The 267,612-nt window shown below is 42.0% G+C and overlaps 4 protein-coding genes across 19 annotated transcripts; 1 reads left to right on the top strand and 3 right to left on the bottom strand.

The window, feature by feature from the left end:
* Positions 1-1,755: 1,755 nt before the first annotated feature.
* TEX46 (testis expressed 46) lies at positions 1,756-4,057 on the bottom strand. Its single transcript, XM_067729999.1, has 2 exons — positions 3,866-4,057; positions 1,756-2,375 (listed from the first exon to the last, which is right to left on the bottom strand). Exons 1-2 carry the CDS (start codon positions 4,055-4,057, stop codon positions 2,178-2,180), a joined length of 390 nt encoding a protein of 129 aa, XP_067586100.1. The 3' UTR covers positions 1,756-2,177.
* Positions 4,058-7,998: 3,941 nt separating this feature from the next.
* Positions 7,999-72,084, top strand: KDM1A (lysine demethylase 1A). 2 transcript variants are annotated; one of them, XM_067723493.1, is made up of 20 exons: positions 7,999-8,495; positions 16,406-16,571; positions 30,304-30,363; positions 41,769-41,902; positions 44,952-45,030; positions 45,653-45,745; positions 46,627-46,733; positions 48,298-48,379; positions 49,430-49,524; positions 58,352-58,494; positions 58,872-58,962; positions 60,157-60,291; positions 61,066-61,139; positions 61,923-62,034; positions 65,172-65,304; positions 67,115-67,302; positions 67,726-67,840; positions 69,537-69,664; positions 70,357-70,503; positions 71,577-72,084. In XM_067723493.1, exons 1-20 carry the CDS (start codon positions 8,139-8,141, stop codon positions 71,760-71,762), a joined length of 2,625 nt encoding a protein of 874 aa, XP_067579594.1. In that variant the 5' UTR covers positions 7,999-8,138; the 3' UTR covers positions 71,763-72,084. The 2 variants fall into 2 exon arrangements, with proteins under 2 accessions (XP_067579594.1, XP_067579605.1); XM_067723504.1 differs by lacking the exon at positions 30,304-30,363.
* A 1,524-nt stretch (positions 72,085-73,608) lies between these two features.
* LUZP1 (leucine zipper protein 1) lies at positions 73,609-154,532 on the bottom strand. Of its 3 annotated transcripts, XM_067723472.1 has the most exons (6): positions 154,420-154,512; positions 103,046-103,110; positions 102,090-102,195; positions 79,528-82,703; positions 77,442-77,605; positions 73,609-76,788 (listed from the first exon to the last, which is right to left on the bottom strand). In XM_067723472.1, exons 4-5 carry the CDS (start codon positions 82,582-82,584, stop codon positions 77,450-77,452), a joined length of 3,213 nt encoding a protein of 1,070 aa, XP_067579573.1. In that variant the 5' UTR covers positions 82,585-82,703; positions 102,090-102,195; positions 103,046-103,110; positions 154,420-154,512; the 3' UTR covers positions 73,609-76,788; positions 77,442-77,449. The 3 variants fall into 3 exon arrangements, with proteins under 3 accessions (XP_067579573.1, XP_067579562.1, XP_067579581.1); XM_067723461.1 differs by having other exon boundaries at positions 73,609-77,605; XM_067723480.1 differs by lacking the exon at positions 103,046-103,110 and having other exon boundaries at positions 73,609-77,605; positions 154,420-154,532.
* Positions 154,533-156,071: 1,539 nt separating this feature from the next.
* On the bottom strand, positions 156,072-199,908 carry HTR1D (5-hydroxytryptamine receptor 1D). Of its 13 annotated transcripts, XM_067723688.1 has the most exons (5): positions 194,516-194,696; positions 188,866-188,949; positions 184,111-184,259; positions 178,409-178,566; positions 175,339-178,322 (listed from the first exon to the last, which is right to left on the bottom strand). In XM_067723688.1, exon 5 carries the CDS (start codon positions 177,298-177,300, stop codon positions 176,167-176,169), a length of 1,134 nt encoding a protein of 377 aa, XP_067579789.1. In that variant the 5' UTR covers positions 177,301-178,322; positions 178,409-178,566; positions 184,111-184,259; positions 188,866-188,949; positions 194,516-194,696; the 3' UTR covers positions 175,339-176,166. The 13 variants fall into 13 exon arrangements, 11 of the variants coding, with proteins under 11 accessions (XP_067579789.1, XP_067579810.1, XP_067579783.1 ...); XR_010940042.1 differs by lacking the exons at positions 175,339-178,322; positions 178,409-178,566; positions 184,111-184,259 and adding exons at positions 156,072-156,867; positions 157,269-157,316 and having other exon boundaries at positions 194,516-194,703; XM_067723709.1 differs by lacking the exons at positions 184,111-184,259; positions 194,516-194,696 and adding an exon at positions 199,752-199,908.
* Positions 199,909-267,612: the final 67,704 nt, after the last annotated feature.

Here is a 267,612-nt window from a genome sequence, read left to right on the forward strand (position 1 = left end):
TCAACTGGAAGCCACAGGGTAAAGGAACCTGATGATGCAGGTTGACCCCCTGGCAGAAAAGGCAGAAGGATGGAGAGTGGGCCTGGAGGGCAAGTAGAAGATACAACACACAAGGGAGGGTTGCGATTTTAGATAGGGCAGTCACAGGAGTCCTCACTAGGAAGGGATCATTTGAGCAAAGACCTGAAGAAGTGTCGTAACTCATCGAATCCTCACAGCAATTGATAAGGCCATTTTATAGTTGAGGAAACTGAGGTACAGCACTCAGTTTATTCATCATCCAAGATTACACAGCTAAGAGCTGATAGAGTTGGGATCTAAAGCCAGGGAGTTTAGCTCCAGGTATCCTGCTCTAAACAAAATAGGATATAGAAAAATCATAAAATGAAAGGGCAGAGAAAATGTCAGGACATATAAGACTGTGATTGACAGTCATAGATGTTATTTATTGAGCACTGACTGTATACGAGCCACTGTGTTAGGTGCTATGAGGGGGATATACAGATGAACAAGATACTGTGTTTGGGTTTCCCTGGTGGCACAGTGGTTAAGAATCCGCCTGCCAACGCAAGGGACACAGGTTCGAGCCCTGGTCTGGGAAGATCCCACATGCCGCGGAGCAACTAACCGCATGCGCCACAGCAACTAAGCCTGTGTGCCACAACTAATGAAGCCCGTGCGCATAGAGCCCGTGCTGCACAACAAAAGAAGCCACCGCAATGAGAAGCACGTGCACTGCAACAAAGAGCAGCCCCCCGCTCACCACAACTAGAGAAAGTCTGCGCGCAGCAACAAAGACCCAATGCAGCCAAAAATAAATAAATAAAATAAATAAATTTATTTATTAAAAAAAAAAAGATGCTGTGCTTGCCCTCAAAGAGTCTATAATCTAGTTGGAGAGTGGGGAGGGAGTATAGAAACATTTACAAACCAAATCCCAGCAGATCATCATACAGTCTATCGTAGAATTACAGATAAAATGCTGGGATACCGCTAAGGAAAGAGACACTTTACAGCTGGGCTGAGGGCAGCTTTCCGGAGGTGGTGGCTTTGAAAGAAGCAAAGAATTGTAACAGCAGAAAGGGGAAGATAAGGGATTCCAGGGGAAGAAACCACGTGAGCAAAGATGTGGCTGCATTTGGGGGATGGCTGATCACCTAATTTGATGAGAGCGCACGAGACTTTTGCTAAGAGAGATGATTTTAAGTGGGACACCAATAAGGCATTAAGCCACACTGGATCCCACAGCGAGGCAGAGGCTTCCTTCTCAGTTCTCCTTAATGGAGAAAAGTCTCAGCTGAGTGCCGGCATATCTTGCAAACACTAACACTCACTAATCTCCCTTTTTAACCCACATTTTACAGATTCAGATCTTCAAGTGGGCAACCAAGCTCTGGTTGGAACTTCACAACATTGTTTTGTTTTCACTGTCTTTATTTTGACTGTTAGGTTCTATTTCAAACAATGATACTGGTTTTTTTTTTAACTTACAGATAAATTTTTTATTATTATTTTCCTTTCCAGATAAATTTATTAAGGAAAATATAGTTGATTTAAAGGGACAATATCTAGTTACGCATTCAGGTGGTTCACAGCTATGGCAAAAATCACAAAGGTGGTACACTACTGACTGATGTTCAGGATGCTCTGGTATCGGGTAAAAAGCATGTGAGGGAGAATAATGGGGGAAAAAGGTTGGGAAGGGGGTCAGATCATGGGGGGCCTGAACACCATGGTGAGGAGTGAGGCTTTTATTCTGTCAATCACGGCAAGGCGTTGGCTCAAGAACAGGCAATGATCATGCTCGGAGCTGTGCTTGGCAGGGCTTGTTTGTGGCCTCTGAGTGCAGGGGGAGGAGGAGACTGGAGGCTGGGACAGCACTGGGGAGGCTGTTGAAAGACTCAAGGTGAACAGGTAGAGGGCCCTGGACCAGGGTCAAGGTGGTCCAACTGAAAGAGAGGAAGGGCTGGGTTCAAGAGCTCCCATCAGGTTGTGTCATAGGGTGCTATGTGGCTGACCTGGTGAGTACAAACTTCTTTTCAAGAGGCGATGAATTTCAGCCTCTAATCCTCCTCTCCAGTGTGATTTACTAAGAAAATTCAATAGTCTCTGACTGGGCTTTACTGAGGAAAGGTAACAACAGAAGAGGCTAGCCCACCACAGTCTCTGGGACCTCGTTAGGGGGAATTGGAAGTGCAATCAGAGATGATGGAGAACATAGATTCCCGTCTCCTCATTCTGGGTTTCCCCGCTGGAAAAGTCCACCGTCGGCTTGACTGCTTGTGGTGATTCATTCTATTCCATACAATGAACATCTGATTTTCTAAGACCTTCAACTTCATTTCACTGAACATAAGCCGTTCAAGGATCTTGTCCTGGAGGGCAAAGCAAGCGTGCAGCCTCTCCACTTCTTTTGTGTTCAGGCAGTTGCTCTTGGGTTTGGCCTCGCAAGTCTTTGTCTTCTCTTCCTAAACTCCCCATCACCACGAAAAGAGGAAAAGTTGGTTAATAGTGATAATCCTTTCCCATGCCAGTTGAGTTACAATCATCTCAATCAATTTCACGACCAGCATCTAAGGAGAGCCTCTTTGCCACATCTTGTGGGTGAGAGAATGGGGCCCAGTGAGGGAAGGTCCCTTTCTCAGCATCACCCAGCCTGCATGAAAGCCCCCAAACTCCCAGGATCCAGAGCTGCCTTTTGTTCACAGGAATAAGTGAAACGGCCGGCTAATCTGCACCCACGGAGGACTTAAAACCCTTAACCCAAATATATGTGTCTCCAGAGCTTGTGCTTTTCTCAACATGCCTCTTTGAGAGTTTAGTCAGGCCTCATAAAATCTCCAAGTCTCAGTGGTCTCATGAAATGCTCTTATCTCTGTCATCTTTATCTGCTCCCTCCCCCACCACTGCATGCAGTTGGTAAGGACACAATTTTTCTTTTTTTTTAGGATTCAGCTACAAATTCCTAGTCTTTAAAACCATTTAAGAATTAAATATTTCAGACATGCAAAAAAAGTAAATATTACAACAAATACCCATGATCCCTAAAATATCACAACGGTAACTGAAGTCCTCTGTGGATTCTGCTCCTAGAGTGTTCCCCTCCCTCCCTGAACCTTATCTCAACTGCAATCCTGAATGTGGTATTTATTTTTTCCATGCATTTCTTTACACCACTTTACACTGGTTCTCAGTGGGAGGCTATTTTGCCCTCCCCTGGGGACATTTGGCAATGTCTGGAGAAATATTTGGTTGCCACAAGAGGGGTGAGGAGTGCTATTGGCATCTTGTGGGTAGAGGCTAGGGATACTGCCAAAAATTCAGCATTGCACAGGACAGTCTCTCATCACAAAGACTTATCCAGCCCCAAATGTCAATCGTGCAGAGGCTGAGAAATCCTGCCTTAATGTACTTTCACTATACATAGGCATCCATAAACTAGGCAGGATATTGTTTTGCATGTTTTTTAACTTTACATAAAAGACGTCATAATCTAGGTACATTTCTGCTGTCTTCATTATTCAGTTTTAAAGATTTATCTACGTTATACATGTTTTTAAATTTATCCATTTTAATTTTTCCCACTTTAAAGCAGTTGTTACTGTTGTCAAAGCATGTTGTCATCAAACATGAAGTAGAAGAGTCTGGGATGGGCCCTATTCTTCAGCTGAGGCAACTGAAACTTTGTGAAGGAAGTGCTTTGTCCTCTATCACCCAAGAGGGAGCTGCAGAGCAAGGTCTTAGACCAGAGTCGGATTCCTTAGTCTTGCCGCATTGTCCTGACACCTTCTCTGTCTTCCCACCCCCCAGTCTAGCTGCGACTATCCCATCACTCTCAGCTGAAGCTAAGGTCCCTCTTGCTCACCTGCTGGGGCTCTGGGGGCGTGGGCTTGAGTTCGTACTTGACCAGCCAGTTGCTAAGCAACAGCAGAAGTAATAGGAACCCAAACAAGGCTGGCTTATAGCTGATCAGCCAAGCCATCAGTGCTCCTATGGTGCCTGAGGAAGCAAATGTCCCGTGGAGATTCCTAAAAAGAGACATTAGCTCCCCCAGCATTATGGCTTGGAAGCACCCAGGCCCCAAGGCCCTGCCTGTCTCCCATCTAGGACAGTTGCCCTCCATGACAGGAGTCATGGCTGCCCCCTCCTCTGAGTCATAACCGGCCCCCACCCCCAGCTGCCGCATAACAATAATACTGACTACTCCTAGGTCTTAAGCAGCCACTATGTGCCAGACTTTGACAGGCAGTTCACAAGCATCATCTCATGACATCCTCACAACAGCCAAATGATGTAGGCTTTCATGATACCTCAGTCATTCAACAGTACTTCTGGGCCTAGTCGCTGGGGATCAACTGGCCAGCAGTACAGAGCCTCTACCCTTGTAGAGAGGGAGACAGCGAAGAAAAATTATCCAAAACTTGGAAATAAGGCAAGAAGATTTCTGCAAGCTCGTTCACAGTCATATTAGGATATTGGCTAACTGGCCCACTTGTTTGTCACCTGATGCTTTAGGGGAAGGAAATTTTATTGGGTTTAATATTTAATATTGATTAGGGTCCTGACTCTGTAAAGTCAGATGGAAAAGTTGCTCCACCAATTTCACTTGGGTATATCCCAAAAATTGAAAGCAGGGTCTTGAAGAGATATTTGTACACCCACGTTCATAGCAGTATTATTCACAATAGCCAAAAGGTGGAAGCAACCCCAAAATCCATCAGCAGATAAATGGATAAGCGAAATGTTGTATATACATACAGTGGGATTAGCCTTAAAAAGGAAGGAAATTCTGACACGTTACAACATGGATGAACTTTGACGACATTATGCTAAGTGAAATAAGCAAAAAGCAAAAGCTATTTGATTCACTTATATGAGCTATCTAGTGCGGTCAAATTTATAGAGACAGAAAGTAGAATGGTGGTTGGCAGGGGCTGGGAGCAGAGGGGAATGATGAGTTGTCGTCTAGTGGGTACAGAGTTTTACAAGATGAAAAGGGTTCTTCAGATTCTTTGCAGAACCATGTAAGCGGATTCTTTGCAGAACCATGTGAACGGACTTAACACTAGTGAACTGTACACTTAAAAATGGTTAAGATGGTAAATTTTATGCTATATGTATTTTACTACAATTTAAAAAATTAATTTAAAGTGAATTAAATTAAAAATTTTTAATGAATTAGTTACTTCTGGGGAAAAAAAATGGATAAGTTGCAAATGATTTTTGTTTCCAAATAGATGCAAATGAATTCTGTCTGACAGAAAAGATAACCTCAAAGTTTACAGTTTTATGGCCTTGTAGGACATTATTTTTTTTCTTATTCAACTTTGCAGTCTTATTCCAGCATTCTGTGTTCCACTGACCAGTGACTATATTATGTTTCTCATATTTTCCTTTGACCCATCTTTATCCTCCTGCTGTTCTCTCAAAAACGAGTTAAGGGACTTCCTTGGTAGTGCAGTAGTTAAGAATCCACCTGCCAATGCAGGGGACGCAGGTTCGAGCCCTGGTCCAGGAAGATCCCACAAGCCATGGAGCAACTAAGCCCGTGCGCCACAACTACTGAGCCTGCGCTCTAGAGCCCACAAGCCACAACTACTGAGCCCACATGCCACAACTGCTGAAGCCCGGGTGCCTGGAGCCCATGCTCTGCAAGAGAGGCCACCGCAATGAAGAGTAGCCCCTGCGCTACAACTAGAGAAAGCCCGTGTGCAGCAACAACACTCAACGCAGCCAAAAATAAATAAATTAATTTTTTTAAAAAGTTAAAAAAACAAAGAATGAATTAAATAAATCTTTGACATGTGCTCACTATTTTGTATGGGAGTTCTTTATGTTCAAATGTAAATTTTAATGATTATGTTATTCTAATATATTCAATTAGTTGTCACTTGTTGGGTCTTAGGGACCTGAGATAACACTTTTTTAAAAAAATAAATTTATTTATCTATTTATTTTTGGCTGCCTTGGGTCTTCGTTGCTGCATGAGGGCTTTCTTTTTAGTGGTAGCGAGCGGAGGCGGCTACTCTTCGTTGCAGTGCACAGGCCTCTCCTTAAGGTGGCTTCTCTTGTTGCAGAGCACAGGCTCTAGGCGCGCGGGCTTCAGTAGTTGTGGCACATGGGCTCAGTAGTTGTGGCTCGCGAGTTCTAGAGTGCAAGCTCAGTAGTTGTGGCACACGGGCTTAGTTGCTCTGCGGCATGTGGTATCTTCCCAGACCAGGGTTTGAACCCATGTGCCCTGCATTGGCAGGTGGATTCTTAACCACTGCACCACCAGGGAAGCCCAACACTTTAAAGTTAAATCTTTCTACACATACTTAAACATTTCCCTAGAATGTTTTCCTGAAAGTGGAATTGTTGGGTCAAAGGATATGCATATTTTTAAAATCTAATTTTAAATTTTATCAAACTACTAAACATGCAAGCCAGTCAGATAGAACTACAGGGTTTAAAACAAACAAGTTTCCATCTCTTATCTCATCCCTTCCCACCCTCACATTCTACGACTCAAACAACCAATTTCAACTCTTCTAGCTATTCCTCCTGGTGTTTATCTTGATATATCTGAGTAGTATGCTTATACTGTTATTTCTGAATTTCTCAATTTTGAAATTATATACTATCTTTTCATGATGGAATCTGGGTATTTAGCTCCTATGTAGAACCGCCTCCATTCCCACTTTGTCCCCTCTTCTGTAAACCCCTCTCACCCCTCTCCTCCACAAAGTTTCTCTTTCCTCCATTCTCCCCATATAATTCTATCCCTTTGGTTAAAACAATATTCATTGCTTATGTTATTATAGACCTGTCAGTGTAGTTCACAGCTGAACCATGTGTTGTATTATGATTACACTTTCTTTCTGGCATAGCTTTTAGTTTTCCTGAACTTAATTGTCTCTTTTTTTCTGTTAGCTTAGTTTAAAAAAAAAAATTCAACTTCTTTGATGTAAAATCGACATAAAATAAAATACACCTATTTTACGTGTGTAGTTCAATGAGTTTTGACTAATGTATACACGCCCCAGTCAAGATAGAAAACATTTCCATCACCCCCAGCAAGTCCTTTCCAGCTCTCTTGAAGTCAACCCCCACCCTCATCCCAGGCAACCACTGATTGGATTCTATCACTAGAGATTAGTTTTACCAGTTCTTGAACTTCACGTATAAATGAAAGTATTTTTTGAGAATTATACTTTGAAGACACAAACTTGTAAAAAAGCGATTACAGCTCTGTGTCCTAGAGGAAATAAGCTTGAAGAACACAAGGCCTGTTCCAGTGTTGGGTCAGTGAAGGATTCCTGGAGGTATTAAAAGAATAAACCGCCACCACCATCAGCGACATTAGAAAGAATTAACCTGGAGTGGAAAGCCGTCATGTATGTGGGGATGGGAGCATAGGAGTGGGAAGAGGTGCGAGTGAGGAAGTGCAAATGGGGAGGGGGTCCAGACAGAAGACAGAGCATGAACAAAGCCCCGGAGGCAATGGCAATCCCGTTTGGACTCATATCTGGATTTCCTAACTTTTGTCCATTTTATTACCTCGAAACTCATTTGCTCTCCAAGATTTCCCCAGTCGAAGCAGGACAATTATGAATAGTAAATACGATGATCTACTAGTTACATATCAGTGTTTTCCCCTGTAAGCTCTTTGAGAGCAAGAACTTCATAATTAAACCTTTGTCACGTAGTAAGCATTAATAAATATTGGTTGACCTGACGAATGAGTAGGTGAATGAATGAATGAGTGAATGAACGAATGAATTTATGAATACACGCAAGTCCCAGGAGGAAATGGTTGCTCTCGGAGGTACAGTCTGGCCCAGAAGCCCTAGAATGGGGACCGTGCTGGGACCGACCCCGACGGCTAAGGAGACGCTCTAGGAAAGCTTCGTGCAATTTGCCATGGCGCCGCTCTAGCCTCGAGGACGCCGCTCTATGGCAGCGGGGAGGGCGGGGCCGTGGGCGTCTCGGGCTTTATTGTTCTGGCGCGGCGGGAGCGCGCGGAGCGCGCTTAGCGCGTGCATACGCGGCGGCGGTTGGGAGCGCACGGACTGTGTGAAGTGAAGCGAGGCGACTCCGGACTCACGGACCGACAGAGCGAGCGGCCCTTACGGCCGTCCGCAGCCAGGCGGCCCGAGATGTTGTCTGGGAAGAAGGCAGCAGCCGCGGCGGCGGCGGCGGCGGCAGCGGCGGCGGCGGCCGGGTCGGAGGCCGGTGCCGGGGCAGCGGGCGGCTCGGAGAACGGCTCTGAGGTGGCCGCGCCGCCCGCGGGCCTGTCCGGCCCTGCCGAAGCCGGGCCGGGGGCGGCCGGGGAGCGCACTCCCCGCAAGAAGGAGCCCCCGCGGTCCTCGCCCCCCGGGGGCCTGGCTGAGCCGCCGGGGTCCGCCGGGCCTCAAGCTGGGCCTGCCGTCGTGCCTGGGTCTGCGACCCCCATGGAAACGGGAATCGCAGAGACTCCGGAGGGGCGACGGACCAGTCGGCGCAAGCGGGCGAAGGTGAGGCCCGATCCCCGCCCTCGAACCGCAAATCCCAATGCCAAGCTTCCCCGAGGTTGTCCAGCCCGCATTACCCCCACCCCCGCGAGCCCCGGTCTTGGGCCTTGAGCCCCATGCCCCCCGACCTCCCCAGTCACCGACCTCCACCCACCTCTCCACTAGCTGGCTGGGTGAGGTGGGAGAAGGGAAGGTCTTTGCGGTGGTGAATGCGTCTTCGTGCCGGGACCGGGCCGTCCTGGGAAAGGGGGATCTCGGGAAGGGGTATTTACTCATTTACATCTCGTACACCTTTTCATTTTCTTGACTGGGAAAAATGGCTCCCTGACGTGGAGTTATGGTTGGCCTTGCTGGAGACATACATCATTTGTTTGACCACAGATGTGTCTGGAAGCTGCTCAGCAATATTTATGTGTTTCGGCCGGGAGCACGTTGAGGCTGTAGGGTGATGCTAAAGAAATTGCCTTAGCCTTGAAGACCGGAAAAAAGGAACTTTTTTTTTTTGAGCCCTTTGCTGTGTGCTAGAGAGTTTTGCTCTTTGTCCTTTTATCCTGTCAACGATCTTTTGATGTAGTTTTACAAATGAGGAAGCTGATTAAGAGGGTTAATATCAGTTAGTCAAGGTGTAAATATACGGCAAGAAAAGGCTTTGTCACGGGACAGTATATACAGACTCACATCTCTGGGTGCCAGATGCTGTGTTCAAAGCATCACCAACTTTTTATTTTTGCTAAACACCAACTGGCAGGTTTTGCTAGCCCCATTTCAGGAATGAGTAAGCTGAGGCATGCAGTTTAAGCAGCTTGCCCAGAGTCGCAAAACTAAGTAAGTGGTGGAACTGGAATGTAAGCCCTACACTTACAATGTGATAAGGTAGCATCAGCCTCTGAAACAAAGGACCACATGTGACACCAACAGTGAGCAGGGCACTGGGGCAGTAGTAGGGCACAGACTTTAGACATGGCCCTTTTCTGGAGATTTCATGGTACAGTTGAAAAAACTGGAAGTATATGTACATATAATTTTAAGTAACTAAATATTTAAAATTATGTAATTTATGCATATTACAAGTTTTCTATCTCTATATAATTTAAGTGGATATACCAAGTCAGTGTGTATGAGGAGCTTCTTGAGTATTGCCCAGATTGAGAGCCCTCAGATTGAATTGCCCAGTTTTGAGAGATCTCTCTCCAAGAATACCTTACTCCAAGTATAAAGGAGGGAAGTCTTTGGGGGGGGGGCGGTTTAACCAACGCATAGGTTGGCAACTCCCAATTCTCTGAAATGAAATAGAGGATAGAAGCCCAATTGGGTTTTGATTTAACTATTTCAATAGAAAATTTGGCCAGAAACCAGATGATAAGATTTTTTTTTTTTTAAGAGAACGAGGTGTCTTATTTATTTATGCATGCATACCTGCATGCTGGGTCTCTTAGTTGCTGCACACGGGCTCCTTAGTTGTGGCTTGCCAGCTGCTTAGTTGCAGCACACAGGCTCCTTAGTTGTGGCATGTGAACTCTTAGTTGCAGCATGCATGTGGGATCTAATTCCCTGAGCAGGGATCCAACCCAGGCCCCCTGCATTGGGAGCACGGGGTCTTAACCACTGAGCCACCAGGGAAGTCCCTCAGATATTTTTTTTAAAAACAGGTTTATTGAGATAATTCACATACCATAAAATTTACCATTTTTGAGTATGTAATTCAGTGATTATTAGCATATTCACAAAGTTGTACAACCAGCACAATATCCTACAGTCAATTGTAGGATATTTTCATCACCCCCAAAAGACACCTGTACCATTAGCAGGCACTCTCCATTCATCTTTGGCTCCAGCCCCTGGCATTCACTAATCTTTGTGTCATTGTGGATTTGCCTTTTTTGGACGTTTTATGTAAATGGAACCATATAGCATGTGGCCTTTTGTGTCTGGCTTTAGCATGTTTTCAAGGTTCATCCATGTTGTAGTACTTCCATTCAGTACTTGATAGCTCACTTGCCAAATAATATCCCAGTGTACGAATATACCACATTTTGTTTATCCATTCATCATTTTACAGACATCTCCACTTTTTGGCTGTTGTGAATAATGCTGCTGTGAACATTTGTGTACAGTTTTTTGTGTGAACATGTTTTTGGTTCTCTTAGGTATGATACCTAGGAGTGGAATTGCTGGGTGGTATGGTATCTCTGTTTAACTTATAGAGGAGCTGCCAAACAGTTTTCCATAGCAGCCACATCATTTTACATTCCCACCAGCAATATTTGAGAGTTCCGATTTCTCCAATCTTATTGACACTTGATAATGTCTTTTTATTATAGCCATCCTAGTGGGTGTGAAGTGCTGTCTCATTGTGGTTTTAATATGTAGGCTAAAAATGTTGAATTGAGTATCTTTTCTTGTCCTTATTGGCCATTTATATATATTTTTGGTGAAATGTCTATTCATAGCCTTGGCTCATCTTTAAATTGTGTTGTCTTTTTATTGTTGAGTAGTTAGAGTTCTGTATATACGGTGATTACAAAAGTTTTAAATTTTGATTTCCAGTTTATTTTTTCTTTTGTCCCTTTTGCTTCTAGTGTTCCATCTAAGAAACCATTGCCTAATCCAGTGTCATAAAGATTTACTCCTATGTTTTCTTCTAAGAGTTTTAGCTCTTGCATTTAGGTCTGTGATCATTTTGGAGTCAATTTTTGTACGTGGCATTCTTTTGCATGTGTGTATCCACTTGTCCCAACACAATTTGTTGAAGGCTGTTCTCTCCCCTTTGAATGATTGACACCCTTGTTGATTGACCATAAATGTAAGGGTTTATTTTTCCACTCTCAATTCTATCCCATTGATCTATATTTCTGTTCTTATGCCAGTACCACACTGTCCTGATTACTGTAGCTTGGCAATATGTTTTGAAATCAGGAAGTGTGAGTTCTCCAGCTTTGTTCTTTTTCAAGATTGTTTTGGCTATTCTGTATCTCTTGCATTTCCATATAAATTTTAGGATCAGTTTATCAATTTTTGCAAAAAGGCAGCTGAAATTCTGATTGGGATTGTGTTGAATCTAGATTAATTTGGGGCTTGCTGTAAGATTTCTTTGTAATTCTCCTGTGTTTAATTTTCCTTTGTGATTAGCTCTGAAACTCTCAAAAGAAAAATGGGTTATGTGTTTATTTGGTGAGCAACTAGGAAGTAAAGAACTGGGGAAGCTGACCTACGTATTCATAGCTAGTCTTGGGAACCAGAGGAAACAGACCTCAAGGGATAGAGTATCCATAAAGGAGTAAAATGGAAGCTGAGTCCACTGTAGATAGACCTTGCTTCAAGACCTTGCCTCAAGAGTTTATGCAGGGGATATATCTATATTTTATAGCCTGGGAGCTTATTCATTTTGGGGAGGGACACTCTTTTTTTTTTGCCACACCGTGCAGCATATGGTATCTTAGTTCCCCGACCTGGGATTGAACCCATGCCCCCTGCAATGGAAGCAATAAGTCTTAACCACTGGACTGCCAGGGAAGTCCCTGGGGGGAGCCCTCTTTTTAAAAAAATTTATATATGCATAAACATGTATATAATTATATAAATAAGTAAATATATATATAATTATGTAATCAAAATTAGGTTCAGGGTATTGGAAGGAGTCCATGCAATTGAAGGTCCCTGAGGCTTAAGTTTCATTAGTTTCAGCATAAATTCACCTCTGAATGTCTATGCTAACATTATGGCAAACTATTTAAGGTTTGAAATTGTTAAATTGGGCTGAGACTTTGGGAACACCACACAGCTTAAGGAATGGCAGTCTTGAGCTGGGCCTTGAAAAAGGACAGAATTTTTAAAAGTGTTCTGGAAAAGGATGGACTTCTGGAGTTAACTCATCCTCCTGTGATTCCTCTTCCTCAGAAAAATAAATCCTACCTTGTAACATTATTAGGTTTAGATATAATGTAAATAAAATGCTTATTGCAGTGTCTGGCATAAGTAAGTAGGTACCCAGTGATTTAAGTACTACTAGGGAAGAAAAGGAAGTGAAAAATGCTTGGAATATAATAGAAAGTGGTTTGAGAAGCAACAGGGAGTCCAGAGTGGACAACTGAATGTTGGGAACAATGGGCAAATGAATTTAATTGGAAATGAGGTTCTTCTAGGAGCAAGATAAGTTGGAGGGACCAGTATGTTGCAGAGTTGTATCTAGGTTGTAGAGAGCCAAATACTAAATATGTGCTGTCCAGGATGGTAGCCACTAGCCACCTATGGCTATTGAGCACTTACCATGTGGCTAGTAGATTGAGGGAACTGAATTTTTAATTTTTATTTAATCCTAAATAGCCACATGGTAAGTGCTCAATAGCCACAGGTGGCTAGTGCTACCTTATTGGACGCACAGATACAGAACATTTCCATTATCTCAGAAAATTCTGTCAGACAGCATTGCACTAGATTATGAAGTGTAAGTGCTATGAGAATTTAGAGAAGGGAAAGATATATTTGTAAGTTTGGAAGACTTAGGGAGTAATTTGCAGAGGAGGTGGGCCTTGAGTTTTAGACATTGGATTTACAGAAAAGGTGGGAGTAGCTTTTAGGGAGTTTAGGGATGATTTTGACGAGTGTGTTAGAAAATGATTGGAGGTAAATTTGACTGATTAGAGCTAGAGAGTTTATATGCTGTTTTGACAGTTTGGGCATTCATTTGTTAAACTATCTGAAAATACAGTGTATTTGGACAATTAATCTGGCACTTGTACCCCAGGTGAATTACAAGGAAGCACTGTTAAAAGACTGGAGCTTTAAGGTGGTTGGGAAGTGAATGAATCACTGTAGCAAGGGTGTGGAAGAGATAGGAGGACTAGAGATACAAATTTGAGAGTCACGGGTGTACAGGTAAGAACAAGTACCCTACTGACTCATCTGCCTGTTGGGACACCTTTTTGTACTTGGTTATAAGTAGTTGTAGAACCTCTGAAGTCTCAGAGGATTTTACTTAGGGATAAAAGATTCCCAATCCTTTATGTTCATAGCATCCATTCTTTTTGTCAGGGGAATAATTCTTATTTTTTAGAGTTTGTATGATTCTTTCAGATGATTTTTAAACTTTTTCGTAAGTGGGGAAATCCTTTTTTACAAAATATAATTTTATGCACAATCCCAAAATAAAATACTACTTGCCTGTTTTATATGAAGTTTAAATTTATAACATTTATTTTAGTTGTCAGTCTTTGAGACAATGAGGCTATTTTGGTAGAGCCAAATTTGGGAGTGGAGGTTAAGCATAATAAATAGTTGCCGCTTCAATAATTTCTGTATTTTGTTTATGAAGTATTGTACTGATTGACAAGTAGTGGTAGTGCAAAAGGTTGTTTCCTTTGTTTTTAGCTTGTCTTGCCATCTCAGGACACTCTCTCAGTTGAACAGAGATGGCAGAAGAAATTTTATTCTTCAGTCTACCCAAAATTGAGTTACCTAAGTAGTACAACTTCATATGTTGGTGATCTCTAAAGGGTTATGGTTTGGTTTAACATATGAGTACTCATGTTAAAAATACATTTTAAAATTAGTAAATGAAATCCTCCAAAAATCCAAGGGTTCTGTGGAACACAGTTCTTTTTCTGTTGTTGTTAAATACTACCTTAGATATTCTTACTCCTATCTCTAGGTATTTTTCTGATCTCCTTTTTTTCTTGAAAGCTAAGAACTCTAGACCAGCCTCTTCCAGGTATATTCCTTGTTAGTAGTTATTACATCAAAACATTGGATTAAACAATATTTAAGAAGATTGTTTTTGCTGTGAAACTTCTCAGTACTTTTAACATGTATTATGACTCTCCTAGAGGGGGCCTATAAAAAATGCAGTGTTTCTCTAACTTTAATCTTGGATTCATTTTTCCTTCAAAGGGCGTGGTGTCTTAGGCAAAAGCTGAACTAATTCAGTAGAGAGGATCGTATATTATTGTTTGTGTTTGTCTCAGAATTTGCACATTGCCCAGTTCCACAGTAGGCACTTGTTAAGTGATTATTGATTGAATGGGTAGGATTGATGGGCAGGGGATTAAAGGGCTGAATCTTTGGGTCAGGGAGAGATCAAGCACTGTTGAGGGGTAAAAGGTGAAAGGAAGCTGCATACTGTAAACATGTATTACATTTTCTAACCCAGCTCCCTCTGAAACTTTTTTCCCTCCTTGCTGCTTTACCCATTATCCTGAGGTCTGTTCCTAACAGTTTAATCTCAGTCAAGTAGGATAAAGTTTGTTATCTGCATTTTGGGGAGATTTTATTGTAAAGTCTCTGAGATGTTTACCTGATCAGGTTTTTTTGTTTGCAGCTAGAGTTTCAGTTTATTAAGGGCAGAGATACTCATTCATAATCATTTTCTCCATTGTGCCATGTTCTCAGTTCAGTATTTGATAGATAAATACAGTTATTCATGTGTTAAATAAAATTCTTAGAGCACAGGTCAAAACTATTCAATTTATCCATAATTGTTTCCATTTTCTAACCCAATCCCTGTTTTCAGTAAAACTCTTACCTCCCCTAGCTACCTACTCCCCCACCACCCAAATCCTGTGGTCATGTCACTTAAAAAAAAAAGAAGAAGACAGATAATAGCAGCCAGCCATCTGGAGCAATTTCAAAGATATTTCGAAAGTTAAAATAGATTACATTCACTGTAATCCACAGGACGATGCATTTCAGAAATCTAATATATTTGGAAGCCATGTTGTCTTTGCCCTGTCTCCACCTCCAATAAATACTTTTTATTTTATTCGTTTTATTTTTTCATTCAGTCCAGAATAGAGAGCTCTTGTTTCTGTAGCTTCCTTGTTAGGGTAGGGGTCAAAATGATGATTTGACAGTGTTCCAAGGTTGATGACTATTTGTAATACCACATTACACATTTTAACAAAGCGGTCCATAATAATCTTCCCTATCCTAAGTTGCTTTACCCCCCAATAAAACATTCATTAAGACTGCTTCCTCTTTCTACTTATTACCTGGTTTTCCCCTTTGTAACGGGTGTGAATTAGTAGTAAGGCTTGTAGTCTCCATATCCACATGACTTACTCCTTAATTTGTTGTAATAAGGATTCTTTGCTCTCATCATTCAACTCTCTTAGGTCACCAGTGTTTTGTTTATGTTTTTGTTTTAAGCAAATGTACCGTTTTATTGTTTCAGTTTGACTATTGCCATTTGCAATTTTTATTCCCTGCCCACCCTCCCCACTCCTCAATTTGGTTTCTAGAATTCTTTTTTTTTTTTTTTTCCCAGTACGCAGGCCTCTCACTGCCGTGGCCTCTCCCGTTGCGGAGCACAGGCTCCGGACGCGCAGGCCCAGCGGCCATGGCCCACGGGCCTAGCCACTCCGCGGCATGCCGGATCCTCCCCGACTGGGGCACGAACCCATGTCCCCTGTATCTGCAGGTGGACTCTCAACCACTGCGCCACCAGGGAAGCCCTCTAGAATTCTTTTGCTGTCTACCTATGGAATACTAGTTAGAAGTACAGATTGGCATTAGACAGACTTGTTATTCTAGCTAACTGTATTTTTGTCTGACTGAGGGCTAGCTTAGTCTTTTGTTGAAACTTCCAGTATGTGAACATGATATATACATATGTATAGATTCACACACAAACACACAATTAATTTTTATTTGTAGAGAGCCTCAGAGTCATTGATTTGAATTTCAGTACTATGATGTAAAAGTTACAGTTTGGGCTAAATCTGAACTGACACAAGATTATTTCATGAGAGATTTTGTTTTTAATGGTTACCTATTATGAGCTAGCTTGTTCCTTGTTATTTGCTTATTTTCCTTAAAAATTGAAGTTAGAAAACAATTCATATTTACTGATGGTTCCAAACTGAGTTTCTGACTTTAGATGTCCATTGTATTTAGCTTTCCCTGGTATAATCTCCATATAGGTAGAGTACAGAGAGATGGATGAAAGTTTGGCCAACCTCTCAGAAGATGAGTATTATTCAGAAGAAGAGAGAAATGCTAAAGCAGAGAAGGAAAAGAAGCTTCCCCCACCACCCCCTCAAGCCCCACCTGAGGAAGAAAATGAAAGTGAGCCTGAGGAACCATCTGGTGAGTTATAGTAACTAACCACAGTTTTGTTTTATCTTAGAAATAAGAATAAATGAATTTATTCCTATTCTGCAATGTTGTTTATGTCTTTGGTTTATACTCTTATATTGGCCATGTGTATTTTTGTGTGTATGCACATATACATGTATACACACATAAATATACATGCATATATACATAGTGGTACTGACATTCTTTTTGTGTGTGTCTGTACATATAGGAGGAAAGTAAAGAATGAGGGTAGAAGGATAATGGCTGTGTAAGGCAGCTGAAAAGTTGGAGAAAGTGCACAGAAAGCCAAACCCGAAGAACCAAACCTTTCAGTGATAACTCTGATTCAGAATTTAGAGATAGAATGATTCAGAAATTATTCTGGCTAAATTATGCCATTTACTTCATGGTTAGATACTTTCAGGTAAAACCTTCGTGGTGTGGATCAGTTTTGAAAAGGGTCTTTTCCTGGTGAACAAAGATAAAAATACATTCTGAAGTCAAAAAGAAAAGACGTAAGTGCCTGTTATTGTTTAGTTATTGAGCCTCCAGTCAAAAGAATGGTATAAGAAAAGGCTGTGAAGAGATTCTAAGGTCACACAATCTTCCCTATGACATTGAAAGATTATTGGAGCCTGTAGTACTGTTTTCAGAGGTTCAAACATTTTAAAAGAATTCTCACTAACATCACCTCAGTGAGTCCTACTGAGGATGCCCAGACCAATTAGGAATACCCTTTTGTTTTGGAGAGACCAAACAAAAGTAGAATCTTAATTAATATTTCATATCTTCTGCCTTTAATGGCTACTTTTTAACTCTTCTTGACTTTGAATTTTTACTAAGTTCTTCTCATTAAAATACTTTCTGTATTTCCAGTAGCTCCAGGCCCATTCACCTCACCAATTCTTTAGAGAGCATTACAAATCAGGTGTTAATTTAAACTTAGATTTAGAACTTATCAAACAGATTCTAGCTAAAACTCAAAAATAAAAATTTATAATTTACAGTAATTGTAATAAAATGTGATAAAAGAATACAGTTTGAGAGCATTTAGAAAAAGATAGATTCTGGGTTTAAATCTTCTCAGGACTCAGATTTCCTAAGAATGGTTTTCCTAAAACTTTCTTAAAATAACTTATCGGAGAGTTACTTACTGGGAGTGGTATATTACCTTTGGGAGTAATGTCCCTGAGGCAAACGTACCTCAACAACACCTCCTCTCTTTTTGTTGATTTTTTTTCCTCCTTTTCCTAGTCTTTTACATTTAGCACTCTCCCCTTCTTTCTGTCCTTACTCCCAACTCTTCCCTTGACTCTCTACTCCTTTCTTCTATATTCTTCTTTGATTCTTGCCTTTCTTTTTTTCTACCTTTGCTGTAGATTTGCCAATGAGATACATGGGGATAATCCTTTTGATAGCTGTTATATAGCTCCAGAGGCGGCTGATCTCTTAGTTTAAGGACTCTATTATTCAGTAGATGATCTGATATCTCAGATACTGCCTCACCCTCTTTTTTGTGTAGTTGTCAGTGTCTCCAGTAAGAAACTGATTTACCATAAAGTATCAAGTTGATATACACTTTGTCCTCTGAGAATTTTAAACCAAGTCTTGGTGTTTTCTTTTTTGTGAAAGAGGTTTTTTATTTTGTTTTCCTTCTTCCATAAATGTCAGATATTGTTCCTACAAAGAGTAAATATCTTTTTAAAAATTATTTATTTGGTTGCGCTGGGTCTTAGTTGCGGCAGGCGGGCTCCTTAGTTGCAGCTCGCGGGCTCCTTAGTTGTTGCATGCATGTGGGATCTAGTTCCCTGACCAGGGATCAAACCCGGGCCTCCTGCATTGGGAGCATGGAGTCTTATCGACTGCGCCACCAGGGAAGTCCCCAAAAGTAAATATCTTAGCAAAGGGATTTAGGATCTGGGGAACTGTCTTTATGCCATTATGTTCTAGTTAATGTTAATCCAGTGGTTTAGTTTAAGTTTTAAACTATTTAATATTTTGGAGAAAGTTAAAGTTTTGTTTCTTAAGTTTAGGATATCTTCATTGCTCAGAGGTGTGCTGATAACAGCCAAAACGTACAATTAATTTGTGGTTATGAAAATAAAGTTATTTTTCCTCTAAAACAACTCAAAAAAATTTTTTTAAACATTTGTAGGGTGAATTAGGGAATACTTACCCTGGAAAAGTAGTGGTAACTTACTGGCCTGCAGAATTTAGAAATAGTTTGGGTCCTCATGGTGAATAAATATTATCAGGGAAGTTCAAGTATGTAGAAACTGTCCAGGGTTTCCAAAATCTCTTGTCTTATCCGAACTAGTTCTTTCACTTAAGTTTTCATTCAGAAATTGAATGGAAGCCTTGCCATATGCGTATTTAATATCTTGAGAGAAGATGTGGGTCTGGTTCTTTACCAAATCTTTTCAGTTATTTTAGGTGATAACTAGACATTAACTTACTCTCTTAAAATATATAAGGTTTGAATACATTTCATTCTTACCAGCTTTTAAACATGTTTAGAAAATTTTGCTTTGCTTTCCACAGTGTTAATCTTAAGAAGAATAAAATATTTTGTTAATTATGAAAGCACAAGGTATTCTAAAGTCAGTGGGTAAAATGATTTGACTGGAGAAGATTCCTCTAGGAGACTTCTAAGAGGAGGCCAAAAAGGAAGGTTGGAGCCTTGGTTACCAGGCTAAGGAATTTGAACTTGATGTCCTTTAAGCACTAGGAGGATCTGGCCATGGGTAGCACTGAGGTTTTTTGAGTGAAGGTGCTATACCAAAATACGTGTTTTGGAAAAATCAATCTATGTGCTCTATAAGGGCAAAGTAAAGGAGTAAAGAGACTGGGATTGGAGAGGTGATTTAGGCTATTTTGGTAATTGAATTTACTAGATTTTGATCAATGGAAAAATGTTCTCAATATCAAAGTTGAATTTTTGGGGAAACGAGGTTTGAGTTTCAGGAATTCCCTGGTGGTCCAGTGGTTAGGACTCGGCGCTTTCACTGCCTGGGCCCAGGTTCGATCCCTGGTCTGGGAACTAAGATCCTGCAAGCCTGCACGGTGTGGCCAAAAAAAAATGGAGGTTTTTTAATTGAGAAAAAGTTCTCTGTTCTGGGTTAAACACTGTTTGTAGATTTGTCAGTTTTTAATTATAACAATGTGGCATTTAGTTGTGTGGTAGTCACATAGGTAAATGTATTTTTCATACTAAATATTACTGCTTATGTTTAAAATTCACTTGTTTTCTTAAACATTTCCATGTATTTTTATATTTACTATACACTTCTGAATATATTTGTTTTAACAAACGATGGTTTTATTTGGTTTTCCAGTACCTTTTCTATCAAGATAAAAGTGGCAACTGAGCCTGAACAGGTTGTTTTTGGAATTGAGTGTTTGGTTATTAGTGGTGTTACATAATAGTGAGCGTCTATAAAATAGAGTAAAATCTCGGTTGGAGTTTACATACTGGTTTAGAATAATTGCTGCTCTGTTAAAGTAACTTTCTATTGGAGAAAAGCTTTCTTCCCTTCTTGACTCAGTTGTTACCCTGTATACCTTAGATTATTCCTCAGTGAGGTTTTACTAAGTTAACTAATTTGCTAGCACTTAGCTTTTTTATTTTCATACAAAACATAGTTTTTTTCCCCTCACTGCCTTTCAGCAGTTGAAATTTTCCAGAAAAATCTCACTAAGTAGTTCCTGGATTTAAATTTTGTATTGGATTACTGTTTAGGAACTCTGGTTTGGGATTACTGTTTAGGAACTCTAACATTTGGGATTAGAAGTAGCTTAGTTGTGTATAGCTTAAGATTTGTATGGAAACTTACTCTAAAATAAATAAAATGAAATTTGAAATGGGTTTTTAAGATGCCTTTCTTAAGACTTCTTCACGTTAATGGATTTCTCAATAGAGACATCAGAAGTATGTTTAAAATATATGTATGTATGTGCACGTGTCTGTATGTGTACCATTTTTCCAGGCTCAGTGCTGTGCTAATACTCTAATGAAACTCAAAGGCTTCCATTAACCATTGATTAACTCTTCAAATCAATTTTGTTAGATATTGTTAGCTGGTCGGTGACGACTTTATTATATTCCATTTTATTGAATGACTGTGGGAAGAATCACTTTATCTCCTTGTTTAAAATAAGGATTCTGGTGAGAATATAACAAAGGAAAGTGTTTGCTCTCTTCTCTGTTGTGCATGGTAATTTTGGATGTGTTTGGTGTATGTGTTTGAAAGATATGTAGGCTTTTAAACAAATTACAAAACAATGAGATATGAGAGATTGCTATGACAAAAAATTCTGTATGGTTTTAATAATTTGGAGGCCTTGTTCATGTAATAGTCATGCTGTAGATTGAAAGTATTTTTAAAAATCACACAAAAGGAGATGCAACCTGAATTAGTAAAAATACTAAATTTATATAAAATATACAAAATGTACATGTATGGGTAGAAGAATTTAGCTTAAAATTCAGTGAAATTTGATCACAAATACTGTTGACAAGAGATTGACCGAAAACTTGATGAGTTGCTTTATTTGCTGTAGCAAAAATCTAAAAGGCAGAATCTTTTGGACTATCCTTTAGAACTCGATATAATAGAATTTGACCAGAGAAGAGCTGAAGATGGACCTTACTTTAAAAGAAAAAAATCAATGGTCGGTCCCAATATTTGTACAGTGGTCCTTATATTTTCATAATTCTTTGTTTATAAAGTACCCTGATCATCTCTCCTATGAGTCAGTCATACTGATTGCAGTCAGTAAAAGTGCTGGATTTGGCAGCATGGATAGTTATGGTCAGAGTTCAGGTGAATACTTTCGTTTATCAGGCCGTAAGTACTCTCAAGTGGCACATCCCAGCCTTTTCTCTCTCCATGCCTACAGGTGCACAGCCCCCATACCCAGCAGGAGACCCTTTTTTGTAGGTTTAGTAGAAGTTGCTAGGAAATTGATCCCTGAAGAGTTGTTTATGTTGCCATTTTGGCCTGCTAGTGTCAACTAAGTGCCTGAAATCATTTGATTTTCTCATCATATGAAGTATGGTGTATACATTTAGAAAACAGACCTAGGATTAATTTTCTTGCCTTTTTTTAAAAAATAAATTTATTTATTTATTTATTTTTGGCTGTGTTGGGTCTTCGTTGCGGGCTTTCTCTAGTTGCGGCGAACAGGGGCTACTCTTCGTTGCAGTGCGCTTGCTTCTCATCGCAGTGGCTTCTCATTGTGGGGCACGAGCTCTAGGTGTGTGGGCTTCAGTAGTTGTGGCACATGGGCTCAGTAGTTGTGGCTCGCAGGCTCTAGAGCACAGGTTCAGTAGTTGTGGCGCACGAGCCTAGTTGCTTCGCGGCATGTGGGATCTTCCCGGACCAGGGCTTGAACCTGTGTCCCCTTCATTGACAAGCGGATTCTTAACCACTGCACCACCTTTTTTTTTTTTTTTTTATTATAGCATCATTTCAGTGTTCTGATTTGGAACTATGCTCCAGAATAACTTACTAGAGAGCTGGGGGAAAATGTCACAGGCCGAAAAGGTAACCTAGATCAATTCAACAAAATTTTTGTATTTTGAGAGATTACTAAAAATGGACCAAGATGTATATTACTCTCCAACACATGGTCCCCACTCTCAGATAATTTATAGCCTAGTGTGAGATACAGATGTATACATAAATGTATAATAGAAGGCAAAATACTCTTAGATGTTACATTTCAGGGTAAAAATTTAGAGAGACTTACAGGCAGAAAGGGTGGAAAGGAAGGAAGTCTTCAGATCCTTCTTTACTTACAGGAAGAGTTAAAAAAACAAAAAAGAAACCCAACAAGGTAGGGGATTGGTGGTGTGGAGGGGAAAATTTTTATAGAGACATTTTCCACACAAAATAAGATTTTCACAAATATGCAGCTCCTCATTCACTTTATTCTACATACATTAATTGTAAAACTATAGTGCTTTGTTCCAGGCATGGTGCTGGATTCTGAGGGTTCAAGGCTGAAGACTAGGTCCTCCTGCAAAGAATTCACAGTCCAGTTTAGGGTTACAGATATTAATTGACAACAATGAAGAAACAGTACGATAAAAGTATATACAAAGTATGGTGAGACTGCAGAAATTGTTTTCAGATGTTTTTCCCAAAATTGGGTTTTGGACGTTTTACTTTAAACATGAAGGAATGAAGTTAGGCTTTTATGAAGCAATTTGAGAGCCCTGATTTTTAACTGTTTACTGCTTTTGGCTGATAAGAACCATTGAATCAGATGCTACCAAGTTATGTTTGGTCTTTAGAGATTGACCTGCTTTTCTTAATGAATGATTTTATTTTATTGATAATTTTGCTTTATTTTTTATTAAGGCAAAATAGTAATTTGTTTAGCTGAGCAACTTTATTTTTGTAATCTCCTCGTATTCTTTTGCTACCATCCTTTATTTGGTGTGATCATGGATAATAGAAGAACAGGATACTTTGAGGATTTTCTCATCTGAAAAATGGGGCTTGATATGAGGATCACATGAGAAGATATGGGCTCCACTTTTGTGTACAGATGTTTTGTATTTATTAAACACAGTTGAACCAGGAATACGGTGGGTTGGTGGTGGTGGTGTTTTTGTTTTTTTTTTTGTGGTATGCGGGCCTCTCACTGTTGTGGCCTCTCTCGTTGTGGAGCACAGGCTCCGGACGCACAGGCTCAGCAGCCATGGCTCACAGGCCTAGCCGCTCCGCGGCATGTGGGATCTTCCTGGACCGGGGCACGAACCCGTGTTCCCTGCATCGGCAGGCGGACTCTCAACCACTGCGCCACCAGGGAAGCCCGGTGTTGTTTTTTTTTAATTTATTTATTTTATTGAAGTGTAGGTGATTTACAGTGTTGTGTTAATCACTGCTGCACAGCAAAGTGATTCAGTTATACATATATATATATATATATACACACACACACACACACACACACACACACACACATTCTTTTTTAAAATATTCTTTTCCATTATGGTTTATCATAGGATTTTGAATATAGTTCTCTGTTTTGTACAGTAGGACCTTGTTTATCCATTCTGTATATAAAAGCTTACATCTGCTAACCCCAACTTACCACTCCATCCTTCCCCCAACCCCGTTTCCCTTGGCAACCACCAGTCTGTTCTCTATGTCCATGATCCTGTTTCTTAGATAGGTTCATTTGTGTCATATTTTAGATTCCACATATAAGTGATATCATATGGTATTTGTCTTTCTCTTTCTGACTTCACTTAGTATGGTAATCTCTAGTTGCATCAGATCAGTGTTCTCCTCAGGAAAAAATCAGGTTAGGTAATGGACTAGGTTGACATACATACTCTGTCACTTTTGGAAACTGGAAAGTGTATGTGGTAGCCCATTTTCAATAATGTGAATAGATCATTTTTTACAAGATAGATAATTCTTTAAGCTTTTATATGATAAATCATAGGAGGAGTGGCAAATCTTGATACTTTCTAATAAAGACTTTCTCTCCTCAGAGAATAACAATGTAAATCCATGTATCAACTATCGAGATATAACATTAAATTTTGCCATATTTGCTGACCACAGAGGTTTTAAACATTTGAAAATAGGATTATTTTTGATTTTGCTATTTTTTAGCATCTTCTGATATTTGAAGATAGACGAATACATATGATTAATTAAAGCCTAAGAAGTTGTATGTTTTTCATAGCATTGTAGACTCAAATCATGTTTAAGATGGAAGGAGCCTCTAATCATAGCCTGGGAAGATATAAATAGCCAGAGTTCTGAAAAACTGTTACATGAGCAGGAAAGGGGAACTCTCTTGTTGGGAAATACATTCATGGTTATCAGTTGTGAAAAGTGATAATGGTTCTTTTAATAGCAGCTCCAGAATAAAGTTCCATATTGGCCTTTTTAAAAACAGGTAAATAACTAGAAAAATAAGCTTTGTTTTTAAAAAACTACCTGTACTCAAACACAGCTTAAGCTTGGTAGTTGAGCAACATAACATAGCATCTGAATTGTGGGCTTTCTTTGCAACATTTTGAAAAGTGAACTACAAACCAAGATTTTGCAACAAAATAAGTAAGGAAAATCTATGGAATGTGGAGGGAAATAGCATGTGAGAAAGTCAGTTCTTTCAATTGGCTTACAAAACCTTTGCTTTCTTCCCTAGCTTGTAGGGCTTTTACATTCTTTTATATAGGATCCCTACTACTGAGCTTCTCAGTTCTGCCCCAGTGTTAAGTTCAGGAGCAAAGCAGTGCTACAGCTCCTCCAGTGGTACAGTGAGAAAATTCCAGGCAGGCTCCTACCTCAGGAAGCATGGTTTTCCTGCTTTCTAGACTTAGTTCTTTATTTTATTTTACTTGCTGTGTTAGGTCTTTGTTGCTGCGCGTGGGCTTCTCATTGCGGTGGCTTCTTCTGTTGCGAAGCACGGGCTCTAGGCATGCGGGCTTCAGTAGTTGTGGCACGTGGGCTCAGTAGTTGTGGCTCGCGGGCTCTAGAACGCAGGCTCAGTGGTTATGGCGCACGGGCTTAGTTGCTCTGCGGCATGTAGGGTCTTCCCGGACCAGGACTCGAACCCATGTCCCCTGCATTGGCAGGCGGATTCTTAAACACTGTGCCACCAGGGAAGTCCCAGTTCATTATTTTAAACAACAGTGTAACCCTAGAATTGCTGCTCTAATTGGAGATTTCATTTTGGTTAATTTTGTTGGGGAGTATTGATCAGTATTAGGTGTTTTAAAATGCCTCTGATGTGCTTCAGAGGAACCCCCGAGGCTCTTCCTTCAGGATAGTTTAGTCTACCTCTCTGAGCCCAGTTTACTTTGCTTTGCGTTTCTTTGAGCTGCTGTAGATGATTTATTCTTCTGCCAAAAATCATAGTCAGAAAGTTAGCAGGAAAGAGATGTATCAAGCAAGAGTGGTATACTTGAAGGTGTTTTTAAGCCACCTCTCACTACAGCAGGGACAGGAAGGCAGCACAACTTGGTGATGGTCACCAATAATTCATTTTTCTCAATTTTTCTTTTTTACTTTTTTTATCATTTATGTTGACCAATTCCTCTTTGAAACTGTGACTTTCCTTAATGAGATTAATCATACAGCTGCTTCAAAATTTTTTACCTCTATGTTGATTTAAAATTTCTTATACCCATTCTCACTTGTGAGTTCTAGTCTTTAATTTCCAACCATCTTTAGAGTATTTCCATTTAATTTTACTAACCTGTCTCCCAGATTTCCCATTTTTTCCATTGTATTACTATTCTCCTGAACTTTGGAAGCTTGGAGTCTTGAAAGCCCCTTATCTCTTTCATCAAGTCTCTTGTAAAGTCATGTGTCTTCCTGTGCACAGCCTCTTCACCTTGTCCATTTTTACTGCCACCTTTTAAACTTTTTTTTTTTTTTTGCGGTACGCAGGCCTCTACTGCTGTGGCCTCTCCTGTTGCGGAGCACAGGCTCCGGACGTGCAGGCTCAGCGGCCATGGCTCACGGGCCCAGCCGCTCTGCGGCATGTGGGATCTTCCCGGACCGGGGCACGAACCTGTGTCCCCTGCATCGGCAGGCGGACTCTCAACCACTGCGCCACCAGGGAAGCCCTACTGTCACCTTTTTATTCTGCTGGATTTCACTTCACATCTAAATTATTTCAGTAGTCTTTCGACTGGATCTCCTTTATCTAGATCACCTTTCTCCTCTAATCCATCTAGTACAAACTGATTAAAGTATCACTTGTTTTGTTGCTTTCCTGGTAAAAATACTATTCTCCTGCATTACTATTAAGATCAAGTTTAAGTTTTGGCCCTGAAAGTGGCCCACTTTTGCTTATCCTTTGTGTCTCCCACTGCTCTTTGAGATCATCTCTTTCATTAAGCAGGGTGCTGTGTGCGATTCTTCGTACATACCATGTCTGTGGTTTTCTCCTTGCTTTTGTAAATGTTCTGGACCATGCTGTGGTATCACCGTACCCCGCACCCCCCACCCCAGTCTATGCAAATTTCTGGATTTGTTCGGAAAAGCTTCCCTGATTCCCCCAAGTGTGTGTTTCTTGTTTCCTTTAAAAAAAAAAAAAAAAGTTTCTTTCTGGATATTTTTCATCTTTCCCCAATTAGATTATGAGCCCTTTGAAAATAGGGACTCAGCCTTTTCTACTTTTGATTTTGTGCTTGGCAGTTTGGATGGGTATTCAGTAAACATTAAATTTGTGAGCTTATTTTAAGTAAGAAACTCAACTAGTGTGTTAATATAGTGCAAACTTGTGTGTTCAAAGGTGGTTTTAACTTTTGAGATGTTTTTTTCCTTTGCTAGTTTCTTAGGTTCAATTGAAGTCAATCCTTGGCAGTTATTTTTATTCTGTAAATTTGGTAAATTTTTGATTAAATGAATTTTGATGAATTGATTTTCTGTTTAAAGATCATTGCTTCCTAGAAGATTTAGTAATTCCTCAAAATGTTTACAAAGTTATCAGTTAATGTGATTCCAAGAAACTAAATAGTCAAAATGTGATGAATATGTTGTTCAGTATATTCCTGGGAACAACACACCAATGATTCTCGCCTCCATGCCTGCCAGATAAAAGTATTTGAATGTAATAGACTTCCTCTTAAGATGTTGAAAGAGTGGTCTCTTGAGAGTTTGAATCAAGATGAAAAAACAATTCAGTAGTGTGACTATAACTAAAATACTTAACTGTTCTTCAAGAATAACTTAACAGATCTGTAGATTTATTAGAGGACAACTGAAAGGCTGCTATGGAAGATAAACTGAAAAGATTTTATTTTGAACTTGGAGAAGATATGCACAAATAAACTGTATTAGGGTCTCTACTTCAAACTTGAGGATTTTGTGTGTGTGTTGTCGGCGGGGGTGTGTGAAAACAAAAGGAAGTCTGCTCATTCAGTAGTGCCAAAATCAAGGTGATATTAAAAAATTGCTTGTGTATATTTTCATCTTCTGTTTTGAATTTGAGCTCATGGAAGATAACAACCACATTTGCCTGCTGTTCCATGTCTTTGTGCCACTGTCAGAAGCAGAGTTCTAGGCCTGAAAGACCCGAAGAGCAAATGAATATGGCATTTTATGTGTTCTAATCAGAGACACTACCTGGATGGAAAGTTAGCTGCAAACATTTGTATGTGTGCTGTTCTTAATAAAATGAATATTCTCTTAAAGAATAAAGGAAATTAATACGTAATTATAAGACTGTTTCTTATGCCAATTGTATTGCATGATTCTGTGCTTTGAACATTATAGCATGCTGGCAAAACAAAGGATCTGAGAGCTGGTAAAGCAAAAAAAAAAAAAAAAGAGGAAGAATTGGTCTAGAATACCACTAATAAAAATGGTGCTGTTTTCTGCTGTCTTTGGAGAAGTAGGCACCCTCAAAATACTCATGAGTATATTGTGATTAGAGAGAAAATAGCAACTTTACTTTCAAGCAGGTTATAAATATTCATCAATTCAAGAGACAAATATATTGTTCATTTACTTAATTTTAAGCACTTTTTGTTTTCCATCATTTCTTTCATGTTTATATCATCTTCTGCTTGGTTTTCTCCTGTTTCTCTGCTTAAGTAGTGTTTTAGAGTTTCATTTCTTTTTTGACTTTCTGTTGCTATGAGAGATACCTTTTAAAAATCTTCCAGAGTATTGAATATTTTCCATGTTTCTCCTACGTATTTTTATCGAAGGACAGTGTCTTTATAAGAATTTTGTTAGTACCTCTTTTCAAAAGCAGACAGCAAAAAAGACTGCCTTACCTTGTTGTAAAAGAGCAGCCTTGTTGACCTTCTGAGCACATAAGTCAGGGGTAAGAAATCCATATTTCTATTAAGAAAAAACATTGACAGGAAAAAAAAATCAGTACAGTAAATAGCATATTGTATGACATGTAGTGGGAGGAGAAGGAAAATGATAGAAATAGAAAGGGTAAAATAATTCAGTCTTAATGGCAAGCTTGAAAGTGTTTTTTGGTTTTGTTTTTACTTATTAAGAAGTGGTGAGATGCCATCATTAGAAGAGACTGTTGTTTTCATTCTTTCTTAAAGAAGCCAGAAACATAATTTGAGAAAGAAGAGCTATATTATTCCTAATGCCTAAATGTTCTTCTTGGAAACTCTTTCATTGTTTTCAGCCCCTTTCCCCCCTTCTAAAATAATAGCTTAATCTTCTGGTGTAGTTTGGTGCTATTTGGAACCAAAGAAAATAATGACAACAATTTTAACTCTGAAACTTTTTAACTCTGAAAGACTTTTAAATGAATAAATCCATAAGTTCATTAAGAATGAACATTTTTTAATTTAAACTTTAAAAGTAAAATTTTAAATGTACAGCCTGCATTTTTAAGATAAGTTTACAGATTGGATTTCATAATTGGAGTTATCTCTTCATAATTATATGCCCTTTCCAAAGGCTGTAAACAGCAAATCATATACCTTGTACCTTGTCTGAGAAGCATAACCTTCTAGAACCTAAAGTACCGTTTATACAAGAGCAATGTGAAATAATTTTAGGATGGGATTCTATTCTACTTTCAAAGCAGACCATATACCATCTAGCAACATATTATAATATTGTCAGAAATCATTTATATATGAATACCTTCATATACTTAAAGATGAAAATGTCATTTTAAGTCTCACAGACCTGGGATCATTCTTATAGTAAGGGGGCTATGTTAGTTTTACTTTCCTGCTGCCTTTTAACTCAAATGGTAGAATAATCAATCTGCTTTCTAGTTGAGATTCTTTTAGAATAAACTGTTTAATGAAGAGTGTCCAGTTTTAGATCTTTGTGGGATGGTGTTTCATATCTTCCAAAGATCACACTGGTAGTAGTTTTCCCTAGTATATCAGGTGGCGAGAGGCTTAAGAGGATCATTGCATCTGTCTTGGTGATTGATTTTTGGAAGAGTCTGGAAGATGATCTATCCGAACTTTCTCAAGTTTAACTTTCAAGCTGTGATACTTTTCTTAAAGTTATTTCTGTACATTAATCAATGAGGAAAATTTCTTAGAGGGCTTATTGTGAAGCTTGAGGTAGAAGCTCCCCCATCATCTTGCCTGCTCCAGCCTTCCCCCTTGTGTTATGTCTATCTACAGTACTTGGCATATGACTGTGAGGTGTTTTATGGTGTTTTAATTAAAGAGTTACTGAGGAAGCACTGGCATGTTCAGATCTGGCACTGTCTAGTATGTATAGTGAATGAAACTTCTTTTGGAACTGAATCTTAGTTATCATCCCTTCTTTGAAGTCAAGGGGAGAATATTTCATTAAAATTATGTCTTGCTTGTTGTCTTATATATATTCTTTTTAGATAGAAAGGTAAAGTTTAAGAGACATTGAGCAGATGCTGAATTGTTGCAACTCCAGATCCTAGAGCCCATGTCACACCCACTCTCAGTCTAGCAACAAGTAGTAAAAGACATTTGGAATCCCTTTTCCCCCATCTAACCTTGACTATTAAGACTGACAGCAAGAATTTAGCAATTAGAAATACTGCGTACTTTGTTCTCCTACCTTTCAACAAGAATCAGCATGTAAAGTTGAAGTTTCCTGACCAGAATTTGGAAGACTATAATGTGACTCCCTGGGCCTTGATTCCAGAAGAAGGAGCTCTCTGAATATGCGTTTACTAGTTGGTGGTGAATTCGTGAGTCGCCAACTATTAGGCCTTTATGTCCAGATATTATCTCAATTTATGGAGTAAGGTCCCTGAGTTCTCCTCTTTCCTTCCACAGGGCAAGCAGGAGGACTTCAAGACGACAGTTCTGGAGGGTATGGAGACGGCCAAGCATCAGGTGAGGGTGGCATTAGATGCTTGCCACTTAGCAAGAGCCGCCAAGTCAGGGTTTGATGCTTGCAAGTGTTTTTGGCTGTAGTACCCACATTTTAGCCAGAAGCGCAGGGGAACTTTAACCCACAGGACAGAGTAGTATAATAGGAGAAAGTGTAGACAGAACAAAGGCAAGCAAAACCTTTTGAAGTCCTCAGGCCGATCTCAGCCCTCCACTCTTCTTCATGTTTTTGAGGAGATGGCGGGTACTTTTCTCCCCAGCAGCCTTTATAGTAAAAGTAAACATGATATAAAACATAGACTTAGAAATCATGGGACCTTTACAAAGAAAAATAACTTTATACACAGAGGGGAAGCCATAGGCTGAAAAACAGGATGGAAAGGCCTTCTAGGATTAGTCAGAGGAACTATGTGGGCAAGAGAAATGGTTGTTAAGTGGTATTGGATACAGTTTTTTTTAGTTAACATTACATAGTTAATCATTTTGCAGTTTAAACATTTTGTTTCTCACATGAAAATTAATCTTTGTTAAAAACTCTGCTTGAAGTGCTGTTTCTTTTCAGACCAAACTATGAGATTTTAACTTTTGGAAAAAGTAAAGGGTTAAATGATTTATAGGGGCCTATCTGGAACAGTTAAAGTTTGTTCCAAGAATCCAAAGTAGAATATCTGGATTTCATCCTTTACCTCTTAAAGGATGCAATTGTGTGTGCCAGTGCTCAAAACTAGTTTATATATACATTTTGATAGACTTGGAATAGGTATCACTTATGGAGTTTGTCACTTTTGAACTCTTAAGTCTACTTTAAAATTATTTGTTTATTATAGTTTGTGTACAGCAGGTCCAGAGAATATTTTGTATTTTACTCTCTTAGATCAAAAATAGTTCAATGTTAATACAGAAATTAGTACTTAGGGGATCCAGAATGTTAGAAGTAGACTTCTTTAAATGCTATTTGAAGGATTGGAGGTTGATAATCAGTACATGGTTGTCTTAGAGGAGTTAAAATTCTCTTTCAGAGTCTGTATCTGATAGATAAATCTTCAAGAATGCTTTTCATCAAATGATGCACAATTGGATCTTCCAAGGAACTGTTGAGGGTCAGGGATAGCCTTTAGAGCTTTAATCTTGAAGAAATAAATTGAGTTTTCTTGTTTCTTTTTGTTTTGTTTTTACATGAGTAATAAATAAGTTTACTCTTTTGCTTAAGTAAACAACATGTTGTATTGCTGAAAGTAAAAGCAGACTTTCTTATAGAACTGTGGTGCTACTGACTTAATATTAGTAGAACATGAGTTTTAAGTGTTTCCAGGAATGGTGGTGACTATTCTGAACCCTTCAAGGTCTCTTCTTTAGATTTTCACCTTGTTCAGAAGCATGTATTTGTGAGATGATCAGTCGGAGTTAGAAACGTATGCTTATAAGTGATCAATGTTATTCTCTTAACAAAACCAAATGACCGTCATGAGTATCTTGGGACCAGGATCACATCTTGACTTTTAAAAAATCATAGCAAGTTGGTGTTTACATCCTAAATCTTGAAAGTTAGAAGGGAACTGAGGTCATCTTGCCTAGCTTTCTGCCTTCAAATAGGTGGTATTTGTATCACCCCTGTTTTATCAGGTCCTGAAACACAAAGTTAAATGACTCGACCAGGAATATACCCAACTGTGGAGGAGTGAAAACCCAGAGGTCTCGTTTCTTATGCGTATACTATTCCTTACACCTTCCCTTATAGAATCATTTAAAGTGTGCGTTTACGCTGAAAATAAAAAATCTAAAGCATAAGAAATCATAGGATTTTCCTCTTTTTCCTTTTTCTCTCTTCTCCCCCTATTCTTTATTCTTTTATTTTTAAACTATTATAAGACTGGATATGGTGCATCTAAACTTACTAATTTTAGGAAGTTTATATGTGCATCCTATCAGGCTCTTGTTTTCTCTCTTTAGCTAGAAATCTAATTGTAGTTCATTTTCTCTACGTTAATAAAGGGGGAAAAAAGGCAAGAAACTCATGGAGGCCTTCTTTTCTGTTGTTATATCTCTCTTACTTCATTCAAGATGCTACCTGTATCATATCAGAATCGGGGGGAAATGATTTCATGGAATAGCAGTCCTATATACTCACTTCCCTCCCCTCCTTTTTTCTGCCTAATTGATATATCCGGAAAGATCTAAATTAGTCCCTTAAATATTTAACTACTTTTACTGTGTTTTGAGGGAAAGCATTAGCCAATCAGACCATTAGAAAAGGCAATTATGCTTTAGCATGACTGCATTTTGAAAGGTGATGCTGGAAATTTCCTGTGTTAAGTGGTGAGAAAGAGGAATTGAACAGAGGGCAAGATTGGTATGTAGGCAGCCTTGGGGCTTTTAAAAAATTAAGGTAGCATCTTTGAAATATTCTAAATTTCCAGAATACCAGACTCTGTTAAGTACACACAAACACCAAAGTATAAAACTGTATTCCAGAGCCAAGTGTAAATACTTCTGAATTATATGTACTACTGCTACTTTTAATCAGGATGTTATACTGAAAACAATTGTATTCTGTAAGATTCTTCCCTCTAAAGGAGATACTTGAGTTAGATTATCCAGAATGGTTTGTTAGTTCATTTTGAAATATTTTATAGAAAGAATGTTTTGATTTACCTTCTGAGCAGTTTAGTTTCCAAATTAACATTTTTTGTTTCCTTGGAAAAAAGTTAGATTTTTTCATCTTGCACACTTTTCACCTTGATTTTGATAATGGTTTCCTTCTTTGGAATAGTAATTTTCATCCCTAAAAACCAGAAGGAAGGCAATAATTACTGAGTTTTTAGGGACCATTTTTCATTTAAAAATTTATTTTTAAGAATAATTGGGGTTGTTTTTAGATGTTATATAGAAGATAGAGATGGAGAACAGTGTTATTCCACATATACATTAATGTTACAACTTTTGGCTTCTTTAATTCCTTTTGTTAAACTTTTGATGTTTGATTCAAAGATAATTTAAAACTGTCATGACTCATATAAAATTTCTTAATTGTTACATATTTCCCAAATTAGCCAACTATATTGGAGTGATTTCTGTTGATAAGAACACTTGGAATGAGGAACCAAATATAATGTAAAATTTAGTGCTTTTTCCCCACATGGTTTTTCTGGCTGTCATTGACAATAGTATTTTGCAGTAGGATTGATGTTCATTGACCACTTATTAAACATATATATAGAAGATAATATAGCTAAGAAAGAAAACTACCCTGTTTTGGGGAGGGAGAAGTAGAGTTTACAGAGTTCATTGGTTGTCTTATTAATAGTATACACTCATGAAATACACCAAGAAGTAACCTATTAAGAGGTATTTGGTCCAAATACTCAGGATTATTGGGTAGATAATGCTTCTTATAAATGTGACATGTTTTGGGACTTGGCTTTGTTTTTTTATTTTGATTTGGGGGTACAGGACTGGGGACATCAGAGCTGTATAGTTGGGGCTTCCCTGGTGGCGCAGTGGTTAAGAATCTGCCTGCCAACGCAGGGGACATGGGTTTGATCCCTGGTCCGGGAAGATCCCACATGCCGCGGAGCAAGTCCGCGTGCAGCAACAAAGATCCAACACAGCCAAAAAATAAATTAAAAAAAAAAAAGCTGTATAGTTTTAGAAGCTTTCAAATTACTGAAATAACCTATATATCTGATAGTCAGCATTTCTTCTTTTCATGCCTTAATTTCATGCTTCACCCTCCACAATATGGCTGTTACTGATTATTTTTTTCCTTAAGGAGTAATTAATTCTCCTGACAGTCTTTAATTTTAGGTTGAGATTCATTAAATGTGAGGATTATTGATTTGATCTACTGTTGTGAATACAGTATTTGTGCCCTCATAATCTACTGTGAATGGATGAATTTTTCTTCTTGTCTCCAACAACAGTATTTCTTAATGTACAGCCCACAGTAGCATTAGACATTTTTGCTTAACCTCTTGTTAACCATTATTTTTTCCTAGATAGTGTTTGGATGTCTTTGTGGAAACAACACCTCAATAGCTTAGCTATAATTTTCTAAGTTACATCTTTACCTGCTTTGTTCTTCTTCTTTTTTTTTTAAACATCTTTATTGGAGTATAATTGCTTTACAATGGTGTGTTAGTTTCTGCTTTATAACAAAGTGAATCAGCTCTACATATACATATATCCCCATATCTCCTCCCTCTTGCATCTCCCTCCCACCCTCCCTACCCCACTGCCCCATCCCACCCCTCTAGGTGGTCACAAAGCACCGAGCTGATCTCCCTGTGCTATGTGGCTGCTTCCCAGTAGCTATCTGTTTTCTATTTGATAGTATATATAAGTCCGTGCCACTCTCTCACTTCGTCCCAGCTTAGCCTTCCCCCTCCCCGTGTCCTCAAGTCCATTCTCTACGTCTGTGTCTTTATTCCTGTACTGCCCTTGGGTTCTTCAGAACCTTTTTTTTTTCTTTTTTAGATTCCATATTATATGTGTTAGCATACGGTATTTATTTTTCTCTTTCTGACTTACTTCACTCTGTATAACAATCTCTATGTCCATCCACCTCACTACAAATAACTCGATTTCGTTTCTTTTATGGCTGATTAATATTCCATTGTATATATGTGCCACATCTTCTTTATCCATTCATCTGTCGATGAACAACTAGGTTGCTTCCATGTCCTGGCTGTTGTAAATAGAGCTGCAGTGAACATTGTGGTACATGACTCTTTTTGAATTATGGTTTTCTCAGGGTATATGCCTAGTAGTGGGATTGCTGGGTCGTATGGTAGTTCTATTTTTAGTTTTTTAAGGAACCTCCATACGGTTCTCCATAGTGGGTATATCAATTTACATTCCCACCAACAGTGCAAGAGGGTTCCCTTTTCTCCACACCCTCTCCAGCATTTATTGTTTGTAGATTTTTTTGATGATGGCCATTCTGACTGGTGTGAGGTGATACCTCATTGTAGTTTTGATTTGCATTTCTCTAATGATTAGTGATGTTGAGCATCCTTTCATGTGTTTGTTGGCAATCTGTATATCTTCTTTGGAGAAATGTCTATTTAGGTATTCTGCCCGTTTTTGGATTGGGTTGTTTGTTTTTTTGATATTAAGCTGCATGAGCTGCTTGTAAATTTTGGAGATTAATCCTTTGTCAGTTGCTTCATTTGCAAATATTTTCTCCCGTTCTGAGGGTTGTCTTTTCATCTTGTTTATATTTTCCTTTGCTGTGCAAGAGCTTTTAAGTTTCATTAGGTCCCATTTGTTTATTTTTGTTTTTATTTCCATTTCTCTAGGAGGTGGGTCAAAAAGGATCTTGCTGTGATTTATGTCATAGAGTGTTCTACCTAGGTTTTCCTCTAAGCGTTTTATAGTGTCTGGCCTTACATTTAGGTCTTTAATCCATTTTGAGTTAATTTTTTTGTATGGTGTTAGGCGGTGTTCTAATTTCATTCTTTTACATGTAGCTATCCAGTTTTCCCAGCACCACTTATTGAAGAGGCTGTCTTTTCTCCATTGTATATTCTTGCCTCCTTTATCAAAAATAAGGTAACCATATGTGCGTGGGTTTATCTCTGGGCTTTCTATCCTGTTCCATTGATCTATATTTCTGTTTTTGTGCCAGTACCATACTGTCCTGATTACTGTAGCTTTGTAGTATAGTCTGAAGTCAGCGAGCCTGATTCCTCCAGCTCCGTTTTTCTTTCTCAAGATTGCTTTGGCTATTCGGGGTCTTTTGTGTTTCCATACAAATTGTGAAATTTTTTGTTCTAGTTCTGTGAAAACTGCCATTGGTAGTTTGATAGGGATTGCCTTGAATCTGTAGATTGCTTTGGGTAAGATAGTCATTTTCACATTGTTGATTCTTCCAATCCAAGAACATGGTGTATCTCTCCATCTGTTTGTATTGTCTTTAATTTCAGTGTCTTATAGTTTTCTGCATACGGGTCTTTTGTCTACTTAGGTAGGTTTATTCCTAGGTATTTTATTCTTTTAGTTGCAGTGGTAAATGGGAGTGTTTCCTTAATTTCTCTTTCAGATTTTTCATCATTAGTGTATAGGAATGCAAGAGATTTCTGTGCATTAATTTTGTATCCTTCTACTTTACCAAATTCATTGATTAGCTCTAGTAGTTTTCTGGTAGCATCTTTAGGATTCTCTATGTGTGGTATCATGTCATCTGCAAACAGTGACAGCTTTACTTCTTTTCTGATTTGGATTCCTTTTATTTCTTTTTCTTCTCTGATTGCTGTGGCTAAAAATTCCGAAACTATGTTGAATAATAGTGGTGAGAGTGGACAACCTTGTCTTATTCCTGATCTTAGAGGAAATGGTTTCAGTTTTTCATCATTGGGAATGATGTTGGCTGTGGGTTTGTCATATATGGCCTTTATTATGTTGAGGTAAGTTCCCTCTATGCTTACTTTCTGGAGGGTTTTTATCATAAATGGGTGTTGAATTTGGTTGAAAGCTTTTTCTGCATCTATGGAGATGATCATATGGTTTTTCTCCTTCAATTTGTTAATATGGTGTATCACATTGATCAATTTGCGTATACTGAGGAATCCCTGCATTCCTGCGATAAACCCCACTTGATCATGGTGTGTGATTCTTTTAATGTGCTGTTGGATTCTGTTTGCCAGTATTTTGTTGAGGATTTTTGCATCTATGTTCATCAGTGATATTGGCCTGTAGTTTTCTTTCTTTGTGACATCTTTGTCTGGTTTTGGTATCAGGGTGATGGTGGCCTTGTAGAATGAGTTTGGGAGTGTTCCTCCCTCTGCTGTATTTTGGAAGAGTTTGAGAAGGATAGATGTTAGCTCTTCTCTAAATGTTTGATAGAATTCGCCTGTTTAGCCATCTGGTCCTGGGCTTTTGTTTGTTGGAAGATTTTTTTTTTTTTTTTTTTTGCGGTACGCAGGCCTCTCACTCTTGTGGCCTCTCCCATTGTGGAGCACAGGGTCCGGACGCGCAGGCCCAGCGGCCATGGCTCACGGGCCCAGCCTCTCCGCGGCATGTGGGATCCTCCCGGACCAGGGCACGAACCCGCGTCCCCTGCATCGGCAGGCGGACTCCCAACCACTGCGCCACCAGGGAAGCCCTGTTGGAAGATTTTTAATCACAGTTTCAATTTCACTGCTTGTGATTGGTCTGTTTATATTTTCTATTTCTTCCTGGTTCAGTCTCGGAAGGTTGTGCTTTTCTAACAATTTGTCCATTTCTTCCAGGGTGTCCATTTTATTGGCATATAGTTGATTGTAGTAATCTCTCATGATCCTTTGTATTTCTGCAGTGTCAGTTGTTACTTCTTTTTCATTTCTTATTCTGTTGATTTGAGTCTTCTGCCTTTTTTTCTTGAGTCTGGCTAATGGTTTATCGATTTTGTTTATCTTCTCAAAGAACCAGCTTTTAGTTTTATTGATCTTTGCTATTGTTTCCTTCATTTCTTTTTCGTTTATTTCTGATCTGATCTTTATGATTTCTTTCCTTCTGCTAACTTTGGGGTTTTTTTGTTCTTCTTTCTCTAATTGCTTTAGGTGTAAGGTTAGGTGGTTTATTTGAGATGTTTCTTGTTTCTTGAGGTAGGATTGTATTGCTATAAACTTCCCTCTTAGAACTGCTTTTGCTGCATCCCATAGGTTTTGGGTCATCACGTTTTTATTGTCATTTGTTTCTAGGTATTTTTTGATTTCACCTTTGATTTCTTCAGTGATCTCTTGGTTATTAAGTAGTGTATTGTTTAGCCTCTGTGTGTTTGTATTTTTTACAGATTTTTTCCCTGTAGTTGATATCTAGTCTCATAGCACTGTGGTCAGAAAAGATACTTGATATGATTTCAATTTTCTTAAATTTACTAAGGCTTGATTTGTGACCCAGTATATGATCTTTCCTGGAGAATGTTCCATGAGCACTTGAGCAGAAAGTGTATTCTGTTGTTTTTGGATGGAATGTCCTATAAATATCAATTAAGTCCATCTTGTTTAATGTATCATTTAAAGCTTGTGTTTCCTTATTTCATTTTGGATGATCTGTCCATTGGTGAAAATGGGGTGGTAAAGCTTCCTACTATGATTCTGTTACTGTCGATTTCCTCTTTTATGGCTGTTAGCATTTGCCTTATGTATTGAGGTGATCCTCTGTTGCGTGCATAAATATTTAAATTGTTATATCTTCTTCTTGGAGTGATCCCTTTATCATTATGTGTGTTCTTCTTTGTCTCTTGTAATGGTCTTTGTTTTAAAGTCTATTTTGTCTGATGTGAAAATTGCTACTCCAGCTTTCTTGCGATTTCCATTTGCATGGAATATCTTTTTCCATCCCCTCACTTTCAGTGTATGTGTCCCTAGGTGTGAAGTGGGTCTCTTGTAGACAGCATATATACGGGTCTTGTTTTTGTATCCGTTCAGCCAGTCTGTGTCTTTTGGTGGGAGTGTTTATTCCATTTACATTTAAGGTAATTATCGATATGTGTGTTCCTGTGACCATTTTCTTAATTGTTTTTGGTTTGTTATTGTAGGTCTTTTCCTTCTCTTGTGTTTCCTGCCTAGAGAAGTTCCTTTACCATTTGTTGTAAAGCTGGTTTGGTGGTGCTGAATTCTCTTAGCTTTTGCTTGTCTGTAAAGGTTTTAATTTCTCCATCAAATCTGAATGAGATCCTTGCTGGGTAGAGTAATCTTGATTGTAGGTTTTTCCCTTTCATCACTTTAAATATGTCTTGCCACTCCCATCTGGCTTGCAGAGTTTCTGCTGAAAGATCAGCTGTTAACCTTATGGGGATTCCCTTGTATGTTATTTGTTGTTTTTCCCTTGCTGCTTTTTTTTTTTTTTTGCAGTACGTGGGCCTCTCCTGTTGCGGAGCACAGGCTCCGGACACGCAGGCTTAGCAGCCATGGCTCACAGGCCTAGCCGCTCCACGGCATGTGGGATCTTCCCGGACCGGGGCACGAACCCGTGTCCCCTGCATTGGCAGGCAGACTCTCAACCACTGCGCCACCAAGGAAGCCCTCCCTTGCTGCTTTTAATATTTTTTCTTTGTATTTAATTTTTGACAGTTTGATTAATATGTGTCTTGGCGTGTTTCTCCTTGGATTTATCCTTTATGGGACTCTCTGTGCTTCCTGGACTTGATTGACTATTTCCTTTTCCGTATTAGGGAAGTCTTCAACTATAATCTCTTCAGATATTTTCTCCCTTTCTTTTTCTCTTCTTCTTCTGGGACCCCTATAATTCGAATGTTGATGCGTTTAATGTTGTCCCAGAGGTCTCTAAGGCTGTCCTCAATTCTTCTCATTCTTTTTTCTTTATTCTGCTCTGCAGTAGTTATTTCCACTGTTTTATCTTCCAGGTCACTTATCTGTTCTTCTACCTCAGTTATTCTGCTATTGATTCCTTGTAGAGAAGTTTTTATTGCATTTATTGTGTTGTTCATCATTGTTTGTTTGCTCTTTAGTTCTTCTAGCTCTTTGTGAAACGATCCTTGTATTTGTCCATTGTATTTTCAAGATTTTGGATCATCTTTATCTGAATTCTTTTTCAGGTAGACTGCCTGTTTCCTCTTCATTTGTTTGGTCTGGTACGTTTTTACCTTGCTCCTTCATCTGCTGTGTGTTTCTCTGTCTTCTCATTTTGCTTAACTTACTGTGTTTGGGGTCTCCTTTTTGCAGCCTGCAGGTTCATAGTTCCTGTTGTTTTTGGTGTCTGCCCCTAGTGGCTAAGGTTGGTTCAGTGGGTTGTGTAGGCTTCCTGGTGGATGGGAGTAGTGCCTGTCTTCTGGTGGATGAGGCTGGATCTTGTCTTTCTGGTGGGCAGGACCACATCCGGTGGTGTGTTTTGGGGTGTTTGTGACCTTATTATGATTTTTGGTAGCCTCTCTGCTAATGGGTGAGGTTGTGTTCCTGTCTTGCTAGTTGTTTGGCATAAGGTGTCCAGTACTGTAGATTGCTGGTTGTTCAGTGGAGCTGGGTCTTAGTGTTGAGATGGAGATCTCTGGGAGAGCTCTCGCCGTTTGATATTATGTGGAGCTGGGAGGTCTCTGGTGGACCAATGTCCTGAACTCGGCTCTCCCACCTCAGAGGCACAGGCCTGACATCCGGCTGGAGCACCAAGACCCTCTCAGCCACATGGCCAGGTACGTGGGGAGTTTCTTGCCTTTTGGGATGTCTGAGGTCTTCTGCCAGCGTTCAGTAGGTGTTCTATAGGAGTTGTTCCACGTGTAGATGTATTTCTGATGTATTTGTGGGGAGGAAGGTGATCTCCACGTCTCACTCCTCCACCATATTGAAGGTCTCTGCCTTGTTCTTTTTATTCTCCTAATCTTACTAATGCCTTTCCTTTAAAGTTGCTTCCATTATCAGTGCTTCCAACTTCTTGTTTTATGTGCTTTAAAATGATTAAATATGGATATCTGGTGCCTGTCTTGTTACTTATATAATTACTTCAGTGGTATTGAATTTTGAAACTCTTTAAATTGTTTCTTGATATGTTCAGAAGCTGATGGAAGTATATATTTGTAAGATCATCTTAGATAGAGAGCGCCGAATCCGAACCACTAGACCACCAGGGAGAGATCATCTTAGAAATAAAAGTAAAATATATGTGAATGTTTCTGAGGACACCTTAAAAAGATGTACTTAACCATCAGCTTATAAAAATATCAATTTAATACCCAATTTTAAGAATTATACTTGTTATGTAAGTTATATGTATACTATGTATATATATTACTATATAGTATATGCAGTAAAATATTTTACTTGCAATATGTAGTAAAGCATTTCTAATGTTTCTGCCAGAAAAGGCGAATTCCTTGCTTTCTTTTATCTCTTCATTGTAGTCTGCTTAGTTTCTTTCACTGCTTGCCAGCACTGAATTATGAGAACTGATGGATGGTGCCATTTATGAGATCATGTGTTGGTTATTAAACCTTAGAGTCCTCTTCATGTTCCCTGCTGTAGTCCTAAAAGAAGGCATGTGATTGTGTTTTTCACTCCATAACCTCTTTTGCTTTCGTTAGTGTATTTTCCTTTATTCTGGTTCTTTAGTTTTAAATTTTATTGTATATTATCAGTAATGCTAATTTTAATTAGAGTATCCTCCAATATTTTAAAGTTTTTTTGTGGATGAAGAAAATATTCTAAATGCCTTGTGCTTTATATGGTATATTGTTTCACTCATTAGTAAACTGATTTTTGGAATGTTAAGCTGAAAAGAATGACTAAATCCTAAGGATGTTTCAGCTTTTGAGCAAATTGAAAGTTTTTTTAAAAAAGGAAGTGAGATCAGTCTGCAAATAAGGCAAAGCTTTACAGAGGTTCTTCAGGCAAGAAAGGAGTTTGAGGCACAATCATTATCCCTAGTTTTGTGTTCACTTTCACTTTTCCCAGAAGTCCTTTGCTTTTCTTTGTTAGGTGTGGAGGGTGCAGCTTTCCAGAGCAGACTTCCTCATGACCGGATGACTTCTCAAGAAGCAGCCTGTTTTCCAGATATCATCAGTGGACCACAGCAAACCCAGAAGGTTTTTCTGTTCATTAGAAACCGCACAGTAAGTTTCCAATCAGCTTTTTTCCACCTGAATTGTAAAAGGTACATATTACTTTTATATAGAATATGGGGGGAAAAATAGAGAGGAAAGAATTTTTAAGTTATCTGTAATACTGTTCCGAGATAACCACTGTTAAAAATTAGGCGTTTTTTCCTCCAGGTATTTTTTTAAAGGTACATTTAATTTTTGTTTTTACAAAATTGAGATCCTACTTCCATGCATTCTTGGGATCCTTTTCTTTCCTCATAACCTCATAAACACACAATAAGAATCTTTACACACTTTTTTTTTTTAATAATACATTAAAAATAATCACTTTGTCTTTCCTTCCCAGGGTAAGAGAAACCCTTATTCTGTTCTTCTCATCTGGTTGATCTTCCTCCTCTGGCTAAATGATTGATTTTTAATGTCGGCAAAATATTTTTTTATCTGACAGTTGGGTCATACTTTAACTGTTGGGCATTTAAATGTCCATTTTTGCTTATTATAATGAAGCTCTGAACAGCTTTATACATTCTTGACTCTTATCTCTGGTTATTTCCTTAGGATAGCGTTCTAGAAGGAAAACTACCTGGTCAAAAAGTATGAATGCTTTTAAAGATTTGATACATGTTGTCAGATTGCCTCCCAGAGAGGCTGACCCAGTTGACACCCTCGTTACCCTGCCCTGTTTTTGTGATTAAAACGATGATAATCTGTGCTGCTGTAGTAGACCAAAATTATTTCATTTATTTTCCATTTCTTTGATTACTTAGACTGATTGCTTTTTTTTTTTTTTTTTTTTTTTGCGGTACGCGGGCCTTTTACTGCTGTGGCCTCTCCCATTGCGGAGCACAGGCTCCAGACGCGCAGGCTCAGTGGCCATGGCTCACGGGCCCAGCCGCTCTGCGGCATGTGGGATCCTCCTGCACCGGGGCATGAACCCGTGTTGCCTGCATCGGCAGGCGGACTCAACCACTGCGCCACCAGGGAAGCCCCAGACTGATTGCTCTTTCACATTTATTAGTCATTTGTATTTCTTCTGTGAATTTTTCTTTAATGTCCTTTATTCATCAGAAATTCTTTATATACTATTCAGAACATATTCATTGTACTCTGGAGTGATACAAAGTAGAAGAAATTCATGTTGTAATTTCAGTTATTTTGGATATAGCTCAGAGATGTCTTTTTAGCCACCACTAACGTCTTTATTTTGACCATTACATTGCAAAACTACTGCTAAATTTGGATTGTTAAATGCTATTCATCTAGAGTGATTGGTAGGTTTTTGTAGTACAGAATAAAGGTTCTTTTTTGTGAAGGAAAATAGGGTGATTTTTTTAAAGTGAATGGAAAATTCTTAATGTGCATTTCTGAGGCTGATTTGTCTTATAATTGAATCAGCTTCTTTGTGTAACATGTCAACATTTGTTCTAAGTGGATTTCAGACAAAATTGTCATTTTTTTGTTTCATCCTGAGGGGAGTTTTTACTTGAATTTGAGTGGTGGATTTATAGGGATCTCTGTTTTCTTTGATTCATTACCTGTGACCAGAAATCCAGATTTGGGGAAGGACTAGCCCAGGTTAGAGTTGTGGTCTCTGGCTAAAGAACGGAACTTAAGTCATTCTTTCCTGTAAGAATTGTGTCAGTTCTCTCGTGTTAAACTGCATCTTTTGCTTCCAGATTTTAAAACCACAACTTTAGGATTATTCAACTAGAACCTATGACCTGACCTTTATATTATAAGATGGAAGGAGGAAGAAGGCTTGTGTTGAGGGGTGATGGACTTGGGCCCACTGTGTGCTTGAGGAATGCCATTTTCCTTTGACAGTGGCCACAGAGAAAAGCAGAGGGTCCATATGGATTTGGTCATATCTCTGTAATTGAATTTATTTGCACTTTTTTTTTTTTTCTTTTGCTGTACGCGGGCCTCTCACTGTTGTGGCCTCTCAGTTGCGGAGCGCAGGTTCCAGACGCGCAGGCTCAGTGGCCATGGCTCACGGGCCTAGCCGCTCTGCAGCATGTGGGATCTTCCCATACCGGGGCACAAACCCATGTCCCCTGCATCGGCAGGAGGACTCTCAACCACTGCGCCACTAGGGAAGCCCTGAATTTATTTACACTTTAGTTCTTTCTTTGAAACTTGTTTATGGAGCAGTCTTTATTAACTTTTAGCTAAGATGTAAATATGATGGTATTCAGCTGGTCTTACATTTTGCAGATATATATTCAGTTTGAAAAGAATAAATTGATTGTAAATAAATTGATTGTACCATAATATTTTTTATTCCTCATCTTACTGCTTCTTCAGCAGTATTCAAAATAATTGACTCCTCCTTTCTTAAATACACAGCTCCCTTAGCTTAACACATTATTCTAGTTTTTCTCCTGCCTCCCTGGTTGTCTTCTCTGAATGCTTTATAGCCTTATCCTTAACAACAGGCCACTATGTGAACTGGTTAGAGTTCCTTAAGGTCCTCTCCTCTCTCCCCTGTTCTTTCCCACTAGGAGCCCTGTTCTACACACTTGGCTTCAGTTATCACCCATAAGCAAGTGGCTCTAAACCTTAACTCTCCTCTGAACCCCAGCTATGTATCTAGATGCCAGTCTTTCACCTCCTCTTGTTGTCTTGAAACTTAACTCATTATCTCTTATTTCGGTGTCCCTCATTCAGTGAATGGCATACCAACTCATTTAGTTGTGCAAGCCCAAAACTGAGGAGTTATCCTTTGCACACACACCTCCCCACATATCTGATTGATCATTTGATTTTGTATCTACTCAGGATCTCTGGAGTTATCTAACTCAGGTTTAAATTCTTGTTGCTCCCCAGCTGTATGATCTTGGCAACTTACTAGGCAGGCTAAATTATCTCCTAGCTTCTTTAATAATTCACTCATTTGACATAGTTTTGTGTTTCATTAGTTTCTTTGTCAGGAATATAACCCTTACTGTTTCACTGAAAGGAAAACCTATATTTGAGGCCTTAAAGTTAAAAAGATATTTTAAAGTGATCAAATGGTATATGTCTATTTGATTGTAATACAATTTCTATCATTTAAATACAGTTGCAGTTGTGGTTAGATAATCCAAAGATTCAGCTGACCTTTGAGGCTACTCTCCAACAATTAGAAGCACCTTACAACAGTAAGTAGTGTTTTCAGTAGGACTGGTTTTGAACTGGATTTGAAAATGGATACTTCCTTCCAGAAGCTCATGGTTCCTTGATAATGAATTTGATAATGAATTTTCATCTTCTTGTGCTATGCAAAAATGAGCCTTGCAGCAAAACTATTTTGTGTGTTTGTAATTGTTTTTCTGATTTTTTAATTGTGTTGACGGGTGAGTGAGTTCAGAGATTGCTAATAATTTCTCCAGACCTATGTTCCAGCTTTAATCCACATAGTACTTTGCTGGCATTCAGCCTGTCTATCTGGCTTTCTCATTTCCCAGTTGCCACCAGCAGTCTTGTAAAGTTTTTGCCAAAGGAAATGAGCATAATACTACTTTTAAAAGGGTTGGTTTTGTCCTTCATTTCATCTGTAATGGGATGTCATTTTTAAAAATTCGAAATTATGTGATATGCATTTTGGACTACCACACAGATTAATAGTTCTAAGAATCACTTTTCTAAAGGAATCACATGACTTGAAGCTGATAGAAAAGATGAATAGAATGACTTCATGATGGAGAAATAGAAGAAGAGTTAAGAGTTTTCCATTTAAAGTGCTAAAAAGATAAACATGTTTTTAAATTCATTTTTCTGTAGGTGATACCGTGCTTGTCCACCGAGTTCACAGTTATTTAGAGCGTCATGGTCTTATCAACTTCGGCATCTATAAGAGGATAAAGCCCCTCCCAAGTAAGGACCTGGCCAATGAATTTTATGGTTTTAAATTAGGTTCCAGCAGGCTTTTTAGCATTTTATTTTGATTTCTAAATCCATATTTAGAACCAAAATATTCCCAAGTTTATCTTCTTATAAGTCAAATTTAAAGTAAAATCTCTTTGTAAATGTGAATTTCCTATAATTTCTGGTTTGATAAATACTTGATAAAAGATACTGAATTTCCAATTTAAGAAAAAACAAAGTAAAATTTATTAAAAATGAAAAAAATCAGTTATAAAGTAGGAAGTTTGTTTTCTCTCATTAACCAGTTCTTTAATGCAATGCTAAAGGTTGCATTTTTATTTTTTAAATGCTTTTTACCCCTTTAATGGTGTCTGGATAATGTCTGCCAGGAATCAGAAGATAGGGATATTTTGAGAATTAATACATCTATCTATTTGTTTATTTTATATTTATGCTTTAATAATTTTTCATAAAAGGAAACTAAAGACTGCAGAAGTAGAGCTTAAAGAAAATAGCTTTAAGAATCGATTGGTTGACTGCTCAAATTGTCCTAAGTATAATTGTGAGGTAAATGTGGGAGATTATTCATAATAAATTAACCGAGGGTCACAGACGCTGAAGCACATGGCAGAGGTAATGAAAAAGTAAATCTTAAGATAAAGGATTTCATTTATGAATTTTCAACATTGAATTAAAGTTTATAAGTTTCAGATATTTGCTAATTTGTATTCATATAGTTTTCATAATTTGAAAATAACTCTGAATTGTTACTTTGTGAGACGTCATAACATGTTAAGAACCTAGAAATTTTCTTGATAAAAAAAATAACAAATAAAAACTCTTAAACCTACAACAAAGTATTTTAATTTTTGTTCATTTTTTAATTTTAGCTAAAAAGACAGGAAAGGTAATCATTATAGGCTCTGGGGTCTCGGGCTTGGCAGCAGCTCGTCAGTTACAAAGTTTTGGAATGGATGTCACACTTCTGGAAGCCAGGGTAAGAATTTTATTTTGGGTTTAGAAGCCCAGCTTAATGGAAATATGGTAAAGAAATTATCTGTTGCAAATTAAGGAATCTTACAAATTGAACTAAACCAAACTGATTTAAATAATACTCAAAGTATTTTGACAGTGTTAACTACATTGGATAAAGCATTTTTGACAGTAAAACTTTGCAAAGTGCTCAGTGAGTATTTAGAGTTTATAAATAATCCATATAGCCCTTTGATGTATATTTTCAGGTCATTGTTTCTTGCAGCTAACTTTCAATTTGGGGGCTTTCTCGGGCATACCCTTTACAGGATGCAGTTATATTTAGTGGTGGGACAGAGTGAATTGTATTCTGTTTGATTGTAAACGGAAAGGAGTTGCTTCTCAGACAGCAGCCATCTTTTACAGCCTGGTGAAGCCAAGATATTGGCTCCTTATCATTAGTCCTAGAGAGAGAAATGGAAACTGAAAGAGGATGGGGATGATGGCACAGAATGGAAAAAAAGAACATCCCATTAGGATGTTATTATTCAAATCATTTTCATGAGTAATTTTTGAGATTTAATTATTTTTCAGTGGCTTAAAGACCTCCCTTGACTCCTACCATTTAAAGAAACAAAAACCAAACAACAACAAAACACTTCTCACATAACCTAAACAATCTAAAATTTTATAAAAGCTTTCAAAATGTTTTGAAATTGCTTTTTACAAATTCCTAATTTTTTAAAATGTTCTTTACAAATAGAGTATGGAGAGATCAAAATTAAATAATTCCTGATACAGTCTTACTTTAATATTTTATTCATTAATTCAGAAAACATTTGTGTGCCCTCTGTCTCCTGTGTACAAAGAATATAGCAAGGAATAATGGGATCATTATGATTCCTACCCATGTGTGCAGGTTTTTGTTTTGCTTTTTTTCATTTGTTTGTTTGGAGTTTACAGAGTACTCTCATGTAATCCATGACTGAAGTATCACTGCAGCTCAGTAAGATTTCCCCATACTTGAAAATCTACAGTCAGCAAAGATAACACTTGGGCCTGTGTAGAAATGAGAGGTATTGTCAACAGTTCATGCTCAGTAGACACTCTGCCCTTGGGCATGGGGCTGCACTGGAGAGGCATTTGTCAGATAGATATCAAATCATTCACAGCTGACTTTGACACTGTGGGGCAAGAGTCAGAACATGAAGGTAGGAAAATGGCCTTTAGTGTTGAAATTTGTGAACAAATATTTTCTATGTGAGTGGCCCTTGCTCAGCCTGTACAACTGGTGTTAGAGACATTAGGGTAGGTGGCTAATAGTACCAGTAACTAAGTATGTCTTTTGGGTGTCAAATTGTTTCCTACCTCACATCACTTAATTCTGTTCCTTTTATATGTCATTCATTACCTACCACTCTCTCAAATAGTTAAAGTTCATTTGCTCTTTGTGCTCACATTGTACTCCATGTAAACTCTAACTACACCTTTCTTTTTAAGTTATCAAAGAGCCCTGAGATGGTACCTTGCCAGGTTATTATGGTTAAACTAGAATTTATGACTTTAGCCATTTAATTTCTGAAAAACAGGATCGTGTGGGTGGACGAGTTGCTACATTTCGCAAAGGAAACTACGTAGCTGATCTTGGAGCCATGGTAGTAACAGGTCTTGGTAAGTAGTTCTTAGTTTTGTACTGTAATACAAGGTCTGAGACTCATAAAATTGTTTAATCTTACATATATATATATATGTATGTATGTATGTATGTATGTATTTTTTTTTTTTTTTTTGGCTGCGTTGGGTCTTTGTTGCTGCGCGCGGGCTTTCTGTAGTTGCTGCGAGCAGGGTCTACTCTTTGCTGCGGTGCGCTTGCTTCTCATTGCAGTGGCATCTCTTGCTGTGGAGCACGGGCTCTAGGTGCACCAGCTTCGGTAGTTGAGGCACACGGGCTCTAGAGCGCAGTCTCAATAGTGTGGCGCATGGGCTTAGTTTCTTCTTGGCATGTGGGATCTTCCCGGACCAGGGGTCAAACCCTTGTTGCCTGCATTGGCCGGCAGATTCTTAACCACTGCGCCACCAGGGAAGTCCCTGTTTAATCTTATATTTTAAAGCCATAGATACAATTTTAAAATATATTGGTTAGGATACTGTTCTCAGTATTAGTGAGAGGTAAATTGACAAATAGTCTTCCTGAAAAGATACATCAATATGAGCATAATTTAAAATGTACATAGATTTTAACCTAGCGGATCCAGTTCTAGGAAATTATCCTAAGAAAATAGACAACTGGACGGTGACGTAGCAGATGTTAGAAACCACAGATTAGAAGATTAAATTATTATACAATGAGAACTATGCAGCCACTAAAAATTATGTAGCTGCATATTAACATGAAATTATGTCCACATTTGTTGCAAAGTTGGAAAAAGATCACAGAACAGTGCATGTGTTATGATCCTTTTGTATGTATATGTCTGTAATTTTATGCACATAAAATCTAGAAGGGTCTGTAATGTTAACCAATTTTTGGTAATAGGTAATGTTTTGCTTTCTTCTTTATGCTTAACTTAAATATTTATTTTACTTTGGGCATTTTGTTGATATGTAATTCATGTACCCTAAGCTTTGATATTTTAAATTTTGAGTAAAAATATTTTTGCATTGAGGTTTTTGTTCTCTTTTCATAGGTATGTTGAATTTAATTGTTGGAGTTTTTTCTAGGAGGGAATCCCATGGCTGTGGTTAGCAAGCAAGTAAATATGGAACTGGCCAAGATCAAGCAAAAATGCCCACTTTATGAAGCTAATGGACAAGCTGTAAGTTGACAACAAACTACTTTTCACAATTTCTTTGGTTCAGTGGAAAACAATTTTGGGGAAATATGTGAGTGAATATACACACATATAAATATGAACTGAGAGTAGAAATGATGTGACATTATTGTGATTGTTTCTTAACTCTGAGCTGTATAGGAAGGGGTTATACATGCCTGTTTAGGCATTTATCTTTAAATACTTAATGAAGATTAGGCTAGCTAGGCTGTTAAGTTTTTTAGTTTTTGGTGGGCTAATAGCGAAATGGTGGTACTAACCTGATGCTTAGGTAGGTTAAAGTGTTTGTTGATCAGAGGCATAGGAGCTTCCTATGGTTGGTATGATAGTAGCATGGAAGTGATATTCAGTATGGGAGAGTGAGAGTGTTTTAACAGCTGTATTATAAGTTATGTAAGTCAGTCCTAATTTTTAGGGGTCTGTGAAACTCAAAAGTTTGTATTCAGCAGAATTTTTGCCAACTCCCCTGTTAGGAGTGAGGGAGTCTACAATTCTCAGGCTATAAACACGCTATCATCTTTATATTTGAAGGAAGGGAAAGCTTGCTATGTATATGGCAGTTTAGCCTACTGTTATTAAAAGTGGTTAGATTCCAACTCTAGAATTTTGTGTGATAGGTCCCATGGGACATCCTCACCTTTTCCTGTCTACCTTTAGGATATGCAGTTTATATCAGAGAAGTACAGACTTCTGGGAAATGTTTTGGTTCCCATCCCCACCATTCTGGATCCATATTTACTCCCAGGGCTTTTTTGGGGGTGAGGGGAAAGGGCGGGCAGCCTTCTGGCAAAATAAACAAAGTAGAAAGGAAAAGGATGAAGTAGAGGTTAATTCAACAATTCTATAAACTTCTATTTACCCTGCAAAGACCTGTAAAAAATAAAGAGATAAGACAGTGTCCCTGCCATGTAAGACCCCATAGTCTGGTGGTACTTGTACACAAATAATTATCTTTTCCCACCTTTTTATTATAGAAATTTTCAAACATATACAAAAGTAGAAAGAGTGCTATAATGGACTCCCATTTTTCCAGTCTTGTTGAGAGCAGGGGAAGTGACATGACCAGATAGGTGTTTTAGGTAGATAGACAGTAATTTAGAGAATTGAATTGAGGAAGCAGGGTCTCTGAAGTAGATACTACATTAGTCCTCAAGAAGTAATGGAATCCAAACCAAAGATTATCACTGATCTTTGAGACACTATCTTTTTCTTTAGACTTTCCTGAATGTAGAGCCTGTTCATTTAGTCTTTCTAACAGTAAAAAGTGAGGGGTTTTTTCCTAGTAGAGATATCCAAAGAAATTGTCTGCTTTCTTGGTATTAGATAAGCTGTAAAACATTTTTTAAAACACTTGTTTCCAAATAACATACCAATATTTGCTGAAGTGTGGCCTATAGCCAGCTGCCAATCCATGAACTGTTGGTTACTAGTATGGGATGAGATATATCTTGTGCCAGAATGTAAATAAACCACACCATTTAACCATGATGTTTGTTCAGAGGATGACTTTTTTTTTTTTTGGTAGCAAGACTTTGTCAACGAAAGAAGTGGTGGTGCGTTTAGTTTATGTTCTGGCATAAGCTCCGTATCTCACCAGGACCAGCCCTTTGAGTAGCATTTTGGTACACAGTTGTTAAGCTGGTGTGTGGTTTTCGGCATTTTGTTGTCATTCAACTCTGATCTTTATAGTATTTTTCTAGGTTTGTTTGTTTGTATTTGGTGAAGCAGCCAAATGGTAAGGAGGATTCTTTAAGCATTCTCAAATTTGGGAAAAAATTCTTTGCATCTTTGAGTTCTGCTTGCCTTAAGTTAGTCAATCAAACATAAGAAGACATTAATATTTCTTAATCATTGCTGTTCCCAGTGGTCTAGCTCAGAGTAGGAATGGACAACCGGTGACCAGTAGACTGGCTTTTGGCTTATATGACAAGTACTGAGAGCTTATAGCCTGGTTAATTTATGCTTATAATCACAGATATGTGTCGTGCCTTTAGAAATCTAAGGAATCGCTCAGTCAGTTGCTTCATTCTCCCATTTTGCAGGGGAAGAATCTAAAGCACGTGCATGTTTCCCTGAGGTCATTATAGTCAATAAGTTGTAGAGCCAAGGTCCGTTGTCTGGTGTTGCAGCTTTAATGCCCGCACTTGTTCTGTTCTGCCTAGCTGATAGTTCAGGGAAGGTGGGAGCAGGGGTGAGTGTGCAGTTCTGACTGCCAGTGTGACTGCATCAGCTGAGTCTCCTTCTCAGAGAGCTTTCTTTTAATAGGTATTCTAAGGAGGCCCACCTAGAGTGATGATATTCACTCAGCCATTGATTTTTCTTCAGTGAACTGTTGAACGAAATGAGATGTGTTCCTCCATTCTCTGTGGATAGTCTCAGTGGAAGAGAGGCTGATTGATTTGATGGTTCTGTTGTTAGTACATAGAAATTAATTATTCCATCCTATACAAGGCCAGCAGTTAACTCAGAGTTATTAATATCATTTGTAATTTTGTCTTAAGGACATATCACCATACTCAGCCATTTTGCTGCTATAGAAAAAAAATCATGTAGTAAGTGGTTTTTGTTTTGTTACCTTGTTATTGTTTTAATAACAGTCACAAGAATCCCTGAAAGAGTTTGCCTCTCTCTTCTCTCTGGTCCTGGACTGGCAGCTAGTATGTTGAGCTTGTATGTTTGTTTTTGACAAAGGAAGCTTATTTTATGGCTTTGGTTTACTAGAACAGGGCTTTCTAATCTGGTTCTACTATAGGATATTCTTATAAATAGAAGTATCTTCCAAGCCTATAAAAACAATCAGAGGGCTTCCCTGGTGGCGCAGTGGTTGAGAGTCCGCCTGCTGATGCAGGGGACACGGGTTCATGCCCCGGTCCAGGAAGATCCCACATGCCGCGGAGCGGCTGGGCCCATGAGCCATGGCCGCTGAGCCTGCGCGCCCGGAGCCTGTGCTCCGCAACGGGAGAGGCCACAACAGTGAGAGGCCCACGTACCGCAAAAACAAAACAAAACAAAACAAAACAAATAATCGGAGCTAATAAAGCAGGTGCCCTCGGATTAACTGATGATGGAGTTATCCTCTGAATTATGCAGTTTTAAATAGATATGGGTAAGGTTGGGAAATAGGGTAATTCATATTTCAGGAGCATTTTGGGAGTCACCAGTGAGAGGACTGAAAACATGGATTGGTGGGGGAGACTGGAGAAATGACTGTGAGTGTTTTCTGCATCTCCTATACGGCTAGTAACTTGGGGGCTTTAGATTCTAGTTTTGTGTTTGACTTTTTTTGAGTAATGAAAAGGTATCTGAAGTGAGTGACTGTGTGAGAGAGAGAGACTCTGTGTGTGTGTGTGTGTGTGTGTGTGTGATTATTAAGTGAGATCAAAAGACTCAGTAACTACTTAGAGAAACAGAACCTGATTATGAGGAAGAAAGATAACACTTGAAAGGTAACGCATGCCAGGCTTCTTAGAAATACCATTGATTGGATACACTCAGTACCTATCATAACTTAGCAAGTTTCCACTTTTATTCATAGAGAGTGATGCTTAAGTGGTTATACTTTTGACAGAGGTATCTTGGCCGTTTCAGTTTTCATCTTCCTTTTTGGAAACATCTTTGGTATCTTTAAGGAAGTCTTTCTCTACCCTTTAAAATCATGACTGCCAATCCCTGCTTTTTATAAATATAAAAATCTCATGCCTTCCTTTAATGTTTTTGAAGTTGCAAAATAAGTTTTTTCCCCTCAAATATAGTTATAATACTGACTTTTCTTTTCCAAACTATATTAATTTATTTAACAAGAATTTACTGAGCACCTCTGCTATGTGCTAGAAGTTGCTGGAGTGCACTCCTTAGACATGCCATGTGTGCCTTCTCCACATGGCTTAGTCCCTGCTCTAGGAAAGTCAGTTATTTACATCCCCTGAAAGATTCCTTATGAGGTAAAAGAAGGAGAGGGAGGCAACAGTCTCCATTTATAGAATCACATTGAATTTTATTTGAATTAAGGATATACCTGTTGTCCTTATTCTCCCTTCAGGGTTAATAACAATATCTCATTTCCCTTAGCTATTTGGGAATCTGGGTTAGAAACTCCTCAGATGTAAATTTATTTTTCCACTAATCTTTCGTTTTACCGTAATTGTAGAAGTGCATGGGGATGGGAGAGGTGGAGGTTGACTGTGGCCTTTGTTGGCCAGATTTTGCCATTACAACTTTCTTCAACGTGTAATTCTTCCTGAGGATTTCTCTGGCTAAATCTCAGAACTTTGAGTACCTGGAACCTAGGTACACTTAACTCCATTTTTGCTCTGCTGCTAGAGAACTTATGCAGACTGGAAGTATGGCAGATGGGCAATGTTTTTGAAGACCTACCAAGCTTGTGATGATAGAATGCAACCAGAGGTAGAACTAAGGAGAGCTGTCCTTCCTTTGAGATGATTCCTTACAGAATCAGGGACCGTGTCCAGAAAGTTGTTTGGCTCTCCCAGAATTTATTCTGCATGAGCCAGTCACACAGGCTTCCCCACCCGGACCATGTTCAGGGATGCTCCATATAATCCGTCCTCCATATATGGATGCTCCGTGTAATAGGATCAAAGCAGTCAGGGTTAGACCCCATTTAGAGGAGGGAGACTCACCAAATGTTTAGTCTTGAAGGAACCATTAATTTGGAGCCTTTCATTGAGAAATAAATGGTTTTGAAAAATCATAAAATCTGTTTCAAGCAATAGCCTTTTTGTTTGATTCTTTGCTAGGAAACTGTATCAAAGGTCCTTTCCCGAAAGACTGCTTCTTCGTTTGTTGTTATGTGTTGTCACTGTGTTGTAATATAGGAATCCAGCTGCGTAAAATGTGGTGCTTAAGCCTTGGTAACATTTGCTGAGTGCCTTTCTGAGGATGCAATTTAAGAATATACAATAGAACAGTCAGGTTAGGGCTTCCCTGGTGGCGCAGTGGTTGAGGGTCCGCCTGCCGATGCAGGGGACACAGGTTTGTGCCCCGGTCCGGGAGGATCCTGCGTGCCACGGAGCAACTAAGCCCGTGTGTCACAACTACTGAGCCCGTGTGCCGCAACTACTGAAGCCCACACACCTAGAGCCCCTGCTCCACAAGAGAAGCCACCACAATGAGAAGCCTGCGCACCACAACAAAGAGTAGCCCCCACTCGCAGCAACTAGAAAAAGCCCACGCAGCAACGAAGACCCAACGCAGCCAAAAATAAAAATAAATAAATAAATTTATTTTCTAAAAAAAGAATGAATGGTCAGGTTAAACTAAAATTATTGTGACTTGTGTTAGAGATTGCCAGTATTTCAACATCCTTTCATAATTATTTGTGGAACTAACAGAGTCCAAGGGTTCTCACCAAAGGGAAAGAAATGACCTGAAACAGGTATGTAGGGGGTGCTTAGGGTAGTCAGTTGCTAAAGTTCTTGTCATTGTCTGAGTGTGTCAAGTAGAATATATCTAATAGATTAACTTTAGAAACAGAGTCAAGGTTTAAATACATCAAAAACACATTTTGGTTTTCTCCCAGTCAGTATTGGTGTCCTAATGGACAAGTATTTTATGTACTATTTTCCAAATATTTCTTTAATTTTAAAGTGTAATTTTAAAATTAATGGGAAAAAATCCAGGTTTCAAAGCTACCCCTGGTGTCACTGACAACATTCCTATAACTGCTTAGCAGAAAATGGATGGGACCTGACTGCTGACTGGAGCCCCGAGTTAGAGGGGGTGTCCTGGAGATGCAGTCATGTCATTCTGGTATCAGATGCAGCAGTGATCTTTTGGTTTGGTGTTTGTTTGGTTTGATTGTTGTTCTTTTTCTCTTGTACTGAATTTTGCTTATTCCTCTCTGCTTTCTGCACTGTCTCCCTTTACCACCCCCACCCCCACCCAAAGTGCCTTTCTTTTGCCCATTTCTGTGCCTTGACTCTCTCATTTTAGTCTCTGTACAGTCTGTTCCTTATCTCTGTGGTAGTTGCAGCTTCTGAGCTCACAATGCTTCTGTCATGCTGTGTGTTTAAAGCCTTGATTCTACTGCCGTCTTACAAAACTAAACTTGGCTTGGCTGTGGGCTCTTATTTACAGTTTATTTCTCTCTCTGCTGCACTGGTTAAAAGGACACTGTCAAGGTATTTTTCTTTCATAATTTTTCAATTCATTTTCCTCACTGTTTACAGTAACCCATTAAAAGCCTGAAACTTAAATCTTTCCCTTCCAAAGATCCCGTCCATCATACATTCCCACTGGTTTGTTGTAGAGTTGCACCTGTATGTTGGGCTGCTGCCATTTGAGTATTTGTCATTGAAAGAGCATGTAAAAAGTCAAGTTTTTTGTCGGGGGTGTGGGTGGACTAAAGGGGAAAGTGTAACGAATCAAGTGGGCTGCTCAGCAAACAGAGGGAAGAAACAAAAGGTCAAATTTGGTCCCTCTAACCTTGACAGTGTCCCTTTAAATATTTCTGTACCACACACCCTGGACCCCAGATACTGAGCCTTTGAGTGCTGCGTACTTTTTCAATATGAACTTCCCTATGTGACTGTCACTCTAGCTGTAAAGATTAGAGCTTGTCTAAAGCAAGCCATCCAATTGACACTGGAAGAGCTTTAATCTGTACCATTTGCAAACTTGGCGTATTGGCACTTTCTGTCCTATTGTAGAGGCATATGTGATCTGATCCCTCTTGCTGCTATAGCATCCTCCTGCTAGGCATTTTAGAAGCCACATGTAGAAATATCACCATTTGTACTCCAGGAAAAGCAGTCATTCATATTGCATCTGTGATCAGTGAAGAGCTCATAACTATGTAGATTTCATATTGAAAATGTGATTGTTTCCTTTTTAAAGGAGCACCAAATTTAGAACCATCTTTTGTAACATCACTGCGGGAATTAACACCAAGCAAAATTTCAGCATTGCTTTGAGCTGTTCTTTATGTGACCATCATATATAGAGTATATGTAACTGACGGGAAAGTAAATGAAATTCCTGACAAGAAGGTCACTTCCATCAGCTCTGATAGCTGTGTAATCAAAACAAGTAGCGATGTCACCAAGAACTCCTTTCTTTGGCCCTGGACTTGAATGGGTAGGTCAGATGTGTTTGATCCACCAAGTCCTAGGTACCAAGTCCTAGGTACCACCCTGATATATAAATGGCACCAAGCATCCAAAACCTGATTCACTGCCTTATTTCTCAACATAAACCAAAAGATTCTCAGGGGTTTCTATTTCTAAGGCTAAGGGGGATTCTCTAATTCATAAAGATTTCCTGATCTCTCCCATGTGTGATCTTTTAGAACTTGATGCTTTAAAATATTATTTTGATTGAATTAGTTATAGTGTCTTGTCATAATTTACAGTTCCAAAGGAGAGTTGCAGTCCTTTTCCCTTTGTTTTGGTGCAGATTATACTTCTCACCATATTCTTTTTTGCTATACCATGGCTCATCTGCTAAGAGTTACTGTGTGACTCATCAGTGAAGGGGCAGAGGCTAGTGCTTCGAAAGCATCCATTTAATTGGGAAGGGCAAAACTGAAGGAGTTGCAGATGAGAAGCAGAGTTTTACTGTGATGATCTTGTCCATAATAGTTACCTCTAATTGTAGATCATTCTTCCTCAGCCTTAGTGATTATTAGGGCTTACTTTCATGTTTTGTTTTCTTGTTACCAATTTTAGGTTGATGGTAAAGTGAAAATCCAAATTTTGAATCCTGTTTCCCAGTTGGTGCCTAGCGCCTTTTTTTTTTTTTTTATGTATTTATTTAGCTGTGCCGGCTCTTAGTTGTGGCACGCGGGATCTTTGTTGCCACACGTGGGATCTTTCGTTGTGGCATGCGGGATCTAGTTCCCTGACCAGGGATTGAACCCAGGCCCCCTGCATTGGGAGCACGGAGTCTTGACCACTGGACCACCAGGGAAGTCCCGATGCCTAGCTTTTTATGGCAAGAGATGCTTGCCTTAGACATGCTTTTTCCTTCTCGCTATTCCCATGAATTCAGCAATAGGATTGTAGATACAGTTTACTCTGGGGCTGAATTAAGCAGTAGCAGAGGAATTTGTGTCAGCTAACTGATGGTATCACTAGGTAGGGGCACAGCAGGGATTAGGAGCATGGTCTTGCAGCTTGATGATCTGCTTTGCAATCTGTTCTCTTACTCCACAGTAGTGAGCCAGACCTGGTACCTCAGTCACTCGTAGTCTAAGAGCATTGGATATTCAACTCTGAACTTAATTGGTGCCATAAAACACTATTACTCTGAGAAAGAATTAAGATGCTGTTGTGTTCTTATTAATAGCCATGAATTTCACTTCTCTCTTCCCTACTCCTACCTGAAATTGTCGTCTTTGAGGGGAAGCAGATACCTTGGGCTTCTTATTTTTTCATCCTGTCCTTATTCTGGAAGGTGCTCAGGTGTGTTAACATAGTCTTTGTTCTCTGGGACTTCTCCAGTGTGTTGTCTGCATGTCAGCCCAGCGTATCTCAGTGCATGTCAACTCCAGGGCATCTTGGGCTCCACATGACTTCACTCAACACCAATGTGAATCCTGTGGCTGTTAATAAAGGTAGAGTCCCAGCTCTGAGGGCAAAATCGTGAGAATAGGAAAATATCTGGGCTGAAACATTTCATATCTCATTTAATGGAATTGACCACTTCATAGAAAAGACAGTTTGAATCATTGTCCTCAAAGGTTTCCCCTTTGAGATACATATTTTGACCTTTTAAACTGTAGAGCATTTGTGTTTTCATGGATGGTTATGTTTAGTCGTGTAAGGACCAACTCTGCCATACTTCAAATTTTCAGGTTCCTAAAGAGAAAGATGAAATGGTAGAGCAAGAGTTTAACCGGTTGCTAGAAGCTACATCTTACCTTAGTCATCAACTAGACTTCAATGTCCTCAATAATAAGCCTGTGTCCCTTGGCCAGGCATTGGAAGTTGTCATTCAGTAAGTACTTTGATACCGCTTGTTGTATTATAGATTCCGTTTATAGATTTGCTATTTAATGTTTAAAGTTTTCATCAAATCTTATTTGAGCTAGTTTTCACTTATTTTCTTGTGAAATAGTTAAATCCAAAAGTAAAGCTATTTAAAATAATTACATGATCCTTAAGGCTCTCTCGATTGTAAAATTCATGTCTTTTATGGTATTGAATTAACTGTATTTAACATAGCCTAGAAAATAATTTGCCACCAGCCAACTTTCTTATTCCAAAGTATTAGAAATTTTAGAGGGCCTTGATGCCATCAAATGTTTCTGATGGGCACCTGTCTTACTCAGCAAGGCTGGCTGTGTGGCCGGAGCATATATATTGTCTCTTCAGGTTACAAGAAAAGCATGTCAAAGATGAGCAGATTGAACATTGGAAGAAGATAGTGAAAACTCAGGAGGAACTGAAAGAACTTCTTAATAAGGTGAAATTTTATATTTTTTTCATAGCTGAAGATGCATCAGTAGGGGGAAAAGGCCTTTAATTTAGAAATTTAAAAGCATTTCTGATTTTTTTTCTCCATGGGAGAGAAAGTCTGCACAGCTCATTATTGTTAAGAAAATAATGACTAGCAAAAGGCACTGTATTATCTGTCAGTCTTTCTGTATGGCATTATTGGTAAATTGATGCTGGGGGAAATAGATCTTTCCTGTGTCAGGTTGCTGTTGCCTGTTGCAAAGCTGGCCTAGTGCCCTCTGCTGAAGTCTAGGATGAGAAGGAGATCAGCTGTGCTGGGGTTAAGTTCCCACTGATGAAGACAACATGTCAGCAGCCAGTACCATAATTCATTGGCATAATTATTTCACTTGAGGTGCCAATATGGGGATATTCCCCAGTGGTACCTGTAAGGGGGCCTTTGTTTATGCCATCTTCCAGAGCCCCAGCTCCAGACTGGGAAACCATTTGTTTCTCCTCATCCTGCCAGCTGCAAACTTGGGGGCTTTATGATACAAAATCTGGGTGCATCTTCTGACTGGACTCTTGCCTCATTCTCTCACTGTACCTCATTTCGTCATCTTGTCAAATGAAGAGGTCTCTGGCACATCTTCTTCATGGATTGTGGTATGGATGAAGTGAGAAGAGTGGCTAGAACATGGCCAGCTGGTGTGAAGCTCCCAGTCTCAAGCTTTAACCTTCACCCTAGTCTTGTGTAGCACCACCAGAAATCCGAAAAAACTAACATTGGGAATGGTTCTTTGTGTGATGATTTGACCTTTTACGTATTTAAAAAACAAATCATGACAATTTGTTTCCCAAAGCAATAAGTTTAATTGGAGACAGTTTGTTTTTCCTGGTAGTTAATTTTTAATTAATTATATATTTTTATTAATGGGACATTCCTAGTTCTCCCATTTGTTTTGGAAGACAGAGCCAATCCTCCTTATCTGATAGTGATGTGATACCTCTATGTTGAGCCATATAGGATTTTTTCCTGTTTTAAAATGTCATTAAAAAAATTTTTTTTAATATCATGATTTGGAAGAGGTATTTAAGAATTCCATAGACCTTGCAGTATAACCCTGTTTTGGTATAATAGCAGTTTAGGGGAGGAACCAAAGTACATGCTTTGGTGATGAATTACTGTCTGGAATGGTAAATTTGTATTTTTCCCTCTTAGATGGTAAATTTAAAAGAGAAAATTAAAGAACTCCATCAGCAATACAAAGAAGCATCTGAAGTCAAGCCACCCAGAGATATCACTGCTGAGTTCTTAGTGAAAAGCAAACACAGGGATCTAACTGCCTTATGCAAGGTATGGTATACATACATGCCTCATTGATTTTTACTTGGAATCCTAAGAAATAGTATAGATCCGGGAAACTTTGGAAAAGAGAGAGCCACTAGCCAATCACAGGTGCCTGTAGTAGGAAGAGGGTTTGGTACACAGGAGCTGTGGGAACTTAATGGGTTAGTTTTGTCTGCTTTTTCTGCAGAATTCCTGCCTTGTTTTCACAGTGTCATCCTTTAGCTTACCCACATCTCAGTTTAGCCCTCTGTCATAGTTTATCTCTGACAATTTAAAATAATGATAATGAACATGGACTTCAGAGTTACTGAATGGAGTCAAACTGTCTGGTTGAAATCCCTAACTTAGTATCTCCTAGCCCTGTGACCTTAGACTCCTTAGTCACCTCATCTGTGACATGGTGTTAGTACTACCTCACTTGTAGGGGGTCTGAAGTGGTTATTCCATGCTCGGGACACAGTAAACGCACTGGAAGTGGTAGTCACTATTCTTTTTCATCCTTACTGTGTAGCATACTAGTATGTTTCTTTATTTCCTCCTTCTGCATCCTCCCCCACCTCCCCGCCCCCACCCCCCTCAGTCTTAATTCTAGGCTAACATTGTAACTTGTCTCCGAGAACAACCATCCCTGAGCCCTGACCCAACCTCCAGCCTTCAGCTAAGGCACACTTGTAGATTAACCTGAACAGGGATATGGTCCAGGCCTTACACCTTGTGGTATAAATAACTAGGTGGGTCTCTGACCCATCAAGATCAACCCAGTTCTCTTAATTTTATCAGGAATATGATGAATTAGCTGAAACACAAGGAAAGCTAGAAGAAAAACTTCAAGAATTGGAAGCCAATCCCCCAAGGTAAGGAAAACACGAACGCTCAGAAAGATAGCTTTTACTGTTCCTTCTGTTAGATTTAAAAGAAAAATTACAAAGCACCCTGGGCTTTTATTTATGTTCAGTGAATGTATTGTAAATTGTTTAATGAATGGAAGGTATCTGTGCACATAGGACTATTTGTCAGGCTCCTTAATCCTCTGCTGTTATATTTTAATGTGTAACGGTGTCCTAGATACTTGCTAGGTATCTTTTTTTTAAAAGATAGCCTTTTCCCATAAGATTTGATACATGAATGAAAATTGTCTTTGAGTGGCGTAGAAGGTGGTATTGCTTTAAACTCATAATTCTGGGGACCGGGAAAGTATTACACTTTATTTCCATTGGGTTTTTGATAGTGAACTCTTACATGGTGACAGTGTGCTGCATGTTGCATCCAGCCTCCACATACATCTACTCTTTTCTGTAGTCAGGGATGCTACCCATTCTTGCTTAAAAAAAAAAAAGTCCATGCTTTATTCAAAATATAAAACAAAAAAAATGTTTTAAAGTAAGCTTTTATAATGCAAGGTAACAGTATAAAGAAGACTTTTTTTTTCCCCGGAATTACAGTCAGGCCTTGCTTTATGGCTTGGCCTGCTCTAGGCAGCAGGAATAAAGGGCTTAATAAAACAGATACGGTCCTGCTTTTTGACTTAGAATTTCTCCACATAAGGCATAGTCCCACTGAGATCATCCACATCAGCCCATTGAGAATCATAGTAATGTCCTTTAATAACCTTGTGCTCCTTTGTTCTCATTTTGCAGTGATGTGTATCTCTCGTCAAGAGACAGACAAATACTTGACTGGCATTTTGCAAATCTTGAATTTGCTAATGCCACACCTCTCTCTACACTTTCCCTTAAACATTGGGATCAGGTAAAATTCCCTTACCATGTATTGCACATGTCTTTGAGAGGGCTCCTAAGATAAACTGTTAATTTGTTTGTATGTGTGTTTTTAAACAGCTTTATTAAGATATAATTTATATTCAATAACACTCACCTATTTTAAGTGAGCAATTTGATGTTTTGCCAGACTTACATAGTCATGAACCACCACACCCACAATTAAGATACAGAACATTTCTGTCACCCTGAAAAGTCCTCTTGTCCCTTTGCAGTCAGTCCCCAGCCCTCCTGCTCCTGGCCCTACGCAACCACTGATTTGCTTTCTGTCACTATAGTTTTGCTTTTTCTAGAATTGCATGTAAATTGGACCATACAGTATATAATTGTACAGTATGTAGCCTTTGTCTGTGCCTTTTTTTGATTTTGAGATTCATTGTTGTTGTGTATATCAATAGTTTGTTTCTTTTTGTTGTTTAGTAATATTCATATCCATTGTATGGATACGGCCACAGAATGTACCCATTCACTGATACATGGGCAGACATTTAGGTTGTTTCGTTTTTGGCTATAAATGATTGAAGCTACTGTGAACGTTCATGTCTTTCTCTTGGGTAAATATCTAGAAGTAAAATATTTGGGTCTGCGGGAAGTAGATTTTTAACTTTATAAGAAACTTCCAAACGGTTTTCCACATCTCATTCTCAGCAGCAGTAGTATATGCCCGCCCCAGTTGCTCCATAACCTCACCAACACCTGGTATCGCCAGTTTTTAAAATTTTAACCATTTTAATGGTTGTATAGTAGTTTTTCATTGTGGTTTTAATTTGCATTCCTGTGATGACTAGTAACGGTGAAGCATCTTTTCATGTGCTGATTGGCCATTCATATGTCAATTATTTGGTGAAAAGTCTGTTCAGAACTTTTGCCTATTTAAAAAAATCTGTCACAACATTGTTAATCAACTATACTCCAATATAAAATAAAAAGTTAAAAAAATTAAATTTATAAAACAGTTGTTTGTCCTCTTGTAAGAGTTCATTATGGTCTGTAAATTCTGGATACAGTTCCTTTGTCAGATTTATGTTTTGAAAATACTTTCTTCCAGTCTACAACTGGCGTTTTCATTTTCTAAATGGTATCTTTCAAAGAGCAAAAGTTTTTAATTTTATGAAGTCCTGTTTATCAACTCTTTCTTTAGGCTTTGTGCTTTTTGTGTCCTGAAAAATCTTTGTCTAAACTGGGATTGCAAAAATTTTCTCCTGTTTTCTTCCTGAAGTTTTATGAGCTTAGCTCTTATGTTAGGTCTATGACCCATTTTGAGTTAAATTTTTGTGTATAGGGCTTCCCTGGTGGCGCGGTGGTTGAGAGTCCGCCTGCCGATGCAGGGGACACGGGTTCGTGTCCCGGTTCGGGAAGATCCCATGTGCCGCGGAGCGGCTGGGCCGGTGAGCCATGGCCGCTGGGCCTGCGCGTCCGGAGCCTGTGCTCTGCAACGGGAGAGGCCACAACAGTGAGAGGCCCGCGTACCGCAAAAAAAAAAAAAATTTGTGTATAGTGAGAGGTGAGGTAGCGTTCATATTTTTCCATATGGTTATCTAATTAACTATTCTAGCACCATCTTTTTTCCTTATTTGTTTTGGAGCCTTTGTTGAAAATCAGTTCTTCTATATGCCACTGTCACACTGTCTTGATTACTTTTGCTTTATAGTACATCTTGAAATCAGGTAGTATAAGTTCTTCATCTTTGTTCTTTTTTGAAAGTGTTTTGACTATTTTAGATCTTCTATAAAGTTTTAGAATCAGCTTATCAGTCTCTACAAAAAAAATACCTTCTGGGATTGTCATCTTAACAATAGTGAGTCTTCTAATCCTTGAACATGGTATCTCTCTCCATTTATTTAGGTTTCCTTTAACTTATCTCAGCAGTACTTTATAGTTCTCAGTGTACCAGTCTTACACATCTTTTGTTAAATTATTTTTAAGTGTTTTCAGTGTGATTTACTCTTGAACTGGTGAGAAATCACCAGGTTTCTTAGATGCTGAATGGACCTGTAAATCTGAGACTTTGGCCAGACTTAAGATTGTATAGAAGTAAATATTATATTTTGCTTACATATTTTCATTTTCATTATACATTTTCCTAGTAAAATTATTTTTACTTCTTCATCTTCAGATTATGTCCTGGTATTCTTTAGAATTTGAATTTGGCAAGGATTGCACTTGCTAGTGGTATAAATCTTGTAGAATTTCCAGTTTCTTTATGGTTTTTCATGTAAATACTAAATTACCTCTAGTCACTGATCTATCATTTGATGTTGCAATATGTATTCATTTGTAATCGTTTTAAATTTTGAATGTAGGCGATGTGAACTGATCCATATGGGGAACAAATGAGTCAGTCACTAAGTAGTGAGAGTTGTGCTGCCAGCCCAGTATATTTTTATCTAATTCCTAAGAATCGTGGTATGTTGTCCCCAGGCGTTTCATGAAATTAGAAATATCAACTAGCCTTCAAAAGTTTCTCTATTTGGAAAATTTTTCAGTAAATTCAAAGACATGAAATCATTTTGGGAATTCTTCCAGGCCAAATCTTGACTTCTTCATGGATTATCTTGGGCGAATCTTTATAATCCTAGATTACGTCTGGTTTGACCAACTTTAGTTTTGGAAGTCTTCCTCAACTTTAAAACCTGTAAGTTTAAGCCATAAAAACTGATTTTGCTGTTATGTAGAAGAAAATGTAATTAGGATGGTGAATCTGATATCCTACCACATCTATAGTGCATACAAAAGCCAAACAAACTTTTATGGTTTCATCTGAATTTACTGAATAAGCTTCCTTCCCTCTCCTGCGCGCCGTGGGTAGTCTGGACTTGGTGGTGTAGGACTGTGATGATAAAAAGTCTATCACAGAAGAAAAGAAACTGCCCCAATCTCACTGCCCAGAGGTAGCTATTAGTGACATTCTGGCGTTCTTTCCGTTTTCCCTTTAGTTTCCTGGGGCAGCTGTAGTGGAAGACTGAGTGATTATTCTTTAATTTCTGTCTTAGAATATTGGCTTTCCACAAGCTGGTGTTTTTTCAGTGTTATTTTGTAGGACTCAATATAAATGGCATAAGTTAGATTAAGAAAGTGTGAAAATATGTTCTTTTCTGTCTTCTTTAGGATGATGACTTTGAGTTTACTGGCAGCCACCTGACAGTGAGGAATGGCTACTCATGTGTGCCTGTGGCTTTAGCAGAAGGCCTGGACATTAAACTGAATACAGCAGTTCGGCAGGTTCGCTACACAGCTTCAGGTACGTCTTTACTGGTAAGATAAATCTCTTATTTTGAAACATGGTACTGATCTTTTGTTGAGTTTGACCTACAGAAAAAATTTTAGGTACATCTCCTGATAGAATGTCTCATGAACTATGATTCCTGAATTTAAAATTTTGCATTTACAAAAGTACTGAGGCTGTAGAGCCTTTAGAGGCTCTGACCCCATCTTAGTATAAACCAGAAAATTGGGGCAATTTTTAGAGTCTCCAGTTTGTGCATATTAGTTTGGTATTATAGTAAACAGCCAGGGAGTTTGGATCTAATTTTGCTAAGTATGCTCTTAAATACCAGGATTTGGGCCCCTAGGGCTCCAGTGGGACCCACCCCTTGTATTTCACCATCTGCATCTTGGTTTTTGGCTTTTCCTATTCAGGTGGGCTAACTGCTTAGGCTGGTTTCTCCTTCTGGGAGCAGTTTTGCTGATAGGTTGACTTCAGAGATGAAATTGCCCTGTGATTCCTTTGGCAGTAGGCTCTGCTCATTACTGCTGCTCTCAGGGTGCATTTCATGTGGAGTGCAGAGAGCCCATCATCCGCCCACCTTTGGAATTAATAGTCTTGAACTCCTTAAGAAAGCTAGTCACCCCTGCTCTCTAAGGGCTCTCATGACTAGTGGAGATGTGGCCACCAGTCTTGCCTTCCATGGCCCCTTTTCTAGAGTTGCTGAGATCACCACAGATAATTTTTTTAACAACCAGTGAAACAGTTTGGGTTTTTGGGGGGTTTTTGGGTTTTGGGTTTTTTTTTGCGGTACGCGGGCCTCTCACTGTTGTAGCCTCTCCCGTTGTGGAGCACAGGCTCCGGACGCGCAGGCTCAGCGGCCACGGCTCACCGGCCCAGCCCCTCCGCGGCATGTGGGATCTTCCCGGACCGGGGCACGAACCCGTGTCCCCTGCATCGGCAGGCGGACTCTCAACCACTGCGCCACCAGGGAAGCCCCTAGTGTAACAGTTTTTGATTTTAGTTTTCCCTTCAGAGGCAGCTTCTGGCTGCTGGTGTTGAGAAGATCTACAGCCTTAAATAGCCATTTGCAGGCAGGTGGAGAACAGTGAGACTAGCTTTTGTGTCATTTTCCCTAATTCTGTGGCCACAGAAAATGGGCATGTATGGAGCTGTCATACTTACTTTGAGCTATCTATGTATTTTTCAGAAATTATGTAAAGAGGCATTTACTGAAGAAAAAATTGAACACAAATGAGGGAGAATTACATTAACTTACTTTCAGTACCTTTTCTGTGGTCAGCTTTGAGCTCATTCATATCCTGGCAAGCTAAGCATCACTGTATATTCTCAAGGATAGCATGCTCTGTGGTTTTAGGCTGCATCCCTTAGATCGGCACCACAAGCTTCTGATATCATTCTTCTTTTGGTCCTTAGTGAGCGCCTAACCACAGTGGAGAGATATTGGTTCTATCGGGATAGGCATTTTACTCTTAATTTTGATCTAAATTTACTTAACTTTGGTAAATGATAAGGTCCTATTATTAGTCCAAAAGATCCCCAGTGTATCAGTCGGGAAGGTGGGGTAGTATGGTGGTAGAGATCGAGGACTCTGAAGTTGACTGTTGGGTTTAAATCCTGGCACTTGTTACATGTATGGCCTTAGACAAGTTACTTCACCTCTGCCTCAGTTTTCTTCTGTAGAAAATGAGCAGAACTGACTTCACAAACTTGTAGTAAGAATTAACTGAGATAGCATGTAGATTCTACTGTGCACTAAATGTTCAATACCCTTGTCATTATCATCCTTATCACCAATAAAGCCTTTTTCCTCTAACCTGTCTAGGATGTGAGGTGATAGCTGTGAATACCCGCTCCACGAGCCAGACGTTTATTTATAAGTGTGATGCAGTTCTCTGTACCCTTCCCTTGGGGGTGTTGAAGCAGCAGCCACCAGCTGTTCAGTTTGTGCCGCCTCTTCCTGAATGGAAAACATCTGCAGTCCAAAGGATGGGATTTGGCAACCTCAACAAGGTAACTTGCCCTACGCACTTCTCTACATACCCCGTGTACAGATACCAGTCTGATTGCCCTCCACTTGGAGAGGAGAGAGGTTTGCGTTTTTGAACATTTTGCTGTGCTATCAACTCTGTGATATCAGGGTGAGGCCTGTCAGTTCATTAACTTTAGTACCTAATTATATAGAAAGTATCCATGAGGACTGTCTTCTGGGGTCACTTCTCAAACCCAAGCCTATAAAAAGAGAGTGCTAAATGTCTTCCTAAGTAGTACATGTATAATAGGGACTTCTAGGCTTATACTGAGAGTAGATTAGAAGGAACTTATTTTAGTAAGGTCTGAGGAAGAAGTACTTCCTGTTGAGGCACAGCTGTGCTTAGCTTAAAGCCATGTTCTCTGAGTGCTGTCACCAGCTTATACGCTTCTTTTTCACAATAGGTCGTGTTGTGTTTTGACCGGGTATTCTGGGATCCAAGTGTCAATTTGTTCGGACATGTTGGCAGTACGACTGCCAGCAGGGGTGAGCTCTTCCTCTTCTGGAACCTCTATAAAGGTAATGGCTTTCTAGTTTTAATCTTTATACATCCTTATAGGAATAGAGAATTAGGAATATTATACCTGCCTTCAAGGAGTTCACAACCTAGTGGGGGATACATTAAGGAGGCTGGCAGCCTCAGAACAGGGCAGGAAGTAGAGGAGTGAGAGTGAAAGCCAAGGCACTGCAAGAGAAAACATAGAAGAAGAAATCAACTCAGCCAAGGGCTCGGGCTCAGGCCCAGGGAAGCTTCCTGGAAAGGGAAACTTGTATTCCTCATTCTCAGACTTTTGTATCTGACTTGCCCCTGAATCTTTGATCACTTTCCCTAGAATGTATTTATCAAACTCCTACCTCCTGTTTTACATTCTTCTGTAATTGGGTTGCTCTTAGTTCTATATAGAGCTTTTTTTCTTTAAAAGAAGTATATTTAGATCTTACCTCATTCCAAGAAAAGGATGTAAGACATTCTCCTTTGCAGCAGTATCAGGAGGCCTGGCCTTGACAGTGCAGACACATCAGTTAACCAGTTTGACTGACACGTGGTTCTTTCCATCACTCCTCACTGCCTGGTACTGAATATCCTTCGCACGGCCAGGGCCACTAACTCCGCAGAGGAGCCATTTGCTCCCTGAGCACATTGTTTCCAGCAACAGCTGAGTGCTCTTTCTCTTCCCTGATCTAGGCCATCAAGTCCTGTCAGGGCCTCACTCTCTCTCTCAGACCTGTTTACTTCTTTCCCACTGCCTACCTCCCAGTCCAGGCCACTCTTACCTCATACCTGTTCAATTGCCAATAGCCACTGACTGCTATCACCACTTCTTTCTTTTGATGGCTTTCATTATCGTGGCCATCATGAAGGCTGAATAATATGACCCTTCTTTTCTACTCAGCTTCTTCATTGTCCATGCCCTCCCCAGCCTCCAGGCGCACTTGTCTGCTCTCCTGGAATCCTAAAATGTACCATGCTGTCTTCTGCTCTGGGGCCTCTGCATTGTACTGTGCCCTGGGCCTGGGGTGCTTTTATTTTTCTCCATCTCTTCCTTCCCAATGTGGCATACTCTATGCAGCTTCAGGGCTTGGCCCAAATGTTACTATTTCAAAGAGACTTTCCAAGACACATGTATTCCCACTGCCTCAAATGAAATTATGTCCTTGTATTCTTTTCTCTGTAGTCTGTGTTTTCATAGCTTTTATCACAGTTCGTAATTGTCTCTATGATTATTTTTGTTGTTGTTGATTTTTGGAGTATATAGTCTAGTTTATAGTTTTTATATCCCTAGCATCTAGTACTGTGGCTATCGCATAAGCCTGTTGCACACAGAGTCACGAAATGGGTGAGTAAGGGTGATGATGAGTATGGAAGGGCCTGGGATGACAGCTAAGAGGATGCAGCCCTGGTCATGGAGATGTCTAAGAACTCTGTGCCTAAATATAGGGACACTTGATAGCAAGATCTGAAGTTATATCTTCAGAACTTCTGTATTCTGCCAGGTTATAAGCAATGAAGTACATGAGTCACACTTCACTGTGGTTTGCCAGCACCCTTCTGGGGATAGGATTCAAGTTGCTGGCTCAGAAACGTGTGTCTAGCGTGAGTGGTGCATGTCTGTCATCAGATTTCAAACAGCCAAGAATAATGTGAGACCTGATAAGGAGGTACTTGAGAAAAGTCTGTAGGAAAACCCTGGAATTGTCCTTTCTGTTTCTCTAGCTCCAATACTATTGGCACTAGTGGCAGGAGAAGCTGCTGGCATCATGGAAAACATAAGTGATGATGTGATTGTTGGCCGATGCCTGGCCATTCTCAAAGGGATTTTTGGTAGCAGTGCAGTGCCCCAGGTAAGTAAGTAAGGGGCAGGGGCAGGTGAGGATCTGGGGTTTAGACTAAAGCAGGGTTTGGTGTATCTCGAGTTGCAGCACAGATTCTTGGTCAGGACAGTTTCAGCCAGAATTGTGTGCTGGGTTTACATGAATGCTAATGTTTAGAGTTCATGCCCTAAGTATGGGATTGAGAAAAGCCCCCAGTACATGGGCCAGGGGATTGAGAAGGCTATTTGCCGCATTTCTTTGCTTGTGTTGTCTGTTGTCTCTGCTTGTGGAATCATCCCCACCCCCAATTCCCCAACCACCTTTCAGATGAAGTGGCCAACTCCCCAAGGGAAGTCTCAAGAGAATCTCTTGGTACTTTTTTCTGTTATTCTTTCTTTAGGTCCATTGAACACTTTTAAGTCCCTGATGATTCCTTTGAGAGAAGGCATATTAATGCTTCATGTGAATTTTAAAAGGGAATAGAGATCAATCCCTGGGTGGATCTCTGGATTCATAGCGAGAAGGCAATCTGGAGGCTTCCTTGCAGCCTGAAGGCATTTTTTTTATTTTATAGCAGCAGCATTCATCACTTGGCTAACTCTCGTGTCTCTTGCCTTTCTCTCACTTGTAGCCCCCACCCATCACAGCTTTTCCACCTTTCAGAAATGACCGATTTGTCCTTGGTGTCCAGTAATAACTTCCACTCATGGTTTCTCCTTTAGCCCAAGGAAACAGTGGTGTCTCGCTGGCGTGCTGATCCCTGGGCCCGGGGCTCCTACTCCTATGTAGCCGCAGGATCATCTGGAAATGACTATGACTTAATGGCTCAGCCAATCACTCCTGGCCCCTCAATTCCAGGTGCCCCACAGGTGAGAAACTGGCAAACTATACCTGGGCTTATTTGGAAACAGGCCAGTATCCCAGGATTTCAGGGTAAAAATAGTGCCACTGGTTTTCTTTTTAGATTTTAGTCAGTCTTAGACCCTTGGACCCTTTCAGATAACCAAAAGCAGAGGGAAAGGGAGGAGCAATGTTTGTGTCTAATTCGTTACATGTTGTCCTTGTCAGTCTAGACAGTCTGTGTTCAGAATGCAAGAGTCCAGAGTAAAAACCAATTACTTTTTCCTTATTCAGACTTTTGTTCCTAAAAAACAAAAACAAAACCATCTTTAATTGTGCCCCATTTTGTACTGGCTCGTAGGATTGTTGCAGGATCCCAATTACTTAGGGGCCTCCAGGAATGCCCCTGAGAAATAACCTGAAGTCTTTATGAGTAGTCAGGGTTTCTCAGGACCCTGTGGTAAGTAAGGCCTGCTCTAAGCTGAGAGGCCGAAGTGTTCCAGAACGAGAACAAGTGCTGTGTTCTCTCTGGTTCAGAGTAGTCGGGAACACCACACCTCTAGTAGGGGATACATTAGGCAAAGGAAGCTCTACAACTGGGTATCCCTGAGAATTAAACCGATAAACAAACACAGATGCAGTTAAGCATCACCCTAGAACTAAGGCTGGGCTGAGTTTTTTGTTTTGTTTTGGTTTTTTGCGGTTCGCGGGCCTCTCACTGTTGTGGCCTCTCCCGTTGGGGAGCACGGGCTCCGGACACGCAGGCTCAGCGGCCATGGCTCACAGGCCCAGCCGCTCCGCGGCACGTGGGATCTTCCCGGACCAGGGGCACGAACCACTGCATCGGCAGGTGGACTCTCAACCACTGCGCCACCAGGGAAGCCCTGGGCTGAGTTTTATTGCCCCATTTGTACTTCTGTTTGTTCTAGGAAAATGCCTGCTGATAAAGGGAGACCCTTTTTGGGAGAATGATGGGCCAGTGATGGGGTGGGGAGGGCAGGAAGTGAGCCCTCAAAATCCAACAGGAATTCGGCAGTTCAAACACAACAATAAGGCATATTTGCAGCCTGCTGATTTTCTCTAATTTTTTTTCCTGCAATAGCCTATTCCACGACTCTTCTTTGCTGGAGAACATACAATCCGTAACTACCCAGCCACGGTCCATGGTGCTCTGCTGAGTGGGCTGAGAGAAGCAGGAAGGATTGCAGACCAGTTCTTGGGGGCCATGTATACCCTGCCTCGCCAGGCCACACCAGGCGTCCCTGCCCAGCAGTCCCCGAGCATGTGAGATGGATGTGTTCTAAGGGAAGAGGCCGATGTGTTTGTGTCTTTTGCTGCATAAGCAAAGCTCTTCTAGCAATATTAGATTCTACTGAGAAACTCACCCTGGCATCTGGGCTCCAGATCAACTGCTAGAGCTCCTGGTGGTCAGGTGGCCAAGGAGGTTGCCGCCTTTAAGTGACTTAGAGCTAGGGAGGCACTTGTCCATTAGTGTGGGAGTCTGTGTTCTTCGTTAGGACTGAGGCAAGCAAGTGCTGCGAGAGAACATCTTAGTCTCTTTGTGTGTGGTGGTTTTTTATATTTTGAGAATAAAACTTCATAGAAAATTAGTCTTATCTTTTTGTTTCCCCTTAGGTTTCGAGTTATATATAAGGCAGGGGTGTTACTCCTTTGAAAATGCCAGTTTTTATCCATGTTTAAATAAAGAGGATGTTTATATAAAGGAGAAAATGGTTTGGTCTGGTCAGAAGACAGGATTGAGGGGGGTTCCCATTAAAAGCAAAGGGTTTCCTGGTCTGTGGGGCTAGACTTCCCCATTGGGATTGTGGGGTGACCGTGTGCCAGGGGTAGGAAGCTGCAGGTCAAGCATACGGATATTAGGAAACTGAATGAATTTTCAAGATAAGACACAAGCCTTGACACAAAGTTTGGGTGGGCCTCTGGCAGACCATCCTGGCTTTATTCCCCTAGATTCCCTCCATGGGTATATGCTAACTTTCCACTTCTGTCCAAGGTATTGATATAAAAGTTTAAGGAGATCAAGGGTTTAGGTAACATAGTGGAAATTTTCTATTGCTCTTGTAACAAATTATCATAGCAGACTCTGAAGGAAGATTCCATTTCCTTGCCTCTTTCAGATTCTAGTGACTGTATTCCTTGGCTTGTGGCCCCTTCCTCCATCTTAAAAGCACATTACTCCAATCCCTGCTTCCATCATCACCTTCTGTTGTTCTGTAGTTCAGATCTTATCTCCCTCTTATAAGGATACTAGTGATTTCATTTAAGGCCGACCCAGATCTCTCGCCCACCTCAAAATCCTTAATCACATTTGCAAACTCGTTTCTGCCACGTAAGACTAAAACAAACATTTTTACAAAAAGGGAACAGTGCCTTTTTCTTCCAAAAGGTTCCTAACAGACTATGTTACTGTAAGTTATACATAATCTGCTTCTGGAAGTTGGATTTTACTCCCGTTAGTCAATTCTTCCCTATAATTAGTTTAAATGAGGTTTTATTCTTAGTAAGATTTAAGGGACATTACATTGGTGGTCTGACTGGAAGATGAAGATGGAGAGGGCTTTTTCCTCATCCTGGAATGAGTGACAACCATGGGAAAAATTTGCACACCAGGATCAGGGCAAGTGGTGCAACTATGATGTAAAGGTGAGAAGAGCGTGTAGTAGAAAGTATATTGACTTTGGACCACAACCTATATTTGAATCCTAGCTTTCCCATGAATATTGTTACCTCAGGAGGTTAGGGTGTCTGATCCAGTGGTATGTGGTCTTTGAAGAGTTTTTGTTTTTTAAATAAACGACATAGGCAGCTTGGGAGACGACACAGATGATTGTTTGTGTGTGTGTGTGTGTGTGTGTGATGAGAGAAGAGCCTAAAAGTAAAATGTAGCAATGAAATAACTGCTATATGATTCCAAGTCCAGTTACATGAGTCCGAGGAAATGTCCTTTCCCAAGCCTCAGCTATGTTTCCAGTCCTTACGGCATCAGTAATTGGCTGAGTATTTTCAGTAAATGTAAATGAAATATACTAGCTGCACCAGTGCACAGCAACAGCTGTACACAGAGATGACATCAAGAAAAATGGCATCACTGACTCACACTCACACAAAGCACATGGAAACTAGGGAGCTTTATTGGTTACATATTGTGCTGCAGAGCCAACAGAGACAGCATTAGAGCCAGAGGATACATGCAGACAGGCAGCTTCAACTATACACATGCACCCAAGGAGCCCTGAGTCACTGCTCATGGCTTCGCCCTGGTTTCCAGCGACAGGGTCTGGCCTCCTTGGTCCCATGCTTGGAGCTGGAATGTAGGAGAAGCTGCTGCACCTAGACTCCAAGGGGCAGGGGAGAGACCAGAGCACCTGCCTGAGCAAGTAGGTGTGGACCGACAGATACTGATGTGTCCCCTAGCAAGGGGGCCTATAATGTAATAACAGTTTATTTGAGGGCTACTTCCCTAGCCCTCCCGATCTTTAAAATACAAAAAAAAAAAAAAAAATAGACTTTATTCTCTTAAAAATAATACATTCCATTCAGTACATGTTCTGAGCTGTGAAGCAGCAGGAAAGTAGGGCCCCTTTCCCTATGATCTTGGTTGTGAGGCTTTGAGGAGAACCCTGTTGTTCCCCACCCTGGGGTATTTAAAAGGTAATCCCTAAAAGCAGCTCTTCCAAAGCAGTCTTGTCAGAGTAATGATAAACCCACACCAACAAAGGCAGCTGGGGACCCAGGGGCAGGGTCCCTATTCCTTTACTGCGAAACGATAGCACATGGCACTAACTCACTAAATATAAAGAACTAAAACTGCCCCAGGATGGCAAGTCCAAGAGCAACACAGACGCTCCCACACCCCACGAGGGTGATAGCGTCACGTGCAGGCCTGCCTGTGGCCGAGGCTGGAATTCTTGGCCCCACTGCAAATCCCTGTGGCCCACCCGGGAACTGTTTCCTTGCTACGCAAAAGCAGAAACAGCCGCAACTTCTCTGCCCACCGTCCCTGCAGCTTTCTCTGGTTGTTTCTAGTACCAGAGTGGTGACAGACAGGCGGGGGCAGGTGGAGGAGACCAGCTCCTAGCACTGAGCCAGCTCTACTTTCTCCAAGCAAGCAGCTCTGGAGTGCCAGCTTCCCAGACCTTACTAGGAACCCTCCCACACCCCATACACCTGCCAGTAAAATTCCGAGTTAGAGCCAAGCTGCAGAAGAGGCTGGTCATAAAAGTGGGTTTGTTGGCTGGGACAGAGGGAATATTTGGCTTGATTAGACAACTATTCAACTACCAGGTCTCCCATTTGGAAGTTTCCTCCAGGACCCCTGATGGTGAGGCCTGGGTCCAGACGGTCACACCTAGGTTGCTTTTCAGAAACAGGCCTTCCAACTTTGGAATTTGACAGCCAGCCTTGCCAGCCATTTGAAGCCCAGAGGAACTGAGCCTCTAGCGTTCACCTGCTATTACAAATATATTTTCTGCAATGCTGAGGACATTTAAAAATAAAATCTATTTTACAGCGGCTCTAGAAAGTGTGCAGATTAAGGAAACAAAATATTTATCCTCAAATAACTGTTACAATCAAACCCTATTGCACTCAGATTTTAAGATAGCAGCCCCAGCAAAAGGGCACCATAGCTGCCCCTCTTCCACAGAGCATTCTGGGTGGTGGCAGATGTTGGTGCTGCTAAAATGTGGAAAGATCCAGACTTTGGCACCAGGAGCTACAGCACCAGAATCCAGGGCTCCCAACGCCCAAAAAGACAAGAATTACTGGCGAGATCTTTGTAGGCATCGTTTGGCGCCCTTCTGTTTCCACCAGCAACGAACCACAGACCTAATTTCCTATAGCCTCAGTTGACCGCCACAGGGGTCTGTTTCCTTTGGACTCTCAGGGTTGACAACCAGTTAAGAAGAATGGCAGGAAGGCTACAAGTGAGAGGTTGCAGCCTTGAGCCAATGACCCAGGAAAAGCAGCAGGAAGAGATTTTGAAAACAGCATCTTGAGTATCTGAGGCAGCAATGTGAAGAAAAGGCAAGCCACATGACAAATACCCTTAGATTGGCAAAACTCCAGAAAATGGAAGTATAAGCAAAACACTCCTGTCCGTGAAAGTCAAGTAGGTGCTCCCCAAGCCTCCTCCAGGATCGCCAAATCTGATGCAGACAAGGGAGGGGCAAACGCTGGTTCCCACCCTGAGCGGAGGCAGGGAAGATTCAAGAAGCACTGGAACAGGAGATACACACCTTGTGCTGTGGAAAGCACGTGGCCTGCTGTGTGGCACTGGGCAAGGTTGGTGTTGAAAAGGGCCGCAGAGACCATCTAACCTCACCCTTTCACTTTATAAACTGGAAAAGTGAGGCCAAGGGAACTTCTCTGAGTTCATCCTCATGACATTAAAACATGGGGAACTGGAAAGAATAAGGCCCAGGAAAACAAAGGCGATGGGAAGGACACATGTAAACCCATTTGGACAATACCTTCCACGATTAAGACTCACCCCCCACAGGGAGGAAACAAAAATCTTAGAATGCCAGATTTAGGATCCTTAGAGACCATCCATTTCAAAGAACTCATTTTACAGATAGGGAAACTGAGGCCCCAAGAGGACAATGACTTGCCCAAGGTCACATAGCAAGGAAGTACAAAGCCATGAAGAAAATTCAGCTTTCCTGACTTCCACTCTAATGCTCTTTCACTATGAAGGAACAGTGTCTGCTTCATAAAGGTAGCCTTTGAAAGGGGATCCCTTCTTTGAACTGAGAGAATGCTTAGAAAAAGCAGTGCCAAGAATGTACGGTTCTTTCCCCACGTGATTGGTATAAGGAATCTAATCAATTTTTCTTTATGTGGCTTCCTGAAAGGTTTGCTATATTTTGAATTGTATGAATCTAGGGCCCTTGATGGGCACGTATTACCTTTCCTCCAATGAAGTCATCATAATGATAGCTGGTTTGCAGAAATCATGGGCCCACTTCTGTAGGAATGCATCAGCTTGGTAAAGTGCGATACCTCCTCCACGGGGGATGAGGAGGAGGAACAAAGTCCATGCCTTTCATGGAGCCATTGCTTTGTGGAGTGACTACGGGGAAATTGCTTCTTCCTGTCTACTTTCCCCCGTGCTGGCGCTTCCTAGAAGGCAGAGTATGCTGGGTCAGGCCCAGGTTAGTCTGGGAGTATTCCAAAGGAGAAAACAACGAAGTCAGCCTGAAGTCTCCAGCCACAGGAGAGGAGCAGGCAAGGCCAGCAGCATGTTGGTGCCCAGGGAAGGAGATGCATGAGGCTCGTGCACTTCCAGGTGCCTTTGGAAGGTGAACAGAGAGCCGGGGTTGGTGGGGGGGGTGTGATGTCATTCCAGTAGGTGGGTACCCGTGTGCTCTGCCCCCAGCAATCAATGGTCAGCCCGGGGGCCCAGTCAGAGAAACTTCAACCTAAAGGGTAGTTCCATAAACCCCTGTAAAAGTCTGAGGAACTCCACAGGGGAAGAAATGGAACCCCCTAGATGGAGCTGATGGCTGGTGGGTGCACAGGCCCCTGGGGCAAATGAGGAGTGAACTGGATGCGGTGAAGAAACTAAGAAATCAGAACGTTAACCACAGAAGGGGTTGCCCTATGACACAGAACCCACCAAGGAGCAGAGAAGAGATTTGGCTGCTGTTGTGTGGCGGGGATACAAGGGGTTTCTATGTCTTTCCTCATGTGGGGGCCAGAGTGGCCCATCCTACCTGGGGGACGGGGACAAGGAGAGTAGACTCATGCATCAGGGAAGGCTGGCCCTGGGTGACCATGTCCAGCTTGTAGTTTCTGATTCCCTCTGGCCAACTGGCAAAAAAGAAGCCACAGCCTGGCTCTCTGCCAGTCTCCCAGCCAAGGCCTAGTTTCTAGCCTGGCTCCTTCACAGGGCAGGAAGGCGCAAGAGCTGAGAAGCAGGAGCAGAGGAGACAGCAGACCTCACCAGCTGGCTCAGTTTTCCTCAGCACAGGGCCTGTTTGGCCGTAACCGTTCCTCAGCCCGGGGTCGCCCAGGCTCGGGCAGCCCCGGCTTTGCAGACAGTTCAGACCTTTCGAGGGAGTTGTGCAGTCGCCTGTAGACACTGAGTGTGCAGTCGTCACCTTCCTCCTGTGCCAACAGATGACAAAAGTCAGCTGCAGAGAACAATACAGTGAATAATAAGACACCGTCACTCCCCACCCCAATGGCCCTCTCTAACAGGGAGATGTGGTGCAGACCGACCACAGCAGAACTGCAAAGGACTGGCCAGTATCAAAGTTCCACCTACGAACTCCAAGCTGCTGAGAGCTCCTAGGGTAGACTGGGAGGCTCACAGCTGAACAGGAGCCCTAAAAAGGGACAGGACCAGGAACAGGGCCACTGGAGTGGGACCTCCAAGTAGGGGCCAGCATTACTGGAGTGTTGCACGTGCAGGCTGCAGGCCTCTCAGGGTCAGAGCCATTTGCTCGCTGGAGAGGCAGCGAAGTATGAAAAGGAAGCTGGACAGCTCTTATCCTACTTCCCACCTACAGACTACCAAAAAGCTCACATATACCTTTCCTACCATATCTCATCTCATATGTGCCCCTCACCCTGTATTTCTCAGACATCCACAGTTTTAGCTTCATCCAACTTTCTCTGCACTCCTCTTCTACCAGAATTCTGCCTTTTTAATGTTCTTGTTGCTCCTCCCCAGCTAATGCAGATCAAAGAATGAGTGAGAAAGTCTGGTTGGCAAGGTAAAAAAGAGCACTGGATTTAGAGACAAGAATCTTGGATTCAAATCTTAGCTCTTCCAGTAATTCACCTGGATGGCCTTGGTGAAGAGACCCTTTGTGTCGCTGACCCTCCATTTCTACATCTAAAAAATAGGGATAATATCCCCCCACACACACCAGGGCTGTTGGAGAGACTGAATAAGACAGCGGGTGGGGAAGTGCTTTAAAGTACCCTGTAAAGACTCAGGGCTTTTCAACTTAACACACAGTCACCACCTGCCTTTTAAAAGAAAGGAACAGGGACTTCCCTGGTAGTCCAGAGGTTAAGAATCCGCCTTCCAATGCAGGAGGCACAGGTTCGATCCCTGGTTGGGGAACTAAGATCCCACATGCCATGGGGCAACTAAGCCTGCATGCTCTAGAGCCCGCGCGCCTCAACTAGAGAGAAGCCCACACACCACAACGAAAGATCCCGCGTGCCGCAACTAAGACCCGGCGCAGCCAAAAATAAATATTTAAACAAATAATAAAAGAAGGGAACAATCTCTAGGTCAAAAACATCTTTCTTCATCACAGGACTCACATCTAAAAGACACTCCTGGGGGCTTCCCCTTCATATGTTGTTCTGGCACTCTGACACTCATATAAGGAGAGATTCTAGATTTGTCTATCCAGTAACAAGCCACACTGAACCAGCCCTGCCCTCAGACTGATGACATAATGGCCTACATAGGTGTCTGGGACAAAAAGTGATGCTCGGGCATAAAGCTTATCCAAGTAGGCCCAGTGTAAGCCCCAGCGCTCCTCAGCCCCTACATGCCAGCAGCTGGCAAAGATCTGCCTAAACTGAGGCAGCCAAAGAACTCATTTCCTTGGCTCCATCTCTGCTCTACAGAAAGCCACTGTGCTTCCTCCTTTAACCCAGAACCTCCCAACAGCTGCAGCTGATTCTTGTGCTTCTAGGTACTGCTCTGTGGGGCTATAAGGGGAGCTCCTCTGGCGACCAAGAGAACAGAGGCCACATCTCTCTCCTTTTTTGTAGCCTTCATATGTGAAGGCAAAATGAAGGAGACAAATTGGGGAAAAGATTTTGGAAATGCATGCTGCTCTCTGCCAAATACCTTCTTCAAGGTACTTCATTCTTCTTTAAGGCCAAATCCACATTATTTTCAACAGTTCTCTGAACTACCCAGTTCTATTCAGTGTTTCTCAGCCCCAGTCTCCATAATCCTGAGTCACACAGGCCAGGGCAGAGGGGAACAAAAAAGAAAGTAAAGGAGAAAAGGGGAAAGTGGAAGGAGAACAGGAGAGAGGGAAAGAAGTGGGACTTACCATGCCTGCCAAGTGGTTCCAGGCTTCAGCCGTGACAGTATCTCCTACCCGATTCCGACGAGTGAGCACCTCTGACACGGTGAGGCTGCTTTGGGTCCTTCTGGAGGAGAGCTCGGGGGCATCCCCTGAGTTGCCTACCCTTCGAGTGCCCTGCTCAAAAAGGTATGAGCTGGGCTGTTCAAGGTCTGAATAGTCTGTGGAAGATCTCTGGATGTAGGTGTTGGTAGATTCCACATTTTTACCTATTCGAGTCGGGGGGTCTTCTAAAGAGTTCAAGTCTCGCCTACTCTTCCAGGCATTTCTCACAGTAACGTGTCTGGCATCTGACGAGCCCACTTCTAAGGGGCCACTATGGCTTTTCCACCTGATTGTCTCCGCTGTGGGTGCATGGCTATTCCTCTCCACAGGATCGGATGGCTTGATTATAATGCTGCTCCGAGAGACCACCGTTTCTGGCCTGTTCTTCGGGGCCCCATCTCCCATTCTTTCAGCTTCTGTGAACTGCAGGGTGATGTCATGTTTGTGAATGGAGAGCTCAAAGGGGGAGCTGACATGGTTACTAACCGACGTGAGCTCTGGTGGCCCAACCTGGATGTTGCTGGTGGATGTGTGCCTCTCCCGCAGGGCCTCGCCTAGAGCAGCTCTCGGGCTGCTGTCAGAGGGGTAGATAGTTATACTGCTTGTCACTTTGTTTGGCCCTGGTTTGGAAGTAGACTTCTGTTTTTCCAATGTGGCCTCGGTTCCAGATCCTCCCATGACTTTTTTCACATCCTTATCAATGATGACAGGTTTGATGATGGCTCTAGATCGCAAGGCCTCTCTGGGGCTAAAGGGCCGCTGGCTTTTTACCCCGGCACCATTGGCCTCTGGGAGCTCCACGGCATTGGTGGAGGCTCTGACAGGTTTCCCAGATTCATTTTCTGTTCCCACATCTTTATCATTCTCAAAGAGGGAGGTTCTAAGTCCCCCTCGGGATTTGGCCTTTTCTCTAGAGTTGGGCTGTTGCTTGGGCTCTGGAGTAATGGTTGTGTTTACCAATTTGGCAGTAACAAGAGACACCATGTCCATATCATCATCTGAGTCTGGCTTCTCTCTGCCACTGGATTTGATGACTCGACATCTCAGGGCCTCATGCTGACTACTGTCTTCCATCACAACTGCTATGGGTTGATCAAGTCCTTCTTTACTGGGGGTTGAAAAGCCCTGAAGGATGTTCTCTTGGCTTCTGGAGCTATAAGGATACTTTGATAAAGGTGGAGCCTTGGAATTTGGGAAACTGGTATCAGCCTCTGGGCCGTTGGCAGCCTTTTTCCCCTTAGAGAGCCCTTCTGAGGAAGATCTTCTAGATGTTGCCAGAGCTCCCACGGCCTTAGAACTGCCAGAGTCTGCAGCCTGAGTTATTTGACTTCCATTGCCAGGCACCTGCCCCCTCTTGCCAAAGAGGGCCTCTGTGGAGGTGTCAGAAGCCTTGTCACCTCTCCCTGATATGTCATTGGGAACAGATCCATGGGTGGTATCACTAAATGTTCGTGTCGTCTTCTCTACTTTCCCCTTCAGCCCACTCTCAGTACCTGGCTTGGGAGTGCCCTTCCAAACTTTATTGTGCTCCTGGGCAGCTGGCGGGTAGCGGCTAAGCACTGACGGCTGTTCCCTGGACTTCTTCCCTTCACTCTGAGAGGAGCCAGATGCGAATCGATCTTCAGTTCTCTTTGTCTCCTGAGTCCCACTGTCTGCACCTGCCCCTGTGTTGGAAGCTTTGGCTGCCCTCCTGTTGGTAAAGCTGGGAGAGGAAACCTGCCTGTTGCTCAGAGGATAGTTTTCATTGTTGAGAACAAATTCCCTGTTTCGGTGCCTTTCCCGCTTATGCTGAGGGGACAGTTCCCGGGGTGTCTGCTTGGACACAGGTGCCTCATTCCCATGCGCTCTAAACTTAGTCCTCTCATGCCTGCCTTTGCTGGACAGGAAAGCATCTTCCCCTTCTACCTCCCCGTTCTCTAATTCTTTCTGTTTCTTGATTTGTAGCTTTATCTCCTCCAGCTGGCTGGCTAAGAGTTTGTTTTTATTTTGTTCACTTAAGTAATTATCCTGAAGGTCATTATTTTTGGCCCTCATTTTCTTAAGCTCTTCCTCCAAAGATTCAAAATGCTTGATTTGTGTCTTAAGTTTCTCAATCTCTTGGTTAAGGTCTTTTACTTTGTTGTCTTCCTGATTTCGGTTCTTTTCATTTTCTGATTTGTTTCTTGTTTCATTCTCTACCTGCTTTAGATAGTCCAGAGTTCCCTTCCTTCTTGATTCTTTGGACGGCAGTGTGGAAGAGATACCATCCTCAATTCGTAGGTCATTCCTTTCCAGAAGGTTAGAAGCATTCCTTGTATAATCTCGGTTCATTTTTTTGTTCTGCTCCAATTTTTGAGTGAGCTCTTTTATCAGTTTCTCGTTTTCTTTCTCCTTTTCATTCAAGTATTTTCTCTCACTTACAAAGGTCAGAGTTAATGATTTCAGCTTTTCTAACTCTGACACTAAACTCTGCTCAGTTTTATCCAGCCGGTCCTCAGAAGATTCTAGTTCTTTCACTTTGACCCTGAGCATTTCCAGCTCAGAGGAGATTTTCTTTGTCAGGTTTCTCTCCTCATTCAGGCTCAAACACAGTTGGGTACAGTCATTCTTACTCCTGCTAAAGGCCTCCTCTAGCTTCTCCAGTTCAGCCATTCGTTTCTGAAGCCGCTCAATCTCAGATTTTAGCTCCCGGGTGAGGTTTTCCTCCTCCTCAAGTTTCTCCTTCATCTGCTGACAGAGATCCTCTGCTCTCTTAATTTCCTCATCTTTGCCTTCGATTCTCAGCACTCGCTGACGCAGCACTTCAATCTCAGCCAACATGCTGGAGTTGCTGCCTTCCGCCTGAATCACCTTGTCCTGGAGATCCAGGAGCTCATCCTCTGCTTTCTGGAGGTTTTTTGTGGCTTCCTCCAACTCATCAAGACGGCGGCTTAGACTCTGTAACTTAAACCGCAGGTGGCGGCTGGAAGCAGTATCCTTGTAGCTTGTAAATTCAGCCATGTCTACTGCCAGCCAATGTGGGCTCCTAGAGGCACCCAGTTCCACTCGAGGGGATGAGAAACGGTTACCTTTCTCTTGGCATCCACAACCTTCTTTGGCAGCTCGAGACCATTATCAGTCTACAGAAGAAAAGCAGAAAGCATGTCAGGCAGCAAATCTAAAACCTCTACTTCAACTCCCAGTTGTAAAGAGTTCCCATATGTAATTCTTGTGCCTAGAACATGGCAGGTGTTGAAATTTGTTGAATGACTGAATTTGACTAAACCTGCAAGAAAACACTGGTTCTTTATGGCTGATGCCTAGTTTCACCCTAATGAAGAATGCCACCAATGGCAGCATGGCAAAAAGACACAAAAATGCCTCATTTACATGACCAACTGTTCGATATTCAGGAAGCAAAGTCCAACCCAAGAAGGATAAAAATAAAATCTGCACCTAGAAGCATCATAAGGATACAGCAGAATACCACAAGGTATTTTAAAAGCAGTAAGGGGTGGGGGGGAGCAAATAGTCTATGAAGAAATAACAACTGAACTGGATTCTCAGCAGAAACTTTTAAGTGGACATCAAGAAGATAAAAGACATGATAACAAAACAAAACGAAAAGACATGATATAACATCTTTAAAAGTTCTAAGAGAAAATAACTAACCTAGAAGTAAATCTCCTAGAAGTAAATACCAAGAGAAACTATGAAAGAGAGATATAATTAGTCAGAAACACTTTAAGAACAAATAAAAGGAAAATAAAAATTTAAGTGTTTATCACTGAAAAAACTATTGATAGACGTACTTCAGAATACAGAAACTGATCATTTAAAGAAGGCATTAGATGCAAGAAGGAAAAGAAATTAACCCAGACAAGCACTGATTGATTCAGTTAAACAATAAAAATCAATTAGGGATTGGTTTTATCCTGCTCCTTCTCCCCAAAGTGGAACTGAAACACTAAACAATAATAACATGTAAATCATAAAGAGAGAAATCAGAATTCAAGTGTTCTTAGAATGTTATATTCTTTGCGAAGAGGATAGTGTTATTATAACTAACTTTAGACCTTGTTAAGAATAGATATTAATCGTATATCTGATAAGGCATTAATAAGCAGAATATATAAAGAACTTCTACAACTTAACAGCGAAAAAGAACCTGATTTAAAAATGGGAAAAGGACTTGAATAGACATTTCTCCAAAGATGATATCCAAGGACGACTACTATCAAAAAACAAAAAGTGTACAGATGTGGAGAACTGGAACCTTTGTACACTGTTGGTGGGAAAATGCTATAACTACTATGGAAAAACATGATGGTGGTTCCTCAAAAAATTAAAAACTAATTATCATATGATCCAGCAATTCCACTTCTGGATATATATGCAAAAAATGAAAGAATGATCTCAGAGGGATGTTTGCACACCTGTTTTTTTTTTAATTTTTCTTTTGGCCACACTGTGCAGCTTGCGGGATCTTACTTCCCCAACCAGGGATCAAACCCAGGCCCCTTGCAGTGGAAGCGCAGAGTCCTAACCACTGGACCGCCAGGGAAGTCCCCATACCTATGTTCATAGCAGCATTTTCACAAGAGCCAAAAGGTGGAAGCAACCTAAATGTCCATCAGTGGATGAATGGATACACAAAATGTGGTTTACACATACAATGAAATGTTATTCAATCTTAAAAAGGAAGGAAATTCTGACGCTTCAACATGGATGCACCTCGAGGACGTTATACTAAGTGAAATAATCCAGTCACAAAAGACAAATACTATATGATTTCACTTATATGAGGTACCTGGAATAGTCAAATTCATAGAAACAAAGTAGAATGGTGATGGCCAGAAGCTGAGGGAAAGAGGAAATAGGGACTTGTTGTTCAATGGGTATAGAACCATTTTTATCTTTCAGTTCTGCAAGATAAAAAATGTTCCAGAGATTGGTTGGACAACAGTGTGTATATATACTTAACACTACTAAAAAAGTGTACATTTAAAAATGGTTAAGATGATACATTTTATGTTATGCATTTTTTGCCAAAATAAAAAATAATTTTTAAAAACGTTAAGGCACAAAAGAAGTAAAATACATAGAGATGGTAGGGTATACTTTCAGTTTCTGGTCCAGCATGTAAGGAGCTTCTAAAGTCATCACTTCTTCCTAACAAGTAAAAAGCTGAACAAACAAAATCAACAACTCTTCTTAGATCCATCAGAGAACTGAGGTTACAGAGAAAACTGCTTCCCCCAAAGTTAAACAGACAAGTGGATACAGAGAACACAATTTACCAGAGCAGAAATGCAGGAGTAGAAACCTCCACAGGAACTAATACCAGGGTAGGAAAACCTAAACTGCAACTGACAAACTTCTCGAGGCTCAGGGTGGACAACTTTGGGAGTCAAACACAACAGAGGGCGTCTCAGTCTTAGGTGGGGGATGCACCACATTTTGTGAGCTTTACCTCCAGGAGCTGTACCAGGTTCCCACAGTGAAGATGGGAAAAAATCCCCTCATGCTTCCAGCTGGAGGAGGGTAAATTAACCATTTTGAAACCAGGGTCTAACCTATTAGAGTCTTATCCGAGCCTAACTAACCTGGGGGAAGGAAAATACCCAACTCCAGCCAGCTCTAACTTTCTACATGGTGGAAGGAATATGCCCAACTCCAGCCATCCTGTACCACCTAGGGGATGGGGTAGGGAGAGGGGTGGCACGTAGGACCTGACATTGAGAAGCACTTGTGAAATTCATAGCCCAGGGGCCCAGGCTTACTAAAAAACTGAGACCTGATCATGGGACAACAGGATACTTCCCCTTCCCCAACACTATACCACAACATCACTAAAGGCCTACTTGCCTAAGTTATTTTTACCCAGGACATCATGTCCAGCTTTCAACAAAAAATTACAAGGCATACTAAAAGACAAAAACACAGTTTAAAGAAACAGAGCAAGCATCAGAACCAGACTCAGATATGGAAGAGCTGTTAGAATTCAGACAGAAATTCAAAATGACTATGATTAATATGCTAGAGACTCTAATGGAAAAATTAGACAACATGCAAGGTCATATGGGTAATGTAAGAAAAGAAATAGAAATTACAGAAAAGAATCAAAAAGAAACGTTAGAGATCAAAAACACCAACAGAAATGAAAAATGCCTTTGTCTCATTAGTAAACTAGACACAGCTGGTAAAGAATCTCAGCGCTTGAGGATATGTCAGTAAAACTTCTAAACCTGAAAAGCAAAGAGAGAGAATGACTGCAAAAAAAGGGAACAGAATATCCAAGAAGTGTGGGATAACTACCAGAAGTGTAACACATGTGTAACGGGAATACCAGAAGAAGAAAGAAAGAGAAGAAAAATTTGAAGCAATGACAGAATTTCCCCAAATTAATGTCAGCACCAAACCACAGATTCAGGAAGCTCAGAACACCAAGCAGGATAAATGCTAAAAACGAAAACACCAAGGCATATCATATTCACACTACAGAAAATCAAAGATAAAGGAAAAATCCTGAAAGAACCCAGAGGAATAAACACCTTACCTACAGAGGAACAAAGATAAGAATTAGCATCTGACTTCTCAGAAATCATGCAAGTGACAAGACAGTAGAGTGAAATATTTTAAATGTTGAGAGAAAAACACCACCAATGTAGACTGCTGTACCCTACAAAATTATCCTTCAAAAGTGAAGGAGAGGGACTTCCCTGGTGGTCCAGTGGTAAAGAATCCACCTTCCAACGCAGGAGATGCGGGTCTGATCCCTGGTTGGGAACTAAGATCCCACATGCCACAGGGCAACTAAGCCCACGCGCCACAACTACTGAGCCCGTGTGCCTCAACTAGAGGGCCTACGTGCTGCAAACTACAGAGCCCATGCACTCTGGAGCTCACATGCCACAACTGTAGAGCCCATGCGCTCTGGAGCCTGTGTACCACAACTAGAAAGAGAAAACCCATGCACCACAACTAGAGAGAACCCATGCACCACAACAAAAGATCCCACATGCTGCAACGAAGATCCCGCATGCTGCAACTAAGACCCAACACAGCCAAAAATAAAAAATAAATTTAAAAAAAGTCAATTCCAAAAGTAAAGACTTTCTAGGACAAATAAAAATTGAGGGGACCTGTTGCCAGTTGACCCACCTTACAAAAAAATGGTAAAAGAAGTTCTTCAGTAAGAAGGAAAATGATATAGGTCAAAAACTCAGAACACATAAAAAAAAAAAGGACGAGCATTAGAGAAGGAATAAGTCCAAGTAAAATAAAATTTTTAATTGTTCCTATTCTTAATTTATCTAACAGATAATTTTTCAAAATAATAATAGCAATAATGCCACAACTACTGAAGCCCACACGCCTACAGCCCATGCTCCGCAATAAGAGAAGCCACCACAGTGAGAAGCCTGCGCACCACGGTGAAGAGTAGCCCCCACTCACACGACTAGAGAAAAAGCCCAGGTGCAGCAACGAAGACCCAATGCAGCCAAAAATAAATAAATAATTTTTTTTTTAAAAAACCCACTTTAAATTTTAATAAAGACATATATAGGTTAAAAGTAAAAGGATCAAGAAAGATATACCATCTAACACTAATCAAAAGAAAGGTGGAGTAGCTACATTAATTTCAGATAGCAGATTTTAGAACAAGGAATGTTATCAAGGGGAAAGGGGGATATAACATAATGATAAAGGGGTCAATTCTCCAAGAAGACAATAGTCCTTAATGTGTATGTGCATCAAAATATGTGAGGCAAAAACTGATTGAACTGCAAGGAGAAATAGATAAATCAATTACTATGGTTGGAGAGTTCAACACCTCTCTGTGATAAATGGACAGATCCAGCAGGCAGAAAATCAGTAAGGACATAGCTGAACTCAGCAACACCATCAATCAACTGGATATAATGGACATCTATAGACTATTTCATCCAACAACAAAATAAACATTCTTCTCAAGTTCACATGGAACATTCACCAAGACAGACTACATTCTGGGTCATAAAACACACCCAAACAAGTTTAAAAGAAACTATACAATGTCTACTCCCAGACCACAATGGAATGGAACTAGAAATCAGTACCAGAAAGATAGCTGGAATTCCAAAATATGTGGAGATTAAACAACACACTTCTTTGACATGGGTCAAAGAAGAAATCTCAAGAGAAATGTTTTAAGTATTTTGAACCAAATGAAAACGAAATACAACTTTATCAAAAGTCGTGGGGTGTAGCAAACGCAATGCTTAGAGGCAAATTTATAGCACTGAATGAATATATTAGTAAAGAATGAAGATCTACAATCAATAAACTCCTATCTTAGGGAACTAGAAAAAAGAAGAGCAAATTAAAACCAGAGTAAGCTGAAGAAAAGAAATAATAAAAATTAGAGTAGAAATCAATAAAACTGAAAACAGAAAATCAATAGAGAAAAAAAATCAATGAAACCAAAAGCTGGTTCTTTGAAAATATCAATAAAATCAATCAGCCTCTTGCCAGGCTAACTAAGAAAAAAAAAAGAGAGAAAACACAAATTACTAATAACCCAATGCAGGGGGCCCAGGTTTGATCCCTGGTCAGGGAACTAGATCCCACATGCATGCCGCACCTAACAGTTCGCATGCCATAACTAAGGAGCCCACCTGCCGCAACTAAGGAGCCCACCTGCCACAGCTAAGACCTGGCACAACCAAATAAATAAATATTTTTTTAAAAAAAGAAAGAGGGACATCACTACAGATCCCATGGACCCTAAAAGGATAATAAAGGAATATTATGCATAACTCTATGCACACAAACTTGATAGCTTAGATGAAATCAATTTCTTGAAAGACACAATCTACCAAAACTCACACAAGAAGAAAAACACAATCTTAATAGACCTGTATCTATTAAATAAATTGAATCAATATTTAATAACCTTGCAAAACAGAAAGCACCAGGCCCATCATTTCACTGATGAAATTATACCAAGAAATTATACCAAGTATCTACAACCTCTTCCAAAAAGAGAAGCAAAGGGAATACTTCCTAACTTGTCCTTTGATGCCAGCATTACATTAACAACAAAAGCAAAGACATTACAAGAAAACTACAGCCCAATATCTCTCATGAACACAGATACAAAAATCCTTAATGAAATATTAGTAAATGAAATCCAACACTGTATAAAAATAATTATACACCACAACTAAGCGTGATTTGTCCCAGGTATGCAGGGCTGGTTCAGTATTCAAAAATCAATAAATGAAATCCACCACACTGACAGGTTAAAGAAGAAAAATCACATGATCATATTAATAGATGCAAAAAAGCACTTGACAAAATTCAATACCCATTCATAATAAAAACTCTTAGCAAAGTAGGAACAGAGGGGAACTTCCTCACATCTACAAAAAAACCCTACAGATAACATCATACCTAATTGTGGGAAGTCCAAAGCTTTCTCGCTAAGATCAAGAACAAGGCAAGGATGTCCCCTCCTATCACAGCTTCTCAAAATTTACTGAAGTCCTAGCTAACACAGTAAGACAGGAAAAGAGAAGAAAAGGTATACTGATTGGGAAAGAAGAAATAAAACTGTCTTTGTTCACAGATGATATGACTGTCTTATGTAGAAAATCTAAATGAATCAACAAAAAAACTGGAACTAATAAGCAATTATAACTATAGCAAGGTTGCAGGATATAAGGTTAACATACAAAAGTCAGATCAATTTCCTGTATATACCAGCAATGAACACATGGAATTCAAAATTGAAAACACAATACCCTTTGTATTAGCACCTCCTAAAATGAAATACACAGGTATAAATCTCACAATATGTACAAGATCTATATGAAGAAAACCACAAAACTCTGATGAAGAACTAAATAAATAAAAAGATATTCCATGTTCGTGGATTCTAACACTCAATATTATCCAAACTCAGTTCTTCCCAATTTGACCTCTAGATTCAATGCAATCTCAATCAAAATCCCAGCAAGTTATTTTGTGGATATAGCCAAATGGATTCTAAAATTTGCATGGAGAGGCAAAAGACCCAGTACAGCCAATGCCATATTGAAGGAGAACAACAGAGTTGGAGAACTGATGCTACCCAACTTCAAGACTCACTATAAAAGCTGCAATATTCAAGACTGTGTGATACTGGTGACAGAAAAGACAAATAGATTAATGGAACAGAACAGAGAGCCCAGAAATAGACCCACAGAAATATGGTCACCTGATCTTTGACAAAGAAGCAAGGGCAATACAACAGAAAGACAGTCTTTTCAACAAATGGTGCTAGAACAAATTGGACATTCACGTGCAAAACTATCAATATCGACACAGACCTTACATCCTTCACAAACACTAACTTGAAATGGGTCACAGCCCTAAATGTCATAGATAAAACTATAAAACACCTAGAAGATATCATAAGGAGAATACCTAGTGACCCTGGGTTTGGCTGTGACTTCTTAGATACAACACCAAAGGTACAATTCATGAAGGGAGTAATCGATAAAATGAACTTCATTAAAATTAAAAACTGCTCTGCAAAAGACAATGTCAAGAGAATGAGAAGACAAGCCACAGACTGAAGGAAAAAAAACTTGCAAAGGACATATCTGATAACAATAAGAAAATCTGATTTTAAAATGGGCCAAATACCTTAACAGACACTTCACTAAAGAAGACCTACAGGTGGCAAATAAGCTTATGAAAAGATGCTCCAACATCACTTGTCATCAGGGAAATGCAAATTTAAAGTTACCACTACACCAAATGCTAGTAAGGATGTGAACCACAGGAACTCTCCTTGCTCGTGAAGATGCAAAATGGTACAGCCACTTTTAGAAGACAGTTTGGTGGTTTCTTAAGAAACTAAACATACTCAGGCATATGATGTAGCAATAGCAGCACAGGTAAGATGCAAAATATTATATACAGAATGGATAAACAACAAGGTCCGACTGTATAGCACAGGGAACTATATTCAATATCCTGTAATAAACCATATATATATGTAACTGAATCACTTTGCTGTACATCAGAAACTAACACAACATTGTAAATCAGCTATACTTCAATAAGACAAATTTTTAAAAATAGTATTACAAAAACAACAAAAAAAGCACAGATAGTTCATCTATAAGAGGCAGGAAGGCAGAGTATATGGGTACAAGTGTTAGTGGGTAGGTAGGAAGGAAGGTGTGGTGGTAGTAGTCTAATAAAGTTCTCTTCTGACTGTTTTTGCTTTTTCACTGAAGTAGAAAGCAAGATCATCATCTTAAAATGATGACAAGGGCAGGGGGTAGAGTAGTACAGGTTTCAGAAATGGTCATCTAGGTGAATGGAAAATAGAATGATTGCCAGGCAACATTAAGGGCCCACTTGAAATTCATGGTTATAATTTAAAGTGAAACCAATCAGCAAGGTTGTATTTTTATATTCAGTCTTGTTCTGCTGACCAGGTGAAGGCACAGAGAGAGAGAATTGGACTGAAAACAGGGTTGGAAGTTTGCAAATGTAACAAAGCAAGAAAAGAGTGAGGAAATTATAGGTGTGCACAAGGGGGCTTCAGTAAAGAGAAACACGAACATCAAGAACATGTGAAGAACAGTGCAAATGTAACAGGACCAATGAATTGAAGGTACCAATGAGGATTGAAGGATTGTTGGAGTCAGGGTACTAGGAGGAATGAGCTTGAAAGATAGGAGACGGTAATCAGAGAGGGATCTCAGGGAATTGAAACTATCAAGGAGTTGCAGTAATTGATAATGTCAAGAACTAAGGTATAAATAGGCAGAGCACAGAGGATTTTCAGGGCAGTAAAACTACTCTGTATGATACTACAATGGTGGATACATGTCATTATACATTTGTCCAAACTCACAGGATGTACAACACCAAGAGTGAACCCGAATGCAAACTATGGACTTTGAGTGAACATGATGTGTGTGGAGGTTCATCAACTGTAACAAATGTACATGGGAGATGTTGATAATGGGGGGGAACCTGAGGAGGGAAGTGGACAGGGGGTATATGGGATATTGCTGTACCTTCCCCTCAATTCTGCTGTGAATCGAAAACTGCTCCAAAAAAGTAGTCGTAACTTTTTGTAAGTTAAAAAACTAAAGTATGATTCTGGGAATGCCAGCTACAGAGAGGGGTGAGATCACTGGAAGAGAGAAATACTGAGAGGCAAAGGTGTTGCAAGGATTCCTGAATTGTACATTAAAAGCCCACAAATTAACAGGACTAGTGCTGCAAATTGTGACATTAAACAAGAAACTATAGTCATCGAGAAATGAGAGGCAGTGACCCTGGGGTTCAATATGACAGCAACAATAAGGGCACTGGGTGATGCAGTCTGATATTAGATTTAAACCTAGGAGAAAGGATGGAGGGAACAAGGTCTGAGCCATAAGAGAAAAACAGCCTCCATTTGAGAGAAAAATGGACTCAACAATGACCCCATGAGAAAGCTCAGGGCAAAAGAGAAACGACCTTAAGCAGGATTTGAGGAGATGCTAAATGCCACTTCTCTCCAACCCCAAGATCTCCTCCATCAATTGCACTTAAAGCCTAGAGCCACCAGGTGGAGCCCATGCTCAGCTTTTAAAAAACACCAAGGCCTCCGCGGCGTTGGAAATTACAGGGCCTGCCTCCCTCCCAGCCTCTCCATCGCCCAGCTCCCTGACTATTCTTCCCTCTCCACCACTCGGCTTCCCTGGGTATTGTCTTTCTCTGTCTCTTCTCACCTGTGCCTCCTTTGGTCTCCCCTTCTCCTCCTTTTTCCAGCTTACAGGCTTCCTCATTCCCAAAAACGGAGAGGGAAAAAAAACCCTACATCTCTATATTTTTTATAAGAAAGAAACCATTTCCCTTATTCCCATCTACTTTTCCTACATACAAAAAAAACCTTGTTTTTGGCCTTTTGCCTAGTGGTACAGTAAAAAAAAAAAATTCTTAACTACCAATTTTTTTTTTCTTGCGGTACGCAGGCCTCTCGCTGTTGTGGCCTCTCCGGACGCGCAGGCTCAGCGGCCGTGGCTCACGAGCCCAGCTGCTCTGCGGCACGTGGGATCCTCCCAGACCAGGGCACGAACCCGTGTCCCCTGCATCGGCAGGCAGACTCTCAACCACTGCGCCACCAGGGAAGCCCCTTAACTACCAATTTTATACACAGGGTGGAGGGGATGGGGGACTGAACTAAAAGTAGGAGCCATAAACCACTCTTAAATGAGTAGATACAAAAGATCTGTAGTGGCATAGCAGTTATTGGAGGACAAATGATGCTTCTATAATACAAAGAGCTTTAAAACAGCTTATCCTCATAAGTATGCTAGACAGTCATTAAATTGTATACTTTAAAGAGAGGAACTTTATGATACATAAATTATATCTTAAGTTGTTTAAAAAAAAAAAACAGCTTACCCCAAACAGACATTCTCCTCAACAAGTCTTATTTATACTACATAAACAAATCTCTTTCTTAGAGAGGAAAATGTTAAACTTAAGTACAGCCCCATCTATAAATGATATTTCTGAATTAGCAGAGTCCAGGAATTACACTGCTTTTTTATTCATTTGGCTTTTAGTGCCAATTTTATATGTTCTGTTCAAGACTCTGATATGAATCAACCAGGGTAGCACAAGGAATGAAAAAGCGAAACTCACTGAATATACAGCAAATACTTACTGAAATATATAGAGAAGAGAGTTATCACACGCCACTGCTCAAAATCCTTTAAAGGGCCTTATTGCTCAGGACAAAGCCTACACTCCCCACATGGCATGTGAAGTCCTAACGACCCGCCCAGCCTACCCCTTCAGCCTCGTCTTCAAACTCCGTGTAGCTCTTCACTCTCGACGTTCCACAAACCTTGCACTCTCTCTCACCTCCAGGCCTTCACTAGCTTGATAATACTTCCTTTTCAGTTTTTCAAATCCCACCTTAGGCAGTACCTCCTCCTGGAAGCTCCTGGAGCACCTCCTTCCTGAACCCCTAGGCTAGATCAGGGCGCCTCTTTCTTGCGCTTTAGTCTGCTGTATTGGTCCCATCACAGCACTTATCACAATGTATTCAAGTTTTATTTATTCATTTTATCTCTCCAACTTGTTTCTTTTTCACCACTGTATTCTCAGCACCCAGCAGGAAGCCTAGCACATAAATTAATGCTTAAAATTCAATGAATGAATAGGGCTGAATGAGCCCCCTAATTATTAAATGGCTGGTCAGCCCTTTGGCACTAACCATTAACAGAAAATAATAAAAATGATGTCGGGGAGCTACTTACTCATGGATTACAAATGGAGAAAACAACTAACAATAACAGATACAGCCAGCACAGATATCAAGTCCCGTGGTAATGCTCTGAAAGGTCTCGTCCCAAGCCCCAAGCCACTTGCACAGTGCTTCTCCCGTTGGACAATGACCCATGTGGCTTTCAGGTCTATGCCATGGAAATATGACATAAATACCAGAAAACCACACCACTCATTGAGGTTCTAATTATTGGAGGAAGTGTTGAAGCAGAAAATATTTCTGGATCTTCTTCCACTCCTTAGAATGGGATTTCACAGCCAAAACACAGCTAAAAGATCATTTAGTCCACTGAGTTTCAAACCAGACTGAGCAAACCCCTTCCAGAGTCACCTGGGAAAAGAGAGCAGGGGCGAAGGTCTGAGCAGGCTGAGTCAGGCTCCCTCTCTCACTCAGTCAACCAAAGCAACCGATTTCAGCTTCTTAACATATTGGTCTTCCCCCAAATGACTCACGAAAGAGTTCTACCGCTTTTATTTAAAATAAAACTGCCTGTTTGGTCCAATCCCTTTATTTTAAAAATGAAGGAACTGAGACTCAATATTTCTCCAGCAACTTAGCAAAGCCAAGGACTTTAGTCTCCTGACTCTCCCCAGGACTCTTCCCATTGTGTAAAAGCACTTGCCTACAAATTCTTGAGCATTTTTACAAAGTGAGGCATTCTGATTATACATAGACTGATAAAAACAGAAAGGTATAAAGGGAACAAATAAAGGACAACCCCAAATTGAGCATGACTATACTACAGACAATATAGTAAGGACTTACTATACATGCTTTCTCTAGGAATCCCAGATCTATCTACTTGAACAAATTACTTCTCTGAGGTTTTCTCATCCAAAGACAATATGTAATCCCCCGGCATGTAAAGCACTTAGCAGAATGCCTTGCACATAAGTCACAACAAACAGTAGCTATTACTATTATTCTACTCAGCCTTCACAATAACCTTATGGGATCGTTACCCTCAAACTTGCCCAAGGTCACACAGCTAGTAACGACAGCCAGATGGTGAACCCAAGTCTAGTTCCAAAGACCATATTCCTTTAAGAATGCTACCCTGTTTGGCCAAGTCATTGATCTTCTTCATGTCTCAGACCCTTCCTCTGAAAAAATAAAAGAATATCAACCCCACCTACCTCACAGCAAAAGTTAAAGTCAGCAAAATCTCTTTGAAAAGTCCTGTGCATACCTAAGGTAAGTTTCACTAGGCAGAATCCTCCTCAAAAGAGAGACTCACTAAAATCAGCCCTTCTACCCAGGGTAATAAATAAGGAAATGGATTGAAAATGAGGTTAGAGTCACTTATCTCTGACCTTTTGGCTCTAAGCACAGCCAGAGAAAGAAATGCTTTGCTACCTCCAGGACCATCCACAAAGGGAAGAGACAGATGCCTCTCTTTCCAGTCTTCCTGCACTCCCCATCAAGTATGTTTATCCAGGTAAAATGCATTTATTTAGTAGACATCTATGGAACATCTGTAATGCACCCAGCATTTTGCCAAGTGCTAGAGAGAGATCATTAAGACCCAACCCTTGACTTCAAGAATCAGAAAGCTAGAACCAATTATAAAATAAGAATAAAGAGGGGCTTCCCTGGTGGCGCAGTGGTTGAGAGTCCGCCTGCTGATGCAGGGGGACACGGGTTCGTGCCCCGGTCCGGGAAGATCCCACATGCCGCGGAGCGGCTGGGCCCATGAGCCACGGCCACTGAGCCTATGCGTCCGGAGCCTGTGCTCCACAACGGGAGGGGCCACAACAGTGAGAGGCCCGCATACCGCCAAAAATAAATAAATAAATAAAGAGGCCTCCCTGGCTTCCCTGGTGGCGCAGTGGTTAAGAATCTGCCTGCTAATGCAGGGGACATGAGTTCGAGCCCTGGTCCGGGAGGATCCCACATGCCGCGGAGGAAATAGGCCCGTGCGCCACGACTACTGAGCCTGCGCTCTAGAGCCCACAAGCCACAACTACTGAGCCCACATGCCACAACTACTGAAGCCCGTGCACCTAGAGCCCATGCTCCACAACGAGAAGCCCCCACAATGAGAAGCCCATGCACCGCAACGAAGAGTAGCCCCCGCTCACTGCAACTAGAGAAAGCCCACGCGCAGCAACGAAGACCCAATGCAGCCAAAAATAAATAAATAAAAACAAATAAATAAATACATTTATTTTAAAAATAAATATGTGCACCTGAAAAAAAAACATTAACTATATTAGGTGATATTGCTAAAATCACTTATCATTTCTAGTAACTGTTGCAGATTCCTTTAGATTTTCTACACATATGGTATATCTTCTGCAAATAATGACTATTTAGCCTTTTCCTTTCCAAATTGTGAGACATTTATTTTCCCCAAATACAATGTTGAAGTAAAATGATGAGAGTGGACATACTGCTTCGCTACTGACCTTGGGTGGGGGAAGGATTCAGTATTTCAATGTTACTTATAATGTTTACTAGAGGTTTTCCGGTAAATGTCATTCATCAGATTGAGGACGTACCTCTTCATTCCTAATTAGCTGATTTTTTTTTCTTTTTAATCATGTAGGGTGTGGAATTTTATCCAATGGTTTTCTTTTGCATCAACTTAAATGATCATGTTGATTTTCTCCTTTATTCAATTAATATTGTGAATTAAAGTGATTTTTTGAAATGTTAAACCAACCTTGCATTCACAGGATAAACCAAACTTGATTATGTGTTATGTTTTTATATGTTGCTGGATTTATTTCCTAATATTTTTATTATATATGTTTTATAACAGCTTTATTGAGATATAAGTGAAAAATAAAAATAATATATATATATAAAAAAAAGAGGCCTCCCTGACCATCTCACAAAACATAGCACCCACTCTGCTTCTTTTCACTTAGTACATTTCACCACCTGATATATGTGCACTAGAAGCTCAGAAGTGATTAATTGTACCCAAGAGTGGGGTGTGGGAAGGAAATTGTTTATATTAAGCCTCAGAAATCATGGGAAAGTGAAGAAAGGGACGAGTAGTCCATTCTTTAATGCCAACTTCCTCCCCCCACCCAACACACATACCAGTGTCTAACTCAGTTCCAACTCATACTAGAAAGATATATCACTGTCTCTAATTCAGACCTCCTTTCTGCCAAAGGTCTTGAACCCAGTTCCAAGTGGCCCTATCCAGCATTTTGGAGGCTGGTTCTTTTTCCTGTCCTAGTGGGCCAGGAAGGTCTGAAATAGTACAGAATCAAACTTGCCCTGCCCTTTCCCCCAACACAGCTGCCATGATTCACTTCCTGTTCCCAACAGTCATTTAAAGTAGGGGATCAGCAAACTTTTTCTGTAAAGTTTGATAGTATCCATATAAGTATACAACTTAGTTTGATAGCAAATATTTTAGGCTTTGTAAGGCCTAAGGTCTCTGTCCCAACTACTCAACTCTGCCATTGTAGTGTGAAGCAGCCACACACAATACATAAGCAAATGACATGGCTGTGTTTCAACTAAACTTTATTTACAAAAATAGGCAGTGGAGGGCTTCGCTGGTGGCGCAGTGGTTGAGAATCCGCCTGCCGATGCAGGGGATATCGGTTCGTGCCCCGGTTCAGGAAGATCCCACATGCCGCAGAGCGGCTGCGTCCGTGAGCCATGGCCGCTGAGCCTGTGCATCCGGAGCCTCTGCTCCACAACGGGACAGGCCACAACAGTGAGAGGCCCGCGTACCGAAAAAAAAAAAAAAGGCAGTGGGCCTGTGGACCACAGTTTGCCAGTCCCTGATCTAAAGAAAATGGGAAAACTATTTTAAAGCAGCTTCCTCCTGACAATTTCTAGTTACCTGTCTTAAAACCTTCAGCTGCCCACATCTCACCAGCACTTCTTGAGTGTTTCTATTTAATTTCTGGACTTAAAAAGATTTTTCCCAGAATCACAAATTCATGTATTTTAGATATGCAAACCTCAGGGCTGGGAGCCCAACTAGTATGTAGAGATTCTCCAGGTTGGAAAGGATTTAGAGATCATCTGATCCAACTTCCCACTCAATGAAGAAATTATCTAGCAAGTAGTCATTCAGCTCCTATTCAATGACAGGAAGGGTACTCATTTCCTCCCAAGGCAGCTCATTTCATCTTCGGACAGCTCTAAGGTAAGATATTCTACTTGTTCCTTCTTAGCACATTTTACCACTTAATTGCTTGAGAATTTATTTACCGTGTGACTCTTTTTACTAGATTGTAAGATCTATGAGATCAGACATGTTTTTTTGTATTTGCAGCTGTTTTTTACTGCTGTCTCTCCAGCACTTTGAACAGTGGTACATAAAGGGTATAAAGTAATTGTTTACAGGGAGGAAGGAAGGGAGGGCAGGCAAACAAAACAATGCTGCATTTGGGGAACTTTAAGTAACTCAGCAGTACTGACACGACAGGCACAAGGGGAGGAGCAGAGCAGGTAACTGATATGGTTGAGTGCAACAGAGAAGCCCTTGAAATCTCACAGCAAGTGCAGAGGCTGAGGCGGTAATATTTGAGGACCAAGTTTAGAATTCCCCCTTTCTCCCTTTTCCTCTTCCTTCCAAGCCTCCCCTGCACCATTCTGACGGTGATCATCTGTCACTGCAGTATTCTGAAGCCTTTTCAAACAGGCCCTCCCCCAACAAAAAGTGCAACAGCCCTAAAACCTCTAGAGTATCCCCCCCTTACCCACGGGGGATATGTTTCAAGACCCCTGGTGGATGCCTGAAACCACACACAGTACAGAACCCTCTACGTATTATGTTTTTTCCTATACAGTTAACCCTTGAACAATGTGAGGGTTAGGGGCAACAACCTTCCGAGCACTCAAAATCCATGTATAACTTACACTTGGCCCTTCATAGAGGCAGTTCCTCCATACATGCAGTTCCTCTGTATCCTGAGTTCTGCATCCGCAGATTCAACCAACTGCAGATCGTGCGGTACTGTAGTACTTACTATAGAAAAAATCCGCATATAAATGGACCCGCACAGTTCAAACCCGCGTTGTTCAAGGGTCAACTGGACAAGAGGACGGAGCAAGATTTCATCACGCTACTCAGAAGAGCATGCAATTCAAAACTTATAAATTGTTTATATCTGAAATTTTTCGTTTACTATTTTTGGTTGATTGGTCCATCTTAAGCTTACATTATTTACCTTTTTTTTTCATTTCAATTTGAAAGTTGGTTTCAATCAATAGTTTCAATTGTCTAAGTATTTTCTACAACTTCCAGTTTATAAGCATTCACTCACTATTTATTAATCTAACAGGCATGTCTCTTCTGTATCTTCATCCAAATTGATTTTCAAATTGTTAAACAAAATATAACCAAGAACAGCCCTCCAGAATGCCACTAAAAACAACCCGTCTAGATAAACATCAATCCATTAATCAGTACTTGTATATCCTTTGCATGCAAGCCAGCCCCAAATTTTCTTTGTCTTAGGATCACATGAGAAAATGTTAAATACCTAATTTTAGCACTTAAGACATATTACCTTTGTAGCATATTCCTGATACCCCAGCCTAGGAACCTTTTCAAAAACGAATTGCCCTAATATACATCGAAGTGCTATATATAGAGTAATTACCCCTGGATGGTATGATTTTTTTCCTTTGTTTTCTAATATTTCAATAACAAACTTGTACTGGTTTTACAATTCAAGTAAAATCACAGCAAAACTTAAAGAAAAAAAAATTATCAGTTAGCTTGAGTTACTCTTAGTGATTTCTACGGTCATCCCTGCGTTCTTATCCTTCGCTCAATCAGGTTTAGAATTTTACCAGAGATCACTGTCAAGTTTCCAATGATACCCTCAAGCCCATGTGACCTAGAGGTTAACTCCAGATAAATCAAACATCTCTACAGAGAGAATTAGAATTTGACTCTGCCTTCAAAAAAAATATGTCCAGAAACCATTCCTTTCTGGCTACACAGCACTGCCACCCTAGTCTGAGCCACCACCATCCCTGCCCTAACGAAGGCGAAAGCTTCCTACCTGGTCTCCCTGCTTCCGCTGATGCCCACTTTACCCCACCTTCCACAGTCTTGTTCCCCAAGAGCAAACAGAGTATAAGCCTTTTAAAACGTAAGTCAAATCATGTCTCTCCTCCACTGTCCCCTCCCCAGTGGCTCCCATCTCGCTCAGAATAAAATGCACTCCAGGGACTTCCCTGGTGGTCCAGTGGTTAAGAATCCGTCTTGCAATGCAGGGGACGCTGGTTCGATCCCTGGTCAGGGAATTAAGATCCCACATGTCGCGGGGCAACTAAGCCCACACACCACAACTACAGAGCCCATGAGCTCTGGAGCCAGCGTGCCACAACTAGAGAGAAGCCCATGCGCCACAACTGGAGAGAAGCCCACGCACTGCGACGAAGAGCCTGCGCACCGCAACAAAAGATCCTGTGTGCTGGAACTGAGACCCAATGCAGCAAACAAACAAACAAACAAACAAACAAATATTTTTTTAAATAAATAAAATCCACTCCAAAGGTCTTACCCCCGCTCTCAGGCCCTAGGTGATCTGAGTCCCATTACTTCTCTGCTTTCATCCCCTACTGCTCTTTCCCGACTAACTCCACTCCAGCACACTGGCGGCCCTGTCGGGACTTAGACAGAACAAGCCACACTGATACCTCAGGGCTTTTACATTAGCTGTTCCCTCTGCCTGGGATGCTTTTCTCCCAGGTATTTCCCTGGGTGTGTTCCTCACTTCTTTCAGATCTTGGCTTAAAATATCACCTCATCAGAGGACTTCCCTGATGACCTTACATAAAGTAACAATCTCTCAGCTCCCCATCACTCCCTATTACCACCTTACCCTGCTGTTGGTTCTTCTGAGCAACTATCACCTATGGGTGTTGTTTATTTATCTACTTATTTATTTACATCTAGCTATTCATTTTTTAAAATATTTCTACCCATTAGAATATAATCCTTGAGAACAAGGATTTTTTCCCTGTTTTGTTTAAGGCTGGACACTTAGCTCCAAGAACCGTGCTAGCCACGTGGTAAGTGGTACCATCAGAACATAAGTCCCAGTATATAGCAAAACACTCTATGTATAAGAGGTATGTGTAATAAATTTTGTTGATGAAAATGATTACTGCCCCCTCCCAAATTCACCAAGTATATTGAAAAAACATTGGTGCTCCAATAAAGAGAGACTAAAGTACCCTCAGAAAGATCAATGAACAAATGAATACTGGCTGCCACCCCACCCAACCAAAAATGAATTTCATTATCTACCCAGTTCCCTGGGGTAGGAAAAATCCTCCAGGGAAAGGAACAGAACAAGAAACCTGAACCAACGAACAGGGCAAGAATTTGCCTCAAAGTTTCCCACTCCCTCAAGAAGAGCCTGTCCCAAACTATGCCTGTTTCCAGGAGGGGTTCCCATGAGAGTGAGAGGTCTTGCTAAGATTCCTTTCCTATGTCCAATCACTCCTACGCCTAGAACCCATTTCCCAGACTCATTCTCTGGTTGCCCCATTGCTCTTCCTTCCCAGAGAACCTTGTTCTAACTATTAAACAGCTACCGCTGGTGACCAAGACCACTAGGTCCTCTGGCCACTCACTGCTCTAGTTTCTTCTATTTCATTAGTACTCTCCACTGCCTCAGTCAACAACACCAATAAGATACTGGCATACACAAACCGGAAAGGGCTAGGAAAAGGAACTAGCTGTCAGTCACTGCCTCAACCAAAAAGTAACTTTCAAAAAATAAAAATAAAAATAAATAAATAAATAAATAAATAAAAAGTAACTTTCACAAATGAGAAGCATTATAGTGCAATGAAAATAACCCAGGTTTAAAATCTAGTCCTACCATCTACTACTTGTATGAACTTGGAGAAGTCATTTGACCTCTCTAAGCTCACTTCCTTGTGGTGAAAATAGCAGCACTGACCTCATAGTGCTGGTGTAAATATTAAGGGAGATAATGTCTGTCGAACAGGACTATGCCTAGCATATAGTAAGTGTTCAGTAAATGGTAGATAGGCCTATTTCTGAAGGTTGGCTGGGTGGATTGAATGAGAAAACATGTGAGGTACTTAACACAGTACTTGGTTCAGAATAGGTCATCAACAAATACTGACTTTCCTCCCTCTCTTGTAATGGTGGTAACATTGTAGAGACTTCAGAAACCACCCAATCCTATCAGTGTGGCTCTACAACATTGTACAACATACTTACCATTTAGGTAATTTAGGCTTTCTGTCAATGCTTCTGGCTGCTCCCCTGATGCTTGTTGTCTTGGCAACAGTCACTCACTATCTTTTAATGGCAGTTGCCTCTTGACCTGGAGAGAATATAAACAGAAGGGAAAAGATAGGTAAAACATGAATTGCACCAAGACTGGGCTGACCCAAAGGCCTCTCCCAAAGACCTTCACATACACTGCAGTGTCAGAAAGAGATAAGGGAGAATCTGCGTGCAGATCCTGACTCTGAAGGAAGCTGGCTATCTCTCTCCTCAGGGGAGAGAGGGAGTTTGGCTCTAGAAGACTTCCCCTTTCCTACTGGATGATATGGTCCCAGGATAGACTACATTGTTGTTCCTGAAATTAACAGACCTATACATTCCCCAACAGTCTAAAAATTCGTATGACAGCTTACATTCAGGAAGGATCTCAGAAATCAACTAGTTAAATGCCCACATTTTAAGGAAGGAAACTAAAGCCTGGAAAGGCTGAGTCACACAATTGCTTAGGGCTAAAGCTGGGATTCTACTAAAAATAAGATGTTCTGGAATATGCGTGAGGAAAAAAATAATAAAACCAAACATCTGTGAAGTATCCACCACACCCTGGGCAATATGTTTTATGTTTTACACCAGACAATAACACAATAATGTTACCCCCTTATAGATGAAGAATCTAAATTTCAACAAGTCAAGTGACTTGTCCAAGGTCTCACAGCTTGTGAGTAAGTGACAGGCAGGGTTTAAACCCAAGTCTGTCCAACTACAAAAAGCCAAGTCATCATGCTGACTCTCACTGGGGTGCCTTCTAGACTTGGTCCTCAAAACAGCCCTGAACTACTCAATATCAATTAGAACAAAAACAGAGCCTGTCTGCAAACTTTACCCCTGGTTTTGTAATAAACTTTCTCCAGGGGGGCTGAAAAGCCTCCTAACCCATTGAATCTTACCCCTAACATTGGAGAAGAGTAAATGAAGGTGGAAGATCTGGGTCAAACTTCTGTCCATCCCAGTCCTGAGGAAGAACAGAAAAATGGCTTCTAAGCTAGTGGCAAAACTAAAGCTTTTGTACATTGTCTTACACTCACACTATCCCCCTCCTTTCATGACAACTGCCCATCCCTCTCTTATATATCCCACAGACCACCCTGTGACCTCCTTCCCAGGCTGTTGGTCCCTTTTTTTTGCGGTACGCAGGCCTCTCACTGTTGTGGCCTCTCCCGTTGCGGAGCACAGGCTCCGGACGCGCAGGCTCAGCGGCCATGGCTCACGGGCCCAGCCGCTCCGCAACATGTGGGATCCTCCCGGACCAGGGCACGAACCCGTGTCCCCTGCATCGGCAGGCGGACTCTCAACCACTGCGCCACCAGGGAAGCCCTGTTGGTCCCTTTAATCCAATTTCCACACCTCCACCACCAACCACGTAACATACATACAGATACAGAATCTACCCCTACCTCCATCCTCCTAGGGAGCTAGAAAAGGCTAGAATTAAGATGAAGAAGTAATAAAATGATAGCTTTTTAAAACTGGCTTTAAAAAAGACGAAGGCTTGAAGTCTCAAGCCAGTTAAGACCTAAGAGAGAAGAATTATTGATAAGCAATGAAAACAGCTAGAAAAAAGGATCTGTACCAGGGGCAGCACCCAAGGGATGGCTTGGGTGGGCATGGCAGAAGCTTTAGCTCTCTCTCCCCGCACCACACACTTCAGAAAGACAATCAGTCTACGCAGACTAAGTGTGGTTGCTATTCAAACAGCATCAGGACTGGCCCACAGACCTTCTGCCCTGCCCCTCCACCCACCTTACACACACACACACACACACACACACACACACACACACACACACACACACACACACACACCCCTTCCTTTGCATAGCCTAGAACCTTTCCTACATAAAAATTCTAAACTCCTAACAGTGACAGTAGCACCTCTACTGAAAGCTGCTGCCCCCTCCACCTACTGCCAAATTTGCTGGCATAGTAATAAAGCCCAGGAGCCTATTCTCTTCAAAACAGGATAGAATACATTGCCAAAAATCAAACAAACAGGAACTCCAGATGATCCTGATTTGTTTTCAACTATCACACAGCCTTTCCTTATTTCTAAGGGCAAATGATTTCTTTCCTTTGCTTCTGAATGTCATTTACTTCTTGCATCCTCAGTGTCCTGGTCCTCTGTCCCCAGAGACAAAGGATGACTGTAAACTCCTCAAACTCTGTAGTGCTGCCCCTTCAGAGCCTCTCACCCCAGCGGATCCAGCCACATCACTGCCCCAGGCATCTCCTCTGGTGCTCCTGGCTATTACTGCTGGCGGTGATAGTGAGGGTTCTGTGTGCATGTGCTCTCTGTCTAGAAGAAGAGATAACAGGACCCTTACAGATCACGGAAGAGCCCAACTGCCTCATCTTCCAGAGGAGAAAATGAGTCCCAGCAAGGAGAAGAGACTGGCCCAAGGCTGCAAAGCTGGTTGAAGTGAACCCGGTTGAGTCCACCTGAGATAGTTCACAAGCCACATTAAGGAAATGCATCAGTCCATCCTCACTTGATTGAAGATTAAAGCTCTCTTACTCTCTGGGCTCGGACCTAGGTTGCGGCGACATGGCTAAACGCACCAAGAAGTTCAGAATGGTGGGTAAATATGGGACCCATTATGGTGCCTCCCTCAGGAAAAGGGTGAAGAAAATTGAAATCAGCCAGCACGCTAAGCACACTTGCTCCTTCTGTGGCAAAGCCAAGATGAAGAGACGAGCTGTGGGCATTTGGCACTGTGGCTCCTGCATGAAAACAGTAGCTGGTAGTGCCTGGACCTACAACACCATTTCTGCCGCCACAGTAAAGTCTGCCATCAGAAGAGTGAAGGAATTGAAGGACCAGCAGAAGCACCACCATTTGAAACACTGCAGCCTAAATGGGTTAATTTATGTAAAAAAAAAAAAAAAACTCTCTTAAATGTATATCACTTTTGTTACCAAAACACTTTGATAATAGATAAAAATGCTAGTGGGTAGTTCTGCTTCCAGTACACTCCTCCCACAGATAAACAACTAAACACTCTGAATAAAATATAAAAAACAACTATCTGAAGTGAACAATGGCTGGCAGATTTTAGAAAAGTTAAAAACTGGAAGAAGGGACTGGCAGGGGAAGAATTCCCCATTTTTGGAGCTTTGACCTGAGGGTTGTCCAGCTGAAGATCCAATTAAAAATTAAACCCTAGACTTTCTGTCCAGAAGGCAGAGAGACCAGAGAAGCCACAGACAAGAAGAAGAAAGAAGAGAGCCTGAGATGGAGAGCCTAGGTTCTGTGAGACACTCTGCCCAATCTCCAGCTGACCCCTGAACCATGTCCACATGGGGCAGAGTCCAAGGACCTCAGCTAAGGACAAAAGAACTGGACTGAGATTTGAACTGCCACCCACCACAGGTGAGACAGAACGTGCAATTTTGAGTCTAACCAACTTAACTATCTGCTAAAACAAAAACATCAACAGAAGCCAGAGTCTCCACAACATAACATTCACATGCACCCATGTCCAGGGCACAATCCCAAATTACATAAAGAACTAAAAGAACTAAACCCATTTGCAAGAGAAAAGACAATCAGGAGACGGCAACTCTAAGATGACCCAGATGTTGGAATTATCAGACAAGGATATTAAAGCAGCTATTATAACATCTATTAAAAGCAGAGAAATTGAAAAAAATTTAAGTGGAAATTTTAGAACAGAAATGCAGGATCTGAAAATTCTCTGAATGGGCAAGCTTAAGAATGGAATGGAGATGACAGAGAAAAGAGTCAATGAAACTTGTAGATCAAACTGAAATAACTGGGTCATCCGCAGTCTCTAGAAAAACCACCCTCAGGCCTTTCACCTAAGTGTATGCAATGATTACTTTCTGTTATCAGAAAAATAGGTATCAGAGAGAACCAGAATGACTAGGAATCACAGAGAAACCATTACCTGCAATTCTTTTGGACCAGGCCACCCCTCATCTACTAATTAACTCTTTCAAATATAAGCAAAGAAGAAAGTATAAAGGTAGAAAATGAGAGGGCAGGATAAAAATGTACACCTGAGATAACCATAATATCCAAAGTCCTAAGAGTCAAATCTAGTGCCCCACTGTGCGTACTGAGAAGCAAGGAGATCGTCATGTTTTCCCCTATAATTGCTGAGGTAGCATTCTCAGGATTGTTGGCGAAAAAAGCCAGGAGGGATTTTTAACATTTTTTTCTGCCCTATGTGGTCTCTTCAACAAAAATCCAACCTGGTAAACAGGCTGCTAGCAGGATGGGGTGGGACCAGTCGGTGGTCTGGAGCTGAAGAGTACCAGCAGCTTGGTGAGAGTCAACCTAGTGCCACCTGGATTGGCGAAAGAAGCTAACATGGCACCACCACTGACCAGCGTCCCACACTCAGGTTACCATGTTGGAGTTCAGCTGCAAAAGACACGTGCATTTCTGTAAACCCTGCCTTTTTCTCATGCCCTTCCTCCCCACCCACACACCTGCCCACAGGGAAGAGAATCCAGTGCAAGTGCTCTTTTCTCAAGTCCTGTCATTAATTCTTAAATTGTGTTAATAACAGAGGTTTCAACACTTATCTATGATGGAGGGCTACTAAAATAATGTCTTTCTTTTTCTAATTCTCCCAGGATAACTTTTTACCCATGTACCTCTTAAGATGAGAAGAAGATACTCTTATCCCCCATATGACAGATGAGCAAACAGACTGAGAGACTTGTGACCCTTTTAGGAAAGCTAGAAACAGAGGCAGGACTGGCACCCAATAATCCCATCTCTGAGCTTCAGCGTTTCCTCACCTCACTAAAGAAGCCTTACCCAACACAGACCCAAAAATATAAACAAGACTGCAATTGGAAAGAAAGGACTTAAGAACTTAGTATTAATAAACAATTGATAAGACTCATTTGTGATCAGCATATCTGTGTAAATGCAGGCCCTCAAGGAGGCCACCTGGCTCTGCTGTCTCCTTCCCTAACCAGTAGGTTGTAATTGAGACCAGGCATCCTTGCAATTAGCCCATGTTTGTGGGGTTTAGCAACAGAACCACATGCCTGAGATTGTTGGTTATTCACCTGCTTTAACAAAGTTGGCTGAATCAGAAGAACATGCTGGCTGCCTTTAACCTCTAGAAGTCTATAATTAGGGTATCAAGGGGCCACAAGGATTACAGCAAGTAATGGCAAATGTAGTTAAACAGCAAGTCACAGAAATCACCCTAAGGAGAAAGGAACCAAAGGGCTTTTATTACCTAATTTAATCTTCATGGTAACCTATCAGGAAAATACCATCATGTTTAGTTTATAAATGAGGAAACATTAAAGGTTCGAAGTCACATAGCTGATAAGTGATAACTGATAAGTGGATTCTCACCTACATATTTCTGCCCCAAATTTTGCTTTCTCCTCTCCATTATACCTCCTCTCTAAGGAATCATCTCTCAGATCTCACCCTCAAAAAAGTCAGTCCTGATCCACAGTCCAAACATCACAAACCTACATGAGGTCGATGGGTAGTTTGTTCGTTTTTTCATTCATTCATTCATTCATTCATTCATTCATTCATTCATTCATTCTAATATTGACTGACCGTGCATCAAGCTCTGGGACAAGCACTGGGGATAAAACAGTGAATAGAAACAGACTGTCTTCGAGGCATTTTGTACAGTACAACAGAAAAGCACTGACTGAAGAATCATATTAAATATAAAATCTATGAAGTACAATTAATAGAAAGTGACCCACTGGGGGAGGTCGAGGAAGGCTCCAATTCGCAGTAAAATGTTCCAAGTAGAAGAGGGAGCACAGTGAGCTTGAAGAACTAAAGTAAATCTGTATAACCAAAGAAGGGAGAACCAATAGACACAAGAGATGAGACTGGAGAGGGCCATACCATGCAGGCCTTTGGAGCCCAAATTATTATTAAACTACCCAAATAATTTAAGTCATTTAAGTGTTAAAAAGATGTAACGTGTGTACATTTCAAAAAGATCACCTTGGCTTTAGTATGGACAACAGATGGAAGGAGGTAAGGATGATGCCAAGAGATCAGTAAGGAGGCTAGTTCTGTGGTCCAGGAGAGATAATAGCTAACAATACTGGGTGCATACAGGGCACTTCCTATGTGCCAGACACTGTTCTAGGTAATTTATATGAATGAATTTAATCCTTGTAACAACTCTGTGAAACAGATACTATTATCAGTACTGAACAGATACTACTATAAAGTTAAGTAATTTAACGAATTCCATGCCCCCGCTTGGTGTCCTCACTTCCCTCATAATCAGTCCCTTGCAAACAACTTTAATTCATTTCTTCATATTCAACTAGTAAAACTTCAATCCTTGTTAAACCAAACTAACAACCTCTCCAGGCCTACACCAAAGCAGCAAAGTTATAAAGTTGAAATAAAGTTGTATCTCTAGAGAAAATATAACTACATTGACTGGTATCATTTTAAATTTACCACCACAAATTTCAAACGGGCCCCCTCAATGCTGCCAGCAATCCCGCTGCATTTTCTTAGTAGGTTCACTTTTCTATTCCCCCAAAATGACTCTTTCACATCTTTTTCCCTTTCAGTAAGCCTCCAGCTCCCATCAGCTAATGACTTTGCCACCAAGAAGCAACATGAAACCGTCATCTTCCACTCCAAATCTAACAACACACGAGCACTCTGCTTTCCCTACTGCTACAATGAAGACTCTTTGTTAGTATATAAAGTACAAACTTTCATATCTACTATGGATCCAATTCCCTCTTATCTTTTTTTTTTTTTTTTTTTTTTGGCGGTACGCGGGCCTCTCACTGTTGTGGCCTCTCCCGTTGCGGAGCACAGGCTCCGGACGCGCAGGCTCAGTGGCCATGGCTCAAGGGCCCAGCCGCTCCACGGCATGTGGGATCTTCCCGGACTGGGGCACATACCCGTGTCCCCTGCATCAGCAGGCAGACTCTCAAGCACTACGCCACCAGGGAAGCCCTCCCCTCTTATCTTCATATGCAGTTATCCCCACTCTCTCTTACATCATCATTTTTCTCTTTACAGACTCATACCCATCAGCATACAAATATGCTTGAGAATGGCACTACTCTTAAGTGTGGTCCACAAACCAGCACTGGCTCACAAACTGTTACCGTTATAGGTACAGAAATTGAGAGTAAGCATACAGACATTTGTGTAGCAAGGTGACATTGCTGCAACATCCAAGCATATGATCAGTGGACTTCTCAAATGGTAGACCAGTAAGTTGGTGAACCCAAATAGTGAGTCACGTGTGAAGTAAGCTATGTACAAATCGTACACAGTACTACCACATGTTGATCCCCGACAGATTAGATCCAGAGGCCACATTTGAGAAGCAAGATTCTAGAATTACCCATCTTAAAAAACAAGACAAAAAAAAACTGAAATAAACTCTCTTTTGAGCTCACTTCCTCCAGCTGCTCCAGCCCCAACGTCTCTGCTTCTCTTCAAAGCAATACCTCTGGAAGAGTTGTCTACACTCTTCATTTCCTCCCCTCTCATTCTCTCAGTTCACTCCAACCAGGCTTCTATCCTCAACATTCCACTAGAACTGTTCCTCAGGGTCAAAGGCCTCAATATCACCAAATTCTAAGGTCACCTCTTTGACCTCTAAATAGCATTAACACAAATAAACACTCTTTCTCCGTCAAAACACTTTCTTCCTTGGATGCAGGATAACACACTTTCCTGATCTTCTTCCTACTCCTCCCCTGGCTCTCCCTGATTCATTTTTGCTGGCTCCTTCTCCTCTGCTTGACAAGGGACGGTCCTGGACCTCTTTTCTTTATCTGTACCCTTCCTTTCTTTGGATAATCTCATCCAGTACCATGACTTAATATCAATGACTTCCAAAGCTTTTACCTCCAGGACTGACCCCCCTGAACTCCAAAAGGATATCCAACAAGCTACCTAACATCTCTACTTAGACGTCTAATCGACATCACAAATCCATACATTCTCATATGCTTGATGGCCTTCACCTTTTACTCTTCTCTCCCCAAACCCATTCCTCTTCAGATCTTCCCCCATCTCAGTCCACAGCCACACCATTGACCCAACTGTCCAGGCCAAACACCTGGAATCATCCTGGATTCTTCTTTCCCTCACATCCCACATGCAAATCCATCAGCAAGTCCTATCAACTCTACTTCCAAATTTTCTTGAATCTGTCCCTCTGCCCTCTACACTGCTATTAAGCACCCTAGTCCAAGCTCCTGGACTCTCACCCTACCAATTACAATAGCCTCTCCTTAAGCCTCCCTACTACCAACTGTCCCCATTCTCCAAATAATGGTGAATTAATTTCTAAAAATTTAATCAGAACAAGACTCTATCCTGCTTAAAAACAACAAAATCTCTAATGGCTTTCCCATTCACTTAGAATAATCCAAAGTCCTCACCATAGCCTACAAGGCCCTACATGATCTGACCCCTATCTACTTCTCTGGCCTCATTTCCTACCAGGTCCCCTCCTCACTTCCTGTTCCTTGCGCACACACTGTTCATTCTTGCCTTACGGCCTTTGCACTGCTCCCTTTTCCCTTTGTACAGCTGGCTCCTTTCGTTCATTGAAGAGTCAGCTTAAATTTTACCACCTCTATAAAGACTTGATCAGCCGATATAAAGTAGCTCTCACCTGCTAACATATCACCCTGGCTTATGCTCACCTTAGCACTCAACCTTATCTGACAGTTTGTCTATTTGTTTATTGCTTGTCTCTTCCTCCCCACTCCCTGTCTAGCTCATCACTATATCCCCAGGAACTAGAACAGTGCCTGACTGACAATAAATAGATGAGTCTACAGCACAGGGGAGTGATTTAGGCTGGAGACATGCATTTATGAGTCACGTGCACAGAGGTGTGGTTACTAAAGCCAATGGGGTGGATGAGATCACCCAGGCAGAGTGTCCACTATGAGGAGAGGGGACAGCCAGGGAGAGAAGAACATTTAATAGCTGAAGAATAGAGGATGAGCCTGCACAAACAACAGAGAACTATGAGGAAGAACAAGAGAGTGTTATGTCACTGGAGCCAAGAGAAGAGAGTGTTTCCAGAAAAAAAGGGCGGCCAACAGTGTTGACTTCACTGAGAAAATTAAAGACGAAAAATATCTGTTGAATTCAGCTTCATGGAGGACATTAGTCACCTTAGCAAGAGGTGTTGCAGTGAAATGATAAGGGCAGAAGCCAGACTAGAGCAGGCTGAGTGAGCAGAGTGAGGCAGTGAGTATAAACAGCTTTTTAGAAAAGTTTGGCTATTTGAAAGTGAAGGTGATGGATTAAAGAGAATGCAGGGCTGAGGAAGCAGAGTTGTTCTGTCTGTTTCTGTTTAATGGGTGCACTTATCAGAGTACTGCTGCACTCACAAGCTGCAAGTCACCCAAAGGTCTCACACCCTCACACCCAACTTAGGATGCCATTTCCCTTGGACTGATTCCTAAATGCCCAGAGTATCTAGAAGTTTCTGTTTACATGTACATCTCACCTCCCTTACTACATACAATGGAAGATAAAAACACCCTTCTATATTCTTTCACTTGGTGCTGTCAAGACAGAACACTGGGCTTTCTTACTAAAGGGCCTGAGTTTAAAAGGTTTTCTGCTGCTATTTTAACTTCAAGGCATATATGGGGATCACTGTTATTTCTACCCCAACAAGAAGCTTTTTTTCCATTTTATAGCCCCTAGGGCACTTCCCTTTGTCTCCATTCCACACTCCCTGTCCACCCTGCCTGCTTCCCAGGCAACACACTATAATGGCAACGGTCTTGGGAGTGAGAGAAGCTGGGTTCCCACTATAATTCAGTCACATATCAGGTTAGGTGACTAAACTTCACAATCTCAGTGTTTTCAAGTGGATATAGAGATTATAATATCTAAACTTCATGGGGGTGTTGTAAGGGCTATATGAAAATATACATTACGTGCCTAAGCACATAAGGCCTAGCATAAAACACATCCTATAAATGTTAATTCAATTCTCTTCTCATTACCATTCTGATTAAGCCTTACATCCTCTGCACAAGTTTATTTAGTGTCTTTTTTCCCTCTGTCTATGTTGTACCAGGAAAAGGAGAGGAACCTTGAGAAATTAACTTGCCCAGTTCCAACCGAAAGAGTTTTAAAGAAGTACTAAGAGAGGTGGATGGGTGGGGCCAGAGGTGTAACCAAGCAGCATCTGAAAGGGCAGGGAGGAGTCCACAAACAGTCAGGCTCCCTGCCAGGTTCTCCTGGGTCCCCCTCCAAGTTCCTTCTTTGCAGCTAAGGCTGTGTCTCTGTATCATGCTCTTTTAGTAAGTCATGCTTGCCAACAAGTCTCAAGTCAATGTCTTCAGTATTAAAAAAAGCAAAACAGCACTTATACTCACACACATACTGGGCTGTACAAAGGGCAATGGAGTCCTGAGTTCTAGTCTTGACTCTCCAATTTATTAATTCTGGACCCTTGTAGGATTATTCTAATTCTCTTACTCAGAGAAACTCTTACTCAAAGTTTCTTCATTTGTAAGACAAAAATAACAATCTGTCTTCACTACAAGACTGAAAGGATCAAATGAAATAATGTATGTGAAAGTACTCTGCACACTATAAAACATGGTTATTGTTATATTATAGGTATACAAAGCAGTTACACAGTCTACGTTTGGCCAGTTTCGGTGTAAGTTTGACTGAAAAAGTCCCCAGCTCTGGAGTACTCTATACTATGACCCAAGGCTACCTATTTCCAACCCAAGTCCTTCTGTCCCTGGCAGCTGAAAAATTTATATTCTAATTCCACTTGATTCCCTTATCTTAGCAAGGTTTCTTGAACTTCTCTGGCTAAGTGGCTCCATGTCCCCAAAATGGTAAAGACCATGACACCTGATGATCTCTAAGGGCCCTTTTGGCTTGGACATTCTAAGCCTCTCTATCCTATACTCTCAAAGCACTTTGTCTCCCTACTTGAGCAATTTCCACTCTACTTTGCATTATAGCTTTATCTTATATTATCTCCTAAGGAGAGAGCAGAAGGTTGTCTTAAATGAGTTTTATATTCCCCACAGCACTTAACATGGAGCTCTGTACATAGAAAGTACTCAAAAAGTATTGGCTGAATTGATTTATTGCTGATTTCTCATTTTTTGCACTTATTGTCCATACCACACAATAATTATAGACTATCTTCTTATCCTTTTATATTCCTTTTGTAGCTCCATAGGCCTGGCAAAATGTGAAACACATAGTCTATATTTTTTTAAGGACTGGTGACTGGTTCATTTCTTGATCAAGGTAAAAAAAGCTCAGAGCCAATCAACCTATCCTACCTACGATTTTTAACAACTGCCTCTGGTTACTGACATATATAAACATGACATTTATCAGACTGTCACAGGAAACTGTATAACAGTTATTACACGGATAGAGGCAAATGGAATGCAGGAGTTAAAGGCCCTTTTCTCCCCAGTGACATCAATAATGTGGTAAAAAGGCAAATATGTTGACAGCTAGCCAGACCTGGCCTCTAAGCTCATCTCAGGGAGTGTGGCGGGGGGATCTTCTAAAACGGCTCCCAGGGATGTCCACCTCCTAGTATCCAAGTTCTATGGGGGCTCCTCCCTTGAGTGTGGGCTGGACCTAATGACTTACTTCTAATGAAGAGAATATATGGCAAGAGTTATGAGATGTCACTTCTGAGATTAGGTAGAAAAGACTGAATTTTTTCTTGTTGCCTCTCTCTTGCTCTCGCCACCTCTTGCTTGCTTTGATGAAGCTAGCTGCTATGCTGGAGAGGTCCATGTGGCAAGGAACTGAAGGTGGCCTCCACCCACCAACCGGCAAGGAACTGAGGGCCTCACTCCCATGTCCTGGAGGAACTGAATCTTACCAATGACCACTGAGAGAACTCTGAAGCTGGTCCTTCCCCAGGCACACTGGAGGTGAGCAAGTCCCTCCTGTGAAATTTTTGATGTGATGTTGTGGGTTTTTTTAAATTTAAAAAGCTGTTAACTCTTAAAGATACATACCAAAATGCTTACAGATGATACGTCTGGAATTTGCTTCAAAATAATACAGGAGGGCTTCCCTGGTGGCGCAGTGGTTGAGAATCTGCCTGCCAATGCAGAGGACACGGGTTCGAGCCCTGGTCTGGGAAGAGCTCACATGCCGTGGAGCAACTGGGCCCGTGAGCCACAACTGCTGAGCCTGCGCGTCTGGAGCCTGTGCTCGGCAACAAGAGAGGCCGCGATAGTGAGAGGCCCATGCATCGCGATGAAGAGTGTCCGCCACTCGCCGCAACTGGAGAAAGCCCTCGCACAGAAACGAAGACCCAACACAGCCAAAAATAAATTAATTAATTAATTAATTAATAATAATAATAATAATACAGATGGGGTTAAGTGAATGAGGGTATAGATGAAACAACATCAGCCATAGTTTATAACTGCTGCAATTGTGTATGGGTACGTGGGAGTTCGTTATGAAGTTTCCTTTCGTTTAAATTTGAAATTCTCTATAACAAAAAGACTTCTTGCAGGGAGGGATGGGCAAAATCCAAGAACCCAAGGACCCTTCTAAGTTCCGACGATCTACGATCCCACAACACCTCAAATCCTATGCTCTGACCTTCCCTAGGTTTCCTGAACTGAATATACCATTTCAATCCATGCCAGTGACCTACATTATCACTTTCCCACAAAAACTCTGTTGAGCACCCACATCTGATAAGTTAGTTAAAATAAGATTACTTGGACAATTTGGCCCTAGTAGGTGAAGAGAATCGAGTGATACGATGGCTAATTGCTAGAAGGTACTTGGCACAAAGTAGGAGGAACCGCCCTAGGGCTTCCTCATGTAGGAAACCATCACCTGTTGTACTTTATTGTGGCCACCCTTAGGACACACCAGCCTTTGGCCAGTATAGGTATTTTAACATTTCCTCCCTATGCTGTGTACAAACTTAATTTTTTAATCACTTACAGTTTTCTTTCATTATGCCTCAAGTATCTCAATTGGTATGAATGACCTATTTTCTAATTTCCAGTTTTGTTCAGCTAATTAAAAATCTCATGGTCTACAGTTCCACAAGAAAAGAACTTCAACAGGGAAGAAATCATATCTGCTTTTTCTTGTCAGAGTCTCTGATTCTTCGGTTAGAGAATCAATCTTTGAAGTTCCTACTAAACAAGAAGATTCACACAATAAAGTGAAATGAGGATAGACAAATGCAAACTCAGTAACTAGTTCCCACACTCTTCCTTGAGGTACATCACCATTGCTACTGCCACATCCCACTTCTATTGTATAAGATGTCCATGCTCTAATCTGTCATGATAACTTCAATCACCCACACAATATTTATATTCTACCCCCTACCCTTCACCCTCTCTTTATGAATAGTCCTGAGATAATACTGTATCTTAGGGGTTTTCAACTCTGGCTAAATATTAGAAAAACCTGGGGACCTTGCAAAACTATCACTACTGTCTGATAACTGACTCAATTTCTATAAGAGGTCAATGATTCGAAAAAGGCAAGGGATGGGGGAGCAGGGGAAGAGGGACCACTCTAGATGTAAAGAAACTTAAGAAACATAACTTAATGTGTGGACTCTGGGTGGATCCTTATTCTAACAAACTAACTGCAAAGACATTTTTGAGACAATCAAGGGAATTTGATTATGACCTAGGACTTAGATATTAAGGATTTGTTAACATCATTAAATTTCATAATGGCACGGTTATGTGAGAAAATGTCCAGATTTAAAGATGCGTATTAAAGTATGTGGGGTAAAATTACATGATATCTGGGATTTGCTTTAAAGTTCTTCAACAAATGAAGCAAATGTAGCAAAATCTTGAAAATTATTGAATCTAGATAGATACATACAGGTTCACTGTATTAGCCTCTCCAGCTTTGCGAATGTTTGAAATCTTCATAATAAAAAAATACTTTTTTTAATGCTGACACCTAGGTACAACTATAAAACTCTTTATCAGCTTCTACCAAAGCTGAGCATATGATCCAGCAATCCTATTCCTAGGTATATATCCAACAGAAATGAGTGCCTGTCTACCAAAAAGACATGTACAACACTAAGAATGTTCATGGCAGCTTTGTCATATAGCCAAAACTGTCCCAAAAGTCCCGTAACAGAATAAATAAATAATTGTGGTACATCCAAACAATGAGCTATTACATACTAGATGAATGAATGCAACATGGATGAATACCAGATATGATACTGAGCAAAAAAATCCAGACCCAAAAAGAGTGCATGCTATCTGATTCTACTTATATGAAACTCAAGAATAGACAAAGCTAATCAATGGGAATAGAAGTCAGAATAAGTGACTACTTGGGCAGCCAGTAACTGATGAGGAAGAAGCACGAGGGAGCCTTCTGGAGTTTTGGAAATGTTCTATATTTTGATCCAGAGCATATCTTGATGTGAGTAGTCTTTTGTTTTTTGTTGTTATTTTTTTTTGGCTGCATTGGGTCTTCATTGCTGCGCACAGGCTTCCTCTAGTTGTGGTGAGCGGGGCTACTCTTTGTTGTGGTGCACAGGCTTCTCATTGCAGCGGCTTCTCTTGTTGCAGAACACGGGCTCTAGGCGCAAGGGCTTCGGTATTTGTGGCACGTGAGCTCAGTAGTCGCGGCACACAGGCCCTAGAGCACGCGGGCTTCAGTAGTTGAGGGACGTGGGCTCAGTAGATGAGGCACGTGGGCTCTAGGGCATGCGGGCTTCAGCAGTTGTGGCATGCAGGCTCAGCAGTTGTGGCTCGCAGGCTCTAAAATGCAGGCTCAGTAGTTGCAGCACACAGGCTTAGTTGCTCCACCGCATGTGGGATCTTCCCAGACCAAGGATTGAACCCGTGTCCCCTGCATTGGCAGGTGTATTCTTAACCACTGCACCACCAGGTAAATCCCTGTGAGTAGTCTTCACATGACTATTTACACATATAAAAATTCACTGAGTATTTTACTGAAAATTTTGTGTACTTTAGATATATTCAATAACAAACAAACATTAGAGTAAAAATCAGAATCTTACGTACCAGTGTTTTACAAAAGCTCTGTAAGCAATCCTAACGTGCAGCCAACGCTAAGAACTGTTCTTCTACCTCAACAAACTTCTACCTACCAAGACTCCCAGGTCTTGGACTTCCCTGGTGGTCTAGTGGCTAAGACTCCACACTCCCAATGCAGGGGGCCCACATTCCCAATGCAGGGGGCCCACGTTCCATCCCTGGTCAGGAAACTAGATCCCACATGCCGCAACTAAGGGTTCGCATGCCGCAACTAAAGACCCCACATGCCGCAACTAAAGACCCTGCCTGCCACAACCAAAAGATACCTCATGTCGCAACTAATGATCCCGCATGCCACAACTAAAGACCCTGCACATGGCAACGAAGATCCCGCACGGGGCAACGAAGATCCCGCGTGGGACAACTAAGACCCAGTACAGCCAAATAAATAAATAAATATTAAAAAAAAAAAAAAGACTCGCAGGTCTTCCTACTTCCACTGCAATAGTAACTGTGAAACAAGGTAATAAAAACAGTAGCTTGGAAAGATGGTGGTGCGGGGAGTAAGGCGAGAGGCACCTCTTAGAAGAGTAAGAATTCAGGACAAGGGAGGAAAACTGAGGTCAGTGCTGATGGAGCTAAGAACATAGCTGAAAGAGACAGTGAGTATGACAACTCAGATTCTAGTTTTAGCTTATTACTGGCTAGCTATGGGCTTGGCCTTAGGCAAACTGCTTCTTTTCTCCAGACCCCACTAAGATCTATTACAGTTTTTAAACAGTCTGGAGAGGTAAGTGAGAGGAATCAAGTAAAAACAAGCCCTTTTGAAGGACCCTAGGTTTATCTCTAGCATAGCACTTACCATTCTATACTATAATTATCTACTGGTTTATCTCTTCCCACCAAACCTAGAGCTCTTAAAAGGCCAGGATTATGTATATCATCTCTGAATCCAAGCACATGCATAGAACTTGGCACATAATAATAACTCAGTAAATGTTCAATAGCTAAATAGCTGAAAACTATGAGTGCCTATACTTATGTTCTTATAAGTACAGATACACTTATATAGACTTATAAGAATGATTCATTTCCCACATATACACCCTTTTCAAATAACACTGAATAATATTACTTTCCTTATTGATACCAACTAAAGGGAGTCCAGATTCTAAAATACCCAGAATCATCAGAAAGGCTCCCTAGCCTACCAGAAGGCCTCAAAAGTCTATGCCTCCTCCTCCCCAAATAACATACCTCCTAATAATATCTAATGCTTATACATTATTTCATAGTTCAAAGTACTTGCAGTCCCATAATCTCAATTAAACCTCATAACAAGTCTATAAGGAGGTATTATCAAATCCATTTTATATAATGAGCAAACTGAGGCACATATTTTAAATAATTTGCTGACCTAAGGTAAACTGAAATTAACTAAAGGAGGGCTTTCAATATGTACCCTCTTTCTTCGGAGCCCAGAGGGAGGAGAAACAGGAACATCACTACCTCTGCTCCCCTGGCCTCCCCAAGTTAGACGGATCAGTCCACTAGCTACTTTTGCTTTATTGAGCTGACTACCTCTTAAATTTTCCTTGTCTCTATGAGAATCAGTTATATGATTTTTATGTTAAGCAAAATATAAGTCCAGCCCAAGTAGAAAAATCCCAAGTCTACAAACAGCCACACTCAAAAGCTTCTAGCTGACATCCTTGTGTATAAAGCTAAAGAAATAAGAGAAAAACTTGTTCCAGCAGGGAGGTATAAACCCTACTAACCAAACAGCCCTACAATACTCAGGCAGTTATGCACAACTGATTTAGTTTGTACTTGCTTTTATATTTTCTTCAATAATTTGTACTGTCTATTGTTTTCTCCTCACCATTGCAAATTCTTCAAGGGCAAAGGTCACATCTTCCAGTTAAGACGGTCCATCTCCTATATAAACGAGCATACTGTACCCAAGCTAAAACTGGACCATGTTTTTCTGACCCTGTAATTTATATAAACTGTCTTTCCCAAAATTAAAAATTTAAATACTTTTTTAATTTAAGTACTTAAGTTATTAAATACTTTAAGTAATTAACAAGCTTACATTCTTCAAAAGAATAACATATATAAAATCTAGAGTCAGGGCTTCCCTGGTGGCACAGTTGTTGAGAGTCCGCCTGCCGATGCAGGGGACACGGGTTCGTGCCCCGGTCCGGGAAGATCCCACATGCCGCGGAGCAGCTGGGCCCGTGAGCCATGGCCGCTGAGTCTGCGCGTCCGGAGCCTGTGCTCCGCAATGGGAGAGGCCACTACAGTGAGAGGCCCGCGTACCGCAAAAAAAAAAAAAAAAAAAAAAAAATCTAGAGTCTCTAAGAAACAAACACCAAAGAACACAGCATCTACAATAATGGCAGGCAAATATTTGAGTGGGAACTCAATGAAGATGAACTGTGTGAATGATAACTGAGAGCTCAAAATCCATTAAAAATCACTTAAAGCAGAATGAAATAACCAGGAACCAAGAGAAATGGATAGAGAATGCCAAATTAATTGGAAAAACAGCAAGTCAGACTTTAAGGCAGTACCACCCAAAGTCATGCTTGGGGTCCCACAAGGGAACACTGGATCTAAGCACTGCATTACACCCACAGCAGAGATCTATAGCCCAAGTGCAAGCATTCGGGTAATTACTCCCCACTACCACTGCCCTGAGGTCCAGGCACAGGACTGCAGGAGTTAAATCAGGCAATACTAAAAGTGAGGAGGAAATTAACATGCCACCTGACACTTTTCCGGCATAGCCTAAGCCGATTAGTTTAGGTTACAAACACAACTGCAAGATTCCACTACACTGATGAAACTACTCTTTTTCTGCAAACTAAAAATAACCTATTTATCAAATCCGGAGCATTCCTCAAGTATTTTTGCCCTGTCAGCTACCCGAAGTTCCATTTCCTCAAATCCTTCATTTAATCTACAGTGTTTTATTGGATCCAAGTCTCCCCATGTCCCTCAGCTTCCCCCTTCATCCTAATCCTGTGACTACTGCAAGAGACAAAAACCCTTTCCTAACTCAAGCTTTTTAAGTTTCTTTTCTAATAATAAGCACGTACAAAGCTTGTGGCTCCTGCCTTGTGTAGAGCCGCAAATGGATGATGGGCTGAGCTGCAGCAAAGAATAATGAAAAGCAAAGAAAAAATGAAGGACAAGACAGGGCATGATCAGGAAGTTGGCTAAATGCTTTTCATTCAGGCAGGAATAGAAGGAACCCCACCCACTTAGAAGAATAAAGCATAAGGGTGAATGGTTTCCAATACAGAGCAGACTGTATTTTACCACCTTACAACATAACAATCAAGCCTGCTCTGGGGACAGATAAATACCCAAAGAGCTCTGAGTATCCCACAGGAAACACTAATCTGTCCTAGGGTTGAAGTGACATGTTCAGGGGAAACAAGCTTCCATAATTTAAGCCAAACAAGTCAGGCATAAACTGCAGATTTTCTAGTCATAAAGTGCTGAGACAGGTGCTCAAATCATCAGCAGTTCTCCTCCTCTCAGGCCCTAGGGTAAACTAACACTCCTTTTCCAAAGGTGGAAACTAACATGGACTTTGAACTTCCTTTTGGCCCCTTGTTCCCTGCAATAGCCTCAGGAGAATGCCACAATACTCTGCCACCCTATATAGATGTAACAAAGCATTTGCTATTGTAAAACAGTTACTTGGGATATACATAATGTACTTCCCACAGATCCAACTTTCAAGTCTTCTCTCACTCCTATTTTTATCCTTTTATCTCTTTAAAACAAAACAAAACAAAAACTGGCTTATCTATAAAATCCACACTCTCAGAAACATTCCTCCTGAAAAAAGAAAACTTTAGCCTGCGACCACCCAAGGTGCACTGTGGTAAAGTTCCAGTGCAGAATCTATGCTGTGTATCAAAGCAAACTGCAAGTTGTGGTCCTTCCAGGATTCATGAAATCAAAGAATATCAAAGCTGGAAAAATCCTTGGGGGTCAATTATCCAGTCCTAATTTTCATTTTATTTTTTATTTTTTTGGCCGCACCTCGCGGCTTATGGGATCTTAGTTCCCCAACCAGAAATTGAACCCATGCCCCCTGCAGTAGAAGTGCGGAGTCCTAACCACTGGACCACCAGGGAATTCCCCGATTTTCATTTTAATGATGGGGAAAATATGACCAAAAGAGAGGAAATTGAAGCTTGGAGCAAAACTGAACCTAAGACCTAGGTATCCAGACTCCCAACTCAGGTCTCTGCCACACCATACCTCTGCAGAAGCCTGAGTTTACGGGAGTCAAGTAGCTACGGAAAAGGGAGGAAAAAGAAAGGAAAAAAGGTACCAAGCAAAGAGACCAATTCTTTGTGAATTCCCCTCCTCTGTTACTGGAGGAGGAGAATTCAGGGGATCAGTTACTGCTCCTCCAAATGCCTTAACTTTGTGAGTTTGTCTCTTAGGGACTTCCCTGGTGGCACAGTGGTTGGGAATCAGCCTGCTAATGTCAGGGACACAGGTTCAAGCCCTGGTCCAGGAAGATCCCACATGCCGCAGAGCAACTGAGCCCGTGCACCACAACTACCGAGCCTGCGCTCTAGAGCCCGTGAGCCACAACTACTGAGCCCACGAGGCACAACTACCGAAGCCCACGTGCCTAGAGCCCATGCTCCACAACAAGGGAAGCCACTGCAATGAAAAGCTTGCACACTGCAACGAAGAGTAGCCCCTGCTCGCCGCAACTAGAGAAAGCTTGCACGCAGCGACGAAGACCCAAAGCAGCCAAAAATAAACAAATTAAATAAAATAAAGAGCTTGTCTCTTAAACATTACATAATTTTTACTAAAAGCAAGATACAAATTGCCACTCACATCCTAATGGGGCCTCCCAATCACTGGACAGGCAAAATCAAAATCAACCAAATACTAGGATGGAACGACTACAAGAACCCTTAAATAGAAAGTGGCATCCTTTGGGGGAAGAGGGCACATTTTTAAAAGACGACTCAATTGTATGACACCACTGAAAGAAGCCACATTATCAGATCATATTCTGTATCTAGGCCTTAGAGAAAATTTCAGTTCTCTGAATCTTTTTCTTTAACAGTAAAATGAAAAGTATAGACTTTCATTCATTCAAAGACCCTTTCAAGTTCTAAAAGGCTCAACCTCTTTCCAAGAGGCCCCTACTAAAGGAAGACACTAGCCGTAACAGTACCCAAAAGGCAAGGTACAAAATTCTTAAGCCTGACCACCGGCCTGGAGATGGGTCCTGGCAGATGGGCTTCCAAGCTACCAGTCTTCCCAGCTACCAGTCTTCCCACAACCTGACAATGAACATCAGTGGTATCACTAAAATTAAACATGGGGGAAACAGTGCACACTTTCTTCTACACTGTGCCCACTAGAATGTTGGCTGTGATGCCTCTTTAGGAACTGGTTTGACTATCTACCGATGATTAAATTTGCCATTGTTGATTGTTTCCATCCCCTCCCCTGAAATCAAACTGAATATTTACTGTCTACTATTAAACATATTAAATACTTTCTCAATATCCTCATTCTGTTTGTTTTTTCTTTCATTTAGCATCTTGCATGTTAGAGATTTAAAGAGCTATAAAGAAATAAAAAACTTTAATCACAAAAAACTAGAATTTTCAATTAACAGAAAATGAAAACACTACTGAGCGTAAGCAAGCTTTGTCCTAAATCATATCAGTCTATATAGCCAGCGCAGTGTTCTTGTTCAGTGGTTGCTCCTTCCCAGGGATGTGGCTGATGGTGAAAATGCAAAATAATGTAAGCAAAGAGGATAAGAGTTTCATTTTCTGCTGTCACATCAACACATCTTAATGAGGAAGCTGTAGTATATCAGAGATTAAAGCCAAGAACTAAATCAAGGCAAAAGGAAACGCAAGCTCCAGCATAGATGATGAAAAGTAATGAATCTTAAAAAAGCAGGAAATTAGCATGCCCACCCACTAAGTCTGAAATGAAGATGATTTCTATCAGCAAGATAACAAACAGTAATTTTCAAACCTCAGTATGGATATGGAATTACTTGTTAAAATCACAAATTCCCAGTTACCATCCACAAATATTCTGGTTAATTGGACCTGTTGTGCACATCAGTTTGCATTTGTATTCTGATACAGATGGCTCAAACACTATACTTTTAAAAATACTATAAGGGGAAAAAAATTGTTAGGTCTCCTAGACACCTAAATGTACATTTTCTGGAGCGGTGTAATCTACAGTATGTATTCCAAAGATGGCATGCAGACTGATTTTCAACAGAACTAGACCTACTCCTTTCCCTTCAGCAGACACTTGAGAATTAATATGGGCTGATTTCAATCACTTAACAAGGTAATCCTCCCTTTCACCTTCTAAAGCAACTTCTCAAGTCAGAGCTATCTCCACTCCTTATACCAAAGAGCCTTGCTCCTTATCTTAGAGGGTCACTCGCTGGCTTCATTCTGAAACCTCTCAGATAAGTCTTCTGTGTCATCCTACCTAAAGAGAGAGCCTATCTAAAAGTAGGCACCCCTTCTCTAACTTGCTACTTGTTTCTCCTGCTTTATTTCTCTTCATGGTACTTAGCATTACCTGAGATTCATTGTATTTTATATTTAATATTTATTTACCCTCTCCCTCACTGGAATGTAAGTTCTATTAGAAAATGGAGGGGGTGGGGGATGCGTGGGGAAGACTTCCCTGGTGATCCAGTAGTTAAGAGTTCACCGTCTTAAAAAAAAAAAAAAAAAAGAGTTCACCTTCCAATGCAGGGGGTGTGGGTTCAATCCCTGGTTGGGGAGCTAAGATCCCACATGCCTGGCGTCCAAAAAACCGAAACGTAACACAGAAGCAATATTGTAACAAATTCAATAACGACTTTAAAAAAAATGGTCCACATCAAAAAAAACTTTTTTTAAAGAAAACGGGGTCCTGAACCCCGCTACCATTGTATTCCTAGCACCATAACAGTGCCTAGCATACAGTAGGTACTCGATAAATGTTTATAAATGAATAAAGCACCATTTCAGAAAACAAAGCAAGGGCTTCCCTGGTGGCACAGTGGTTAAGGATCCGCCTGCCAATGCAAGGGACATGGGTTCGAACCCTGGTCCGGGAAGATCCCACATGCCGCGGAGTGACTAAGACCGTGCGCCACAACTACTGATACTGCGCTCTAGAGCCCGCGAGCCACAACTACTGAAGCCTGTGCTCCACAACAAGAGAAGTCACTGCAATGAGAAGCCCGCACACCGCAACGAAGAGTAGCCCCCGCTCTCTGCAAGTAGGGAAAGCCCGCGCGCAGCAACGAAGACCCAACGTAGCAAAAAATATAAACAGATAAAATTTAAAAAAAAAAAAAAAAAGGAAAGAAAACGAAGCAGGCTCTTGGTCTTTCATCCTATTCAGTTTACCAGCTATACTTACTGTCATAGAACTTTACACCCTAGTTGGTAATTATTCTTCCTTTTGATGGTTACATCATTCAGAAAATTAAATCTAGGCGTCAGCCCAGGGAGGCTCCCCGCCACATGACTTTCACTACCCTATGGTAATGTGAGATGTTTTTCCAACTAAACTACAACAGAATTTTAAAAGTCTAGCCTACATATGTTTCCAAATGACTTACACTCCTTGGGAATGACTTGGCTTCTATTATATGAGAAGTCAAATACAACGTTGGCAAACACCAATGTGAAAGCTGCAAGTTTCAACAAAAGCAGAACATAGTATGTTGGCAGCCAAAATCACCTCACTCTATTCTACATTAGGTCAGCCAAACACTTTCTGTCAAAACTCTGCTCTCGGGGCTTCCCTGGTGGCGCAGTGGTTGAGAGTCCACCTGCCGATGCAGGGGACACGGGTTCGTGCCCCGGTCTGGGAAGATCCCACATGCCGAGGACCGGCTGGGCCCGTGAGCCATAGCCGCTGAGCCTGCACGTCTGGAGCCTGTGCTCTGCAACGGGAGAGGCCACAACAGTGAGAGGCCCAAGTACCGCAAAAAAGAAAAAAAAAAAACTCAGCTCTCACCACACACACTTGTCTATTCATTCGTTATGGTAAATAATATCCTATAAAGCACGTACTTTACATGCTTTATAAACATCACCGTAATCCTCAAAACAGTCCTACAAAATAGGTATTATTATCCTCATTTTATAGATTAGGAAATTGAAACTCTGAGAAGTTAAGCAATTGCAACTAATAAATAAGTAGCAGGCTGGGATTTGAATGCAGGTCTACCTGACTTTAAATTCTTGCTTTTTTCATGGTAACACTTTCATTCTTAAGTCTTCCCCCTCTGCCCCGCCTCACCCTAAACATCTCCCTCCCCCTGCACTAAGACTGGCACATAAAAGACATTTGATAAATGTTTGCTGAATCCATGAGAATTAAATGGGATATTTTAATTCAAACTCAAGAAACCACCTAAGATCAAATTCTTCAGTCCTTCAGTTTTTAAAAACAAAAAATCAAGTTCATTCAACTCCTTATGAATAATAAAAAGTAATGGAAAATATAGCTTTTTCAGTTTAAAAAATATTGGGTTTATTCCAAAATGGAACTTCTCAAAACATAATTCATTACTATGGAGACCTGAATATAAAGCAAGTGAAATCACAGAAGCAGTGTTGTTTAGTACGCTAAGAGGTGGATATGAAGGAAAATCTGAGTTCAAGTTTCAACTACAAAGTAGTGACAAATGCTCTCGTCCCTGCACCTAACAATGGTGCCCTAAAATTCAAACATGTTAATGCCTATAGAAACACTTCAGAAACTGTAAAGTGCTATACAAAGATAATTATTAGTATAATTTGAACCTTGATGAGAGAATAAACACCTGATATAAGACTCTTAACCTCTAAGGCCAGTATTATTAAAAGTCTCACTATATCTCGAGCTTGGAAAGAGGTAAATGTCCTAAACTCTAATTAATTTATCCTTAATAAAGAAAGGTTGTGGCTTACCCATTATCAATCTTTTTATGTCTAAGTCTTATCTCTCCAACTGCAATATTAAGTCTCTTGATGACAGAGAACTAGGATATAAACATCAATATCTTGCTTTGCTTGAGGACCAACAGTGACCTCACCACAATGCATTGGGATATGGGGAGAGACAGGTTCCTTTATATCCAAATAATAATTCCCTCCTTCAGGCTAAGAAACAGCAGTTGTCAGATCTATAAAATGGGGTGAAAAAAAGAGTCCAGATGATTTCTTCCAGTTATAAAAGCTGTAATTATTAGGGACAGCTGATAAACACTATCAGCGTAAGCCTATATGTTGGCTTAGTCCTCCATAAGCTAAAGAGAAAATAAGCGAGTAAAGACTTTCAATAATCTTAAATAAAAGACTACAGCAGTGGTCCTAATTAATGCCATAAAGTACATTTATCTGTGACATTGCTGAGATTGGTCAGGAATGGTAAAAATCTTTTTAAAGCCAGTGGGGCCTGGGTAGGTGATAGGGGGAGAGGGAGAAAAAGAGGGAGAGGGAGGGAGGGAGAAAGAGAGGGAATGAATTAGTTAAGGAGCTATTGGGATTGTGTGTATGTGTATGTGGTTGTATCTTTTTTAAAACAATCTTTATTTCCAACAATCCATTTCTTTTTTTTTTAATATTTATTTATTTGGTTGCCCTGGGTCTTAGTTGTGGCACGCAGGATCTTCGTTGTGGCATGTGAGATCTTCGTTGTGGCATGTGGGATCTTTAGTTGTGGCATGTGGGCTCTTAGTTGTGGCATGCAGGATCTACTTCACTGACCAGGGATCCAACCTGGGCCACCTGCACTGGGAGCGCAGAGTCTTAACCACTGGACCACCAGGGAAGTCCCCTGTGGTTGCATTTTAAATAATGAACAAGATAGGAAAATCTCATCATTTGGCTCACCATCCTCTTATTTGCAGCCCTCAGACATAAATGACCATTGCTCTATCAGGATCCAGAATATCAAGATGACAATGAGACTTGGAATCTTGCAACACATTTTAACATCAGCATAGCCTTCCTACAGTTTCAACATTTCCCCCAACCCGCCTCTCAACAAAATCCTCCAACTATTCACCACCTACTAGTGATACAAATCCCACCCCATCAAACTTGCCTAAGGAAATAAGATCACTTATAAGAATCTTTTTTTCCCGGTTCATTCATTTTCTGCATGTTTTTATATCTATGTACAAACCATGTACCAGAATCACAACTCAATTTTACATCTGCAAGTGATCAAGGCTGTTAGAATTTCAAAGAATACAAGTGAACACAGTAGACAATAAATATTAGTTGAATAAACAGTTAGCATACAAGTGACTAATGCACAAATCAGATTTGTGAGGCGCGCCCACTACAACTACAGACTACAGTCTAAATTCCTTAGTCTGTTACTCAAGGCATGCCAGCCATTACCTTTTTCCTTCCCTGGACAGACCTACTCATTATTTCCTGAGGACAAAGTCCTTCACGTTTTACCTTTACTCAGGTATTTCCCCTGCCTGGAATGATCTCCATCTCATCAAATCTATTCAAGAAGCAGTTCAGTGCCATCTCCTCTACAGTGCAGGTCTTCCACACCCACTGCACGTTAACTCCTCCCTTCTGGGGCACCTTCTGCTGTTTAGCATATACTATATGACAGCTGTATTGTCGTCTTTTTTTTTTTATTTATTTATTTTTGGCTGGATTGGGTCTTCGTTGCTGCACCTGGGCTTTTCTCTAGTTGTGGTGAGCGGGGGCTACTCTTCGTTGCCGTGCGCATGCTTCTCATTGCGGTGGCTTCTCTTGTTGCGGAGCACAGGCTCTAGGGCACGTGGGCTTCAGTAGTTGTGGCACGTGGGCTCAGTAGTTGTGGCTCACGGGCTCTAGAGTGCAGGCTCAGTAGTTGTGGCGCACGGGCTTAGTTGCTCCAGAGTGTGGGATCTTCCCGGACCAGGGACTGAACCCGTGTTCCATGCATTGGCAGGTGGATTCTTAACCACTGCGCCACCAGGGAAGTCCCGTATTGTCCTCTTATACAATGCACTCATAGACATATTTTTTGCATTTACACCATATGACTCCAACTACAATGCAAAATTCTTCAAAGACATAGTGTGGACTTATTGTTTCTTTGTATTTCCACTAGTACAATATTATGAATATAACAGGTTTTCAGTAAAAATCTGTTTAAGGAAAACAGCAAAAAAAGGAAAGGAGAGGGCAGTATCCTCAGGATATATCAAGTTAATATTAAAATCAAGTCGTTATCAATGACCTGAATCCTTCAGTTGTTTTACATAGTACAATTTGTATTTCTCAATGGTTTCCTATCACTTAAAATAAAAAGCCTGGGACTTCCCTGGTGGTACAGTGGTTAAGAATCCACCTGCTAATGCAGGGGACACGGGTTCGATCCCTCGTCCAGGAAGATCCCACATGCCGCGGAGCAACGAAGCCCATGCACCACAACTACTGAGCCTGCGCTCTAGAGCCCACGAGCCACAACTACTGAGCCCACACACCACAACTACTGAAGCCCGCGCACCTAGAGCCTGTGCTCCGCAACAAGAGAAGCCACCGCAATGAGAAGCCTGCGCACTGTAACGAAGAGTAGCCCTCACTCACTGCAACTAGAGAAAGGCCACACGCAGCAACAAAGACCCAACGCAGCCAAAAAAAAAAAATTAAAATTAAAAAAATAAAAACCTTACACAATCTGGTCACTGCCTTCCTCTCTTACTTCATCTCCTATCATATTCTTTTACCACTCTCTCTGATCCCTTTTTTTTTTTTTGATCCCTCTCTTTGCTCCATACACACTGGCCTCCTTGAGTTCTCACAAAGGCCAGCTCAATCACAACCTTAGGATCTTTGTACTTGCAGCTTCCTCCGCCTTCTCCCAGATCTTCCCATGGCTGCTGCCTCCTCGTAATTCTAGTCACAGTTCAAATGTCACTTCCTCAGGATGCCTTCCTGACAATCCCAGCTAAAGGTATACTCCTCTCCTCCCATTACTCCCTACTGTATCAAACTGTTTTATTTTCCTTTGTATCTATCTGAAATTATTTTGTTGATATAGGTCTACTGTTTATTTCTTCCAACTAGTCTGTAAGCTCCATGAAGGCAAGAATTTTGTTCACCACTGTATCCCAGTGCCTAAAACACTACCTGGCATGTAGGGAACAGTCAATAAATATTTATCAGGACAAGAATGGGACTCCCCTGGTGGTCTAGTGGGTAAGACTCCACACTCCCAATACAAGGGGCCCGGGTTCAATCCCTGGTTGGAGAACTAGATCCTGCATGCATGCTGCAACTAAGAAGTCCGCATGCCACAACTAAAGATCCCACGTGCCACAACTAAGACCGGGTGCAGCCAAATAAAAAATAAATAAATAAATAAAATTTTTAAATGAGTTTGTTTCCTCTCAGCTAATGCTGCAGGTTCTCCTCAAGAGCATAAATACTGTTTTCTACCTCTTTACCTCCTGCAGCACCTAGCAGACTAAATGCACTAAATCACTCAATAAATCATCAAGTATAGTGTTTTCTGGCACACCCTTCCAGTTACATCTTTAATTAAGTCAACAAATATTAAGTACCTATTATGAGCCAGGCACTAGGCTAGGCATCATTCTAATTTCTTACTTTTTTTATTTATCAAGTTCATCAATGATATTCTGAAAGGTCCAACACTTGATCACAAGCTAAGGAAGGCCTGAACCCCTCTGCACAGTCAGGTGACCTCATTTTATTGACCAATGAAATGCAACTAATTGCAGCTACCTGCAGGGCACCATTCAAACTTAGTACAGTCATTCCAAGACCATCACCCACCCTCTGGATACCAAAATCTGCCAGTGCTCAAGTCTCTCATATAAAAGGCATAGTATTTGCATATAATCTACACACATCCTCCCATATACTTTTTTTTTTTTTTTTTTGGCTGCGCCAGGTCTTAGTTGCGGCATGCGGGATCTTTCATTGCAGGGCACGGGCTTCTCTCTAGCTGTGGTGCTCAGGCCCCAAGAGCGCGTGGGCTCAGTAGTTGTGGCCTGTGGGCTTAGTTGCCCCGAGGTATGTGGGATCTTAGTTCCCCGACCTGGAATCAAACCCATGTCCCCTGCATTGAAAGATGGATTCGTAACCACTGGACTACCAGGGAAGTCTCCCATATACTTTAAATCATCTCTAGATCACTTATAATCCCTAATACAGTGTAAATGCTATGTAAACACAATGTAAATGCTATGTAGATAGTTGCCTCATGCATGGCAAATTCAAGTTTTGCTTTTTGGAACTTTCTGGAAGTTTCTTCCCCAAATATTTTCCACTTGTGGTTGATTGAATTTGCAGATGCAGAAGGCCAATTGTAGTTATTTTTCATGTCAGAGACCACATATTATTCAATTACATATCAATCTCTCATCTATTACTGTTCTTCAAGAGAATATCTCTCAAAAAACAACTGTACTGGGACTTCCCTGGTGATCCAGGGATTAAGACTCCATGCTTCCAAGGCAGGGAGCGTGGGTTAGATCTCTGGCTGGAGAACTAAGATCCCACATGCCGCATGGCACAGCCAAAACAACAAACAAACAAACAAACAAACAAAACAAACAAAAAAAATTATACTGTTGGAGAGGATGTAGAGAAAAGGGAACCCTTGTACACTGTTGATGGGAATGTAAATTGGTGCAACCACTATGGAAAACAGTTTGGAGGTTCCTTTAAAAATAAAAATAGGGCTTCTCTGGTGGCGCAGTGGTTGAGAGTCCGCCTGCCGATGCAAGGGACACGGGTTCGTGCCCCAGTCCGGGAAGATCCCACATGCCGCGGAGCGGCTGGGCCCGTGAGCCATTGCCGCTGAGCCTGCGCGTCCGGAGCCTGTGCTCCGCAACGGGAGAGGCCACAACAGTGAGAGGCCCACGTACCACAAAAAATAAAATAAAATAAAATAAAAATAAAAATAGAATTACCACATGATCCAGCAATTCCACTTCTGGGTATGTACCTGGAAAAAACAAAAATACTGAAAGGGTACATGCACCCCAATGTTTTTGTTTGTTTTGTAATTAGTGGTTTAGTATTTTTTTAAAAAATAAATTTATTTATTTTTGGCTGTGTTGGGTCTTCGTTGCTGCGCGCGGGCTTTCTCTAGTTGCAACGAGTGGGAGCTACTCTTGGTTGCAGTGCGCGGGCTTCTCATTGCGGTGGCTTCTCTTATTGCAAAGCACAGGCTCTAGGCATGCAGGCTTCAGTAGCTGTGGCACACGGGCTCACTAGTTGTGGCTCGTGGGCTCTAGAGCACAGGCTCAGCAGGTGTGGCGCACGGGCTCAGTTGCTCCGCGGCATGTGGTATCTTCCTGGACCAGAGCTCAAACCTGTGTCTCCTGCATTGGCAGGCAGATTCTTAACCTCTGTGCACCAGGGAAGCCCCCTATCTTGCACTTTGAATGGATCTTTTACCCAAGCATGATCTTATAAAATCATGCATTGGTCATTTGTAAAATACTGGTTCACTAAGTTGACAGATATGCAGATCTTCTAAATGTTGACACATTTCATTGTACAATATCGAAAAATCACTTTTGTTAATTTCATCATCAATCTCATCAAAAAAGACTAAGTACTGGGAAGCTGCCAAGCTCACAGTGGCAAATAAAGTTATGCAAATTCTAATTTTTGCTTGAAAGTTCTAATCCTATCATCGGCAACAGATACTGTCAGTTGTTTTCCCTGAAGTAACAAGCTTCATTTCATTCATTTCCAAAAAAATGTCTGCCAAATACCCAAATCCGCATAACCAGTTTATCTGTCGATCATTATTTCAAGTAAAAAATGATGATTCATGAAAAAAGAGGTTAGCTTAGCTTGCAACTCAAACACTCATACTAGTGTTTTTCCTCAAATAACCACTCTACCTTGATATGCAAAGAAGTACTTCATAGAACTTGCCATTTCATCACACAGAATATTGAAAGATGTGTACTCAAGATTCAAGATTTAATAAAATTAATAATTTTTACTGCTTTATCAAGGACATTCTTAAGTAAAACTGGCATTTCTGTTTTACTGCAAGTGTGTTGCAAACACGATTATTACTAATGCAATTTGATACCGTTATGTTGATTTGTGCTAATACACCAGCAGCTTAATCCCCATTGATTGCTTTTATATCATCAGCACAAATGTCACCACAGTGAAAAAGGCAAATGATGTCTTAGTATTATTATGAAAATAGTTTCACTTTGCAAATCCCCTTAAAGGGTCTTGGGTACCCCTGGCAATCTGTAAATAACCCTTTGAGAACCACTGATGTAGGTGAAAGATATATGAGTACTCATAATACTATTTACTCAACTCTTCAGTAGGTTTAGAATTTCAAAAAAATAAAAACTGAAGAAGAAAAAAACAAAACATAAAAATTCTCAACTGTTTTGAAGAGCAAAAGAAAATACCTACCCCAATATTAATGAATACATGGCACTGCAGCGTTCCTTTGAAAAACAAAGAACGGTAGTGGAATTAGCTGTCAGGCTTTATTAACCAATGAAGGCTCAATATAAAATTTCAACTCCCTGGGTTTATTTCAAAAGAATCCATGTAACAAGGAACTATCACTGACAAAACAAATACAGATCCATGTTTTGGGCTAAATATATTTTGGAATTCAGAATTTTTTAGATTTTGGAAAGATAATACAATAGGGACCAGGGCAGCACCCAGTAGGTAGACACACTAATATTTTTACAGTTAAATAATCATACTAAGTAGGATAAATAAAATTATAAATAGCTTCACTTTAGTTCAGGTCAGGTTTTGCCATGAAGTGGATTATGTTTTTCATTCTTAATTATTTTTTGGTTTTTGAAATTGCATATTTCAAAAGAACTGTGGGCTCCTTGGGAATATGCTACACTTCTATTCAAATAATTTCATCAGCCTATCCTCATACCCATTTATTGGAGAGGGGGGTTAGGTAGAGGCTTTTGAGATTTTCAAGAAAGTTTTATTTGTGATTCTAATGTAGTTGCATATTCCATTGAAGATTTGGAAAAATCACATTAACAGGAACAGGTGGTGAGGAAGAGGCACAGTGCCAATATAAAATCATTTTCATCAGGAGTCAAAGTAACCAGAAAGAACATAGCTTGGGAAATTGTAACTAGTGGTCTTGGATTGGAATTGTTATAATAAATCACAGGTAGCCACTTCAAGACCTTAGAGCCATAAGTAACTCTCTAAGGCTGAAAACAGGCCCTTAGAGGAAGGAAAGATGATTAAAAATTAAAACTATGCATCCATTTACACCTAAAGTATGTAACAAATATGCTAGTTCTACTTGAGGCTACAAATTAGTTAGGAATCAGAATTCGGAGACAAATTATTGTTGCCCTTAGTTGAAACACTAGCAAATTCCTGATACTACACCTCAATTCTCTTCTCAATTCTGCCACTAACTAGTTACACAGCCTGAGCCAGGATCATAGTAAATACCCAGCAAATGGGACATTAAATCCATGAACCTAACTTTTTTGAACCTCTAATTCATCTGTTATAGAGAACACTGGATTAAAAGATCTCTGAAGGTCTCTTTTAAGCTATAAATTCTTTAACAAAACCCAGGTTTATTAATATGACTGGAGGTGGTCAGAATTAATTATGACTAGTTTAAAAAAAAAAAAAAAGGGCTTCCCTGGTGGCGCAGTGGTTGAGAATCTGCCTGCCAATGCAGGGGACACGGGTTCGAGCCCTGGTCTGGGAAGATCCCACATGCCGCAGAGCAACTAGGCCCGTGAGCCACAGCTACTGAGCCTGCGCATCTGGAGCCTGTGCTCCGCAACAAGAGAGGCCACGATAGTGAGAGGCCCGCGCACCGCAATGAAGAGTGGCCCCCGCTTGCCGCAACTAGAGAAAGCCCTCGCACAGAAACGAAGACCCAATACAGCCAAAAAATAAATAAATAAATAAATGTTAAAGAAACAACAAAAAAAAGACAGTGGGTTTGAATGTCAGCCTGTGGGTTCAAGTCCCAATCTGAGTTTAAAAATAAAAGAAAAAAAAAAAACCTTTCTGTCATTATGAAAAAAAAAAAAAGAAGAGGGTCCTTGATCAAAGAGAAAAAAAAACCCACAAAGTTTTCCCCCAAAGGTAAGAGCATGCAGAAGGGTTCTGTGTTAACAAATAAGATAGAGGGGAGATCAACTTGATGGAGTAGGAGGCTCACCTCCCCCAATGAAAACATCAAAAGTACACCCACATGTGGAGCAAGTCTCACTGAAAACAAACTGGAAACTGGCAGGAAGCAACTATTACCACAATAAACAGTGAAGGGATAAACATGAAGATATAAAATATGACAGTAAAAACACAAAACATGGGGACTTCCCTGGCGGTCCAGTGGTTAAGACCCGCACTTCCAACACAGAGGGCGCGAGTTCGATCCTTGGTTGGGGAACTAAGATCCCACATGCCGTGTGGTGAAGCCAAAAAACAAATTAAAAAATAAAATAAAATAAAAAAACAAACCATGGGAGAAGGGAGTAAAAAAATGTAGATCTTTTTAGGAACAAGTGAGATGGAGTATAATCTGACTTATAATGCATGTGCCCCCAACAAGGTCCTAATGTACAGCACAGGGCACTACACTCAATATCTTGTGATAAACCATAATGGAAATGAATGTAAAAAAAGAATGTCTATCTGTGTATAACTGAGTCACTTTGCTGTACAGCAGAGATTGGCACAGCACTGTAAATCAACTATATTTCAATAAATATAAAAATAGATAACCAACAAGGACCTACTGTACAGCACAGGGAACTCTACTCAGTATTATGTAACAACCTAAATAGGGAAAGAATTTGAAAAACAATAGATACATGTATATGTATAACTGAATCACTTTGCTGTACACCTGAAACTACATAACACTGCTAATCAACTATTCTCCAATATAAAATAAAAATTTTTTTAAAAAAAGGATACATGTTGCCCACAAGGAACTTACCAACTCAAACAACTTTAGTGGTGACCTTAAAGACTATCTAGTCCAAATCACTTTACAGAAGAGAAAACTGAGACCCTGAAAAATTACATGATATGCTCAAGCTCATACTACCTGGGTGTGGCAATGCTAGGATGAAAACCCAAAATTCCCCAGTTCCCAGTCAAATGTTCGCTACCTTTCCTGTAACCCAAGACTTCTAGAACTGCCTAACTGCAGTGCTACCTGTAGTACAGCAATCACTTCAATCAATATATGCTCTTTCAGGACCTCTAGTTCTACTATATCATATATATGTATTGAGGTGGGCAACGAATTCTAGGCAAATAGGTCCAAAAACTCACAAAAAAATTTGCAAATCATATGTCTGATAAGAGACTAGTATCCAAAATATAGAAAGAACTCTTATAATTCAACAATTGAAAGACAACCTATTGGAATTCCCTGGCAGTCCAGTGGTTAGGACTCGGCGCTCTCACTGCCAAGGGCCTGGGTTCAGTCCCTGGTTGGGGAACTAAAATCCCACAAGCCGTGCAGGGTGGCCAAAAAAAAAAGAAAAAAGAAAAAAAAGACAACCTATTAAAAAATTGGCAAAGGGGCTTCCCTGGTGGCGCAGTGGTTGAGAGTCCGCCTGCCGATGCAGGGGACGCGGGTTCGTGCCCTGGTCCGGGAGGATCTCACATGCCGCGGAGCTGCTGGGCCCGTGAGCCACGGCCGCTAAGCCTGCGCATCCGGAGCCTGTGCTCCGCAACAGGAGAGGTCACAAAGGTGAGAGGCCTGTGTACCGCGGAGGGGGGAAAAAAATTGCAAAGGATTTGCACAAGCATTGCTCCAAAGAAGATATACAAAATGGCCAATAAGCACATGAAACGATGCTCCAACATCATTAGTCATTAGGGAAATGCAAATCAAAACCATGAGATACCACTTCACACCCATCATTATAGCTATAATCAAAAAGAAGCACAATAACAAGTATTGCGAGAATGTGGAGAAACTGGAGCCCTTGTACATTTTGCATTCCCCTTGTTTGTGGGAATGCAAAATGGTGCAGGTGCTGTGAACAAAAATTTGGTAGCTCTGCAAAAAGTTAACCACATTTATCATATGATCCAGCAATTCTATTCTAGGTATATAATGAAGAGAAAACTTATATCCAAACAAAAACTTGTACAGCAATCTTTATTCATAATAGCCAAAAATTAAAACAACCCAAATGTCTATTAACTGATGAACAGATAAACAAAATATGGTATATTCATACAATGGGATACTATTGAGCTCTAAAAATGAATGAAGCACTGATACATGCCATAATACGGATGAATCTTGAAAACACTGTGGTAAGTGAGAAGCCAGACAAAAAAGTCTACATATGGTGTGATTTCATTTGTATGAAATGTCCAGAAGAGATAAATCCATAGAGATATAAAGCAGATTATGGTTGCCAGAGACTGGAGGTAGGGGAGAATGGACAGTGACTGCTAATGGGCATGGGGTTTCTTTGTGGGGTGATGAAAATGTTCTGAAATTAGATAGTGATGATGACTGCACAAACCCTGTAAATATACTTTTTAAAAAAGTGAATTGCACAACTTCAAATTGTGAATCTTATAGTATGTGAATTACATAATACATATTTTTGTTTGTGTTGTTTTAAAACACACAGAGAGACACCAAAGTGAACTTCCCACTCCTTCCCTCTCAGGTTGGAAAAAGAAAAATACCAACACAAGGTTAATGCATCAGTCTCAATATTTATTGAGCAAGGCATATGCTACAAAGTGGAAATTCAGAGATACTCTGTTCTTATGATATTCATAAGATTATAAGTATACAAAGGTAAACAATTATAACACAATGTGATACATCCATAACAAAAGGTGTACAAAGTACAGAAGATGATTTATTATGGAGTCAGGAAAGGTTTCATAGAAGATGTCTAAACTAGATTATCTCCAGGCAGATAATGGGAGCAAAAATGCTATACATATCGGTCCAAGCTGTGTCATAATGGCATTTAGAAGTGGGACAAATAATTTCTCTGGAGTGATCTAAAAGAGCTTCATGGTGAAACTTAAGCTTATCTTTGAGAATGAGTAGAATATGAGTATGTATAAAACTGAAGGGACTGGACTCTGAGATAAACTGAGAAAACAATGAATCAAAGGCAAAATACAATTAGAAATGCACATATTTAGCTCAGGACAGCAAGAGTAACCTAGATAGACCGCTAAAGTAGCACTGTCTAGGTGCTGGTGTTGGTATGACCTGGGCAGCATTTTAATTTGTTTCTTCCAAAGAAATACTGCCTGTAGTATTTCAGTTGCCTCAGATGTTTCTTGCACATGTAAAATTTATGTGCCAGATATCTTTCTATCCTCATTTAATCTTTACAACATACCTGAGCTAAGTACTAATACCAATTTTAACAAGGAACTCAACTTCAGAAAGGTTAGTAACAGCTCACAGGACTATACCTATGCATTCTGTTCAGTGTCATAAATTCATTCTCTCAATTAATCCTTAAAACAACCCTAAGAACCAGGTATTATTAGTACGTCTATTCTGTAGATGGGAAAACTGAGACTCGGGGAATTTAAGCAATTTGCCCAGGATCACACTGGCAATAAAAGACAGAACTGGGAATTAAGCCCAGGCCTGCCTGATCCTAAAGTTTTCTACTACTAGACATATTGCTTCATCTATCCCTAATCATTATTCAGTCTAATTCAATATCCTTCAATGTTTATACTCTGCATTTCCTGTGACTAGGAATAGTGGTCTCTTACATGAACAGGCACAATATACATCTGCTGAAGACACCGTTTCTATGTATTAGACCTAAGGGAAGGCTAACAGGCGAAATCCTAGCCAAGAGACACCCCCAAACAAGATGACTTCTCAAAAATTCTTTTGTCTTCAGATTTTTCCAAGGGGTAGGGAAGAGCCTCCAAAGCTACAGCACACTACAGCAGACCCCTGAGGGAGAGAGATGCAAAGAAATCTTTTCATCAAAAAGATGGAAAGGACAAGTCTGACCACGATCTGGTTACAGCAATGCAGAGATCATGCAGTACATACTGCAGCAAAATCAGGTGCTGACAGCTAAGAGATAACAAGCTGTGCAAGGAAAGAAAACACACACACACAGAGAGAGAGAGAGAGAGAGAGAGAGAGAGAGAGAGAAGCACTTAGATCTAAACAAGTGCAGGAAACTGACACAGGACAAAAGAGTGGGATGTGGTATTAAGTTGAAGCAGTTCAAGAGTTAAATCCGTGAAAACTACTCACACGACAGCAACAGCTCACGCTGGTAACTCCCGTCTCCCATTCATTTTACCTTGTTTTCCAACATAGAAAAGGTAAGCTCTTTTCTCAGTTCGCAGCAAATCCAATACCCTTCAAATGCTGTTTCTCAGCTTGCTAGATGGCTAGACTAGGACACAGGAATGACGCAGCAACATCCTCCCCAGCTCCCTTCTAACAGCAGGAAGAGAATCAAGGACCAGAAGAAAAGAGTAGCGGGGTATGATTTTCCTTCTCATTCCAAACACCTCAGGTTTGTCCTCCTTCTGTAAGAGAGGTGACTATTATGACACTCATCCCAAACCATTTTTTTTTCTCTTTCAGATTGGGGTTTGATAATCTTTTAAATTTTATTCCATTTAATTTTATTCTGGTATCCTTACACAAGTTTCTTCATGGATTTCTTCTTTGTAAAATGGGACTAAATATGCTAACTCCAGACCTTATTTTCCTCATAGGAATGTTACTTGAAGGAAATGTTATTTAAAGTACTTGGAAAAGTTAAAAGCATAATATAATAACAATAGCTAGCACTGATTATATGTTTACTTCGTGTCAGTCTAAATCCTTCGTGTGAACTCCTTTATTTCTCACAACGCCATGAGGCAGATACAATTAACCTCATTTTTCAGATAAGTAAACTGAGTCACAAAGAGGTAGAGTTTCTTTCCAAGTTTACACAAATATATGGTAGAGCTGAAATTCAAACCCAGGCATATTGGTTAATAATTGTGAGTATATATTTCTATACTAATGTAATGTGTAATGAAAATTATGTTAGGATATTAACAGCACATGGCTTAAGGAAGCAACACAATAAATAACCTAGTCAAACATTCAACAAATGTTTGAATTCTACTTTGTTCCCACCACCATATGCCATCATTTGTACGCATTCTGAGATTAACATGTAACAGATACACTTATGTGGGACAGAAGAGCTGGAGTCACAGACAATATGTCACTTTTAATAGGAGCACAGACAAGTTACTTAACTGTGCCTCAGTGTCCTCGTGTAAAACAGCGACAATACCTACCACAAAGAATACAAGCTACATTGTATTTCTTACATGTCAAATGACACATTGCAAAACCCCTCAAATTAAAATGGTAGTGTCTTCTTAGAAATGAATTACTCCACCTTCTCATTTGACAAATCTGAAGTCCAAACTGTAAAGTAACTTGCTCAAATTTGTATAGCTAGGTAATGACAAAGACTCAACTAGAACCTCCAGACCCAGTCCAAAGCTCTTTATCATCTCTCTAGGCTGAATAATTCCATTTCCTGACAGGACAATGTGACAAATATCAGAGGACAGAGAATGACTCAAAACTTCTAAGGATTAAAAAAAAATTCAGGATGCAAGTCTTCAACGTTCATTTAACACAGCACAACAAGACAAAACAACAAAAAAAGTGGCATTACTCAGTACTGCTTCCTTCTCAAAAAATCATGTCATTTCAAAAATTTGCTCTACTGCATTTGTATTAGGCTAACCCACATTTGCTCATGCTATGCCTTCCCAGCCATCTCTGTAACTTTCTGAAACTGTCTTGGCAAACTCAGGTCAAAATCCTAATAAACTCCAGGCAACTGTCACAGCGCAGTGTTATTATAGCAAATACTCCTGAAAATAAGTAGGACTTAGAAATTCTATTATATTGAGATTCTCAGTCTAGTTATTTTTGTTGTGATAGAAGTCGATCTGTTTTTTCAGAAATAACTTTCCGTGCAAATCATACCGAAATAAGAGAGAAGACATAAAATTTTTCTCATTAAGGTCACTTACTGATATTCATTAAAGTTTCCCAAATTTTTTGGAGCATTTCAAATCTCACATGAGTTTACCAAAGAACTCAACTCATATCACTCTTTCCACAAGTCTGCTCTAAAAAGGACATGTTTGGTTTTAGGTATTGTTAAGTATTTAACCAGAGTCAAGACTAGAATCCATTTTACACACAAGCCACAGAAGGATCAGGGAGAGAGAAAAGAGAAAGAAAAGGAAGACTGGCAAGTCAAATCAATTATTTTCTTAGAAGTCCACAGGGGTACAGAGTCCTATAAAACGCACAGTGCCAATCTGCTCCATCCCTTCCCTGCTAGTCAGTACAGGCTACAAGATGAACACCAGAGTCCAACAACAAGCCAAGTTCCAGGCAAAATGGCCTTACTAGGCTAGATGGAGCCAAACACACACATTTTTAACTCCTAATCAAAGAACAGAGCTTCAAGGAGGAAGATGATCAATAGCTTAAATACTGCAGAGAGATTAGGGATTAAGAGATTAAGGCATGGGCTTCCCTGGTGGCGCAGTGGTTGAGAGTCCGCCTGCCAATGCAGGGGACACGGGTTCGTGCCCCGGTCCGGGAGGATCCCACACGCCGCGGAGCGGCTGTGTCCGTGAGCCACGGCCACTGAGCCTGCGCGTCCGGAGCCTGTGCTCCTCAACGGGAGAGGCCACAACAGTGAGAGGCCCACGTACCGCAAAAAAAAAAAAAAAGAATCAGAAAAACGTACACTGATTGATTCCCGCTGTCCAAGGAGTCAAAGAGTATTCAACCAGCAAAAACACAAATAACAGTATTCATTAGAGAGAAGAGTTGTTTTCAGTTATAGGTTAAGAGATGGAGGAAATATTGGGAGAAAAGATTAAAAACCTAGGACTCGACTCACATTTGTGCACAGGTTCTATCAGACCCAGTAGAAGCAGCTGGTAAAGGAATGAGGCGGAAAGGGATGGGGCTTAGATTTATAATGTTGAGGAGATAGTAAAAATAGAACTTTGAAGTAATTATCAATGGCAAACATGAAGAGTAAGCTAAAGAATTTTATGGCTGCAGATGATAGAGGAATGAAGAGAGAGGAACAGACCAAAAAATTGCTAAGTATCATTGACAGTGAGTCTCCAGTACTAACTACAGTTTCAAGTAGAATGATCTTCAGTCCCACTTTCCCAGAAGCTGGACCCTGAAACTTCCTTTAATTTCATTTGCCAAGATTAGCAATTAGCTGAACTGTGTCAAAATTGGGGATTTTTTTGTTTTCTGAATCAAACATTTGTTTTTAATAAGGATTTGTTAAGAGCTCTACAAAAGCATAAGAGAGACATTATCCAAAACATAAGTGAATGTAATTGACTAGAACTAGGGCTACAGATCCTATTTGGTCTTTTAAGCTGACTCCACCCCACCCCCACCTACCCAGACAGGATGGAAAAGGATAGATAACACCAGTTAAATTTGGGTAGCACTTCACTGATTTGAATTACTGCCTAATCAATTATCTCAACTGACCCACACTTCATTCCTATTCTTACGAGGTCTAACCCAAACACAGAGTAGTATAAAGAACACAAGTTTTGTGTCACGGTACTCTAGAGTCCTAACTCTACCAGTCCCCCAGGGATATTTCTTAAGCCCCTATGAGCTTCAGTTTCCTCATCTATAAAGTAGGAATAATAGTACGTATTTCATGAAGTAGCTGTCAAGATTAAAGAGTTAACAGACATCAGGTATCTGATACAGAGCAGATGCTAAAGAAATGGCAGGTAATATATTCTACTAAAACATGCTGCAGTAACAGAAATTCAAAGACTATTTTAACTAATATTATAAACTAAGCCATCCAAGGTGAACCAGTTTATTGCTACACTGCTGTTAATTTACATAGGACAAATTCTGTTTTAAAAAACCTAAAGTAAAAAAAGCGTTCCAAAAATTCTGTTGCACTTGATAATCTAACTAATGATGATGTTTTTTATTGGGGTATAATTTCCATAACTAAGAACTTAGTGGTTTGAAACATACTTTTTTTTTTTTCCAAATAAGCACTACTTCCAAAATAGAGGAAATCTTTTAACTTCCAATTCAATCCCAGGGCAACATTAGAGACTCTCAACATATCTCAAATAAATGGAATTGTAAAAACACATGGATGTAAAGTAGTTAGCAGAGAATTCAAGGCAAAAGCCTATGTCTTTCTCCTTTTCCCAACTTCAGTTAACTAATATCACAAATGCTCCTCAGTTTTACCAATCCTATAATCTTAGAGTTATCATTTCTTTCTTTCTCTACATCATCATTAAGTCCTATCTCTTCCTTCTTCAAATCTTCTCTCCAACATATCCCTCTTTTTTCTTTTTTTTACTCCCTAAATTCAGGTCTCAATAGTGTTCACACCTGAATTTCTACAATTCTTTTTTTTTTTTTTTTTTTTTGGCTGCACTGGGTCTTTCATTGCTACACGTGGGCTTTCTCTAGTTGCAGCGAGCGGGGGCTATGCTTCGTCGTGGTGTGCAGGCTTCTCACTGTGGTGGCTTCTCTTGTTGCGGAGCACAGGCTCTAGGCGCGCAGGCTTCAGTAGTTGCAGCACGCGGGCCCAGTAGTTGTGGCTCACAGGCTCTAGAGTACAGGCTCTGTAGTTGTGGCGCACGGGCTTAGCTGCTCCGCGGCATGTGTTATCTTCCCGGACCAGGGCTCGAACTCATGTCCACTGCATTGGCAGGAGGATTCTTAACCACTGCGCCACCAAGGAAGCCCCCTCTATGACAATTCTTAACTGGCCTCCTTTCTAATAATCTACATAATATCTCCTGATTAATCACTCTACAAGTTCCAAGTTTATCAAGTCATGTCCCTATTTATAATCCTTCAATGATTCCCAAATGTTGGCAAGATCAAGTCCAAATTCCTCTGTATAACTTTCAAGACTGTTCATAATCTGACTGAGCATTACCTCACTGATCTTATCTCCTCCTAGTCCATAATCTAACTCTATTATAGGATCAGACAAGTATTCTCAGGTCCAATCAATAATACAAGTTTGTTCCAATCTCAGTATCTTTTCTCTTGCTCTGCCCGGGCCTGGAAAACTATCCCCTTCCTTTCTACCTATTCAAATCCTATCCATCCATCACTGTAAACTCTAGTCTAACTGCCTCCATGAAGCCCTCACAGGTCACTTCAGCCCAGACTAATCTCAGTAAACTATGATCTGTCATTTTGACATAAATTAACAGCATAACAACAGACCTCCTAGAGCAGTCACCACTGTACCATAGATTCAATGGCATTTTCACACACAAAAAAAAAAACTTAAGTAAACTTTTCATAAGGCTGAATTATTCAGTATAAAAAACTCCTTTCATCTGAGATGATGCCCTTTCGTTTCTCTGTTTTAAAATGTTCCATCTTTAACCCTCTTGCACTGTTGGTGGGAATGTAAATTGATAGAGCCACTATGGAGAACAGTATAGAGGTTCCTTAAAAAACTAAAAATAGGGGCTTCCCTGGTGGCGCAGTGGTTGAGAGTCTGCCTACTGATGCAGGGGACATGGGTTCGTGCACCAGTCCGGGAGGATCCCACACGCCACGGAGCGGCTGGGCCCGTGAGCCATGGCCGCTGAGCCTGCGCGTCCGGAGCCTGTGCTCCGCAACGGGAGAGGCCACAACAGTGAGAGGCCCGCTTACCGCAAAAAAAAAAAACTAAAAATAGAATTACCATATGACTCAGCAATCCCACTGCTGGGCATATACCCTGAGAAAACCATAATTCAAAAAGACACATGCACCCCAATGTTCATTGTAGCACTATTTACAACAGCCAGGTCACGGAAGCAACCTAGGTGTTCATCAACAGGCGAATGGATAAAGAAGATGTGGTACATATAAACAATGGAATATTACTCAGCCATAAAAAGGAATGAAACTGGGTCATTTGTAGAGACATGGATGGACCTAGAGACTGTCATACAGAGTGAAGTAAGTCAGAAAGAGAAAAACAAGCATCGTATGTTAACACATATATGTGGAATCTAGAAAAATGGTACACGTGAACCTGTTGCAAGGCAGAAATAGAGACAAAGACGTAGAGAACAAACGTATGGACACCAAAGGGGGAAAGGGGGGGGTGGGATGAACTGGGAGATTAGGATTGACATACATACACTAATTAATATGTATAAAATAGATAGCTCTTGAGAACCTGCTGTATACCACAGGGAACTCCACTTTGCTGTACGGTAGAAACTAACACAACATTGTGAAACAAATATATCCCAATTTAAAAAAAATAAAAATAAATAAAATGTTCCATCTTTTACAAAATGGTGGTATTAGATGAAAAGACTGTTTTTCGTTTTCATGTCCTTACTTGGAAAACAAAAACCTCTTTTGAAATATGACTGGTTTTATGAAACCCAAGCTCTGGAACCACAAGTCTACATCCCCCATTTTGGCATTTATATATGGCCCAAGACTGTTATGGAACTATTTTAAAAACTAGGTACTGTCTCCCCATTGAGAATTTTAAATTCTTTAAGAACAAGGGCTATATACTGCACTTCTTTTGCCTTTTTCTTTTCTCCACATTAATTAGGCCTGGATCAAATATATAACAAGTACTGTAAACTGAAAAAAATTAACAAAATTCCTGCTTTGTTTTTTAGAAGATGTTGGGGGTAGGTGTTTATTAATTTATTTATTTATTTTTGCTGTGTTGGGTCTTCGTTTCTGTGCGAGGGCTTTCTCCAGTTGCGGCAAGCGGGGGCCACTCTTCACTGCGGTGCGCGGGCCTCTCACCATCGCAGCCTCTCCCGTTGCGGAGCACAGGCTCCAGACACGCAGGCTCAGTAGTTGCGGCACACAGGCTCTAGGGCACGCGGGCTTCAGTAGTTGCGGCACGTGGGCTCACTAGTTGTGGCTTGCAGGCTCTAGAGTGCAGGCTCAGTAGTTGTGGTGCATGGGCTTAGTCGCCCCACGGCATGTGGGATCTTCCCCCACCAGGGATCAAACCTGTGTCCCCTACATTAGCAGGCGGACTCTTAACCACTGGGCCACCAGGGAAGTCCCCAAATTCCTGGCTTTTAAATTTGATGTGAAACTGACCAAAAATGTAACTAAAATCTGTGTTCGTCTCCTCTCCACTCCTCTTCCCTAAAGATTCTCTGCACCCCTGTGGATTGTACCTATTTAGTGAACAACCACTACCTTCTAATATTTCTGCTCAAATCCCACTCCTCTTGCCTCTCTTTATGATCTGAAATTTTATCCCTCAGTTACCTTATTATTTCTCCCTGTTCCATTAACTGTCTCACTACCCACCCACCTAGTTTTCCATCATGCTACTTTAAGATCCTGCTAGTCTCTTTCAAACTGTCTTGGGATCTAGTCTTAAAACAAAAGTCTAACATAATCGCCAGTCCTCAAGGTTCCTACCAAAAAAAAAAATTTAGCTTATGTTGGGAAGTATATAATTTTATCAAATTATATTAAGACTATCTCATATTGCACTCCAGTACAGCTGTGGCAAAATGCATTAAAACTGGTATTCCTGATATAAACCTACCAGGGACCATTACTTTGTTACACAAACAGCGTTAACTACATTTGTAATATCTTCTATGCTCAACCAGCTTCTGTGTATTCTGTAACAGTATTCCATTTTAAAGACATTTACTATATCTTTAAATTTATCATGACCTAAAAATGGTATTCTTTCTATCCTAAGAAACATAAGCCAATGTTGACCTCATTTACTCAAGGAATAATGACCTTAAATGCACACAGTTCATAAAATCATTTTGTGTTCTGGTTCGAGCAATGTAATTTTCAAGAACAAGCTCAGAGTCAAGTCCTAGCTTGGCAATCACCAATTGTGTTGACTGTGGGCAAACTGAGCTCATATCTTAAGGATTTTTCATCTGTTAAATGGGGATAATTAACAGTATCTACCCCAAAAGGTTGTTAAGAGAAAGATTAAATAGACATAAAAAGCACTTAAGTACAGTGGCTGGCACGTAGTCAATAAATGTTAGGTTTTATTATTAGTCCTCAATAAGAAAGAATCCTTACAAGAATTTTCAAGAACTGATATAAGACTTAAATGAACTGTTTATTCACTGATGTTAGATATAAATCACTCAGATGGCCTAAACCAGATAAATTACCCCAGGTAATTAGAAAGACAGCACATTTATGATAAAGCTGTTTCAGGATTTAAAGAGCCAAAAAATTACTTCTACTACTACTGGAATTTAACTTTTCCAGTTAAATGCTTGAAACTGGATAAAAGCAGAGATTTTACACTTAGAAACAGGAAAATACTGTCATTTTTCTATCTAAACTCTTTAGCCTCTGCAGAAAACCTATACAAATAATGCCTTGGTAAGTGGGAAAGGAAAATACCTTTTAACTGTAATTAACTTCAAATCTGTTCCCATACAGATGTGCCTCTCAGCAAACTAAAAATGTTCCTTTCTCCCCCTTTTTAAAAACTTTCTTTTTTAGACCAAAAAAAAGGACGAATTTTTAAAAGGCTACAAATAAAACTATGTTGATATTAATACAAGATAATGCTTTATTAGAGAGAATTTCAATTCAATCATAATACAAGTTAAACAAGTTATAGTCAAGCAATTATTTTTATTTATAGAGGTTCAAAATGAGTGCTGTTATTCAAGTCATCTTGGGAAGCAAGACTCACTTTCAACAATGCCACCAAGGCTCAAAACCTTTTTGAAACTCCATTTGTAAGAGTCTCAAAGACAAGCCTCATACACAAAAAAATCCTAGTCTCCACCTTTTAGAATTACATCTCATTTATGACCAAAAACAATGTTGATTACTCACTTCATTCACAGACTTATCTCCAAAAGTTAAATATAACTCCCCCCAAATGAACACTTATCAGGATTAAGAACATGAAATACGCTCTACAGACAAGTTCAAAAGTAGTATACCAAATATTTCAGTTTGGAAATCTCACTAAAATAAATATACAACTACTCATTTTGTAAACTTCTAATATTTGTTTTTAAAAAGCAGTCATGGAACTTCCCTGGAGGTCCAGTGGTAAAGAATCCGCCTTCCAATGCAGGGGACGCGGGTGTGATCCCTGGTCGGGGAACTAAGATCCCACAATCCACATGGCCAAAAAAAAGAAACTTAAAATACACAGTACGCATCTCTTAAAAAATGGGTTTACATTTATCACTCAATTGTGTTACATGTATATTAAGTTAAACCACCCAGTTACTACTAATTCAAATTTGCACTTAAACTGGCTCAAAGTAAGTACATACGAAATTAGTACATACATTCTTCTACCATTAATAAAAGAGAAAAAAATAACTACTGAGAGAGCTTATTGGCAAGTCAGAGAAGGTAGCTTGAAGCAGATTTAACTGGCTTAAATTTTTCATTGTTGATATCAAAATAAAATGTTACTCAACAGAGTAATTCAAATGAGGTAGTACCTAGTATCTCATTTCAGTTAATAGCTCCAATCTGAGAGCATTAGACAAACATTTGATTAAGCGTCATTCCAAGAAGAAACTGTGCATAGTTCTTTTCCAGTGACAGATTCCAGAAGTATCTGCAGCAGGTCTAGACTCCTGTACTTTCACACCCTAAGCACCTGAAGCAGTTGGGGCACTCTCAGCCTTTTGATTAGAGAAAACACTAAGCAGAATTCTAATTAAAATGTTAATAAGCCTGAGAAATTAAATTATTACTTACATAAGCATCATTATGATCAATCATCTAAAACTGTACCGAGAGCCTACTATGTGCAAAGTTCAGTGAAAGTAACTGAGGGGAGTACCAGCCAAGACAAACTTAGCTTCTAATCCAAAAGCTTCTGATAAAATTAGGTAATTAAGATACAAGTTAATAAAGTTAATCAAGAACATGAGGGGCACTAGCGTAACAAGCCGCAAAATTTTTAAGAAAGTGAGAAGCTTCTGACCCAACTAAGGACATAAGATACATGCTAGTGTGACTTAACCAAGAACATGAGGCGTATCGGCAATAAATGTCACAAAATTTTAGAGAAGAGAGACTTACTATTGCAAAGTCAGGACAGACTTCAAAGATGGGGAATTGAGCTGAGTCTTGAAGGATGGAAAAAATGAAATAATTAAACAGCATAAGAGAAGAAAAGGACAGAAGATAATGGAAATAAAGGTGCTGAATTGGGAATGTGGTCGTTAAACATTTATTAAATACCTACTACATGTCACTCACTGTGTTAGGTACTAGGTATACACTGGTGAACAAAGCAGATGAGTTCCCTGTTCCCATGAAGTCTAGTTGGGAAGACAGATAATAATCAGGCAAGCAGATATATCATTATAATTGTAATAGGGGTTATAAAGGGAGTTAACAGATGCCAGTAATAGGGAATAAGAGGAAAGGATTAGCTAGATAAAATGATGAGGGAAAGGGACTTCCCTGGTGGCGCAGTGGTTAAGAATCCGCCTGCCAATGCAGGGGACATGGGTTCGATCCCTGGTCTGGGAAGATCCCACATGCCGCTAGAGCAACTAAGCCCATGCACCACAACTACTGAGCCCACGTGCCACAACTACTGAAGCCTGCGCGCCTAGAGCCCGTGCTCCACAACAAGAGAAGCCACAGCAATGAGAAGCCCACGCACCACAACAAAGAGTAGCAACTAGAGAAAGCCTACGCTCAGCAACGAAGACCCAATGCGGCCAAAAATAAATAAATAAATTTATTTTAAAAAAAAAAAAAGTGATGAGGGAAAGTATCTCTGAATCATAAGCTGAAGCTTTAAGGAGGAAGCCAAAGAGCAGGGGAGAGAGTATTCAAGAAAGAGAGCGCCACATGTACAAAGGCCCTGAGGTAGGAAAGGACTTGTGTTTAAAAATAAATAAGCAGGTAGGGTGAATGAAGCACATAATCTTATGTGAAACTAACATAAGATGACATTGGTACATACGGGCCAGGTTATACAAGGCATTATAGGCCAAGATAGAGTTTAATTTTATTCCAAGCCCCAAAGAAAACCATTAAAAGTTTCTGCGTACTCACATACTGTTGAATAAAAGGAGCCAGATCCAAGAGTATATACTGTATGATTCCATTTTTACAAAAGTACAAAGTACAAAAATTGTTTGTAAAAACATTGTTTTTACAATGTTTTGTACTTTTGTAAAAATGTTTTACAAACATTTTTACAAAAGTACAAAAACTGATCTATGCTGTTAGAAGTCAGGATGGTGATTACCCTGGGTGACTGGAAAGGCAGAGAGAACCCGAAGGGAACTCAACAGGGGCTTCTAGGTCCTGGCAATGCTGTTTCTTGATCTGGGTGCTGGTTACATGCGTATATTCAGTTTGTGAAAAAAATCATCAAGTTGTACACTTATGTGTACTTTTCTACATATAAATATTATATACTTCAATTAAAAGTTGTAATAATTTTTTAAATTTTTTGCAAGTTTTTAGTAACATATGTTTTAAAAATATTAGTCTGTCCAGATAAAATGGGAACAGAGGAGCACATGCAAATATGGAAGGACTTGATTGACATATTAACCTGGTGGAAGCTTTCAGATCCATATAAAACAGGAGGATATTTTTCATAAAATAAGTCAAGCAGCCAGTGAATATAAAGTACCATGTTTATAAAGAATAAATGCTGGGTCTAGAAAGGGAGTTATACAATAAAGGATGAGCTATAAATTCCTTTGAATGTGAGACGGTATCTCTAGAAATTAAAAAAGGAATAGATGAAAACAGCAATGCCTAAAATGGTGAGCCATGCTCGTTATCTTTTAGCTTATATTTTAATATGGTATTTTCAAGCTCTTCCCTTGCCACCCCAACTCCAATACAGCAGTGTAATGAAACACAAAGATCCTAAACTTGAGCATCAATCACATCTGAGCTGAAACCAATGGTCTGCCCCTCATAGCTCCAACAGTAACTGCTCTGAGCCCAGCTCCCTCATGTATAAAGAGGATAATGACTACCTCATAGTTGTTATTTTCTCTCTATCACCACCCAAAATGTTGAATTGGTAGACTGGTATTTTAATTTAATTATCATTTCCTAATGGTAATATGGAGGGCCAATGGTTGATGGGTTTCCATTCTCAAGATTCATAAGTGGGAGAAGAGGATTATCTAAGAGTCAACAATAAAAATAGAATGAATAAAGAAAAACGAGATAGGGACTTCCCTGGCAGTCCAGTGGTTAAGACTCTGAGCTTCTACTGCAGGGGGCACAGGTTTTGGTCCCTGATGGGGGAACTAAGATCCTGCATGCCACGTGGCACGGCGAAAAAAAAAGAAAAAAAAAAAAAGAAAAACAAGGAGTCAAAGATAAAACTAGGGCTTCTTCTAGCAGGTCAGATACAGTAGTTTCAAGCATTTTCTAAGACAGGGACTTGAGCTGAAGCAGAATGGGACAGGTTCAGTGACTTCAGAAATTATGAGAAGGAAAAAATAATCTAAGTTTTCCCAGCAAGACACAATTCCTACCTAATGTATTCCCTTTGTGGAATATTAGCTAAAACAAGTTAGAGATTAACACTAAGGATATTCTGTCACAGGTGGAAGGGCAAAGCCTTTAATCATTTTATAGCATCCCCACCCTTAAGAATTATTTGAACAACCATATTGTGTAAAGCACTTCTTAAGTATAGCCAAAGATGTTAAGTTTTTTTTTTGTTTTTTTGCGGTACGCGGGCCTCTCACTGTTGTGGCCTCTCCCGTTGCGGAGCACAGGCTCCAGACGCGCATGCTCAGCGGCCATGGCTCACGGGCCCAGCCGCTCCGCGGCATGTGGGATCCTCCCGGACCGGGGCACGAACCCACGTCCCCTGCATCGGCAGGCGGACTCTCAACCACTGCGCCACCAGGGAAGCCCCAAAGATGTTAAGTTTTATATTACAAGAGCTACTATTTCAAAAAAGAAACAAAAGTAGAAATTCAAGTTGTTAATAAATCTTTGGGTAATTTTTTATTTTCCCCACAGTGTATCCCCTATCCTAAAAAGTAATGAAAACCCGGTTCCTCACGAATTTATCTTTCTGCTGATCTGACAAGTGTCCTCATCTCTACCTCTCTTACTCTTCTCATGCACCTCACCATTAGATACCTAAGGTTTCCCTGTTTCCTACAAAGTTGGCACACTGACTCTCTAGTATTCACTCTGATCTCACCAGTATTGATTCTGAACATAGAAACTTCACAGCATTCCCAACGATCACTCTGCTAACCAACACCTAAGAGATAACACACAGTTTAAACAAATGAGGGCAGTTGTGGTGATCACATAACTGTATTCATTTGTCAAACCTCATTAAACTGTACACTTCAGGTTGGTGAATCTTATCGTATGTAAATTATACCTCAATAAAGCTGATTTTTTTAAAGAGAATGCATGCATTCATTCATCCAGCAATATTTACTGAGCATCTATCATGTGCATCAAAGTTTATACCAAATCTTTCAGCTTGACTACTTGGGTCCTACCTGTATGAAATGTGTGTGCTCTACTCATAAACTAACACTGTCCCAAAAAGCCATGTTCCATGAAAAATGGTTCCATTTCTGATTATGAATGTCTCCTTAATGATGCCCTCTACAGCAGAAGGACAATTAGCTATCCGTCATCTTCCATTACATAAATGAATTCTATGCTCTTTATTGTAATACAAATGCTTCCATCATAAGAAAAAAATTAAGCACCTAAGCATACAGAACATACCTCTACCACAGCCTTATATGTTTGTCTTTCTATCAAAAAAATTAGAATATCTCAAAAGCTTACTGATAACATTGCTGGAAGAAAAGGTAGTATTATTGGGGAACAGACTTAATTGACTCATTTTTAGCAACCATAGTGACCCAGTGGCTGAGTCAAAGGCCTGGAAACTAGGCCTCCTGGCTCCCAACCCAATATGCAGAGTGGATCTTAGAAACAGACTTCGGTTTGAATTCCAGCTCCACTTCTTACTAGTTGTATGCATACACTTAGGAAAGTCACCCTCAGTTTGCTCATCTGTGAAACAGGGATGCCAACTACCACCTCACAGCATTGTTGTGAAGACTATATGAGATCTATACCATGTAGCACAATTACTGGGCACAGAGTAGGCAACTCAACAATATTAGTTCCCTTTCTTGGTCTTAAATTATTTAAGAGTAAGAAAATATCTATTAATCAAGGCTAATTCACAATCCCTATTAGTAATCACAGGACAACAATGAACCTGTATTTGCTCCTTGTTCATCACTCTAGATCAACTCCCTTCCCATCCCACCGTTTCCAGTTTTTCAAACTTCAGTTACTATGTTTAGAAGTGATTTAATTTTAGAAACCTGGAAAATTCTTCTGAGTAAATTGAGCAAAACCTTCATCTGCCCCAAGGGGAATTCTGAGCAAAACAATTATTTCTAACAAGAAAAGAATTTTTTTCTATGGGGGTTATTCAATTTAACCACATGAACGCCGCCAAAGCTGCACGCAAAGTAACAGAAAGCCGTCTGGAACACACCGTACAGATTCTCCGAAGGGAAACATCCCCCTAAAATCCAAACACCTCCCTCCCTAACCTTAGGTAGTAAAATCTTAATAGGTGATCTGAATTCCCCAGGCTCTGACACCAGTCCAACTCCTTAGGCCAGAACTGCAGCAGTCCGTAAAACGCCCTGAACAAACCCCACCTCTCAAAATACCCCCAAAAAGGCAGGCAGGTCCAGAGAGTATTTTCTCCTTAATGGACAGATTAAACACTAGAAGCACAATTCCTTTCCCAAGGTCATCCAAGTCAGTGAAGGTGCGACGGAGAATCTGCAGTCTCTCGGGCTTTACGGAGATCACACTGCAGGGATTTTTTTTTTTTTTTTGAAGTGGGGGCTGCCTATTCTCTTCCCCTCTCCCACCCTCAAGTGTGAGCACTGGTCTCGGCATTTCCGAAACAAGCCACAACAAGCTCTGCAGTGTTAGGAAAGGGACTGACGCGACGAAGAAACAGATGCTCCAAAGCAAGATGGTCTTTCTCGGCTCGCAGAGCCTCCTCCAAGGTTATTAACAGAAACCGCAGGCACCCCAGGGAGCTTTACAGCGGGCTCCGAACCCCCAGCCCGGCCGCTCCGGGACGCCGGGTTCCCTTCAGCAGCCCTCGCAGCCCGAGGCCACCGGCCCCAGAAACCGCACTTCATTCCAGCGCTCCGGGAAGCCATGGCTCTTTCCCCGCCCGGGCAAGGGTGGGGGCGCGCAGGGAGGCGGGCCGCTCGCGCTGCGGAAAGTTCACCGCGGCTGCGGGCGGGGGCGGCCCCGGCCCGGCTCGCCCGCGTCCCCCAGCAGATTCCACCATTAATTAGTCCTAAGGACTGTCTACTGGCAACTTAAACAAAGCGAATGCCTCGAATTCCTTCCCGGCCCAGCGGTCTGGCTGCGAGACCAGCATCGGCCGGGACACGGGCTGGCGCTGCGGGCGGACAGCTGCGGCGGCCGCGGCGGGACCCCCTCCTCGCCCATCCCGCGTCCCCGCCACCGGGCCCCGCAGCCCGGCCCGCACGCCAGCCTGAGCGCTCCCAAACCTCCCTCCTCCTCCTCCTTCTCCACCTCTCCTCCTCCTCCTCCTCGGGAGCTCCCGGGCTCTTCCTGTAAGATCACTTCCTTCCTCCCCGGGTGCCCACGGGCCCCGCGCAGCCCCCTCCCCGGCGTCCCGGCCCCCCGCCCGGCCGCACCGCTCCCCGCCCCCACCGGGCCCCGCGCGCCTCCCCACCCCCCAACTCCCAAACTCGACCCTAAAACTCTCCTCTGCTCAGCTCTTGGCCCCTAACATTTCTCCTCAGGTTCTCGCTCCCACCAAGAAGTCTCTCAAAACCTTCCCTCCCCCTTCAAAGGAAAAATCTCCAACTCCAAAAGAATTCTCAAGGTCTCTCTCCACAGATCTCCCTTTCCGAGCTCCTTCTCCGAAATTCCGCTCAAACTCTACCCCCACCTCAACTCCACAACCCCCCAGCCCTCGCCGGGGTGCGCCCGCCGGTTCTGCCCGGTCACCACTGGGTGCCCCGACCCCTTGGCGGGGCAGGCCTCCTCCTCCGGGCGCCCTCCTCTCTCCGCCCGCCCGCCCGGCCTCCCGCGCCGCGCTCCCGCCACCTTCCCACAGACTCCTCACCTCGGTGGCTACGGCCCGCGCTCCCGCCCGCCAAGGGCTCCGGCGCTCGGCTCCCGGCGGCCGGCGCCTCCTCCGGCTCCCAAGACTGACAATGAGGGGCGGAGCCAGAAGGTGACGTCAGCGTCCTGGAAGGCGGGGTCTTTGTGGGGGCGGAGCTGATAGACGGTCCCTCCCCCTTTGTCTTCTCCCCCTTCCCGGGACTTGGACTTTTCCAAGTTTCTATCGCCTGTCTAGCTAGGTGCCCAGGTCCTGTGCTACGCGCGGTGGAAAATCGAAATGGAAGACAAGACGTCCTGCTTTCAAAAGGGGCACCCTCAGGGGATTGTGGGATTAAATGAGATAATCCATGTAAAGGTATTTAGCCCAAGGTCTAGTATGGAGTAATCTCTCAAAAAATACTATTTCTATTACTCAGCAAAGTGTGGAAAAGGAACTCAGCTTGAACTCAGGAGGCATGGGTTCCAGTCCCCAGCTCTGCTATTAATTCCATGTGTGATCCTAGATAAGTCCTTTGCCATCTATGTTCCCTCCTTTTGCCTTCTTTAAAATGGGAAGGGGCAATGACCAGATGATTTCAAAGGGCCCACCAATAATTCTATGACATTTTCCTGTGGACCTACTATGTGCAAGGTACCTAGAGCCCAGAGAAGGGAGAGGGGTCCTTTGAAGACAGGCTAAGACCCAGATCCAGCATGGTACAGAACACAGCTCTAGACACTCTCCCCTCAGATGCCCTCCCACATACTGACACAGGGTTGCATTCACAAGCCCAGACCCAGATGCACTGAGGGCTGCTTCCTCTTTGACTGCAGCAGCATAGCTGGTCTCTTGAGATATCTCTTGTGTAAGCTCCTTATTGCCTATGGAATAAAGGCCAAATGCCTGGCCTGGTGTGATCTCTTCCTACCTTTACACACACACACACACACACACACACACACACACACACACAAAGTTTATCCAAACTTCCCCCAGCACACCCACTGCTTTCCCACATCTGCGCATTGCTCATGCTCTTCCCTTGCTGTCTCTTCTCAGTTTACAACTCTTCCTAGTTTCTCCCAGCCAGAAGCTGACTCTCCCTACTCTCCCTACTCTTTTTTTTTTTTTTTTTTTTTTTTTTTTTTTTGCGGTACGCGGGCCTCTCACTGTTGTGGCCTCTGCCGCTGCGGAGCACAGCCTCCGGACGCGCAGGCTCAGTGGCCATGGCTCACGAGCCCAGCCGCTCCGCGGCATGTGGGATCTTCCCGGGCCAAGGCACGAACCCGTGTCCCCTACATCGGCAGGCAGACTCTCAACCACTGCGCCACCAGGGAAGCCCTCCCTACTCTTAATACCCATGGCATTGTGTTAACTCTCATGTGGGCATGAACACATTTTAACTTGTGTCAAACTGACCTCCCCTTTGTTTCTTAGCACTTCCTTACTTCCTTGAGGTCAGAGCCCACACATGTTTGTGGAGCTCAGGTTCTGATGCCAGAAAACGCTGGGATTATATACCCGTGTTCTGGCCCGTACTAGCTCTCTTTGAGCCTCATTCTCCTCATCTGTAAAATGAGCATATTAATACAGTCCTTGTGGTGTTCGGTTTAAAATTATATAAGACACTGTGTGGAAAGCACCAGGCACAGTTTTCCACAATGTACCTGTCATTCTTATTTTCATTCTTTTTTTTTTTAATTTTATTTATTTATTTATTTTTGGCTGTGTTGGGTCTTCATTGCTGGGTGCAGGCTTTCTCTAGTTGCAGCGAGCAGGGGCTACTCTTCCTTGTGGCACGCAGGCTTCTCATTGCGGTGGCTTCTCTTGCCGCGGAGCAAGGGCTCTAGGCGCATGGGCTTCAGTAGTCGTGGCATGTGGGCTCAGTAGTTGTGGCTCACGGGCTCTAGAGCGCAGGCTCAGTAGTTGTGGCACACAGGCTTAGTTGCTCCACGGCATGTGGGAACTTCCCGGACCAGGGCTCGAACCCATGTCCCCTACATTGGCAGGCGGATTCTTAACCACTGAGCCACCAGGGAAGCCCTTCATTCTTATTATTATTATCATCAATATTATTTCTAGTTCCTAACACCAGATAGCATCCCTAGTGATAATCCACCTAATCATTTCATAGTGGAAGACTTTGAGGTGCTGAGAGAGGAAGAGGTTCACTGAAAGGGGCCCTGCAGAGCATGGCCATTGGAATAGAAACTGCAGTTTTTAGACCCCAGGTGGATTCTGCAGAGTCACAGCTGATACCCCAAAGTGTCTCTGTCACTCAGCACCCATCCAGGCTGGGGACGCCTTCAAGTTCTCATCCTTTGCAGCAGAGCTGACCTGGTTCTCCCTTGTGCCTCTCTCCTCTCGTTTTCCTTACAGAGAGATGGATCTGTGTTAAACTGCCCTTGGCGACTCCGCAGTCTTCTAGCAGAACTGCAGCAAGGCACTGGGTGTTTCCAGAGTGCTGGCCTGTGGGAAGAGGGAAAGGGCTTTGGGGTTCTGATTAATTTCCTGCGAGGGGGGACAGGCAAATGGCTGTTCTGAATTGCCTGGGCTGGTCCTCAAGAGCCCCTAACAAATCGCAGCTTATTTCTAGAATAAGAGATTCCAAAATTCAACTTCCCATGAAAGGAAGGCATGGCCACAGGATTGCTGCAGGCAAAGAAAGGGCCTTTACTGAGTCCCTGCTATGTGCTGATTCCAAGCATTGCAGACACTTGGAAGAGAGAACCCAGGACATACAGGGGAGGTTCTGAAGACAGAACCTTCTCTCTGGGACCCATGAACTGATCAGCCACTTATTCATTCATTCAGAGCAAAAGCTTTGGCACAGGACAGATCAGGATTCAAATCTCAGCTCCATTACTTACCAGTTGTGTGACCTTGGGCTTTCAAGTCTCTGCACCTCAGTTTCTCATCTGAAAAATGTGAATAATAATAGTATTTATTCCATTCAGGGGCTGTGAGGATCAAATAAAATAACATGTGAAAGAGCTTAGTTCAGAGCCTGGCATCTAGTTCATGCCAGGATATGGTGGCTGCTGTGACTATTCCAACATGGCCTCCCAGTAAGGCCTCTCATGTGCTGGCCTCTGGACTGGAGGTAATAGTTCCAACCATAAGAAGCTCATTTGGTAAAAGGAATGGAATAGATTTTCATGAATAGGCAAGAAAAGGTGTCTACCGGGTATTGTTAAATTTAAAAAAAAAAGAGTAAGAATAAGTTGCAGAATTACAGAAGTAGTAGGATTCCATAATTATAATTTATATGCTTAGTATATGCATTACAAAATGGAGAATATAGAAAACTAAATACGATGCCTTCTTTTTATTTTGCGTTTCTTTGTGTGTGTGTGTGTGTATAGCAGGAATTTTCAAAAAAGACTCTACTGAATGCTAAGAGGGAGAAAGAGGATGAAGACACAGCTACAGGGTGTATCAGCAATGGGCATGTGAATCAACTGTTCATACGCCATAGAAAATTCTACAGGTTCCACCTCATTCTTCATGGCATTCCAGGGAAAGCCCCAGCCCAGACAATTCTCATCTTCTCATGTCTCCCCAGCCCTTAGCTGCACTTGAACTTTCAATGGTATAGCCAGAGGCAAGACTCTGAACAGAACTCCCAGGAACCAGAGCAAGGCCAGTAGTATTCTTCCTTTAAACAGGAAGAATCTTTTTTTGCTCCCTGTCCTGCGCCCCATCCCCACCTCCCAAGGAGTAAACAATCTGACAGCATCTTGCGGCTACAGTGCCTAAACCTGCCTGCACTTTCATTTCTCCTCATTATATCTTTCTGCAATTTAAATTTTTTTACAAAGAGGATGTATTACTTGGTCATCAGAAAAAAGGCAGTAAAGATGTATATAATAAGAAAGCTAACCAAGCCCGTGCTGGCTCACTTTTGTTGGTTTCCAAACAATAAATTAGAACAATGTGGTTGAGGCCAATGCTTAAGTCTCACAGGAATCATAGAAAGTAAGAGTGGGAAGGGATAGAATCACCCTCAGTTTCTCCTACCACCCCCCAAATGGCATAATTTTAAGTCCTCTCACATTTCAGACCACCCACCAACACATGTATTTCATACATTCATTCAACAAACACTTATGGATCCTTTACTATAAACCAAGCATCATATAGGTTATGAAGGTCATTATTCCTATCTTGCAGATTAGAAAAACAAGACTCAAGGAGGTAAAGTAAACTGCCCAAAGTCTCACATCTATTGGGATCTAAACCAAGACCTTCACAACATCAAAACTCAATTCCTAAAGGGTGAGGGCTAAATTCCAAAGTGAGTGCTCTGTGTACTTAGGCAGCCATGATTGCTGGGTGGCCTCGGGCAAGTCACTGAACTCTTCGCAGCAGCAGTTTCCCCATCTCTGTGGAGTAAGGACATACCTGCATATTTTACGTAAGTTAAGCACTTTGTAAGTTATAACACATAATTCAAAGGGAAGTCATTATGTCACTCTTCTGAGACTGATTCTCACTCATCTTTGGATCTCTTGGTGCTTTCCCCATTCGTGTTTATCCCCATTAATGTTTACCCCCCATTAACATATTTAGGACAGTCTTCCTTGCACAAGCTCATATTATACCCCCCACTAGCCTGGGACCTCCTCAAGGAGTGGAAAAATGCTTATTCATTTCTAATTCCTTTCTGCCCCTAGTGCAGTGTCTGGCAGTCCCTCCATTCCTTCACTCTTTCATTTATTTCATAACAAATGGCTGAGAGCCTAACATGTGTAAGACAGCAAAGGTCCCTGCCTTCTTAGACCTTAAGACTGGTGGGGTGGAGAGACAAGAAAATATTAAGCACAGTTAATTACTTCATTAATTAACTGCATTAAATCTCACAGAGTGGGACTTCCCTGGTGGTACAGTGGTTAAGAATCCGCTTGCCAATGCAAGGGACACGGGTTCAATCCCTGGTCCAGGAAGATCCCACATGCCATGAAGCAACTAAGCCCTCGAGCCACAACTACTGAGCCCACATGCCACAATTACTGAAGTCCGGCGCCTAGAGCTCGTGCTCCGCAACAAGAGAAGGCACCGCAATGAGAAGCCTGCACACTGCAACAAAGAGTAGCCCCCACTCATCTCAAGTAGAGAAAGCCCGTGCGCAGCAATGAAGACCCAACGCAGCCAAAAATAAATTAAAAAAAAAAAAAATCTCACAAAGTATCAGCCCAGGTGCAATGAGAGCTTGGGGGACGTGTTGTGGGGACCTAAGTGAATCCAGGACATAGGGAAGGCTTCCTAGAGGAGGTGGCCTTGAGGCCTAGAGATGTTAAGAAATTTGTTCAGTGTCACACAGCTGTTGAGTGGAAATCTGGGATTTTAACCCAGAACACTTGACTCCACACCCATATTCTTCTACTAAACAACACTGCCTTTTATCTCCTCCCTCCTATTCTTCCCTGGCTCTTATTGGTGAAAGGGAGCAAGGTCTGTCTAACACGGGATGCTCAAAAGCAATGTTTTTCCAAGATTGTGGAATCAGGGCCCCCTTTGAGAATCTGGTGAAATCCATGAAACATCTCCCATGTATACATGTATACAGACAGACCCACAAAGTCTTGCCTGCAATTTCAGGGTCCATAGGCATCCTGAGGCCCAGGTTTACAACTCACACCATGGGGACCATAGGACTTTATAGTGAGATTCTCAGAACCTCAGAAAGAGATACCAGGGCCCCATGGGGACCTCAAGTTCAGAGACAGACCCCAGGATTCTATAAAAAGATTCTCAAGATCCAGGCGAAAGAGGCTGGGATACTGTAGAGACCCCAAGTCCTTCCCCTGCAGAGACGTTAAGATGCCACATAGATTGCAGAGGAGGCTCAGGCCTGGACAAAGCTGGTGTCCCCACAGGGGAACCCGTGGGCCTTGGAAAGCTATGGTGAGACCTTTTTTGGGTCGCTGACACCTTTGAGGAAAAATGCAACACACAAGATGCTGTACACAAAATCAAGGCTTTCACAGACCTCTAGGAGGCCATCAGTAACCCCCAGAATCAGGCCTCCTGTTCTTGGGCCTCCACAAGAACCTGAAGCCCCTCAAGAACCTGGACCAGGACCACAGACTCAAGGCACAAACTCTAGAGTCAAACAGACCACGGGTCGAATTCTGGCCCTGCTGTTTACTAGCCATGACCTTGGGCCACTCACCTACAAACCCTCAGGCCTCAGCGTCTCACCTCCCAAAAGAAAGGGTCGGTCACCTCTCCCTCCCCAGTCCAAGCCCCCGCGGCGTGGGCTCCGAGGCGGGTGGGGTGTAGGCGCCTGCGGGACCCAGTCTCTCCGCTCCGGCGCCCGGGAGGGACCAGGACTGCAGCACTTTCCTGCAATGCTAATGGGCCGACTGCAGCGGGAGTGCGGGCGGCGCGGGAGGTGGCGCGCCTGCCGCAGTGACAGCGACGCGCCGCGCCCCCGCGGGCCTGGGAAGCCGGCGGGGCCGTTCCCACCCGCCGGGCAGGGCGTTCCCGCCGGCCGGCTTCCTGCAGTCGGGGGCAGCAGAGGGGGGAGGCTCGGAGGGGCCGCGGGGCCCGGCAGGCCTGGTTCCTGGCTTTCTCTCCACGTTTCCTGAGCAGGACCGGCCGGGGGATGGGACCCAGCACAAACGTCCTTCCTGGGAGCGCAGCCAGGAAATCGCGTCCTGGTTCGCTCAGGTTCCTCCTCTGTCCGGGAAGGTGCCGATTGCGGTCCGTAATCTTCTCGTATTTACCCACTGGGTGTGATGCGACCCGCTTACCGCTTCCGGAAGCTGAGAGCTGAAAAGGCAGACCCCAGACCCTACAACACAGCAAGATTCCAGCCCCATGATGGAAGTTAATTCCATCCTACGGATGAGAAAACTGAGGCTTGAAGAAATGAAGTGACTTACCCAAGGCCTTCATAAAAACATTACTGCAAATAAAATAAAGTGTTCACTACCTACCAGGCGCTGTGCTACAAATGCTCTAAATGTAATTGTATCATTGAGTCCTCAGAACCTATGAAGATAACTATTGTCCCTATTTTATAAATGAGGAGACTGAGAACCAGAGAAGCCAAGTGGCTTCTCCGATGTCTCACAGCTAGGAATTAAATGCCAATCTCCTGTTTCCAGAGCTCAGGCCATTCCACTATCCTGCGTCCCAGATGTCCTATTTCAACGCATTACAGTGAGTAACCTGAGAATCAGAACCCTGTCTCCTTTGTCTTTGGGTCCCCCAAACCCCACTTGGAACTTGACACAAAATAGGCACTCGGAGATGACTCTGGAGCCTAGCACAGAAGCTCAAAGTTAGAAGGACTAGTAGGAAGCATCTAGCCTGACTACTTCTAGAGCCTTCAGCCAAGTGAAAATTCAGCCTCTGCTTCAATACTTCCTGTCATGAGGAACTCTCCCTCTCGCATCATAATCCATTCCCCTGTTGGACAAATATGTTTGGTCTAAAATATAAATACTTAATTTTGCTCACGGTTCCTTGTAAACAGAGGAAGAACATTTCCCTCCTCTTGGGCATAATACACACCGCATGGTATCCTTAGCCATTTTATAAGGGTTCAATAATTTTAAGTCCTTGTGAACTGGAACAGTGCCAGCTATTTACCAGAGATGTTCCCCTTTCATGTGTAGAGTTGTTTCAGAGTAAAGCAGCCAGCCCAGACTACATTTTCCAGCACCTCTTGCAACTAAGTATGTGACAATGGGATATGGGCAGAGACAATGTGTGCGTGTCCAGGCCAAATCCAAGTTAAGAACTATGTATGCTTTCTCAAAGCTCTCTCATTTCTCTCCCATCTGCCAACTGGATGCCAACACCACATGAACCTGGGAAACCACATGCTGAACACAGCAGAGCCTTGGTCAGCCTGGGTTTCACCCAAGTCGCTTGACTGAATGGTACCCACATTGAACCAACTTCTATTTAGTGTTTAGGCATTGAGATCTCAGGATTTCTCTCTTACAGCAGTTAGCATAACTTAACTAACACTGGGACCAACTTAGGTTCATTGTTATGTCCTCCACTTCACAAAGCATGATGTTGGTCACAGAAAAGTTGCTCAAAAGACATCCATCTAGCACTGACTGTGTCCACCTGGTTCAGCTGGGCAGAAAGAGTCTGTTCATCTCACTGATGCATTATGTCTTGTCTATTCCAAAAAGGGTTTTGCATTGCAGCTGCAAGCCTATTTGATGGATAATTAAAGAGCAAGAATCAAGAAGTAATGAAAGCCTGGACCAAAGGACAGTGGAGAAGGAGGGAAGAAAGGTGAAAAATTGACTAATAATAGCAGAAATGCTAGGTCAAGTTTTCTAAGGACAGCAACTGTGACAGAGCAAAAACCATGGCTCTGAGTTTCCTGGCAGTCAAAGCAAAGAGGGAAACAGGATGAGTTACAAATTATATGGGAAGTAGTAAACATGTGATTAAGCACACAAACCCCAGAGCCAATCTGTGTTGTTTTGAAGCCCAACTCTACCACTTACTTAGGCAGTTATTTAACTTCTCTGTGCTTCTGTTTTTCATCTAAAAAATGGAGATGATATAATAATAATACCCCTCTCTTAGGGTCATTGGGAGGATTAAATGAGCCAAGGCATATTCAGTTCTTATAACAGGCCTGTCACGTGGTGAATTCTATATAAGAATTAGCTGTTGCTACAGTCTGATTGGAAGAATCAGGTCAGTGATGTGGAAGAGACAATTTTTTCCCTGTACTAAACTCTCAGAGGCATGTATTACATAAGGGACCCCAACTAATACCATGGACTGTGCCTCAGTCAGACTTATGACAACTGCTGGGCCCTGTATCCCATGGTCATTTCTCTTATTGGCTTTTGGTCCAGACAAGCCTTGGCATTCTACTCACTAGGTAACTCTGGGGGCAGATTGTTCGGGTGCCCTAAGTGCCTTTCTGATGACCTGTCCACAAGGCAGGTAAGTGTCATGGTGACAAGCAAAGGGGCTGGTGTCAGACCCAGGTACATTTGTTAACCTCTTCAAGCCTCAGTTTCTCCACCCATACAGTGAAGATAACAACAAATAGTACCTACCTAAGAGACCTGCTATAAAGATTCCATGAAAGAATAGATACAAAACCCTTACCACAATGACCGGAACTATGGGAAGATTGTACTACACCAGCACTCACAAAATAAGGGAGAAACTGCCAAAATTAAAGTAAGGAATCTCACCTGAGATCCCTGGAGTACGGAGAATCATTTTTAATGCTTTAAAAATTGAAACAGTTAAGACTCCGGGCTTCCACTGCAGGGGGCATGGGTTTGATCCCTGGTCAGGGAACTAAGATCCTGCATGCTGCATGGCTAAAATAAATAAATAAATAAATATAAAATTTTGTTTAAAAGTGGAACAGAAATGGTAATTTCCCGCAGAATGTGGCCCTGGGCTGACCAAGGCATCATTTCTTTGCTTCTGGCTGGAATTCCCTTGGCCTGATTCAGTGTGGTGTGCAGCCCAGGCTGGCCTGTTTTTGGAGCCACCCTGGCCTGATGAGGTGCTGCAGAGCCAAAATGACCACCGTGCCACAGCAAAAGACTGTTTCTGAGGGGAGTTGAGAACCGGAAGCTCCCCCTTGGGCTTCCATGTGTTGGGTGCTTCCTCGGTTCCCAGCACTGCACTGAGCATATTACGTTGCCCTGACAACAGCTTCAAGGGGTGAGCCCTACTGGCAACCACATTTTATGGATGAGTAAACTGAATATCAGAGAAGCAAAGTGACCTGTCTAGGGTCACACAGCTAAGAACTGGCTAGTCTGGTACACGAGAGAGATGTGTGTTTCTAACCATTAGACCACACTGCATCTCCCCTGCACCCTGGCCCAGGATCTTGTCTCTCTCATTAGCCTAGGCTATCTGTTTTCCTCAAGGATCTTCTAGGAAACACCCACTGTAGGGACCACCTTCTCCTCCTGTCTGGGCAGCCCCTTACCCTGTGAGAACTATCTCCTGGACAAGACAGACAAGTGTTAATGGTGTGCCTTAAGCTGGTCAGAAGCTCTGAGTGGATGGAAAACCCGCCACCATCGCCATCACAGAGTCCAGTCTCAGCTCTCATTTGCTCAGCCTCCTGGTTGGTCTCTCTCTCTGCCTCCAGGCTCCCCCACCTCCATTCCTCCCTTCACCTGCAATCAGGGTGATGGGTCTCAACACTTACCTAACCAAGTCATCCCCCTTCTGAATAACCTTCAGCAGCTCCCTATTGCTCCCAGGATAAAGTTCAAAGTCAATCGTCTGGTATAGCCCTCAAGGCCCAGCCTACTTCTCCAACTCTCTCTTTGCTCTCAGGCATCCTTGGCCCCCATCACCCCAAACATTCATAGTTCCCAGCCCCAGAGCCTTTGCACATGCGGTTCCTGTGTGATGTGAGGTGAACGAGCTGCCAGGCCTAAGCTGTGTTGTGAGATTGTCAGATTCCATTAACCTCATCTTCTCCCTGCCCTCTAACCAAGACGTCTCTGCCAGCAGGAGTTGCCCACCATCCACCTGGAAAAGGGACCAGTCAGGAAGAGGGCATAAGCAACTCGGGCTCTGTGTAGAGTCCTGGGAAATGAGGACCTTGTCTTGCATCCACTCTACGTGTCAGAAACTAGGTGTCAGGAGGTGACATGATAAAGCAGCAATGGGGAGCTGGATTTCCTACCAAGTCTACGTGACGCCTGTATCCAAGTTTTGAACAATTCCCCAAGGCAATCTCCTTATTTGAGGCAGAATTCACCTCTGTATATGTATATAATGTATACAGTTGCCTGAGTGCTGTCCCAGAGCAGGCAGTCTTCCCACCTCGTTATTTCCACTTGCTAGGAATAATTGCTCTGAATGAGGAAGGCGCCCACTCATCGTTGATTCCTGTGCCTTTCTCTGGTGCCCCTGTGCCACCTGGTGGGCATATATAGAATAGACCAGTATTTCTGCCGACAGCTCTGAGGAAGGAGGCCTAGGGTAGGTGCCCTTAGCCAAATTCTCCAGGGTGGCATTTTCATCTCAGTCTACATTCCCCTCTGAGACCCCAGGGCTCATCTGCGCCTGAGGTCCTGAAAAAGGCAGAAGCTGATTCTGTCTCACTGTGGAATCTTGGGTCTGTCACGGCCCCTCTCTGGGCTCAGGTTCCTCATCTATAAAAAAGGACCTGAAGAAATCGGGCCCTACCAGCTCTGACATTCTAGGATCTGTGTCTAAAGTTCATTAAGTGGGAACTTCCCTGTTGGCACAGTGGTTAAGAATCCGCCTTCCAATGCAGGGGACGCGGGTTCAATCCCTGGTCAGGGAACTAAGATCCCACATGCCGCGGGGCAACTAAGCCCACGCACAACTACTGAGCTCGCATGCCTCAACAAGAGAGCCGGTGTGTGGCGAACTACAGAGCCCACGTGCTCTGGAGCCCGCATGCCACAACTAGGGAGAGAAAAAAAGAAAAAAACCGCACACCACAACTAGAGAGAAGCTCACGCGCTGCAACTAGAGAGAAGCCTGTGCACAGCAATGGAGACCTGACGCAGCCAAAAAACTGAAAAAGAAAATAAATTTTAAAAATAATAATAATAATAAATAAAGTTCACTTAAGTGACCTGTGGCTCTGCCTCCTTCTTTAGCTCAATGGGAAGAATGTAAATTCCAGGGGGGCAGGGAAGTTGCTGGCTTATTCACCCTCTATCACAAGTGCATGGGACAGTGCTTCAAACATAGATGCTTTACTGGGTTTGAGGCTGTATTAATAGAAGCACTGTATGTACAATGAAGGAGGTAACACTCCTGTCCATGTCTGGAGTTCCGAGTTCCATTTGGGATCAGAACTTTGAAAGGGACATGGAGAAAGTGTAAGTCATTCATAGGAGGATGAAGAAAATAATAGCTGAAAGGGGGACCACAAAACTACACAGTATGGGGGAACAGTTGAAGAAGCCAGAATATTGAATCTGGTATAAAAAAGACTCAGACATCTTCCTTCAAATATCTGAAGAGGGCATCTGGGGAAAAGAAATGGGAGAACTAGGAATTAGGGTCGTTACTTTAAGGGAACAGATATTTCTTTCCCCAAAACCAAAAGAAGTTTTCAGTCTGAGCTACATAAAGAACAGACCTGAATTTGAATCCCAGTCTGTCCCTAACTAGTTTTGTAACCTTGGGCAAGTTTCTTTATCACATTAAGCCTTGGTTCTCTCATCTGTAAAATGGGTATAATGTGGAGCACACAGGACTGTTGCGAGGATAGAATGACATAAAACATTTTTAAAGTGCCTAGTGCGAGGCCTAGTGCCTGGTTAGTGCTGAAGGAGTGTTGCTGTGGTTAAAAACATAGAGAGGGAGTGAGTACCCTGTCACTGGAAGTGTAAGCAGAGGCTCGAGGATAACGTGGCAGGAATGGGAAGGAGTCAAGCAGCTAGTGGGACTGTGGCTCGGGGAAGTGGTGCAGGCTGGTAGCTAGTAGTACTGGCTCTTGGTCACAATGATTAGATGTTTATCTTGGCTTTGCAATTTAATTGCTGTGCAAATTATTTAACCATTCTGAGCCTCAGTCTCCCCAGCTGCAAAATAGGGATAAGTAGTTCCCACCTCACCGAGTTGTTGGGGGATGAAGCAATCAAAATGTGAGCGGCTTCTCTGATGTTAATGATCTGATTGGGATTGTCCTGGATGACCTTGAAGGTCCCCTCCCATCTGATATTCTCCAGGTGTGGAATCCCTGCTCTTGCCCTTGGGAGCAGACTGCAGGGGGCCCTGGGGAAGCAGGTAAATGCACTGTCCTAAGACTCCCAGATGCAGAAGACTCCTTGCATCTGCTCCTTGCCAGGGGCAGTGTAAACAGGGCACTGTCCCTTTCCCTCCCCCACAAGCCAGCCTTTCCTGTGACAGGAAGGTGGCTAGGATGGCATCTGAGGAAGCTGAGGGGGCAGGACACAGAATGGGTTACGGGACAGGACAGTGGTGGACAGGCTGTCTGGTTTTCTAATCTGCTTATGCACTTTGGTCCCCAGATAAACTGTGAGCTCTGTGAGGGATCCAACTGCTGTACAGGGTACAGAAATTAGCCAACAGCCTAGGGAGGATCAGAAGTTGCCAAATGGCAGCCCAGGGGCCGGATCTGGCTCACAGGTTTGTTTAGTTGTCTGCATAGTTGCACAGTGGTTTGTTTTTTAAATTAGTTACCAACATTTAAAAATAAGGGGATTGCATTAAAAATCCCAATTCCTTACTCTCTTCAAAGTCAGCAGAGCTGACACATTTCTGTATGGCACGAGTTAGTGAGAGATGAGTAGTAGCTGCCACCTTTAGTTAGGGCATATGAGCTCCAGTCACCAGAGTCCCCACACCTCCCAGTTGTATCACACCAGTCAGCTTCACTCACTTATGAATGTGCAAATTACTTAACCATTCTGAGCCTTAGTCCCTTGAGTTTATGATCCCTGGGATAGAGGGATATCTAAGCAATATCTAAGGACAATGGGACAAATCCCAGCCTGGTTATGTGATTCATGAGTGCTCTGAACTCCATTTCCGCATCTGTGAAAGGGGGAGAAGGACACAGATCCCTCCCAGAGCTGATATGAAGATTACTTAAGAAAATGTCTGTAAATCACCTGGAACATAGGTGCTCAACAAAAATTCCTTGTGAGTATACCACGGCCCAGGCTCATTCAATACTCTCCCTGGTTTTGAATGCCACAGTCCTGGGCACAGTGCCAGGTCCCAATCACCCTTTGAGGCTAGTGTTATTGTTATACACACCATACAGAAGAGCAAACTGAGGCACAGAGAGATATTAAGCAAGTAAATGGAAGAGCTGGCATACATAGCCCAGTTTGTCTGATTCCCAAACCTGTGCTTTTCCCGCACAGCCACACGCCATTTTGGCCCTGACCACATCCACTGGGGTTGAGTGTGAATTCTGAGGTATAACTAACTATAGGGCTGGAATTCTAGCTCTACTAGCATTTACTAGCAGTGTGACACTGGACGAATTATCTAATTTCTTGGGACTTCCAGTATTTTATCTGGAGGATAGGAAAAGGACCATCTTCATGTGGGTTAAATGAGTTAAATGCTCATAAAATACTTAGGGCAGTACCTGGGTACACAGTAAGAGCTCAATAAATGCTAGTTATTGTTATCATTAATTCAGCACTGGCTGTGTGCCAGGTACTAAGAGTACAAAGATCAATGAGAGTCCCTGTGGGGCTCAAGATGAGCGATCATAGGCCAGAGTGATGTGCTGTCAGGGAGCCTGGCTGTGGAAGCAGAGGTGGGTAGTGGTTAACTTTACGTGTCAGTTTGTCAGGACCACAGTGCCCAGACATTTGGTCAAATATTATTCTGGATGTTTCTGTGAGGGTGTTTTTGGATAAGATGGACATTTAAGCCAGTGGACTTTGAGTAAAGCAGATTGCTCTCCATAATGTGGGTGGGCCTCATCCAATCAGTTGAAGGCCTGCATAGAACAAAATGGCTGACGTCCCCTAAGCAAGAGAGACTTCTCCAGAAGATGTCCTTTGGGCTTCACCAGCAACATTGGCTCTTCTGCACCAGACTGCTTTTGGACTCAAGGTGGAACACTTTTGTCTGAATCTCCGGTCTGTCATCCTCCCCATCAGATTTTGGACTCATCAAGCCTCCACAATTGTGTAAGTCAATTCCTTGAAATAATTCTCTTTCTATATAAATGCACATCCTATTTGTTCTATGTCTCTGGAGAACCCTGACTAAAAGAGCGGGGGGTAGTACCAATACCTTTGGCAGTGCTAGCCTGGAGAAGGTTGTCCGGGGGCCCTGACCCTCTCCCTTATAGATGTAACTGTCTTTAATATTTGGGGTGCATTTACTATGAGGATCCCACAAAGCTGGGAGAGATAGCACCTATAGAGGCTGACAGAATCAGGATGCAAAACCCACTTAATCTTCAGAATGATGTGTAGGAACCTACAAGAAGAAATGTAACATGGATCAATGAAAAGTCCTCCCCTTGGGCTCAATTGTGCAGAGACAGAATCAGGGACCAGGGGGCAGGAGAATGTAGCCAGCTGGAAAGCACTAGGTGTGTATAAGACTTGGCACTTTAGTTTGACAACAAGTGCAATATGGGCCAATTCCTTCCTGGGTTACGTTAAGTTCTGATGAGGCATGAGGCTGATGAGCCTGAGGAGACACAGCCCTGGCCTCCAGGTTCCAAAAAGGCAGGATAGGGACGGGCAGGTGGAAGTTACTGGAAATCAGATTTGGGCCCAGTGGGAAGAACAGTCAGTACTGACCAAGATGGCCTGGGTGTCTCATGGGCACTGATCTCCCTGTCACCAAGAATGTTCTAGGAGTTATCCCTTCTTCACGATGTAACCAAGACAGTGCTGTGAAGAGAAAGAGCATGCACTTTGGATGGGATGGACCTAGATTCAAACTAGTTAGTGTGAGTGTGACCTCAGATGAGTCACCCTGAGCCCATGCACCTCAGGGAGTACCCGTGCTGCACTGGAAATCCCTGGGTTGCCTCTTAACGCAGCCAATGAATATAACCTGTTTACCACACTGGCTGGCTCACACTGAGAAACATCCTCTGGCTGTCCTCACTTCCCTGCCCAAGGCGCCAACCCCGTGCCAACCCAAGAGTGCCTCGTGTTGCCCAAACTTGCTGCCCTCCAACCCGTGAGAGGACCGAGTAGCAAGAGAGAGGTGTGTCCTCCTGCTATCTGTCTCGATGCGTTCAGTAGCAAGTAACAGAAAAATCCAGCGAACAGTGTTTAAATCATAAGGATGATTACTGTTCACTTAACAAGTAATCTGAGACAGGCAGTCCCAGGGAAGCTTTGGTGCCTCAGTGATGCAGTCAAGGAAGTGGGCTTGCTCTTTCTCCTCTGCCATCCTCAGGGCATCCACAAGGTTTTCCTGCAGGATCACAGGATGGCTGCCCAAGCTTCCCATCCTCACCGGACAGCTCCCAAGAAGGAAGAACATTTTTAGAACTTTTTTTTCCTCACATGTCTCTCTTTCCCTGCAAGGAGTATCTTTCCAAAGGCCCTAGCAACTTTCCCTTGTATCTTTTTATTTTATTTATTTTTTAAAATTGAAATATAGTTGATTTACAATGTTGTGTTTCCCCTTATATCTTGAATAACCAGCTTCTCCAGGTTGGCAAGGTACTTCTCCATTTTGTACCTAAATTTTCAGATCCTGGGAACCCCCTTGGTCCCTGGCAGATCTGACCAGTTGGTTTCCCTACTTATATCCCACTGGCCAGAACTGGGTCACATATCCATCCCTTGACCAATCCCTAGTAAAGGGAATGGAAGTATTCCAACTGGTTTAAACCAATCAGGATTCACCTCCTGGGGGAACTGGCATGTTGCCATTTGACCTGATTGATGGCAGGAAGCAGGACTGGCTGCTAGACGTGAATCCTGCAGTGTCTGCCACACTTGCGTACGTCAGAAATTAGCAAATTCCTGTCCTAGACAAGGCTCTGCTCTCCCCCAGCATCATCGCCATCATGCTGTGCGTGTGTTTGTGACTAATTGTGAAAGAATTAGGAGCATGACAAGGATGTTGGCAGAGGGGGAAGGAGTAAAGCCCCAAATACCGGCTTCCTCTGTGGTCATGGGAAATAAGTTTATTTTTAATCTGATCTTCATGTGGCCTAATTAGTGTGCAGTTCTCCAGGCATGGGCAGCTTTCAGGTAATAATAAGAAAGAGCAGAAAACAGCTGATCTTTCTCCTAAGCTGGCCTATCCTTTGACGGTCCCTGGGTAGAAACTGTGGAGGAGGGGGCATCTGAGCAGAAGGACAGAGGGCCTGGGCTGAGTGCAGGCTAAGGGATCAGCCCAGCCCTGGCTCCTTGGGGATACTGGGGTAACCCAGCCTCCTCACTCACCTCTTGCCTCAGCTACACTCAGGACAGAACTGCCCTGAGTCTGACCTAGGTCTACCTGACACCAAATCTCATGATATGTGAGGTTCCAGCCACAGGAACCAGTTACCTTCTCTTAAAACTTTAAAGACAAAAAAAAAAAAAAAAAAAACTTTAAAGACAAAGACATTGAGAATAAGTCATTTATAAACCTGGAAGTGGTGTTTCATTCAAACAAATATTTATTGAGTATCTACCATGTCTAGGCACTGAAGTGTGTTGGCGATCAAACAATGATACATGATAAGTAAGATCCCCACCTTTAAGAAGCTGACACCCTAGAGGTGACAGACAGACAATAAGCAAGAACTAATATATATCATCCTCAGTAATAAATATAATAAAGTCAGAGAAGGGGACAGAGATGGCTGGGTAGATGGAGGGGAGGGGTGCCTGCTCTTCTGAGGTCTTCCGACTACAGCTTGTGAGCTGCCATCTATTTTAGTAAATAACATTCTCGTGGAATATAGCCAAGCTCATTGATTTATGTATTGTCTATGGCTGCTTTCATGCTACAATGGCAGAGTTGAATAATTACAACACAGATTCTATGACCTGTGAAGCTGAAAATACTTACTCTCTGGCCCTTAAAAAAAAAGTTTGCCATCACAAGGAGATACCATTTCACACCCACTAGAATGGCTATAATCAAAGACAGACAATAACAAGTAAGAGTGAGAATGTGAACAAACTGGAACCCTCACACACTGATAATGGGAATGTAAAATGGTGCAGCCGCTTTGGAAAAGTCTGGCAGTTCCTCAACAGGGTAGACAGAGTTACCATATGACCCAGCAACTCCACTCCTAGCTATATACCTAAGAGAAATGAAAGCATATGTCCACACAAAAACTTATACCACAAAGGTCAGAGCAGCCGTATCCACAGTAGCCAAAAAGTGGAAACAACCGAAACGTCCATCAATAGATAAACGAATAAATAAAATGTGGTATAGTCATACAGTGGACTATTATCTGACAATAAAAGGAAATGTAGGGGGCTTCCCTGGTGGCGCAGTGGTTGAGAGTCTGCCTGCTGATGCAGGGTACGCGGGTTCGTGACCCGGTCCGGGAAGATCCCACATGCCGCGGAGCGGCTGGGCCCGTGAGCCATGGCTGCTGAGCCTGCGCGTCCAGAGCCTGTGCTTCGCAACGGGAGAGGCCACAACAGTGAGAGGCCCGCGTACCGCAAAAAAAAAAAAAAAAAAAAAGGAAATGTAGGGACCGCCCCAATGCAGGGGGCCCGGGTTCGCTCCCTGGTTGGGGAACTAGGTCCCGCATGCATGCTGCAACTAAGAAGCCCACGTGCCGCCACTAAGACCTGGCGCAACCTAAATAAATAAATATTAAAGAAAGAAAAAGAAATGTAATAGTGATGTACGCTACAATATGGATCAACTGTGAAAAGAAAGAAGCCAGTCACAAAGTACCACGTATTGTATGATTCCATTTGTATGAAATATCCAGAAGAGTCCATCTACAGTGACAGAAATAGGTTACTGATCGCCTAGGGAGAGAGGGTGGGCAATGATGGCTAAAGTGTGCACGGTTTCTTTTTGGAGTGATGAAAACTGATTGTGGTGATGGTTCCACAACTCTGTAAACATACTAAAAGGCATGGAATTGTACCGTTTAAATGGGTGAATTTATGGTATATGAATTATATCCCAATAAAGCTGTTTTTTTTTACATCTTTATTGGAGTATAATTGCTTTACAATGGTGTGTTAGTTTCTGCTTTATAACAAAGTGAATCAGTTATGCATATACATATGTTTCCATATCTCTTCCCTCTTGCGTCTCCCTCCCTCCCACCCTCCCTATCCCACGCATCACAAAGCACCAAGCTGATCTCCCTGTGCTATGCGGCTGCTTCCCACTAGCTATCTATTTTACATTTGGTAGTGCATACATGTCCATGCCACTCTCTCACTTTGTCACAGCTTACCCTTCCCCCTCCCCATAGCCTCAAGTCCGTTCTCTAGTAAGTCTGTGTCTTTATTTCTGTCTTACCCCTAGGTTCTTCATGACATTTTTTTTTCTTAGATTCCATATATACGTGTTAGCATACGGTATTTGTCTTTCTCTTTCTGACTCACTTCAGTCTGTATGACAGACTCTAGGTCCATCCACCTCACTACAAATAATTCAATTTCGTTTCTTTTTATGGCTAAGTAAGATTCCATTGTATATATGTGCCACATCTTACCAATAAAGCTGTTTTTAAAAGTTTTACCAACCTTTGTTCTAGACAGTTAGGGAAGGCCTCGAGGTGGTGGCATTTGAGCCTCTTTTGGCTCAAAGTTCTCAGATAGTAACAGGTGGCATTTTACTGAGCACTTACGTGCCAGGCACTGTGTGAAGCATTTTGCAAATCACTGCCTCATTTAATCCTCACAAAGATCCTATGGCTTAAATACTGACAACTCCATTTAACAGATGAAAAAACTGGAGCACAGAGAGATTAGGGGACTTGCCCCAGGTCACACAGTTGATAAATGGCAGAACCGGGATCCAACCCCACGTATTCCTTTTTTTTTTTTTTTTTTTTTTTTTTTTTGCGGTACGCGGGCCTCTAACTGTTGTGGCCTCTCCCATTGCGCGGAGCACAGGCTCCGGACGCGCAGGCTCAGCGGCCATGGCTCACGGGCCCAGCCGCTCTGCGGCACGTGGGATCTTTCTGGACCGGGGCACGAACCCATGTCCCCCGCATCGGCAGGCGGACTCTCAACCACTGCGCCACCAGGGAAGCCCCAACCCCATGTATTTCTGACCTCAAAGCCTGTGCCTTTAACCACTGAGACACACTGTATGTACATAGTTCCCTGTCCAGTCTCTGGATTCTTGATCTTTCCCAGATCAGATCAGGAAGATGGCCCAAAGCGAGATGGAGGAGGTGGGGAAGAGCACAGCCTTAAAGGAAAGTAGGGAAGGGCACGCGGGGAGCAGAGGAGAGCAGTGACCATGCTGAGACGTGTCTCTGGGCTCAGGGAGGGCCTCCACGGGGTGAGCAAGTCACTAACACAGTGGTTTTAGAAATTTGGGAACAATCTAGTGCCTAAAAATCACCTAGTGCAAGAAGTGGAGAGAGGTTTATTTAAAACAGATTCCTGGGTTTCACTGCCAGAGATTCTGACGTAGTGGGTCTGAGTTAGGGACCAGAAATTCAATGTTGACGGAGTCTCCCTGGGAGATTGTGATGCAGATGGTCCAGGGACCACACTGTGAGATGTCCAGCAGAAACTTCAAGGTCAGCACAAGACTCCTCTGGGTGCTCCCCTACCCTTATCTTGGCATCCCTCCTTTTTCCTCCCTTTCTGATATTCCATATTCCCGACTCTCCTTCTCCCTGTGCCCAGAGACCCCATGGAGCATTACAGGCCTCCCAGTCTCTGTTCCTGCTCTTTTCTCCACCTGGCGTGACCCTCCCTACCTTCCTTTGCTCTGCCCCATCTCCCCCATGAGGCTTCATCACACCTCCCCTTCCTTAGTCTCCCATCCCCAAAAGGCTCATCTTTCGGGAGTCTGCTGATGTGTCACCTCTTTATGAAATCTTCCCTAACCATAGGCAAGTTTCTTTATTGCAAAATGAGGATGAAAAGCAAACCAGAAATTTATGTAAGGAGCATTGCAGGCACTCAATACATAGCAGCTGCTGTTTTTATATGGCTTGACCTTGGGCAGGAGCTCTTAGGCCAAGCACTGTATTAAAATATACAATAATATACCCATTATTTTCCTCATTTTACATTTGAGGGAAGTGAGGCAAAGAGGGATTAAGAAACCTGTCCAAGGTCACCCAGCTAGAAATTGGTAGTACTTGGATTTGAACTGAGGCATTAGGTCCTCAGCTGTAATCATCATGTTACACTGACTTCCATTGTTATGAGGCTCCAATGAAATAATAACTACCAGGACTCTGGCACAGGGCCTGGCATGCGGTAGGTGCTCAATAAATGCTAGAGACTGAATTTAATTGAAAGGTTTCTATGTCCAGGGAGAGGGGGAAAAATTACCCCTTTGAGGCTTTGCTGATCATGATGTTTCATGCTTTTTATTTGACAATACTCAACAGCTTAAGATCTCTAAAGACAATGGGATATAGGAACAAAATTCAGAATGGTATTCCAAGCTTGGTAGGTGCAAATCCTGTCAATCTACTTCAATGGGGGTAACTGTGGGTTTTAACTTCAGAACATTAAGATGGTGCAGGGAAACTGGGGAAGGATAGGCACAGGGTAGTTATCTGGTTCCAGCCATCCCACTCCCCTGCCCCTGGCTTCTGAATCTCTCTCTGTCACTCTGTATCACTGGCACCTCCAATGCTGAATCTCTCCCCATGAACAACTAAGGAAGATTCAATCTAAGAAGGACTCAGCGGAAGAAATATTGATACTTGAGTGTTAATTTCCAATTAAGGTGCCATATGGAATGGAAACCCATCCACCTGACTCCAAATTCTCTTTCAACTCAGGTCATTAATCTCATCTACCCTCTTTTAAGCTCCATACAAAACTTACGTAGACCAGAAAGCCTCCCGCTTTGAGCCTGGGGTCTTCCTACAGAGTCAGGCAGCTTTCTGCCTGAATTGCATCAATGGGGAAACCTGTGGTCACATTCTTCCCAACATGGATGAACTGTGAAAATATACTAAGTGAGGTCTTGTTCCATTTTACACAGCTGCCCAGCTTTGGGTGGCTCAGAGGTCAAGAAAACAGCAGCAAAAAAGAATGCTGAACAATTCTATTGATTGAACCAAAACCCAAGATATCAGGACTAACCCAACTCTCAGGAAAAATAAAAAAGACAATTCCAGTTGGGTTACAGGACATAAAAGATAACAAGAGTTGCCACCAAACAAGACTAAGAGGCTTTCCCGAAATGGACGACTTTCTGAAATGCTTGCTGAAAGTCTTTGTTAAACACAGTATAGATTATTGGATTGATGAGGGAGTTTAGATAGCCTAGCCAGGTGAAAGAGTCAGAAAGAGCTGGGTGGATCCAGCAGGAGTCCCGGCAGATGGGGAGGACCAGAGATGCAACAAAGAAGGGCAGCCAGCAGATGATAAAGGCGCCCAGAATGATCCCCAGGGTTTTAGTGGCTTTCCTCTCTCGGGCAGCAGAAATCCTCTGGCGCTCCAGGACACTATCCGCAAGCTTGATCTTCACATGGTTAAAAAAGAGAGGGGAGCCGGCGGAATGAGAGTGCCCCTCGTGAAGGCTGGGATTGAGCGAGCAGAGCGAGGACCCCGCAGAGCCTGTGATGAGACGGGCTGTGGTAAAGCACTTCCCGTAGAGGGATGGCGGATTCAGGATGCGGTTCAGGGCGGCTGTGTAGATCCGGCCATAAAGGATGATGAGCAACACAGATGGGAAGTAGAAGGCCCCACAGGTGGAATAGATGGTGTAGGAGATCTGAGAAGTGTTCACCAGGCAGTCCGACATCTCTTCCTGAGCTTTGGCCTGCCGCCAAAAGAGCGGTGGGATGGAGATGCAGATGGAGATGGCCCAGACGATGGCAATCATGGCGACCGCACGGCCTGCTGTCCGGCGTTTACTATACTCCAAAGCATCAGTGATGGCCCAGTACCTGTCCAGAGCAATGACACAGAGATGCAGGATGGAGGCTGTGCAGCACGTGATGTCAGAAGACAGCCAGATGTCACACAGGAGTTGGCCAAAGCTCCAGGTGTGGGTGGTGGTATATGCGATGCTGATGGGCATGACCAAGATGGAAACTAAGAGGTCAGTCACGGCCAGGGAGCCAATGAGATAGTTGGCTGGGGTGTGGAGCTTCCTGGTCAGGAAGATGGTGGTAAGCACAAAGGCGTTGGAAAGGACTGTGGCCAGTGTGGTGATGGAAAGGACCACAGCAAGAGAAATCTTGAGGGCTTGGAGGGTCCCTGCATCCCAAGCCCCTGGGGTTTCTGTGGCATTCAGGGATCTGTTGGGAGCTCCCTGCAGAAGGCCTTCCACTGACTGGTTTGGTGGGGACATTGTAGGTGGCTCTCTCTTCCCACAGACTTTCACACATGCAGCTACTTCCTTCACAGTTGTTCTGCTCACAGAATAAGGTCATCCTTCTGTTTCACGCTGGTGGGAGGCAGCCATCAGAACAGACCCCAGTGAAAAGACCTCAAAACCTGACTATTTAAAGAACATTGAGGTGACTACCACCTAGTAGTTAAAGGTCTTTCCTAAACCAGATGAATCCCAAGATGTCTCACTGTTCTGGAACTTTGCCCAGCAACTGGTCAGGCCTAGAGGACACATGCTAGATTTGTTAGACATTTATCAGGATATCAAAACAGTGTAGGCAGTGCTCTGGAATTCTTGCCTTTGGCATTTTGGCTCCTTCCAAAGCTTGAGAGATAAATGTGTTTAATGAGAACTTCAGAATAATTTCCTCCATCCTATGCTGAGAAGATTCTGGCTTTCAGGTCGCCTCTGGGGAGCTTTTTTTTTTTTTTTTTTTTAATTTATTAATTTATTTATTTTGGGCTGTGTTTGGGTCTTCGTCGCTGCACCTGGGCTTTCTCTAGTTGCACGAGAGGGGGCTACTCTTTGTTGCGGTGGGCGGGCTTCTCATTGCTGTGGCTTCTCTTGTGGAGCACGGGCTCTAGAGCACAGCCTCAGTAGTTGTGGCGCACGGGCTTAGTTGCTCCGCTGCATGTGGGATCTTCCCGGACCAGGGATCGAACCCGTGTCTTCTGCATTGGCAGGCAGATTCTTAACCACTGTGCCACCAGGCAAGTCCCCTCTGGGGAGCTTTTAAAACTAGAGACAAAAAGAAGTACCAGCTGATTCAGAGAGGCAGTGCAGTCAACAGCTCACAATTTTCTCAGGTTCGTCTGGACGTGTCATGAGGTACTTAACTTTGGTTCCTGTCCCACTGAACGTCTGGAGCCCAAACAGACAAAACATTCCGGTTACCAAGACTTGAAGAATGCATGAGCTGGGAGAAGGCAAAACAAAGAGATCACTGTGGGTTCATCGAGGAGGGCACGTGTTCAGAAGTTCTGGGGGTTAAGGAAAAAAAAAGTAGAGTTGGGCTCTAGAAGGACAATTTAGACACTTGAGATTAACTCTAAGATTAAAAGGATACTGTTTAGTGTTGGCAGCGGTGCAGCGTAACTGGCACTCTCACAAGTGTGAGGAGAATCCAGGGGAGCACGACATGCCCACCCCCCAATCCCCAGAGGCGGCAAAGTGTCACAGCTGCTGGAAGCATCACAGGCTTGTTACAAGGACATGAAACCAGTTCTGTAAATTGTGAATCAGAAATCATCCTATTTATTCAGCAACAATGGAAACTAAACAAAATAACTCTACACACACACACATACACACACAGAGGCCACTTGGAAAGATACCAAATTGTTACAGTTTATTTCTCTACAAATTGGGGAGGGGGGCAGTGAACTTTCTTCTATTCATATGAATTTTCCAAATTTCCTAGAGTGAGCATGCATGACTCAAAACCAAACCAAACCAAACCACCTTTTTGTTAAGCAAAGAAATGAACTGCCAAAATAAAAACCCCAGAACATTTTTCATGGTGAAATTTCAAATCCAGAAAATACATTTGGCTTTCCAAATGAAAACTGGAAATTTAGTCACAAAAAAAATCTTAAAGAATCATTTTCTTTTCTCCTCTGTGTCTCGGGACTTGAATCTGGGTTTCAGCATTTAGGACAGAGGCAAGTCCTGGGGTCTGAAGTCCATGGGGCCTGGCAGGCAGCCCCTGGGTATATGGGGTTGGCAAGAAGAATGCCAAGACCCCTTAGCCTCGTCCACAGCCCCCACTGTGTCTCCCCCTGCCTTGCGTGGAATCCTACAACTCCACCAGGAATCCCTATGATTCATTTTATCTCTTCCAGGTCAGCTTAGCAAACAGGTCTTGCCCTAAAAGCATTCACAGCCCAGCAAGGGAAGCAGACATGTAGCTTCAAAGACCCTGAGATGGAGCTGGCAAGACAGAATATATATATATACACATGTACTTTAAAAAAATGTGATCATAATTATTATGTATGAATTTGTTTCATAGTTTGTATGTTTATTTATTCATTATTATTATTTTTTAGGCCACGCTGTGGGGCATGCGGGATCTTAGTTCCCCAACCAGGGATCGAATCCATGACCCTGCATTGGGAGCACGGAATCTTAACCACTGGACCACCAGGGAAGTCCCCTGTTTTTCCTTTTTTAAATAATTTTATTCATTTTTATTTATTTATTTTTGGTTGCATTGGGTCTTCGTTGCTGCACGTGGGCTTTCTCTAGTTGCAGTGAGCGGGGGCTACTCTCCATTGGGGTGCGCAGGCTTCTCATTGCGGTGGCTTCTCTTGTTGTGGAGCAAGGGCTCTAGGCACGCGGGCTTCAGGAGTTGTGGCGCACAGGCTCAGTATTTGTGGTGCGTGGGCTTAGCTGCTCTATGGCAGGTGGGATCTTCCCGGACCAGGGATCGAACCCGTGTCCCCTGCATTGGCGGGCGGATTCTTTTTTTTTTTGCGGTACGCGGTCCTCTCACTGCTGTGGCCTCTCCCGTTGCAGAGCACAGGCTCTGGACGCGCAGGCTCAGCGGCCATGGCTCACGGGCCCAGCCGCTCCGTGGCATGCGGGAGCCTCACGGACCGGGGCACGAACCCATGTTCCCTGCATCGGCAGGCGGACTCCCAACCACTGCGCCACCAGGGAAGCCCTGGCGCGCGGATTCTTAACCACTGTGCCAGCAGGGAAGTCCGCACAATATCATTCTACTGGCTGCCTACATTAAGGAGACGGGTTTCAGTAGTCAAGGTCGGGAGGGATGGCATTCCTGGTGGCTGGAAAGGCAAGAGTAAAGGCCCAGAGACTGGAGTGCAGAGAGCAGAGGTGGGCAGGGGACAGTGCTCAGGCGGTGGCTGGCGCTGGGCATGGGAGGCAGCAGGGCACAGGGGAGGGTTTGGCTTGGACTGGGGCAATCTGGGCTCTAATCCTTATTCTACCCCAGCCTTCCTGTATGACTTTGGGCAAGTCCTTAGGTCTCAGATTTCTTCCCGAAACAGGAGCCACCCCATATGGCACCCAGGGCTGCCGTGGAGCTTTCATTGCTCTGGGCAAGGTCGGCCTTTGAAACCCACTAAAAGGCTGAGAAGTGTCAAGAATCATTATCATCCTACTTCCTTCATTCTGCTTGGCTCAGGGCTTTGTTGGGAAGGTTCAGTCTATGCCTATTGATTGACTGATTTAAAACATTAAGAAGCTAAATGTGCAATGTGGTAGTTTCCCTCCCACTTCCCAAAATCATGCTTCATCTTTAAAAAATATCTGCCTCGAGGAGGGGAAACAGCTTCAGTTTAAGAAAACCCATCTTAAGCCACCTGCTCTAAAACATTCCCAAAGTTTGAGGAATATTATCATACTATCTTTCATGGGGCTCTTGGTATGTTCCAGGCACTGAGTTAGCCCTGGGGCCAACTCCACCTAGGACCCCTAACCTACAAATAAACCAATCAGTGCTCAGAAAGGTGAAGTCACCTGCCCAAGGTCGTCCACGTGCAAGTGGAAAAACCGGGTCCAGGGCCAGCTCTGAAATTTCCACGCTTCTCCACACTGCCTCAGTTCAGGAAGCAAAGCCTTAAGGCATGTTTGCTTCTAGGAGAGAAGCTGGTTTGGGATCTCACGGTGGTAAGTGAAAACAGTGATTCCCTCCTGCCACCCCAGCCCTCTCCTTGCCTCGTGCTCCTCCCCAAAGGCCTATTTCCTCCCACTTCCGTTCACAGGGAAAATGTGAAGTCGGGCTGGACTGCTTGGAATTTTCTTCCCTCCAGACGGTCTGGGTGAGCGAGGTGCCGTCATTTCTCAAGGAAGGCTGGTGTGCTTGCCCCACAAACCCTGGCGGTCACTCCTTGGGTTCCAGGGATTCCAATGACCTCATTCCAGTGAAAGGCGTGGGCTCAGAAAGGCCTGAGAGGCTGGTGGGTGACATCTTGGGAAGAAGGACGGGGTGGATTGCCTCGGGCAGGAATGCTGGGCTGGAGCTCTGCAGGAATTCACACGATTCTGGGGCTATCTCCTGACTGCCATCTTTCTCCAACTGGAACAAATTTGGGGGAATTTTCCACAATCCAGCTACATTTGGAGATACAGACTACAGCTCTAGAGTCAACCACCTCTTTCCCATCACATTTCAAATAATAAGATAAAAAATACAAATTCAAACAACAGTGAGATACTATCTTCATCCAGCAGATAGGTAAAAAATTTTAATCTGATCACGTCATGTCAGTTTGGTAAAGATGTGGCCCAACAGGAATTGTCACCTCCCACTAGCAGAGTATAAATTAGAGGAGCTTTGTTAGCAAACAATTTGGCCTTATGCCGTAAATCTAAAAATGTAATGACTACCTCACAACCCAGTAATTTCACTCCCAGGTATATAAGACAGAGAAACTCTTTGATGTGTTCCCCAGCAGAGAGGAACGAGAATAGTTAAGGTGGTACTGACTGTAACAGCAAACAACTGGAAACCACCCAATCGTCCATCAGCAGCAGAATGGCAGAATGTGGCATATTCCTATGACGGGTGCTACAGAGAAGCAAGACTGAGTAAACCAAAGCACACGCATCAAAATGGATGATTCTCACAAACATAACAGTGCCAACGTCAAAAACATGCCAGAAGAAACAAACTGTTTAAGGATATTAACATATGTGGCAAAGCCATAAGGAAAAGCAAGGAAATGTTAAATATAAAATTCAGGGGAAGGGCTTCCCTGGTGGCGCAGTGGTTGAGAGTCCGCTGCCGATGCAGGGGACGCGGGTTCGTGCCCCGGTCCAGGAAGATCCCACATGCCGCGGAGCGGCTGGGCCCGTGAGCCATGGCCGCTGAGCCTGCGCGTCCGGAGCCTGTGCTCCGCAACGGGAGAGGCCGCAACAGTGAGAGGCCCACGTACGGCAAAAAAAAAAAAAAAAAAAATTCAGGGGAATTTCTTGGTGGTCCAGTGGTTAAGACTCAGGTCTTTCGCTGCAGGGGGCCCAAGTTTGATCCCTGGTTGGGGAACTAAGATCCCGCAAGCCGCGTGGTGCGGCCAAAAATAAGTAAATAAATAAAAAATAAAGGGACTTCCCTGGCGGCACAGCGGTTAAGAATCTGACTGCCAATGCAAGGGACAAATGTTTAATCCCTGGTCCGGGAAGATCTCACATGCCGCGGAGCAACTAAGCCCGTGTGCCACAACTACTGAGCCTGTGCGCTGCAACCACTGAAGCCCGCGTGCCTAGAGTCCGTGCTCTGCAACAAGAAAAGCCACCGCGATGAGAAGCCTGCGCACTGCAACAAAGAGTAGCCCCCACTTGCTGCAACTAGAGAAAGCCTCTGTGCAGCAAAGAAGACCCAACGAAGCCAAAAATAAATAAAATAATTAAAAATAATAATAATAAAATAAAATTCAGGATAGTGGTTACCACTAGAGGGGAAAAGAAGAGGGGATGTAATCATCGTGGAAGGGTTTTAAAGGTATCAGTGATGTTCTGGTTTTTAAGGTGGAGGTGAGTACATGGAGGTTTATTGTTAGTCTTTAATCTGTAAGTATGTTTTTTATATATATTTATATACACTCTTTTGTAGGGAAGGATATATCTGTAATTCTTCTTAACTTTGTACATTATAAAAAAAGAGAACCCCACTACCAGCACTGATACATTGATTCTGATACATTAATACCTATCCATACATCCTGGTTCCAAAGATCTGGGTTCTGATCCCATCTCTGCCACTGACCAGCAGGGTAATCATGGGCAAGACATGATTTCTCTTTGACCCTCAGTTTCTTCATTGGTAAAATGGGAACATTAGCATGGCTGTGCTGCCCCAAAGGGGTGTTTAGTAGTTCCAGTAAGATCATGTATGTGATGTGCTGTAACTGTAGCATCCTGAACAAATGTAACCATGGTAACAGAGCTGGAGGGAGTGGCTAAAAGCATACATTTTAGGTCAGGCAGGCTCAGACTCCAATCCCCGTTTCTCCTCTTCCTCACTGTGGCCATTGGGCAAGTCACTCAGTGATGGAGGTGATACTTCATACCTCACCGGAGTTTGGGGAGAACTGGTAAGAACATGGACCCAAATGCCCAACATAGTAAATGATGACTTCTCTGGTTTCTCTAGGACGTATCCAACCATGTTCAGGTCTCCAGGCAACAAGGTCTCTTCCCTCACTAGAAACAAGGCATCACTGTCCGTTTTAGTGAGTGATGTCTGTCATTGTCAGAACTACCAGCCATACCAGGGAGCTTCTCCCCTGCCCACCACACTTCTGAGAGCCCTCACAGCAGCAGCAAGGACCCTCCTCAGCCTCTCCAGAGCCCAGCAGCATCTTCCCTGGAATCCAGATCACACAGATTCTAGCCATACCATGCATCCTCCAGCTCCAGCATCTCTGCAGAGGGATGGAGGAGAAAAAGCAGGCAGACAGACCTGGGTCCCAATCCCTACTTGGTCCACAGACCACCTCTGACCACAGCTGACTGGACCAGGGTGGACATGTGAGTCAAAACAAGCCAGCAGATTCTCTCTGGGGAATTTAGATTGGAGGTTGTAAGCAGCTGGGTGGATAGATGATGGAGGGGAAGCAACTTGAAAGCTAAGGATGCTGGGGCGAGAGTCGGGTCACAGCCACGACCAAAGCCAGGGCAAGTGGTGGCGGGGAGCAGAAAAGCCGTAAGTAAACAAACCAAAAACACAAAGCAAAACAAAAACAGGTCTGCAGAGAGAGGCGGGAGAACGGAGCAGAGAAAGGAGCAGAGAGAGAGGGGAACCACCTGCCCTAGGAGAGGAGGAAGGAGCCTTCCAAGCCCAGTGATACTCCTTATCCTTATATGTCCATGAGAAGCCCCTAGACCCAGGAAACTTCATTTGTAGCAACTTGCACTTTTCCTAGTTGAGTCAGTTCAAATGGACACACCAGGCCCTGAGAAAGAAATCAGACAGAGGATTTTCAGTTCCTTCCCACCAAACAATCCCTACTGTGGGATGGAGGCAAGTCATTTCACCTCCTGCGTTTTTCTTCCCATCTGTAAATGGGGTCCCAGCACCTTTTTCCCAGAACTGCTATGTAGGTTCCAGGAAGGCACAGTGGCTGCCATACCACAGGTGCCCTTTTTATCACTCTTAACTAAGGCTTCCTCCAGACTGCAGGAAGATCAGTCACCTCCCCTTTCGGAAGGATCTTTAACTAAGCGAGTCGTAAAACCTTGCCAGAAACAAACAGGATGTATGGGCTTAGTGTATTCTCAGAAGCCAGTCCCATCCTTTTGGAGGAAGGAAAAAAAAAACAAGGCTGTGATAGATTTTGTTTGTTTGTTTTTTTGCGGTACGCGGGCCTCTCACTGTTGTGGCCTCTCCCGTTGCGGAGCACAGGCTCCAGACGAGCAGGCAGGCCCAGCAGCCACGGCTCACGGGCCCAGCCGCTCCGCGGCATGTGGGATCTTCCCGGACCGGGGCACGAACCCGTGTCCCCTGCATCAGCAGGCGGACTCTCAACCACTGCGCCACCAGGGAAGCCCTGTGATAAAGATTTGTTGCAGTAGAATCAATCCCCCACAGAGGAATTCATGCCTGTTCTTTCTCTGGAAGCTGTGTGGTACGGATGAGTGCGCCCTGGACGGGCAAATCCTCCACAAATCTGAGAATGATTTCCACAAAGTACATCCACAGCTGTTATTTCATCTCATTCTCTCTATCTCATGGGACCTCCCACAGTCTGAGTCTTCTCTGTAAAATCAGGGTATCAAGTCTATCTCCCGGGGGTGTCATGCGAGTGAAATAAAGAGAGGAAGACTGAGAAGTTTTAATGTGTGTTTCTATCAATCAGTCAGTCTCTCTATCTGTAAATGAATGCAAGTTTTGAAATTTAATCAGTTTCTTGAGCAAGTCAACCTTTCACCTCAGTTTCTCCAATTATAAAATCTGGAAAATGTCAAAAAATAAAAAGTAGCCAAGGGACTTCCCTGGCAGTCCAGTGGCTGGGACTCCATGCTTCCAGTGCAGGGGGCACGGGTTCGATCTCTGGTCAGGGAACTAGGATCCCACATGCCTCATGGCTAAAAAAAACAAACAAACAAGTAGCCAAACCTCTGACCCAGAACTTCTACTCCCAGTTATATACCCAGTAAAAACATGTACAGCTGTTCACCAAAAGGCATGTGCAAGAATTGTTCGTAACAGGAACTTCCCTGGTGGTGCAGTGGTTAAGAATCCGCCTGCCAATGCAGGGGACACGGGTTCGATCCCTGGTCTAGGAAGATCCCACGTGCCGCGGAGCAACTGAGCCTGTGCACCACAACTACTGAGCCTGTGCACCACAACTACTGAAGCCCACACGCCTAGAGCCTGTGCTCCACAACCAGAGAAGCCACCGAAATGAGAAGCCCGCGCACCGCAGGGAAGAGTAGCCCCCTCTTGCTGCACCTACAGAAAGCCCGCGTGCAGCAACGAAGACCCAACACAGCCAAAAAGTAAAAGTAAATAAATAATAATTAATTTTAAAAAATGATATAATCCAATCTAATCAGCTGAGATTGCTAAGGCCTAGAGAGGTGGGTGTCTTGCCCAAGATCACAAAGTTCCACATTTCTCCTAGCTCAGCTCAATGCTTCCACTACCCCATGCTGCCTCCATCTTACCCTGTCAAGACGAGGTGTATATTTCCTTGCTCCTGGATTCTGGGCTCAGCATGGACTTGCTATGGCCAACAGAGTGAGGCAGAGGTGACAGTGAACCGATTCCAAATCTAGTCAAGACGCTGTGCATGTTTCCCCTTGCACTCTGCCATCTCCGTGAGAAGAACGTGTGTGGGCTAGCCACTGGTCCCAAGAGGAGGAGACAAACATGTGGAGCAGAGCTGCTCACACTAAAGGCCCCAGCAAATCCCCACAGAGAACAGAGCTCCTCAGCTGATGGGTAGATGCATGTGTGAGCCCAGCTAAAATAGCAGAAATGCCCAGCCCATTTCAGATTAAGTCAGTCAATCTCCAGATGCATGAGTTGTAGTAATAAATGTTATTGTTTTAATCCACTGAGTTTGAGGGTGGCTTGTTACACAGCCATAGCTGACTGATACAGTCCCCTCTTTCACTGAATTACTAAACTCTATCAGTTCCACTGCCGAAAGCTAACTCTGCCTTGGCTCTTTTCCTTCTTCTCTATCCCTGTTGCCACTGTCTTGTTTCAGGCCAAAATTTTCTCGGCTTAAATGGTCTCCCTGCCTCAACTCCTTTCCATTCTGTTACCACATCACACCCGGAATCCTCCTTTTAACTAAAAGTCTGACCATGTCACTCCCTTAAAACCCTACAGTGGCTCCCACTGCACCCGGGATTAAGTCTCAGCTCCATGGCTTGGTTTAAGAGACCCTTCATGAACTGGTCTTTAATTACATTTCCAGCATCACCTCTGAACCTAGCTGGCTGTGACCTTCACACTGTAGCAGCACAGATCTGCTTGTTTTTCTGCCAGCATCCTGCTGCCATTCCCATGTCCCAGTGCTGTTTCCTGCTCTACACCTTTGTCTCTGTCTGGAAATTAAGTCACCCTTCAGGACTAAGCTCTGGCATCTCCCCATGAAGCCTTATCTAAGTTTTCCCCAGGACAGCTTCCTCAGGGTTAGATACCCCTCTTCTGGATGCCCACAGCCGCACAGCACTGTCTCCATCACTGGACATTGAGTGCAGGGACCATATCTTATTTAGCTCCTATAGCCCTGACAGCTGGCCCAGAGCAAGAGGTCAATAAGTGTTTATAAAAGGCTCCATGAACTGGTGAGAAATGGGCCCTGAGAAATGGACTGAGAGATGGGAGCCCTGGGCTTTAGCTTGGTTCTGCTACTAATTCTCTGTGACCTTACAAAAGACAGTTCCTCGTCTGGGCCTCAGTTTCTCTATCTTGAAAATGAGAGGGTTGGACCAGATCAGAGAGTCTCTTGCTGTGCATCAGAATCACCTGGGGGAACTTTAAAAAAATACAAATGCTGTTAAACAAACAAACAAACAAACAGATGTCCAGGCTTCAACCCCTGAGGGGTAGAGCCCAGACACTGTAATTGTTCAAAGCTCCCCACATGTTTCTAGGGTGTAGCCAGGTTTGGAAGCCACTGGTCTGGATGATCTCTGGTTATCTTCATCACCGGCAAGCTTATTATCTTTAAAAAGTCAAAGACAGGTAAAGCTTGTTTCCAAAGCCTTTGTAACAGTTAGGGAAACATGAAACTCCAACCCCTTCCTACTTTCAGCCTTGCGCTGGGTCAATTACCAGCCTTCAACAGGGAAGGGACCACCTTGAATGACTAAATGCATTGTACAAAGGCTCTCACTGAATTCTCCCATGCTTGTGAGAAAGAGGGCAAAGAAGTTTTAAACTCTCACCATCTGCCCCTAAGACTACACCTTGGGGCAGAGTTGTTTTCCCCACTTTACAGATGAAGAAACTGAGATCCACAGAGGTGAAATGACTAGCCCAAGGCCACATAGGCAATACGTGGCACAGCTGGGATTCAGAGCCAGCGCTGAGAAACTCTAGAATAGTCACTATTGGCCACATGCGGGCATTGAGAGCTTGAAATGTGGCCACTGAGATGTGCTGCTTTAAGTGTAAAACAGCCTGGGTTTCAAAGACTTAGTTCAAACAAGAATGTAAAATATCTCATTAATAATTTTTATATCAGTTACATGATAATACCTTGGATATATTGAGTAAGTAAAATATATAATTGAAATTAATTTCACTTTTTTAAAACGTGGCTACCTCTAAATTTTCTAGATCTAAAATTACATTTGTGGCCTGAATTGTATTCCTATTGGATAGCACCGCTCTAGAACGGGTCTTTACAACAGGGGTGATATCGCCCCCTAGGGGTCATTTTGGGACTCTGTTTTCATGAAACAGTGCAATCCCAGGAAGGGGTTGGGACAGTACCCGGTGCTGTGTGGGCAAGGGCTGGAATAGCAGTAGTAGTAAATTAATGACCAACATTATTAAGAGCTTACTATGTGCCAGGCAGGATTTTTTTTTTTTTAATATTTATTTATTTATTTGTCTGTGCCGGGTATTAGTTGCAGTGTATGGGATCTTTTTAGTTGTGGCATGCGAGCTCTTAGTTGTGGCATGCAGGATCTAGTTCCCTGATCAGGGATCTAACCTGGGCCCCCTGCATTGGGAGCGCGGAGTCTTAACCACTGGACCACCAGGGAAGTCCCAGGCATTGTTCTAAGCACTTCCCCTATGTCAACTCATTTAAGTCCGACCACAACCCTCTGAAGTTGGTGCTATTATAGTAATTTCCCAGGGAAGGGATCTGAAGCTCAGAGAATTGGCTTGCCGAAGGCCCCAAAGCTAGGGCACTATAGATCTAGAATTGGAAACTGGCTTGCTCAATTCCAAGCTCCATCACTCATAAAAGGTGCCGAGTCAAGTCAGTTCCACTCCCTTATGCATTCACAAATATTTAACCATATGTGCCGGCTCACATTCAAAAAATCTCTGCTGGGTCCCTGTTATGAGCTGGGCTCCATCACTCTCACCTGAATGGGGTCTCTCTCTGCCAGGTCCAGTGATGGGAGGGTGCACAGACACCTTCAGCCCGCACTCAGCACGCAATCTTCTGCCTGTTTTTCCAGCATGGCCCAAAGAGAAAGGTGGGAAGGTGGTTAAGAATGTGCACATGCATTACCGAAGATCTTATTTAAAATGCAGACTCTGGGCTTTCCTCGGTGGCGCAGTGGTTAAGAATCCGCCTGCAGGGGACATGGGTTTAAGCCCTGGCCCGGGAAGATCCCACATGCCGCGGAGCAACTAAGCCCGTGTGCCACAACTACTGAGCCTGCGCTCTGGAGCCCGCGATCCACAACTACTGAAGCCCGCGTGCCACAACTACTGAAGCCCGCGCGCCTAGAGCCCGTGCTCCACAACAAGAGAAGCCACTGCAATGAGAAACCCGCGCAGTGCAACAAAGGGTAGCCCCCGCTCACCGCAACTAGAGAAGGCCAGCGCGCAGCAACAAAGACCCAACGCAGCCAAAAATCAATAAAATAAAATAAAAATAAATAAATGTATAAAATGCAGATTCTGATTCTGGGGGTCTGGAGCAGGACCTGAGAGTCTGCATTTCAGAGAGGCTCCCAGGTGATCTGCTGCTCCACTGACCACACTGAGTTGTGTGAGGGGTGATAGTAATGTCAGCCCTGGGATTCAAGAAGGATCTCAGAGTGTCACAGCAGGAAGGACTCTTAGGCATCATCCACTCCAACTCCCTGATGGTGCCGATAGGGAGAGAAAGGGTAAGACACTTGCCCAAGGTCACACCGTGAATTACAGGCAGAGACCAAGTCTTCAGACTCCCATCCATGCTCCTTTCCATCCACTGTCTCCTGTTTGCAGCAGCATCCAGGACAGGAGTATCCAGACGCTCTCATGCCCATTTCACACCATACGCTTTTGGTATTTTCAAATTCTCTCCCCGCCTCCCATCTGAGTTTCCATCCTAGGGGAGCAATCCTGGGAGCAGAGTGGCAGGACAGACCACACTCTGCAAGAAACTTTAAGGGCTGCACCCCCTGGTCCTGGAGCTCAACCTGCCCCTCCCTGCCAGATGCTACACATCTGGGTCCCCAGAAAGCACTTGAGCCGATGGAGTGAAACTGTTTTCAGGACGGAGGAGAGGCTGTCTTCTCCAGACTGGATGCGCAGGGTACTAACAACAGGAATTCATTTCCTAGAAATTAAACACTGAATTTGTTGGTGTTTACGGGATTCATCACCTGCTTTCCCTGCTGGGAGGCATAATACAGCCGTGATTAGAACATAAGCTTTGGAGTCAGATAGTGCTTTGGAGTTAGGTAGACTGAACTTGTTTCCCAGCTCTGCCATTTATTAGCTCTGCGACCTTGGGCAAGTTACTCAACCTGTCTGAGCCTGTTTCCTCATCCGTTCAATAGCGAATTACTTAAAGCCTTTCACAGGAATTCCCTGGTTGTCCAGTGGTTAGGACTCCGCGCTTCCATTGCAGGAGGCATGGGTTCATCAATCCCTGATTGGGGAAGTAAGATCCCACAAGCTGCGCTGCGCAGCAAAAAAAAAAAAAAAGGCCTATCACATGTTGCCAAGAGCAACACAGATGTGGACCCTGCTCTTAGGGAGACACCATGGCCCTGGGGAAACCTCCTGGGACCTGGGACCACAGAGGATGACAGTGGTGCATGCAGGGAACCACGGGAAAGTAGGGGGGACATGTAAGCTGCGGCAGCCCTAAGATCCCCAGGTGAAAGTGGCTTTGAAGCTGAGCACTGGAGGACAAATAGAATTAGCAAGTGAAGAGGACCTGGGGCCAGTGACACCTATTCCACGGGACTACAGCTTGGGAAAACCTTCCCTGCCATGCACCCCAAATCCTTTTTCTTCATTTCCTGTTGCTCACCTGTACAGAGATTGCACAGGCCAGGCCTCTCCTCTCATCCTCCTGTTGACCTGCGCTCAGCAAGAGACCCCACCTCCAGTTTGGCTGAGACCTCCTCCTGTGCTTCTCTCACTCCTCTGAGCCTTTGCACGGGCTATTCCCGCTTCCTGGAATGCCCTTCCTCTTGTCTCCTCCACCCTCTCTGGAGGTTCCTCTGGACCCTAGGGATGGAATTGATCATCCCTCCTCCCTGTCCCACTGGTGTCCTTATTACACATCACACTGGACTGCCCTAGACTGGGCTCACTTGCTGACTGCCTGTCTCCCTGTTGGACTTGAGTTCCGGAAGGGAGGGGGACATGTGTGTCACGAAGCCCAGGGACCTGTGTGGGGTACCCTCTGCCTCATTCACCCATCCAACTCTGATATCACCCTCGGGATCAAATTCAACTGTCTTCTCTTTGCGGAAACGTGTCTACTCCTTCCACCGAAGTGAGGTTGGCCTCTCTCCTCTGTGCCAGCCGGTACCTCATGACATTGTTCATACTGTACAGTTCTCATCATCCTGCAGCCAGTGCTTGTGGGTCTCTCTCCCCACAAGATGGCAACTTCCTGGAGCAGAGTCCGCTTTTGTTCACAGCTGTATGTTTGGGGCTCAATACTTATAGTGGTTCTGCAGTGATTTACTCAAAGAATGAATGAAAGAAGCACACTGACAATTTTACCTTTGCTCCCCAACCCCGTGCTTTGTGCCTCTGGCCACAAATGTCCTTTGTTCATCCCTCCTGGATGTCTCATAGGGAACCCAAACTCAGCTGAGCCACTATCTTCCACCCTACCCCAGCTTTGCTTCCTTTGTAGGCATTATCCTGGTCTTACTCACCCATCCCCAACACTTGGAATCCTCCCTCCTTCCTTCTCTCCCCCAGCATTTAAACATTTATTTCCCTTTTAGGAATGAGGAAGCTGAGGCTCAGAAATGTAACGCAATTGGCTCAAGGTCACACAGCAAATAAATGGGCCTTGCTCTGGAGAGCCCGGACTCCCTAGCTACCTAGCCGGACTCTCACTCCCCCCACGGGTTCTGTCTCCTTTCCCCTGACTTCTCTACACACATTTGGGGCATCTGTGTCTTGGTTCAGGCTGTTCCTCTGCCTGGAAGAACAATGTTTCCCATTCCCCTTCCCACATATCTATTATAATCTGCTCTCTGAGGCCCTTCTCAAAGCTGCTTCCTCCAGGAAGCCTTCCTTGGTCAACTGGATGCAAAATCTCCATCCTCTGAACCCTCTCCTGACTCCAGGTTTGTTTGTGCCTCTTATGCCTGTGCCTGGAAGCTCCTTGAAGACCTACCTATTTCCTCCCCACTCCAGTGACCAGAGCACAATAGGCTCACAATCAATATAGAGTAACTCTTCATGTAAGGCTCAAATGAGCCGAGGAGAAATAACAGCATTCCCTCTCTTCTGTTTAAAACTATCCAATGGCTCCCATCTCAGAATATAATCCAAAATCCTCACCATGGCCTGCAAGTCCCTACATGATTCACCCACTGCCCCCTCCAGGTACCTCTCTGACCTCATCTTTTACCAGCCCTCTCCTTAAATATCACCTCCTTGGCAAAGCTTTGACCAGACAACATAAAGTATCTCATCCTTTACTATAGCACCCTGCTTCATGCTCATTTTAGCACTTTACCATATCTGATATTTCCTGCCTGTTTGTTTATTGCTTGTTTCCCCTGCCCCTCCCCACCCATGCACCTTCTGTCAGCTCATCACTATAACCCCAGGGCCTAGAACAGTGCCTGGCTGACAACAAACATGCATTTATGAGCCATGTGCACAGTGCGGGTAACTAGAGCCAATGGGGTGGATGAGATCACCCAGGGAGAGCATCTTCTACGAGACAGGAGGGCCTGGGAGAGCACAGCGGTTAATGGCTGTAGAAAGGAGGCTGAATCTGGAAAAACAACAGAGACCAAGAAGAAAAATACGACAGTGTTAAGTCACAGGAGCCAGGAGAAGACAGTATTTCGAGGGGAAGGAGCGATCAGCAGAGAAAGTCAAAGACTGAACAGTGTTTGCTGAATTCAGCTTCCTGGAGGACACTGATGACCTTGGCACGCCCCTGCCCCTCTGCGGGCCTCGGGTGGAAGCCGTCTGTGCAAAGAGAGGGACCTCTCAGGTCCTGGGAATTCCCAGCTTTGAGAATCTGTATTTCTGCTCACATTCATATCACTCTTGCCAAAAAGAACAATCATCTACCTGTGGTCTAGGAGGGAAGGGATGACCCAGGGTATCCACCCTCATTATTTATCCATCAGGTAACTGACCAACTGAGGAAGCATCTCTGTATTTCTGGGCCTGTCCTAGGCACCATTAGGAGGGGAAGAGGCCCTAGGGCCTGCCAGTCATGTCCAGGTAGCCAGCCCCCTCCCTCCCATGCCATCCTCTAGTTCCTGGCTTCCTGATGCCTCCATGACAAAGGCCACCCACTTCTCCCCACCAGCTGGACAGACCAAACGCTGTAGAAGGCCCAGCTGCCCAAATGGTTTTGCTGGCTACTGTTGGTTAAGAGTCCCTTGATGTCCTTGTGAGGAAAGCTTAGACCCTGGCCGTGGCTGCGCCACCCAGAAGACAGCAAAGACCCACGAGGTGCGGCCGATTAGAAAACCCTGGAAGCTGACCCCAAGGAAGAGAGTGAGAGGTTGCTCCTACCAACCAGAGCCGTGATGGCCACCAGTGCCAGGTGCTGTGCTGAGCAATGACCCTATCTGATTTGCACAGCAACCCTGTGAGGTGACCATTCTAATCCCTATTTCACATGGGAGGAAACCAAGGCTCAGAAGAGGTTAAGGGCTTTCCCAAGCTCACACAGCTAGTAAACAGCCAAGCCCTGTTTGCTAATGCAGCCAGTCTGACTGAGAGCCCCTGCTCTTAAGCCTTGAACCTCACCAGAGCTAGTGAGGCAAGGGGCTTCAGTCTTATATTCTTTTACAAGCAGTTTGACCTTGGGCAAGATTTATTCCCCACTCTCTGCATCTGCAATAAATCAGATTTCTTAGTGCCCTTCCATTTCTGACATTATGTAATTAACTGGGATTTGTACAGAACTCTACAGTTTATAAAAAGCCATTCATAAGGCATCTCATTTTTTTACCACAGATCCTGCAGGGTGGGAGAATTATCCTCTCCATTTGATAGATGTGCAAACTGAGGCTCGAAGAGACGCAGTGACCCGTCCAAGGTCACAAAGCAAGTCAGGGCCGCCGGGCCCCGGGTCTGGAAGCCGAGGCTCCACACTAGACGCTCCTCCAACTCCGCTCCAGAAAGGGGCAACCCTGCGGCGCTCGGACCTGGCCGGCAGGGGACGGCGCCCGGCTGCCCTCGGCCGCCAGGGGCCACGTGGGAGCGTCGCAGCCCCCCGCCCGAGGGGCGCCTCCCGCCCAGCCAGATCTCCCAGAACGCGCGCCAGGGATCCCGCAACCGACCCCGGGTGCTGACTCGGTCCACCCTCCATCCTGGGGCTCCTGGGGCTCCGGGCCGCGCCCCCCGACGCTCCCCTCCGGCTGGACAGGTCCTCCGGGACCCCCTTACGGCGAGTGCCCCTCCCGTCCGAAGGCGCCGAGAGACGGGACGCCCGGGCCAGCGGGGCGCCGACGAGGGCGCTGCCTCCCCTCCCAACTCCACCGGGACGGCCGCCACTACGAGCAGCCGGGGCCCCGGCGCCACCCCGCCCCGCCCCACACCGGGAGGCACCGGACTCCGAGCGCTTACCCCCTCCCGGACACGCAGGTGCGGACCGGGGGCTCACCCTCCCGGGTCCTCTTCCTCGCGCAGCGCCTCGTCTCCCCGCCGGCGACTGCCTCATCTCCGCCGTGACCCCCAGCCCAGCTCCGGGCGTCGCCCCCCCCCGCCGCCCCGGGGGCTCTTTCCTGGCCCGCGCCGTCTCGAGCCCCACCTCCCTGCGCCCTGCGGCTCCGGCTCCCCTCTCCCCTTCACGCGCCCGCCGCTCCTCCTCGCTCCCCTCCCCCAGCTCCTCCCCACACCCGCGAGGCTCCCTCCCTACTCTGCCCTCCGCCCGCCAGGAGGGAGGCTCGGCCCCTTCCTGTCCCGGCGGGGCGGCCGGGAGCTCCGAACCCCCGCCTCCGCCGTCGCCGCAGCCCCAGGCCCAGGGGTGGGTAGACGCTGAGGAAGGGAGGTGAGGAAGTCCGCAGCTCGGTGCTCCCCGGTCCCCACCTGCAGGAGAGAGGACGGGCTGTGTCCGGAGTAGGGGGTGGTGAGAGGTGGGCCCTGCCCAGAGACCCTTGCTGAAAGCCTAGCCTCCCCCATCTGTCCCTGTCCCCTGTGCTTAGCCCTAGTTAGGTTTTTTTCCCTTCATTTAACAAATATTGATCTGTGGGTCAGGCATGTTCTAAGCACTGGGGACATAACAGTGAACAAAACGGATGTGGACCCGATGGAGCTTACATGAATGTAGTAAGTAGAACATACGAAGTGTTTATAGAGGTAAATAGGGTGGAGGAAAATGAAGCCGGGAAAGGAGATAGTGAGGTGCAGGCTTTGAACAGGGAGGTCAGGGGAGGCCTTCCCGCGAAAGTGGCATCTGAGCAAAGACGAGAAGTGAGGGAGTGAGCCCTGCAGAAATACGGGGAAACCACGCACCAAGTGAGGGCAGCGAGGCAAGGGCAGTGATTAGCAGGAGTTGAGGTCGGAGGTGGGGGGAGGGGCAGCTGCCTCGCTCATTCGAACAGCGGATTCTGAGCAGGGGACCCAGCCCCCAGGTTACAGCAGGTGATGGGGGTGTGGAGAAGAATCTTCCTGGTTCTAAGAACCAGGGTTGAGAGAAGAGAGAAGACTTGAGCACAAAGAGGAACGACAGACGGAAGAGAAAGGTTCAGGAAGAGGCTCAGGGCTGGGCATGGCCAAGTTTCATGCCCTCAGGGGGAGCGGGCCTTCTGTCCCTTTATGGGCTTTTTGTCTCCTTGTTCTTCATGTATTTCCAAGCCTTGTTATTAGGTGCATCCGCTGCTAGGATTGTTATATCATCTTCATGAACTGACTCTTCTGTCATTATGAAGTGACCCTCTGTCCCTGGCAACAGCTCTTGTCGTGAAGTCTCCTTAACTGGGTGTAGGGAGAGGCCAGAAGCAGCCCCTGCTGCTGGTTTATTTCCAGCCCACACAGCTGTTTGACATCTGGTACACCCCAAACTCAGCAGCTTCTCCAGACTTTCTTTCCAGTGTCTTTCTGTGTCCTTCTGCTCCATGAGTTCTCTACCCACCTGGACCTCCCCTCTTTTCTCCACTCCTCACCCTCCTGGTTTACCATTTGATGACTGGCCTGGAACCTTCATCTCTCTCTCTCAATCTCTCTCTTTTTTGGAAGGCTCTGATCAATGATCATCAATAATGCAAAAGTTCTTTTTGTCTTAGCGCAAATCCCAGGCAAATAAACCACTGGCAAATAGACAGGCGTTATCGGCAGCCACACCTCGGCCTTCTCCCCTCTACTCAGGCCCTGGGCTCTTCTCCCAAAAACGAAGTAGGAAGGTTGACCAATGCCAAATGTAGGCATTGCCCAAAATAGGTACTGCTGCTGCTGCCCCAAGTTGAAGCTTCATAGAGGAGGAAGGGGTCCTGTCTACATGGCCCAAGCACCTGTAGCTGCTGCCGAGGTACCAGCCTGAGATCTGCTGTCAGAAATCACACGGCAGAGAAAATATAGACATGCCCGGGCTGTGTGTGCTCACTGGAAAGACCCTGACAGCCCCAGAAGCTGCCCTGACCAGTGATGAGAAACAGAAGGGACGAGGATGTGCAGCATCTCAGCACACTCTAACAGCTGACATCATTTAACAACAAAAGCAGCCGGAGATGCACAGTGCCACTGGAAAGCTGGTTTAAGGAAAAGGCTGGGTCTGCAGGAGAGGGTTCACTTCAGCTTCTCAGACCTCACCCTGGGCCAGCGGATGTGTTAAGTACAGTCCCTACTCTCAGGAAGCTCAGAGTCCAGGAGAGAAAACCCACATGCCATTAAGCACAGCGCAGTGTGGCGGAAGGGAGAGAGGTGGGGGCGGGTAAGGAATGCAGAGGACAGCATGCCCTACCTGGGAGTTGAACAAGGGCCACCCCTGTGCTGAGCCTTGAAGGGCGAGTAGGAGGCATCTGAGCAAAGAAGGGGGAAGGAAAGCAGAGAAGTTCCCTGGTAGAAGGAACAGCATGTGCAAAGGCACAGGGGCTAAAAGAGAGAATTTAGTTAGGGAAACTGCAAGGCTGTAGATATTGCTAGTGTGGGGAGAAGTAGTCAAGATGCAGCTGGAGAGGCAGGAAGGGGCCAGCTTATGAAGAGCTTTGAATGCCAGGTAAAGGAGCCTGTGCTTTATCCTGAGAGCCATGGGAGCCAGGGAAGGGCTTTGAGCAAGGGAGTGGCATGATTGGACAGGGTAGGTTGGCAATCCATGGTACCCTGAACTGTGATACCCATGTGGAAATCATCACAATCCCTACTGCTGCCATGATGAAAAAACCTGGGGCAATTCCTGATCAGCTTCCTCCCCCCTCCAAACCATCCTCCATGCTTCATGAGAGCGGGTTTCCTAAAACACATGGATCCCTTGTCCAGACAGCTCCAGGCCCTCCCCATTCTCTCCTGAAGAGGTTCTGACTCCCTTGTCCTGGCATTCCAGGCTCTTCCCAGTCTGTTCCCACTCTGTACCCTGCCTTCTCAAACCTGGCTCATGCTTTTCCTCCCATGTGGAAAGTTCTGACCTTCATTTCCATTGATCAGAATCCCCCCTCATTTCCAGAATCTCACACCTCCTTGGCTTACCATGACTCATCCCTCAAGGCCCAACTCCAAAATTCCCCTCTTTGCAGGGTCCCTCTCCTTCCTCCTGAACAGAAATGGTGGTTCCCTCTGTGGAGGTCCAAGGGCCGAGTGGGGGGTAAAAATGTTGACTCAGTGATCAGACTGAGTTTGAACCTTGATTTCACTGCTCAGTAGCTGTGCAGCCCTGGGCAGGTTATGGCAAGTCCCCTGCATACGAACGAGTTGTTCCTAGAGCCCGTTCATAAGTCCAACAAAGTTAGCCTAGGTACCCAACTAACACAATCGGCTATATAATACTGTACTGTAATAGGTTTATAATACTTTTCACACAAAAAATACATAAAAAACAAACACAAGAAATAAAGAAAACCTGTTTAATCTTACAGTACAGTACCTTGAAAAGTACAGTAGTACGTACCAGCTACATCCCTGCTGCTTTTACACTGGCTTCCGGACATCCTGGGCTTGAAATAAAGATACTGTACTACTGTACTCTATACAGTACTTTATGTGGTTGGACATGCGAATGCACGTTCGCATCTTATGAAAGTTTGCAACTTGAAGGTTCGTATGTAGGGGACCTACTGTATCTAAATTCTGTGAGCCTGTTTGCTCATGTGTAAAATGATCACAATAACAGTACCTACTTCGTGGGGTTATGATGAGGGCCAACTTAAACTTGTGCATCTAAGTACATAGCCCAGTGCCTGGCACGCAGTAAGCCCTCCATGAGTGTTCGCTATCACTGTAATTGTAATTGGAATGCCACCCCTTTCACAATTATTTTGCATCCATCTCCCCCAACATCATGGGTTTCTGAAGGGTAGAGGTTATTCACCTAGCCATGTCCATGCCCAGCACTGAGTCTGGCACACTGTAGGCATTCAACCATCGATGGATGGATGAATGGATAGAGGCATGAAAGAAGCCACCCAGACACTCCTGCTCCCATAGAGTCCACCTTGCTTGGGAGGTGGGAGCCAGGCTTGCCCTCTTCTGAAGAGGGTTGAACAAATTGTGTGTCAGGGGACTACTGTCTGGGGCAAGCTTTGTCATCAGACAGTCTGCGGTTTGCAATTTCTTCAGGGCAGAGCAGTCTAGACAGAGGTGACAGCTGCACCAGCCAGGGAGGAGCAGGCACTGCATGGGAATCAGAATCCAGGGGAGGGCTTTTCAGGAAACCGGAAGCCCAGCCTTCTCCCTGTTTTCTCCCCTCCTCGCCACTCAGGAGCTGGCTAAGCAAGTTTGCTACCAGTCTCCAGCAGTGGAAATTAGTTCTCAGCTTCGACCAGGGGACAACAAAGAGGGGTACAGCACGGCCCCTTGCCAGCTGGTGTCAAGGGTAAAGGGAAGGATGGGAGAATCTGTCAAGGAAAGGAACCAATATTTATTGAGCAGTTCTTATGTGCCAAGCACAATGCTAAGTGCTTAACGTGCAGTCCCCTCTCTGTAACCCTGCCAGGAAGGTACCATTGTGGATTGCTGCTGGATGAAGAACCAGACACGGAAGTTAGGGGACTTTCTCTTGCAAGGGTAGTAACAGAATGGGACCTCGATTATATCTAAGTCGCGAAGCCCGTGCTCCCCGCATGAATCATGCATCTAATCAACAAATATTTTGAGCACCTTCGCTCTGCACAGTGCGAAGGTAAATGGTGCAGGGCAGCAAGGATAATTTAGATGTGATTTCTACTCTCAAGGAGCTTATAACCTGAGGACAGAGGTTAAGCCTCACTTACCTTTGTATTCTCAGCCCAGGGAATTCCCAGTGAACGTTGAATACAGCACACAGATTGTCAGAGCTGGAAGGGTCTTCACAGTGCAAGTACCCCAATCCCGTTAATTTACAGTTGGGGAAACTGAGACCTAGAAGGAGGAACTAACTAGAGGATGTGGTCAGGAGCTTGAGCTCTGGAGACAGACTATTTGGTTTGAATCTCTGCTCTGCCACTTACCAGCTGTGTGACTTTGGGTTGGTCACTTAACCTTTCTGAGACTCAGTTTCTTTGAAAAAAAAAGGGAGGGGTGGCTAAAATTATAAGAATGAAGTAAGATCATCCATGCATGGGATTTAGCATAACACTTAAGTAATCCCACAACACATCGTGCTTTGATTACGATTAACCAGTCACACAGTGAGTTAGTCACAGATCTGGACTAGACCTCAGGCTCCTTGACTCACCATCCAGTGCTCTTTCCAGCTCTCCATGGTTCCTTGTGTCCATTCGAGTGGTGGTCGGAGGAGAATGGAGGTCACCTAGGGAGGGGGGATGCGTGTGCTCAGGTATCTGCTGTCCTTGGGAAGAAGTGCCCAGATGTCCCTGAGTCCCTGCCTCAGTGCTTCCTGCTACTGCCCCTCCCCATCTTTGAAACCTTCCCACCCCCACCCTCCCCGCTTGACTGCAGTCCAGAGACTCACTCCTAACTGGAACAGGCAGGAGACTCTTGATAACATCCCACACCGCCCGTTGCAATTTCCTCTGGGCCAGATGGGGTGGGGCTTCGTGGGGAAGGAGCCAACAGGAAATGCCCCGGGAGCAGTGAGGGATGGCTGTCCAGAGAGCGTCAGAGATAATATCTCCAGCATCAAACCTCCGTGAAAGGAGGAGACAGGTCCCACAGGAGAGCTTTTTCTGTTTGTTTTCCTCCGGCTTGACTTCAAACCAGAGAATTTAATTAAGAGCTTGATTGCTTTGCCCAGGGAATAGAAATCTGAGGGGACAGCGAGGCTGAGGCTCGTGGTGGCCAGGAAGGGAGGGAGGGCCTCTCTTGACTCAGATCAACCCGTGATGGGTTTAAGTTGCAGCAGAGGAGTTCAGCTCACAGAGGACATTTCGTGTGACCTCTAAGACAAGAATCTTTCCCTACAGGATCTTGGGAAGTTTTAGATTCTGCGATACAATTTGTAAGAAGTTTAAACCAGCCAAAGAAATAGGTAAAGTTTGATATTTCCCATTGTCCCCATTCACATCACTCTGATTGTCTTCCCTGGGGCTGCTGGCGTATAGTGGAAAGCCAGTGGGCCTGGGTTCAAATTCTGATACTTTAGCTCCCTGAGCCTCAGTATCCTCATCTGTAAAATGGGGACAACTCCAGCAACCCATTCACCTGATCTACCTATAAAATGAGAATAATAACATCTTTCTCGCAGAGTTGGGGGGCAAGGAATAAACAAGACAGAACCTGGAAAATAGAAGGGAGGTAAGTGTCAGAGAGAAAAGAAAACGGACTTGGAAGTTAGGCCTGGGAGAAAATTCCAGCTCTGCTACTCTCTTATGGAATGAACTTGGGCAGGTACAGTACTTCTCTGAGCTACAGTTTTCTCACTTGTAAAATGAGGATGTTAGTGCCTACCTCCCTGTGTTATTGTGAGAATTAACTGAAACAGGATATGGAAATACCTACCACTTGGCCTGGCCCATAGTAGGCACTCATTTAGTGTTTGTTAAATTTAAACACCCCTCACCCCCTCTATCACCACCAGCTCCCCAGGGTTTTTCATGGAGGGAAGGAATTTCTGAGGAAGGATTGTTTGTGGTTTGGGATAACTTCCTACCTCTCGGCTCTCTGAATCTTCTCCAGGCTGGGTTGGAGAGTTAGTAATTTGCAAAGAAGACTTCCAGCAGGGCCGACTTGGGGCTGGGGCCAGATTAGTCATTTTAACAAAATTCACTGATCAATTCTGTTTAAAGAAGAAAAAAAGCAACATTCAACTTAGTCTAACTGGTCAATTATTTGTGGATGGAGGTGTGTCCCCCAAGAGGAGCAGATTTTCTGGTATCTTGGTTTAATTCATGACAAAGCCATTTGAGAAGGGTTTTGATGCTTCTGCCCCCCAAATGGCCAAGAAGAAGCTTCTACCTCGATGTCCCAGCTTCAGGCAGTCTTAGGGATGTCTTAGGAGGAAAAGAGGTGGCGAGAAGCAGAGAAAAGCACAGGGACCTGGTTTTGAGTCCCATTCACTTGACCGTTAGTTCTTGCCAGGTGACCTGGGCAGGACCCATCATCTTTCCAAGGCCTTATTTCCTCTCTCCTCCACCTTCTTTCCGGTTTCCTCTCAGCTATCTCCTCCTGGAGGAGGTCTACCCAGCACTCCCTCTCAATCATGCTCTTTCCCCTTACCCTGTTGCAGTATGTTTTTTTCTTAGCACTTACCTGACGTTATATTTTCATTGTTTACCGTCCATCTCTTCCACTACTGTCTATCCTGTTTGTCAATCCACCCAAGGCCCTAGATTAATGCCTGCACATGCTAGATGCACAGTACGTATTTCCCAAATGAATAAAATAATGAAAAAGGGCTATTACTTACCTTACGGGACTGTGGTGAGGATTTTAGTGTGTTTTCGCCTCACTCCTCCACTTACCAGCTATGTGACCTTAGATGAGTTACTTCCCTGCTCATCTGTTAAATGGGCATAGTAAAAGCATCTCCCTATATTGTGGCACATGAAATGATGCCTATAAAGTATTTAGCTCATTGCTGGGTACATAGTAAGTGCTCAATGTAACGGAGCAGGACCCTATGGGGCCTTCCTGGGACAGGACCCACCCCTCCCCCAACCCGCAAGTGCCCTCCACCTGCCTCTTATTTGTAGAGAAACTTTAGCCTCCTAGGCCTTTCCCAAGTTCCAAAGAATAAATTTGATCAGAGAAGAGAGAAAAAGTCAAGCAAGACAAAATAATAATAGTTTAGCCATTAAACAAAGTCAAGGACCTTCAGTTCCTTCTCAAGGGCTATAGATAATATTCTGAGCCATGTCCTTTGAGCTGCTTTGCAGATACTGAAACCCCCACCAGGTGGAAGAAGTGAAGTGCATGCTGCCCACAAGCATGTAGACCCCAAAAGCTTGGAACCAGAAGGTTGATGATGTTGACTCTTGATTACCTCACCACCAACCAATCAGAAGAATGTCCACGAGCTGATCATACACCCCACAACCTCCCTCCCTCACCCTGTCTTTAAAAACCTTTCCCTGAAAGCCATCAGGGGGTTCAGGTCTTTTGAGCATCAGCTGCCTGGACTCCTTGCTTGTTGCCCTGCAATAAATGCTGCACTTTCCTTCACTACAACCCAGTGTCAGTAAATTGGCTTTACTGCATGGGCGAGTGGACTGGAGTTTGGTTTGGTAATCCAAACTTGGTATGTGATATGGAGAAAACTCCAGAACTAGGGTAAAGGATGGGTGAAGACTAGGGTCTGCCATGGGGAAGACCAGGCAGGAGGAAGTATGGGGCCTGACTCCAGCAGTGGCTGTGGGGAAGATGAGGGGAGAAAAATTAGGACCATTTTTGAGAAGCCCAGTAGGTTGTCACAGACCAATTTCAGACTCAGGGAGAGACACAGAGAGCACCCTCAGTCAACCCTGCTGCCCTCCACAATCTTGTATTTCCCAGAGGATTCCAGGACGGCACCCCTCCGAACATGTCAATGAGAGAAAGGGCTGAGGCCAGGAGGGTGACAAGGCACTGGGCACAGCGTGCAAATAATTCCTTAATTCATCTTCACAACAGCCTTTGAAGAGGGGATTATCATCCCCATTCTATGGATGAACTACCTGAGGCTCAGAGGGCTGAAATAACTCCCCAGGTCTCCTTAGGGAGAGCTGGAAAAAACAGGAGCCGTCTGCTAAGAGTTCACTGAATGCCAGGCACTGCCTTGAGGAACACTGTTTTTCTTCTTGGCTGCGCTGCCCTCTGGCAGGATCTTAGTTCCCCCCACCAGGAATCGAACCCATACGCCCTGAAATGGAAGGGTGGAGTCTTAATCACTGGCCCACCAGGGAAGTCCCAAGGAACACTTTCCATACAATAGCTCCCAACTGATCATGAGGTCTGTGCTTTATTATCCCCATTTTACAGATGAGGAAACTGCACAGAGTGGGTGGTAATTTGCCTAAGGACTCACAGCTAGTAAATGACTGCACCAGGATTCCAACGCAGGCAACCGGCTCTGGGGCCCACACCACTCAGCCTGAGTCTATTTCTCCAACTATGAACTAGGACTTATACCATCTACTCTTTTTTTTTTTTTTTTTTTTTTTTTGCGTCCACAGGCTCCGGACGCGCAGGCTCAGCGGCCATGGCTCACGGGCCCAGCCGCTCCGCGGCATGTGGGATCCTCCCGGACCGGGGCACGAACCTGCATCCCCTGCATTGGCAGGCGGACTCTCAACCACTGCGCCACCAGGGAAGCCCATACCGTCTACTCTTAAAGGACTGGTGGGGGGGGGGGGGACAAAGGAGATCCTAATGCACAGGGGAGCATCATGAAAAGTATAAAGTATGAAGTGAGGGATTGCTACTCTGGAACCGAGATTAAAGGATATTAGGGAGAGTAGCCAGCACTGTGCCTGCCCCCGCAGACAGCTCCGCAAAGCTGCTTCCCTGCCTCTCTCCCCATTGTATCCCTAAAGCTCACGAGCCCCTTGTTCCTGGAGTGTTCTTCCACCCTGTGGCTGTGTGCATGTTACAGAGAGGAATCCAGTAAGTATTGGGTTCTTTCTCAAAGATGAATTGAGCAGAGAGAAATAAGGCTGACGCTGTAAACCCACACATCAACCAGTCTCATTACTTTATAATCCCATCATACCACGCCTGCCAGGGCCCAGCCAAGCTGAAAGGCAGAATTTAATTCTAAAACGTGGCTTGGGAAAAAAAAAAAAAAAAAAAGGATGCTTCCAAATTTAACCCTCAGGTATCCTGGAAAGATCAGCTCTCATCGCTCCAAAAAAAGAAAGTTTGACAGTTTCTGAAATTCAAGGGAACCTCCTGGCATGAAAACTTAATTGACAGATACATTTGAGATTCCTAAGCATCTTTTTAAAATCTCATGTGTTCCCTTCAAAACATAAAAAACCTCTGAATTCCATGTAGATATAAACATTCATTTGAAATGCAATTTTGAAAAATTAGAGCTGATTTTCACCCATCAGAGAATAAATTTTAAAAGATTGGTAATACCCAGCATTGGCTAGGATGTGAGGAAATGGGGCCCTCATTCATTCCTGGGAGAAGTGCATATGAGGATGGTCTTTTTGGAAGAAAATTTAACATCAGCTATCAAAAGTTCGAGTAAGGGCTTCCCTGGTGGCGCAGTGGTTGAGAGTCCGCCTGCCGATGCAGGGGACACGGGTTCGTGCCCCGGTCTGGGAGGATCCCACATGCCGCGGAGCGGCTGGGCCCGTGAGCCATGGCCGCTGAGCCTGCGCGTCCGGAGCCTGTGCTCCGCAAGGGGGGAGGCCACAACAGTGAGAGGCCCGCGTACCGCAAAAAAAAAAAAAAAAAAAAGTTCGAGTAAGCATACTTTTGACAATTCCATTGCTAAATATCATCCTAAAAATATACTCTCCCACACGCATACAGATGTATGTTTATCACTGTAAAAAAAAATGAAGATGATATTTAGATTTCCTTCTATGCCTTTGTATTCCTTTTAGTTAAATAAATGATATTATATCTACATTATGAGCTACCATAAAGCATTAGAAATAGTTTGGCAGATCTCCATGTATTGGTGTGATAAGCTCTCTGAGTGAAAAAAGCTGAAGTGAAAAAAGCAAGTTACAGAACAGCATATGCTGTGATCCCATTCAGGTACCAAAACTACATTTGTGTATATGTACAACTATAAAAATGCACATAAATGCTAGAAAAGTGACTGGAAGAAATCACACCAAGCTGTTAACAGTGGTCAGCTGAGGAGGGAGGGCGATAGGGTGAGTGCAAGGGACTTTCACCTTTCACTCTCTTACACGTTGGCATTTTCCTCTTCTTGTTGGCATTATTTTCAAGCATATAACTTATGTGACTTCAAAATACATATTCAAATATATGATAAAAATTAATTATGAGGCTTTTGAGCAAAAGCTACATTACATCAGCAACTTCATGCTCCACATTACGTATGAGGAGCTTCTAAGGTACCTTCTGGCTAAAATTCTACAAATACTAAAAAATAAAAGAAAAGCTTTTTTTTTTTTTAAGGTACGCGGGCCTCTCACTGTTGTGGCCTCTCCCGTTGCGGAGCACAGGCTCCGGACGCGCAGGCTCAGCGGCCATGGCTCACGGGCCCAGCCGCTCCGCGGCATGTAGGATCTTCCCAGACCGGGGAACGAACCCGTGTCCCCTGCATCGGCAGGCAGACTCTCAACCACTGCGTCACCAGGGAAGCCCTCCTCAAACATTTTAACGCAGCTCCAAAGACATTTCCTCCCATGTGGAGGAAGAGCATCCTTTGAGGAAGCTGCTAAATTGCCTTCATTATGTTTCTTTCGGAGGCACAAAGTGCCCGTCTGCTTTCATGGTGGGGGGGTGTGGATACGTGCTGAGCACAAACACAAATCAACCCCAATACAAACACAATCAGCAGCTTCATGCAGCCCTGTAATCTAAAGACAGGGGGACAGTGGTGCCCGTGGGGTGGGCAGCAGGTCAGCTCAGCTCCAGGGCTCCCCTTGGATCTGGGTTCCGGTTGAAGCATGCAGGGACTGCAGCTGGCACCAGCTCTTGACACTGGGGTGCGGGGTGGAGGACACAGTGCTGTACAAGGGAGAGGCTGCAGGATTGGGGGCCCCCAACAGGGGCAGTGCTGACCCCATGCAACAGCGCGACTGTAAAGTCACAGTGTCGTTGGAACTCGGTAAACATGAGATGCAGAAGAGGCCTTTGGAATGTCATCAGGGGAAGAGCACAGGTGCTGCATCAGACAGCTCAGGATTCAAATCCTGGCCCTGCCACTTACTAGCTATGTGACCTTGGACAAGATATGTAGCCCTCTCTGGGGTTTCCTCTTCTGTAAGATGGCGATAGTATACCTGCTTCCTAGGTTGGAGTGAGGAGGTGTGAGGGGATGTCTGTCCAGCTCTTAACACAAAGCCAGGCATGATTAAGTGCTTGAGAGTTAGCTCTTTTATTTTTTCTCATTATTATTCACCTACACTTTCCAGAAAGGCCTATGGTTGACCCTCCTTGTTCTCTTTCTCAGGGAGGAAGGATGCAGAGGAAAGATGAAACGATTTTGAGAAAGGACAGCAACTTAATCTATGTTCCCGAAGGAAATCTGCACAACCTTGAGTAAGTCTCCTTACCCTCCTGCGACTCAGGTTCCCCATTTATAACACAAGGTCCAGAGGACATTTCAGCTCTGACTACCTAGTATTTTATGCATGAGGACAGCACCAGGCTGCCTCCAGAGCTATCCTGAGGCGGTGACTGGGGGAAAAGCTAAATCAGGGAAGAGAAATTCCCATATACTTACTCACCACTTAGAAGAGTGTGACTGGGACCGTTAAGGGATGAGCTGAGGATGAGGATGGTTCTCTGGCAAAGCAAGGACGACTTGGGAATGTGCTAGGCAGTGTCCAGCTTTTTTTTGGACAGGAACTGATGGGACTGTTGGTGATGAGAGCAGCTTCTACCTTTTGGAATCTCCTCTGCTCCAGGCACTATGTGGGGCATTTTACAGATGTAAAATCTTTCATGCTTGTAACACCGCTGGGGAAAAATGACCCGATTCAAAGGTGAGGAGACAGCTTTAGGGAGCTAAGATCACACAGCTAATAAAACAGCAGAAGTGGGACTTGAACCCGGGAGGCTCTGGCGTCAATTCCCTGTGCCTTATGCTGCTTCACCAGTTGGGAACGGCTTGAAATGAAGAAAGGGGAATAAACATGCCCAGATTTCCTCCTATATATTAAGCAGTGGGCTAGATACTATGTTTATGCCATTTAAACATTCCAATAGTCTTGTAATATAGGTACTAATGTTCCCATTTATAGATAGGTCCATTGAGGTCCACTGAGGCTAAGAACTGGATTCAGGGTATAACTGATAAAAGGACTAGTTTTGGGACTCTTAGTCTGTTTTTGTGTTTCAGACCTCTTTGACAACCTGGCAAAACCTATGGACTCCTCCTCAGAACATGTTTTTAAATGCCTAAAATAAAATACATAGAATTGCAAAGAAAACAAATGATAATGAAATACAGTTGTCAAAATGCTTTTTAAAAACCCCATTATAGGGCTTCCCTGGTGGCGCAGTGGTTGGGAGTCCGCCTGCCGATCCAGGGGACACGGGTTCGTGCCCCGGTCCAGGAAGATCCCACGTGCCGCGGAGCGGCTGGGCCCGTGAGCCATGGCTGCTGAGCCTGCGCATCCGGAGCCTGTGCTCCTCAACGGGAGAGGCCACAGCAGTGAGAGGCCCGAGTACCGCAAAAAAAAAAAACAACCCATCATAGGCTTCCCTGGTGGCACAGTGGTTAAGAATCCGCCTGCCAATGCAGGGGACACAGGTTCGAGCCCTGGCCCAGGAAGATCCCACATGCCGCGGAGCAACTAAGCCTGCGAGCTACAACTACTGAAGCCCACACGGCTAGAGCCCGTGCTCCGCAACAAGAGAAGCCACTGCAATGAGAAGCCCGCACACCACAATGAAGAGCAGCCCCTGCTCGCTGCAACCAGAGAAAGCCCACACACAGCAATGAAGACCCAGTGCAGCCAAAAATAAATAAATAATTTTTAAAAATGTTTTCAATTAAAAAAACAAACAAACAAACCCCATTATAGGGACTTCCCTGGTGGCTCAGTGGTTAAGAATCTGCCTGCCAATGGAGGGGACACAGGTTCGGTCCCTGGTCCAGGAGGATCCCACACTGCAACAGAGAGTAGCCCCTGCTCTCCACAACTAGAGAAAGCTCACACACAGCAATGAAGACCCAGTGCAGACAAAAAATAAATGAATGAATAAAAAAATTTTTAAAAACCCATGATATAATAATGAGTGCTCTTTTTTTTTTGGTTGCCTTGGGTCTTCGTTGCTGCACACGGGCTTTCTCTAGCTGCGTCTAGTGGGGGCTACTCTCCGTTGTGGTGCATGGGCTTCTCATTGCAGTGTCTTCTCTTGTCATGGAGCATGGGCTCTAGGCACGCAGGCTTCAGTAGTTGTGGCACGTGGGCTCAGTGGTTGTGGCTTGCGGGCTCTAGAGCGCAGGCTCAGTATTCGTGGTGCACGGGCTTATTTGCTCCGCGGCATGTGGGATCTTCCAGGACTAGGGATCGAACCCGTGTCCCCAGCATTGGCAGGCAGATTTTTAACCACTGCACCACCAGGGAAGTCCCAAGAGTGCTTTTTTATTAACACATTAAATAACAAGATCTAGCAGCTGGTGTAATAACTACGTACTCTAATTTCAAAGTCATGGTGACCATAAACAATATTTCAAGATATCTGCAATAACCATAATGTGATGCCAAAATATCTATGATTTTTAGGAACCAGAGCCACAGGAATTGCTAATAATATGTAGTTTATTGCCTTGATCCATTCTAACTTTGGGTTAAAAGATAGTAAAAACGCAGATATAATTTTCCACTATCCAAGTCCATGTCCTGCCTGAATTCTGTCCATGGACCCTGGTTAACATCTCCTGCATAGACTGTAACTATGGTCACTGGATTGAGCTATACTAGAATAAGACATAGTTGTGCTTTGGTAACCCATCAATGGCTTGTTTCATGGAAGACCTAATATTTGGCCAAGTATATGATGCTCTCCAACCCCATTATACACACCTGGGGAAAAAAGCCTTTTGTTGGGGTGACCCATCCAAGGGAACAGGACCACCAAGAGAGGCATGCATGATACTGACACAGGGAGGTTCTTCCCAGGCAGACCAGTCCTTTCTGGTTCTTGGTGGCTTCAGTGGGTGGCCTGAGTACATGAAAATATACAGCCCCGAAAATTTCACACCATCTTAGATTTCTTATCTTAGTCCTTGCTCTGTTTCCAACAGATAAGGTTTCTTCTCTCTTAAGTGGGTGACTTCATTTGATACAGATTAAGAGCTACCATATGCCAAGGAGTGTAGCAAGCACTGAGAATGCATTTATTCATTCAACTTATATTTATGGAGTGTATTGTTAGTCACGACTTTTGAGCTAAGCAAAAAAGAAAGGGGGGAGGGTACTTATTGACTCACATAGCTGAACATGTCTAAGAACAGCACCACTTCAGGTATAGCTGGATCCAGGCTATATTTTCCACTATAACAGCTTCATTCTCAGACAGGCTCCCCGTGAGTGCAATAAAGCAGCCACCAGGAACTTCTGTTGATTATCTTACTTATCAGCCACCTCAGCAGAAAGGAAGTGACTCTTTCTCAACAGTTCCAGAAAAAGTCCTGGAATTGACTCTCAGTATATCAAGCTGGGTCATGTGTCTGTCTTTGAACCAATCACTGTGGCAAAATGGACGTAATATGTTAAAGAGCCAGTCCTACCTGAGTGGCAGGTGGGGCGGGGGGGGGGGGGATGTCTGCAAGGGAAAATCAGATCGCTGACACCAGAAAAATTATTCAGGGAAAGGGCGGTGGATGCCTCTGTTCCGATTGCCTCCTATTCATCTGGTTGGTGAGGGAGGAACCCCGCCCTGAACAGTACAGATAGCCAAACACATGACACTTGACAATGGACAGATGAACTCAAAGAGAAGGTAATATTAATCAAACATATGCACAGCCCCAGAAGTGTACATGGCCTGCCACACAGGGCCACACGGGGGTTGCAGTCAGGAACAGAGTGAGCCAGCAGGGGCTTTGGGAGGGTGGACTTTGTAGTAAACGAGAGGATGGGGTGACCCTTGTTTTCCTCAGGAGGAAGTGATTGGCTTGTTTGAATAATTTCTCAGGCTGGCAGGGAGTTGAAATAGGTTAGGTTAAGGACCAGGTTGGGCAGCTGGTCTGGCCAGTAGGGGAACTAGCAGGGTGGAGAGCCTTTCCTGATGGGTGGGGGAATACCTGGAGCAGTGGAACTGCCTTTGGGGCCCTGTGAGGCTCACAGATGCCAGGGCAGCACGTGACACTTTAGACCTTACAATACACCTTCTGAAGGGCCTGCTGTAGGCCAGGTGTGCTCTTAGACATGGGAGCTGAGATGGGAGATGTCTCATAGGTCTGGTGCTCCTGACTTTGAACTGGAGTTTCGGCTCCAGTTGGATTATTCTGGACCCAACCCTCTGCTTGAATACCTCCCTGGAATCTTGACCCACTTTTGGACGTTTAGAAATTTCTTTGTCATATGGAGCTATCCTTAGTTTGCCCTAAATTCAGTGAAAAGAATACTTACTTACTGTGTGACTCACAAAGTCTGAAATATTTACCATCTGGCTCTTTAAAGAAAAAGTTTGCTGATCCCTGGTCTAGAATAGTGGATCTCGGTTAGGAAGATGCCATCCCAGGCAATGGGGCTTCGGTTCAAATCCAGACCCAGCTGTGTGGTCTTGGCCAAGTTACATCAACTCTGTGAGCTTGTTTCCTCATCTGTAAAGTGGAGATGAGAACAGTTTACCATGGGTATTTTTGTGGGGTTGGGGGGGTGATAAAAATGTTCTAGATTTAGATAGTGGTGATGGTTACCCAACTTTGTGAATAGACTAAAAATCGCTGAATTGTACACTTTAAAGGGGTGAATGTTATGATCTGTGAATTCTATTTCAAGAGGAAAAAAAAAAACCTACCTCCAAAAGCTGTTTTAAGGATTAAATGAGATAGTGCAGAGTAGAGCATAAGGAAGAGTGTAGCATAGCACCTGACACAGAGTAGGTGTTTGTCATCAGCATCGTCAGCAGCAGCAGCATCTTCATCATCTGGAGGGGGGGGAATTATCTGCAACTAAGCAGAGTAAAAAGATTTGTGTATCCAATGACCTCTGTTGTTTTCTCTTTCACAATACCTAGAATAGTAAAGCATCTGGGCATCAAGCCAAATCAGCATTCACGCTGAAATTACACTATCTAAATTAAAAACATTTATCTTTTAAGATAAAAGTAAATTTATTTTCCTTAAAATATTATCATGCTTGACAGATTTGACAACAAACAAAAATAAACTTTTCTCTTTGGCACATGACACTACACACAAAGTCAAAATAACAAATTAGGGGGAAATATTTCCACATAAAACAAAGGGTTAATACAAAAATGGTCCTCCCAGGATCAGATGGCTTCACAGGAGAATTTTATCGAACACTTAGAGAAGAGCTAACACCTATCCTTCTCAAACTCTTCCAAAATATAGCAGAGGGAGGAACACTCCCAAACTCATTCTACGAGGCTACTATCACCCTGATACCAAAACCAGACAAAGATGTCACAAAGAAAGAAAACTACAGGCCAATATCGCTGATGAACATAGATGCAAAAATCCTCAACAAAATACTAGCAAACAGAATCCAACAACACATTAAAAGGATCATACACCATGATCAAGTGGGGTTTATCCCAGGAATGCAAGGATTCTTCAATATACACAAATTAATCAATGTGATACACCATATTAACAAACCGAAGGAGAAAAACCATATGATCATCTCAATAGATGCAGAGAAAGCTTTCGACAAAATTCAACACCCATTTATGATTAAAAACCCTCCAGAAAGTAGGCAAAGAGGGAACTTACCTCAACATAATAAAGGCCATATACGACAAACCCACAGCCAACATCGTTCTCAATGGTGAAAAACTGAAACCATTTCCTCTAAGATCAGGAACAAGAAAAGGTTGCCCACTCTCACCAGTATTATTCAACATAGTTTTGGAATTTTTAGCCACAGCAATCAGAGAAGAAAAAGAAATAAAAGGAATCCAAATTGGAAAAGAAGAAGTAAAGCTGTCACTGTTTGCAGATGACATGATACTATACATAGAGAATCCTAAAGATGCTACCAGAAAACTACTAGAGCTAATCAATGAATGTGGTAAAGTAGCAGGATACAAAATTAATGCACAGAAATCTTTTGCATTCCTATACACTAATGATGAAAAATCTGAAAGAGAAATTAAGGAAACACTCCCATTTACCACTACAACTAAAAGAATAAAATACCTAGGAATAAACCTACCTAAGGAGACAAAAGACCCGTATGCAGATATTTAAGACACTGATGAAAGAAATTAAAGATGATACAAACAGATGGAGAGATATACCATGTTCTTGGATTGGAAGAATCAACATTGTGAAAATGACTATCTTACCCAAAGCAATCTATAGATTCAATGCAATCCCTATCAAACTACCAATGGCATTTTTCACAGAACTAGAACAAAAAACTACACAATTTGTATGGAAACACAAAAGACCCCAAATAGCTAAAGCAATCTTCAGAAGGAAAAACCGAGCTGGAGGAATCAGGCTCCTGGACTTTAGACTATACTATAAAGCTACAGTAATCAAGACAATATGGTACTGACACAAAAACAGAAATATAGATCAATGGAACAGGATAGAAAGCCCAGAGATAAACCCACGCAAATCTTGTCACATTTTTGATAAAGGAGGCAAGAACATACAATGGAGAAAACACAGCCTCTTCAATAACAATAAGTGGTACTGGGAAAACTGGACAGCTACATATAAAAGAATGAAATTAGAACACTCCCTAACATCATAAACAAAAATAAATTCAAAATGGATTAAAGACCTAAATGTAAGGCCAGACACTATAAAATGCTTAGAGGAAAACATAGGCAGAACACTCTATGACATAAATCACAGCAAGATCCTTTTTGACCCACCTCCTAAAGAAATGGAAATAAAAACAAAAATAAACAAATGGGACCTAATGAAACTTAAAAGCTTTTGCACAGCAAAGGAAAACATAAACAAGACCAAAAGACAACCCTCAGAATGGGAGAAAATATTTTGCAAATGAAGCAACTGACAAAGGATTAATCTCCAAAATTTACAAGAAGCTCATGCAGCTCAATATCAAAAATCAAACAACCTAATCCAGAAATAGGCAGAAGACCTAAATAGACATTTCTCCAAAGAAGATATACAGATTGCCAACAAACACATGAAAGGATGCTCAACATCACTAATTATTAGAGAAATGCAAATCAAAACTACAATGAGGTATCACCTCACACCAGTCAGAATGGCCAGCATCAAAAAATCTACAAACAATAAATGCTGGAGAGGTTGTGGAGAAAAGGGAACCCTCTTGCACTGTTGCTGGGAATGTAAACTGATACAACCACTATGGAGAAGAGTATGGAGATTCCTTAAAAAACTACAAATAGAACTACCATATGACCCAGCAATCCCACTACTGGGCATATACCCTGAGAAAACCATAATTCAAAAAGAGTCATGTACCACAATGTTCATTGCAGCTCTATTTACGATAGCCAGGACATGGAAGCAACCTAAGTGTCCATCAACAGATGAATGGACAAAGAAGATGTGACATATATACAATGGAATATTACTCGGCCATAAAAGGAAATGGAATTGAGTTATTTGTAGTGAGGTGGATGGACTTAGAGTCTGTCATACAGAGTGAAGTAAGTCAGAAAGAGAAAAACAAATACTGTATGCTAACACATATATATGGAATCTAAAAAAAAAAAATGGTTCTGAAGAACCTAGGGTCAGGACAGGAACAAAGATGCAGACATAGAGAATGGACCTGAGGACACAGGGAGGGGGAAGGGTAAGCTGGGACAAAGTGAGAGAGTGGCATGGACATATACACACTACCAAATGTAAATAGCTAGCTAGTGGGAAGCAGCCACATAGCACAGGGAGATCAGCTTGGTGCTTTGTGATCACCTAGAGGGGTGGGATAGGGAGGGTGGGAGGGAGATGCAAGAGGGAGGAGATATGGGGATACATATATATGTATAGTTGATTCACTTTGTTATAAAGCAGAAACTAACACACCACTGTAATACTCTAATAAAGATGTTAAAAAGAAATAGTCCTAAGAAGTAAATAGGAAGAAGACAAAGAACTCACTAGAAAAATGGGCTAAGGACATGGACAATCATAGAAATTGACTGCAAATAGCCAAAATGCTTATGAAAAGATGCTCATCCCCTCAGAGAAGTCAGGGAAATGTACATTATGAATCAGGAGATGCTATTTTCTCTCATCAGATTGGCAAAAATGTAAACAACTAATAAAATATGGAGAAATGTTTGTGAGCTCACAAATTGCTACAAACTTTGGGAAAATAATCTGGCACTATTTACTAAAATTTAAAGCCTGCATACTTTTTGACCCAGCAATTCCACTTTTAGGAATCTGTCAGGTAGAAATAAAAGCATGACCACATAGGGATAGGCATACAGGAGATTCACTGAAGCACTCTGCGTAATGGCAAAAAGCAAGAAACGGGAAGCAACCTAAAGGTCCATCAGTGGAATTAGTCTACCTACCTCCCATGGAATGTTATTAACTACCAAAAGGAATGAAATGTTGCATATGGATATGACCGACTTCTAGACATGGTATTAATTAAGAAAGGCAAGGTGCAGAACAGAATACATTATATGTACAATATATATTGATATGTAAACTGGGAGGCACAATGTACGTACACATTTGCTTGTCCATGCTTAACAGATCTGGAAGGATACACAAGAAAGGTCATGCTCATTGCTTCTAGGGAGCTAGCCAGGCGCCTGAAGGGGAGGGGTGGGGGGAAGCTCATCTTTGAATACTGTTGTATACCTTTGGAATTTTGAACCACGTGAATGTATTACTTATTAAAATTTTAGATTAATTAAAAGAATACACAGATCTAAAAATATTGGAAAGATGTCCACAGTATATTGTTAAATGAAAAATGTATGTCCTAGGACAATAAAAAATGATTTTGTTGCTGGTAGAAAAGTAAAGCAAAAGAAATAAACAAGAAGCCCTAACACTATACACCCACACACACACATATATTTGTTTAGGCATTAAAAAAAAGAAATTTTTTCTTTACACATGAGCATGTATAACATTTCTACTTAAAAAAAAACTGCCATTGCTTTGATTTGTTCTTTTTTTTTTTTGTCACGATGCTTAGTTAATTTTGAGCAGAGGACTCTGGTCTGGAAGATCTTCATGCAAACCTCTGGCGCCTCAGAAGTGGTGCAAAGAGCTTCTCTTGGCTTCCTGAGCCTATTCTGGCAGGATGTTTGTTGCTTTCCTTGTCCTCAGAAGTTTCAGGTTCTGGGTTTTTAACCCAACAGCCTTGGCCCTCCAAGTACCTCCTTTGCTCCGCACAAGAGAAACATGCAGACTCTCCAGTATGTTAGTGGCATTTGAGGGGCACATTTCAGGAACAGAACAGGGAGACACAAGCAGAGTGAGGAGCAGAGGCTCCTGGGACCCAGTGCCAGCCTCTGCCCTCAAAGAGGCTGAATGGGCTGGTCTCTTCCAGCTGCCCAGGGCTGCCCGGGTGTATGGTCCCTAGAGAGCTGCTTGGACTTCTAAGAGTTGCACTTTTATTATTTTTGGAAGGAGATAGTTGGTTGCTTTGTTCCCCAGTGACACCCCTGAGATGCTTTGCTCAAATGGTCAGTCCCTGTGAGATTTCCATCCAGCCTGGTTTCCACTGACCTGCTGGCTCTCCCAGATTAATTTACTGGTTAAGAGCTCCAGGGTCCAACAGATCTGATCTTCCAATCCACCTCTGCCATATACTACCCATGGGATTCTGGGTGGGTGACTTACCCTCTCTAAGCCTCAGTTTCCCCAACTGGAAAATGGAGGTGGGGGTGATAATAAAACTCCTCTCCAGGAAGATGTCTTAAGAGGAATTGATGCTGCTAGTGAGCCTGGCACATGGGAGATGTGACATCTAAGCCACTGGCCTTTAGCACAGCGGGGTTACAGCATACCTCTGGCTCTCACTGTACTGTGACCCTCGGTGTGACCTCAGGGGTGTGGCTGGTGGGGACAGTGCACAAGTGCTTGTGTGTGGAGCTGCGTGGGCCTGAGTATGAGGAAGGCGTGTCTAGAGTTGTCTCCGGGTGGGGGGGGTTGGCCAGAACATCTGCCATCTTGAAGCAGACGAACAGGGAGGGAGGGGCTGTCTCAGCAAAGGCTCTGAGGTCCAATTTATAAAAATAACCCTCCAAGTCCCTGGTGGGGCAGAAGCAGCAACCCCCCCCCCCTTTGCCTGCTCCTGACACCCGAAGTGAGATTAGACAAGCACATTCATTAATTATTTCAGAAATAACCGAGGCAGCACTTGCTACCCCAAAAGCTGAGGCTGCAAATGTCCAGTGGGTTTTAATTATTTATCAGGAAAATGGTTGTATCCATCAGTCACAGACCCATTCCACTGAGTGCTCAGTGGTGGGTTGGGCTGGGTGAAGGGCTCTACATCACTGGGCTCTCAGGGAGCTCTTGGCGTGGCCAGGAGGGGGAGGGAGAAGGTGGTGTGCGATGGGACTGATTTAGGGAAACCACCTGAAAGCAAACTGGTCCTCTGCTTCAGGGGGCTGACTCAGTGCGGCAACTGGGCCTTTGAGTGTGGGAAGGACTGTGACCGGTGGGGAGGAGAGCTGGGTCTGCATCCAGGCTCCCCACTTCTTAGCCTTCACCTTGAGTAAGGTCACACACCTTGCCTCTATTTCCTCACTCTAGGCTATCAGTCAGGAATTTGGAAACATTATACTGTGGAAGCAGTGGGAATAGTGGGAAAAAGAAACCAAGGTGCAGGGAGGTATAATGGCTGCCCAAGGTCACCCAGCGGTCATTGGTGAGTGGGACCCTCCAGGGTCCCGACCCAGGCTTGTCACCTCCATGCCTCCCAGGGCCTCCCGTGGTTCCCTCTTTTCCAGGCCCATTTCCGGGGGACACACGTGCTTGATGGCTGCTCTCTTCCGGCGATCCTAGGAACAGGCTTGGCGCATGCCCAGCTAACCCGGGTGTCCCGTGACCCTCTTTCCTCTCCAGCTTTTGTTAAATACTCTCTGCTTTTCAGCATTCTCAGAGCAGAACCAGGTGGTGCCTTGCCCGAAAAGTGAGGAGGAAGGAGCAGATGTGCGCCAACACTGGGGAACGGAAGGGAGTCTCTTTTTTACCCAGGAGCCCCTCTTAATCCTGGGGATTTCTGTCCTGACTTCTGGCTTTTCCCACCATTTCCACTGTATGACTTTTCCAAATTCCTGATTAATATCCTCTGTCCAAAATAGGTTCAAATAGCTGCTCACACAGTGTGATTAGCAGCAGACAGTGGCCAGGCAGCTAAGCCCTGGAAACCCAGTGCCTGGGTTCAAATTCCCACTCCACCACTTCCTAGTTGTGTGACCTTGAGCAAGTTGTTCCACCACCCTGTGACTCAGTTTCCCCACATGAAAAATAAGGATAATAATAGCACCGACATGACGAAGTTGTTGTGAAGGCTAAATGAGATAACACACGTCAGCACTTAGCCTCATGCCAGGCCCAGAACGAGGGCTCAAGGACTGTGTGCTAATAACAGAACTACAAGAGGTCATTTCCATATATCTGTCTCCCCACATACAGTGCAAGCTCGTGGAGGGCAAGGATCACGTTTGTTTTATACCTTGTACATAACGGATACTAAAAAAAAAAAAAAAATTAAATTTGCTGAATTCAGAAAGCACGTGAGTAGGATTCTAGTTCTTTTTTTACCTTTTTTTTTTTTTTTTTTTTTTTTTTTTTTTTGCGGTACGCGGGCCTCTCACTGTTGTGGCCTCTCCCGTTGCAGAGCACAGGCTCCGGACGCGCAGGCTCAGCGGCCATGGCTCACGGGCCCAGCCGCTCCGCGGCATGTGGGATCCTCCTGGACCGGGGCATGAACCCGCGACCCCTGCATCGGCAGGCGGACTCCCAACCACTGCGCCACCAGGGAAGCCCAGGATTCTAGTTCTTGGCGTTCATGCTCGAGCGTTCTGGAGGTCACGTTCTGCGTGAGTGACGTTTTAGTACTTCATTTTAGGCTCACACTTCTCATATTCTGCTTGCACAAAACTGCACATCTTCAGACTTGCCCTGCAATTATAAGGCACTTCTGTAATTTTTCTTGAATTTTACCTCCCTTCCTAGGCTATAAAATCTACGAGGGAAGTGACCCTGCTTACTTTGATTACCTCCGAATGTACCCATAGGCCTAGCTCAGGGTCTGGCAAACATTAGACACTCGGTAAATATTTGTCAACTGGCTGATGACTCAGACGTTTAGCAGAAGGGGTGGTTAGTGAATAGAGAAAACTTGCTTTTTAAAAAGACCAATGAAACACTAGCAAACTGTTAATGTTCTATATAATAATATATTGTATTAAAATATATGCAATTAGAACAAGAATTAGATTGAAACAAGTAGCCAGGTATCACTGATTTTTTTTTTTTTTACTAATTCTTAACTATTATTTATCACTGTTAGGTTTAACACGGACTTAGGGCTCTGGCTAGAACAGAAGTTATCTTTAATTTACTCTTCATCTCCTAACAGTCTAAAACTTCCTGTGATATATATCTAAATATCCCTGTGGGGCTTGAAAACACCTTAACTACAAAAGGCTGTACCTGTGGCTTTTCTTACTTGCCAGTGGTGTTCTCATAGCCGTAGAGACTACACACTTTTAGTTGGGAGTGCTATTTAACTTTACTGTTTTCCCTTCTTTCTCTATCCCTGTTTCTGCCCCTGTATCTCAATCCATAGACGGAAACACAAGAAAGCCAGCTCCATGCGGCCTCTGCCCTCATCAGAAGCATGAACCTTTTAACTACATTTTCCCTGAGCAGAAAAGGATTACTCTGTACCCATCAGCCTTTTCCTAGTTATTATTTCTCTTCTCTTTTGGAGGACATTGCTTCTAGCTTCTCCCCTCCTCTTCCATTCCCAACCAATGACTTAGATGGGCGTACTGTAAAATAAAGTTTACATTAAATCGTTTCTATGGCAACCTCACACATGGGCTCTCTGGTTCTAAAGCAATCATATCCCTTTTCTAGTTACAAATTCAAGCTTGCCAAAAAGTAACTTGTCTTTAAAATACACAGAACCTAACGAGGTTTGTAAAGAGAGATAAAATGGTTGCACAAGATAGGAGTCCCTTGATAGAAAGCATGAGATGAATTCCTGAAAAAATCCTCTGTAAATCATGGTTATTTACACTGCGCTAAAGCCATTTTAAGTCTGCATAAGAAAGCTTGTTGAATTATAAATATTAGGAAGCGCTCTCATTTCTGGAGCACCACCCGCTACGTGCTAGACGTTGGACAAAGCACTCTGCATACATGAATTGTTTCGTTTAATTTTTAGGCTTGTTTAAATTTCAGGCTTCGTTTAATTTTTAGACTTTGCATCCTGCAGAATTTTTTTTTTTCCCCTGCAGAGATTTTTGCCCATAGATTGTCATTAGAGCCAGTGGGCATCTGCTCCATGGAAAATGTTTCAGCCCCTGAAATTAACTAGTTGGAATTGAAGCAGTCATCCACATACCTCCTAATAAGAATAACAGCTGCTGTTTACTGTGCCAGGGTGGTGCCAGGAGGTTTGGCCACAGCCTCTTGGTTTTTCATTATTAGAACAGGCTGCAGGGTGTTAGCGCCCTGTCATAGGTGGCGAAACAGAGGCTCAGGGAGGGAGAGCTACTTGCTCACACGGCTAGGAAGTTACCAAGTTGGGATTTGAACCAAGGTGGGTTTAGTCCCAAACATGTGCTCTTGTCACCCTACCTCCTAGAAATGCTTCCAGTCAGAGAGGTAAGGGAGAGACCAATATTGTTGCTCAGACTTCCAGGTGTGTATGAATATCCTGGGCAGATTCTGTACTGGGGTAGGTAGCTCTGGGGCATGGGAGGTGGAGAGGGAGGAAAAGGAAGCATTCACCCTTCCCGTTCCTTGAAATTGCTGAGCTCTAGTTGGTTCCTACTAACTGAAATGCTGTCTTCCTCTCCCACCCCTCTCAACTTTTCCTCCTGGCCATCTCCTTCTCCCCCTCCAAGTCTCATTAAAAGCTGCCTCCTCTGGGGGCTTCCCTGGTGGCACAGTGGTTGAGAGTCCGCCTGCCGATGCAGGGGATACGGGTTCGTGCCCCGGTCCGGGAGGATCCCACATGCCGTGTGAGTGGCTGGGCCCAGCAAAAAAAAAAAAAAAAAAAAAAAAAAAAAAATGTTCCAGGGCACAGGGGCAGGTGTTATGGGCATGGGCAGGACCACTGCATTGGGGACCAACCCCTCCTCTCCAGGAAAGGTCCCTGCTCCTCCTCTTAGACTTTTCTGGTCAAGCACTGGTGATAATATTTATTGAAGCCTACCACGTGAGAGGCCTTGGACCAAGTGCAGTTTCTTTATGTAGTTCTCACAACAACTCTGTAAGTAATCTGTATTATGCCCCCTTTATACAGAAGGAGTGGGATCAGAGAAGACAATGTCACTTGTCTAAGATCACATTATGGCAGAACTAGGACAGGAACGAGGTAGGCTGTCTGACTCCGAAGGCCATCTGCTCTGCTACCCTGCAAAATGCCTGCTTAGTCTCATCTTTTGTGCACTTGGATCCCCAGACTATTGCTATTCACCTCTGGACAGGTTCTAGTCTGTCCATGTTCCGCTGTGTGCCTCCCTTGTACAGGCCCTTGAGTCCTGGTGTTGGCTATATCACTAAATAGGCCCAATAGCAGAACGATTTCTGTGGTATCTCTGGAAGCTTTGGAAATTTTAGGGCCAAAGCAGGGGCCAGGCAGAGGCTGGATTTGGAGGGGCTGAGGCTGGGTCTCATGCATCTTTGCATCTCTCACTGAATAGCCCATGTTAAAGCACCATTTTCAAAAAAGGGTAAAATCATGATTTGCATTCAGGTATAAAATGAACACGTATTAAAGATTTCATTTAACACATCGTCAGTGAAGGAACTGGTAAGATGTTACAACCAGTTCAAAGGAGAATCCAAGGAACAGACACATTTATTGATCAGGAATATTGACATAAATGTCCAAATGGAAGAAAAACCAGCTTCTTCCACAGTGAAGGAGTAAAATCCATGGAACGTCTGCCAGACAGAATGTGCATGTGGATAGACGAGAATTATTTTACTTTGCTATCAGTTCTCTACAATTCACAGAGTTATAAAGTAGTTCAAAGGCAATGAAAAGCTAAAATCAGATAACCTGGAAAAGTGTGTGCCGGACCAGGGTCAGTTTTTACTGGTAAGAGCCAGGTAGTAAATATTTTAGGCTTTGTGGGCCATATGGTCTTGTTCAAATATTCAACTCTGTCCCTTAGGTATGAAGGTAGCCATAGATAACACACAAGTGCACCTGGCCGAGTTCCACTACAACTTTACTTAGGGCAGTAAAATTTGAATTTTATATAATTTTCACATGTCGCAAAATATTATTCTTTTTTTTTTTTTTTGCGGTACGTGGGCCTCTCACCGTTGTGGCCTCTCCCGTTGCGGAGCACAGGCTCCGGACGCGCAGGCTCAGCGGCCATGGCTCACGGGCCCAGTCGCTCCGTGGCATGTGGGATCTTCCCCGACCGGGGCACGATCCCGTGTCCCCCGCATCGGCAGGCGGACTGTCAACCACTGCGCCACCAGGGAAGCCCGCAAAATATTATTCTTAATTTTTTTTCAACACTTTAAAAGGGTAAAATCCACTCAAGGGATATAAAAACAAGTGGCTATTGGATTTGCTCCATATACAGTAGTTTGCCAACTCCTGCTCTAAACAATGCAGTTCTCTGCTGAAGCATAAAAATTTCTCTATAGTCTCTCAGTTTGGCAGGCAGAATAATGCCCCCCATATATGTCCATGTCCTAATCCCTGGAACCTGTGAATAGATATGTTATGTAACATAGCAGAGGGGAATTAAGGTTGCTAATCAGATGATCTTGAGATGGGAAGATTACCCTGGATTATGTGGGTGAGCCCAGTGTAATCCCAAGGGTTTTTTTAAAAAAAAATCTATCTATTTATTTATTTCTTTTGCCTGCGCTGGGTCTTAGCTGCAGCATGTGGGATCTTTGTTTTTTTAGTTGCGGCATGCGGACTCTTAGTTGTGGTATGCAAACTCTTAGTTGCAGCATGCATGCGGGATCTAGTCCCCCGACCAGGGATCGGATCCGGGCCCCTGCGTTGGGAGTGTGGAGTCTCACCCACTGGACCACCAGGGAAGCCCCCCAAGGGTTCCTTGGAAAGAGGTAAGCAAAAGAGTCAGAACAGAGAGCTGGCATCATGAGAAAGACTTGACAACCATTGCTGGCTTTGAAGTTGGAAGGGGGCCATGAACCAAGGAACGCAGGTAGACTCTAGAAGCTGGAAAAGGCAAGGAAATGGCTTTTCCCCTAACATTTCCAGAAGAAACACAGCTCTATCGACAACTTGATTTTAGCCTAGTGAGAGACCCATTTTGGACTTCTGACCTCCAGAGCTGTAGGGTAATACTTTTATATTGTTTTAAGCTACCAAGTTTGTGATAATTTGTTACAGCAGCAATAGGAAACTAATATATCCCCTTTTACCAAAAAATAATCTCAAAGAAAGATTATTCTTGATCACAGAATGAGATTGGTCTCATTTGGTTTGGCCTGACTATGTACATAGGTGCGGTGAGAATGTTAATCTACCAGACAGACCTTATGAATTTGTTGCAAATTTTCATAAGGAATCTCAGATTGGACTTTAAGTTTAGGTAAATTCCTCTCCTCTTGAGTCCTCCAACTATCTAAGATTTTGGGGCTTACCAGGAAGTGACCTTCCTTATTCACCTGTAAGGCTGGGAACTCTGGTCACTGGGTGCCAGGTCAGTTTTCCTGGGAGGGCTGTGAAAGCCATTGGCTTCTATTTCCTTAAAAGTGTCAGTCATATCGAAAGTGGTAATTAAATAAGCATCACTTTCAAATATGACAAGGCAAGCCTTTGACTGCAAAATGAATTTTTCAAATTATAGAATGGCAAAAAGAAGGATATAGGGGACTTCCCTGGCAGTCCAGTGGTTAGGACTCCTCGCTTCCACTGCAGGGGGCACGGGTTCGATCTCTGGTCGGGCAACTAAGATCCCGAATGCCATGTGGCACAGCCAAAAAAAAGAGGATATATTCTTAACAAACCCATGCAAATAACTATACTGCCATGAAAAGTAGAAAGACTCAGTAAGAGTTTCTGGGGGAGGGGGGAATAGGGAAGAGCCAATGAGAATAAGATCCTTTTCTGAAGTTTCACCTCAGCTTGCAAAAGCAGAGTCTACTAAATTGTCATGGGTTACACATAGCTTATGAAGAAAGTAAAAGGCTTCCTTATATACAGAAAATAGAACATTAAAAAACACCTGTAGGGCTTCTCTGGTAGCGCAGTGGTTGAGAGTCCGCCTGCTGATGCAGGGGACACGGGTTCGTGCCCCGATCCGGGAAGACCCCACATGCCGCGGAGTGGCTAGGCCCGTGAGCCATGGCCGCTGAGCCTGCGCGTCCGGAGCCTGTGCTCCACAACGGGAGAGGCCACAACAGTGAGAGGCCCACGTACTGCGAAAAAAAAAAAAAGAAACACACATTCAGGGAGAGGGAAAGATAAAGCAAATGGGGCAAAATGTAAACAATTGATGAATCTAGATAGAGGCTATAGGGAGTTCCTTGTACTAACTTGCAACTCTTCTGTAAGTTTGAATTATATGAAAATAAATTATAATAAAAATAGTTGACCAGAAACCTTTTATTTCACTGCACAGTGCTAAAAATATTCCTAGAATTTAAGTCCACTTTCTTGGTAAACACCTCTAAGGAACAGAACTGAACCTCCATGAAATAATTCAGAGGTTCTTCAGGATCCTAAATCTTCAATAACCATTTATTCATCATTGATGAGAAAAAAATTAATTCTCCATATAATCAAAATTTATTCCTTTAAGTCATTCTTTCAGCAAATACGTGGGAGCCTTCTATGTGCCAGACACGTTCTAGGTGTTCGGTGGGCTAAAGAGACCAAGATCTCTGCCTTTATGGAGCTTACAGTCTAGCAGAGGGAGACATACAATAAATAATGTTCATAATTAGTAAGTAAATGATATGGGTTAAACGGTTATAAGTGCTATAGAAAGAGTACAGCAGGGTAAGGAGGAATCAGAAGTGCAAAGGCAGGGCAAGCCAGGCCAGGCTGCCATTTTAAATAGGGTAGTCAGGAAAAGCCTCACTGTGGAGAAGCACAGGCTTGAAAGAGGGCAGAGAATGAGCTTTGCAGGTATCTGTGGACAGAGCAATCCAGAAAGGAACAGCCAGTGTAAAGGCCCTGAAATAGAAGCTGCTCATTTTTTTTTTTTCTTTTTGATTTTTTTTTCGGCTGTGCCGAGGGGCTTGAGGGATCATAGTTCCCCGACCAGGAATTGAATCCGGGCCCTCTCAGCAGTGAAAGCAAGGAGTCCTAGCCATTGGACGCCAGCGAATTCCCTTTTTTGTTGTTTTTTGATTTTTGTGGAAGCTGCTCATTTTCAAGGAATGGAAACCTCTGTGGCTGCAGTTGAGTGAGAAAGTCATATTTCTGCTCAAAATCCTCCTCTGGTTTCCCATTTCTCTCAAAAATCCTTGCAGCAGCCTTTAAGATCCTATAGACCTCACCCTTTTCACCTTTCTGATTTCATCTCCTACTCTACCTTTAAGTTCATAAACAGTTTTGTTTACACCAGAACAAAAATATCTTCTAAAAAATGCATCGTTATCTTTTGAAATGCAAGCATCACGTTTGTTTTTGACTGTAGGTTAATAACTATACTATACTATGGCACTAGTCACAGGCTATCCTGAGTACTGCATGTAGATTAAAATATTAAGGTCTGTCAAAGTGTACCGTATGAACGTGTGAGTCATATAAAAGAAAGGCACCGGGAAGTCCAGGATTGTGTGTACAGACATTCCCGCTCACTGTTGATTTCCACAGGTAGAGGGTTTTTTCCTAAAATGTGCAGGCATCATCTGTTTCAGAGAATCAAACAACTTCAGATTATCTCCAAGCTTCCTCTTAGCTCTAGACTGACACCCCATTTTCCAGAAGAGAAAATTGTAGCTCAGAAAGAATCAACGGGACTTCCCTGGTGGTCCAGTGGGTAAGATTCCGCACTCCCAATGCAGGGGGCCTGGGTTTGATCCCTGGTCAGGGAACTAGATCCCGCATGCTGCAAATAAAGATCCCACATGCCACAACTAAAGATCCCACGTGCTGCAATGAACATCCAGTGCAGCCAAATAAATAATTTTTTTTTTTAAAAAAAGGAAGTATAAACGACTTACTTAAGGGACACATACCAGGGAAAACTAGGAGTCTATTCAAGCCACCTGAAGCCACCTTCTCTCAGCCCGCTGCTTTCTCACTCAGCAGCTCAACACTGTTCCCAGAAGCTCCCCAGAGGACAAAAGCACAGAAGTTCCCTCATCTAAGAATAAAACATTTTACCCTATTATTCTCCAGGGACAATTATGGAGTGTTTCAGGTTGTGTCACTGATTACTTGCTACCGTTTTGCAACTCCAAATAACTTTAGGTTCCCATAGCAACACACTCTGCTCTGGAAACTTACATTGTTCCCTAATCCATGTGGGAAGGAACAAGAGCTTCTCCTAGAAAACACAGCAGGTGGGAGAAGACATGTCATGGAGTGTGGCGGGTGGGGAATGGTTACTAAGGACTTTGTCCAGCCAAAGACAATGAACTAACACGGTCACCACTATGAATGATTAACCAATCCTTGACCATTCTCGATGGGGCCCAAGAAGAGATGTCTGCCAAGAAAGTGTCTTCATATTGCAAGATGTGTTATGATGCTTGCCAGGACCAAGGCAAGAAATTAAGAACCTAAGCTCCATCAAGTGAAAGGAACTTCCACTAAACTTCATTAAATGTACACGGTAGTGGGACTTCCCTGGTGGCGCAGTGGTTGAGAGTCCGCCTGCCGATGCAGGGGACATGGGTTTGTGCCCCGGTCCGGGAGGATCCCACATGCCGCGGAGCAGCTGGGCCCGTGAGCCATGGCCGCTGAGTCTGCGCGTCCGGAACCTGTGCTCCGCAACGGGAGAGGCCACAACAGTGAGGCCCGCGTACTGCAAAAAAAAAAAAAAAAAATACACGGTGTTTTTCATAGAAAAGATGTTGCAACCCCAAAAGATTCATGTTGGCAGATAAACTGAAAGGCCTATCACATGCAGAATTATTTGGGAGGTTGTGTACTGATGTCTGCAACTTACTTTGAAATGGATCACAGAAATAAGACGAATTGATTGATGGAGGGATGGATAGACATGTACGAAAGCAAGCATAGTAAAATAATTGTAGAATCCTGGTGGTTGGTATAGGGGTAGTCAATGTGAATTCTTTCAACTTTTCCCTAAGTTTGAAATATTCATAATAAAATGTTGGAATAAACTTAAATGTGTATCACATTATGAGAACAGGGAAGAAAAAATGAAAGTATGAGAGAAAAGATGGTTAGGAAAGGAGAAAAAGAGATAAAAGGGGAAAAGAGAGACAGATTATCTTCAGTGTCCTTCCTAAGCTGATTCCCTTTCTTACCTCTGCCCTTGAGAACTGATTGAAGCAGATTTTGATTGAATTGGGTTGAAATTATTGAAATATATCATGGTGTCAAAAGGAACCCAAAGGAATTTTTGAAAAACACTGAATCACTAATGTCTCTTGATGTTTTGAATTGGCTATTGTTATCCTGAGATGTTTATGTAAAATCAAGTAAGCATCTATAAAGGGTGGGGTAGAATTAAACAAGTGTTTTTTAGTCAGGAAGTCCAATATCCCAAAAACAGAAGCTAAAGCTGACAGCTTTTGAATGTTAGGGCTTATCACTCAAGTCCTGGGGCTAGTGGAATACACAGTTGGAAAACTTCTTCGAGGCTGATGTTCATTTCTTTACACACAAAGTTCAAAACAGTGAGTGTCAAGGTAAAAACCAAACTTAAAATCTTTGATATTTAAAGAAAAATGTCTGTGAACTACTGACAGTTTCGTAAACACACTGTGCATAAACGGGAACGTAGCTCTAGTCTACAAAGCCAGTAAGAGCTGTTACATGTGAAAATAGTACCACCTAGTGGACAGAGTGGGAAATAGTCTAACAATGTCTTGCCTACCTACTCGTTTTCTTCTCCTTTAGAGGAAGATTGTCTACTAGTCCTTTATTTTTTCCACTGTTCTTAATTATTCAACAAACGTACATAAGGAACCTCTGGAATACTAGAAAGAGCACAGGACTTGGAGCTAGAATAACTTGTCACCATATTTCTACTTCTTTATTTTTTTCTTTTCTCTACTTCTTTATGTAGCCTTTGTGTTTCCAGTATTAGTTTTGAACGTAATTTCTCACAAGGACTTGCTCATTAATTATCAAAAGGCCCACAGAATGGCATTTATAGGTTGGGATTGAGGTGTTAGCTAATGCCGTGGTGGTAATCATTTTGCAATACATAAGTGTATCAAATCAAGACTGTACACCTTAAACTTACACAATCTTGTGTGTTAATTATGTCTCAAAACAGCTAGTGGCCAGAGGGTGTGGGAGTGGGGAGAGGCCCAGAGACCAAACTGCCTTCCATATACATCTTCATATATTTAAGATGACTGTAGTCACCTTGGTCAGGTCATGGGAAATCTCACCTTTAAACAATTCCTTTCTTAGGGTGTGGAAAATTCTCCAGTTTTCTAATTAAATTAAGAATGCCCACGGGGGAATTCCCTGGCAGTCCAGTGGTTGGGACTCCTTGCTCTCACTGCCAAGGGCCAGGGTTCAACCCCTGGTCGGGGAACTAAGATCCCACAAGCCACTCTGTGTGGCCAAATAAATAAATAAATAATGTCTATTCTTGAAAGAAAGAAAGGGAGGGAGGGAGGGAGGACAGAAGAAAACAAACACCCCTGGGAAGAGTAACACCTCAAATGAAAAGGCCTGGGTTCTGATATCTGCTGTCAGTTTACTAATTGTGTGATTTGGGGAAATAACTCCCTTTGAGTCTGCTTTATTTAGATGTCATCTGCCTACACTACTTCGTAGATTTGTTATTGGATCTTAAATCTCCTTATGTCTTCTAGTAACACCCATCTCTGGGATCAGACCAGGCTTAGCTTGACTCTCCTCCCTGCTTCCTGGAGCAGAGAGGACTCTGCATCAACTCCCTTGCAGATATAGCAGCAGCTGTAACAGCAGGGAATTAGGGCAGAAACAATACTGCAAGGATGTTATTTCGCTCAAGATCACAAAGTTTATAAGTTTAGATATAGATTGGGCTCCAAAACCCATACATTAAGAAACCATTTTTTTGGATTGTGAAACATGACACCAATACAGACAAGTGCATTATAAACAGAGCTTAATGAGTAATTATAAAAAACACCCATGAAGTCACCATGCAAAGCAGAAATAGAACTCTACAAGTCTTCTTTCTTCCACATTCTTTTTTTAAAATAAATTTATTAATTTTATTTATTTATTTTTGGCTGCGTTGGGTCTTCATTGCTGGGCGCGGACCCTCTCCAGCTGCAGTGAGCGGGGGCTACTGTGCTGCAGTGGGCGGGCTTCTCACTACGGTGGCCTCCCCTGTTGTAGAGCACAGGCTCTAGACACATGGACTCAGTAGTTGTGGCTCGCGGGCTCTAGAATGCAGGCTCAGTAGCTGTGGTACATGGGCTTAGTTGCACAGCATGTGGGATCTTCCCGGACCAGGGCTCGAACCCGTGTCCCCTGCATTGGCAGGCGGATTCTTAACCACTGCGCCACCAGGGAAGCCCCCACAACATTCTTGTATACGTATCCTGGTGCATGTGTACGAGTTTCTCTAGCGTATAACTTTGAGGAGTGTCAATACTGTATCATGGGGTATATGTGTATTTATCTTCAAATTTACTAAGACAAACTGTTTAAGTGGTTGTTCTACTCTGCTCTGCCACCAGCAGCGAATTAGAGTTCTCATTGCTCCATGTCCTAACACTTACCCTTGTCAGCCATTTCCCTGATTACTAATAAGGGTGAGCACTTATTTATATGTTATCACTGGAATATCCTTTTTAAGGTGTGCTGATTCATGATTCAAGTCTCTTGCCCGGTTTTCTATTGAGTTATCCCATGCTCTTTTTTCTACTCAATGCCTCATGCGGGGTTCTAGATATGTCCAAACAGCAAAGAGCAAAGGGAGGACAGGCACTAGGGCTTATTTTTTGTTTGTACTACCCATAGTGCTATACAGAGCTGGCCACAAAGTAGGGCTTAAGAAATACACGCTGATTTTTAAAAAAATATTTATTTACTTATTTATTTTGGCTGAACTGGGTCTTAGTTGCGGCACGCGGCCTCTTAGTTGCGGCACGCGTGTGAGATCTGGTTCCCCCACCAGGGATTGAACCTGGGCTCCCTGCATTGGGAGCATGGAGTCTTACCCACTAGACCACCAAGGAAGTCTCAATACATGCTGCTTCGTTAGTACAGGACCATAATCCTTACCAGTAACCCCAAAACACAAAGAGTTATGAAAACCAAAATAATTTTTCTAAGTTTGGTACAATATTTATTTGGAGGCAAAACCTGAACTGACACAAGGCTAATTATAGTTTTTACTTATCATGTTTCCTGCAGAAGTATTAATGGTTAACTATGGATGCTGCCGCAGACCGTGCTGCGAAATAACATAACATACAAGTACCTATGCCCCAGAAGAGCTTCCTAAATCTGAAAATTTCTGAATTCTTGAACGCAGCTGGCCACAAAGATGTTGAATACAGGATTCTGGACCTGCCATTTATTGAATCCTTGCACTATTTCTAGCACCATGGTTAAGTAGGTGTCTTACATATATAATAGACCTGTTGCAAAGATTAAATAAGGCAGGCATTAGCCTACCTTATTTTACATAGGAGACACCAGAGGCTCAGACAGGTTAAGTAATTTGCCTAGTCACACAGCAGAGCTGAGATTCATGTTTATTGAAATTAATATATCCGACAAAATCCATACATGGCATATTAAGCATAACTGATACTACAGAGTCATTCAAAGATATCAATGAAACATATTTAACAATAGTTAAATTAGTGAGCCAAATTGAACGCCTGCAGCATATTCATTGGGAAATGTGATTTAGATGGATTAGTCACAGTAACACAAAGTGCACTCTTTTCAGAGATGAACTCTGAGGTCCAGAGAGGTTAAAGGGCATGTCCAGGGCCTCACAGCTAGTCAGTCTGAAGAGCTGAAGATATTAATTTTAGTTTGCTGAACTTCTAACAGGGCTTCCTGACACAGATACCAACAATCAAAACTGTATTCCTCTTCTCATGGACTTTTAAGACAAAGTGAGACTGTTATTTCTGAAAAAATCAATATTTAAAGCAAACACGTTTTAATAAGGTAGACTCTCAAACCTCCCCTTCTCACCTTGCAAACTTACATATTCTTCCCTCCAGTCTCAGAGGATGAGATTGTCTTTTTGTCCAAGGTCCACTGCTTCATCAGGGCCTTCCATTCCACTCACTCCCATCTTTTCTGGGGCCTTGGTTTCACAGTCATCATCCCCTCTCATATTTTTAACCTTCCTGCTTTCAGTTGGCTTTTCCAACTTTTAAAAATATAGCGCAAAAAAAAAATATATATATATATATATATATATATATATATATATATATATATATATATATATATATATATATGGCGTAGGGGGCTCCTTCCTCCATTCCCTCTAAACATCAGTGTTTTCCCCTTTCCTTTTCAGCAAGCTTAAGAGTAGTCTACACTACCCCATTTTCTCACCTCCCACTTATTCCTCAAAGCACTAGCAATTTGCCTCCCCGCCCCCTGCCCCAGTGTTCCTCTGGCGACAGAGTGCCAATTTCTGTGGACACGTCTCAGTTGCCTTTCTCATTCTGCTGTATTTGGTGCTGTTGACCTTTCCCCTCCTTGAAGCTCCTCTCCCTTGGGCTCAGTGTTGCTCCTGTTTCCCAGTTCTCCTGGAGGTTTATCTACGGCCTTGATCTCTCACTTGAGCTTCAGACTACATTCAGGCAGACAGATTCCAAATTCAAGTTTCTGGCTTCTCCAGGCACATGTCTAATTGTCTTCAAATCCTTTGTTGCTCCTCTTGAGCCCAGGCCTGCTCCTGCATTCCTTATCTCAGGAAATAGCTACTACCTACCAGATAATCTAACTAGAAACCTAGTGGTCACACATCACCCTTCTCCTGCCTCCACTTCAATCCCTAGTTCCTGCCTTTACCTTATCAAATAAGCTTGAAGGAGAGAATCCTCACTCTTCTTGTCGGTTCAGTTAAGCAAATATTTGTTGAGCACGTTATACACACTTAAAACATATTAGAACCCACCTCAGTGGAGAAATTCAGTAGCCCACAAATCTTAGAAAATGCTAAACACCTACCAATTTATTTATATTTAGGACAAAATACTTTTGAAGCAATCACTGTAGATAACTAAAATGTATCAGGAATTATAAATAGGCATTTCTAAGTGCACATGTCAAGGGCCAGCTTTTATAAACTTGGTTTAATAGGACAACAAATAGCTCAAATTCATCCCAAGTTGTGGCAGTCAGCCCCCAAGAAGGCCCCAATGTCTCACCTCCTGGTAGCCTTGCTCTTGTGTAGTCGTCTCCTCCCACTGAATGGGGTTGACCTGTGTGATCAATGGCGTATTGTGGAAATGATGGGAGCTTGCTACATTATTCCCTGGGTGAGGGGGGTAGCTAGCTGCATGCCAGGAGAACATAGTCAGTCCAATGAAGATGTCCACTTGACTAGAAACGGACTTTTCCTGCCAACAACCAGTACTAATTGCCAGGTATGTGAGTGAGCCACATCGGAAGCAAATCCTCCAACCTCAGTCAAGCCTCTAGATGACCACAACCTCCTGAGCCAGATCACTGAACTAAGTCACTCTTGAATTCTTGACCCAGTTTAACTGTATGAAGATAATGTTTGTTTTAAACAGCTACATTTTGGCACTCATGGAAGAAATGTGGAAAGCTCCACAGCACAAGCGTTCACATTACTGACCAAATGATGATGAGATGCTCCGAATATAATGACTATGGGGAAGCTTTGAATGTCTCTCAATTTATACAGATATGAGAATTCATTCTGGAGAGAAAGTCCTATTGAATGTTATCAGTATTGGAAAGTCTTCCATTTTTCCACATGCCTTAGAAAACTTGAGAACTCACACTTCAAAGAAATTTGTGAATATAAAGAATGAGGGAAAGCCTTTAATGATGTCTCTTACATTAGGAAATATATGAAAATCCTCCCCGATGCAAAATCTGTAAGTGTATTAACTTTGGAAAAATTTTCAGTGACTCCTGTCTTCACTGACATGTGAGAACTCATACTGGAGGGGACCCTAGGAATAAAATCAATGTGAGGATGTCTCAGCCTCAGTTCTGCACTGAGTGGCCACAAAATAATTTATACTGAGAACAAAAAGTATAAATGTTATGAGAATGGGATTACCTTTATCAATATCCCATGCTTAGTTTGGGCCACCAGCTCATTCCTCTTTAGTCTTTTTGGTTTCATATAAACATTGATGTCTACATCATCAATGCTATCCCCTAAATTAAACCTTAAATTACATTCTTAAAAAAACAAAACACTACTAAGTTTGGAGGTAATTTGTTATGCCACAATATATAATACATAGACTTCCCAAGACATGTGAAAATCTGTTCAATGTAATGCATGAAAAGTTTTGTCCTGCAATTTTATCTATTGGAATGGGGGAAACAATTAAAGACTCTTGGTTGTAAACAGCCAAGAAGAGGCTGAAAATATCTGTCCTTAAGAAGTTATTTTGAAGATTACTCCATAAATCAATCTTTGTAGGACAGTTGATGATTTCCAACTATGGGGGTAGAAGTTAAGCCCTAGAGTATATTAGATAATTCATTTTGTAGAAACTGAGGACCAGACCAAGTACCCTTAAGGTGTCAATTTATGATCATGAGTCATACATGTTGGGAGCCAAGAAGTTTTCGCCATTAGAAGATGGCCGACACCCTGCTTCTCTTCCTGATTTATGAGATAGAAGTTCGCGCCTAAAATGAAAGCCCGCGCACGCAGCACCAATGATGATTAGCCAAGTACTTCCCTCATTCTGAATCCCGCCCCCCTTTCTCTGCAGTGTATAAATACAGCTACCGCAGCAATAAAAGTTTGAGGCTTGATCAGGATTTTGTCTTGCCTCCATTCTTTCGCGTCTCCTGCCCTTCCCCCTTTTTTTCAACCCCCACAGGTTCCTCCTCAGACTCACAAGGATTTGTCCTGCTGGTCGGGACTCCCGGGGACGCCCGGGGCCGTACACAATTGGCGCCCAACGTGGGGCCTGAGGAACGGATCCTGACGGAGGTAGCACGCTTACGAACGCCTGGCCAGGCACCCACTGAGCCGCCGCGAGACTTACTCGAAAGTGCAGCTTGATTAGGTCCCCGGAGGACTGGCCGCCCTTCGGCAGTCGTGACCTGAGGATAAGGTAAGCGGAGCTATAAATATGGGACAGGAATTGAGTTCCCATGAACTCTTTCTTCAGGGGATCGAGGATTCCCTCAAGATGCGGAAGATTAAGGCTAGAAAAAAAGATTTGCGTGAATTTTTTATGTTCTTGTCTGATGTTTGCCCATGGTTCCCACAGGAAGGGACAATAGATAAAAAATGCTGGAATCGTGTAGGAAATTGTTTAAATGATTATTATCAAACCTTTGGGCCTTCTAAAGTGCCTGTGACTGCATTTTCGTATTGGAATTTAATTAGGGAGATTCTCATGGGTCATTTTTTTGACCCCGATGTCCAAAAGGTTGTAGAGACCGGGGAAACAATTCTTAAAGCAGCCTCTCGTCTCCATTCAGCTTGTCCATCCGTTACCATTGATATGGGTTCAAATGAAGAGTTCCCAAAAATTCCAGAAACCGGTCATCATTATCCCACAGATGATAAAGTTATCCCAAAGATTTATCCTTCCCTTACTGCTATTAAGGGTGATCCCAATGATGACCAGCTTTCCCCCCAAGATCAGGAAACTCTCGATGAGCAGGCTGCTCGTTATCATCGCAATGATGATCCCTGGGGATTCCCCCTTTTGAAGCCTCCACCATCTTATAATACTCCTCATCAGATGCCTGCCTTTAGCGCCCCTGCTCCCCCATTGCCCCCCTGATTGATCCCCTTCGACAGGCTAAGATGGCCTTAACCCAGGAAATTTCCTCTTTGAGAGATGTTTTACAACAAAAACGGGAACGCTTGGATCTCCTAAAGGAGCTTAAGGCCCTTGAGGTGGAGCTTACTTCTTTTAATGTCTCGAACGGTCCCAATAAACCCCCGCTTCGACAAAAACCAGGATCCATTAAGTTAGCCTTCCCTGTTACTCGCAGTCAAAATTTACCCACTCAAGGTGAAATTCAAGCTGAAGATAGTGAGGAAGGGGAAGAGGAAGAGGGAGAAGAATCTCCTGAACCTGATGAGGGACCAGATATTCATAATTCTTCTGGGGGCGGCCCTTTTGAACATAAATATCGCCGCCTCAATTTAAAACATATAAAAGATTTAAAATCTGCTGTCAATAATTATGGGCCCACAGCCCCTTATACATTGGCAATCTTGGAGGGATTAAGCGATCGCTGGCTGACCCCAAATGATTGGCTTACCCTGGCTCGGGCCACCCTTTCTGGGGGAGATTTTGTTTTATAGCGCACTGAATTTGTAGAAAATTGTAGAGAAACTGCCCAAAGAAATGCTGAAAACAGAACTTCCCGATCATGGACCCGAGATAAATTACTTGGCCGTCCCCCCTATGAATCCAATGAGTCTCAGGCTGCTTTTCCCCCTGGTTTGTTGGCTCAAATACAAAATGCCGGCCTTAAGGCCTGGCGCCGTCTTCCGCCTAAGGGTTCGCCCACAACTTCCTTGGCAAAAATTCGCCAGGGACCAGAAGAGCCTTATTGTGAGTTTATTAGCCGCCTCACGGACGCCGCCGAGCGTGTAGTGGGTGATAGTGAAACTGATAATGCCTTTGTTAAACATTTAGCTTATGAAAATGCCAATCCGGCCTGCCAAGCTGCCCTTCGGGCTCATCGTGGTGGTAGCCTGGCTGATTACATTAAGTTGTGCTCCGGAATTGGTCCCTCCCATTCTGTTGGTCTTGCGATTGGAGCTGCTCTAAAAGATTTTATTAAAGATACATCCGTCCTAGATAAACAACAAAAAACTTGCTATAATTGCAAACAACCTGGACATTTTGCCCGGGATTGTTCATTACATAGACAAGGACAGTCATTAAAGGCTAACCCACAACAACCCCGATATCAATCCCGGGCTCCTCCCACCACCGTTTGCCCTCGTTGTAAAAGAGGCAAACATTGGTCTTCAGAATGTTTTTCAAAAACGGATATAAATGGCCAATTGCTCCCCAAAAAACAGGGAAACTTTTCACGGGGCCAGCCCCTGGCCCCTTCCTTGGAACCAAACCAAGGGGCAATTCGGTTTGTTCCTCAAAAATCTGGACAAGTTCCCTGCACCCAGATGTTGGCTCCCTCTGTCGAGCCACACCCGGAAGCGCAGGATTGGACCTCTGTGCCTCCACCGACTCAATATTAGTCCCAGAACAAGGAGTACAACCAATTCCCACAGAAGTTTATGGCCCCCTGCCCCCAAATACTTTTGGTTTAATTTTAGGAAGAGGTAGTTCCGCTTTGGCTGGCCTCCAAATTATACCTGGTGTTATTGATAATGATTATTCAGGTCAAATTACCCTTTTGGCATCTGCTTTACAAGGCCCTATATCAATCCCTAAAGGTCAAAGGATAGCACAGTTAGTATTGTTGCCCCTAAATTCTTTAAATAAGAGCCATACTAATTGTCCTAGAGCAGATGCTGCTTTTGGCTCCTCAGATGTTTATTGGGTCCAACAAATTACTCCTGAAAGGCCACTCCTAACCCTGTGGTTAGATGGAAAGAAATTTGAGGGTTTAGTCGATACAGGAGCCGATGCAACAGTTATTTCGGAAAAATATTGGCCCTCCTCTTGGCCTTGTACAGTGTCTATAACTCATTTACAAGGCATAGGACATTCTACCAATCCTAAACGGAGCTCTAAAGTTCTTACATGGATAGATACTGAAGGTAATACTGGACAGGTACAACCTTATATTTTGCCACATATCCCGTTGAATCTTTGGGACGTGACATCCTGTCACAATTAAAGTTAATCATGGCCAGCCCCAATGAGGTGGTGACCCAACAAATGCTAAACCAAGGGTTTCTACCAGGCTTAGGCTTAGGAAAAAATAATCAGGGTATTACACGACCTATTTCCCTGGCATCTAACATAAATCGCCAGGGCCTAGGCAGTTCGCCTTTTTCTTAGCGGCCATTGACCTTCCTGTGCCCCATGCGGACAAAATACGATGGAAAACTAATGATCCCGTTTGGGTGGACCAATGGCCTCTAACAGAAGAAAAACTTACAGCTGCCACAAAGTTAGTGCAGGAACAATTGGCCGCTGGACATTTAGAAGCCACTACTTCGCCATGGAATACCCCTATATTTGTGATAAAAAAGAGATCTGGCTCATGGCGACTTCTCCAAGATCTTAGGGAAATTAATAAAACAATGTTTACTATGGGAGCTTTACAGCCTGGCTTGCCTTCTCCTATTGCCATTCCAGCTGGCTATTTTAAAATCATTATTGATCGTAAAGATTGCTTTTTTTACTATCCCTCTCCATCCTCAGGATAGAGAGCGTTTTGCATTTAGTCTCCCAGTAATTAATTTTAAAGGCCCAATGCCACGTTTTCAATGGAAGGTCCTCCCGCAGGGTATGGCCAATAGCCCCACCTTATGTCAAAAATTTGTTGCACAAGCTGTAGACCCTCTTAGGGCTCGTTGGCCTGGTATCTATATCATTCATTATATGGATGATATTCTTTTGGCTGGAAAATCAACTGATGAACTCCTCAAGTGTTATCAAGATTTAAAAGATAATCTTGCTTCCTCTGGCCTTCAAATTGCTTCAAATAAGGTACAATTAAAAGATCCATACTATTATCTTGGTTTCGAATTAAACAAAAAAATAATTACCACTCAAAAGATACACATACAAGTATCACATTTGCAAACCCTCAATGATTTTCAAAAATTTTTGGGAGATATTAATTGGCTACGACCGTATCTTAAACTTACTACGGGAGAGTTAAAACCCTTATTCGAAATTTTACAAGGGCCATCAGATCCCTTGTCACCCCGTAGGCTGACTAAGGAGGCTAAAAATTCTCTTCAATTAGTAGAAAAGGCCATTAGATGTCAACAGATTACCTTTTTAGATTATGGTCGTCCCTTTAGTTTGATTATTTGTGCCACTGCACATACACCCACTGGAGTCCTATGGCAAGATCATCCCCTCTTGTGGATACATTTGTCCGTATCTCCTAATAAAGTGCTTAAGACCTACCCTTCCTTAGTAGCACAGGTTCTTACTTTGGGCAGAGAAAAAAGCCGTCAATTTTTTGGCAGAGATCCTGATCATTTGATTCTCCCCTATACCAAAGAAGAGCTTAGTTGGTTATTACAAACTGATGATAAGTGGCTGGTTTCCTTATCCTCCTTTCAGGGTAATATTGATAATCATTATCCACCTGATAAGCTCCTTCAGTTTGCTAGAAAACATCTGTTTATATTTCCCAAAATCACTTCTGCTGTTCCTCTGGGAGATGCTGCCCTAGTATTCACTGATGGATCATCATCCGGTGTTGCTGTATTTGTTATAATCAGCCCTATAGGGTACAGTCCCCCTTTTTATCAGCACAACTTGTTGAGCTTTTTGCCATTCTTCAGGTTTTTGAGATGTTACAGAATATCCCCTTTAATTTATATACGGACAGCTCATATATAGCTTTGTCCGTCCCCCTTTTAGAAACTGTTCCATATATTAAACCCTCTTCCAATGCTGTTCCCCTTTTTCAACAACTTCAAAGTCTTATACTTCGAAGACAAGCGCCTTTTTTTATTGATCATCTTAGGGCTCATACAGATCTTCCTGGACCCCTCTCTCAGGGCAATGATTTAGCTGATAAAAATGCCCGCCTGATGTGCACCGTAACCTCTGATTCTGTTTCTCAAGCTACTCAATTTCATCAGCTACATCATGTTAATGCACATACTCTTCGCTTAATGTTTAAGCTTACTCGAGAACAATCAAGACAAATTGTAAAAAATTGTCCAGGGTGCGTTACATTTTTACCTCTTCCACATCTTGGGGTAAACCCAAGAGGTCTATTACCTAATGAAATCTGGCAGATGGATGTTACCCATCTTGCTGAATTTGGAAAATTAAAATTTATTCATGTGTCCATTGATACCTTTAGCGGCTTTATATATGCCTCCCTTCAGGGAGGAGAAGCCACAAAAAACATTATTTCACATGTGCTCCAATGTTTTACAGTTTTAGGCAAGCCTCAAATAATTAAAACAGATAATGGGCCTGGGTATACCTCCCAGGCTTTCCAAGATTTTTGCACCCGGCTTCAAATAAAACATCTTACGGGAATTCCATATAACCCCCAGGGTCAAGGCATAGTAGAAAGAGCCCATCAAACCCTTAAAAATACCATTTCCAAGCTTAAAAATAATGATTTAACTGCTACAAAAAATTCCCCCAAAAATATTCTTAGTCATGCCCTGTTTGTAATTAATTTTTTACAATTAGATAATAATGGTAGATCTGCCGCCGATCGCCTTTGGCATCAAGAAACTAAAAATCAATATGCACAAGTTATGTGGAAAGACCCTTTGACCTTTAAATGGCATGGACCCGATCCACTCCTCATCTGGGGGAGGGGATCCGCATGTGTATATAATACCAAAGAAGGTGGAGCACGCTGGTTGCCTGAGCGCCTTATTAAACCTATAAGTTCTATAAAGTAATAAATTTTATCCAGGGCCCTTTTCCCTGAGATTGTATTTTTTCTTTTTCAGAAAAAGATGGAGACCCTCCTAATATTGAAAGAGCGGCAGAGACGACATGAGTTATCCGTTGTGACCCTGATCCTGTCATCTTTGCTGGTTGTTGGACAGGCTGAAAGCACTCCCCACTTGCCTCAAAATTTAACCTGATACATTACCATCGCCTCGCCATTACAGAAGCAGAACCAAAGGATGATTCTGGCTGCCCCTCCACTGGAGCGGCATGAAACAGAGACATGCCTACCCCCCTCTTTGATGGAGGGTATGGGTACCGAGTTGAGTGTGGCAGCAAAGCATGCACAAGGGAAAACGTGTATATATGTATATACAAGGTAATCTCTGTTATTCCCTGTGAGTATACCTGAATTATAATAGAGGTTGGTATCTAAACATTGTTTTTGGCTTTTAGTAGCTAAGATTATCTTTGGCTCTGCCTCTCCTCCCTAAAAGATACCAAGAGCCGATGAGTGTGGACACACATACCTTGTCCACGGGAGGATTCAGGTCACTACTCCCTCACTCGGTTAATGCCCACCTCCTTAAAAGAAATAAAAAGGGAGGAAATGTTGGGAGCCAAGAAGTTTTCGCCATTAGAAGATGGCCGACACCCTGCTTCTCTTCCTGATTTATGAGATAGAAGTTCGCGCCTAAAATGAAAGCCCGCGCACGCAGCACCAATGATGATTAGCCAAGTACTTCCCTCATTCTGAATCCCGCCCCCCTTTCTCTGCAGTGTATAAATACAGCTACCGCAGCAATAAAAGTTTGAGGCTTGATCAGGATTTTGTCTTGCCTCCATTCTTTCGCGTCTCCTGCCCTTCCCCCTTTTTTTCAACCCCCACAGGTTCCTCCTCAGACTCACAAGGATTTATCCTGCTGGTCGGGACTCCCGGGGACGCCCGGGGCCGTACACACATACAAGCACTAAAGAACTCAGAACTCAGACTCCTGCTGTCTCCCTATCTTTAGTGCTAGCCATGTGTTTACGTTTTTAGACTACTTCTGTCAAAACAACAGCCAACAAGGACATCTCAATTTATCTTTACATTCACATTTCCTACTCCTTTCACCTCAGGTACCACCAAGTCAAGCTGAACAGAACTACTGGCCAGTCCAGAGAATTACACCTTCCTGACACTACTTCTACACCTCTACCACACTCCTGCTCTTCACACAGATCACACTGTATTGCACTTAAAATCTCTTATTTGATTCCTGTTTATAAAAGCGGAGATCTTGTTTTGCTTTTTGCATACCCAAGGCTTAGCACAGCACTTGGGCACATGGTAGCTCTTCAGTAAAGGACAGCTGGCATTTATGCTACCATTTATGACCTCAATATTTTAATGCCTTCTGCTCTATCATTTTAGAGTATACCCTTCTCGTACACCTCTACTCCTAAAATCCTGGCTTTACTTCAAGTATCATCTCCTAGAAATCTTTTCTGATTCTTACCACCTCCTACCCCCAACTGTCAGCCAACCTCATACGGAATGGAAGTAATTGCTGTTTCACTGGAAACCTCACAGACCTTTCAGCTCTACTTCATGTTCTGGCATTATACTCCCTTTTTGCCCACATAATCTTCCCCATCTTTCCCCATCAAACTTCCCCTTTTTGCCCACATAATCTTCCCAAGCCCAGAATCCGAATCTCCAATTAAGTCAAATTTTAGTTGAATGGGTGAAAGAATTGAGTTTAGGAGTTCCCGTCTCCTGGGAGTCTTCTTTGAACCTACCCACCTTTGGTCTATCCCAATGTTCACCAAAATGTATTAAATTGTTTATGCGTATACTTCCACCACTATACCCTTCATTCCCTGAACGCATCTAGAAAGGATCAAAACGTTTAACTCAACTGGAAGGAAATGTACACATCCTCTCATTCTGACGTTCATTCATTCATCTATTTTTCCTCAAATATTATCACCAGCATATACAGAGCCACCCAGAACTTTTGTATAACACTACCAAAGACCTTTATGAATATTCTGCCAATTATATAAGCATTCCCAACTTAGAGAGGCCTCTTCCAACTAAAAATGAATATTCTCTTCCCCTTTAGATGTATCAATCTACATTTGAAGAGTTTAAAGGCTAAATAAGCCCACATGCAGTAAGACTAATGTTAAAAGAAATGAGGCACCAAGGCCTTGTGAAAGGAAAACACCTTCTTTGCTTCTAGTCAGACACTGCAAGTTGAATTAAGTGAAAGTTCATGTTCCTAATTGTTTACTTTGTAGGTGCCCAAATGTAATCTACAGCCTGCTACTCATCATCACCTGGGAGCTTGTATCAGAAATGCAGACTCTCAAATGGTACAGCCACTTTAGAAACAGTTTAGCAGTTCCTCAAAATGTTAAAGTTAACATATGACTAAGATCTACTGCACAATGTTGCGCCCACAGTTAACAGTACTGTATTGTGTACTTGAAAATTTAAGAGGATAGATATTATTAAGTGTTACAATTTTTAAAAAAGTTACCAAATGACCCAACAATTCCACCCCTAGATATATTAATAGAAATGAAAACACATGACCACAAAATCTCACACACAAATGTTCACAGCAGCATTATTCATGATAGCCAAAAGGTATAAACTCAAATGTCCATCAACTGATGAGTATAAACAAAATGTGGCATGTCCATACAATGGAATGTTATTTGGCCATAAAATAAAGTACCTGGTACATGTTACAACATGGATGAACCCTGAAAACATGCTAAATGAAAGAAGCCAGTTACAGAAATCCACATAATGTATGAATCCATTTATATGAAATGTCCAGAATAGGTACATCCACAGCGACAGAAAGCAGAGTAGTGGTTGCCAGAGACTTGGCGTGGTGATGAATGGGGTTAACTGCTAATGGACATAGGGTTTCTTTTTGGAATGATGAAAACTGTCCTGAATGAAATTAAGATTGGTGACAGGTGCACAACTCTGCATGCTAATAAAACCCATTGAACCGTACACTTCTAAGGAGTGAATTTTACATGAATTGTGTTTCAACATGTTTTTTTAAAAAGAAATGCAGATTCTCAGGCTTACCCCAGACCTACTGAATCAAAATCTGCATTTTAACAAGATCACCAGGTGATTTCTACATGAATTCAAGTTTGAGAAGCACTGATGCTTAAGAAATACAGTCAAAATTGCTTCTCCAGTTAATTTCATTATTAACCATTATGGAGCAGTTAATTTGATTTCACTAGGGCAGATTTTTCTTGTCACAATTGCCTGAGTCATACAATCAGCTACCGTTCACAATGATTCTATAACACCAGGTTTTTCCTTTAAAAATTTGCAGTTTTAGTACTGGGTGGCACCTGCATTGAGTTAAAAGCAAAGCCTTGGCATATACTTTTTTAAACCCTCAACAATACTAGGTATATAGTAGGTACTCTTACTTTAAGTAAACCACCAGTTTTGAAACGGTGGCAGTAATATCAAGTGACCAAAAGAGATACACATCCAAATGAGACCAAAAAACCACTCACTTCAGAAAACAGTTTATTAAAGGTCAAATCAGATTTACAGAAATATAAAACAGGGGCTAGAGATGCAGAGGCTTCAGAAACTATACATACAACAGGAAGTAAATTACCTACCTGGAGTTCTCACAGCAGTTTTTCTTTATTTTGTACAGAGCCTAATCTATTTTTAAAGAATCCTAGGGAAAGTCTCAGCAGTCTTATTTTCTCATCATTTAGCAGCTAAAGAAAATGTCCACATTCCAGAAAGAAAGAGGGGTGGACTAAGTGACAACAGGTAGTGAAGAGAAAATATAAGGGTGATAAGCTCTGCTTCTCTGTGCCAGCACTTTAAATTTTGTGTGTGTGCACGCACACTGTTGGGGGGAGTGAGGGGAGGGGGAAGAGGGGAGATCATCATGCAAAATGACTGTCTTGGAGCCAAGAGTTGAAAAAAGGGAAATTCTGGTTCTCTAAAAAGTTGGACAACTGTTATCTATAGTAGTTCTATATTACTGAAACTTTCCTTTTTAAAACTAGGCAAATTTTATTAAGAATCTGGAAAGTCTGGTGGGTACTCCTAGCCAGGTACTGCATATAAATATCACACCCAAATTGAAGAGTACAGGCTCTGCAATCAGCCTGCCTGGGTTCAAATACTGGTCCTACATGACAGTTGTGCAAACTTGGGTAAGTTAACTTTTCTGCCTTAATGACTTAGAAAATGGGCTTTAAAAATAGCACCTATTGGGCTTCCCTGGTAGCACAGTGGTTGAGAGTCCGCCTGCCGATGCAGGGGACACGGGCTCGTGACCTGGTCTGGGAAGATCCCACATGCCGCGGAGCGGCTGGGCCCGTAAGCCATGGCCGCTGAGCCTGTGCGTCCGGAGCCTGTGCTCCGCAACAGGAGAGGCCACAACAGTGAGAGACCCGCGTACCGCAAAAAAAAAAACCCCAATAGCACCTAACTCATAGGATAGTTATAGGGATAGGGATTTTATATATATATATATATATATATATATATATATATATATATATATATATGGCCTAGAACAGTACCTAGAACATAGGAAGTATTTAGTAAATGTCTCTCACACACATGCAGTGCTGGATCTTTCAAATACAATTTGTCATATATCAGATTAACATGCTAGCTACAGTGGATTTTTGACTGGGAAATGGAATTAGCCTCGTTTTATTTGATTCTGATTCCCTAAACTAGAATTCAATCTGTATTGTATCAATAAAAATGAATTTCTTGAGGACATGAACTGTGTGCTAGTCCATCTTTTTATTCCAGGGCCTGGCACAATGCCTATTACATAGGGATTTAATAAATTTGGAACAATTTAATCCTAGTAATTTAAAAATTATCTATAAACCCATACAGGTGGATGTTAACAGAGATCTATACAACTCCATAATTTTACTCTTATTTGACTACATATAATACAAATGTAGTTCTGGTAGGAACTTTGAAGCATTTAAAAAGTTTTTCTAAACGGTAAGGGGTAAAATTAAAACTCAACTACAAATAATTTTTTAAGAGAGGATTTGAGCACAAAACAACAAAAACTGGCACTCTGTACACTTCAATGCAAGATCCAGCTTAATTGCTGAGAAGTAGAGGAAAAGCTTCGTGTTGGTTGGAACAACTCCACCTTCTCCACAATTACTAAGAACCATACCAAATGGGGACAAGACTTTTGAAGCTCAGAATAAAGAAGCTGTCCAGTTTTACTAATACAGAACTGGTTTTAAAATACCTAATAAAGTCTTTCTTCAAAACAGACATCTCACTTACCTTTTCAGTATATTTCCTAAAAACATTAAAGACAGATGTAAGGCTTAGTTGGTAATTTTCATGAACTCAGTTCTTTTCCTCTGACTGTAGTGGAGCTGACGTGACAAAGCAGGTTTGGGAATGCTAGAAATGAATTCCTACTTCCCCTTGCATTCTTCAGGTTCATTTTCCCCCAAATTTCTGCAATGGTTGGCTTCCATTTCAGCATCAGTCACGAAATCTTGAAGGTTAGACACAGTAAACAGGGAAGGACATAAAATTAAGTGATACGGGCGTAGCTTTGAGTCTCACAACTTTAATAGGGATGAGTCATACCTTAAAGTATGTGAAAATGAATTACATACTCTGTTCCTTTATGAAATTCAGCTCTTAGTCAAGCTAAAGTTATTAGTTTGGTATAGCCTAAAATTTTTGTTTGTTCCTTTAATAAATGTTGAGTGAAAAAAGATGTAATTCCCATGAAGACCAAGACAAACGTTGATCAATTTGAGTCTGCACCACTGGTTTATTTTGCACTATAAATGTGTAAAGGAAAAACATGTCTAAGAAAGGGAATGAAAAATACTGGCAAACTGTTCTGATTTTCTAATTTGCCAGTCAAATTTGAAATGAATATTTTACTTACGTATCACTTAAGTCAGAAAAAAAAAAGTGAACCATACCTGATTATCATTAGTACAAGCTTTAAATTAAGACTTATTCCATTCAATTGCTTTCATAGGAAATTAGCACTGAAATTAACTTAGTAAGAGAGAAAAAATATTGAATAATTCATGTGGAATTAACAACCAAGAAATGTCTTTATGCTTTGCAAAATCATAAACTAAAAACCAAAACATTCTACATTTCAAGTAGTTAGCAAACAAAACTATTTTTCTTTCCTTCCTATAAATCATTAAATGTTTGCTGTACTCACACACTGAAACCTCAATTCCCCTTGACAGCCAAAAGTGACAGAATTAGGTCACTACTTTGGGAATATAAATGAGAGTAGCTAGATTAGGGGAACTCAGGCTCACAAACTTGCTTTTTAGGGGAATGGAAGAGAAAGCCATCGGTATGCCATTAGTTTGAGCATTCCGACCATGTATCAGGCAGTTATCCTCGTTGAATGGCTCTGGATTCCAAACGACACATTCTTCCTCAGCGTACTCACTCCATCACTGGCTGAGCAGTCCACACTGGAGACCATTTAAAAACATGCTGTTTGTAATAACCATTATCTATCTTAGCAGCTAGAAAGGTAAAACAAAAGTTAGCATATAAAACTATCTTTAGGGACTAGGGCAGAATACTAATTCATGAATGATAAATATAATGACCAGAGTAATTTCTCAAAAAGTATAATGAACACATCTGGTACTAAGGAGTTGGCTTTGTTTTTAAGAAACAAAAAAATTTCAAAATGTCTTTTATTCATAGTATGGTCCAAGTACCCTCTTTCCTCCCCACAACTTCTATTTTTGAAGTGGCATTCCAGAAGTGTAAGAAATATAAAATATCATGATTAGGTGTTCGCTAAACAGGAAGGCGAGCCAGTGAATTTATTTATACTGCCCAATTAAATAATAAACACTGGAATCAATATGCCTTCCATCCCAGAAAAGTTCATGGATGAAAATCAGACATAGCAACAACTGCTTCTGATGCCAGATTCTAACTGCAAAGGGCAAGAGGGACTCATGTTACCTACTCTTAACTTCACAAAGAAAAAGCAAAATTCAGTTTAAAAAAGAAAAGGCTTTGATATAAAGCAGAAACACACCATTGTAAAGCAATTATATGCCAATAAAGATGTTAATAAAAAAAAGAAATGACCATTTAGAATGATCTGAAAAAAGCTGAGAAATTTTCATAAAACAGAGTTTGAGAACAAGCTGTGTGAATGCTAGGCTCAATGCTTCTTAGTTTGCAGTTAAACAGTATTCAAAGGGAAGACAAAATGTACATATAAGTTTCTTTTCAAAGTAGGACACTGCTCAAAGCTAAGCAATGGGGCAGAGCACTTGTGTTAAAGTGGTATCTGGAAATTAGGCAAAAATAAAATACAGTTTGTTGCAGGGTTGAGATGCATCCTGGATCAGATTTGTTAAACTAAGAGCCAGGAGTTGGCAAGAGCAGACCTCTGCTCTTAAAGACATCCTAGTTTGTAGTATTTTGTGCTTGTTAACAGTCAACAATTAAGTTTCAGGGTTTGTATTTTGAAGCTGGTTATTCTGACATCTATACTACAAAACACTTCTGTTTATATTTCAGGTCCTCTAATATAACCTAATATACTTAACCACAGCTTCACTGACATCACAACTGCTCCACTGACATCACAACTGCTCCTACAGACTTAAGAGGGGAGGGGTGGGGGGGAAACTGAGAAATGTAATCATTATACCTGTTTCATTACACCAGTTGAAGAAAATAAAGCTCAAGATATGGAGAATTAATTATTTTTTATTTCTCTTTATGCCTGGTTTATAAGAAGTTGACCACTGGACCTAAGAAAAAGCGGAGGTCCTAGCACCAAGTTTTCATCACTCATTTGAAGTAAACACCTTTCTTTCACATAGAAAGGTGCTTATAATCTCTCACTTCAAAGTTAAATTACCTGGAGCTATGCATATTTGTGTTCTTCTGTAATAGTGTAAATAATCAAGAACCACATGAGTCACACCCTAGTGATAACAGCCATATTTTTTTGGCCTACAACAAATGCAACTACACTTTTAAGTGTTTACATGCTTCTTTAAAATACTAATTTCGAACATATAAAATGAGTAACATTCTTGTTTCATTTAAACCCAATATTCAGTATCCCTGACTGAGGGGGGCTCAATAACTGGTCTTTCAGAAACAGTACACTTGATTCATATATATTTTAAGTATAGTTGCTAGCTTGGTCCCAACACTTCCACTTGGTTCTCTCAACTTGGTTCTCAACTCAAGGACAAAGCCAAAAGCAAAACTGAACCTGTAGACTAGGCCTTGTTAACGCTGAGCCAAGGTGGCCACCAACTTTAAAGAGGCAATCTCTCCCAATTTGGGGATGCCCTGTACATAACTATAAACAAAGGGTCAAGTGTCAATTATGCCCACGAAATGGAGATTTCTGTAGCCTCAGCTCCTGAAAATTCATTTTAAAAGATAACAAGGCGTTACGATTATTTTAGTTGTGAAATGTGAAATATCAAGAGAATAAGAAACCAGAAAAAGAAGTCTTGAGCATAATTTCAACTTTTTTTCTACATAAAATTTCCTGATAATCAAAAGCCATCAAAGTGCCTTTCAAGAAGCCTTATCCTATCCTGGCTGATGACAGGATCAGTTGGCTGATGATGGTGAAGGTGATCCCATTCATGAATATTTACAGATTTTTCCTTTGGAGATGCTGTTGCTCTTGGACTGAATGCCATCAGAGCCATTGCTACCTGGATACAGAGCATCTGCTATAGATCTGTGTCTCCAGCCTGGCTTCCCATTTTTCCCAAAGTGCATACTTAAGGAATGAAACACTCATTTCATGTTAGTTATAAGTAAACCACATAGGAAGCAAATCAAATTACTTAATATTTATGTCATCTCCTCCCTTCCTAATGCTGACCCCACTACTCCATTTCCTGCAACCTCTTCTCTATTTTCATTTTTTTTTTAATTTAAGAAAAACATTTTCCCCGTGTAATTCTATTCTCCCAACATATGTGGGCTTTGCCCAGCCCCCTTTCTTTGAAAAAGACATTGAGCTAAGCTCTTGGAAATTTCAGGAAAAAAATCAGTGTTAAAACTAGAGGCAGAGTAAAGAGTAAATACTACTTTTCATGTAAATTATTAACAAGGGTCAAATTTAAAAGGTGGCAGTTAACCTGATTAGCACCCTCTCCCCTTTCTTCTTGCCTCTGGTTCCAAGAGTGAGCCTTAGAAATCATGGTCACTGACAGACTGTCAAGGACAAAGTGAATGTAAGTATGGAGACTCTGACTCCACCTTCCTCTTAGGCAGAGATGTGGAGGAGTGACTGGAGCTGCTGCAAGGTTCATGAGGCAAAGGTTATAAACTTCTAACTCAAACTACAAAGAATAAGAAATCCTAAATGTGTCACTATCTTTTAATCATTGGCCAATCAGTTATTACACTGTCCCCCTTTCATGAAAATACTAACATGGGCACTCTATTACCATCATACACAACTCCATTAATCAAGCCCTTATTTTCCTATCTAAATTAAACTTTCAGGTCACTTTTTAAAAAATGCTAAAGCAAAGAAGAAAACTAGAAAATCTGTATTTGAATGAACTTTGCCAGTGACTGTGATGTAACCTGGAGTGTCACTTTTAAAAATAAATGGACATAATATTTCTAAGTGTCAACAGCCACACTTGTATTAAGTTTCTCCTTGCTTTATGAAATAGGTCAATTTCTAAAAAATCCCTAATAAACATATTAGGGATTAAACATAAACATAATATGAATATTTATAAACATAATATTTTGGGGAATTCCCTGGCGGTCCAGTGGTTAGGACTCCCCGCTTTCACTGCCAAGGGCCTGGGTTCAATCCCTGTTCGGGCGAACTAGGATCCCACAAGCCACGTGGCATGGCCAAAAATAAACAAACATAAAATTTTTATATACCAGATAAATTTCCCACTTACAACGAATTCCAAAGATGCTTTACAACATTTATTTCTGATTGCTATCAACCAGCACCTTCTCCTTCCATCATTTTTTTTCCCCAAGTAAATTCTCCAACAAACTAATGGTTCTACCCGATACCTTGGGTGAAATTCCCAATTTGATCTTGCTAAATTAGGTTACTATAAATAAGATGGAAAATGTGGAATTTTAAAAAATGTATTATTGGGAGTTCCCTGGTATCCTAGTGGTTAGGATTCCGGGCTTTCACTGCCATGGCCCACGTTCAGTCTCTGGTTGGGGAACTGAGATCCCTCAAGCCGTGCAGCCAAAAAAAAAAAAAGTATTCTTTTTCTATAGCTTTTTAAAAGACTGCCATCAGAGCCTTTTTCTCAGAGATTTGATTATCAAGACAAAGAAGAAAAAGAGAGAATGTGTATTATCCATACGTAGAAACTCATGTTCTCACTGACTGCGGAAGAACCTAGTCCTGTTCATTCACTGTGAAGTTCTACTTCAAGTAAATGGAGTTTAAGCAAACTTCAAGTAATTCCAAGTAAAAAAATAACTGCAGACATTTAGTTTTCAAAGAACACTTGTTTGATAGAAAAATGTGTTAGAATTTTTGGTGTCACTAAATGAAAAATTTTAAATGTGTAGCATACCTTGTTTCTAAATTAAAATAAAGGATGTTTTAAAACAACTTTATGAGTAAATAAATGAACATGACACTGCCAAGGTTTTTTGCTCTTCTACAACTTCTAGTCATAGAAAAGAACTTGCAGGGTTCACTTTGGCACACCTGGCTCAGATATGTGAGAGATATGATATGGGGTTTATATCCACTGAGGCTTCTGGGGAAGAAAGCATTTCGGACAGAGCAGCAGTAAGGCCTGATTCCGATAAATCTAAAATGTTAGTTTTAGATTAGTATTTGCTATTCACTTTACAATTAAGTAACTCAAGTACTGCATAAAATTTCACACAGAGGGGAAATAAATTTCTAAGTACTTCCTAATATAACATTAGACCACCTGTTTTGACCTGAAGGATTGAGAACTGATATATGTTTATAAAAATAAAAGAGAATCAAAATACCCGTAATTGTTTTGGCAGACCCTATACCACTTAAATTGTTATGTAAATATTTTTCAGATTGAACACAAGTATGCAACTAAAGGAAAAAGACTTCATAACCCTAATGTAGAAAATGTTCCATATTATACTTTTTACCTATGTCCTTCTTCAAGTCTGAGGGCTCCAATACATGCTAGTGAAAAAAAAGATCAAAATTAGCATTAGTGTAAGGATTTTCAGTCAATACTACAAACAGAATCACCAGGAGAAAAAAGTCAGAATAAAGAAAACTCAATTATGTGACTTAATGAGAAACTCTTGAGACATACAAAATCAAACTGTATTACTTACCAAACCTCTACACCATCTCCTGATAAATATCCAGGGAAAAAATGTGGGAGATCTAAAATGTATCATAAACATGCAGAGAAAACACTTTAATAGCTCTCCCCCTAAACAACATAGTTCAAAATGAAAAATTTCAAGACAAGACATAGGTCAATGAAGTATAATTATTTTGATGTCTTTTATAAAATCTCTAAACTTATGAATAAACTTCCAGTTTACTGCTCCTGATGATGCTGAAATAGGTTGAAAAGGGAGGGAAAAACAAGTAAAACTTAAATGTGGGGGGGGAAATTTACACAGAACATGGGGGTAGAGTTAAGTGCAGGGAGGAAAGGAAGAGAGAAAACACCAAAATTAAAAATAAAATAAAAACCTTTCTCTACAACATGATGGAGCTCTATTTTCTTTTTTTCTTCTAGTTTACTGAGACGCAGGGCTCTATTTCTGATCAGATCAGTTATTTAGTATTTGAACCATGGCTCTACTACAAACATTCCTGCCTCTCAATGTCCTCGTCTGTAAAAGTGAAGCTGTGAAGAGAACACCTGAAAAGCACTTTGAACAGTACGTGACACATAGTAAGCACTTAACAAATGCTAGCCATCAGCATTAAACAGAGCACAGATTCACCTAAATTTTATTTCCTTATCAACTATTATTTTTATTTTTCCAAGGGCAAAAGCAGGGATCTCCCCGATGGGCTCCCTTAATGGCTGGAATTTGAGTCCAGGTCTTGCCAATGTATCTCACGATACTTAACTTTCAGAACAGCTTCAGGCAAATTCTTTCAAACGTTCTTTACATAGAAATAGCTGATCCAAATATGAGGTAACACTCTTCTTGCCTGGCATTATTGATAGTAGGAGATGGAAGGCAGTATGCCCTTATATATATATAGTGTTATATGTATGTTAAATGTGGTGAATTAAATGTTCAAGTTTGCTGTGAGGATAATCAAAGTGGTCAGACTCTACTTGCAAGTATAAAACCAACTTAACCTCTTTTATCCCTTTCCCCTACAAAACTAAAGCTTTTGTGTATATATATATATAAAGAAGCAAACATATATCAATCACAAAATGTAGAAAAGAAAATATTCTATGAGTCTAAGAGCAGGGCAATAGAAGCATACAATAGCAAATTAAATTTTACAAATTTAAACCTTATATTCTAGAATAAACCTTCTGTTTTTAGCTTGTAATTCAAAACTCGCCACAATAAATCTAACCTAAGAAACTGCTTTGTCTCTAGCTCTAAAAAGCAAAATATATTTCCAGAGAAAGATAAAAGTGAAAGTTTTTAGTTCTAATACTTGCTTTATTACAAATTAGCTGTACAACCCTGGCGATGTCATTCAATCCCTCTGGGCCTGTTCTCCCACTGGAAATAGGGATACTAGTGCCTAACACGGGAGTTACTGTGAATACTATAGATACTATAAAGCGCCTAGCTGCATGTGACTGGCACACATTAGGAATTCAATGAATGGGAGCTATTGCTTGACTACTGTGAGAAGGGGTGGATATCAAGTCAAAAATATCAAGAAGCCTTTCTTTTTGTACTTTAATTTCCCCAGGAAGAAACAGCTAGAGCATCGAACATAGGAAGCAGGTCTAACAGGCTTCGTCTAAGGGAGTCTATCACCATGATTAAAGTACAGATTTAAACAGTCTCACTCACAGTATGGATGACTACCGCAATATGGACGTGTACTGCAATAATATAACAGAACCTTTGCTTTCAGAAAATACAACAGCATGTGAAATTCTATGTACCCACCTATGTAATTTTTAGGCCAGGAATGGCCAACTAGGCCTTTTTTCTGTTTGGTCTGTGTACTTTTTTTTTTTTTTTTTGCGGTACATGGGCCTCTCACTGTTGTGGCCTCTCCCGTTGCGGAGAGCAGGCTCCGGATGCGCAGGCTCTGCGGCCATGGCTCACGGGCCCAGCCGCTCTGCGGCATGTGGGATCTTCCTGGACCGGGGCACGAACCCGTGTCCCCTGCATCGGCAGGCGGACTCTCAACCACTGCGCCACCAGAGAAGCCCTGGTCTGTGTACTTTTAAGAAGTGGAATTCTGAAAACTGTAAAGTAAAAGATTGCTCTTTAACTGTCAAGAGAATTTTAAGTTCTCTGTGAGTCACTAGGTTCATCCTCAAAACCTGATGCAAACTCTCATATCCATATTGACTAAATCTAACCCTTCTGCATTTTCTACTTAGATTTTGTTACCCACTGCATCTAGATAAGTTTCAGTACAATTTTGTTGTCAAATTGCCACTTGATTCCAAGAGCTCCCGGAAGTGGGCCACTAGTTGGAGTCTAGAAATCATTTTGTATATAGCAATTTTCATAGTACAACCATATATTCTTGTTATTTCATGAATGATATCACATTCCAACCCATGTCTCTTTAGAAAACGGAATAATCGCCAAAGTAATTGCTAGGAAGTAATGAGTTAAAGCAAGGTGGACAAAGGCAGTCTAACTTCCCTAAGGTTAACAGTAAAGGTTTAACTAGAATATCAGAATGGGAAAGGAATAAAAGGTTGGAAAGGAAAGATACCTGGGAAGTACATAAAAGGTCTCAAATTTCAAGAATTCAGATCTGACACCATGATGTGATGGGAATATTGGTATTTGTGTGACAATCATTATGGCAACTGTATAGAACAAACAGAATAGTGAGAGACATCAGGTAGGAAAATAAGGAGAAGAGTTGTAATAATTTAGAAATTGACTTGTAAGACACACAGCAATGCCTCCTAACCTGTAAGTCTTAGATTTGGGGGTACATCAAGCCAACTTAATGTGAATTTTCTCCCTTAATAGAACATTAGCTCCATAATGGGAGAAGACTGCCTTATACCCACAGTGTATTTTCAGACCCTAGTACATTATTTAGCATAAAAGTGGCTCTCTAAAAGTATAGTCTAAATCTGAATGTAAATGTTGTTGTAATTAATAAAATAATTCACTTAAAAAGTATTGCTGAATTCCTAGAATCTTTTAATACAAAATTTCCAATCAACAGAAGTAGTGAAGTACAACTGTTAGTTCTTTTTTCAGCCGCATCGTGTGGAGTGCAGCATGTGAGATCTTAGTTTCCCAACCAGGGATCCAACCCGCGCCCCCTGCACTGGAAGCGTGGAGTCTTAACCACTGGACAGCCAGGGAAGTCCCACAACTGTCAGTTCTTATGGTTGGTCTGATATTTTTTCCTACACTGGTTCCAAGTCATTTTCCTGCAAGGTTAAGAACTCCCACCCTAGGATAGTAGATTAACTAGAGAAAGTAAGGAAAAGACGTAGAAGAATCAGTATGACTTAGCAGAAAATCCAACAGGAGAATTATTAAGATTGCAACCCACAGGATCAAAATGTGCTCCCAAAACACGTAATTCTTTCATGCCTATGTCTGTGAGGTTTTGTTCCCTTTGCCACATGCTGCTCCTTGTATCCCCAGTGCCAGGAACACATGTACTCACTAAACGTTTGTTAAATGACTGGTAACTATTTTTCCGCATTATCAAGTCTCATGTGATCTGGAGGTACATATGAGATTAGAGACTGAAAAATTCAGTAGCCTTAATAGTGGCTGAAGTCCCTAAAGAGGGACAAAAGACACAGGAAGAGGGCATTACAAGGGACAAGAAAATACACATATTGTGGACCACAGCCAGCAAAAGCCAGAAAAGCTTTGAAGGTTTACTCAATTGTGTCAAAAATAACAAGACGATCGAGGATAATGACTGGGAAGAAGGGCAACTGAAATGGCCTGAAGATCACTGCTGTCATTAGCAATGCTGGCTTTAACTGAGCAGCAATTAAAATGATCTGTAATTATGAATCTCCTAGACAGGACACAGCTGGATGGAACCTCAGAGCAACCCAGGGCACCTTGGTTTGTCAGATACCTATTTGGAATTCTGAACCTGGTCTTGGTGCTAAGTATAACTAGAGCCAGCCTGACTGATTAATACCTTCCAGGTCACAAGTCCCAACTCTGATATTGCAAAACTGTTTATTCACCAGCCACATATACATATATGTATATACATATACATATCAGTTACTGAGAACTGATTTTCCTTAAGTTCACAGGCAATCAGGATGCCATTCAACTTTGCTTATGCATACTACATATAGGCTTCTTTCTCCAGGAATCAAAGTGAGTGGAAAACAATAAGGCAGTAAGTTCTGGTTCTGCTCTATCTTTAGTCTATGACCCTAGCCTAGGCAAACCATGAGTTAAACAATAATGCCCTACTTCTAAAACACACACAAACAAACAGAAAGATAACGATTGCAGGTAATCAGAAAGATGTTAAAAAAAAAAAAAGCTAATCAACACTACACAAAGCCGGGTTATATATGCACCCATACTTCATGACCTTCCAGCAGCCACTTCAAAGACAAGAAAGAAAGCCAGGGAACATACAAAACAGGGCAGCTAAGAAGTGTTTACAAAAATAAAGTAGCTTTTACCTTCAAAGAGTAAGAACTCCGATCTGGAAAGAAAATTAAGATGATAAAATTGAATTCCATGTAAAATCATAGTGGTTGCAGATAAGATACCACAGTCTGGCTCCATTTTATTCCAAGTAATTTAAAACAAATCCTGAAACACTAACTAGGAAATGTTTTAAAATTGGTAAAAAGAAATCTCAAATCACAAGATGATTAGTAAACTTGTGACAAAAGCCACAAATACAAAAAAATTTTTAAAAAGAGAGTAGTTAACCATAAATAGGTTTAAGAAGGTTCAATTAATGAAGGCTACACTGATAGCAATATTTATTTACAAAACGGAAGCTTCTCAGCTATTCAGAGGCTACCATTAGTCTTACCATCACAACACAAAATAATTCTTATGCTGTCATTTCTATGAAACTAGTCTTTGGCCCCACCTATAGTTCTGAGCTGGGGAAACTAATAGTCTAACCAACTAGTTAGTAATACCCCAGTTATTCAATATTTCAAAGAAGCCTAATGACATTTACCAGATAAGACTGCACACAGCAAGTAAAACCCAGAAGGCAGTACAGAGTGGTGGTTAAAATGTGAGCTCTGGTATCAGACCAACCGGGGTCAATTCAGGATTGGCCACTTCTAGTCAGGAGGACCTTGGACCAAAATGTCTCTGTCTCAGTTTTCACATTTACACTTACTTAAGACAATGACAGCCCATTGGAAGCATTCAGTATTAGTTCTTCTGCCAAGTTTGTTTTTGACTGAAATTATAACCACTTCAACGTGTTAACCTCAGTTCTCTCTTAGTGATTAAAAGTTCCGGCTAGCAATTATAGGTCTTAGAACTTCTTAAAAGAGAAAATGTTCATAGGTGAAAAACAGAAATAACTGTGTGTATTATTAGACACTAACCAGTTTTGTTACGACATCATGGAGTTTGAAACAGCTTGACCTCATGAGGGGCCTTATGAATTACAGGGAATGGAGAAAAAAAATATTTTTAGTAAATCTACTCCATTTGAACAAAGCAACATCTGTATGTCTGTTTATCTTCAGGGAGGTAAGAAATATTTCAAAGAACTGCCCATTATTTCAACCCTGACCAGGGATTTCTCACTTAAAGGCTCAGTTTTCAGTAAGGGAAAAATAGATACAAATATAAGGAAACCTACCTTCACATTTTTTCTTTCAAATTCATATGGTCACTCCATCTTTACATTTTAAAATTTGAACTGTACAGTTAAAATTCCTAAAATCAAGTTACTTTGATCATATCCAGTGGATACTAAACAATTTTAGTTAAAAAATTCATGATATATACATTTTACAAGCTCTTCTCTCTAGGAGTAATCCAAATCATACACATTATTCATGTATTCCAATTATAAGCTGAATATTTTATTATGAGCACAGAACCCCTTTCAAATTTCCAATGGTGTTTTTTCTGGAAGATTTGGTTTGATGATCCCTACTATTTATAAATCTATTACTGCCTCCTGGAATCTTTTCTAAATTCTTTGAGGATAATGATGACTTACTATTTGTATTTCTAACTCCTGAAATGTAAAACACTCAATGATTGTAAAATGAAGGACAACATATCAATTATCAACGTTAGGTACAGACTAGACTTATTAACCTTTTCAATAAATAACTGACTTTTAGTTGATTATCTAGATTTGGTTGATAACGTACAAGATGAATCTATTTGATTATATCCCTTCCTACACATTAACAGGTTGATCAAGATGTTACTGTACTTTCTGAAAAGAAAAAGAAAAGTTAATTACTGTTATAATACTTCTCAAGGACAAAATCCAGTATGGGGAACTTTTGGTAGTTCTTACTGTCATACTGAAAGCCCACACTATGGAGAAAGCAGCTGTATATTTTGCAATCTTGTTAAGGTGAAAAACATGTTACATTAATAAAAATAAGAGTAAAGTTAATAATTTTCAACACCACATGTCATGATGAAGCCTCAATTTGACTTTGCTATTTATTACAACTATTTAAACATTTTTCCCAAATATTTATTGGTAAGCAAGATCACATAAATTATATGCTGAGAATTCATGTCAGTGTTCAGCTGCTGGAATACAGTTAGTCAAACTTCTTTCTTCAAGACTACTATACTATACATCTATAGACTTAAATATTCTGCCCCAGACAGAATCTTTGGGTAAATTTTAAGAAGCAGTCATCATTGCTTTGACCTACTTTGCAGATTTAAATATAAAGCAACACTAAAGCTGATATAAAAATATTACTTTTAAAACAGCAATGATAGTGACTTTTCAGAAAATATTGGCCAGATCCTTTATTAATGTAATATTTCAAATCATTAATAATCTCCTTCTGGGAAACATTTAGTCTACACCAAACAAAACTAATCATGTAAAAGTTCCGTTAAGGAGAGAGCTAGTTTTCTTAGAGCCAGATCAACTGATCAGTTATAAACTCAAAGAAATGACTTAAGTTCAGGTATCATAAATAAAAAGTCTTCAGCTAATCCCTTATAGCATCACGTTACCATCATGGTGACTTAAATTCAGGACTGCTGAGTACTGGGAATCCCTGAATCTATTCTGAAATACTCAATTATTTTAAGCAATGGACCAAATTACATAGAATTCTAGAAGCAAGACATTACAGTCCTTAAGAATTAATAGGCTTTTAACAAAAATATTGATATCTGGTTACCTATATACCATTTTTATATAGCTCAGATTTTCATGAAATAGAACAGTAGAGAAAACCCTGAATAATCTAAAGCCATAATTTTTTTTATTCAAAAAATTTTTTTTACAGACCAACTAACTTTCTGCATCAGGGAAGGAAAATAGGTTCTCTACATGACCAATTTTACGGCTGACTATACTGGCTCCTTTTATGTGTTAATTCTGTATCTTGTGCACGCGCGCACACACACACTGAGGTTTCGTTTAAGTGAAGGCCTTTAACAAACTTTTCTACCATGTCCTTGAAAAATGTAGAAGAACTGAAACCAAATGTTAGATAGATGGGGATGGCTTAATACAACAACATTTTAAAAAATACTCAGGACTTCCCTCCTGGAGCAGTGGTTAAGAATCCGCCTGCCAATGCAGGGGACATGGGTTCAAGCCCTGGTCCGGGAAGATCCCACATGCCGCCGGAGCAACTACGCCCGTGTGCCACAACTACTGAGCCTGCGCTCCAGAGCCCACGAGCCACAACTACTGAGCCCCTGAGCCACAACTACTGAAGCCTGCGCCTAGAGCCCGTGCTCTGCAACAAGAGAGCCACCACAATGAGAAGCCCACGCACCACAACAAAGAGTAGCCCCCGCTCGCCGCAACTAGAGAAAAAAAGCCCACATGCACAGCAATGAAGACCCAACACAGCCAAAAAATTTTTTTAAATTAAAAGAATTCAATTAAAAAAAACCCAATACTTTAAACGCTAGTATAGACCAAACTCAGGGATGAAGATTAATTTGGATTTTGTGAATAAGTGAAATTTTAAGTAAAAAAATATTTTTTTTAAAGTCAATCAGAAAGTGGCATTCCCTTTCCAAATCAACTGTAAGTTTGCTTAGTTAAAAATGGCTTTTCTGGAGACCAAAATCCAATATATTTTGGCCTAAACTTTTATAAATGAATAACGGAAGAAAAACAAAACAAATGGCAACTGAACTATCATCACCACACACACACACACACACACACACACACACACACATTCCCTTTAGCAATCCATTTTAATCTAGGACTTTACAGTTGACCCTTGAACGACACAGGTTTGAACTGTATTGGTCCACTTACATGTGAATTTTTTTCAATAGTAAATACTATATAGTACTATATGATCTGTGGTTGGTTGAATCCGAGAACGTGGAATGGCATACACAGAGGAACCGTGCATAATGAGGGCCAACTGTAAGCTACATGTGAATTTCCCACTACAAGGAGGGCTGGTCCCTGTAAACCCTGTATTGTTCAAGGATCAAAGCTACTCTAAATTCAAATTAGTTTTACTTTATTTTAGGCATAAGTTAAAGTAAACATAAAATTAAACATTTAAGTCTAACCTGACTTATTAGGCCTATTCCTAAACTAGTAGTTATGAGTGTATACTCAGGCAGAACAGGGTTTGAATCCTGGTTTCGCCACTTTATAGAACCACTAGCTATGCAAAAAATATTACTTAAATCTCAATCTCTGAGTTCCTCATATTTAAAGTAGGGACAATACCACCTACCTTAAAGGGTTGTTGATTACATGATACACAAAATATAAAGTGATTCCTTTAGCACAGTGCCTGGTAACACAATACTCACACAATAGTTAGTATTATTAACCTACCATTAAAAAAATGCTTGGCATAAGGAAACAGCAGAATATTTCTTTTCCATACTTCATCTATAATATTTTTTTATTTTTCACAATAAAGTTTTAGAGTTGAAAGTAAGATATTTTATCAGTTCCCAGGGACTACATCCTAGTCCTTCTTTATATAAAAATGGATACCGTTTTTGGTATGGATACCTGCCATTTCTATTCTTTACATTTCCCATCTGTTGACCTTAATCCATATAAATTATTTTTAAAGTCATCTTTAATGATTTTCTTCCTTAATCTGCTTTAATTTTTCACCACCAAAGGCTTACTTTGACCTGATTAATGAATGTTAACTTTTTTTTTTTTTAAGTCAGAGATTTCAAGAAAAATAATACCACATGGCTATTTTTTGTTACCTATTAGCCTTCCCTTTCTGAGCTGTCAGAAGTTATTTTTATTTTATCTTCCATGACTTTTTGTATCTGTTTTCTGATGTAATTCCTAAATAAACATGCCATGACACTTCCTCAGCCACCTAGTCTTTTTTGCTTTTTCCTTCTTATTTTCCATCAGTTCCCTAAAACTATTAATGCCTGATTTTCAAAACTCATTTCATTTTCTTGCAGATTATGCTCTTAACCTTTCCTTGGGATCTAAACACAATAAACATTTGTGGTGGCCATTACTAAAGTTTTTAATCTCCAACTAGATCCACCTAGACCAACCATCCTACAAACCACTGTAAACATCTGTTGTTGGTATCTTTTCTACTAAGGTCTACTCTCTAAAAACCCCCCAAATGTGATATAATCTATGACCATGCTATTTATTCAAAGTGTAATTAGGGACACTGACATCACCTACGAGTACGTTAGAAGTGAAGATTCTTGCTCCATCTCAAATTATTGAATCAGAATCTGCATTTTTAAAAAATCCCCAGGGATTCCCATCCACATTAAAGTTTGAGAAACACTGTTGAATGGTGAACCGTGACCTAAACAGTTTAACTAAAAAGTTAAAGTAATCACCAGAAGTTCTTGCAAAATTATTTTGATAAATGCAACAAACGGTCTCATTTATCTTTTTCCCACCTTTGAAAGGTCAAATAAAAATGACATTACAACTAACAAGCATACTTACATTACTCTTCAGGATTTAAAAAGACATTTCAATAACAATATTTATTGTTGGTTATATTTAAATAGATCAAATTGTTTTCCACACCAACTCTACATAGATGATACTTAAATATTATTAATCTGATAAGGTTATACTTCTTAACAGGAAGCGTGGAAAGAAAGTTTCAATATGATAAGCCAATGCTAAACATGTACCATCTAACCAAAATATTTAGTTATACCTAACTTGCCAGAAGTATGCCCAAGTCGTTCTGACCAAAGCAACTGAGGTACTTGAACAATAACGAAATATATAAACACATACCATTATAATCAATGGGTTCAAATAAAAACAAGATTTGTCTTGATGATATTTTTCACTTTTTTCCCCACAAAATTTCAAAATAGTGATTTAGCTGATAAACAGTAATGGCCTTTTAGAATATATTAACCTCTGCTTAATCTACTTAAAAACCTAGGCAACTGAAATTTGCAGATTTAAAGGATTCCTGGCGGAAGCTTGAAATTAACACCCCGAGAACCACCTGTATAGATGTCTCTGTCTCCAGATTCTATTAAAAAGTGCTCAATATAGTACATGAGATCTCTAATTATGCAATATTTTCATATTTAAGGAAATATCTTCCCCTTTACATGTTTGAAAACTGAGGCTGAGCTCCTTTTTCACCAATGTTACTATACTTAACAATATTGGTCCTCACCTTTAACCCTGTGGGAAAAAACTTTTAAGTGACCAAACCTCACATTATTTTAAAAGGCATGACTAAGTTGTACAATTTTATGACTAATTTAACCTCCTGTCCTCTTAATAAATGGACAGCTAGGCCTAAAGTCACCCTTAGGGAATTTTAAGTAAATAGGTGAATAAAACACTACTCTTGCTTATTAGTTTTTTGAGGAAATGTCTATACATGATTGTGATTTCAGTCACAGATTTCATGTCTAAATAAACAGAAATGTGATTTCTTTCATAGCAATAGGAAGATATTCCCCTATGTGAATAAAATATACTCCATAGGGAAAATACTTAATAAAATCTTATTTCTAAAAATAAATAAATTTAGGGCTTTAGGTAGAGCCAAAAGACACCAATAGAGCCTAAGCCTAAAATGATCATCAAAAATCAACCTCCTTCTATTTTTGGAAAACATACACCATAAAGCAGTGAGCTGCACCACCCCTGCCCCAATCCGCCCCGATCCCCAGCTCTGCCAACTCCTAAAGGTGTCCAAGTTTAGATATTTTTGCTGTCAGAACATTCCTTACTGTCTCAGTGAGTGACCTCTTGATTTGGGAGAAAAGGAAAATAAAAACAGTAAACTCTTTCTGGAAAATATTGACCAAAGAATTTTGTCTACTCTTTCTTAAACAATAGGGTACACTTTTTCTTCCCCATAGCTCATATTTTCTTAACAGTCTTCATTTAAAAGAGACTAGACAGAATGTATTACTACTCCTTCTGAATGGTTTCTTACTCGATTTATTTACAAATCATTAGGTCACTTTCCTCCTAAATCCTTATTGTTATTAATGGTACAGTATTCAGAGGAATGAGCACAGTACTTCCAGTAAATTTCCATTCTGAGTTGCAGAGCTTCTACCTTTTTGACTGGTAAGGAACTAAGTACACCTTCAAGGAAAAGAAGTCACAAGAAATACTACTAGATTAGGGCTATCTTTAAGACAATGGGATCAGTATGAAACAGAGAGCCTTCTATATGGTATTTCTTACACACTGGAGATATTTCCCAGTGATGCACCTAAATCCTCCAACATAGCCTTTCTCAAATATTCCCTCACTTCTCTTTCACTTGCTGAAATGTCATGTCAAGGGATAAAGGACACTGGGAGAATAAAATGCCTACTAAAAGCACTGTACAAGTGTTTCCCTTTGCCCAACTCTATGTTTTCTAGGATCATTTCCAATGTGGATATGCCACAATTTCACCAGAGAAGCTTTATAAGTAGCCTATTATGCCAAAGACAACAATCCCATCTGACACTTGTAGACCCAGTTCTAACCCCAGTAAAGCTACTTTCTGATACTCTAATAAACCCACTAGAGTTCATTCGGTACTTTTATTTTCACTATCCCACTCCTTCACTACCTTCACTTGAACAGGTGCCCAATATCTAGTACTAAATTTGAGGAACAGAACTCCATTTGACTACAAAAGTCTCAATTATAGTACTATTGAATCTTTTTTGCACAGTTGAACCCATCACACCCCACCCAAAATCACCAACACAACACTTTGAACATGTTAAATTTTATTAAAAATATTTAACATTGTACAAATATTCCAACACAGTTATGGTACCTGAACACTGTACCAAAAGCATTAATTTTTATTAAACTGCTGATTAAATGGTCTTGCAAATGTTCCTATTTTAATATTCTCATGTTACTGTATGCGTATCAGCAATGTAATGTTTGCAGGAGCTTTCAGCTCAATTATAGAAATAGCCTTATAACAGTACTAGACATCATAATAAGACTCATTAAAGTACAATTCTATCTGTGTTACTCAACAGGCTAGAGAAGTCCCCTTTGTCCAACCATCATAAATGAGACATCAAGATACGCAATGTTCATGGGATCCTGACAAAGTTACTACAGAAAATGAAAGCCCTTTTTTATATTTGAGGAATTCAAGTTTTCCCCCATAATGCTTCCTTCTTTTTTGGTCCCATGAAATGTATTTTATTGTTAGTGTATAAAAGCCAGTAAGTTTGCACTGCATTTTCCTTAAGTTATATGAACCCCTCAGCACTACTTGAGTGATCCTATTGCTAATTATAAAACTTCCCTAGGATAACACGGTATTAAGTGCAATCTAAAAGTTCGACACCCCAATCATTTCTATCACTGATACATGCATAAAACGTGTCAGAAGAGAAACAAGTACTTTAACACAATGATACAATCACTGCAGTTCTTAAAGTATAATTTCATTGTAGTAATATACAGCTACTCTATAGCAAGCTTACAGATAAAGGTTTACATTCATGACACTGACTAGCCCATTAATACCTAGGAGATTCTCCCTAGACTGATACGCCCAACCAACAAAGAAGGCATAAGAATATTGAGGAGGTTCTAGGCATGAAAATTCATAATTACTTTTAACCAGTGCTTATGTTATACTACAATTACTTTTTATGTGGTAAATAGTCAGAAATGCCTAATTATTACATTTAATTTCCTCAATTTATACTTTATCATCATAGAATCCCCTGAGTATGAGATTTTGCTCTTCAGTAATGACCTAAAAATCTACTCTAATTCTATCAATATCTACTAATCCCATCAGCTGTCATGGGTTTCAGACGAAACACAAGTTGATAGATTTGTGTTACTGCTATATTCAAGGTCCTAATATTTCAGTTATGTAATTTCCTCTTGACCTAAAGTCATCATATCAAATGTACTTTTAAACTGAGCCCACTCTTGTTTGTCAAATTGCTAAAACTTTTAAGTTTCATTTTATAACGTTAGTATCTCTTTTGGAGGACTTTAAAAAATAATTTATCCTAGTGTTTAAACCTTCCATTCTATTAACACCTTCCTATTTTATTTTTTTTTGCGGTATGCGGGCCTCTCACTATCGTGGCCTCTCCCATTGCGGAGCACAGGCTCCGGACGTGCAGGCCCAGCGGCCATGGCTCATGGGCCCAGCCGCTCCGCGGCACGTGGGATCCTCCCGGACCGGGGCACGAACCCGCGTCCCCTGCATCGGCAGGCGGACTCTCAACCACTGCACCACCAGGGAAGCCCCACCTTCCTTTTTTTTTTTTTTACTAACATTCGTGTGCAATAAATATTTTTAAAGATGCATTATAAGCTCATCTACCCCATAAAAATGTAAATATAAGGAAAATATTAGAGGGATTGAAATCACATAAAATAAAGTAAATTTACTGTTTCTCCAAGAGATTTAGAGTCTATCTTGACCACTTAAAATATACCCTGCATATTTCATTACTTCATACTTGCAGGCCTTTCCTGCTTATATACGAATTTGAGAATAAAGAGTATGAAGTACTTATTATATGTTCCTATTAAGAACCGTATTACCTAATATTAAAGTCTTATTTTTCTACAAGGCTGACATAAATGCCCACTTACAGAATATGGGCATTCTCCCAAACTTAATGACCCACTACTGACAAAAAAAAAAAAATAGGAAAAAAAAAAGTTCTTACCAATAATTCCACTGGTTATCGTCCCCAGCGAACCCCACCTAGCAAGTCGACATCATGACATGTCAGGTCAGGGCAGCCTCAACCTCGCTTCCCTGATAGTCAGGTGATAAAAGGAAGGAGTTAAAACAGGAAAAGTACACTTGCAGATTTCTGGATAACATCTGAAAATGATTAAAAAACAGAAACAAAACAAAAAACCCAGAGCTTCTGGTAACCTCTAAATAAAAAGTATATATGTATATATATTTAAAAGGAAAAAAAACTTTCCTAGAAAGATTAATAATGATCACTTCCAATTAAATATTTATATTAAATTACTGACCAATACATTAAATATGCAATATTTTTAAAGTTTAGTGTTTGCATTTCAAAAATAAAAACTAATCAACAAACTTCTAATGCAAAAGTAAACATGCCTTGTCAATGGATTTGTCATTCTGGATTCTCTAGTCAGTCACCCAATCCACTGTCTTAGAACAACTAAGTTAACAGAAGCTCCCATTCTCAGAGAAACATAAACACACTTATAAATCCAGTGCACTCTTTCTATAAGGCTTTTTCTTAGCTGCTCACTTAAGTGGCTTCACATAATAAAGAACAACAATAACAATTCTTCTATATACTTTGGTTGGCTTTAAGAATACTGGATAGTTCAATATAATAAACTTCTCTTTGGAAAAATCAAAATGGTAAATTTTAACATCTTCAGAAGTCTTTTTAATTGACAAGTGATAGCCTTATAGCAAGTATTTACTGGAAGGGTTTGGTTTTACAAATAATACACAATTAATAAAACGTAGGTATGATTATCCAAATGGGCAGGAGGCAAATGATGCAATGAGTTTCAAGAATATTATATGGCTTTATGCTAGGAATGGAATTTTACGTCCCTTCTCTTCTGGAATTTAATATATATAATTTATTTCGATGCATGCTGACCTTTTTAAAAAGAGGGTTCAACTCCTAAATCACATTTCAAAGTCAAATGAGAGAAAAATTATCTACTAACAGAAAGCATTGGGCTTTCTTATGCAGAATAACCCCAGTAACTAGAATAACTGAAAAACAATTATGCTGAACTCTTTTGTTTAAAAAAACTACCTACAGAACCATAGTAACTCAATTTCCACATCAATTGATCAAATAAACTTGGAATTATTAAAAATCTGGCTACTTATTAGAACTTTTTTGCTTTAAAAAAATTAAAACACCATCATATAAATACATACATTTAAGCAACTGCTATAAATGAGTGATCAAATAAAAATTAGTATTTCATTATGGGGAGGGGGCATATATATGTCAATCTCAGGAGGGTACCTACAAAGAAGAGGTCATCCTCAATATAAAGTAAAAATCTTTCCCAACACAAACGTTCCTGTAGCAGGCTCAGAAGTAAAACCAAATGAATTAGGTTGGGGAACAAAAAAGATGGCAGGAGAGTCAGAAATCAGATTTCCCAGAACTCATAATTTGTGCCTATTTAAGAAAAAAATCTCATGCAAATCTAGAATAAAAATCTCCTCAACTGACATTTTTCAGGTTTGTATATTATTTAGATTGTTAAATTTATTACTTCTGTGAAAATTTAAGCTCTGAAGCTATTTTCTCGGAATAGCTTATAATAAGACATCAACAAGGGAAAAGCTCTAGAGTGAGATTTAATGCTTATAAAGTTTTGTCTGTCTGTTAAAAAACCTATAAGGCAATATTAGAGGGACACCTCTATAGATATATTTTTAATTGGTGAGAGCGAAATATAATTTGTAATTAAAGAAAAGGATTTTGACATGGAACCTAGGTTTGATTCTTATGTTCTTACTAGGGTTTATATTTTAGGATGGGCGGGGAAAGCACATAAATTACTTTTTCAGAATCACTTCTATTCCCATTCCTAATTTTGTTCCTAAGAACTTTGTAGCTGGTAACATCTAAGTTGTAAGAAATACAAACAATTCAAATTTTATTTCTAGATCTTCTCTTCTTTCCAAGAAAAATCAAGGTTTTACTTAAGTCTAGTTTAGATTTATAGTTATAGCTTCAAATTGTATTTTCAAAGTTTAAAGGCAGAATTTAAAGAATGTTTGGTGTCTTTACTTGCATACATGGGCATGAGAAAAACCACCAGATCTAAGCTTCATCAAATAGATACCCATGTTAACTTGACCCTATTATACACAGCAATTATATATAATTCCTTTATTAGCTTCCAACATAAAAGGAATATTAACAAGGTCTGTTAACTTACTGTACTATGTAATAAGTGTACTTTTAAAGAGAAATCAGATATATTGACTTTCATCAGCAAATATTCATTTTCCTCCTCAAAGTCAAAAAAGAAGCCATGAAACCCAAAATATCTACCTGAGCTCACAAGGAATTAAGTGGCTTATAATTTTGAAATCTAATACTCCACTCCTGTCATAAAAGACACCAAACAAGAACAAAACACAAAATAAAGGTGTGCCCATTTTAATTATTCTCCAATGGCTTATTTTTATAATTTAAAAACATTTTAGATTCACCTAAGACTAGAAGGGAAAATTTTATTGGTAATTTGAAAATGATAGAGTTTTCTGCACTGTTAGGGTCAGATTCTTTTGTTCCTTTTATTCTCAAGCAAAAAAAAGTAGTTACAATAAATCAGAATTTCTCAAGGAAATGGAAATAGATGCTATGACTTGGCCAACAAAACTTTAGCCATTCGAGTAGTAAAAAAAATTAAAATAAGAGGTATTAACAGAAAGTCAGAAGTAGGACTACTGGATATTTTTAAGCCTCTCTTAATAAGGCATGAGTGCTTCTCAGAGTAAATTTACATAGCAATAGGAAATT

This window comes from Pseudorca crassidens, chromosome 2 (assembly GCF_039906515.1).
Source record: "Pseudorca crassidens isolate mPseCra1 chromosome 2, mPseCra1.hap1, whole genome shotgun sequence".
Taxonomy (NCBI): domain Eukaryota; kingdom Metazoa; phylum Chordata; class Mammalia; order Artiodactyla; family Delphinidae; genus Pseudorca; species Pseudorca crassidens.

Bases quoted from the DNA above. Each gene is read 5' to 3' on its own strand.
- TEX46 (XM_067729999.1), bottom strand. From the start codon at position 4,057: ATGCTGGGGGAGCTAATGTCTCTTTTTAGGAATCTCCACGGGACATTT. The intron at 2,376-3,865 runs GTGAGCAAGAGG...TTTGCCCTCCAG, and splicing joins CGCCCCCAGAGCCCCAGCAG to GACAAGATCCTTGAACGGCT.
- KDM1A (XM_067723493.1), top strand. From the start codon at position 8,139: ATGTTGTCTGGGAAGAAGGCAGCAGCCGCGGCGGCGGCGGCGGCGGCA. The intron at 16,572-30,303 runs GTGAGTTATAGT...TTCCTTCCACAG, and splicing joins TGAGCCTGAGGAACCATCTG to GGCAAGCAGGAGGACTTCAA. The intron at 58,963-60,156 runs GTGAAATTTTAT...TTTCCCTCTTAG, and splicing joins TGAAAGAACTTCTTAATAAG to ATGGTAAATTTAAAAGAGAA.
- LUZP1 (XM_067723480.1), bottom strand. From the start codon at position 82,584: ATGGCTGAATTTACAAGCTACAAGGATACTGCTTCCAGCCGCCACCTG. The intron at 77,606-79,527 runs GTAAGTCCCACT...CTGTTGGCACAG, and splicing joins GGAACCACTTGGCAGGCATG to GAGGAAGGTGACGACTGCAC.
- HTR1D (XM_067723709.1), bottom strand. From the start codon at position 177,300: ATGTCCCCACCAAACCAGTCAGTGGAAGGCCTTCTGCAGGGAGCTCCC.